The sequence below is a fragment of the Aquila chrysaetos genome, chromosome 2, assembly GCF_900496995.4.
Source record: "Aquila chrysaetos chrysaetos chromosome 2, bAquChr1.4, whole genome shotgun sequence".
In the NCBI taxonomy this organism is placed as follows: domain Eukaryota; kingdom Metazoa; phylum Chordata; class Aves; order Accipitriformes; family Accipitridae; genus Aquila; species Aquila chrysaetos.
The window spans coordinates 68,275,155-68,563,512 of NC_044005.1; the positions used below are offsets into that span (position 1 = coordinate 68,275,155).

General features: G+C 37.9%; 1 protein-coding gene across 7 annotated transcripts; it reads left to right on the forward strand.

Annotated features, from left to right (window-relative positions):
- Nucleotides 1–54,456: 54,456 nt before the first annotated feature.
- Nucleotides 54,457–217,515, forward strand: EPHA7 (EPH receptor A7). Of its 7 annotated transcripts, none has more exons than XM_029998101.2 (17): nucleotides 54,457–54,813; nucleotides 59,100–59,164; nucleotides 63,606–64,275; nucleotides 108,998–109,153; nucleotides 110,032–110,367; nucleotides 174,869–174,993; nucleotides 178,476–178,644; nucleotides 184,466–184,574; nucleotides 185,269–185,324; nucleotides 189,265–189,390; nucleotides 193,639–193,824; nucleotides 194,388–194,449; nucleotides 195,528–195,737; nucleotides 196,796–196,945; nucleotides 201,357–201,550; nucleotides 202,665–202,820; nucleotides 216,651–217,515. In XM_029998101.2, the coding sequence occupies exons 1-17, from the start codon at nucleotides 54,717–54,719 to the stop codon at nucleotides 216,844–216,846; spliced, it is 3,063 nt and encodes a 1,020-aa protein (XP_029853961.1). In that variant the 5' UTR covers nucleotides 54,457–54,716; the 3' UTR covers nucleotides 216,847–217,515. The 7 variants fall into 7 exon arrangements, with proteins under 7 accessions (XP_029853961.1, XP_029853970.1, XP_029853978.1 ...); XM_029998110.1 differs by having other exon boundaries at nucleotides 189,277–189,390; XM_029998118.2 differs by lacking the exon at nucleotides 216,651–217,515 and adding an exon at nucleotides 204,010–205,192.
- Nucleotides 217,516–288,358: the final 70,843 nt, after the last annotated feature.

Here is a 288,358-nt window from a genome sequence, read left to right on the forward strand (position 1 = left end):
AGCTGCAGAGTGATAGTGTTGACGTCAATAAGAACAGGAAACGGCTAAACCAGAAGAACACAGATTTAGAAATTAAATCCATACGATTCAATCCATGCAGTCTTGAACAATGGGTGAGACACAAGAAGCCTTAAATATGAACTGAAAATCTTTGGGATGAAAATGGGAGGTCTTTTCTTAACATTATCACTACCTGAGATCACCCTGCCCCCCCCCCCCCCCCCCCCCCCCCCAAAAAAAGGCGATAAGGAAACAAGCTGGCAATGAGTAGGATGTTTGGAGAATGTAATGCATAATGAAGAAAGTAGTCCACAGAAACAAATAATAAAGAAATGCTTAGAGACAGTCAGCCAAAAGACAAATGAGTTAAAAATATCAAAAGAACATCCAGTTTAAGGAAAGATTGAACAAGAATTTTGAAATCGAGCAGGGAGGACAAGAAGAAAGAAAAAGTATGGGTTGCAAGATGCTGTTAGAGGCATTTCAGACAGCAGCTTCAGTGCATGAAAATGACAGGAACTGCTTTGGAAGTAGTCCAGATCAACTTGGCAAAATGATATTTGAAACAACAGCTATAATCAGCATGTTAAGGAAGCTTAGAACTGAAAGGCAGGGCATTCCTAAGGTGCAGGGGTAAACCTAAAAGGGAAGAGCTTAGGGGAAAACTATTTGAATGTTAAAGGCCAAGAAACAGCAAGAAGGTCCAAATGAGCAGGAAGTGCTGTAAGACTGAACTCTGCAAGAGCAGAACTGAAGAGGTCTCAGGAAAAATTAAATATACCTTTCCGAATTAGTGTAAGCACAGAAGATTATGAACTGACTTTCATGAATTATTACTCTGTTATGTGAATGATTCATGAAGTAAAAAAGTCCTTTTTTAGCATACAGGCAGAAAAGAAGATCTGGCATAATGAAGCAACATGAGAGGAACTAAGCTGTTTTCAGGACAAAGCAGAGACTAACATAGCTGTCGTGTGACTGTAAAACAACCTTTTCTGAGACTGAACTAACTGCTAATTTAAAGCACCCAACAGGCGGTTGCTTATTATTGAATGTATGTTCTTTTCTGTGCATCTAGGTAAATCTATTCTTTTTCTAATTGAATATCACCATTTTTTTCTATAAAAATACAGCAAGTCTACTAATAAAAAAAGCATACTCTCTTTAAGGGAGGAGAACCACTTTTACTGTGATTCGCCTACATTTATTTGCATTTCTGTATGTTATTTCAATAGCTTTAATGGAATTAGTCAAAAGCTCTTTCTGCTGCATCGCTTGGAGGGAAATGTAGGAACACAGAGGGAAGTACTGAGGCCTTGAGAACAGCAGGAGTAGGAACAGAGCTTACATAGCAGGTTACAAGGCCCCAGGAGTACCTCCCCATGAACGCAGCATGGCTGGTATTAAGCAGGTTGAGAGGCTGTCAGCTTGAAGAAGGAGTGAGCCTAGGGACAGTCACTTAAGTTAAATGCCGGAGAAGCCATTAGCAGCAAAGCTCTTGAGTTTGTGCTGCCAGGAGTAAAGGAAGGATGGGAACTAATCCTTGCACAGATACCCTACAATCAGAACTTGATTTCCCATAGATCTTCTATGCTTAGCAGGCACTGCTCCCTTGGCTTATCCATAAATATCCTCTCCCTCTTTATTTCCCCCTGCTTACTGGCATTCTTCTCTTGACCTTCACCCCATTACAAAACGTCTCTTTCAGAGCCATGTAAGATCACACTGCCTGAGGAGTATTTAGAGAAAAAATACATTTGCTGCAATAGACTGTATTTCCCCCCAGAACACTAAAATATGTGTGCCACTTCATGTTCCACAAATATCCTTGTGAATGGCATTAAGAGAGTATCTAAAGGAAGAAGGGGTTAACAGATACCGAGCTGAGATCATTGTTCTGAAATACATTTTCCAATCAGTTAACCAGTGCAAAAAGATAAAACTGTTCATCTGCATGCACCGTTACAGAAAAAAAATAGAACCCTTTTACTGTACTACACAGTGTTATGGGTCAGCTTCCAACTTTAAACACACACCTCCACGTTTCTTGAAAATTTCCAACACAACCGCAAAGCCATATGTTTAGAGATTCACAGAAATACTCAGCTGGAATTAGAATGTGATCCTTAATACCTCAAGTACGTCAAACAAACTATGTTCATTGTGGCTAAATGCCATATGAAAATAAATCTGAACTGAGGTAAGACTGTATGAGTAGAGTATTTCCATATATTGTCATATAACAAATCTCACGCTGAGGGTATGCTTATAGCATAAGTTTACCCTGTGTCCCTGTCTTCTGATTACAAAATAATGAGTTTTCACAAGCAGTTCTTTGATGCAGTGAGAGTGAAAACTCAGTGATCATTCACGCAAGTAATGGCTCACTTGCATGAGGGTGAGGTTTACGAACTGGCTTCTCTTCTCTCAGTTAATTTCTGATCTGTTAGCAAGAGCTATATGTGCAAAGTATTACCAGCTAAAAATACTTTTAGTATCAGCTTAAATACATTTGCAATAAGTATAATTTCCTTCAAAAATAGTCTGAAGGCTGCATTGCATTCTAGGTATGTGCAAAATGTCATATTCTTAGAAGAAAATAAATAGGAATGCAATAATTGCTAAGCTGATCAGATGAAAAGGGTATATAACTCAAAAAGCTGTTTCAAGTAATGTCCGGTAATCCGTGTTCTGGGAAAGAGCATCAGAATTAGCCAGCCTGAGAGTGGCCATTTCCTGGTATAGCATTTTAGCTTCCATCTAGACACAATTACAGTCTTTTTTGTTTGTTCAATTACAAAACTAGAAGTCTTAATTAAAAACAATAAGAAGAAAAAACTTCCCTTGAGTTTTTTAATGGAGCATGTTTTCAGAACATAGAATTAACTAATTAGAGAAGTTTTACATCTGCTCTTCTGCAACAAAGGTGGAAATATTAATCTTTTAAAATTCTGTTTCATTTTCAAATAATTCTGACTCAAGCAGACATATTGACAATGAAATGGAAGAGTGTTATTCACTGTGCTCCTCTTCCTGTCATTCAACTGGGAAAATGTATGCAGCCCAGCTAGGGTCTTCAACTTGGAGAAAATCTCAAATTGGGATACAGCAGGGAAACAGGGAGAAGTGATATTTCTAACATAAATATAAAGTCTTACCAAGCAGATGAAAACATGAGAAGATTGCCAATAATTTTTATTTTGTTTCTGTTAATTTAAATATTTAACTACTGTAAATTTGGCAGTGAAAAAAAAGAGCATGTATTTTAAATGTTCCAATTCTATTTCCAGCATATTATACAAAAGATGTCAATCACTGCCATAAAAACAAATATTGTTCCAAAGGGCCTGGTCTTGTCAAATATGCTCTGATAGGATATCTTCACCACTCTTTTTAGTCTTTGGGCCCAGTGAAGCACAGGCAATGATAAGTACACATCTACAGGAATGAAGCATTCAGTCTGCTCAAAGAAACAGATGTCACAGAAATTTCAGATCAAATGGGGAGGCACCATGAGTTTAGACACTTAATTGAATGGGTTAGAAAAGGATTCCTTGGCCCAGGAAAGGAGATGACCTCCAGGAACCTCCAGATGTCCCTTCCAACCTCAACCATTCCTTGATTCTGAGGAAGGGACTGTGGGTAACAGTTACGGACTTTGGGCTTTTTTAGAAGTTTATGTTGTTTTCAATGAGTCAAGTAACTCATAGAGTCAAATTCTCTTTCAGACATCTGGCTACATATCCTTTGCTTTCCTAGCTTGGAGGTCTTTTCCATGTTCTGCCGCACTCTTGAATATGCTATGATGTCACAAAAAAGCGAAATAGACCTAACAACCAATACAGATGTTCTAAAGATGTATGTGGAAGCACCAGAGTCTTTAGATAATGACAGTGCTTTAAATGAACTCCAGCACTCACGTGTCAAATCAGAAGATAAGAAAAGGCATGCTGGATCAGAAAAAAAGTGATACAGTCCAGTAAAAGAAAAAGTCCACACTTAACTACCCTTCTGCTGGATTTAACCTGCCATATTCCCACCTAGTGGGAATAATTTTCAGATATCAGGGAAAGAATTGTCAAGTTTAAATGTAAAGCTATGTCAATATTTTCAGCATCTACTAACTGATCTTTATTCAATTATAGCTCATCTTTTAGTGAAGGCACTACATTTCTACTTAATTATTTCAGGTTTTGGCAGACTTACAAGCAGAGGGTACTTGTTCCAAGAAAACTGTACCAGCTCTTTCAGCACTCAATATTCTCAGAGGGTTCAGGTTTTGCATGATTTTTCAGTCAATTGTTAATTATCAAAATACAGTAAAGGACAACAAGCACTAGCTAAATTTAATGGTTTTTCATTTTAGAAAGGTCATCTAAGCAAAACATAATCCTGATTTCATATAGTGTAGACTTCACCTTTGTATCCCATTATGTTTGAGATTGAAGAATGAATAAGCAGAAAATATCTATTTTGAATAAAAGGCTAATTTGCCAAAAGCAAAAAGGCAGGATATTCACACTGTCATTAATGCAGAAATAACATTCACAATGAATATTGATAACATATTTTGTTTACGAAACAGTTAAATACTAGAGTACAGAGAATTACCGTTTACATAACTTCAGACTGACATTTTAGAAGTGGATACAAAATTACTAATTAAATAACAGGATATGTTTGGAAAGCGAGAAATATAATTTGCAAAGTAAGGGCATAAGCATATAAATAGGATAGTACGGAGAAATCCCAGCTAATTCAAGAAACAGTTCCGGCTACATAATGAAGTCTACTGAGCTGAGGTAAATCTGTCTTAAACCAAGAAACTTTACTTCATTTCCAGTCCAAGGGAATTTAGTCTTGAGGCAAGGTAATCTCTTCCCAGAGTAGTCCTTCATTTGCACGCTGTTGCCCTGAGGCAGTTATCTCCAGTCTTTTGTCTTGAGATTCCCTCTTTGGGGTTACTTCATTGGTGTATTCCTACCCTCAGTCTCAATTTACAGAAATAACAATATAAGAAATATTACTTAAAGGCACTTGATAGCAGTTGATAGAGTGTAAGATTGGATGCCAACAAGCTGTAAAATGTAATCTCAATTATTCCACAGATTTGACATTACATAAGTCTTAGGAGAAGTCCAGTACTTCAAATTTCCCTTTTTACATGGAGCTAATGTCTCAGATAATTCCATGAAGAATAACTGGAGTGTTTGGTAGTAAGTGACTGCCAGACATCTGATTTCCTTACTGTATTACCCTGAATTCATTAAACACTACAGTTCCAATCATTCCAAAGGTTTAAAGGAGAGGACAGAAAACTCACCAAGCTCCTCATGATTTTTCCTTTTGAAGTACCTTATTTTCATATTTGTTTGCAGTGTACCAGATAGCTGGAAAACTGACTGAGCCCCAGCTTTGTGCTGCTGTACACACAGCTGAAAGCCATTTTTGAATTGTGAGATGGAGTGATGAAAGACAATTAAATAATTATGGCTTTTATGTCACTACACTTATCACCTCACAACATGACACTTGGCTGTAGAAATGGACATTGTGTGTTCTGTCATGACAAAAAACATACTGGTTTCAGTGCACTAGCTCTCTATGAGAACGACGCTATTTTTCAGTGACAGTGAATGATGTGCAAATGTCTAAAATTATAAAGCAATTTTTACATTTTCAATTACATACAGCATTTGACAATTAACATTTTGTTAATCATCAAGTTCCCAGTTTTAGCTGACTTCTAAAGCAAATAGGTTACTCATTACCTAAGTAAAATGATTTGTCAGCTGAATCCTTAGTCATTCTCCAATTTTCATATCTGGCTTACTAGTGTGGACTCCTGGCAGTTAATTCACTCACCTCAGCCAAATTACCTGACTTTTTCCTACATTGCTTGGCTTATTTGCAGACAAGGCCCCCAAGTGGTTCTGATTTCAAACATCCTTCTAATATATTTCTTTTTTTTTTTTTTCTTTCCCATCTCAGAATTTATCTGACCTAATTTGGGCGGTTACATTGACTCTGTCCTCTTTGAATTACTTTTTTCCACTGTTACGTGCCCAGGTCCATTAGAAAGCATTATATCCCAGTGAAAATCATGAGTTGAGTCAGCTCCTGAAATAGTAGGTATCAGGAGAAGAATTTTACAAACAAACTCCCATATCTTGTTTGACATTCACAGATCTTGGCAGAATGTTTATGCGCTTCAAGCCAGATGTAGGCATCATTTTTCACAGCCATGTGGTCCACTGTAATACGAAGTCTACAGTCTCTGTTCCCTACCCAACATCTCTTGCTTCTGGAAAAGCCTAGAAATTACATTAACAGTAGCACAATCAGAAGCCTTCAGTGTTGGTAATATCCAAAAAAGCACCTTGTGGACAGTCTCCATCTTCCAGCACACCAGACCGTCTCACTCTGCTGTTCTTTAGACTTATCGGCACTATCCACCCACCTTCCCAACAGCTATCTGCTCTACCCACAGCTAACTGGCTGTCTTGTACTTAGCCCCAACCTAGAACGGGATGAATGTATGTGTAGGTGAGGAAACTGGTGACTTTCACCTGTGAGAATGATTCATCCAGGAGCTAGTTTTATAGCCCAGACCTCATGGTTTTGTATTACAACCAGAAGACTAATCTGCCAATTTTCACCTTCACAAAAAATGTTTATGCATTTCATAGCTGTCTGTGACAGATGCTGTGATTTCCCTGACTCCATCTGTTTCTGCTGCTGAGTTAGACGCCCACTAGTGATAAGAGGTGTCAGGTTTCTCATCAGAGAAGTTGTCCTTACCACAGTAGTATGCAGAAGTCAAATGGGATGAAATCATCTGAAAACTTTTTTACTCTGATGCACAGAGCAATTGTTCCAGACATGTAACCACCGTTCCTGAAGGCAAACTTCACAATTCGTTCCCTTCCTGCAGAACTGGCAGGTGGGTAGTTATGCATTTTTTCTCTCTGTAGCCTTACTATAGCAACTGGAACTGCATGTAATACTATGTCATGTCAAGGTAACCAAGTTATTCATTGCAGATCAGGTTATCTGATGAATTTCACCATTTTTTGCAAAATAAATTATTCAAGGATGCATTAGTTGAACAGATCTAATTTCAGGTACAATTGTTCTATAAATTTTATTCTTTTCACCCTTTTGAGAAGCTCACAGTCCAATAACTCCATACTTGAAAGAGAAGAGTAAATCTACAACTCACCTTAAACATCACAATTTAAAGCACATAGGTATATACCCAAGTGAGGCAAAGGACTCCTATAAAAAGAGCAGGAGATAAAACACTTAAACTAGTATAAATATTTGACTGCTTAAGCATTCTGCAGGCCTTCTGTATGCAAGACAGTATATTATTTTATTAATCATTAACATTAATATGGGATTAGATACAGCAAAGGACTGAGGCACCAAATGTTGCCTAATTGCCCCCTCTTCCTCAGATGAAGTAAATTGAGTTCAAATAGGCAAGGTGCTACAACTAGTTGTGACCAGGACATAGACCACCATTCAGACTAATCATTGTAAAAAGGCAAACGTACAGAAATGAATGGAAGTTTTTCTGAAGGAGGTAGAAGTATGAGGCAAAGATAACGAGTGTGGAAATGATTTGCATTCTGAATTAACAGCACATGTTAACAGTATGTTTGAAGTTTCTTTGAGGAGGTTTAATCAGAAAAGCAAACTGTCAGCAACCTAACAAGGAATTTATTGCCATGTTTCCTCTACGATTCAAACCTTTGTGTTTATGAAACAGGTTTTTAAAAAGAAAAAGGGGGAAATCTAATTTTTAATGAAAAGAGGGATATCTGAAGTGTTGCATGTTGAGGAACAACTAATTAAAAATATGTAAAAAGGACCTCTGAATTGTTTTGAATTTACAAGGAAGATAACACAATCAAGTGGTCTTGGCCTAAAATTTCAGTTACGTTAATTTGTCTCTTAGCTTGGGAACATCTTATGAATTCAAATATTTAATATTTCTCTTTCAGATTGGTTCAAATCAGATACTCTTTGGCAAGACAAATGCTTAAATTGAATACTTTTTTATTCTACTGCCCCCATAGAAAAAACACATCACAAACATTTCAGTATTTAAAAAAATTAAGGTAATCAATATATTCTAAAATTCATAAATTTTAAAGACTGTTAATTCATTACAAACAAGTTTCAATATTTATGTCATTTTTAATCAGATAAAAAATATTGTACATTTTAAGTTTTACACACTTTGCTTCATTTTTAAGGAAGAATGAGAATGTAAACAGGAATAAGCATTTGTGCATATGCTCACCTTTTACTTCAGTCTAAAAAGCAGCTCTTCTTATTGGACTTTTCGGTTGAACATTGTTTAAGAAGAAGGAAATAAAAACTTTATTATCAAGGGGAAAATAATGCACATTTCAAGAGTCTTCGTAGCTTAATATCTTATTTGACAATAAGATAAGGGTTATTTCATCATGTACAAAAGAATACCCTCCTTTATTAGACTTTAAATTTGAGGTATTGTAAAGTTTTCATACACACAAATCACAGGAATATTAAAATATAAATTTGCTAGTCAGTGAAAACTATTAAGCATTGGGCTCTCAGTGACCTTAAATGGAAAGATGGGACTAAAATATCACATAATACTTTTCAATTTACTTTGTGGAATAGGATTTCTGATAAATATTATGAAGTCATAAAGTTCTGTCGGTCTTCTGTCCTTGGTTGCTTTCCTGCAATGTCCTGGAAGTTAGAAATTTTGCATGTCCTTCAAACAAGTTTTAATTTATGGAGCAAAATATAAACTTAAAAATCTGGTGAAAGGACTTTAACATCTAGGGGAAGGTCAAAGTGCACAAACTGAAATACAGGAAATTCCACTTAAAAGAAAAAAAAAACAAAACCAAAACATTTTTATTGTAAAGGTGGTCAAACACTGGAACTGGCTGCCCAGAGATGAGGTTGTGGACTCTCCATCCTTGGAGATATATAAGCCAAATTCCCCTTGCTACTCAAATCAGTTCTATACATTTTAATCCCTGTGGGCACAGACAACAGGCTATTTCCCTAAGTAATTTTATTACATATTTGTCTGTTGTCATTCCTCCTCTCATATCAAGACTTAATGGTTCCCTCATTTCAGATTTTTTTCCTGTATCTTATCTTTTCTAAACTTCTGATCATTTTCACAATCCTATGGACTGTGCCTAATTAAGACCGTTTGTGGGCAGTGGAAGGTTTATTTTATTTCTTACATATAACTTTCGTATATATGTATCACAGAAGAATGTTGTTTTTCACAACTGCATGACATTGATGACTGATGATCAGTTCAAGAATTAAAGTATCTCCTGGATTACATTCTGCAGAACTATCTAGACACTCAGTCCATGTGTTGCAGGTGCAGATTATTCTTACTAAATGTAGTACCTCGCTCTCTTTCTTACTATTTTTTTTTCCTATTTTTCAAGCATTTATGCAGCTTATCATGGTCATTTTGAATTATATTCCTGCCCTCCAAAGTACTTGTAACTTTTCCAGTTTGTTACCATTAAATAAATGTACTCCCAATATTGTTAAAAAAAGAAATGGTATCAGACCCAGAACAGACATCTGCACAACCCAGCTTCATAAAGTCTTTGATAGAGAACAGCACACAACCATAGTTTCTTTTCTGGTGCTCTGTCCACCCACTTGGCAATAGTTTCATCTATACCATATTTAACCTACTTTGATTATCATGGCACCTATAACTGTATTAAAAACCTTAGAACAACCAAGAAAAAATACATATTTCACTTTTCTTTCTTCCACAAGGAATACTTGGAAATTGTATTGATTTAACATGATTGTTCTTAACAAATCTATGTTGGCTGTTACTTACTGCCTTCTTATCTTCTAAATCTTTACAAATAGATTGTTTGATTTTATTCCAAAGCCTGAAATTCAGTATACACATTTCATCTTACCACCTGAGGTTAGGCACCACATCTTTTTCCAGTTCTCTGATGTTTCAGTTGTCCTTCTTCACTTCCCGAAGATGACCGTTAACTAGTCTGAAATTATTTCAGCCAATTCCCTAAAGGCAAAGTTGATTCAAACTCTAGTTTATCTAAGAAGACTTTAACATAAATTTTTTCCAAGTATAACTTGAATTTTCACCCTTATATTATTGGTGCCAATTGTTAGTCATATACCACAGTTAAACTTTGTAAGAGAGAAAAATGTACAAAAGACAATGGCACTTCTGGTGTTCTCAGTTTTCTTTCTTACTAGCTTTCAAACCTGCCAACTAATTGACTGATTCCTCTTACTGCTAATGTACTGACTCCAAGCATTTTTATCTCCCTTTAAAATTCTGGTAAGCTGTAACTTGCAATTTCCAAGTGCATTTCCATTTTTTTATTTGAGCTTTTCCTCCTCTTGGATAAAAACTTTGGATTCCACAGTTCTGTGTTGCTCCATTAAATCAGTGAAAAGATGCAGATTTAGTCCATAACGTTATATTCATCTCACCTAACATTAGCTATTGAGAAGTCAGGCTACACTAGGATAGTTCCATATGTTCTTCCTATAATAAATGACTAGAAGTAGATTGAGGTGAGGAGATAATCTTGTGATACATCCTGTCCTAAATTTGGTCCCCGAGATACGGAGGATAAATTGTCCTTTGGAAATGCTCATCGCTGTTGCTAGTCACAAACTGTGCTCATCACACCCACGACATGGTTCTGAACTTCAGCAAATGTGAGGGATCCAGATCCAGTGTTTTATTTCTGTGCTAGCTGTGTAACATTCGAAATTATCTTAAACTGCCTTACAAATATTAGTTAACTTAGGTCACAATATCTCTGTGAGACAAAGAAATAAAGACTGAAGAGAAGAACCCATCTGTCCTCCATCATAAAACAATGCTACTCAGCACTTCAGGACAAGAAATATTTTGCATCTAACTCAATATGTAAACAGAATACAGAATCAGGAGAGATAGTCAGAAAATGACCTGAAATAAAACAAGAAAGGCCCAAAGTAAAATAGAATTATGATTTAAACCTTAAATACTTTGTTCTGAAGAAGGTAATCTGTGATTTCTAATGCAAAACTACTTTGCGGATTTTGTTTTCTTGCTGCTTCTTCAACTAGGCAGTTCTAGCACTGTATGAGCACTTGGTATCATTTTTAAAAAGCATTTTTGTTTTAATGCCTCTATTTTCATAGTTACTCACTCCATGTCACTAATAAAGTAGTTAGAAATTAACTGCTTTGGTGAACCTGTCTTATTGGTTCATGCAGATATAGGAAGATGTGCATACTATACCACCAGTATAAATTTTTATCATGCCTGGATAATCTTTATGGAACCTTCATGCTTCAGACATCACATTTTGCTTTTCAGAAACAAAGAAACAGAAAAGCAAAAGACTATATGTCTGTTCCCACCATTTCTGAATGCTCACTAGTAAAGAAACGTGACACATAGTTCCCTAAACAGGTAATTACAAAGTGTGCCAGAGTACAAAATCAGTGGTTCCCAAGTGTAGGACAGTGTATTTGCTGCTGAGCATTGTGATGAAACTCCTGATATGAGGACCTAGTTGTTGTTGACATAGCTGTCTTCTCTAAGCTAAGGTTTTATTAAAATATGCTACTTTTGTCTGTTCTGCTGATTAATAATGCTTTTGAAGGGTTCATTCTTAGGAACTGGCTATTTACAATGGAAAGACATGTACATATATATTCTATAACCTACACAAAATTCTATAACCTATTTAAAACATTTCACAGAAGAGGCCTCTGGCTATGTACTCAAGACATGTTCAAATTTCTTCTCCTCCAGCTACCTGAGTCCAAGGACAGCTGGTGGCAAGGTAGGGTAAGCATCTGATATTGTTGAGAGTACAACTCTGGCTGTAGGATGTCTTAGAAAAAGAGAGGCTTGAGGCATTATGAATGGTGACTCAGCTCAGTCCAAATCATCAAATCCACTGAAATTCGTATTGTCTTCAGGAAGATGGTGACATTAAGGAAGAGGAAAACGGTCTTCATATAATCTCCTGGACTTCATCCTCAGTTAGGAGAAAGGGATAGAATTCTTCATACTGTCAGTTTGGGGCATGATTTAGTGGGGTGGGTATCTTTCATGATGTACAGAACAGTCCTAGTCTTTCAATTATCCACACAAGGGAACCTATTGGAGCTTACTCTGGCTTCCCCCGCCCCTTGTCCATGTATACCATGGTTTCTGTTGCTGCCATTTCACCCAGGCACCAGGCAGAAACAGACATAACCAATGGCCACTGGCATTCACTGTGTGTATTCACTTGTGTATTAGCACAAATCACTGGTGAGTATCCTGAACTGCTGCAACTAAATGCACTAGAACTCATGACTCAAAACTTTCCATTTCCACCTCTGTAAAATGAGATGATAAAACTTTAATGTTTCTGATATGTTCTACAAGGCTCAATTGGTGTTTGCAAAGTGCTTTGAGATACTATGATTTAAACAAAGATTCATATGCATTTCACTGCATGTTATTATCTCAGTGAATTTTCTTGAATTTTATGTATGGGAATATTTTCTTACAGTCCTGGCACAAAATACATAGAAAAACCCAGAGTAAATATCATAAACTTTTAAAAATATAAACTCCATTGGCTCTTCAGAACATCAAATGATGGCAGAATTTAGACTCTTCAGCTTGAAGCTGATAAACATATGTACAGATTTTTAGAAGGAGGCTTCATATTTCAGAAAGAAATGCTTAGATATCAAACCCAAACAAATGGAAAACACAGTTAACTGATCCACATGCTGCAATGGTGGATCTGAAATGGTATGTGTCTGTCCACCCACTATTGTACAGGCACTCAAGATACTAGTCATGAAACTATTTTTACTGTCATGAGCTTGGTCTTTTAACCACCCACATTTGTCTTTTAGGTTCTCACCTGTCAACGATGTAATTCACACCTTCACTTATAGCCCTGACCTAAAGCCAAGAATAATATGAAAGTAACAACATTTTTTTATTTCATTATTTCTCCTTAAGATTTATTTGCCTCTGTATTTTTTTGAGAACGTTTATGTGAAATTATTCCTGCAACAGCATTCTTAAGAAAACCAAGATTTCCGAGAAAAAAGAAAAAGTAATTTTGTTTAAAATATTCCTTAGGAAGTAAACTGAGTAAACTTTCTTTTGAGTTGCAGACTGAAAGAAAGCAGATATTTTTTATTCCTTTTTACAGATTGGTTCCTACTTTGCACTGATTCTGCATGGGGACTCCAAGAATGAAAATAGCTGCTTCACCCTAAAGAGTGTCCATCTACTTTTCAGTACACGATAACTGTCAGGATCCTTTGTTCACTTGTCCAAATTAATTTGCTTTCCAAATGATCCATTTCCCAAGTCTCTAGAGAACCTTTTATATTCTGTATGTTCAGACATCCTTTTCATAGCTGTTCATCTATCTTTCAAGTGGATCGAATCCATTAGCTCAGGGGTAGGAAATTTTGTTAACATTTACACAAAGGGATCATTAATTAGGACAGCATTTTCTTGGAAAGAAGGCTACTTGACAACTGCCCCCTAATTATGCTCTTGAACTTTATCCTAGCCTTTCTGTCCTCAATACAGATATTCACAGATTATGATATCATAAAGAACCATTGAGATTATCCAGTCTGGCCTTAAGGTAGGAGTCTTCCATGAATTAATTTTTTAACTAGGACAGCAGGTAGTAACTGTAGTCTGAAAAGTGCTAATGGTCAGCAAAGCTAAATCAGGCCATTTAAAGATGATTCTCAGACCATATAAAGTATTTACAGAAAAATAAATTTCTACGTAGTAACATATTACAATAGACAAGAAACCTGTTACTTGGCTATAAAAGCTCAGTAACTTTTGAACCACAGTTTTAAAAAAAAGCCTTGCTTTTATAATTCAGTCATGCAGCATCTACCATAAAACTGAGAAAGTTAGTGTACTAGTCAGTTACTCCATTGATTATTCTGCCGCTGTCACTGTTAAAAAACTGTCTTGTTTCTAGTGTAAATGCACATAGTTTAAAGTTCTAACCATAAGCAAAAAGCCCTAGTGACTTCTAATTATGTTAAACGTAGCAATCAGCTATGAGCATGTTCTTACATCTCAAAGGAGTTAATTCAGGTGTTCCAACTGAGTATGTGCCATCTTCATTTTTGCTGAGTACATGGGTAGCTTGTGTAGAACTCTTACATTTATCTCATTAATTTCTCTTACTATAAAACATTTTTAAGAGACTCCAGATTCTTTCCAGCTACTATGAAGATACAGAATTGTGATTGCTACAAATTGCTTCAGAAAAGCATATTACAGAAGTTGCTGTCTGGATTAATAGTGTGCGCTGTGGGTTCACAGCCTTCACAGTAGGTTGGAGGCTCCATTGCTCAGTTAAATACATGCATAGCAGCCTTTGCATATCTTTGCCCTCCTATCTAATGTGTGCTAGTTCTAAAGTGAATCCAAGCCATTATGACCACTTTCCACATTGTACAAGAGGTCCTGTTACCACCCCTAGCCTGGGGTTGAGTGACATCTATGAGAAACAACTCTTAACTATATTACTTAGGGCAGAAACAACTCGGTTGCTATCCTGCAACTGCCAGGCACATCATAGCTTTAAGAGTGGACAGCAATATGTCATAATATTAATGTATTTCTGATAATGCCTGTGCAGCCATTGAGGAGCTACATTTACTAATAGCAGCACAAGCACTTTGTCAATCACTGCACACAGAGTCATCCACAAATCTTGATGGTTCCATGTCAACAACGCTCCTTCAGAAAGAACACGTAAAGATTTGCTGTCACCATAAAAACACTTTTGCATGAATTACAAGCTATATGCTTACTTACGAGTCATTCACTGTTGTCAGGTGATTTGAGAAGTCTGTCCTTTAAGTCTGACATGTGAAATATGAATACAGAAGGGAATAGCCCTAGAGAGAGTGTACAAACAGCAGGAATCTTACATGCTGCAAGTCCTCTGCACAAAGGCTTGTGGTATGGATCCATGCATGCTTATGCATGAGAGATAACGTAGTGCAGATGAAATGCACTATGTTGGATTCAGTGCCTCAGTGGTCTGATATTTGGGACTTTTAAAAGTAAGAAGAAAATTCAATATCCCATTGTAAAAATAAACTTTTCCACCTTTTACAACCACACAACAATCCACTTCGAACACTGCAAAATGACAAGACACTGAAATGATGTGTTACTTTTTCAAAAGCCATACGTCACGTAGCACATAATCTTATTCATGTCTAAGGATAGTGCAAGTGAGCTGCAGTTAAAACCTCACGAAAACATGTCCAAATAGTATTTTAAATATGCCCACTTATGCTATAAATGGGAGCCCTAATAATATACAATTATCTAGACATACATACTTACTTATTTTGATTTCCTCCAAGCCTATTAATTACCTCTCAGGTTTCAAATGCCTCACAGCTTCCCACGAAACCTTGCAGTCTCTCTATAGCACATTGCAGCATGGATGCCTCCTTTGGCACTTTCTTCATCTTCATTCTGCAGCTCCTAGCCTGCCACTGCTGAGATTTCTGCTGGAAAACACTCTTCCTTCATGGTCTGCCTCCATCAGGGACTCAGCCTAAGATTTAGTTCACTGAACTTTGACTAAAGTAACATCTACTCTAACTTAATCAGTAAGGATCCTTCTAAAGTCAATGGGTCGTCTAATCTTTCTAATTAAGACAGTGATATTAAGTCGGCTTGAACCACCTACTGGCAATACCTCTTTCTCTCTATTGAGATGAGAGAGACTCGATGAGGAGGCTAAGACTACATGTACATCAGTAAAAAAGAAAGGACATGAACTGTTTTCTGGCCTGAGCCCAACAGGTATGGCACAGTTTTGAGTCCTCCATTCAATTACACAAAACCTCTTGCCTCCCAAAACAGGAGGGCTGCACCCCAAATGCTACTGGAATAGTACCTGGCCTGGGCTGTCCCCCAGCAGTGCCTGGATATTGTCTGGGACAGAAACAGTTGGCATGGGAAAAAGCTGTGCCAGGATCTGTGCTTACAGCTGGACGCTATGGATGATTGCATGCCAGTGGTAAGGCCCACATCCTAGTCTTCTGTGGTTTACCAGTACAGGTGTAACCTAAGTACACGTAAATATCTAACTTCTACACAGCTAAATATGAGTCAAATGAATATACATTTTGGTCTTGAATACATTCTGTATTAAAAGGGTGAATTATGGTAAAGGAAACAATTTTTTTTTGACATGTAAGAAAAAGAATTATTGAAACCTCACTAACCAATTCACCCACTGTGCTAAAGACATCACTTACAGAGCATTTAGCCAAAAGCTATATATCTGCGTACTCTCTACACCAGAAGAGGCTCTGCCACTGTAATCACGCCAGTTACAAAGGCTGGCTCTGTAATGATGCCAGATACCGAGATTGGCACTGGTGCCACAGTAACTCCTTAATGTAGACCTGGCTTTACTGACAGGAAAGCACTAAAAATAAATTTCTATATCCCGGAAAAAATTAAGGAAGTTCCTCTTATAGATGCTTAAACAGAAGTAGACTGTTTGAAACTGCATAGGGATTCTTATTTGAAAAATAAAAATAAATTCTAATATAGATTTGCATGTGAAGGGCAATTGAAATGCACCAGAAAATAAATGTTTTTATTATAAGATTGTAATTTTTCTCATACACACTTACTGTTTGAATCTTTTTTCTTTTCCTCTTGACACAGCTATAGATCCCTTTTCTGAATAACTATTATGAAAATGATAATGTCTGATTAACAGCTGTGTAGCTTCCCAATAACCTAAGAGCTCGTTCTGTAATCACAGAAATAGTCTTTCTGAGTGCAATGGGGCTATTTGCATGAATAAAGACTTGCAGCCTCAGTCCCTAAATTTGTATTTATAGTATCTTTAAGTATAATAAAATTAAATTACAAATGAGTCACTGATTAAGTGTCCTTTCAAGTGCTATAAAACCCTGCATTGAGCTAGAGCTCCCTACTGTTCCTGTGATAAATAAGTATTCAGAAAGATAACACTGGAGGGTTTAGTAGGCATGCAGATCGTGGGATCTGCTTTATCCCAGTTTTTGATAGAAAATGGCTCTTCAGGTTTCCTCATCATCTGAAAAGATATCCAGGGGCACCAAACCTTATTCTAGTTCCTCTTCAGACACTGCAACTACAGCTTTGGAAACGAGGTCTGGAAGGATTTGAGGAGATCAGTTCTCCTCTGGCACAAAATAGGGGACAGCTGGCCAAGCCACAAGTCCCACAGAAACAACAGGCTCTTGTCAGGACACCTTAGTTACAACTAGTTACAAAGAAATCTGGTGAGAAAAGAAAACTCCCAGGAGATTTGGACGCTGTCGTGAAAACATCCCAACGGAAAAATGAGGTAGGCAGTGCGGACCAGGATGCTATGCTGGAAGGGCTGCTGTCAGTAGCAGACTTGGTTAAAGCACAGGTGCTCCTTAGTTTCCTCTTTCTCTCCTCTCAACTTTCTCCCTTCGAATATCTCTGTATTTCCAGCTCTGAAAATAGTCACCCATCCATCCCATGTCTGAGACACTGTGTGTCTCTCATTTCTTTTGTCCCACTCTAAAATATCTTTCTTTTTCCCTCTCACCTAGTGGAAGGCATGGAGAGATGGTTATCCTAGCTACACCCTCCACTACCACCCACCTTTTTTGCCTGGCCCCCAGCCGAAGCAGGCTTTGGGGAGGAAGCATGCTTGAAGAGAAGAAGGAATGAAGTGTGTTTCATTCTTCTTACCCCCTGCCTTCTGCTGGCTGAACGTCTGTCCCACACCCCCTAGACAGTTACCAGCTGAGAAAACACTGGTCAGTTGTTTAAGTGCTGCTTTTTTTCTGTATTTAACCAAAGCCTGTAGAGTTCCAATTTTTGTAACCTTAAACTATGGATCTGATTGGCTCTTGTGTTCAAAATGTATCATGTTCTATATGAGCAAATAGAAAACGACCAGTTGCTTAGGGTCTCAGTTTGTCCACAATAAGAGGAAAAAAAAATTACTTTTTTTCAGTGAATTATGAAAAAAAAAAATCAGAAGTGGTCCTATACTAACATTTCTCATATTAATTGAAAACAACCCCAACCTGTTTCAAAGGCTGAATGTTGAGAAAAATGTCTGTACAATATAGAAAGTATACACAATGTATCTATAGGAAACATGCATAAATCAAGCTAGAATCTTCTTCCCCTTCTGCTTGGAATCTTACAGCTTTAAAAAACATACTACTAGCCTGAAATCTATAACTGGGATTTCTGGTTGGAGGGGGGCACTAGGCACAAAAATACTTATGAAGCTCTTTAGTAAGAATCTGATTCAAGGCCTGTCATTATCATTTCGGAGCCTGTCAGCAATTTTAGTGGTATTTCGATCAAGCTACAAGAGCAGAAATTCTCTATTTACTTAGTTCACTTCAGGATGTTGTAGACAATCAATGCTTGGATTGTACTAACGCTGCTAGACAAATATATATATATAAACATCTTATCTCACAAAGGATTGTGCAAATGAATAGTCATTAGCTGCTGAAGAAGTCCCACTGCCTCAAAAATTATTTCTGTAATAGCGGAGCCCTGAGAAGTGAAGGGGCTACTCCCTAAGGCTAGCAGGACTTAGCCCTTTGCCATTTTTTAACAGGAACAGGTAAGCAGGGCAGATGCAAAAAATGACTTTCCTGTGTCTGGTAAGTGCTTTGCACTCCCCAAACTCAAGCAAGGCAAAAGTTAGAGTGAAGGCTGCTCAACATCTCACGTTACATTTTACCTTGAATCTCACCTCACTCCATCTTGGGGTTGACATTTGAGCACAAGTAGATTAAAGTTGTCTGGCCGAAGCAGCTATTTCCTGCTATTATTCACCTTGCCTCTTGCAGAGGTGGCCACTCGCAGCTGGGAAGGCTGGTCCAACTCTAATGCTGTTTCTTGACCAGCTTACCGCTGGCATAGTAAGACAAAAGGCCAGTTGTAAAATGATGCCGTTCAGGAGGACCTTCACATGGAGCCAGCTGTCCTAGCCATAGGGACAGCACCCACGGGGAAAAGGGTAAGGCAGAGTGCTCCAAGACGCTCCAGTCACCTGAAGTTTAATCGTCCTGTGAGTCAACACCCTCGATCACCCTGAATATCCTTTGGACTTGTTGCTCTTATTACTTCATTTACACACTAAGCCATTTTCTACGTCCTGCTCTGAAACCCCTTGCACATGCAATTTCTCTGGTGTTTCCACTTTCAGGCTTAGCAGAGACCACAAAATTTACTCTCTGTTATTTAGCACCTCAAGCTAGACAGCAACTTGGCCATAGAAAGGAACAGTCAGTGTTTTATTCACCATTAAACACAGACACCTCTTAAACTGTTCACAGTGCATTTTTATTAAACAAAAGGCATATTATTGGCTTAGAGCCATTTCACATAAATATTTCTTGGTCAAGATCTAATAATGTAAAACATCCTGAAAAACATTAAAAGAATCGTATAACAAGATTTGTATGTCAGATCACATAAAACTGAGAAATTTAAGGTTGATTAGTTGGAAATTATTGTACTGTATGAACTGAATGTTGCTGAAATCTATAAAAAATATAACATGAATATATAAGCAGAAGTTCTGATATCTATTCCAGATGTATCATTTTAGTCTGGTTTCTTGCTGTAGTAAGGCTTATGCTACCAAGCTGTCTGTCCTACGAATAACTTCTGAAGTCACTCACCAATTTCAACCAATTTAATAAAGAATTTAACTTTTCAAAGTTCATATGGTAATTGGAATCTGGATAGAGGAAAGAGCCCCAAATTATTGTCTCCCCTGAGGGAAAAGCAAATATAACTCATCCCTTTACCTCCTTTGAGAGGAATCAGACATCTGGCCATTCAGCATCTTAATATTGGCAAGAAATCGTCACAAACACAACATCAAACCACCTATAGCAAATAATAAAAAAAAGCCCACCTAAATGAAGTTGAAGAGGAGGAAAATACTGTCTGTGGGAAGAAGAAAGGATAAAATTTACAGGAAATTCAAAGGAAAGAAGGCTTTGATACTTCTACTACCTGTTGAATAACCTTTTCCTTCAAATTTTTTTTTCTTTTTTTTTTTTTCTTTTGTTAAACCCCATCAGCATCTCTCACATTTTTTGTAAGGAGAAGGAGTTTGCATTTACAAGCTAGTAAACAGCAGCCTTCAAATAAGATATACAAGATTAGGGGCTTTTGTGTGTGTGTGTATGTCTTGCTGTGAGTTATGGGAAGAACTTAACATGCTAAATTGCACAGTATTAGGGATGCAAACTAGAATGAGGTTCAGGATGTCATTCATGGATATACTGAAACAGGATTTTAACTTGGTTGAATCTGTCATGGTTTGTTGGATCAAAATATCAGATTGACCAAGTTAAAATATGGCATATTTTTCTCATGAAGATTAAGAATGGACCAGCCTTTTCGGTGTTTCGAGGACAGACACCGAAGGTTGTTCCAGGTTTGGGATACTTCCATGAATCGCTCTTTGAAGTGACAACAGCAATCTCCATCTCCTCAGTGGCACAGATACCTAATTGCTTTCTAGATTCACCAGAAAATATTGGGTACTTACTGGGTTTCTTATAGTTCCAGCAATAGCTGATCTCCTGCATCTCCAGTCCTAGTAAAAGACCTCAACAGAAAAGGCAGCGACAGGGGCTGAAAAGCCGGAAATGAGTCATTGACCACCAAATGACCTGATTTTCCTCAAGAACTATGCTCCAAGGTAAAAATAATGCTGGAAGCTGTGCTAGAGAACAGAACCAAGTAGGTTCTACATGTACCTACACATAGACAGGGGAGTTAAGAGAAATAATTAACAGCATAGTAGGATGTGAATTTAAAACTCATCAGCAAACATTCAGTGTAGACCTTTATATCTATCATATTAAATTCAGTCATGTCTGGGAGTGGTTCCAGAAACTGGAATACAATTGTATATATGAGTAAATGCTTAAATGTTCCTTGGTGCTAATTTGGCTCATGCCAACTAGCATGGTCCAGACCATGCCCAGAGATAGTTCATGAGCTTGTACAGGCTAGCTCATTTCCAATAAACAGTTTCCATGCAACACCTGTTCTGGAGCTAAGAGAGTTTGCTACCAGAGATGTGAGCAGCATCATGCCAGTTGGCCTCAGCATCCAAAAGTGTTCTCATGCACATTTAATTCACTAGTATAGACACAGCATTAGTGAGAACTACGAATAATCTTGTGTGTAGTAGCTACACCATCTTGAATAGTGAGTAGCTGGTCCCAGGCAGAGAAATCATTGTGTACATCCAGAGCAGGAACTAATGAAGAGCAGATATTATTCCCATGCTTGATTCTTGCTCTGTGAGCCTTCTGTGTATACAGGTCCTAAACAGTGACGTCAGTGTACACAATTTAAAACATACATTGACATGCAATTTCTCGTATTTCAAGAGAAAAGTGGTAATCAAAGATTTCTACAGGAGCTTTTAAATGAAAACTGGAATATTCATTTAAAAATTATCTTCTCACTAGCAATCAGTAAACATGAAAAAAATAAGGCTTATCCAGTAAATTAGTCAGTACAAATTTTTCTTCCACTCTGGTATTAATGACTCAACATCAGCTTGGCAGAAGATATTAAGCTGGGTCTCTCAGGGATCTATTCTGGCTTCAATATCATTCAATATTTTCATTGATGACTTAGAGGCTAAAGTTGGGAATATGTTAATTGCATTTGTAGATAAATACAGTGGTGAAAGTAATCAAAACATCGTGGTGGTACAAGACAGATGTAAATGGTAGAGCCTCTGTCTACCTCATCAGTATAGAGTATGGCAGAAGCCTGATAACCATGATCAGGGATTCTGGATATGACTGTCCTACCAATAATAAAAAATAACTATAATGATAAATAGTATATAATTCCCGAAAAAGAATACAGAATCCAATGAGATTACATGAAGTATTCCTGATAAGAAGAAATAACCAGATGCACACATATAAAATATGAGAATCAGTAACTTCGCAGTTAAAAAGAAGGATCTAGGTACTTTAGCAGATGATGAATTAAATGAGTCAACAACATGACATATTTCAAATACCGTGAATGCTATCTGGGTTGTATTATTAGGAGTGTCATGTTAAACAAGCTAGGCAATTATGCTGCATTGCTTAGCAGTACATCAGTGCACTTTAGAGTACTATTTTCAGTTCCAGTTACTCCTCAAAAAAGTGCAGAAAAAAAAAAGAAGAAAAATTGGAGCAGTTTTCCTAAGCAACAATTTAATCAAATATGGAAGAATGTCTCAAATGGAGGAGTTTAAAAAACAGTAAAATATGCAGATTTAATAAATGTTAAGTTAAATAAATTGATTCTGTAACTACTACATGGCTCAACTATCTTTGCATTAACCAGAACTAAACATAATGTTGTAGGAATAAATTTAAGGATTAAGATAGAAATCTGAGCATAAATATTTTGTAAAGATTTGACTTCAAGTTGGCAATGACAACAACTGCCAGTTGAGTCAATGAAAACACCAATCAGTGTGAGAAAATGGGCGCATTATGTGGGGTTAATGGGAAAATCATTCCTTTGCTATAGACTTTGGGAATCCTGGGACCATAAGCCAGATACGTGTCTTTTGTGAAGAAGCCACAGCTGTTCCCGGCAGAAGGGCTAGAAGCAGTATTACCCATGAATCTCATTGCTACTGGAAGTGTCCCTGGAGGAAGTGCATTAACTGGTATAGTGAAAGAGATTTCCAGCCAAAATGCATAGAGAAAAGCTTTACATCACCAGCAAAGAAGGTGGAACAGGGGCAGAGCAATCCAGAAGGCTGCAAATTAAAAAAAAAAAGAATAGTTTCAGGAAATTTAATCCACAGTATAGAAGTAGATTAGTGCTTCATGTAGGATCAGAAGAAAGGGTAGATGATAAAGAGGGATAAGAGGCAGTTTGAGAGAGGTGGCTGAGTACACCAAGTCCTATGAGAAGTCCCACAGAGCTGAGTTTTGGGAGCAGGGGCTATGGGGAAGGGAAGCAACAGTGTAGCTGTGCAGGAGTGGAGATGATCCCTAGTACAGGAAAAAGAGATTTTTGAATAAGAAAGCTCAGTTTAATGTTGTCATTTGACAAAGATACTTCAAGTCAGGATGTGGGGAAGGATTCAAATAGTGTGCCTGTGCATTATCTTCCTACAGGGTTATGTGACCCATTGCAACTACAGATCTTTTTACCTTGCTGTATAGAACAAGTTGCTCAGAACAAATAATCATGTGGTCTATTGCAATGCAAAAGAATGGATGTAAGATCACTTCTTTTATCTTGCACCTATTTTGAACACTATTCCACTAAGACTGAAATTTATCTCATTTTTTTTAGCTGTCTACCAATTAGTTATCTATTGTTAGTCAATTGTTTGGATCCGTCTCTAGTCAGCAAAGGAAAATTACTCTCAAAGGACCTTCCCTTTCTCATTCTCTTTTTCTCTTTCTCTCTTTCCCTCCTCCCTTCTTTACTGCTTTTCTCTCTTTCTTCCTTTCTACCTTTCTGTCTTTCTCATTTGGGATAGTTTTCTGCAAACTTTGTGTGTTGAACTGGCTCCAGAGGGATCTGATGAACACCATAGCTGGGTGCAGTTGCTGAGTGAGAAGGGAAGAAAAATGGATATGAATCTGTCAGCGGTATGGAGCTGTCAAGAGTCCACTGATAGCTACCCAACAGAAACTAATGATACCACGAAGTAAAAGCTACTGTTTTTTTCTTTAAATACTTACTGAATACTTCCCCAAACCACAACATACTCCACTACGCTCTCTCCTCATTAACCAGAAAAGCCCATTCATTTTTTTTCTAATAGCTTCATTATGTTTTCTCTTTTTTTTTCCATGCTGTCCTCTGCATATAACATTCTCCCTAGACTGGAAACTTGCTATCATAGACAGTTCACTAGGTGGCACATGGGAAAGTCTTGCACACATAATTATATGTTTTAATTAGTACTAAAGGGAATTACATGTATAAATACTACATACTTTTAGAACTCTGTTTAAAGCAAAGCTGGAAGGTTACTGAACTTCTCCTCTATTAAAACAAATGAACTATTTCAAGAACAAAAGGAAGAGATATTTTCCTTTAATCTTAACAATTTCTACCTCTTGGTTACAGTCCTTAATCCAATAGTCTGTACTAAAGTAATGGTTCTATGAGGAAGAAAGGGACTCAATTTCTCTCAAGAACAAGTTATGGTTTTGCATTTCTTATCAAATGATGAATGATTTCATTATATCCATTTTAAAAAAGCCATGGAAAAGTCTGATTTACTAAGTGAATAAACACGTACTTGAAAAATCTTTATGGTCCCTTAGAATTTTTATGATTCTTATTTATTGCAATCAGAAACAATTTATTGCTTATAGTATTTAGAGGTCATGATATGGGAGAAGGAGACAAAAGCAAGTGGATAGAAACATCAATATATTCCAAATACAATGGCAGTTTTGTGTACCACAGACTAACAGAAAGGATTGATTAGTTATACCATACCATTTGAAATCTTGTTCGCTCTGCATAGCAAAGCAAAATAATAATAGAAAGAAAAATATAATTGTAAGCAACATATGTGATGAACGATAGGGAGCAATTTAGTTCTTCAGTGATATGTGATCACTCGTTTGGAAGGAAATGTTAAAATCCCCAAAGGAAAGAGAATTCTCCTATCATTTATGGTTGGTTTTTTAAAGTTAGAAATTGAATATTAATCAGAAACATAAGTATGTTTAATAACTGTAAAGTCAGATGCTTAACAAAACTTTCATGAGTGATCTGAATAGAGGAAAATACTTCTATGATTTAGAAATAAAACTTACAAACCTCCTCTTACAAGTTTCTGAAAGAAAACAAGTCCTTTCATGACTGATTATACCTTGAGATCTCTTAACGAACAGCTACTGAAAGCAATTGATTTTGCAATCTAACCTTTTTGTACACATCCCATAATCTACAAAAGAAAATTCTTGGATATATCACAAAAAGGTCCAATCTACCAAGCTGTAGATGCATTGTTAACTTTAATCACAGTACTCGCATGCACAAATGTTTGCAAGATCAGCACTCAATTAAGTATTTAAAACAACAAGGACTGAAGCCACATGATTTTCAAATACTAATTACTTTTCCATTTACAACTGTGGAATCCACAGGCAATATTTTCTCAATTAATGTGGATAGCTCATTACACTGGGAAAAAAAAAAAGAAATTTATTGGAAATGTCTTTCTCTTGTTAAAAGAAATATGAAGGAATTCAGCCCTGGAATTTCACTGAGCTTAATAGATAAGTGACATGGTTAAATCACACCTGTCATTTTACAGATGAAAGGATTTGCCAGGATGTGAATTGCAACTATAAATCTTCTATATATGAATAGGATAGTAGACAGTCTCAGGTGCAGCTTTCTAAGCCATGATTTGTTGACAGTAATGGCCCTGATAATTAGCAGCAAGTTTTTACAATATTTAAGCAGCAAACTTCGAGGGTCACTGCTCTTAAATCAAACCTCAGGGTTATTTGAGTTACCTTGTGTTGTGGAATCAGAAGGCCGGCACCTCATAAATCCCCTTGTATTCTTAACTGGTATTGACAGGACTCTGTTGCAGCATTACATGACTTGTGATTTATTTTGTATGGGAAATGCAGTACTCACTGTGGAAGTATTGCAGTACTGGAAATTCTCAGAGGGTGGCTTTATTGTATTAATAGAGCAATACAAATAGAGTTTAAATTGTCTATTGTTCCATAACCTGCAAAAGAGGAGCCTGAAACAGTATTAAATGTTTCTTTATACCAAATGTGGAAGAAAACTTATTTTTATGACTACAGTCTGACAGCTAGGTCCTGCATTATGAAAGCTACCCTTATAGCAGACCAGCACCAGGTCAGGCAATAAGAACTTTTTTCCTTCAATGTTCGATATGCCAGGAACTGCTTCCTCCTACACAGTCTTCTCACAGGCTCATCCACCTTTGCATCAGAGAGAAAGCAGCCATTTCCAGAATTAAATAAATCACTCTTTGAAGGTACCTCTCCCTACACTGGCTCTAAAGGGAGCCTGGACTTATTTTATAAAAGGGTAAAGTAGGGTGAGAGGACATCAAGCAAAAATATAAGGACTGCCAGGCTTAGACTGAAGCTTTATCTAACGACATCATTGTTCTCAACAGCATATGCCAATAGGACCTATAAGCTCTTTGGAGTAACTATGTTCCCTACTGCCACCAAAAAGGGGAATGCTGCTGAACTTCTGCTGCACTAACCTTAATTACGTGTGTAGGTGGTAGAGATCCTCTTGGCATATGGAAGAATGGTGTCAGCATGGTGGGACACCTCCTGGACTAGTCAGCGGGTACGCGTGGGCCCATACTGCCTGATGTGTGACACACAGCGTTTCCCACCCTCTGCTCCAGAAGATGAGGGCCGCCTTGAATCCCTTGACCCCCTCCTCCCTCAGGCAAGCCTTGTAGGAGGGTGGCCTCCAGGCACGTGTGACTCTTGCCTACACAGGTCTCCTTATCAGGTTTCTGCCCTTATACACCTCTCCGGACAGCGTGAGCACACCACAACCCCACACGAGCAGGCGTCAGGAGATGTAGTTGCTCAGTCTCTAAACTGCAATGTGAAAACACTTCCTCACGCATGTAATTCTTTCACTCTGTTTCCTCACTTTTGTGCCCCATCGAGGCACTAATTGATGGGGTCTTTAACTATCAGCTTGCTAAAATATGCCTGTGGGGCAGCATGCTCCACATTTCACTGTGAATGAATGGAAAATTGTCCACACGTGGACATGGAACAGTTCTTGGTGTACCCTGCGTTTCCTGCAGCGAGAGGGAGACCCTGGTGCAAATGTACACCATGTACACCAGCTGCAGCGTACAGCTCCTCAAGAGCCCCTTGTCGATACCATCTTTTTCTCCTTTTCCTTTTCTTTATATCTGCAAGGCCTGAGGCCCCGCCATGCCCTGGCATCTCCTCATCACCTTCCTGTTGGCGCTGGCCATTCCTGGCACCAGGAAAAGGAAGCCGCACAGGGAAAGGGGACGACTGCAGACTCTATTTCCGTTGCCTTGTCCTGTCACATCTCCGCGCACCACATCAGCGGGCAGTGCCCACCTGTCCTTGGATGATACTTTCAAAGGATGATGAGTGCTTTTGGGGGACTCTGCTTGGTGTCTCCTGCTGTTTCCCTGCCCTTATATTTGTGACCTTTTAATTGTTACCCTCTTCCCTTTTCTATTTATCATTTCCCCCACACTCATTTTGCTCACTCCAGATGGGTTTTTTCCTCTATCGGTCTTCCCTCTGGGAACAGGATGTGGGTTTTGGGGAAAGACCTTTTGGCCAGGCATGAATCTGTCCATAAGAAAAAGAATGAAGAGGAGCACCAGCTGTTAATTTATGATAAGGGAAGAACATAAGAATAAGATATACTTAGTCTTTCTTCTGGTGCTCTTGTTTTCCTCTTTTCTCCATAAGTTGCCTCTTCTACCTGATACCTGGATTCTGGAACTCATCAAAATTAGAGATTTTCAGATTTAACATCTATGCTAACAGGATTAAAACTATCCTTTTGACCAACCCTACACTTCAGCTCTACAACTGTATATAGCAAAAAATAATGCAGTGTAACAATATTTTGTGGGGAAAACAATTAGCCTTCCTTTTCTTTGCTTTGTACTTGCTATTTGATAATTTCATTGCATTGTCCCTAACTGCTGCATTGTGAGACTTGGTGAATAACAGCTCCTGATTTACTTTCGCTATATGGTGTATGATTTTATAGGCCTCCTTTACATACCTTTCTTTATATACCATCCTCAGTTCCCATAATTTGTCTTCCAAATGAGGAGTTAAGAAGTATTTAGTTTTTTGCATGTTGTACTGATAGCTCAGATTAAACTTTTTTTTTTTTCCAGTTTGGATAATGTTAGAAATTGATGTGGTATTCATTTTGGAGTTTCATTATTCATTTTTGCAATAAATGATATTTCCTGTTTATTTTCTTCCCTTCTCTGAATAATTACCCCCTTCTCATTCTAGGATTTTCCTGAATCATCTCAATCATTGTTAACTCCTTGATTAATGTGAAGAGAGATGACCTTTGCATATAATCGCTGTCCTATTGGTAGTGGTAGGCTAACTCTCCTGTGTAATTATGGTAAAATTATAAACAAAATAATTCTGTGCCAGTGTTATATACTTATTTGCCTCTCAATGCATTATCAGAAATCTTTTTTACCTTCTTGTTGGTATTTTCTCTTCTTCCATTCACTTCTTCTTGTTCTTGTTTCATATGTTATCTTATTTGTCTCTATTTGCTTATGGCCATATTTTACCACATTTGTTCATAGTGAGTACTTGTACCGAGTAAAATGTTACTTCTTAATCCTACTGATGTACCTCATTGGAGAACACACATGAGCATTCAAATAATTATATGATTTTGTCCCTACATTGTAAGTTCTTGAACTCAAAGACAATATCTTGCTCTATTTCTGTTAAGTATTATATCAGTTTTCAGAACTGTGAGAAATAATAAACAGTACGTTTTTTAAAAATGGCATCATTTTATAAATAGAAATAAAGACCACTAGAATCATTAGCCCTTATCCTGACAATCTAAAGAAAACAGCTTAAAACAAAACCATGATTTCTTTCTCTCACAAGCCTAAAATTCATGAAGCAGTATGCTGCACCTCCTGAAAGAGTTTAGGAAGGGTAGCTTTCCTCTGGGGCATTGCAACTTCATACCACTTTCTTCCTCTGAGCTGTGCCTAAGTGGGATAATTGAACCCATAATTTGCAGTTACACTAGTGGGAATACAATTATAAAGATTCTCACTCCTAAAACACGTCTTTTTTCATTTGATTTAGGCACTTAGGAGTCTAATTCCTATTGACTTTCAAATGTGATTTAGCCTCTTGTGCCAGATTTGTAAAGGTATTTAGGTTCCTAATTCCTGTAATCAATGGAAGATAGTAGCCTTTAAAAATCTGGCCCTGAGGTGCATAATTTCTATTGACTTTCCTAAGTGTCTAAGCCACTTTCAAACTTCTGAGTCACGCAGGTGTTTTTGAAAAGTCACTAAATAGTGTCTACCAGAACACCCTCTCCAGTCACTGGGTGAGTGGTAACTGCAGTTATAGTGTGAATGCTCTTAGCCTTTTATGGAGGGAGCTGACACTGCCTGCAGTTGGAGACATGGCACAGAAATAAGTGATTCATTGATTGGATGCAATTACTATATAAGGCACGACTCCCAGACTTATCTTGCTCACATACCATGATCACCATTATTGCTATTGCAGCTAATGGCATTCATATAAGCAGCAACTTTCACCCTTGTCTATACGGGAAACAGAACTGGACTTTTAAGGCATCAGTCCTATTTTGCTCTGGTAAATTTAGTTCTTTGTCAGCAGTTTATTCTATGCAAAATGTTAGTTATTAGTCTCTCTGAATGCTCAGTTAAAACACGACTAAATCTTTCTGGGTAGAGATCCAGATTAAAATAAAGAATATAAAAAAGATATTTGCTAATTACATTTATTACATCTTGCAGCTGGCGGGAGTACAAAGCATAAGCTTTTTGTGTGTGCGTCTTTTAAGAAAAGTGTGGGCAGAACACTTGTTTTCCACAAACTGTGGACCATATGCTAGTTTTAGTGCGTGTACTTCCACTGATGTCAAATAGGTTTTCTGATTCATATCTGAAGATGTCTGTGGCTCTTTATATGCAAATAAGAATAGACATTGTCCATTTTTTATATAAATTATGCCCAGATTGAGTCGGTATGCTTTGAAGCCATATGTGTCTTCAGGCATTGATGTACAGGCGCATATTCCATCGCAATATGTTGTTAAGGGTCTATACAGAGAGGTGGTGTGGATGGAAGGTTAGACTATAAGCCTTAATAGGCTTAAACTGATTCTGTGTTAAACATTTTAGAATAAATGTGGCTCTGAAAACTGAACAAAAATTTTGTTTCAGACACATATTTCTCTTTTCTCAAATGAATAAAAACCAACCAAATAAACAAAATCCCATGCACACATGCACCAGCAAACAGCTGTGATTTTTATAATGAAATTTTGCAGGCAATTAGCCTGGAATGTAGAATAATCAGTTTAAGTAATTTAAATTGGGCAAGATGTTGTGGTTTTAAAGCAACTACTGCGCATTCTCAGAAGCTACTTGCCATTGGGATATTTACTTTGTGTTGAGTACTGCAGGGTCATAATATGCAATCTGTACTATTATTACAACACAGTGTGTCCATGTTCAAAGGAGCCATTACCTTAATGCTGCAAAGTAACAAAAGTAGTGATTGCTTTTCGTATATATAAAACATAAAAGATACTGATTTTGGAAAAGTGTTCAGTGAGCTTGCTTTGAAACTGCAGTAGGAGATGCAGTTCCCTATATCTATTTTAAATTATTGTGCATACACATTCATACTACATGTGATAATGACCCTTGGGAAGAGCATGAAAAATATAATTCCATGTTATAGAAAATATCGACATTGAAGAAGCCTGCAAACCCAATGCATTGTAACAGAACACCCCTATGTCTTTTTTTAATGTCCATGATAAAAGAGATAAAATAAACAATAAAGAATTACCCTAAAATCACATTGACAGGTATGCTAAATTTCCAGCCCAAGACAGAGAATACAAAATACACAATTTATTTTAATGGGCTGCTTTCATAGCTAGCTATTCTGATTGTACTAGGGCTGCCATATGTCCAGGTTTTTCCCTACATGTCCTCTTTTTCCTCCTGGAAATGGTGTCCAGGTGGAATTCGAGTATTTTGGACATTTTTTTTGAGAATTCCAGATGCCTGGCAGCTCAGTTGGAGAAGCAGCACAGACATATCGGCTACATATGGGCAGGTCAATGCATCTGATTTTATGCGCACATGCAGGCCATCTGTATAGCTCAGGTGCAGCAAGCCCAGTGCTTTCTGGATGTATGTCTTCTGGGAAATCCTGCAGAAAAAGAAGGTAAACCTATAAATTACTCAGACTGAAAGCATACCTCCACTTATACTAAGTTAGAGAACTTCAGAATGAAGGACTCAGTCCCAAGCAATGCTCTGGATTACTGCCATACTATGGAGGTCTTCACCAAATAAAGTTGAAATTGTCATCTCCTGCAATGTTGTCTCTGCAGCCCTGTTGAGGTGCTTACAAAAAGATGAAGAGTGTAGTGCAGGGCCAAAAAGTTGACCTGTGTAAAGCAATGGATGGCCTTTTAAAGCCATCACATCACGAGGACACAGCTCAGATAGATAGCACCATACATCAGACACAGCTGAGAGCATACCCTTAACCTGTAATTCACTGTTTAGCTGCTTCACTGTACTAAGGTATTACAGCAAAGACCGATTACAATTTACTACTATTCAAGACCACTTCCGTACTCAGTCACAACAGCGTGAGACAATTCTTTATGAAATACAGCATCTTCTGCCCCAAAGAAATCTCAGTCAGGTTATACATAAAGTTAGTAATCTATTCACCACCAACAACCTGTCCCAAATCTAGTCTGAACTTTAACATTCCTGACTGTAGTGGGTTAAGTTAACACCAGCTTAACACAACTCTTTTAGCTTAGTGATTTAATAATGCATGGGGTCTTCAGCTCCAAAATTAGTAACAGATGGTGAGGCGGGATTCATTCCCAGTCCTGAGGAGCACTTTGCTATACTTTCTTTGCTCCAAAAGTGATTGAGAATGCAGCCCAGAAATATAGGTGTGCAGATTGCTTCTCGTGGGGAAAGCCTGGTTTGTGCAGAATCCCCTTAACCATTGCTGTGCCTTGCTGTTTTCTAATATGCAAATCTAAACTCGATAAAGTTATGGTTAAAAATTAGAGAGATGATTTCAAGAAATGTTATATAGTCCAATATTTCTAGCTATTTCTGTGTCAGTAACATACATTCTCAGTGCAGCCACAGCACTCAGATAAGTGTTTTAACGCATTGCTATGAATAAATCTTTTTCTTAAAAATTACCTGGCTATGTGTTATATATAAATGAGTGGAAAGTAAAAGTTAGTAATTTTTTTCTCTCTTTTTGTAGAATTTCTCCAAAATACTTCATGGTACCATACAAGAAAATTGTTACAACCCAAGAGAATATTTTAAGGTAATCTGTGTTTGCAGAAAAAAATAAACCTGTATAGATAATTTTGAACCAGTACCCATACAGCATATCATCTGATAAAATACAACATGACTTCCTACCTAGCCTTCTTTCCATTATCCTGTCTCAGAAGAAGCCCCTTTCTTCTGTTCACCTGAATCATAGGTACCCTCCAATCCCATAAACCTATTGTTCATTTTTATTCTTTCCTGTTATCCACAAGCTCTCAATTCCATTTTGTTTTTCTCCTAACGACACAAACATTAATCTTTCCACTAAAAAAAAAAAAATCTCACTTTCTTCTGCTTTTGAGTTAATTGATCACTGTTTATAAAATCTTTCTTAATTTTTTTCTCTAACCTAAACTCTCTATTTTCCAGCTTTCCCTCTTATGTACAGTGAAACAACTCTTACTACAGTTTCTAATTACTCTTTTTTGCCCGACTCTGTTCTCTCTTAATCCATCAGCTGTGTTTGATATTACTGACCTTTCCTTAAATCTTGTCTCACTTAGCTTCTGTGATGCTTTCCTGGATCCTCTCCTGCTTCTAAAAACTGTCCTTTCAGTATGTTTGTCAAAGGAGAAGCCTCATGTGGTGGATCTACATACCATGTTCTAGATTACCTTCTTCTCTTTCATTCTCTCTCTACAGGTAATTTTATCTTCAGATGCAAACTGATTTTATTCTTTCTCTGCTATGACAAATCACACTTCTACTTTGGCCAAACCTGTCTTCTCCTGTACAAATTAAAATACTTTTTCAACTGTTATACATTCTTGAAGATATCTGGTCATCAGCTCAGACTCCATATGGCTAAAATAGGATCTTGTTCTTCCTCTTAAAGACTTCCTCCGTTTTTTCCTTTCTGTCAAAAAAAAGCAACCAAAGACCTATCTGTCAATCAGATCTATCACCTAGCCATCACAGACACTGGTATGAACAATTAAAGCTGAGCAGTCATTTAGAATTCCTTAATAGTTAATGAAGATTAATAGATACTTCTAGGCCAATTTAGACTTTTCTCTAGATCTTTGTTTCCAGGCTGTGTCTAAATCTTTTGAAATATCTCTTCGTTGCAGCCTTTTCTATCCTTTTAATCTATTTCAGCTGGTTCCTGTCATCTGGCATTTCAGTTAGCATAACATCCTTCTCCCAGGCCCTAAGACAGGTAATCTTTCTCTTTCAGTACATTCGAAATGGTTCTGTAAGGATCTTTTTGATAGCTTGGCACTTTGACCAACTCAACCCATGCCTTTGTGTCTTTCTCTTGGCTTTCCCTTCTTTCTTGCACTGAACTCTGGCTACCTGCTTTCACATTCAACAAAGGGCCTTTCATGGCTTATCTTAGCCATTTTCATTCTGTTAAATAAAGTTGTTTAATTTTTCTGTCAGGTCCTTTACAGTTTTTTCTCCCCTTTTTTTTTACTCACATTTGGAAAGGTATCCTTGTGAACATCTGCAATCCTAATTCACTATCTTCCCTTAAATCTTAAAACTCTCCTTTTCCCTGATGCCTTCAAAACAATTCCCAACTCTCCAGCTGCTAGTGCTGAGCCAGCTGCCTGCAATGCTGACCAATATGCCTTATTGTTTCCTTATTTTCCTATTGTAAAAATCCAAGCGTGAACATTTTCCCTAATAGTGAGTTCAGTTGTTTAAAGTGGTCAAAATTTCATAAAACAATATACTCACTGTTTGAGGGAAGCAGTATGAAAGTGGGGAAAAAATAATTTATTCAAATGACAAGGTATTTTAATAAAGCTCAGCACCTATGTGAAGATTGGGCTTATAAATACAAAAAATTATAAGACTGAAAAATCAATGAACCAAAACTAATATTATGAAAAAAGGGTCTAAATATTGAATGAAATAGTCTGGGATAGTAAATTCCATCTGTAACCTCACTTCTGAAAGCTTTGAGAAGAAAATCTTTTCCTGTCGAGTGGACTCAGTAGTGACTCTAGAAAAAAAAAAGATACTATTACTGTTGTTGGTATTGGTATTGTTATCATTATTGTCATCAAGACTCCTCCATTAAGCACTCATGATCAGCAGGATGTCCACACTAAGGAAACCTGACCAGTGGTCCACACAGTTACAAACACAGAAAAAAAGAGATATTCATCCTCTTTCATTCTTTCAGCATATCTCTGTGTTTTCTTCTGATTCTTCTTGTTGCTGTCCTTCCTTCTCTCACTCTCTTCCTTTCTGCTTTTCAATACTGAGAGCAATCACAATAGCAGCAGAAGTGGAACAGCCCAGATGTTTCAGCCTAGCCTCAGCAAGAGCAATGGAGGAGATGGACGTGGCCAGATCAGTCACACAACATCCTGGAGCAGCTAATGAAAGTCTGGAGCAGAAACTGTGATATTAAAACTGACTGATCCTCTTGAAAACATGTTGTGAAGACAGACCTCTAAAAGTTCTATTACACCCAAATTTTACTGTCCCATCTCTATTTTCATTTGTGTCTTTTTAAAACAGGAAAATAGGAATTATCACACTGATTAATTCAAAATTCACCAGCAGAGGTAGTACTGTGTTTTCCACTATGAGAGAATGAGGCTACATCTAACTTGCTGAAGGTATTCACCCCAGAGAGCAATTTGTGATCTGGAGGTTGTAGCAATGTGGGTGTCGGTTTCTTCTCCTAAGTAGCAAGTGATAGGATGAGAGGAAATGGCCTCAAGTTGCACCAGGGGAGGTTTAGATTGGGTATTAGGAAAAATTTCTTAGCCAAAAGGGTTGTCAGGCATTGGAACAGGCTGCCCAGGGAAGTGGTGGAGTCACCATCCCTGGAGGTATTTAAAAGACGTGTAGATGTGGTGCCTGGGGACATGGTTTAGTGGTGGACTTGGCAGTGCTAGGTTAACAGTTGGACTCAATGATCTTAAAGGTCTTTTCCAACCTAAACCATTCCACGATTCTGTGATCTGCAAGCCAAGTCGTGCAGAGTGCCTCATGTCCACCCAGCTTAAAGCTAGCTTCCTCTGGAGTAGACTAGACTTGTTCACACAATGTAACACTTAGCCTGAATTTCCTGTGGGTCCTATTTGGTATACCTCAGAACAAACAGTGAAAAAGGCCATTATTTTCTTCTTTTTTTTTGGTGTGGGGCTGGATTATTTTTTGCGGTTTGGAGGTTATAGTTTTGTTTTTGTTCTTTTCTGGCTCAAAGACCTTTAAATAATGTAAAGGCCTTATTGCACTGGTGATTTTTATAATATAAATCAAGACTGTGTTAGGTCTTTCTTAAACATTAACTGCTTGTTAGTGACCGGATTATGTTAACATGCTTGATTTTTTGAGCCCATTCATTCCTTTAAAATTAAACCAGTGGGTATTATTTGCTGTTCCTTGGTTCTAGACTATAGACTATAGGTCTTTGAGGCACAGACTTTCACTTATGTTCATGCAGTGCCTTACCGTTGAGGTCCTGCTCTACAATCATAATAATTGTTACAAATGGCAGTTAAAGCTAGTATCTGGGCTTGTTTATTCTGCTACAGGATTAATGTTATTGGCATTGTGGGAACAACTTTCAATTACAATCAGAGCCTGTGTGTTTTGTTCTTTACAAACAGCCCCAAACCTCACCACAGAGAGCCAATGCCTTCTTCCCTGACGGAAAGGTCCCTCCATCTCTCCCCAACAGGCAGAGACATATATACAAAGCCAAGGCTACAAAGGAATGAGCTGAAATAACTCTCTTGAGCTAAGCAGCCCCAGGTTAAGGAACAGGTGTTTCCAGGAATTCGGAATTTGGGAATGGAGGAAGAGGTGAGCTCATTTCCATGAAGAGAGCTTGCCCCAGGCAGTCCTGTAACTCACTGTTGAAGGCTTTCTCAGGGACTAGCCATCTGTCTAAGGCTGACCTATACACTGAATAAGTCAGTCTGCCACAGAGCCGTGTCTGTAGCTGTTGAGGCCTTGCTTGTACAACCCAAAATATATTGCTGCATCTGACTCATCTGATTCCTTTTCCATACAAAAAGTGAAATTTGAGTTTCCAGATCACTGAGGCCCAATAGTAGAAAAGACCATCATTATTTTTTATGTTGCCAAAGGCAGATAAATCTATTAAGCAACTCTTGAACACATGATTATGTTGCTATGTTTATTATATAACCTTACTTTATAGCATTGGGGATAATGTTAGATAGTTTTTATAGTTAATTCAATGATAGTACAATCACATTTTGGAGACAAATAAACGCTTAGTTTGCTCTAGAAACACAAATATTTCCTTTAGGGCACTTAGTAGTCTTTTCCTCTTACTGTCTTCATTGTCCTAGAAAAATGTAAGTTCCTCAGTCACTTAGAGCTGTGTTTTTCTATGGCTTTTTTTTTTAATTGTTGCTCATTATATAAATAATTAGCTATTCACTAGGCCACAGAGAAAAATTAAAGTAAGTGTAGGACCTGCTAGAAGAGGAGACACCCCAGCAGCGTTCATATCACCTAAACCTTGGCCTACTTCCATAAAGACTAGTTTTAGGTAATAATCTAAACTTCCTTTACTATCAGCAGAGAAAGATTCACAGCTCACACTAATCCTTAGATAGGTCTTAAGACTGCTTTTCTGACCTGACATTGACTATAGAAGGATCCTAGATGATGGTTTAAACAAAATGACTACTGTTTAGCTGTCTAAAACTAAGCCACATAAAACTTGCTTTTAAATTTTAGCTTGTGCCTTGAGGATAATTTCAGTGCCATACACAAAACAGAAAAGCTGTAATGTGGGAGACTGTAGGAAGAGCAATGGATTGCCAATATCTACAGGATTTGTGTTTCTGCTTCAATTCAAAGAGATAGTACATCAAAACCTTGGCTTCCCAGGTCCCAGAGAGGGCTTCAGCAGTAGGGTTACCAGAAGCAAGTATCACCACCTCTGCCATAAGGGGACTTTCTTGATTCTCTGGATGGAGCTCACACCAAAAAAATTTGTGTCAGGAATGCTGAACTAGACTATTACAGTGTCTCTTTTTCTCCTTTTTTCTCTTTTTTTTTCATTTTTTTCCTTCAGCAAAAAAATATTTGTTAAATTTAATCCAAGTTCAAATATTTTCCAATGCTCTAAGGTTTTACTTTTTGTTAGAAAAATGATCCATTAAAATACTTTCACCTAGCTCTGAAAACAAGTTTGCCAAATATATCTGAAAGAGGACCAAAAATACGTTCTGCCTTGGAGACTTTCCACTGTCCAAGTGAAAAAGTGGAGATAATATCTAAGATTGTATCTCTCTTCCCCTCCCCTTAGCAAAAATTATTTCCCCTTAGTCTGATGCAAACTGGTAACATTTTGGTGGTTTGTATTCTTTCTTACCTTTTGAACCATGGGCACTTTTAAAACCTTTTGATTCCCTTGTTTCTTGTCTGTGAAAGAGCTTGAATTACTATTCCCTATGACTTCTTCCTTGGACAAAAGACTTACTGGTGGCATATCTGCTAGATGGACTAAGATGCTGGACAGTGCTAACAGAAAGCAGAATCTGAACGCAAGTCAGTTTAATCATCCTCAGGAGAAGCAGACCATGCTTTGAGCCCTGCTCAGTGACCATTAGCTCAGCAATCCCAAATCTGGAATACCTTCTAAACTGTAGGCCTCCGTCCTAATGTTCTCATGATCCCACCATAATCCATCACAGCTAATTATATTAACTTTCTCTATTTCATGCCATATGCTTCACTATTTCTGTAAGAGTCAAGATTTCCAAAGGACAGTCTATTATTTAAGGTTGAATGTACTCAAATAATTTTTTTATTTTTATTTTATCATGATATCCCACTTAGCTTATCCATTTAATGATATAGTCACATTACCATCAGCAGATAACAAGAAAACTATTTTTCTCTGGCTTTTCCTTTGTTCTCCTTTTGTAAAACTCAGTTAAGCAGTGTTTTCCCTTTCATAGCTGAGAACCCTTCCAATGACACAGCTGAAGTTAAAACTAGTTGAAAGGGAGTGCAAGCTTTTGTTGGGATCTGGCTGGAAATCATTGCTTAGTGGAAGGAAAAAGTGTTCCTACTTTTTCCACAAACACTTTACAAGGCAAGGAACTTTAAAGAGGAATGACAGCAAAAACTATTGGAAGATTAATGAGGATCCCTGCAGCCTGGTCTTTTATGGATCACCAGCTTTTCTTTCATCAGCTATATTTACTCAGCAAGTAAATCTACTGCTAAAAAATATGAAAAGCTCTTCCACAAGCCTGCTTAAAGGTAAGAGACCCTAAACAAAAGAGTTAACAGCATTCTACCAACAAAGAAAGCCCTGAGGGCGGGGAGGGGGAAAAAACCCTTAGGGAAACCTTCATTTTGCCTGTCAATTAGTCATTTTGCTATTCACTGCCATGCAGCTCCTGAACTATCTTTTCTCACAAACGAAAAGAAAGCAACACAGGGTGGTTAATCATATTACTGCATTGATCTTTTATTAAGCAATACGCTGAACCTCTTGGATTGTTATTAAAACTAAAATGCATTTATGGCATACAGCATGTATATCTAGCCTTTTGGATCAAAGTGTCTCCTGGCACTGTCCCTGTCAACATTCCCCTCCCACGAGGGGAGTTGAGCCTAGCAAACTTCACATTTATCAGGGGAAACAAAACTGTGTGTATTATACATTTTTAATGACTCGTCTCAGTCCTGATGTTAACTTGTAATAAATAACACTTGTAACTTATTACGGCAAATGCAATTTGTAATGATACAAAATAGTCCATGGAAATAGCATTCTATTGACAGAATTTTCTCATGCGTTTTTGCTATATTCTTGATGACATGGTGGTGATTCACACTCTATTAAAAATGATCATTCAAAACAGACCACTCCTATTTCAGGCCAAAAGCCCTTTCCTGTGCTCTGCTCATCAGCAGTGAGGCTCCCCAACACGAGAAAAGCTCTCTAATCACTGTGGATCAAGACCAGCAGGTAAACTAAGCTCCTAGTAAAATTTTAGCAGGAAGCTAGTCCATCTGCTACATCTTTACTCAGAAACTAAGCAGGGCCACGGCGTGGCTGTAAGGAGGAAGCTGTGACCATTTACACTCTCTCCCATCCACACTCCTAATCGCGGAGGGGCTCAGCGATGGGGCTGCCAGGGCAGCCAGCACTAGCTCAGGTGGGAGACCAGGCCGCCGGGACTGGTTGCAGGAGTCAGTAAGTCCACCCTCTTCTAGGAGGGAGGAGATGCAAACCAGGTTGTGCCACTTGATTTCAGGAGTAAAGAATAGGCCATGGCCCATTTTATTTATCAGCGTGGATGTAGCTTTTGTTTGTTTTCTGCCGTATCTAAAAGCTACATATGTGTTTGGCGATGTTGCCTCATGTTTTAAATGACCTTTATACCTTTTTAGCCATTCTTTTTGCAGTATTTTCCCCATAATAATGCTCAATATACAATTAGAGTTGGTTAGGGTTTGGGGTTTTTTTTTTTGAAACAAACCTTCTTTATTAAAATTAATCAATAAGCAGATAAAGAATTTCTACCTAAGGTATTTCTCTGAAAAAAAAAAATAATCTGATTTTATTTTTCTAATTTCTCTTTGAAAGAAAACAAAATCCCACTGCCATAAAAACACTCAAATATAAAAATATTTTCATTTTTTTCTTTTGAGTTTTCCTACAGAAAATATGAGAAAACCAGAAATGTGCTATTTTCAGCACAAGATAAAGCTTCAATTTAATGCAGAATCATCAGCCAGGTGCCTTAGAAGACAGAAAAACCTGCAGAGTACCAGGTTCCCTGCAAATATACCACCATAAGATACAAAAGCAATATTTGTGCTTAGGTCCCATGGTCTGTTACAGAGGACAGGCTATGATACTACCAGAAAATCAGACAATATGAGATAATGAAACCCGCAGAGTTTATATCGCAACATTTCCAGTTACATCGTGTGGCTGGTGAGACTCATGTAAAAGCTGTGGCAGTTTAAACATTTTTTGCTGTTCAAAACGTGCAACAGAAGGCACAATCAGGGAATCTTCTGTATTTTCTTCAAAGGCACATCAGAGCATCTCTCTTCTCTAAACTGCCTTCAGCCCGCACCGTTCAGCACTGTATCCACAGATAGGCACAAGTGTGCATATGGGAGAAGAGTGGCAAACCAAGCACAGCCTACTAGTTACGCATCAAAATCAGCTGAAACCAGACATTCTCACAAGTTGATATCATGCTTTCCTATTATCCCAAGCTACCCTATAGGGCTGGTTTCATTTTGGTTTTGCTCCTAACTTTAGTCCTATTCATAGGCAAGAAATCCTTTAACATATGTTCATTGATGCTTTCAGTTTGAGGAAGCGAGCCTAAGAAATAATACAGGTAAAGATTCAAACAAACACAACTCAGCAGCTACTCATACAACCAGGCTGGGGGCAACACAGTTGAATGTGATCAAGTCTACTGAATTTCCAGGGTCTTGTAATTTTCTCTGTGTGTCTATAAGAAAGAAGCAATTTCTCCATCAATATTTTGGATGCGCTAATGTTTCCATCCCCAAAGACTTACTATCACAGACACCAGGTACTGGGCCAGCCCTGACAACTCACATGCTACTACTATGTAATACACACCTTCAGTCAAGGGAGGCTAATCAAAAAAGAGTAATTCAAATGCATCATATTCAAATGAACTCTGCAGTGAAAGAATGAACTAAATGACCTTTTTGATAATGTCTGCGATGTGAGTCATTAAGAGGCTGCTTAGGAGGAACATTGCTCAGTAATTCCTCTTCATTTCCACTGATTAGACTATTGGTTAACAATAGTCTGCAAACATTTAGGTATGTTTTGACTAATGAATCCCTGACTGCTTTTGTTAAAGTTTGGATGGATCAATAGTTTTCAGGCCAGAAGTGATGTGTGTGAACCTCACCCATGTTCTGAAGTTACTTCTATTAGTCAATATTGTCAGCAAGTGGCTGGTCACCTAAGTCCCACAGTATTGATTCTAGTCCACGACAGACACAGCTGAAGTAACAGAATAAAGGGAAATAATCCTCTCTTTAGGAATACTTATATGTGTTAAAATAATATGTAACTTCTGAAATCAGTAAGGATCTGCACAAATAACCTTTACATTTTTCACATATCTTATCTTCCAGTCTTAGAAATCATCAGCAATCACAAGTTAGCACACATTTACCTGTGAATGTTTATGAAAATTTACTGTTTGACCACTCTGCTTCTGGTTACCCCCCAAAAATACTGCAGACAGGCCTGTATTCCAATTTTAACTTTTACAGATGTTCAGTAAGTTTATATTCTTATTAAAATACCACTGGTTTAATGCCTGGAAAAGAAGAGAATACTTGCTAAAGAAAATTCTATTGAATACTTACTGGACTGTTCACTCGTCCCACTTCCCCTTATTACCATTTTATTTGCTTTCACCCCTTTCCAATTTAGTTTTTATAGTCTCGAATGATAACATCATATTTTAGATCGTTTCTACTGTCTTCAGCATGGCCAATGTTGTATAAAGACAAACAGCAAATGAGAAAAAAATAACACAACATAATTACTCTCCACCTGCAGAGAAACTGAAATATTAAGTAACTTACTCCTGAATAAAATAGATTTTTTTTCTGTTTGTCCACAATACCTTAAGCATCAACTGTTTAAATGAATGAAGCTATCAGCCTAGACTTTAGCTTTCACAAATACTGTTTCCTAAATAAAGCAAAACACAAGATCATACATTTTGTTCTTCACATCTTCTGTCTTCTACAAAAACAACGGGTTTGTAATTTTCAGCATGACAATAATAATAATGCCATCAATAACAATGCCATTGTATTTTTAGTATCTTCTTTCTGTGAGCATTCTTTTCTTTTTTACTACCTATTCAAATCTAGTTTTTTGGTAATTCAGCTTGAATTTTGGCTCTAGGGTTCCTATTTCTCATCAGCCAGCCAAGCTTGCCATACAAGAGGAAATGAGGGGTGTGTTTAGTGGAAGCACGTGCCATATCATTGTACGCATAAATCACGCGGGCCAGCCTCTTAGTCACCGAAGGAAGTGTCAGGTTCACTTGCAGTAGTTGGTAGGTTCATTTGCAAGTTGATTTGCTAGGTAGCAGGCAGTGATCTTTAGCATGTGCCTATTCCAAGGCTACTATTACGAAAAGAACACAATTTTTCAGCAGTAGTCGATGAAAGAGTATCTTATTCTTTTCTTATGAAAGCACACCCAGGACAGCCAGACTGTATCTCTGCTGGAACACTGTCTTTGCCTGCTAATAGACCAGGAATTTGTTAGATACATGAAGTGCAGATACCAGCATATGTCTACCTACTGGTCTTTCAAGGCTACCAGCTCTAGAGGTAACATGACTTTTGTCAACTTGAAGGTCTGGCCCTCTGAAGCTGGATTCCCCCATTTGGTACTGGCAAACTTCACCTTGATGGCAGATTTCAGTTCAGTCCAAACAACCTCTAACTGTCTTGTCAGTTTGAATGGCCTCAAAGTCTGTGCCTGTACTAGTAAATAAAACAGCACTGGGGAATGTTGCCAAACACTGATTGTTTGCGCTGTTAGAGCAGAATCTGACCAGACCAGCTAGCACTTTCCTAAAGGATTCCTGGGCATGGGCAGGTGCAAATCCCCACGGGCAGCCTGGATGTGGCTGCCTGATTTGGTGGTTCAGCCAGCTGAGGAGGGGGATACAGAAACTCCTCTGCCAGACAGCCAGTGCCAGACAAGAATCACAGACATGGATTACCAAGACAGACTTGGCCAAAGTGGCTAAAAACCACTGCCAGATCCCAGAAAACTGGGATCTCCTTATTGTGTTCTCCATATCATAGAATCATAGAATAGTTTGGGTTGGAAGGGACCTTTAAAGGTCTTCTAGTCCATCCCCTCTGCAATGAGCAAGGACATCTTCAACTAGATCAGGTTGCTCAAAGCCCCATCCAACCTGGCCTTGAACACTGCCAGGGATGGGGCATCTACCACCTCTCTGGGCAACCTGTCCCAGTGTTTCACCACCCCCATCGTAAAAAATGTCTTCCTTCTATCTAGTCTGAATCTACCCTTTCTTAGTTTAAAACCATTACCCCTTGTCCTATCAAAGGACACGTGTTGTGGGTAGTCCTGCCTCACAGGTAGGGAACAGTAGCAAAGAGCTACTGCATCACCTCTAACATCCTTGAGTAGTGAGTATGTACTCATGGGTCTCAAACCATGGTTCTGATCCTCTTCAAAATGCCCTGAAGGACTTCTCACCATCTCTGTCAGAGACTTCAAAAGCCTAACAGGTCGTCTACCTTCCTAAGCCATAATACTGAAGAACCACAGCACTTCTGAGCTTTACACTGGTTGGACTTTCTAGCAATACTTATTTTGCACCCTACAGAACAGCTTCAACTTTCAAAGGGGACATAGACGAAAAAAGTTAATTTAATCAAACCATCAAGAACTGCTAACCTTAGTTCAGATCATCAGTTCTGCAGAAGTAGTAGACTCTGTTTCAAAGCCCTATGCAATCCCAGTGACAGAACATGTTCTGGGCTAGCACAAATTTGGGTGAGCTGGAAAACAGGTGCCAAATCCCTAATTAGTAATGGAATTGGAAGAAACAACCCAAAGGGGTAACCCTGTTACAAGCTGAACTTACACTAAAATGGGTGAACCTTTCAAGGACAGGAAAAAAAAAAAAAGCGAGTTAGATCCTTTATGCCATTGAACCATAGTTCTCCTGATCTATTAAATTGTGTCCTTTTTTAAAGTTATACAAACAAAGAAGTCATACCAAACTTCTCACTTGTCCCTTTGCAGCCATCCAACTCAAAAAGGTAAAACAGATTTTCTTAAAGTTTTGTGAGAAAAATATGATCCCATAGTGAACAGTGTGAACACCAAATTTCATCCCAGACTTAATTTTTATAGCCCATTTATAAATCTTCGAAATATAGGTTTGTTACGGAAATACTGACAGACCCTTAGCAATAGGGGTATTATAGCAATGCTATAATAAGATTTGTCACTTATGATTAATTGAGGACAGTCTTAAAACATCTTTTCTAAAAGCATCTTCTTTCCATCTGCTTTATTTCCCATAGAGCCACATCATAAAAATAAGTTCCCCAATTTTGTCAAGTGCCAGAGACATTCTGCTTATTTACCCTTAATGATAATCCAAGCTTCTGACATGTAATAATTTCCTGTGTATCACTTCAATCAAACTGATTTTATTGAAAACCTACAAAAGCATGGTCTAGGAATCTGCAGTGTTTTTAATAATGTATTTCAAATTGCTATATTGTTTTTAAATCTGTGAAATAGAAATGGATTTAAAATAGATGTGTGCCTAATTACACGACAGAACTAAGAATACAAAACAAAAAAGAATGGTTAGCTGAAGACTATTTAAAAAAATGTTTCATTCTAAATGTTTCACTTAGTGCATTAATACCACTTTGCGAATGCAGTTCGTTTACTCTAGTGTAATTGAATTTGCTTGTTAATCTGTTTCCAAAAGGTGTTTAGAGATACAGCTGTACAAGCAAATGGAATCTTACAAAAATGAATATTGATGAAGATCCAGATTTTCTTATTCCCAAAGGAATGTTAAAATTTTACTCTAAATCTTTAAAAAGATTTTTTATCTTGCTTCTTGCGTATATTAGTGATGTGGGCTGCTTATTAATCAATGTTTAACAATGTAATTACAGCTGGTTTTAGTCTTACCAGATAACGCAGATTAATAAATGACCTGCAACTAGTGAAGTGTGTAGAAAGGGTAATGAATTCCTTCCATCAGCACATTAATTTATTAGTAATAAACAAAGAGTATGATGAATTAGAAGAATTTGTGGAGTTTCTGAATATTGCAATGAAATTTCCAGATGAAAGCATTTAATCATGCAGTTTTCATTCATTTATTTCACTTTGCGTGCTATACTGTGCTGGGGTTTGCTTTTCTGCGTTGCATTAAGCAGTCCATTGAAAGCTAGGTTTCCTGAGTTTTATATCAGTTCACATTGATTCAGCTCATACTGCTACACACCAATTTTACCTGTCGCTGAAGGTGGTGTAACTTTGATGTGAACTAATTAAATTCTTTCCGTATAGCAAAACAACTTAATGCAGCTGAGCAAAGCAGTGCTGAATTAGCCCTGTCTCTACACTGGCCCTAACTGTGTGGAATTCCTTTGGAGAATGATACGCAGTTGCAGCTAGAAAGAAGCAGTTACAGAAATAGCCTGATTAATGTGACCTAACTGTCAGTTAAGGGGGGTTATCACACATATCTGCGTGCTAGAGAGACATAACAGTTAATACCATAAGCAAATGTCATTTAAAAATAATCTTGTTATTTTAGCCTCCTTATGAACTCTTCCGGCTTTCCAACATTTGGATACAGACAGACACCTTTTGAAATCAAAGTTCCACCTTTCTGAGAATTGGATAATTCCCTATGAATAGCAAAACTGAAGGTGAGAAAAGAAGATAAGGCAAGGATAATACACCATACCCGACAGCATCATCAGAAATTACATCAAACGGTAACAAAACTGTTTAGGTGACTATCACAGCATCCAGAGTGATAACCCAGCACATCCCTCTGCACAGCACAGCAGCCTCCCCTTTTTGTGGCTTTTACTCCTGCTACGCCACCTCCTTGAGCTGTGTCTCTCCTCAGTTCAGCAGGGAGGAGGTGGAGGCAAGCTGTACTCTTCCTCTTCCCTCACTCCTCTAGTTTTTCCAGCACAGTCGTGAAACAGAGCCAGACAGTGAGCAAGTGAAGTCACGTAGATCTGCCATGCCCTTAGGTGAGCGAGGGTGCTTCCCAGGGACAGGCAGTACTATATCTCAATGAGGATGTGCAGAAGAAGGCAGTTCTAACATCTCCAATCCCACTGCAGGTTACTGTCTCAACTGCAGGGCACATTTCCTCAGGAACAAGTCCCAGCCTCCTAGCAAAGTCAAACTGGTGGGAAGCTAATGGGAGAAGAGGCGGAGAGCGAGCTCTCCACTCCCACAAAAACCTGCAGAATTTTTGTTCCCCCCAAAATCTAATATTATCCAGATACTTGATATTGTAGATTTTTTTTTATATATCTATATAAAGACGGTTTGAAAGATTTGAATGGTGTAACTTATCATAAGGTAGAAATCTTAGCAGGTGCATAAAGACACTAACTCCAGGGGCTCCCATCAGGTAAGGCTCAGGCTCACAGTGCTTAGCAATCAGAAGTGTGAGCAGAGGAGTATTAGAAGAGCTCAGAACCTACCGTGCTTTGACCAACATCCAGCCCTATTACCTATGTGCATCTAAATCCCCCACTGACTTCTGTGAGAACTGCATAGATGGAAGAATTGCAGCAGTGACTCTCAAAGTGACACCGTGACAGAAGCATATCGAGGGGGAACCTGAGGGCACGTCTAAAGGGAATTTGCAAGCAGAAATCACTGGGCCTGTACAAGCTATGCCTAAAAATATGCATGGATTTCAGTAGGTTAGGATATGCTGTAATGAATTACGTAACTGGCATGAATTCTTGCCAAAAAGCCCCAACTAGCATAACGTTGTTGCAATTATGTCAATTCACGGGAGATAAGGGACCGGCCCTCTGTACACAGTATTGCCTGCATGAAACTATATTATCTCTACATTCCATTTATCTATGACTCGAATTTATGAGGAAATTATGTATGTAGACACATACATATGCATATTTGACAAATAAATGTACTGAAAAGTCTCAGTCTGAACAGATACACTACAGTACTTGTTTTGAAAGAAAAGTAACTTAAATTAATCTCTTAGTGAATCTGAATTCAGATTAAGCTCTTGCCAGCTGACAGCAGTTACTCACAGGTACAGTAGAGGCAGTGCAGACTTAAAGCTATGTACTGATTTCAGCTGGAAGGAATGTGACGAACTATGTTATTTTGCTGAGCCTGATTAAGCACCTAAAATCTAGCTTAATTATGCTACAGCTGGTTATATGCAAGGCACATTATATGGCAGGACAAAGAGGCTGGAATAGCATTAAAGCCCTACAATCACTGTTTCTGTCTGAGAGAGGAAAGCCTTTGCATAGGCATGCCAGAAAACAGCCTCCAAAGCACTGTCTTGTAAATCATAGCAAGGGGCAAAGCTAGGGGCAAGCTGGGGGAAGGAAGAGTGGGTTGAGACAGAGCTGCAGAAATCAGACTGAAACTGGCCCTGCAGTGCACCAGGCAGCCTTAGGAGTGTGCCATAATTTTACAGGCCCCCAGAGCACTTTTGGATACACTGAGGAGATTTTCAGCTTACCAAATCAGAAGGACACGAAGGTGACTTAATGCTCGCTCAGCCTGCCATGCCCTTTGACTGTAAATTGTAAGAGGCACGCTATGGTTTGGTTGGGGGGGGGGGGGGGGGGGGGTTGTTGGTTTTGTGGTGTTTTTTGGTTTGTTTTTTTTTTTTTTTTTTTTTTTTTTTTTTTGTGTAGCAACATTCATTGAGAACTCTGTGCCCATTTTGGGGAAAAACAAACTCCCACTACCCATATGGGATGATTAGGAAGATGCATGTTAACACTGAAGGAGGAAAAAGTAGTGTGGAGTTTTTCTCCTAGAATTCAGGAAGCTGATTTCTGCTGAAATGTCCTTGGCAGATGCCCTGGTCTGGAAGACTAGCTTTTCTGTTTTTTTTTCTTAACAGTGGAAGTTCAATTAGGTAAGTTGATTTCTTACTGTGGGGCTTCCTACTGTAATAAAGCAGTTATAGAAATTTGCCTGGTAGTTTGTGTACTAATAAAATATGTGAAGAAAACACAAGCTCATGCTACCTCACAGACAGCATAAATCTGAATTCTTTGTTTTTAAGGTTCAGTCTGCCAGCTATACTAATTCTTTTCCTTTTATGTAATGTTATTTGATTATTTGGTTATATTTGAAAATGGGATAAAGAACAAAAATAAAAAGCAAAGAGAAATAGAAGATGTTGTTAATTCATTTATAACAGTTGCCTTTTATTTTAATGTTTTGGATCGCACTATTAAAAAGGGAAAAAATAATATTTCAAATAAAATGATACAAGATAGTCTGTTGAGTCTCCCCAAAGATGACTGTTAAGACCTAAATAATTACAGAGTGTGAGGTAGACATCTGTCAAGAATTACAGTCTGGCTATGAGAAGGAAAACAAAGTGCATTAACAAATAAATGGTTGATTTCATCATAAACCCAAGCAAATGATAGGATGCTCCAATATATGTACTATGAGTAGCACAGTTTAATATATTTATTATCTATTGTAGAAGTCATAAACAGGGATGTGGCAAAAGATTTTTCAGGTTAGCCGGGATTAAGAAAGGTTATGCAGTGGATTAGAAACCCTACCTCTAAGCAACTGGGCAACGCAGTGACAGATGAATTACTGTAGACAGCTGCCATGTTATTCACTAGAATGAAGAAGAGAAGAAAAAAAAAGAACTATTCAATCACATTGATGGGCTTTAAATTTATTGCAACCACTTAAGAAAAAAACCTAGACAGCACTGGCAACACTACAGCTGAGTGACAACTGCTTATTGTGCCACCATTAGGGAAAAAAAAAAACCCATAAACCATAACAAACAAAACAACCCCAAACAGACCCCCCCCCCCCAAACCTACACCAACAAAAAATTGGAAAAAAATCAAAGTTATGGTCTTAAAAAAAAATTTGATGTACAAAAAAGCACCCCCCACTGCATCAGTTAACTCTGCTTACTGCTTACAGTTCAAATCACCTCCTCAAGAAAAACATGTACAAAAGGACAAATAAAAGATTTCTTGAAATGAAGTGTTTTCCATCTGAAGGAGCTTTAAAGATACTTAGTGTTTACCTAAGAGTGTCACTCTCATTCAGCTGGAGTAGCACCTAACTCTCACCGAAATCAATGGAACCGCTTACAAGAGGAAAACATTGTCTGAACAGAGGCTTTAGGCAGGAGGCAACTAAGAAATTACTTGGTAAATGTACATGAAATAATAATAATACTTAAAAGAAAAGAACCTACTCAGTGGTGACTGGGGTGAAATTATCCATTTTGTGGTGCACATTATCATGGGGACAGAGATAGCTAATCTGGTTGCATGAAGGACAGAAAGGGTTTGGAGGCAGTGTTGCAATATTGTGGTTTATTTCTCAGTCTCCATTTACCGATCCAGGCAGGTGTTAGCTTGCCCTTTAGGGTCGAATGTAGCAAAACCTTTTTTCTTCATTATACAGTCATGTAGCTTAATTTTACAGAGGATTTGCATCATCCCTGCATTTGTATTACAAGTTTATTACTCTAGATAAACCAGAGTTGACTGTATAAAGACAGTTTGTTAGGTACTTCTATTAACCTTTGTCACACTACAGTAAATACTAAAGAAATCACATCCTGAAACTACAGTTGGCAAATTCAAGCCAAAAGTAAATGTGTTCTGAATAAAGCATTACTTACCTGTGAAACTCACTATCACATGAACTTCCGCATTTGAAGGAGATAAAATAAAGTATGTAAGGTCTGGTGATTTAGCATATCTGCTAAGCATCAACTATCTTAGGATAAAACAAACTTCCACAAATTAGTATGTGTATTATTTGTCAGAAATCTGGTTTACTTGCAGTGGATAACAAGAGATCAGTTTTGGGGGGAGGTAAATCTACAGACCAGGATTGAAGTGGCAGTATGTGTGCACGGAAACTTGACAGAGTATGAGAATATGTGAAAGATGGCAAAGAGGGAAATCTGCAGAGGGTTATACTCCTGAGGGATGCAATTCTTAAATTATTCTACTTCAAGGAACACCTTCTCCCCTACACTTTGGCAGCTTTCCTGTCAGCAGTGATGCTCCACATCACTGCGCTTCCTGGATCTAGAGGTGAAAGCACTGGAACTCCTGCCATTGCAATCTGTGGTTTATCTTTCAGAACTAAATAAGGGTTATTGCATCTGTTCTTTTACCCTTCCCCCTCCTACCTCCTACCACAGAAAGGAGACTGAGAGGAGAGATGCTTCCATGGTCTTTCACAGAACCATAAGGAAATTGAGAGATTGAGACTGACTGTAAGAGGAGGTAATATATGGAAACAGGAAATCTACTGGGTCTGATTTTTCACCTCAGCTGGGCTGAAAGAAGAATCCAGGACTGTCACAGATGGAAGTGATCAGATGTCACTTGTGCTGAGGAAGAACAGGAAGATACTAACCTCACTGGAGCATATTGCTAGAGTTTATCTACTACTTGCAGCTAATTAACTAAAATAAGAATTAGCTACCCTTATGATCAGGCTCTTCTGTGCACAATTTTTAGTATGACAAACATCCTAGGAAAATAGAAACTTTGAATCTTATGGAGTATTGAAGTCAACAATGTGCTTATGTGTGCGGTTACTTCTTCTTGCACCTGGGCACAAAGGCATTCCTTTAATTCATAGGTAAGCAATGGAAACTATCTCCTTTCAGAATATATCCAGATGCTATTGCAGGATGATGGCACTGGCTTGCCCTGCTCGGGCTTCCCTGGGGAAGGTCCACAGCACAATGAGATATACTAACAGACTCCGAGGAGTGATCAACACAGAGGCAGTATATTCTCCAAAGGCTCTTGTTCCTCAGTGAAACAGTTTTCAAATTCAGATTTGTCAGGGGAAGCAGTCTTACAGGACCCAGATGCAGCATATTTTTGGACCCTGTACAACTCTCTGCCACCGTTCCTTGGGAAAGGCAGAGGCATTTCATGTTCACCTATATCTTTAACGTGAATTTAATTTGTATTGTTCTCTAGAACGTATTTAATTTCTATTAAATGGCAAGATGACACACCACCTTACCTCTATTTGTGGACAGTGTTTTTCAAGTGTATTGAAAATGCATAGATCTGGAAAACAGAATCTAAGTATCTATTTAGCACAGCGTATAACTTTAAATCCCCCAAGAGAAAATTTGTCAGTGAATTGTTATTACCATTCTGATGTACGTGAAGACTTTAAAATGTGAAGCTTTATAGCACTATTTTTGATTTGTGCTAACTAAAATAGTTTAGAAAAAAAACACCAAACAAAAACAAACTGAAATTTCAACTATAGGAAGGACTTTTTATATGAGCATGCTTTTCAAACAAGCCAGTCCCAATTCTCTGTGATTTCTTTATGAACCAGTAATATTTATTTAATGCATTACCTTCTTTACTATAATAGAGCTACTCTGACTTACAAATCCACCAGAAGAGCTGAAATTGACACTGTATGGAAAATTTATCTCTGGTCCAGATTAGGAATGTAGGTGCCATTACATCTAGAAGACTAAATGCAAAGTCTCATATAATGATTTCTTATACATCTATTACTTAAATGTCATGAACTCACTGCATTTTTATATTAAAGATTCTACAAAAAGGCGACAAAAATTGTACAAAAATGTGTACTGCATATTTCATAGAAAATCTTGTGTACAGGTAAAGGATTGCTTAGATTATGACCACAAATGATCAAATTCAGGGTTTAAAATATCTTCTGCTATTACTTAAGCCTAATTTCTACTTTTACTACTGTAAAACACAGTTCAAATGTTTTTCGTCAAAACCAGTTTTAAGGATCATTCTTGTATGGACAGAACCAAGACTCAGTATCATTTTCATTGACTATGTCTGAGGCTAACCTTCAACATCTTTTTGTAGCTATTGGAATTTTGCTTCAGCCCTGCACAGAGTAGCCAAGAAAGAATATTTGAATCCTGCAAAAAGGGAATATGTAATACAGTTACATAATTTTAAGTATCCTTGGATGTGTACAGACCCTATACACATATTATACACATACAGTATTAGATAGTAAAATATAGCACAATGCAGCCTGTATAAATGCAGGTGATGATGAAAACAAGTGTCTGGCCTAATACTATATGCAGGACATGGATATATCTTATTACCATTTAAGCTTTTCTGTCAATTTGTTCATTTAGTAAGTTTCTGCGTTTTTATGAACATAGTAATTCAAAGTCTTGATACAAATCACTTTTTTCTTAAAATGCATTCTGTAGGTTAAAAATTGTTCTTTTGGGTTAATGATGTTGTAGTGAAATACCTGCACTTCGTGCTAGGAAATCGTAGAGGACTAACTATGTTAAGGACTTCCTACATCTGCTTTAATCACTGTTAGAACGTATGCCACATGAAACCTCGCTTTATGAAAATTTGCAAGGAAGTTACAAAATACCTTCATGTAAGTATTTAAAACAAATTAGTCTTTTTAAAAAAAGATAAGCAAACTCACTGTTCTGTACAGCTCCCCTTTCTGCGTACGCACGTACGAGGATGGGAATGACAGATGAGAGAGGACGAGAGAATCAAGAGCGCGTACTTTGCCTACACTCATCATGGTATCCAGAGTATCAGAAGAGCATTCTGAATAAAACGCAAATACTGTCATATTCTATGATGTGAGCATTAATTATTCAGCAAGTGAAAGGAATACAGTGCATTTTTGAGGCTACCTCCACACTGTTCTCAGAAGTAAGGAGGAGACCAGAGGGAAAGTGCTCTCAAAGCCCGGAGTATGGTGGCTGTTTACCCGACAGTGCTGAGCATATTCTTATCATTAATTCTAATTTTGCCTTATGTACCGAAAGGTCCCACAAACACCACCCCCCACCCCCCCCGTTTAAATTTCCGTTTATGGCATAACATTTTCTGTATCGGCGTCCCCATTTGCGCGAGGATTGTTTCAGATCCTCGCAGAATCTTGCCACCGAACTGCAATTACACCCCCTGCGCTTCGCCGTCTTCGCCTGCTTCCAAGACAATCATCACTTATTCCGCTTACATCGCATTTCTAGCCTCCGAAAGGACGCGGCGATGCACTTTTAACGGAGCGGGACGAAGCAGCAGCCCCGGGAAGGTGCGCGGGGCAGAGTTAGAGGCAGGGGCCGGGCGGGGGCTCCGCGGGGCAGGGCGGAGAGAGCGCGGAGCGCGGAGCGGGACCACCGCCTCCCGCCGCGGGGGCTGCGCGGCCCCGGCCCCGGCCCGGGAGCGGAGGGCAGCGGAGGGCAGCGCTCCCACCGAGGCCGCCGGAGGCACCGCGCCCGTCGCAGAAGCCCCCGCTCCGCAGCCTGGCGGAGGGAACGGTAAGTTTTTGCGCCGCTCTGGTGTTTCACTCGTTGAAGGATGCAAGGGTGGGTTTGGGGAAGGGAAAACGGAGGGCTGGGGGCATAGCGGGTCCCCGGGAAAAGCCCTCCCGGCCCGCAGGGTGAGCGCTGACAAAAGAGATTTGGCAAGTTCCTCTCTCCCTCGGGTTTTGCTTTTTTTTTTTTTTTTTCCTTCCCTTCTTCCTCCCCTTCCTATTTAAATTGCCTCATTGTTAGCGGATTACCCTCGCTTCAGGTTACACCCGACGGGGAGGGGGGGAAGCAACCGCCTCTTCCCCCCCCCCCCCCCCCATTAAGATCTGTATTGTCATTAACCTGTTCTTCGCGTTGGGGGGAAACGGGAGGCGCGGGACGGAAGACCCCGGTAACACAAAGGGAAGGGAGCCCGGGCGATGTCAGCCCCGAGGAACTTGACTTTTGGCTGAGGGCACTCTCGGGCCACCGTCCCGCAGCTCCTGCCGAAGTTTCCCCTTCGGTGGGCGGCAGCCCAGGTGCGCTGGAGGAAGGCCAGGTAAGGAAGAGGGAGGGCAAAGAGAAGGGAGAGACGGAGGAGGAGGATCGGAACAGGAGGGAGCAACATCAGCTAAAGAACAAAGGCAGATGCGGCAGGGGAGAGAGCCGGAGAAGCCGGGGGACCGACCGCCGCTCGCTCGGAGGAGAAGCCGTCCGGCCGCCTACCGGGCGTGCGGGGCAGCCCCCCGGGCGCCGTCCCGGGCCCGCCGCCCCCGCGCCCCGCTCGGCCCCTCCGTCCCGCCGCCGTCGCCCCGCGCGCAGCCCGCGGCTCCCCGGCACGGCCGGCAACCCGACACCGCCGCACGCTCATTGGGCGGCACCGCCGACCCCGCCCCCCCGGCCGCGACGACTCAGGGGCCGGCTCGGCCCGCCGGGCGCCGAGAGTCGCTGCTGTTTGGCCGACGGCGGCCGTCAGTCAGGTTGAGGGACGGGCCGCCCTGCCGCTGCGGGCCCGCCCCCTCGCCCTAATTGATATTATCGGAGCGCGGCGCGGGCGGCCGGGCTGCAGTCGGGGCTGGCGGGCGGCCGGCCCGGTGCGGGAGCCGGGCAGCGGCGCGGAGGAGGAGGAGGCGGAGGAGGAGGAGAAGGAGGAGGAGGAGGAGGAGGAGGAGAAGAAGAGGAAGAAGAAGAAGAAGAAGAAGAAAGGCAGCCGGGAGGGAGGGAGCGCCGAGCCAGAGACTAGCAGAGCAAATTCTCCACCGTCCTCTAGCACCCACCAAGCGGCGGCAGCGGCAGTGTCTAGAAATATATAGCTAGAAATATAAAATCACCCCGCTCCTGCACCATGGTTTTCCAAAGTAGGCTCCCTTCTTGGATTATTTTGTGCTCCGTCTGGCTGTTCCGCTTTGCACACACGGGGGAAGCACAGGCTGCGAAAGAAGGTAAGGTGATGCGGAAAACAAAACTTTGGGCTTATTTATTGCTTTTGCACACGAAGTCTGTGGGGTGGCTTAGCGGAGGACCTGCCTGCCACTGCGAGCTGCTTGTCAGCCCACCCTTAAGAAAAAAAAAAAAAAAGACATTTTTTTTTAGTTGAGGTGGGAGGGAGGAAAGAGCAAGGCGTTCACCGGGGGTGTGCGTGTGTACGTGTGAGAGACCGGGACAACTGCCTTTGCTCGCAGGAATGAGGTTTGCGAGGCATTTGCACGTGATGGAAAGGCATGGGCTGGGGAGGCAGCCCCCGGCCCGGGGATCCGTGCGGGAGAGCCTCGCTCTCCGCTGGCAGCCTTCATCCTCCCGGCGAGGTGCAGGGAGGGCGGCTTACCTCGCCGCTCCGCGGGCGGGGGCTGCAGGGGCTGAGGGCCGAGTTTCGGGGCTCGGGACGTTCCGTGGAAGGCGCGGCGGGGCAGGGCACGGCCCGGCGGGGCCGGGGCCGCGGGGCAGCTCCCCGCCACTACCCACCGGGGGCCTGCAGCGCTCCGGCCCCGCGGGGCCGTGCACAGCCCGCGGGAAGGAGCCTCGGGGTGCAGTTTTGCAGCTCCCGGCCACGCAGGCTGGGCACGCATATAGAGGGTACGTACAGCCTGGCGTCGTGTGCCTGCAACAACGAATGCGCTCTCCCCCGGCGTCGCTGGAGAGAGAGGTTTAGGGATGGATGTTTTGCACCATCTGCGTATCACAACGGGGCATCCCGATTCCCATCGATCCGACACTGGTATCTGTGTAAAGCGAACCCCGGACATTTGTTTCCCCCGCGCGAGGAGAGAAAACGGGCAGTTTTCTATCAGAGGCTGATGGAGGTGTATAAAATCAATTCACAAAGTCCGTCTGGGAATCTCTTTTCTCACGCTGAGAAAATCCGAAATGATTTAAAAGAGCGCCCATCTCGCGTTTGACAGCCAAAGGCGAAGGTCCGTCTCCATCTTCGGGCGGGGGGTGGGGGGGACGGGACAGGGAAGGGGGAGTGAGGGGCTTTTTCGGTGTCTCCGCATATGTATGCGTTTGGGGGTTTCCCCCCTCAGCTGGACACGTCAATATTTTTCATCAAACCGTTGGCATGCGGTGAAATACCATTTCGAGCTTGTAACTGGAGCTTAAAAAAATCCCTCAATTAAAATGTCCTCTGCCCTTAAGAGAAGGCGGCGATGGCGAGGTTAGAGAGGGAAAGAGGAGAGAGCCTTCCCTTAGCCGCTGCTTTCGAAAGTTTATTTGGAGGGGCTGTAAAGCACGGAGACCCCCGCGCGGGGAGTACTAACGCGTGGCCGTGGGGAGAAGGGCCGGGCGGGCAGGCAGGGGGGCAGGCAGGGAGGGAGGGTGCGGGCTGCCTGCCCCGCTCTGCCCTGCAGATTGCGCCGCGATCGGGGCTGCGCCGGTGCCTCCCGGCGGTAGTCTGCCCCGAGTTTCTGTGTGTAATACGTGTATGGATGTGTATATATATATATATGCATCTGTACATATAAGCGTGTGTGGATAATGTGTGTATGTTTGGGGAAAATCAGCCTAGCCAAAGGAGGGTCAGGAGGGGGCGAGCGGCAGACAGGGATTCATAGCGGCTACCTGCTGCAAGCGCAGAAAACTCCCGCGGAAGAAAGAGCCAGGGGAAAAAAAAAAAAAAAAAAAAGTAACTTTGCAGCTTCACCCCCGGCCTCGCCGAAGGGCCGGTGGCGGCAGCAGCCCCGCGTGGTTTCCCCCCGCTCCCCGCTGGGTACGGAAGAGGGATGGGGGGGTGAGAGGCTGAAAAGTTTTCAGTTTCCTTTCGGTAGCTAAATAAAAGCCGCCGTGAGATGCTGGAGAGGAGCGGGGCAGGGTCCGCCTGGCTCTCCAAGCGAGGCGGGGGGAACCGCGTTACCTGCGGAGCCCTCTGCCAGCGCCGCGGCCGGGACCCCCGGGGGGGGGGCAGGTCCTGTCCCTCCGCCCCGTGGCTGCGAGACCTCGGGGCTCCGTCCCGGGCGCTCCCCCCGCCAAACGGGCGGCTGCCGGGCCGGGATGGGGGGGGCTGTGTGTGGGGACGCGGCGGGGGGCGACCGCGGTACCGGTACTCCGCCGCTGCTCGGCCGCCGAGCCCCGCTGCCCAGCGCGGAAGCGCGGCCGCCTGCGCGCAGCCCCGCGCAGCGCCCGGGCTGGACGCGGGGCTGCGGCTCCCCCCGCTGCGCGGAGCCCCTTCCTTCCCCGCGGAGCCCCTCGCCGGTTTTACGCCTCCTTTTCGCTCGCTGCGCCCCCGCGGAGGCCCCGCGGCCGGGTGTGCTCGGGGCGCGGGAGGCTGCGCGGCCCCGCGCGGCTGCCGGCGGGGTGCGCGGAGCTCGGCGCCGTCCTCCCGCCTCGGGTCCCGGCGCTGCGCAGCCCGGGGTGGGCGCGGCGCGGCAGCCGCGGAGCCGGCGGAGAGCTCTTCCCCGGCAAGTTTCGGTGCCGCAGGGAAACGGCGCGTTGTGTTTGCAGGGGGTGTTGGCAGCGCAGGGTCTGAGGTTGGTTTGTTCGCTTGCTGTCTTTTTCTTCCTGGGATGTTGCTCCGGGATGGAGAACTGCTGCCAAGTAAAGAGTGTAATGAATTGCAGCCGTGGGACCTTGTGCTGGTGCTGAAATGGTTAAGTTTCTCGTGGTACCTCTTTTTCCAGGACCATTATAAATGTTCTTGTTTAACAAACCGCCCCATACACCACCTGCTTTTCTATAGAAAGTGTTACAAAGTAAAGCCCCTTGAATCCACGCTTAACGAAATAAGCACATAATCTTTCTGGAGAGAGACTATCAAACTTCCTCAATGAGTAGTTCCACTTTATTACTGAAATACAGGCCTGGAATCTACCGTTTTGTGTTCAGCTAACGTTCCAGATATTACTGTATGAACCCTCGAATAACTTTTTTAGTCACTTCATCTTTCTAGTAATTCACTGAAATTTTGTGTTATATTCTACTAGGAGAAAGGGCCGAAGCCAGAATTATAACCGTTTCCAAAAGACCTGACAAAAAAAGTCGCTTCAGGTTACAGCCTTAAATCATGCATTGCAATATCAGTACTTGAATGCTGCGCAGAAAGTTATAAATAGCGTTATAGCTAAAAATATACTGAATAGATTTAAATTAGAAATGTTACTTTTTATTTAATCAAATACAAGTATGAAGTTAAATGTGCAGCTGCTTTGAAGAAGGAATCTTCAAAGTGTACCAAACCTAGATATATGGTTGATCACTCTACAGCTTTGGCAGTTTGAAAGAAGGTATTACGGTAAATTACTTCACTTTGGGGGTTTTTTTGGACATCTCAGGTTAACGTATGTACCGTTTGAAAGTCTTACAGAAACTTACAATAATATGCTAAGAAAGAAGCTTATAGCTATAATTGAAATATAAGACACATATAGAAATGTATGTTTGGAGGTACCAGAACATCAGTAATATAACCTCCAGTATGTACTGTAAAACATGTAAGAGTTGTTTTATTAGGTGGTGATTAACCACTTTTGGAGACGGGGTTACATTTAGCTGAAAATAATTGCAGTGCTACTAGAACTGATGTCTTTTTGCATAGAAGTGTCACTGGGGTATAATGACATGAAGATTTTAGTAAGCCATTACCATAAAGCGAATTAGTCTGATTTTGTGTATGTAGTGTTTTGTGTATGCAAAGTGTGAGGTAATTGCAGAGTCTTTATTTTCTGTATTCCTGGTTGTCATTTGTTTATCGAATTACTGCTTTGTCACTGAAGGGACGTTATTTTTTTTTTTCAAACTCAGAAAGACCATTGCTTTTGCAGTGCAACTCCCGGTAGGGTATAGACTAGTCCTGTCTAAATCAGTTTGGAAAACTGTTGAAATGTTGGTGTGTATTTGTTTGTTTTAAAGTCATTGTAATAACCAGCATATGGGAAATGTCCTTCTTATGACAAAGGAGATGAAGGGAGCATGCATCTTAATGACTGATTAGTAACACTGTAGAACACTAAGAAAAACAATACACTTTGATTTAAGCAGTGAAATTGTTGAGATTAATGTATATCTGCTTATATGCGGATGGTACATAATCATTTAATCATCTGTTTATGAGTAAATGCATAATTGTGGTTGCAGATAATTTTTTTAATAATATGAAGAGAAATATTAATTTGTACAAAAATTGTATTATTTTTATAACTTCTTTTTATTCAGACTTTGTTCTTTAGTTTTATGTTTCCACTTACCATATTTAACAAACAGTGGAAATTCTTTTTTTTTTTTTTTTTTTCTTTTTTAGTAATATTGCTGGACTCTAAAGCACAACAGACAGAGTTGGAATGGATTTCCTCTCCTCCCAATGGGGTAAGTACTCCAGGCAAAAATTAAGTTCCTAAAGATGAGTAGTTACTGTACCAAAGCAATTGAAAGACTTGCTTTAAACTAGCTGCCCCTCATATTCCTCTCAGTAATCGTACCAAGTGTTTACAGCTTTTTCATTTTTCGAATGGAAAGAAGAGTACTTCAGGTTACAGTGTACAAATGTACAAGCTAATTAAAAGGAAGAGTCTGTTTAGAAACTCACCTAAATGTTCTTGGTAGGTTTATGTTTTGTGGTGTAATCCTTTGTGCTGTACCAGAAAGCTCTGTATATTTATAACATGGCATTTTAAATCACTTTTTCCTTCTTCCTTTAGCAACAGCAGATTTACTTCTGTGTGGAAACTTTCTAAAAATATGTTTTTCATTTTCTGTATAATGGGTGATCATAAATTTGTTTACGATGTTTTCTTTGTAATTGAATGGAACAGATTGAAGTGCTCTAAAATAAAAACATTTATACTGCAGATGTGTTTGAAATGACATTCCAAACTTGAAACATCCCCAAGTCTTGAGGAGCTTGATATCTGGAACTAGGCATGAATTATGTGGTTAAGGCCACCTCTAGCTTGCTTACAAATTAATCCCATGGTACTCCATGAAATGTACCACTGTAAAGCACATCATTATAAAAATTGAGAAGTTTCGAAACATTGGTGTTGTTGTCTTATTTATTATATACGTAACATTGAGAAATGCTGCTTTCAGTCTGAATTAAAAGTGGTGTAAAACCCCTTCTTCCTCAAGCCTTGAGGAAGAACATTTTCAGAAAGATATAATGGGTATATTGTCCTACCTTAGCTCGGTCCTGCCTTAACTTAGTCTGAAAAATCATAAATTAAATGGACAGTTCTTACTCATGGAAGCAGTCTTGCTGAATCCATTGCGACTTCTTGCATGAGCAAGGACTTGGGGGATCAGGCCCTTAATCTTTAGCGCATTAAGAAATCTGGAGCCAGAAGACCGTGAAATGTGAGTGGGGATATAAAAGTGTAACAAATCCTTTAAATAAGAAGAATGAAAATCTGAAAGTGTCTTTCTTTAAAAGCAAGATCGTAAAATCAATACAAGCATAAACTGGAAACGAATCTGAGGACTTCAGAAAGAATGTAATGCGAGCTCAACGCATATGATGGCTAATAACCTCGGCATTAGCGTTTTGCACTGATTGAAGCCTTTACCAGAGGTGTTTGAAAGATTAGCTTGGTGGCAATTATATTAGGCTAACCTGTAGATAATGAAGGACGTGTCAACACGTTACACATGTCAGCATACTGAAAGACGAAAGTAGAGTCAAATTCAACAAATAGTAAAAGGCAACTTTCAGAGGTAGAAGCCAACTTCAATGAGGATTTAAAAGTGAATCAAAACTAATGGCTAGATTCATGTGTGTGAAAATGCTCAGAAATAGTTGCCTGTAAAATAACATAAAAGTACAATTTTAATAATGTAAGTTTGAAAAAAAATGTTTTTCTAGTTTTCATTACTGAATTTTCTGCTATGCAATAAAGACTTCATGGGAGTAAACACAGAAAGTCTTCTTCTTGAGAGAAATTACAGCATCATCACACTACGGAATATATCAGCCAGACACTCGTTAAATGCCTCATTCAGCCGCAAATGTTACATCTAACAATGATCTCAAACAATGTTAAGATAACTAAGAAGTTAAACCACCATATATTGAAACCAATAGAACAGGGCGCATTGAAGTGGAATTGTTATGTATATCACCATATGTTGCAGCAGGACAAAGAAAAGTTGAATTTTCTTGCTGTAAAAGCTATCACGGAATTGATCACTTTAAAGAGACTTTAATGAAACGTGACCTCAGATGGCATAGGTGAAAACATCCTGAAATACCGATGTATTTTTTTCCCCACAGAGAAGCAGGTACACCTCCAGTGGACTACTTGAAATAATAGCTCTGTGATTACACAATTGAATCATGTCGTATTTCCTTAATTTTTTAGGAAAACCATACTCCATGGCTTTGGGAAAATATGGAAAGATAGACTTCAGTGTTTAATGCTAGGGATAACGTGAAGTAGGACTTCTTATCTGAATTTAGTGTTTTGTATTTCCTGGACTATAGCATATGAATCTCTCTGATACTAGCTAGTCTCAGGTAGTGGGCTTTTGACTCCAAGAAGGCTCATTTGTGTTGTATTACGAAAAACGGTTTGATTTTGTTAAATGTATTTTGTTTGGTTTTGTTTTGCTTTCTGTTTGTTTGTTTGTTTTTTTTTTTTTTTTTTTTTTTTTTTTGGGGGGGGGGGGGGATGGTGGGGAATTGTTTTGACAGAGCAGTCCACATCAAAACCGGAGGAGTCAGATTCTGTTGTGTGGTGCATTAGAGTTACTTTCACTTCAAAGATACGATACGTTGTCTAACTGGAATATCTCATTGCAGAATCTGGCTTGGTGTTTTGAGGGAGGACAGCTTACGCAAGATAAAAAATAAAACAAACAAAACCACCAAACCAACTCAAAAAACCCCAAGCCAACGCTACCTGATGTGAAATGGAGAATATAAATATCAGTAAAATTTTAGGCTTCATGCCTTTTTCATCATCTTTGTGGGGTTTTTTAATTGTGTTTTCTCTTTTTTTTTTTTTCTTTTTCAATGTGGCAAAGCCAAAAGTCTCAGTCCAGGGCCCCGTTTTTTTCTTTTCCTTGTTTGTACTAGTTCTTATAGAGGGGGAAAAGATCTTATTCAAATCTAATAAATCTATTATGAAGATAGACTTCCTTCTGTTCTGACATTAATACAGTTCCATATGCAATCAGTTCAGTTAACTCCATGAGCATTTAATAATATATTTCAATCATTTAATGCCATATGCATATATAATACCATACGTACCACATCTATATTAACTGTAGGTCTTTGAAATGCACTTTGATATTTGCAACTTCTGTGCATTTCAGCATCTGCAGCCTTGATATATTTTGTGGTGATAACTTCCAGCATCAGTTCAGCCACATCTGCTTTTTCTTGGAGCAGTATACCAACATTAAAATGATCTCATTTGCTGTCAAATAGGCTTGCAAAGTACTGTATACTGCATGGCTGCTGGTCTGGGAAACCAATGCCTTCCACGCTTGGTTACCGGTGTCAGGAATGTCTGTGGGAGCTCCATCCTGCAGAGGTGCCGGGTATGCTAGTCCCACAAAGCACTTAAGCACATGCTTACCATTAAGCTCATAAGTACTGTCATTGATCTTAAGCGTGATCTTAAGTGCATTATTGACACCGGGCCAGAGGGCTAAGTGCCATACGGAGAAGTTGTGGTTCCCTATGTCATTGGGTGAGGATAGCTCAACTCCCTCCCCCACCTAATTTATTACAGCTGTGGTTTCTGCAGTGAATTAAATGTTACAAGAAATGTGAAAAAAGGTGAGAGGCAGATATTGTTTTGGTTACACCTGGGCGGATCTGCCTGGCTGATTTCAGTGGAAGGTTTGCCATTGCCGGAGGTGCAATTTCCCACGCCACCAAAGGCAGTTAAAGACTACGGGGCTGTTGGAGCCTTACCAGTTTGTTACATAGTTGGTATCCTGAAGAGGGAACAACAACAAAAACCAGGCTTTGAACCAGTGAACTTTCAGTCATGTGGGTTGTTCTTAATTACGTATGTAATCTCATGGTTCATTTGAACTCCCAACTAAATGAAGTTTGCTCCTTTTAACATGGATGCAGCCACTGAACCAAATGTGAGGTGAGGAGCTCCTGCTTACCTTCTTTGGTTTGTAAGTAGAACAGGAGGTGGACTGAACAAAAAGGGGACAACCAAAATGTTTTCTTGCTTTCAGATTTTTAATTCTGTCCCTTTTCTCTTGCCCTCTCTCTCTATGCCACTTCCATCATGTAGCAGTGTAAATCGTCTGACTCACAAGTCTCAGGACCCGGTCCCATGCTTTCTGTACAACTGAAAGTTCCACTGGAAGTTTTATGTACACAAGTTTTATGTACTGTAACATTAGGCAATTTCAGTTTCTAAGACTTCACTGATTTTAGGTTTCTCTGGAAGCAGAGCTGCCTCCCTCCTTCTGGTCTCTGCTTATCCAAAACTGTCATGACCTTAATGAAAAGTGGGAGAGCCTAGTGCGTAATCAGAATTTGGTATGCTGAACAGCCTTCTCTGGAGCTTCCTCTTTACAACTGTGCCCATGATGAGACAATGATTTTTCAAAGTTATTTATATGTGGGAAAGACATGGAGGAAGAGAGAGCCTGCAGCTGCGTTAATGTGTATTTTCTTCATTTGGGTTCTTAACAGTATTTTAACAATAACCTACTTTTTATGAAACCATACTGTTAAAAAGGAGGGGGACTTGAGTTGTGTGAAGCCTTTTAAAATACACAGTAGTTACATCTGGTGGCATACTTGTTTTGTATTACTAACTGTTTGTTATTGTTTTAGTGGGAAGAAATTAGTGGACTGGATGAAAACTACACTCCTATACGAACATACCAGGTATGCCAGGTGATGGAATCAAACCAAAACAACTGGCTTCGGACTAACTGGATTGCAAAAAGCAATGCACAAAGGATTTTTGTAGAACTGAAATTCACTCTGAGGGATTGTAACAGTCTTCCTGGAGTTCTGGGGACTTGTAAAGAAACTTTTAACTTGTATTATTATGAAACAGACTACGACACTGGCAGGAATATCCGAGAAAACCAATATGTAAAAATAGACACTATTGCAGCAGATGAAAGTTTTACCCAGGGTGATCTTGGGGAGAGAAAAATGAAACTTAACACAGAGGTGAGAGAAATTGGACCTTTGTCCAAAAAAGGATTCTATCTTGCATTTCAGGATGTAGGGGCCTGCATTGCTTTGGTCTCTGTCAAAGTCTACTACAAGAAGTGCTGGTCCATCATTGAGAACTTAGCTATTTTTCCTGACACAGTGACTGGCTCAGAGTTTTCCTCTTTAGTTGAAGTACGAGGAACTTGCGTCAGCAGTGCGGAGGAGGAGGCGGAGAACTCGCCGAAAATGCACTGTAGCGCGGAGGGAGAATGGTTAGTGCCTATTGGAAAATGTATCTGCAAAGCAGGATACCAGCAAAAAGGAGACACGTGTGAACGTAAGTAAACATACAACTTGCTGTAATATGTATACTATAGGTCAGGTTCTACCAGCTTTTTTTTTTTTTTTTTTTTTTTTTTTTTTTTTTTTGCAAGAGAAATACGTCATCAGTCTGCTTTCAAAGTTTTTGGATCTTCAAGCTGTAAACTTCAAGCTGACTAACCTAAAGCAGTCAGCCCTTCTGGATATGGAAATCAGCGGTTGCATACTGTGTTTTTAAATTTAAACAAGAAAAGTTAAAAGTTGTATAAAGTATAAATCTAGAGTCAGGACTAACATTTTAAACCAGTTAAGGTGATGTTCCTTGTACCTCTTGGTAACGCAGAGCAAATCATACCTATCACAGAACATTGTATCAATAGTCTTGGACATAAGTAGTTAAACAGTTTGTTCTTTCGTATGATCTGTGACAGAATTATAAGGAAACTAAAACAGGGGGTGAACTTGGAATGAGGTGTGGTTAGTAATGGGAAGAATACACACACAAAAACTGAGTTAGAGTTTTGTGTCAAATGTATAAAATTTCAAACACAAGATACATCTTTCAGACAGAGTATCAAGTTTTCAGAAGAAAGTATGTTTTCCTTTCTACAGTATCTTTTTGCATAAAGCTAACTCTAAACTTTTGGCTTACAGTGGGATCATGGTGATTAGTTTAAAATACTAGCACATCAGAGACTACTAAATTGTACTTTCTAATTCAGAGTCATTCAGTTATCCATATTCTTAGAATGATACCTACCCTTAGCATTGCTTTCACTGGGGCTACATGTGTAAGATATTTCTGCTTAGCGTGAGAAAGGATATTTCATTGTCTTTCCTTACAGTAAAATCAAGAGAATAGGCAGTTTGTTTGAAGACGGGTATTTTCATGTACATTTAACACAAGGTCTGTCATCTTTATCGTAAGATAACACAAGGAGTTACATATCACCATATTTTTGTTGTAAGATAGGCAGACATTTGTTGGTGAGAAATGTTGTAAGTCAAAAACTGGAAAAAAACCCCACAAATCTGTGAAGAGGAGAAACCTACAGAATCTCAAAACCAAAGCTGGCATCAGTCACTGAGTCTGAGATGTCTGTGTGAGGACTTCAAAATCTGTAGAGGATTAGGGACACCCTAAAACAAAGTAAATGAGTCTCCTTATTAGTCATTTGTCCTCAGAAAAAACCACACTTGTGTTCTTGGCAAGTTTTTACGAGGAAATTCGGTACAAGGTGAAGTGAGTGGAGTTGATCTGAGGCCTTTGTAGCCTTGCACAAATCTTTCATTGTTCTGTTGGGAAGGGATGAGGGCTTGTACACTGTGGAGGGTGATCTCATTAGGAGTAATTGTAATGTGAAAAACTGCCCCCATGAAACCATTCAGTAGACTGTATCAAAGCTCTGTTAAAAATATTAAGCGCTGTGTCCTGTAGAAGCCTGTTTTGAGGTTTTCGAATGCTTTTTTGGAGCGACTGACTTTTTTTTCCTTTTCTTAGCTAACTTGCTCTTGATTACAGACCTAGTCATGTATTGGTGTAATTAATATACTAATTTTATTTGACTTTCAATAAAGGAGAGAAAGTATCCAAAAAAGAAAGCAGTGTATGTTGGGAAGTGTGTGGTGGGCAGGAGCTGAGTGAGCACGGGGGGGATGGATAGAGAAGAAATTGGTGTTTGGTAACTGGAATTCAAGTAACCTGTTTATTAAACAGGCTTCTTAATTTCTAACCGCACTGATGTTGACAAAAGAATTAAATGATAACTTGTACTTGAGTATAGTAGCGTGCTCATTTGCAAGAACACTTCCCATTTTTGGCTTGCTTTCAAAGCAATCGCTAAGAGAATACGCTACTCTGGAAACAGTCCAGAGGATCATTTATGGTATTTTTCCTCTTTTCTTTCAGTGATCCTGTTAAGAGTTTCAAAACAAACTCTGGCTCCATATTGAGGCAAGTTAATGTATTTGAGAGGGAAAAGGTGGGAGGCAGGCGCTCGCCGAATGCGCGCCGTTGGCAGCTCCGAGCCAGAGCAATCTGGGTGACTGTGGCGCACAATAGTAATTGCCGTCTGTGATACTTGTTAGCCGTGTCTGTGCTTGAGGCTGTTATTAAGTATGATCAACTATGTAGTGACCGATAATACAGCTGGCACGCTGATACCGTGTCTGTTTTTTGTGACAGATATTGAGAGAAACTTATCTGAACATTGACACTAATGCAACTGGCTATCTGTTACTGTCAAGCTGTGTAACAGATCAAGCAGAAGCAAGTTGGCGTGTGCTTCCTTAACCCAGAGCTTTTATAGCCCTGTCTGAGGGCTCACTTCTGCAAATACTTTGTACCTGGCATGCTGCGTGACTTCTTTGGGACTGCTCGTGGCAGAAAGCATTGTGCTCTGTCAGGATGGGCAGAAGTCTGTGATTCCTCTCTCGCACTTGCTAAAGCTCAGCTGAATTAACTTAACACAATAGGAGGGTCTTTTAAAGATACAGAATAATACCTTATCTGGCTGCGTTGTAGCAAAGGTAGGAGTAGATGGCCACATTGTAGTTCCAAATAGATCTTCAGCCTGTAACTCAGTGGGGATTTTCATTTGTGTGACGCTAGCTTGATTGGCTGACTGTGACTGAAGAATGTTCCTTTTGCATACAGCTTCTCTCCTGTGTGTGAAATTTATTGAATTCAGATACTAAAACAATTGAATTTTGATTTATACAGAACTCTGCACTGGATGTGTTGCCAGAAGATTTTTTTGTTGCATGAATGTAAGTAACCAGTAGTGCTGGAAGAAAACAATTGTGAGCGATGAAACACATAACCTGGAAAATGAGCTCCCATGTGTTCCTTCTTCAGTGCTCAATCTTTCAAACTGAATTAATCTTTTTTTTTTTTTTTTTTTTTGGATGTACACTGATTGCTTCTCACTACAGGGGTGTCAAGGAGTCCATGCCACCTCAGTGATCTGTCGTGATAACACACATACATGAGAGCGCCAAATTCCAGAGATCTCACAATTGTCACGTAAAACAAAATCTTAAAGCTGGGTGAAACAAACATGAGAAAACTAGATGAGCCTCTGAACTTTGAATTGCAGATTCTGTTGCTTATGTGCAAGGACGCTATCTCCTCAGTGTTGATCTTATGTCTGCTGGTGTGTGGCACTAGACTTAGGTGTGGAAGCTGTACATTTTAAAGGCTTGTCTTGAAAAGTACCTAGCAAAGGTACCGGAAAGGTACTTAGAAATATTCAGTTCTTCCAACATCGTGTATTGCGTCTGTTCTGGAAAAAAAACCCAAAACCCACCAACCACAAAAACCCAATAAAGTTCTCAGTAGCTGTAGTGGACTCCCAATAGGTCTAACTTCGATTTTTTTCTCACAATGGAGTTCAGTCGATATGTTGTGCATGTAAGGAGCACACTGCAATCAGTGATTGGTATTTGAAGGAGAAAGCAATTCTTTGAGAACTTCTAGTGTAATGTATTTTCCATCTGTTTCATGTTAGTTGGGGGTGGGGAGGGAGGGAATTAAATTTATTCAATCAGAACAGTAGAGTGATATTTCAGAAGGTGGGAAGATTCTCTTAATATGACTGTACTGAGAAATTACATAGATGATTGGGCACCAAGTCCAAAAATTCAGATTTCTAGGGAAAGCCAAATGGGTCCATTTTACTGTTAAACATTTTATAATTCCGTACGCATTAACAGTTGTTTTATGGGCCCCCAAATGGGGAGGGGGTTATAGCTATTTGTACATTTTGTCTTGGTGAGGTAAAAAGGGAGCTACAGGCTTTTCTTTCCAAACTTTGTCATGTGCTGTACACTCTGCCAGACTGCAAGCTGCATCTGTTCCTTCTGTTTTTTCTTCTTGGGACAAACTTTTATCTCTTTACTTTGTGAAATATTACTTGATAACAGATCCAGAAACCGAATTTGCTTTATGCTTGGCATATTTGTGGTAAAGTATGTGTGGCTGTGGTTTTTTGTTTGGTTGTTTTTTTTGTTTTTGTTTTTTAATATTACTCCACTTAGGAGCAGATGTGCCACAAGTTTATTAGTAGAAGGCAATGAATTAAGGGGGCAATGTCAATAAGTTGTCATAAAAAAATGTTACCCTGTTTCTAAAAAGCCCAAGTTGCGCATATTGTGAATTAGGTGTAGAGTTTAGCTCCGGTAGTGTGTCCCAAAAGCTGTAGGTGACCTGCAGCTTGAGTAACCTATGTTGACATTCCTACATTTTCACCTTGAAAATGTTTTGCTTTGTGCAGAAGGGGAAAAATTGTAGGAAACTTTTTCAATGGCATTTATATCATCATGACTCTAAATGTTTCCTTTTTTGAAGAAGAGTTACCTTTCTTCCATTTGCCTCCAAAATTACTCTAGGGAAGAGAATGTAATTATTCTCAGCAAATTGAACGAGAGCAGAGAATGAGGATATCTCCGAGTCTTGTCATTTTCTCTGAAGCCAATGGAAGTTCAACAGGAGAGTGTCTACCTCCTTCCCTTTTTATCCCCTAATACATTACATAATTTTTCTGTCCTTTTTAAAGAAAGGTCAGTGTGATCTGATATGAGATCACAGATATAACTGCATAGGAAGTATTGGATTTTAAATAAATAAAAAAAAAAAGGTAAATATCTTTCCAAAGTATCCTAGCAGGGTTCAGAAAAATATACGAGGTACTTTTAAGGTAAAAGTAAGACCTTCTAGCTAGATGGTCAAGAATACTGAAGGTGTTTCTACTATGAAATGCAGAGCTGTGATTTCTGCTTCCAGCCCCCTTTGGAGTTTCTAGAAAGTCGAATGTCCTGGCTTTCTTTCACCCTGGAGTCTTCTTGTCAGAGAGATGTGGTAGAAAAATATTTTTTTTTTGCTATATATTTCTTTCAGAACAGTCTAGTGTTCATAAGGAGGATGATTTTCACAAATTTGTCAGTCTCCCTAAGTCATTTGGGTTTCTTTGACCTACTTTGTTCATGTTCTTCAGCCCTTTGGATGTGTCAACACAGAGAAGAGAGGGGGAGAGGAGCTATGTCTACTGTTAAACACGTCCTCTTCGAAAAGTGGTTTCTAAATTAAATCATAGAAAATGGCTTGTGTTCTCACAGCATTTGTTCCAGGTCTCTTCTGGGTTGCCTTTTGGCCCTAAGATCCAATTATTTTTTTATACTGTTCCTTTGCCTGAAATGTCTGAATTAGTTTCAGTATGATTATAGGCCATCATCGTTTTGGTGATACAGCATCCTCTCTCGAGTGTGACACGAAGATACGTGAGAAGTAAGGTGATGTTAACTTGAAGTGATCAAGTGGTGGAGGCGGTTGAAACCAGCTAGTTATCATCCATAATGCCATAGAGTGATCCCTAAAATGAATTAACTGCAGAGCTACTGACGGGTCTAGTTTCCAATGAAATAGTTGTTTTGCTCCAGAAGAGCTGACAGGAGTGAAATAGCACATGCAGGTGGGCAATCAGGAGCCGAGATTCTACAAGTGAAATTGTTGGATAATGTAGTTGAAAGTAGAGCTCTTTCCCTTCTCCAGCCCCTCTTCTGCCCTAGCCCACCCCACCTGCTGACCCTCTGTTCCTCTTCCCAGTTTCTGTTGTCTCCAGAAACTCTGGGAATTAATTTGATTTTTGCATTTTACTAGCTGTTTGCTGAATATAAATTTCTTAAACTAAATTTGTTGTAGTTTTTTTTTTTTTTTTTTTTTGGTCACATTCACTGCTGTGCACAGATTTTGAAATCAAAACAAAGCCAGCAGTGAAATCTAACAGAATCTTAGTAATTTCTCCTTTAGTTACAGAGGAAGCACTACAACTGTCTTTTTACGGGTCTGGGATGCCACTGCTGAATTAGCTACGGTTGCTCAACAGCTGGGCCATTAACTCCTTAGCCATAAAGTCTGTCTTCTGTTTGTTCTAAATGAAGCTTTAGTTGGTATTTAGAAATGGAATCTCATCGTGTCAAGCCTGTTGCCCAAAACCATACATCTTGCTTCTCAGACAAACTTTTCTGCCCAGAAATGTTTTGTGAAAGGTGCAGTAGGCATGTAATAGCTTTGTTATTATTTTCTATGTGTAAAAGATTTTCCTAGATGAAAAAGCAACTGGCTTGCTTGGAAATTCTGTAGGTTTTTTCGTTTGGTTTGGTTTGGGTTTTTTGTCCAGGTTTTCTGTTAACCTCTGCGAATCAAGCCACTAAAAATAAATTTAAGTATTCTTTCATTTCTGAGCACAAATGGGAGAAGCGACACATACAGTCCTTGTTAGGGGACTCTCAAGTGTACATGCATTCCATTAAATATGACTGTTAGCTTCTTAAGAAAACAAAACAAGACAAAAACCACCCCCCCAGCCAGAAAACAATGTTCCAGGAACTGAGAAAAGGAGAGTTAGTAGGTTACAAAGAAACTGAAAGTAGAGATCATTTAATGGAAGAACTGATCACAGGAAAGAGGGGAACATGTTAATAAGTGTTTAACTAATCTACTTTATATCTGTAGGACATCTATTATATGGAAGGTGAAATGCTGTTCAAAGTTGTTCAAGTAAACTGCAGTTCAAAGTGTAAGTTGTTCTCTGAAAACAAGGAGCCTTAAGCAAAGGAGTGAAGTGGAGGTTCTTATTCGAGAATTGGGACAGCCATACAGAGAGATCCATGTTTGGTACTGAAGTTGAAAGAAAATAAAAATTATGTGAGCAAAATGTTTGCTTAACTGGATTAGCTTTTGAATTTTGCTGCATCCCAAACTTCCTCTGCTATCATGAAAATATTTGCCCCCTGTCCCCTCAATAGTTGATATATATTAAGCAGTATTAAATCTTTAAGAATATCTTTCTGTTTTTGCTTGGGAAACTGTGGAGATAATTTTCTCTTTATGTGGGTTTTCACTTAGTATCGTGCTTATTACCACTTGAACTACAGTGTAAAAATTAATTGTTGCTTCTTGACTTCTTGGCATTAAATATCAGTGTTTTTCCTGTACTGTGCAAGCTCTGTCTGCAATGCTAATTTAGTTATTAAAAACAATAAGCTGTACACAGCTTGTGGATTAACACTTTTTAAATTGAAAACAAGTAAAACATTTCCAAATTAATAGCTGCAAAGACAAAATGGATCTTACAAAGTGTACTCAGTACATATACTTTGTTTATGTCACGATTGGTTCCCCCCCCCCCGAAATACTAGAAATAGTACTTTGTTAATAAAAACTTAAGGCTGGAACCAAGTTAAGAATAAAACAATTTGTAAGGGGTTTCCTTAAAAGAATTAGAAAAGTATGTTCAGGGAGCTTATTAAAAACCAAACACAGTTCACATGATGGGAAAAATATGTAGATGTTTTCTACTGTAAGCCTTCACGGAATGTTGTGGCATCAAGCAGAAAGAAAAAAAAAAAGGGGGGGGGGGGAAGGCAGGTTCACTGTTTCATTCAGCATTACCATCTTTAATTTCATAAAAAGTAACCTCTCTTTAGAGGATGATGTATCTAATTTCTTCTAGAACTTTGCATTATTGAGAAAACAGCAGCAAAAGCAAATATCTTTAAGACATTTTTATGAACAGTCTTCTCCTTACTTAGAGAAGCTTTTATCCCTGCGCACTTCCAAATCTTTCTGTTGCCTGTATCTGTCACAGTGAGTTCTCTTGTCCCTGATACTAATGAAAAATATGTTATATGTGCAAGTGAATAGTATCCTAGTTAATAGTTCAGAGCAGAAACTTTCTTTTCTGTGGGAATCTCATATTTCATTTCTTGTTCTCAGACATATCAGCAGTATGGCCGGTGTCTCTGGTGAAGGAGTATTCTTGTGTACTTTTCCATTAATGACTGTTTCTGACTCCGTCATGTCTCCCTAATAAACACAACATGCCAACATACTGGAGAGTGACGGTTCAGTATTTAATGCTTTTTTCCTTACTTCTATTTTTCTTCATTAAGAACAGATTTTCCTTTTAGGAAAAATTATCTTTTAGAAGCTATATGCATTTCAGGAAATTTTGCTCAATAGTAAGCTAATTTATAAGTATAATTCAGAGTAGCAAAGGCAACCAACTATAAAACTTGTGTGAGATCGGAATTGGGCTCAGTTATTGTCCTTCTACAGTCCTGATCCTGTCAATGCATGTACCTGTATAGCTTTATTTAGCTGGGTGGCCCCACTGCCTATCCTAAGGAGGATAAAGTTGCTCACATCTGTAAGAAACATCAGGGTTTTTTACCCAAGGTAAACTGATATTTTAACTTCTTAATTTTTATGGTTTGGATTAGTTACATGTGTCTCTTGGCAAGACATGGCTCTCCTGCAATAATAATATCAAGCATTTTTCTAATAAAAGTCTAATTAACTGTAATTATTAGTATTTTCTGACACCTGGCATACCTCAAATGTGTGTGATTGATGGATAAAAGGGAAGTACATGATTAAGAAACTAATTGGTATTATTTTGCAATGTATTTAATATACATAAATGAAAAGATTATTTCTTGCTGTAACTCTGAAATAAGTTAAGCGCTCAATTTTGAGAAGCTTGGTGCAAGTGTAGAGCCCTGGCTTGCTGGTTGGATACTGATTTTTTCTTTTTGAACAAAAAAATTTCTGATAGTATGTATTACCATAAACAAACATGCTGTAGAAAGTGTAAAAATGGGGCTCCTACTTTTCAGTAAAGTTATGACTATTTTAAGGAAGTAAAGCCTAACGCAGAAAACTATCTGTAGGACTGCGGGCTGAGGCATCATCCCTTGAACTTAATGGCAAGAATCCCATTAACTCGATGGGAGTAACATCATGTGTTAATATATTCCTACTGAGGAAAGTACTAAAGTTTTAAGTAACTAAGAATATACAAAACCCTAAAACCTTTATGCTGATGAAACATATTTAAATGCATGTTTGATTAGATGTGCTTTTCTGAATTGTAGGTGTTGTGCTGGTATAAATGTGTACAGAGAAGTAAATATAAATGGGACTCAGAAATTCCACTGACGGTACATGACATGTATAATCTCTAGGATAATTAGTGGCTATAACTTGTTATTATTCTTTCCTTACATTTAGTCAATGTGAAATATCACCCAGCCTAGATGACTGGTGTTCATTTTTCCAGTAAATTGAACACAGTGGATTGAACTAGGGTGGTCCTTGAAAGTGATACTTGGAGGTCTTCTGGCAGGTGACTAATATGGTGGTCTCATGTAGCCGTATGCATGTGACCTGCTGTATGTTCCCTTCACCTTACTGGGTATGTGATATGTCCTCATGATGTGACTAAATTACAGGTGTCCCCTGACCCTTGATGGAGCTTATTTTTCTCAAATGACCATGTTCTCGTCTTATGACATAGTGTACATGTGCATATTTCTCTATAGAAGTCTGACCCCCTGTGTAGGAGAGGGGCAGGATGTCAGTGTTCTCCATCCACTTCTGATGGACCGTCAAGGGAAAACTCGGGGGTTGTCTGGACCTTGGATTAATGACCTGATCCACCCCACCTGAAAAGTTAGTACTGCCTGTGGCCTCCAACCCTCCAAATCCCTCAGTTTCTTAGCTTACTAGCTAGTCCTCATTTATGAGTAGTAAACATAGTATTCTTTGAACTTCCTGAATGTACCATCTTTTTTTACACTTAACTATTGTATGGGTAGAGTATAAGAACAAATGATACATTTCATGAATGTCTGTGTCGTGTCTATTTGAGTCGATCCATTTGTGACCATGGAGGGACGTAGTTGGTGTTGAGAATCTCATTAAATCTCTAATTTAAAATCTTGGAGCCCTTGCTTAGCTACCATGAAAATGCTTGAAGAATGTTGCCAATTGAGATTCTATAAGTAAAGTTTATTGTATTCCTAAAAGCTTGGCAGTTTGTGTGCCAAACAGCTCAGCTCTGTTATTGCTGGAACAAATTACATGTTCAAAAATTTGTCTGTGGAACATGGTCTGAGTGGGCAACATGTGGCTGTGATCACTGATCATATTTACATGATCTCATTCAACTCAAGTTTTCCAGACTTAGGTCAATTATTTTTCTTGCTGAGGAGAATTTGAACTCGGATCTCTTGCTTCAAATAGGGCACGCCTATTAACCAACATGCAGTCACTGTTAGAAGGTTTTATTAGCCCCTGCTGACACTTGCTCTTCCCATAGTCTAGCAGTTGAACCATCTTTCATATGGAGCGATGGGTTCCAAGTCTTTTAGGTTCTGAGCTTTCTTTTTTATGTATATATATATTTAATATATAAAACACACACACGTGTATATATATAAAAGGTAAAACATTTCATGTTGGATGTTTAAGCTCTCGTGTTTCAAAATGTTAACATTTTTGTCTTGATCAATTTATTTGCACTATATATATATGTATATATTTCTGAGGTGAATGACAGAACTGGAGAAAACGTTCTACTGATTTTTCATTTGTTTATAAGGGTGATGTGTTTGTATGTCAAAGCAAATGGAGACATATTGATCTTTTTTCTTGTTTCTGTTAGACCGTATACAAGTCTTAGAAGTCTTAAAATATCAAATAAGATAATGTAACTAGAAAGAAAAAGATTGCATGAAACAGATTTTTTTTTTTTTATTTTTTTTTTAAGATCATCTTTGGTATTTCTTTTTTAATTGCTGCATAAAGATACTTTTGGAATGTGATTGGAATCCTGTTGAAGACAGGGTATTCTTACTTGATTTTGTTGTATCAGGCCCATGATACAGTCCCTTAGCTGAAATCAAATATTGAATCTTAGATGTTTGATTTCTCATGTTTCAAAATGTCAACATATTTTTTCTTAATCAATTTATTTGCACAGTAAATAAATTAGATAGATAACTCTCCATTTTCATTTTTGTCCAGCTTATTGAAAAATTTTGTTCTGTACCAGTAGCTCTTCGGTAAAAATTAACATTGTTTTCTTTCTGGAGTATATTATAATTGTGACATTGTTTTGTGTTGATTGTGTAAGGACAATATGTTTATACAGACAAATGGACAACTTTCAAAATGTGGGCAGTTTTATTGACTTTAACTAAAAGAAGAAAAAAAAGAAAAAGTAATGATAAAGTCCTCCCAAATGATGCCTAAAGGAAATGGACATTGTTTTAACTGTTAGCAAATCCCAAGGCTCCACATTGTCACCTAATTATCTCACCTATGGAAGTCCCAGCCAGATTTAATCTGCAGTCTGCTGCTGGGTAGTGTGAAAGTATCATGTGCTTAAAATCATAAGCAGGGTTGAAAATCATGTCCCCCAGTGCAGATTGAACAGAATATTCAATCTGTGATCTGTGACTGTCTCTTTTGTTCACTTTCACTTATCATTAGTTATATATCACTTAATTTTCTGATTAAAAGGGGCAATTCTTTGGCTTTACAATGTGTATGCTTGTCTGTCTGCTTCAGTTTGTCAGTTGAAATAAGTCTCCATTTGGCTTATTATTAAAAAAGTCTTGTCAGTGGAATTGCTAGTGAATAATGCCAGTAAACAAGGGAGAGAAATAAGATCTTTTTAAAACACACTTTTTCTTTTTCCTGGGTGAGTGCAACAGGGGAGGAGACAATGACATGCCTACTTTTGATCTTTTATCTTAAAGATTTTCTGTCATATGTAGAGCTACACAGTCACCGTATTCTGTATTACTGTTGTAAAAATCATGTATCCAGGAACATAAGATTCAAAATTGCATGACACAAGTAGACATGAGTGTTTTTTAGAAAATAAGGCACATGTTGATAGAACAAACGACATGCAATCTTTAAATGAGGAATTTTATTTCTCTCCTTAACACAAGGACTAAATGAAAATACAATCCCTGTTCTCACAGAACAAACCCCATTTTTAAAATTCCACCATTTAAAGACATTTTGTGTATTTAAGCAGTGACAAGGGTATTCATTATTAATTAACATTCAGGAGATAACTGACTGTCAGTTGCCAGTCAAAGTGGAGCTTGGAAGAATGTTGACATTGATTGACGGACGTGTTCTGGGACTATGCACAAACAGGCTGCTCAGGTCATCTGAACACATAAAAACATTACAGATCAGCTCCACATACCTAAAAAGATGTTCTGCTTGGGCTGCCCTTCTTTCTAAAGGGAGGATATCATTCCACGTATCCTAGATTCACTTGATTTGCAAGTCAAACCTTAGCTTTCTAGCACCGTGGTCGCCAGTTAAGAGGAGTTTAGTTTGGTCTGCTAAATATGGGTAACGTGTCATCGTGCTCTTTCTAGCTGTGAGTGGCTGAGGTGCTTAAGCATTCAGGTTGAAACGATATTTTTGGTGTTGCTCTATAAAGTGCTATACGTACTTACCTAATGGGTATACACTAATGTAATTTCTTCTTGAGGTAGAAGAAAATCCCCAAACCCTAATTTATATTACACAGAAATGCAGAGATGGAAGAGGGTTTTCAATCTTGCAATCGCTACAATCTCTTCAGAAGTATTAAATCTCTGTGGTCATACCAGTTGTCTCCATTTCCCTGGGTCAGTAGTGTATTTATAGTCAGTGAAATGAAGATCCAGCTTGTGGCACCCTCACAACTCCTTTTAGAGGAGGGTAAAACAAGCCCTTTGCCACATACAAATTACACTTGCCCTAGTCTGGGTATCTGATGCCCGGTGGGAACAGTGGCTCAGCCTCTCCTGCTTCTTGTGGTGGGCACCTGATCGTACAACAGGTAGTAGTTAAAGGAACACAGTATGGTGGTTTATGGACAGTATAGCCCGTATAGAGAGATGATACTTTCCTGTATAGGTGAACAGCCTGGTCACCTTCAGTGTATGGTAAGCACCTGTTTCACAGGTACTTACTGCTCATTATTTTTTCTTCATTTTAATTTTCAGAATATGCTTACAAATATATCATGGTTGACTTGCATTTGTTAACGAAAAGAGATGGAGGGCTGTTCATTAAGGTGATGGGAAAGGAGAATATCTTCTGACTGGAGCCCTTTTCCTGTGATTATCCATGGGGGAAAAACTCCTGTGCTGTATGACATGTCTCTGTGGGTGAAAAAATGGATCTGTCTTGTCCTCTTTAAAATCCCCATAGCTGTCTGCTATAGTTGGAACTATAGGTGGAACACTATAGTTCCACCCAGTCCAGATGGAATTAGCGTGCTGCTGGGGATCCCTTGCCAATCTCCATCCCTGATAGCGGTTTCTGAAGCATATTGGGGAAATCTGTTGAGAGATGTCATCATTTCATACTTACGTGCCAGTTCTTTCTCTCCCTGTTCCTTCCAAGTACCTGTGACTGGGGTTCCTTAACGCTTCCTTTGGGGCTGGCAGGGTGCGCCGAAGAGGCAGAGCTCCTTAGTTTTACCCAGTGGAAAAGGGGACCACAAACGTTTTTGTTGCAAACCTGCAGATTTTCCCTTGGGTAAAATCTTGCTTGCTTTATTCATAAAAAAAAAAAAAAAATAATTAGCCCCTTGGGACTACTTGTGAACGTAAGAAAAACAGGAATTGGCCCCATGTCATAACCATCTGTTATTAACACAAAGAGCAAGGGCCCAGTCTTGCAGTCCTTGCTAAAAGCAGTTTGTTTAATAGGAGTTACTACAAATATGAAAAATGTGTGTTTTCCTCATTACTGTGGCAGTATTCCCCACCAGTAGTGTAAAAAAAGGAAAAAAAAAAAAAAAAGTAATCATGAGTCTTGGTGTACAATCACACAATTGCGTTATTTTATATTGCGGTAGGCTGTATGCAATAAACATCTCATTCCAAGAAATATATGTATTGCTGTATTTTCAAAAATCACTTCAGCTACTTTCACACATATTTTTTTCATAGTACATCTTTTCATTTTATGGCTGAATTATGACTGGGTTTTCTTTTCTACTGTTTTTATGACTGAGGTAAACTTCCTTTTTGATTGCGGCTAGTTTGAAAATGGTGCCATTTTTCCTTCTCCCCCAGCAGAAAATGTTTGCCTTTTTACTTGATGACCGCCCACTCCCTCCAACCCCCTCCCTCAATTATAACCACAAGCATTATTGGAAAACTGAAATAATTTGATCCATCATGCCACACTACGTCATGGCACAGAGGTAGTTTTGGTGGCTGATACTTCATTCACCTTTATAGGCTGGGCTGTCAGGTTGGATTACGTTCCCCCCCCCCCCCCTTGTGACCTCACCTGTATTTGGCATTTCTACCTTAATTTTTGAGGCAATTACTCCATTATATTTACTACAAAATCCATAGCTCTGTAAAAAAATCAGTTTTGGTGCCCCCCCGCCCCATTTTTTTTTTCATCGGTTTTTATATGCGTGGTTTTTAGATCATCCTTAGCTCTGAGACTTGTGCCAGTCCCTGCTAGATAACTTGTGCCATGGATTTTAATAGGGGCGTTTAATCCGTGCTCCTGTGCTTCTGGCTATAAACCTATGTTAGGCAGAGCAAGGGTTGTTATAATCCTGTTGATTGCAACTCAGTGGGAGACGAGTCCTCTGGCTAGCTATAATGCCTTTAAGGGTGGCTTTGCAGAGTCAGTCTGGCACAGAGCACATGCAGCGCAGCCCACAATCTGGGAAAATATATAAATTATGATAGCAGGCTGGGTGTTTCCATGGTGTATGCAGAAAGACGGGAATTGCTGTATTGGATCAAACAAGTGGCTTGTCAAATCCATTACTCTTTTGCCAGCAATGTCCAGTAGCAGATGTTTAAAAAAAAAAGATAAAAGAGCATCAGCTTTGTTTTTCTTCAAGCCCAAAGCATTCTGTACAGCTCTGTTACGTTTCCTTTATATCTTTTCTCCAGTCATTCTGTCATTCAAATGTTAAAAGATGTCTGTTTTCATTCTGTGTAATAGATATGTTCTAATCCATTTAAGCTCCTAATGTATTTTTGTGATTTTTATTAAGTTTGTGGCCTCGGATTTAAATAGACTGGAAATTCTACAGATGTTTACATTATTAACTATTCAAGTCTTATTATTTATAAAATGTATGCTTTGAACTTGACTGAAAAGGCCCTTGAGGATCTGACATAGAAGCATGCACAGTAACAACACTAAACTGATTTCTGTGCATTTAAAGATGTGTATTTAAAATAGTTAGATTGGAAAAAACTAATTCAGCTTTTGTGAACTATGTGTGGGACAAATGCACTAGAATTTTTTTACAGCAACTTCTTTTTCTGCATTTATAGACCTTTTGAGCCATTGAAGGGTTAAGCCCCCCGCAAGGCAAACAGCGTATCACTTTCCTTAAAATGCCATTGGGAAACCGAGATAAATGGTGAAGCATTTTCTGTGTTGACATGATGTTCGCCTGTCCGATTGCATCCTTCCCAACAGACAGCAGAGAAGCAATTACGAAAAAAGACATCTGTGCCAAGGTTTGGCTAGCCAGGGAGGGCAAGCTCTTGTGTTTAAGAGGTAGAGAATCCAATCGATGAAAATGTCTGGGCCTGTTAGCACCAATAAAGCTGAAGGCCACTGGAAGGCTCAGAGAGGGTCTTTTGTTGCAGAGATAGAAAAGAGGCCGAAGCTGTGACACTTGGGGAGGAATAGGGTCAGCTAGTACGATCATCCATCTTCCTCAATGGCAGCTTTCTGTCAGTTTTTAACCCTGCTCAGCAGAGGATCTAAACCTCTATTGTTGGCACCAGCCAATTCTCAGCCAAGTGTAAATGAAGTTAATATTCACTGACCTTATGCATAGCCAATGAAGGCCCTTGATGTCATCCTGGAAATAATGTTATCTGACACTTCAAAAAGCAGATGTTGGCAGGTTGGTTGTGGGTTTTTGCTGAGGCAGTACGCAAAGACGCATTGTTTAGCCACCTCGCATTTAAACTGATTTCCATAATAACCACAAATAGGCCTTTTTGACCTTAAATTGACATCGTTATGGTTTTAGTTTGCATATCATTATACGCTGCTCACAAAGCCTGGCTAACCTGCACTAAATGATCTGGGAGAAGTAGCTCGGTTCACTTAGATAAGAAATATATGGGTCACTGAGCAAATTTTATTTATGCTGATAAAACAGTGAGTAATTAAAATAGTTTAAATAGTTCAAAGCAGACATTTTTAGAACACAGTGAAGAATAGTGTTTATTTTGCAACATACCTTCATGAAAGGAAATATATCGCAGAAGTAAAAAAAATTATTGCTTTCATGGGTATGGTTTGTGTTTTGAAAGGCCTATTACAAGCAATGGTTAAGGTCTTCCTTTGTCTCCAGTAATATTTTGTCACGGTGAAACATGATTATTGTAATATTGTTTTAATTACAGAAAGTTGAACGGTTTTCATAGGTTCCACTTTGCCAAAAATTTATCTAAGACAGAAGCGTACTGATGATAACTGCATATTTATATCATGCATTTCATCCACTTAGATCTCTAAACCTTCCACAGACTTTTATGAACAGAATGCATCCGCATTCCTCTCGTGTAAAAGCCAGTGTCAAACATCTGTTGTAACTCTGGGGTGACACACCATGACTCTTTTTAAGGCACAGTGGTGCTTCTCAGGAGCCTGTGGTTCTGATCTGAGGAACCATATAAGCATGTACCACACATGGGATGTGAAAAGTAGTTTGATTTGGGTTATTTTCTTGTAAATTGGCTGTAATTCTAGCTCACGTGTGCTTACCTTATGAGAGATGAGCATAATGGCTTATGGTAATAAAGTGCAGATGCAGGATGAGTAGTCATTATTAATCAAAATTTTCAGCTGTATCCAGCAATGAACTTCGCACAACCATGCTTTTCCCTGCTGTGTACAGAACACAGCAGCAGGTAACAGAAAAGAACTAGAAAACTCTCTATTATGCCGCAGCATTGGTTTTAAAAACACATTTGAATGATGAGTGTAGTATATTTTGCACCTTTCAGGCTGCAATCCATACCTGTCCTTTTGAAAAAGAACTCAAAGTGCCATGGCTTTTTTTTTTTTTTTTTTTTTTTGGGCAAAGAATGAGTTAATGGTTGAACTGAGAAAGCCTGATCACCAGAGTTGCTTGGGAGGCAATTATCTGACAAGCTGGCAAAGCTGAGAAAACCAGAACAGATCTGCATCTAATTGAAGTCACTCAGATCTGATGTTAAGATAAACAGTCCTAGGATTTTTGGAAACTATTTTATTGATTGTGTTCTTCCCATCAGTTGTGTTTGTTTGTACCTGTTAAAGACGTGAACATGTTTCCTGGAGTAACAGATTTACTTAGCAACTCATCAGCTAGGGATTTCTCTGTATGCCCTTGCTTGCTACTAACTCCCATCAGATGGGATTTTAAAAAAAAAAGAGAGAGAGAGAGAAATAAATTCACGAGGTTTCTGGATGAAATTTTAAGAAATCAGTGATTGATTTTGTTTGAAGTACAGCACCGTATTTCATTAGCTTCTGGATATTTGTGTGCTGGCTGTGACATGTGATGGCTGAGTCCTATAGCTCAGATGATTAAAAGGCTACTTTTCGTTTGGACCGATTTTAATGGGGTATCTGATAGGACTAATTTGTCCCGATAGATTAACTCAGATTTCACCCCTCCACCCCCCTACCCCCCCAAATCCTATATTCAATCCATTTTATAATCATTCTGAAAGTACCTGAAGTTAGAAGAAAATTTCTGAAATACGGAATTACAGCCAGCTACTGAACAGTGTGGAAAGAGCAATGAGCCAGAGAGCATTGAAAGCAATGAGGCACCTTAGTGGGCCTTTAACAAGCCCTAAGTCTGCTAAGCAAGCAAATTAATTTGTTTAAGACTTTACAAAGACCCATTTCTTCTCTAAGTTATATTGCGTAATAACCAGATTGAGTCACATTTTAATTTTACTACACTGCTGTAAATCGATTCCTTTCTGGCTCAGTTTTGATAGTCTGTCCCTTTGTCAGGCTTTATCCTATGAAAAGCATAGAATGCCAAAACCCCCCACCAAACTGACCCAATTATGCCCTCTCCTCCAGCAGAAATGGATACTGAAGTACAGAAGTTTATTTCCCATTTCTGGGACGAGACTGTGAAAGAGAAATTTGCCTTTGTGAATTAAGCCATGGGCAGACTGATGCATTTCATCCTGTCAGTATTGAATATTGTTCCTGTTTTAGTTGAAAGTTTGCAAACTGCTAGCTTTCCATGGGCAGGCCGCTGAGGAAGTGATCCAAAAATAATGTAAATTGAAAGTGCTTGGTTTAATGTACTTTCCTGTTTGTTTGTGGGTTGGTTTTTTTTTTTTTTTTTTCCTCTTTTTTTTTCCCCTTTAAACAAAACAGAAGAAGGCAAAAGATGCTTTGGAGTAAACGTCAGCAGAAGGTTCATTAGGAGGGCAGTAGCACAGGTAGGTGTGAGCGGCGGGGGGTGGGGAGGTGGCTGGTGGCGTCTCTCTTGCTGTCTGAAGGCAGGAGTAAGCCTGGCAGCACCAGCCCCGGGTTTGCTGCGTCTGGCTGCTCTCGTGGAGCACACCTGGCAGGGACTGGGAGTCCGATGTTCTTGCTTGGAGCTAGGTTGATCTGGTTCCCGATTAATCTCATCCGGAAGGGGTGAGGTCTTCGACAGCAGAATTTTTTGGCCGGTTCTGTTGTTTAGAATAATAGATAATTTTCACCTCTGGACTCTGGGCCTCTGCAGAAATAGTCTGTATGGATCCGAGTTCATTCTGTATTGCGTTGTCAGCGTAGCTGTGATTTTCTTTGACAGTTACATCGGTGGGAAAGAGAAGAATGGAATTAGGTATGAAAAATTGCTTTGTTCTCCAGAGTTTCTAGAAGAGGTCTTTGAAGCTGTAGTGTGAAATCTCTAGCACATCTGCAGATGATTTATACTAATAAAGACTAGCCAGCAAAACTGTGTTGGAGAAAATAATATTTGAAGAAAAAAGCTCAAAAAATCAATTGTATGAGGAGAAAGAATATTTAGTACTGAGTCATCTTCCCTAATCAGTAGAAAATGGATTATATGACTAATAAAGAATCACCTCAAAGAGAACAGTTAAACCATGTACCATTTTGTTGGACAGATCAGAAATACTGTAAATAACTTAGCAGTAATGAAATATGTGATTTTACAACAAACAAAATTTGCCATATGGGGAAAAAAGTCTTAATTAAATGTACCACTTTATTCTTTTGTGTACTAACAAGGCTATCCATTTGTGGGGGTTTTTTTAAAATTTTTTTTAAAGTCAGTAATATAATTTACTCCACCCACACAAAGCATTGTACTGCTTAAAGTACCTGCTGTCAAACTGAAGCCTGGGGATATATCCTGGAGGAGAGGGAAGGGGAGGGTATGTTGATGAGGAGGGACTGTGGACAGGTGAGGAGATGCAACGTGAGGGCACGATTTTGGGCATGGGCTGAGCTCGAGGATGGAGACGTTTCTCAGCCTCTACCCCATACTTTGGAGTGCCGGTGGATGTGTCGGTAGGTGAATACAAGTGTAAAGCGGGCGTTTTCATCACTGCGGTAGGCATATCATTTAATGGTTCGCATACCAGAGCCGAGTGGCATCTGAATGCTGTGCAAATAGCCAGTGTCTCAGCCAGTGCGTGGTGTGTGGCTGAGAGCTGCCATCGCTAATGACACAGGATCACGCAGGCATCCTTGGTTTGCACGACGAGTTCTTTACTTAGGGCTTTGCCTTTGTTTCATAAAGTCAATAATGCAAATGCATGAGAATAAAGGTGAGGCCTGACCTTGTCCCCTTGAAGTGACTGGGAGATTGTCTTTGTCTTTCATAAGACCTAAGGTCTACTTCCTGCTTCTGTTTTGTTTTTTTCGTAACAGTTTTCAAAGTGCCTTTCACACACACACAAATAACCGTTTCAATAGATTAAATATCAATGGTAAACGTTGTGGAAATACCTTTCATAAATAATAAAAAAAGAAGGGCTCGTTTGGAAGTGCGGGCATATTCTTACTTAGTGGAGGAGAATAAGGGGCGTTCTTCCTCTTCCCTGCTGCACGCTGCTCCTCTTTCTCCTCAAATGGCAGAGGGTGTGACAAAGGTTAGATTTTTGTATTACCCATACAAAAGGCTTCACTGTGTTTTATCCACACGGCAAGAGAGGCAGGAACTGTGTAATATCACTTTAGGAAAAAAAAAAAAAAAAGATACACTTTAAATTTATGATCTGGACCTAAGGCGATTGAGCTCTGTGCTTCTCATTAAGCAGGTTGGAATGTCTCTCTTCTCTCTCCACCGTCCCTAAGCGCCTGCAAAACTGGAAATTAAAAGATGAGTTCAGTAGAAGAAGAAGGGTTCTGAATCTGAGAATTTACTGGGGTTTTGTGGGTTTTTTTCTTTTAATTTCTTAATCTTTAAACAGACTTGCATAGCTCATGTCGCTGAAATTAATTGGGTCCCCACAAAATCAGGAATGTCTGAGATCACCATTATTCTTTAATCTCTGTGTATGCATCTGTTCAGTCTCTGAAATGTAGTTGGGTCATCTTTTCAAACGGTTTTCCACAACTGCAAGGACTAGAAGCCATTTTTTCCTCAAGCTAGAGTTTAGATGGTTGTTCGGAAACAACGATAACAACAAACCCATGTGATTCTTAGAACTGGAATTTAAAATAGATTATCAATTGCTTTAGGATTGAGAATTAAGAAGAACAAAAAAAAAAGGAATTGGCAACTTTATGTGCTCAAGAATACTTTGATTCTGAAGCACATGTTAAAACCCGCAGTTAAAACAACTGCAAAGTTCTTTTTTCATATCCAGTCAGATCAGTTCGTGATTCTTTTGCTGTTTTTTTTAAAACATGCTTTTAGTTCTGGTGAATCAGTGTATCTCGAAAGTGTAAGCCAAGGATCCTAGTTCATCTCACACACCAGTGACAGGACTGCTTAGGAAGTTGTGATAGCATAATCATAATGGCTTCAAGTAGCTTTTGCCTATATAAAACCATCATAGGCAAAGTGTCTCAAAGTGTGGGAGAATTCATGTTTGTTGCATAGGTGTGAGAGAGGACATAATTTAACTTGTGGAAAAACTGTTGCCACTGATGAGGAATGGGAAGGAGAGAAGCCCCTTGGGGCTTTGAAAGTCCCTAAGTAAAGACCGAGTTTGTATGGCTGGTGAATAGCAAAACCATCCTTTTTCTTGCAAACTAGGGATACTTGCGGCAGAATTCACCGAGCAGACCATAAGCATGGACAGTTGTCTCTCTCCCATACGACTGTAGAGGCCCTTTTGGAGTGAAATCTTGCTACAGCCTGCGTGTGTAAAACACCCTCAATGGCCAGACTGGAGAGGAGGGTGAGCGCACGAGGTCTGGCTCTTCCACAGCTCCTTGCATGCAGCACATCAGGCAGCACAGGACTTGCATTCCAATGTCTGTGTAATTGGAGTCTCCCTATGGGCAAAGTTTAAGTTAAGAGCGAGGAAATATCCTACGCTGAGCAGGAGCAGGTTTCTTGTCAGGGCACACCTGTTCCTCCTGCACATCCTTTTTTAGTGCAGGATAAAACAGGAATTGGTGGAGAACGAGCATGTCAAGGGGAATCTAGGTTTAAAAGCGATTTAAACTAAACAGGAACAAGTCTTATTCTGTTTGCATGGATTTAATCAGGAACAACTGCGTGTGAAGTCTGCAGCGATCCTCAGCTTGCCAATCAGGTGTTTAGCTATGAGTTGCAATGTCTGGTCTCTTTACCACTGACTGCTAAATGGGAATAAATTCTTGTATATGCAATACCAATCTCATTATTTCGGAACTGTATTCCTCTGCATTTTCTACTTTGCATGTAATTTTTTCTTCCACTTAAGTAATGCACAGTGCTCTCGGTATACAGCCCTAGAAGTTTACAGCCTTGCTGCTGCTGCTCATTCATGTTATGACATCTAACATTCCTGGAATGATCAGCTCCTGCTCTGCTATATTAACTAAAATGCTCTATCCTGGTGATACCCCGTCATTCACTGAATTTCTTTGCACCACTGGGGAGAAATAGAGAGGGTAACTTTTAATTCTGTGCTAAGAATGAAGTGCAGGAATTCAGTAAAGTTGCTGGACAATTAAATAAGTCTGAATTTGCCTAATTGTGTGAAGTGCCTCTTGCCAGCTCTTGTAGTGATATCATGAGCTTTATGCCTACTTGCTTCTGTACAGTATCAGCTCCTGCAGAAATATATTTCAGTTTTCTTTTCTTGAATTTTTTAAAGGGTAACTGTCAAACAGTTCTGATGTTTGACAAATGCTGTGTAGTTAAGGATACTGAAAGAAGGTAATAAGTGATAAGGGATAATCAAAAAAGGAAAATGGAAATGGTCATATTTTAAAGTCGCCAGTGCAAGTAAGTAGAGATTGACCTCCTGTTGTTAACCTTTCTGTATGCCCATCGTTCATTAAGCAGGGAGTTTAAAGTTTTTTGTTGAGATGTGTTTTTCAGACGTGGGCTATTTGTTTTGGGCTATATGAGTCCAAAGTAATCTGCTTGCTCCCGAGGAAGAAAGTAGTGTCTTCTAAGGAGTATTCTTTTAGGAGTAAAAGAACGTCTTTCCATTTTTGTCGCAAAGCTATCACCTACGGTGCACTTCAGGCCTGAAGGGAATCATCTCGATGGAGGAAAAAATGTTGTTCTTTTATTAATAAAACACAGTGTATTATGTTTGTGCCTGTCCTTGCTGCTGCACAGAGGCATCCCATTTAGAGTCATTAAAAACTCATTGATACATTTATTCTCACCACAATGCATTAATAGCATTCAAAGCCATTAGTAGCTGGCTATTGTGCATTTGCAAAAAGTTTTAGTGCTAGATCAGCACACATGCTACTTTTTCTGTGATAAATGAGCAATATTAACATATCAGGCCAGAAACAGATTAAAAATATTTATAGCGTCAGCTTTCTGTCTTACATTTCACTTATTTTTTTTTCGCTTGCTACACTTTTGAGGTAGGTGCTAATTAGTGTGTCATATGGGAATAGTCATTTTACATTATTATTTTCAATTTGAAATAATGATTAATGTCATGTGACAAACTTACAAAATGAAACAATGTAGTAAGAGATAGCCCTCTAACATGATCAAAAGTCTCAGACTCCTGCTTGCTGCCTCAGTAAGCACAAAGAGTTAATATAATCTCACAGCACATTGTTAGGAATTCAGAACAAAACAAAATGATGTGTAGTTCAGGGACAAATGAAATAATTTTCTGCCTATTTGTAGAATAACCCCTTTTAATTTGGCCACTGGGACAACTAATAAGTTCTTAAAATCATAAGCTTTGTGTAGAAAACATCACTTTTTACAAAATATTCCAATGTATGCATGTTTTTCTGCCCCCACAGCTTATTTGTGTGAGATAGGTTAGTCCATGTTTCCATGAAAACGAATGCCAAACCTCCTGCTGAATTTATTTATCAAACGTTGCATAAAAACTGGATGCCACGTTCTGCTCCGCTATTCCCACTGGGTTTTCATTGGCGGAAGTTAAAAGGTGAAATTTTGGCCTTACTGAAGTGAATGGCATGAATCTTAGTTTAATTGGACCAGGAGTTGACCCAAAGTATTCTGCTTATTATCACATATTCGTTTCCATGACAGCTAATTGTGATGTCACAGAGCAGAAGCATCGTGGGTAAGACAGACATCAAGAGGAGGTACATTTCTAAGCAACGTAGATAATGATTTGTTTTAAATGTGTCCTGTAATAAAAGAAAATAAGTGGTGGAAAATCAGTGATGTTTAAAGGTATTTCACAACTTGCTATTAGAAAGAGTTGGTATCTTTATTAGGTAGTGGTGAAAATGAAAAGGAGAATTATAAATTTCTTCATGATTTTTAGCATAATTGCAATGAATATCTACATGGGCCACTTTGCTATGCTAAATTTTGATCTGAACAATGTGCAGGGGACTGACCAATACAGGACCAAGGTTTCTCTTTCTATTTTGATTCCAAAAGTGTTGTCCACTGTCACAGGAGAAGTGAACTTAATCAGACGTGACTTGACTTTACATCTGTGCAGGAGGTTATCTCTTGTAAAAGGGTAGAGTTGTGAATGAAACCTTTGTCTTCAGCTTCCTTGTCATCCTGCAGTACAGTTGAGCATGTTAGCTCAGTTGGAATAATGTGCTGATTTTCTAAAGATGAAAAAGATTTTTAACCCTTTCCTCTTTTTAAGTTCTCCATTCTGTACTTCCTTGGATTTCACACTACCTGCCTTGGTTTTAGCAACTCTGATTTCAGTCTGTCACCTTCCCTGGCTAAATATAAAAAATGATACGCTCGTCTCCTTGAAGGAGAATATTCAAGAAATGCAATCCCGGTGAGAGTGCAGTTTTGTAGCAGCAGGGATTCTTTTTTCCTGTCATTTTCTTAATTCGGTCTCTGTTTCAAATCTTTATCAGCACCTGTCCTTTTAAGGAAACAGATTAAAATGTCTGAGGGTAAATGGAGGATTGATTTGGTGTGAACGTACAGCTTCTGTGCTTTTACAATACAGGCAGTTATGAACAGGGATACCACATGCTTTAACATTCTTACTGACTAACTGCTTTGCTTCCTTGCCTTTGTGCATGCTGATTTGCAAGTTCTCCTTGCACAGTATTAGGCATAAATTAAATGTATATTTGAAAAGAAATTTGTTTGTTTGTTTGTTTTTAGGAACAGGAAAGGGAAAGGGAAAGGGAGCATGTGAGGCTCTTGTATGAAATATTGGATCATCCAGGCAGTGCTGGAGAGGGGTTATCTGTTAGGAAACTATGGAGGTATACAAGGAGTAAATACTAAAGATATTTGGTTTAATAAAATGATAACAATATTCTGAAATATTACAGAATATATTGCTGTAGCTCAAATATATTGATGACTGTCTGACTAGGTTAGAGATAAAAGCAGTAGACATGCATTTGCTCTGTTTGCTCTCATTTAATTTCATCATAGTGAGTCACATAGGCATCAAGATTTATATGTGTCTGATAAGTAGTTGGGATAGAGAGTGCTAATGATGGTTGTAATGCTTTCTAGAATTCTATTTCTTCTGACTTTGGTTGACATTGTGACTCTAAATACTGCAGACTCTGTAAATTAGAAAGTGGAAGACAGAGGAGGGGAGAACCTGCCTCAGAATTCACACCATATTCATCAATATTTAGTCATCCATAGGTTGATCCCCCCCCCGCCATGTGTCTGGACAGGCAGAATGCATGATTCTCCTCTGGGAATATTTATCAGATTGGAGTGTGCATTTATCAGGAGAAATTCAGGGAAAGTAAGTCATAAAACATGCTGAGGTTTTTTGTACGTACAAGGAACTTATAACATTTATCCTTCAATTCAAAGAAAATCCTTTTCATCAGTGATCAGCGCAGAATGGTGAGAATTGGCTGAGTCTTACTGATTCACATGGGACAACTGTCTCTAGCACAATCTGTTTATGCTGATGGCCCTAGCACTGACACGACAGATGCTTGGAAAGCTGCTGTCTCTACTGCTGCTGTTGTTGACACCATTGCAAATTCTTAAAGGAGAGTTGCAATGAGTCTTACTCTGGTTGAAAAAAAGACCCACAGTTAAAAACAAGGCAGTCTTTTACAGCCTGATCCTGTGGGATCTCTCTTGCCTTCATGTGCTTTTGGATGGTCTTAAGCAGAGGCATTGTGGGTTGGAGGTCTTCACCTCTTTAAGTGGCTGTGGTGTTGATTAATAGGAGAATTCAGAATATTGCAAAGTGTTTACACATCTCTTACCATCTTCATTTATATGACTTGGGCGTCTGCTGCTGTTGTAGCACTAGTCCTTGGAGGACCTGCTTTTCCAGGACATGAACAAAGACAGGAGCGACAGTATTGCAGCCAGAAAAAACATGGAAAAAGATAGCTATGGGCAATTTCCACAGCTCTTAATAAGTAGCAAGAGCAAGTATAGCACACAAAATCAATAAAAGCCCCTTGTCTATCTACCCTCTTACCTCCACAACCCTCTCCTGAAATCCACAAGAAAAAAGATGCAGGAATAAAACGTTTATCTTCGATGTGCCTGTCTGTTAGGTATATCCTATGGCTGACAATTTCCCCTTTATCATTTCATGCTTGTTTTGGTGGAGGCGTAGAGAACAGAGTCAGTTCATCCATTTAATTCTATCAGCTGTTAGAAAGTATTCTCTCTCGTAGTGATATTTTCCTTTGAGCGGGTTAAATTCTTCTGAAATTGCAGATTTTACTGAAGGCTGTTGTTGCTGTTTAGTGCATTAATGCCTACATGTTTCAACCAGACGCAGGAAGAGGAATCAGTTGATTCTGAGGTGCTACTGTCTGTACACTGAATGGGAATGTATCCCCCTTAGTTCCTATTGTTCATTATTTAATCAGAGAAGATAGAGGAAACAAGAGAAGTTAAGCGAGTTGGCTATGGTCACAAAACTGTTAAGTGCCAAAGTGAGGAATAGATCCCAAATACAAATTTTGACTTAGTACCTTTGTTACTGAGCAATGCTACTTCTAAATAATTTTCTTTTATGAAGACTAATTAGCCTGCAAAACTGGCCACATACCTATTGTAGTTAACAGAGTAGTGGAATGAAATCCCAAAATGAAATAAAATCAGGTATGGATTTGGTCCACTTCCACTTCTACTTTATACCTCTGCTTAGAACAGAACAGAGGCCATAAAAACTAAATTTTCAGGCTGTACCATACATCATGACTAATGAAAGTTGAAACAGAGTAGGGTATCCACCTTTCTGCAGCTCTTCCTGTGAAATCTACTTTTAATTTGATGGTTATTGTCGCAAAGAGAAGGGTACAAAAAATAGACATTAGGCTTACAGACCTTTGAATAAATTAATTTTGAGGAAAAGCCAGTATTTTGAGTTTTGCTTATATTTAAACATATGCAACCAGGTGGAACAATATATGAAAAGAACGACTAAACTTCTCTTTTAAACACTTTGCATCACGTGACATAAGGACATTGTACGTATATTGTTGTCAACTCAGTCACTTCAGAGTAAGGGCCTATGAAGACAGACCCAGTGAAAAAGTATGTTATGTTCCCTAGTGAGGGAATAGTCATTTAAAATTGGCAGGCGGGGGTGGTGTACTCAGTGCCAGAAAGTCAGGCTGAAGAAGATGAGGCAATAAGATGCTGGAAAGCCTGGAAGAACAGTTTACAGATTCTCTGATATAAAAATGAGAAGCTAGAAGGGGTAAGATGAAATACCATGACGATGAGTTACTGTGGTCATCTTCTTTCAAGGAATAGGTACTTCAATGGAAAATTTACCCAAGTTTATTGAAAATGTAAAATAATGTTATTTAAAGAAATGGAGAATAAAGAAAATGACTGCAGTTTCAATCTGTGTTCGATGCAAAGAGAAAATTGAAGAGATAATGCAGATGTTTGGGTTGCCAAATGTTACGTTATTCTTTTATGCAGAAAAATTGCCTTTTCCCATCCCACTGAGGTACTTAAGCATGGCAACAGCCGTAATACAGTAAACCCAAACGCCACAGAATTAAGGTAACTCTCAGAAATTTAGGAACTAAAAGCAGCAGAAGTTTGCATCACCTGTTTGACCTTCGTGAGAACAGCAGTGCAATCAATCTTCTAAGTTTAGCAGAACTGGTATAAAATTTGAGCAAGAGACGTAAATTTTGCTGCATATGCAAAGAGCTGCATGTAAATGGACTATATACCTGTTGAATCTTTAGCTGAACAACATAGACTGAGATAATACCAAAAGTCAATCCCTTCCTCAAGTTTTGTGTTATTGGATTTGATTTACTAGTAAAACCACATAAACCCTACCTAATCTTCTTTCATTCTGAGTCTGTCTGAGGTTTTTCTTTGTCCCCTGTTCTCTTCTGATTTTCTCATCTGAAAGAGGTGCTTCACTATTTTATATTGGTGGGAGCTGCTCATCTAACAGCATGACCTGGCATTTGTTGTCTTCATTCTTAAGGTTGTGAGATTTGGGTTTTTTGGGGGGGTTGTTTTGGTTTTAAGCAGGGCAGAACATATGAACTCTTTTATTTCTGCACAAAATCTTAAGTCTGCCAACCTGTTACAGAGTGTTACAAAGAGAAAAGGAGTATTTTATTTTCATATGTCAGTGGACGTAAATAAAAATGCGATGTGCTTAAGCACTGTCAGGAACAATTTATATTAAGTTTTAGGACAATTACTATACGATCGATTAGACTACGGGCTTTGCTGCCAAAGGATGTTGTAGAAACATCATCATGGAAAAGGTCAAGAATCTGTATTTCTAAATTCTACAGCAGTAGCCCTTAATTCTGCAAACCAGCTATGGCTGACGGAAAATTTTATAGCAGCTTCACCGCAAATAAAAAGCAGAGGCTGTAAGTGAATTCAGTATTAAAAAAAAAGAAGAAAAAATAAAAAAGCAATCAGTAGAGCAACCCTAGCATTACCTATTTTCACATTAAATTCCATTTCTTTTTCCACTAGCTCCCATTTTCAGACTTTGATGAAACAGTTTTTTTGATTGCTAATCCACAGTACGTGCTATGTTCAGGATTGAAGAAGGATGAGTGAAAATCCAGGACTAAGTATGAGCTGTTTGAAACCTCTGGTACTACTGGAAAAGCATAAGTGCAGAGGACAGATGGGAGGATATATTGGTTTAAGTCCATCCAGAGGTACTTGCTGGGAACCTTACTGGTTGAAAACCAGTATGCCTGCAGTGATGAAACACATTTGGGCTCATTCTTGCAAATACGTACAATAAAGTCACCCTGTGTAACACTGACGTCAAATGTGTGGGTACACATTGTCAAAACCTCTCCCTGCATTTGAGGAAGATTCCAGTGAGCTTTGCGTTCCTTTTACATCTTAGAGCTCCTTGCTCTGAACAGCGTTTTGTTTCATTTTGACAAAGTTATCAGTAGTTATCAAATATCTTAAAAGCTGCAAGTTAAATGCACGATAGAGTTTTGACTGCTTATGGGCCTTATAGGACAAGGAAACCAAAAGGGCACAAAAATGCACAAAAATGCCTTATTAATTCAACATGAGAATTGGCGGCTGGGCAAAGGGGTTGGCATCCTTTGTAGTGTGGGAAGTAAAATGTTAATTAAGGATTCCCAGATCCCCCAGAAGTGTCCATAATTAATGCTTGTTGTAGCTTCATGCATATAGTGGCAAAAAGCCCAATATATGGCTTTTGCATCTGCTATTTCAATGATGTCATACGTTAGTTTGTTCCAAAGTTTGAGGAAAGATGAGACACGGAAAGACAAATAGAGGGTTTTTTTCCTTCTTTTAAGAATCATTGTGTACTTGATAAAGTCTTTAACAACTCAGCTTTCTGTAGTCACTATTAACTGAGAATGTTCACTTGTTCTTGGCTTCACCCAAACTGTTTGCTACTCCTACCATTCATTTTTGGACACATAATAGGCCAGCAGAGAGGGTTATATCATTGAAATATGAATGCTCGTGAAGCATGCACATATGTACACACATGCCCACAAACATAGACATGCTCACGTTGTTCGTGTAGAATTAAGATTCTTCAAATGTGTGTTCTTTCTATACTGCTGCTGTAATGCCGTAAATTGCCAGCTAACATTTGCATTCATATCAAATTAATTTTCATCATCTTCCACATAAATGTCATAATAGCCTAACATAATCATAAACAACTTAACTTCACCAGTATTTTATTTTGAATTTAGAGGACTAGTTACAGTACACCAGTTCTCTACTCAAAGGCTCAGATATGCCAACCTCAGCTTGATATCTCAGTCCCTGTAGGCATACATTACTCATTTCAGTTCAGTCACTGAGACTTTGTGTGACAAGCTATAAAAAGCTCTACAATGCTATGTGTACGGATCTATTTGGTGCTTGATAGAGGCAGACCTGATAAAGATTGTGGATAATCTACTGTTCTCATTTCTCATCACTACCCACCTATCATAGGATGCTAGATAAACTGCTTGCATATGAAAACAGGAGATATTTTATGAGGCTATGCAGTTGGGTTCCATTTGAGGATTACTGGTAATTCTTATGACTGGATGCTTTATATGTTGGCATGCCAGGACAAGTAACTGAGAGCAGGATTTATTTTGAAGCTGTCGCCTGGAGAGCCATTCCACTGACCATTTGCAAGAGGCTGGGGTTGGGTTCATAAACATTGTTTGTCTGGTCTTGTTTGAGGTGGTGTATAGTATACAAGACATCTGTGTGGGCTGGCAGACGTGATACAGGAGTCACAGAAGACCTATACCCTCTTGGACCATTAGGTGGGGACGTGGCAGGATAGCCTTTCTCAGACTGGCCTAAGCAATTGTGGTTAGGCAGCTCAGAATTCAGCCCTGGGTCTCCACAGGCTCCGGTGAGAACTTAGCTACTCATTACACGTGTAAGCACTAATATATTGACACTGAAATTTAGGTGTTGTAATCTTGGGAGCAATCACATTCTGAATATTTAATCTGTGGCCTGTTGTCAGCTAGGCAGTGGAGATCAAGGGATAAATTTAGAGTCATAGAATCATAGAATTTGAATGACTTCTCTAAAAATATTCCTGCTCTGTATCACATTGCTGCAGTTTCTGTTGATGTTTCCCTCCCAACAGCCCCTTTTTTCCTGCTGAAGTCCTCAAGGCAGACTCAGGATGCCCAGGTCCCAGTCTGACTTTGTATTTAAATCCAGCGTCAGGGTTGGCCAACCTTTTTTCTTTGTGTAGCTTTCCTGTCACTGTCTCAGAGGAGACCCATTTGAGATCAGTAGGTCTGCTGGACTAGTGTGCTTGCTGGTGATAAGGAGCTGGGCTGTGTAATGGAAATTCATCTGGCTGAGCAATTAGAAAAAGTTGGGAAGAGAAGGGGAGGAACTGAGCCCCGAGTGAGGACTGTATGCCTGTTTTGTGTCCTGTTGCTCAGCCCCATTCCTTGACTCCTAGTGGACCTCCACAGCCACTCTACTCTCTGAATTTGTTCCATCTTTGTTTTTCTTATAAAATTAACTTTAATTAAAGTTTAATTATATTTGTGTTTTTATCATTCAGAAAAAACGTTAATATTTAATGCAGAAAATTGCAAGAATGGGGAAGAAGGACAGTGGTACTAGAGGACCAGTATGTTTTTGGGTAATGTAGCAGAACTGCAGACGGAAATGTATTAGAGGCCGGGGAGATATCATGGAATGCTTTCTATCAGTGTCAATATCTGCTGTCCCCTGGGCCATTGCCATGACTTTCACGCCTTCTTAGAGATATGTTTTATTTCTTCCTTGGCAGTCCATCCTTTTGAGAATGAATGAGTGATTTTTGAATACAGCTGCCTAATTGAAAGCCTTAAATTCCATCCCAAGTGGAAAACTGAATTCTGCCATGGGCTGTGAGGACAATTCCCTAACACGGACAGTGTTTCTTCTGGGAGCTGCATACATGTTATGTGAGGACAAACTCGGCCCTATTGCCTGTTATTGAACTTTATAATAAATTTGCTTTTTCTCCATTGACTTCTGTAAACCAGCTTTTATTTTCTTTGTTTTTCCTTTTATTTCTGTTTTCTTCTTTTTGTTTGTGACTATAACTACTTGCTTCCTTCATTGTTTCTCTTTCAGTATCTTGCTCTTTTTCAAAGAATTGTGCAGTTTCCTGAGCACTGAGGAACCAACATCTATAAATTTGTCTTTCTAACAAGCTATGCAGAGCTGTTTGAAGAATATCTTGCACATAAAAAAAAAATCATTTGAGTTACAAATTGTTCACAATTAGGACGCTGAGTCAGTTCTACGTCTGTTAGATAATTTATGTACTGATTTGTCAATCAAAGCCAACAATTAAAGCTTCTCCAAATAAAGAATTCATGTTTTCCCCTCATGGTGGTGTCACTAGCAAAGAGCATGGAACAATAAAAGTTAATCTGTAAAGCAAGACAGTTACTGCTGAGGACTCGATGTCCACACTAAATAAATTTCAGGGGGTGTTTATTTGGGCTAGGTCTAGTCTGATCCAATTGTGGTTGGAGTGCATTAGTTTCACTCTTGGAGCACATCTTCTGGTTATTTTCCTCTGAAAGCAAACCAGTTCATGTGCTCTGAGATTACTCTGATGTGAACCAAAACATGGTCATCAGGGATGACCGGGAAATCACTTCAAAAGCGCACTCTGGATCCAAACAAAAGTGCTAATGTGGATGCATTCACATTATATTAGCATTCTTTCTATTCCCTTTCAGTTTTTAAAAGTTGAAACCAAGACACAAATAAATAATGATAATAAAAATCACAAACAGGAATCCTAAGTTTCCAAATCCTTAAAAGTGTTGTAAATGCCTTGGAATATCGGTATTCTTGGAAATGTACCTGACAGCTGGTGAGATGCAGTGGAGATTGTTCGTGTGTCTGTACTGCAGTCTCTGCTGTGACATACCTGAGCTGGCTCTGTAGTCAGGGACACCTGCGCACAGCCCCTCTAACAGTCGGTGTTTGGAACGTGCTATTTACTCAGCTTCTTGGGCTTTTGAAAGCCACACAGAGTTGGCTGCTGCTGTTGTGTTACTGTCAGGATTACTCAGATTCAGTGTTGGTGTGGCTGTATCTGTACAAGCTTCAGCTATGTAAGGAATTGCATGGAAACATGCACTATGTATGCTTTCTTATAAGAAATAAAACATGGTTTAACGTTCAGGTAAATAGTCACTTGGATGAACTCTCATAGTTTATGAAAATAATTTGATCAATTCATGAAAGAAAAGTTTGTCAGGGGATATTAGCCAAAGAGATGGCTGATAGCTCACGATTTCTAGCGCCTGGTTGTTGGATGCGGGTCCCCTCTGCCCTGCTCTTTCTTTCCTTTTGTAAACATCGGGCATAGGTCATGGCCAGAAACAAGCCAGTGGTCTAGGTGGACCTTTGATCTTCCTCATTTGCCTTGTCTTTATTGCATGATTCAGGTCATCCATTGTCCAAGACACCTACTACTTCATTGGATTTGAATCAAGCCCTCAGGACTGTAATTGCTCAGCTGGCTAATGCCACTACGTTTTTGGAAATTTGCAGAGAACTATGATTGCACACAGTTCCAGTGAACCTGGGCATTGTACATGCAGAGAGCTGTTCTCTTAGGGGTTTTAAAGGATTAAATGTAATAGTAGTGTACACTGAAACAGAAAGTGTGATAATCTTAGTTAAAGAGCTTGATTAGGTGGCAGAAGCAGTGTGGAAGTTCCCAGTGCTTTCAGTGAAAAAAATCTTTTGTATGGTTAGATGAATATCCTCTTGTCTTCTCTAACAAAAAGGAAGCTCATGTTTTAAGATTACTCCATGCTGGCTCCATAAAGCTTCCTTGGGTATCTAGGTTCTTTGTTTTGCAGTGGCGTTTAATCACTTGCAGTATCATACACTCTTCAACCATGCACATTATCCCTTAATTATATACGACTAAGCCCCTCTTGACTATAAGACATGTTGTTTGTTCAAACGCACTTACAAATCCATTTTCTTATCAGTTCTTTGCTGAACATTTACACAACGGGGTACTGTTTAAATATGAAAATAAACCTTTTTGAAAAAAATTGTTTGACCCACCCACCTGGCCTCCATCTGTGATTGTTCTGTCTCTGCAATCTGTTGTCTGCTTTTCCTCAGCGTGTTCTTTATCTTTTTGGATGGCTGCTATCTTTGAGCGGCTTTATTGCCCCTCCCTATTTTCTGTGTGCTTAGTAGAAAGTGACATTTCTAAATCATAAGGATCAGCCAGGCAGATTTGATACGCTCTCTGCTATAAGACACACTTCTGCTCAGAGTATGCAATTAGTAAAGACAACTTCATTTCACAGTATCACAACTCATGCTGTACTATTTGGAATTAAAGCATTGTGTGAATCTGGGAAGATTTCTCATAAAAACTTGTAGCAGATAAATCTGTCAGTTAGCAATGTTCTTTCTTAGCACAGACTTAGTGAAGCAAACCCAGAATAAGTTTCTTCATGTTTTATTCCAGTTCAGTTTTGTATCAGTGAATTAGTATGGTAATGCTTTTCCTTTTTTTTTTTTTTTTTTCATTAAAGAGGAGTTGTGTGTTTGTAATCTCTTAATAAACTGATATACTAATCTTTAGATAAAGAGGTTAAATCCTTTTTTATTTTGAAAGTTTATAGTTAAGTACTTACACAGACAGTTTAAATTTCCAATCTGTGCACTCATAAAAATTTTGTTGGCTTCAGTGAACCTGGAAGGGAATCCTCTCTTAAAGAAATTGGAGTGTATTTTTTGTTTCTTTTCCGGAAGTGTTTCTGTTTCTTCCTATTCCAAGCTAAATGTAACTGTGGAGAACAGTTGCTTTTTTGCATTAAAGTTCCTCCAAAAGCACCACAATGGATTGATAGACATGAACATATTTTTTCTGAGTAATTAGGACAATCAACTTTAAATGTAGGAATATCTGAGACCAGGAATTGCAGCTAAAGTTATTTTTAGATTCTGTAGCACCATTGTGCAGAAGTGGAGTCATTTCTCTCTTGTGGTTTCTTAGAAGCTGGTCTTTTGTTTGGATGGATTTGCCTGCTGTATAATGATGGCCTTGAGGAATGTGTTACAGAAACCTGTGAAAAATTTCCTCTGGATTGAAGCCTGGAATGGTAATGGTAGGTCATTGTCCAAAGGAAACAAAAATGTGTTATTAAGTTATTTTAATTTCATTTCAATTGGAAAGCTTATAGAGATGCCTGCTTCTGTTCTATTTTATGAGTAAGCCCTCCAGATTTATTTCTTGCCAGCCAATTATTAAGCACCATTACAGTTAAATTAAATTAAACATCCACATCAAGTTGATTGTCTCAAAGCTTCAGGAAGTCTACAGCAACAGATCTATTTGCACCACTTCCTTTACAGAGAACTTTATCCCTGAAACATATGATCTAAGACTCCCCCAGAAGACCTCTGTCATTTCACAGGAGACAAAATGATTTTTTGAAAGGATTTCAGGTTATCTGAGGCCTTCATAGAAAAATCTTGTGTTATATTTGTATCTGGACAGTTGTTGTAAGGCAGGATTTTGGGGCATCAGGAGGGAGTCATCTGCGTGAAGAGGGAATCTATGGCATAAAGATAGACAGAATGAGTAAACCCAGTACTGTTCTCTCCACAGAAGTACAAGAAGTTACTCAGGTTATATTTTTACTAACTTTACATTTTATTAATGCATCGATTAAGCATTGCTGCTGAAAGAAGTGTTTCCACCATTTCTCAGCCCCCTGCTCCTGTGCTGTGCCTTCACAGACATTTAGTGCCTGTAGAGTGAACTGGATTGAGGAACCAATAAAACAAACAGCACAAAGTTAGTTTTACAGTAGTATGTCAGAAAATTTTCTAAATAAGGCTTTAGTGACATGTGAATGATCGTGCCTGTATAATAAAGTAAATTTTATGTCTTCCAGAAGTAGATTTCTGTTGGGGAACCCCTTTTTCAGCATAGGTGCATGTACATTGTATTTTGGACATCAGTGTTGAGCCTTTCAGCAAAACCAGACTGGCTGAGTGTCCAGGCTTTTAGAGACAAGTGTTAGGTGAATGTCATGGCATCCTGGGAAGGAAAACTTGGTCTGGTATCCTGGAGCTGGCCTGAGCTAACACTGTCCCACCCATGCCTGCCCATGGTTGGGGTCAGGCAGGCAGGTCAATGTACGGAATCTCCTGGAAAGTTGTACAGGGGCATCCAGTCTGTAGGCAGCCTGAGAAGTGCCTAGCTGCAGGCATCTGATCTTCCTGGGGCAGCATAAGCTGTCTGTCCCCCACAGCCATGGGACTTGTCTGTGGAGGAACGGCTCTGGAGGATGAGACGCAAGTTGGAAACTTTGATCTCTGCATACGCAGATGTCTTTGGCTGGCAGATCTGGCTGACGTGTCTGTGATAGACCAAAACTTATCCCTATTTCCACTATCCCTCTGATGGTAATTTGGAAGCAACTTCAGCAGACAAGCTATCATCACAAGTCTTCCCTTCACCAGTTCGTGCTGCTTCTCCTGGAAGTCTCTCAGTGTTGCTCCCAGGAAGGCAGAACAGGGGTAGCCAGGGAGTGAGAGGGTTTTTGCAGATATTTGGAAACTGCTTTTGTGGGATTTGGTGAAAAACACAGTGACTACCTGATTAGAGGACTCTGACAGCCAGACTGTCAAGACTGTGACTGTTCATTTGGCAAGGGAGATGAGAGCCTTTGGGGGGCTTAATAGGCATTAGAGATGCTCATGTCAGGGGACATGTCCACTGCTCTGTATAAAAGGTCATCATATCGTAGTTGTGTTGCAGCGGTGCTGCATAGTGATGTTGCTATTTAGAGTGAGACGGTCTTTTTTTGATGGTTTGATTTGAGGTAATGAGGCTAAAAGATTCTAAAATAATGGAGTTGCTTAAAAGAATCAGTAAAAGAGGAAAAAATAACAGATCCTACCTAGTAACCAGTACTTTCAGATTCCACTGTACATTTCTACCTTTAATTTCATAGAATCATTTAGGTTGGAAAAGATCTTTAAGGTCATCGAGTCCAACCATAAACCTAACACTGCCAAGTCTACCACTAAACCATGTCCCTAATCACCACATCTTTTGAACACCTCCAGGGATGGTGACTCCACCACTTCCCTGGGCAGCCTGTTCCAATGCTTCACAACCCTTTCAGTGAAGAAATTTTTCCTAATATCCAATCTAAACCTCCCCTGGTGCAACTTGAGGCCATTTCCTCTCATCCTATCACTAGTTACTTGGGAGAAGAGACCAGCACCCACCTCGCTACAACCCCCTTTCAGGCAGTTGTAGGGAGCGATGAGGTCTCCCCTCAGCCTCCTTTTCTCCAGGCCAAACCGCCCCAGTTCCTCAGCCGCTCCTCACAGGAGCTGTGCTCCAGGCCCCTCACCAGCTCGGGTGCCCTTCTCTGGACACGCTCCAGCACCTCAGTGTCTTTCCTGCAGTGAGGGGCCCAAAACCGAACACGGGACTCGAGGTTAAAGATATTTTCATTAGATCCAAAGGTCTTTGCTACATTTGAAGGTCAGGTAAGAAGATCATGGGAATCTCTCTGGCTTTAAATTAAAAGATTTTTTTTTTAGATTATTTTTATATTTTCCAAATGATTTATCAATGGTCAGATTCTACTGCATTTTTATTAGAAAACAAGCAAACCCAAAATACATGCCCCCCTCAAATTACATTGTTTTCATTACTCCTTGGAGCTTTTTTGATGTATTTTGTTCTCTTTAGAAAACAACAGGAAACCTTCCCTAAGACATGTTGGCAATCACAAAGCCCGAATGTGCATTAAAACACCTCACAGGGTTCATTTGTGTATGGACAGACAAGGTATGACTGTACAGAACCTGTATGACATCAGAGGAGTTGAGTCATAGCATTGCCACTGTCAGAGTCACTACTGAATTCCGTAAGCTCAGTTTATTATTTAAGTGGCAACCCTGTATAAGGCAAGCTAGCTACACTGCAGACTATAAGGAATTTTTTGGTGCTTCATGTTTGAGCTACATCCCAACAATTAATTTCATTACCAGTATTTTTTTTCTTACAGCTGTTAGAGTTGAATTTTGTACAAGTTAAAAAAAAAAAAAAAAGACAAAAACATTAATACAGGAACGTGACAAATTTAGCATAAATTTTTCATACATCTGTTTAGAAAAAAAAGCACCACTTACACTGTAGTTTACATAGCCAGTTTCTTTTTGTTGCAGCGACGTCTGTTGTCTGCTGATGCATCTAAGGGAAGTGTTATTCCACTCAGTTAGATAATCATACAACTTTCCTATCAGACCATCATAACTTCCATAATGTAAGTTAGTTGGTGGTCTTAGATCTGCTAAATTCTTAGCCACTGTATTTTTAACAGATTTTTTTAGTAAAAATTAAGAAAAAGTTCATAATTAAATATTACCAAGTCAGTAAAAGAGGAAAAAACAAAAAACAAAATCCAAAGATACAGAAGCTATGAGCAAATCAAGTGCATTTTTCCATTAATTCTCCAACTGGTTGAGAGCCATCTGAGGAAGACAGATAAAATTTCTACTGCTGACAAAACTTCAGGCATGGATTAATTTTTTTGTGATGAAGCTACACCATGTCCTGCAAAGTGTGGAGTGTTTGCTCCCAATCTGGCTCATCAGTTGAGCTGTCACTCAAGTCCGTGCAGAAGCTACTTGAGCACCTTGCAAACCTAATCTTGACGGAAGGGCATAGTGGAAGAAAAGGGGAAAAAAAAAAAAAAAAAAAGGAAAAGAATGAACAGGAAAGCCAGAATATCTTTCCTCCTTTCATTTCACTTTTGAACTCTGTTCAATAATAGAGTTGCATCTGTCTGCTTTTTTGTGTCTTTGTGTCTCTCACATGTTAATTTTCCCCCAAATTTTCACGGTGGCTTTATATTTGTGGTTCCCAAGAAGGTTAATGAGAGGCACATGCCCAAGTCCTTGCAAACTCTGAAAATTTAGAGAAACATTATGTCATAGCCTCAGTGCACAGCTTTTAACTTACCCAGTTAATTAATTCTGCTCAGACGATGCTAGAGTTTCTTTAATTGCCATTTAAATGTAATCTTTTATGTACTTATTCAGAATCATTAGATTCAAAGTAATTTTGCTGTTACAGTATAGTGACACTGGGTATTCTTTGATTTGTGGGGTATGTTCTTCAACCTGATTACCTTGTCCTTGTGTATAAATTAGCCAGGAAAACACCAGAGTATTTCTTTGTGTCTATGTTTCATTGTAGCTAGGTAAGTTAAAAAGGCACACACAATGACATACTAATTTATTTTTTTTAAGGAGATTTGTACATAGGTAAAGGTTTCACTTAATTTGGTAGAAAAATTGGAGTAAGTTACTATTACTTAGCAAGCATTCTATTTCTGAATCTATTTGTGTGAACAGCAGTATGTGAACATCTCTCAAAAGACATTAGCAGGACTTTGGACAGCAAGGACATATTAGGCTTGGGAAATGAATGTGAGGTCTGAGAGATTCCTGACAGGCAACAGCAAACATTTGGTGGATGATGGTATGCAGCCACGGGACAGCCCTGTTTAGAGATATCATTCACACTGTAGCTAAGGCACAATTAAGAGTCTTGAGTTTACTCTGGCTAAGCCATACAACATAATTCCTGGGTTGAAACATGAATATTCTTTAGATGCTATTGCAGTTTAAAAATCAAGCGAAAATAAACATCTTTTTCAGCTAGACATTTATCATTGCATAGTAGTTAGACAAAAAAAATACTACAGTCTAAGCTCCTTATAAAACAATATATATTAGGTGCCAGAGAAGGCATAACACATGCCATCTCTCACTATAAAAGTAATTTACAGTTTCAAACATAGTCATGACTTGAAAGTACACAAATTATTGGAAAAGGGGATCAGAGGTTATAAAGTCTCCTTTTGTTAGTGGATTTCTTATGTCTAATATTTCACATTGAAATCCACATTTGGGAATTATTTTATAATGGTCTGCTTTCAGTTTATCTAAACTTTTCAGATACATTGCCTAAAAAGTGCCTGTGGCTGATGTTGTGAACTACCAGCCATGTATCTCGTAGGAGAGCAACGCCCCCCAAGTTATTTTCAAAATTTTTTTTTTGATGCTGTGGAAGATTAAACATTTTGTATTTCTGGTGTCTCCCATGCCAAATTGTCATATGTTTGTAGCAGGTTAATACAGAAGGGGGTTGACAAATCTTGCTATAATCACTACCCCATGTTGTTTTCATCCTCCTTGTCTGCTGCTCATTTTTGTTGTGAAAAACCCTAATATATCAGTGACAGGAGGTCTGGATTTGTGGCCGAATGTTATAATTACTCCCACTGAGGCACTGTCAATAGGATTAAAATAAAGATTCTGGACCTGTCCATCGCAGATGAGGTCAGCAACACTAGCAGTGGGAGTACTGTTTCTGCAAGCTGTGCTTTCAGTCCTGAGTTATGGAACCATAGACATTAATATGAAGCAAATATTTGAAAGCTCCAGTGGAGAAAGACCAGCCTTCTTTCTGCATTAGCTAAAATATCCATCTGTAATAAATAATCTAACAGCATCCATCTATGTCCTGACCATACATATGTGTGTGTTAATTTTCAAATGTATCAGAGCCCCAGAGAGTTTCAATTACAGAACAATCCATTTTGCATTTTATAATTAATAAAGTCTTTGCAGCTGCATAACTTCATCCAGGAAACATCTGCACAAACTCCTTGTGTATACATAATTTCTGTGAAAAGGGGCTTAGCTGAATTGTCTTTAATGTTCACAGGCTTGGGAAGGGTAGAAAGGTAGGGAGTTGATTAAGATAACACAAAACAAATCACAAGAATAGAGGCTTATGTCCACACAGCTATAAAACAAATTCTAGCCACGGCCTGTAGGACAAAACACAATGTATGGGATCACTTTAACATATAGTCAACTTACTTTATTCAACTGAAGAGGCGGGAGGAACCCAGGGGAAAACCTGAGCTCTCAGGAGGTGGGCAGTCATTTTGCCGTGGTTCTCAGTGGGACCAGGCTGTCACCCCAAGTTCGTAAGTAATACTGCTGTTGTTGAAACTCTGTGATTACTCCTTTGCCATCCTTTGATGCTGACTTTGAAAAAGTATTGGGTTTTAAACATTAGTTTCATCTTCTTCAGTGTGCGTGAAACTATGGCATGTACACCACTAAAACTTAATCGTGATGGCAAACTTAGGGAATGGTGAGCAAACGAGTAAACAGGCAAACTCTCTTGCTCTGCTAGCACAGTATGTCATCTTTATTTTTCTCCCCTCACACCAGTCTACTTATTATAATGGGATCAAACAGTAATTAGTGCAGTCACCTCCTTGCAGCTCATTACGTTTCATTATTTTCATATAAACTTAAAAATTATTATCAAAAGCCATGTTCAATCAAGTGTCTAACATGCTGAAACAATTGCGTGCCCTTTAAGTCTTAAGTTGATATGCCACCTGGAAGCCTTGCACTTCTACAAATGGAGATTTCTTCTTTTAACTTGTTTGTATTATTGTAGTAGCAAATACTTTTCTTGATTAATGTGTCACTGCCCTACAACTGTTTACTCTTTCTCCTTTGGTTATATAAACATCAGTTGTTACATGTCACTCATAGTCCTCACCATATTTCCATCATCCCTCCCAATTTAAGTTCCGTAGCTCTCCTAGAAGCAAAATGAATCTCCTTACTGTTTATAGTGAAAAGGTTACATAAAAATGAACAGTACTTAACACGTCCCTTTTTTCCTTTTTCCTGTCCCACAAGTGGGACTCCAGACTGCTGTTTTCTGCTCTCTACATCTGCCTTCATTCCCCCTTCCAGACTTTCTGGGAAATTTTTTTTTATAAATATGAAACGAAAAATATACATTATTTGATCTCTACCAAGCCGCTAAGGCATGTGATGAGCTCACAGCAGAGAAGCTACTATTTTTCTACATAAGCTGCAGTCAGCATCTCTAGTTACAACAGCTAGTGCCTTGTTGTGCCACAGATGTGGCATCGTAGTTTTTAGTAGTGTGTGTTAATTCCTCAGTATTTACTTGTGGCTTTGCAATATTCCATTATTTACAGTATTTGCATAGGCCCTTACGTGATACCAAAAACATTGGCTCAAAATGTTTGTGATTGCACTGACTGCAGTGGCATATGCTAAACGTGTATTCGAGTGAGTACCGTGCACAAAACAATGTGTTTAAATTACTTGTAATACAAAAAATTCACCATGGTAATTCGGCAAGATAGGACAAAAGGGAGGAAAAAAAGGAGTCAAAAAAAGTGTTTTTGAATGAATCTTTCCTATCTGTGATCTGTAATGGCTCACTGGCAAGTTATCACACCTTCGTAACTGGTCTGTGCAACACTGTCTTGGTAGAGTTTTCAGTTGTAAGTTTCTTGGCAAGGACAGTGATATACGTTAAAAACAGATAAAGATTTATAGCACCTCAGTTTTTAAGCAATAGAAGTATTCCACCGCTAGGCTGAAAAAAAAAATTTTTGTGACAAATTTAAATTTATGAAGAAAAAAGGGAAAATAATTTAGTTGTCTTCCTCCAATGAGTACTTCTAATTATGATGTGTACCCCTGCGTATCTTCATTTCTAAAGAACTAGAAAGTTTTTAAAAATCCTTTTTGAAAGCACTACTTTCATACCGTTAAAAATTTCAATGCTGGAATATTCTGCCCCTTACATTTATGGGGTGTATATGTTGAAGGGGTGGTTATTAAATGTTGTCACAAGCCTCTTACTGGAAAAAAAGCTAATGGAATGGTAGCATGGTACGAGTGCCTGAACCTGCTGCCTGTGGTATGCTGTGTGGGAGAATAAATGGCTTTCAGTCATGTAAACTAGTCACAGACATTCAGATCCTTTGAACTCTAATAAGAAACGCACACTTACTTTAAATAGTAAGTGACTAAGCATATAAATGTCTTGATCAAGTCATTGGAAAAAAAAATGAAAAGGGGTTTTCTGTTTACGTTTTGTTATTTCTGTCTGAAATCTCTATTTTACCCTCTGCGTCTTTGCTTTGTAATGTTCCCTGCTGAGAAGGACAGACTGGAAACACAGTAGGGATCTTTGCCTTTTAAGTTGCTCTTTGCTTTGCAGAGGGCTACGTGCTGGAAGACCTGGTGTATTTGTCCAGTGTTTTTCTCGGTATGAGAGGAACATGACTATTTAAGAAAGGCAGGAAACTATTATTTGGTAATTTTAGCTACATTTCAATTGCAAGCACTGAAAGAGCAGACAGAAGTTTAAATATATGTCTTAAGGTACATGCATACAAATCAGTTCAGCTTTTGTGCTCTTTATCTTTGGTGAGGAAGTTCTGAAACAACCTTGAATGAAGGTGTAAAAGGACGGTTCTGAGTTAAATTTGCCACAACTACGAATTCACAGGTCATGTTTATCCAAAGTGTTTCTCCAAAATTCTTTCTGTCGTCTTTTCTAAATAGCATATATAACAGCTACTGTGGTAGAATCAAACTATAGCATGTTTTACAAGCAGGGCTAGATTTTCTTCTAATGCAAACTCGTGCCCCTTTGTCAAAGTCAAAGGATACATGCTTTGCATGCTAATTTTCTCTGCCAGGTAATTGAGCATCCATCCACTGTTTTTTTCAGCATAACAAACACTAGATGTTACGGCGATTTCTGTCCTTTAGGCATATTTTTCTTTACAAAGTTAGTATATTGATAGAGAGTAATAGAGGGCCAGAATTTCCTATCATTTTATACTGGTATGATCCACTGTTGATTTACTTAATTCATCAACTTTAATCTACTGTGATCTTTCACCATCATTATTTTTCTCTCAGTTGCCTAAAATTCATCAGATTAATAAGAGTCATCTGTGGGCTCAGTCCAAAGGCTATTAAAGTCAAAGACACTCCTCATTGACTTCAGTGAGATTTGGGTAAAGCTCGTTGTTTTCATGCTCTTTCCATCACTGCAGTACCAGACAACTGAAATAACTGTTCCAAATATCAGTGTCTTTGGATACTTTGCACTTCTGTTCTGAGAAAATATTCAAGCAAATATGAATATAACCAAAGTAAATTTTCTCTCTCCGAATTCAGAATGACTATTTAACTAGCTTTAATATTTTGATACCCAATACTAAGTTTCAACTGCTGTCCCTGTTCTTTGCATACAGGTGATGGCTTAAGAAGGTTAGACTGTCTGTTAGGGCTGGAAAAAAGAATAAAATAGTGTGGTTGAAAAAGCCTCTGCTTTATTAGGAAGATCTGGATGGCTTTTGTGTTCTGTTTTTCATGTTGACAGTGTTTGTAAGTTTGCCCATAACCTCAGTGCTGAAATGGAGCCTTAATCTGTTTCCAGTTTTAGGTTGTCTGATCCCCACTTCCTTCTTCCTCATCCCCTACAGCTCTCATAGTTTATCCATTCTTAAGCTGGCTGTCTAGGTTGCAGTTCTCTGCTTGTGAGTGTCATTATAGGTGTGTTTTATGGGTGTTTCTGCTTTGGGAACTGTGGCAGTAGCTGAAAGAAGTATTTCTAAACATCAGTTTTGGAACACAACACATTTTTTACTTCCATGGGTTCACAGCGGGCAAACCACAGTGTGAAATTTTCTTCTATGAGTATTTCCAATTATCTACCTTTTGACTTTCCCTTGAAAGTTTTAGTAAATTCATTTCAGCCTGGTTGTCTCTCTCTGTGAAACTGGAAAAACCAATTGTGCAGCTTACGTTGTCAGCCCTCCTCCTCTTTCTGCTTGTTCCTAGCAGCATTGTCTGTCCAACAAGTGTTCACGCCTCATTTTTCCCTCGGGATCAGGCTTCACTGGTGGGTTTCAGCTTCTTCGGGTTTCTCAGATCAGTGGAGTAACTTTTGCTCCATTAATTCCAAATCAACTAGTTCAGATTCCAGAAACACTTCAGTGGCATTAGAGCAGAGCTTCTCCAGACTGTTTTTCCCTTGTTTAGGCCTATTGCAGGCATCCAGCTGTTTCACACCATTATTGTACTCCCCTTTGGTGAAAAACAGATGCTTGTTATATTTCTGTGGCCCTCTGTGTTAAAATATTGTGCTGCCAACTGCTGAGGTATTTGTAGTGTATGCTTGAACTCATAAAAATGCCACAAAATCATTAACAGCATCAACTGAAGAAAAAGACGTTGTGAGCATAGTATCTTGCTTGCGCCAGCGTAACAGAATGGGTAGTTCAGACATTTACAGGAACGTGTACCTCGTGACAGAGGCAAAAAAGATCAGAATACTAGTCCGTGCAAATCTAAACCTTAATTTGTTCTGTTCTGTCTTAGCTTGTGGCCGTGGGTTCTACAAATCCTCCTCACAAGATCTGCAGTGCTCTCGCTGCCCTACTCACAGCTTCTCTGACAAGGACGGATCTTCAAGATGCGATTGTGAAGATAGCTATTATAGAGCACCTTCTGATCCACCATATGTCGCATGCACAAGTGAGTCAGTCATGAATTTAATGGTAAAGGACATTGCTTAACCAACCAGGTGCAGCCACTTGTAGCTAGTAGTTTCGGTTGGCTTTTCCTATATTTTAAAAGTACATTTACAACAGTAAATGAAATTGAAAGGCAGAGGGGAAAAAAGGTCGACAGTGAATGTAGAATCAGCATAAATAATTTGCATGTTTGCTTGATATAACATTGGAAAACATTGCATGTTGGGTAAGTGTGTAACTCATTGTAATAGATAGAATACAGGCATAGTTTTCCCATGGCTGTAAAATTGTTGTAGACAATGTGCTTTATGTGATATAATACCAAAATGAGTAACATGAAAAATGAAAAGTAACCCGTGCGGATCTGAGCTTTGATTGAACTGTAATTGGATCTGGCTTAACCTCCTAACTGCAAATAGACTAGCCTGCACAGATTGGTGGTTCAAATAGTGGAAGTCTCCTAAATCCAAAGCAGCACCAAATATCTCTGTAAATCATATCAGAGCTGATAACAAAGGACTAGAAGCAGTTCATGCGGTATGTTTAAAAGAGACGAACAAATCCCATACTTGGGAAAACTATGAAAGAAAACCTTTAAAGTACATTAACCAATCCTTTTAATTGCACAGACGAGAAACGGCAAAAGTCAGTTGCAGTAAGTACACAGACAATTGTTATTCTGATGCCTTAATGGAAAATAAATAAAGATCTTGCCAAGTGAGTTCAAGGAAGCTTTTATGCAGCTTGTACTAAAAATAATGAAATGTTTATGTGAAGAAAAATGCTTCAACTATCTTCTGTCTCAGTAATTAAAATGGTAGCTACATGTCCCACCGTGGTTCTGTGCAGTTACCCTGGACTTTTTTGTGTGTTACATAGGACCTCCATCAGCACCACAGAACCTCATTTTCAATATCAACCAGACTACCGTGAGTTTGGAGTGGAGTCCTCCTGCTGACAACGGGGGAAGAAATGATGTGACCTACCGCATTTTGTGCAAGAGGTGCAGCTGGGAGCAGGGCGAATGTGTTCCCTGTGGGAGTAACATTGGATATATGCCCCAGCAAACTGGATTAGTAGATAACTATGTCACTGTCATGGACCTGCTAGCTCATGCTAACTACACGTTTGAAGTTGAAGCCGTGAATGGGGTTTCTGACTTGAGTCGTTCCCAGAGGCTTTTTGCAGCTGTCAGTATTACCACTGGTCAAGCAGGTAAGTTTTCATCACTTATGAATCTCAACACTGCGAGACTGAGAGAAATTGGGAACATGCAAACTACAGATGCAGTAAATCAGGAGCATGTTTGGTGTGTTCTGGCTCATTAATCTTTTCACCTTGCCAACTAGTTAATTTGAGCTTATACTATTTCATGATAACCTGCCCTGTTTATTGGCCTCAGGATTGCTTTCAGGAAGCATTCATGAAAGACTTAAAGCAGACATACAGCTTTATTATTAAATAGATTTTCTTAACTCTGCAACTTTTTTTTTTCTTCTTACATCATTGTAGGTCATTCCCTGGTATTTGAAGATTAAAAAAAAGTAGATGTGACAGTCCTATGCAGGCTTCCTTGCTGAATTTTTTAAACCTGTGTGGGAGTCCTAGGTCACTGGAAGATGATTTGGATATCTGATGGTGTTTTCAGTGTTAAATGTTTTCCCTCAGGATAATGTTTCTAATTTATCTTATATTTCCAGGTATTTGATTATGAGATTCAGTGAGAATGTGATGATTATTCTTTGTTTCTTCTACTTATCATAATCTGACAGGTGAAATGTCAGGGAAAATAAAATCAAACTAGCATATCACCCCAGGGGAAAAAAGGGCTTTAGTTGTCTGCATGCTGAGTGAAAAAAAAGAATTCTCTGATTTAGGTTTCTGAAATGACGAGTTGCTTGTTGGTAAAAATTACAGGCCTCTGAATCTACAATAGTGCACTGTGGGCTTTAAGAGAGGATAGTAAACCTAACCTTTTATACATTGAACAAAAGATCTTAAACCGAGCATTAATTGCACGATCTGGCTTCCGAAGAAATGCTTTAAAAGAAAATATGAAGTGAAAGACTGATGCTTGCTGTAAGAACAGCTACCCAATGTTTTAAAGGATACTTCATACATCTTGGAGGAAATTTTAATGACTGTGATCAAGCTATTCTTTTTTAGTGCAGTAGAAATGATCCCCTACGGTAACGCTTTGAACTGAGGACAAACTCACCGTACAGGGGCAGTGAACAAATAGGAGAAACTGTTTTGCACTATAAAGATGGTCATCTGAAAAAAAAAAAAGACAAGAAATTTACTTCAAAACCTTCCCTACCTCCCCCCAAACCTAGGACAGTTTGTATAGTTGTTGAAGTTAGGCTGGAATATTTATGGGATATTTAATTTCCCCATAGTGCTTTCCTGGATGCCAAATACACATTTTATATTATTTTGGAACCGTCCTTGTGACTGAAAGGATTGGTCTCTGTGCTCGTTCAGTTCTTGGAGTTTATGATGAGATTTTGAGCACATAGAACTTACCCTGAAACTATTTTTGCACCACAGATTGTATTATTTTGACACCTTGATTTTTCATCTTTAAAATAATTCTCTGTAATTCTTCAAATGTGCACAGGTGGACAGTGTTCTGCTCTCTGTAGATGTCTGTACAGAACTACCACATGAAGAAGAGGATTTGGACTTTTTCCTATTTAGCTAAATCAAATTGGCTTTACTTTATGTGGTTTGATGGTTCAGTGGCACACAGGGTAAAGGAAAAGACAGTGCAATTTGGTGGCTAGTATCACGTCTCAGGAAGATGAAAAAGCCTTAATGAGAAGTTTGTTGTGTTACCCCCGAGATAATTCATTATAGTTAATTCTCTTGTGTTCTCAGAGTCATAGATTTATAGGGGTTTTCAGGCCAGAAGACATAATATGGTTATCCTGTGTTATAAGTAATACAAGCTATATGATTTTATAAAATGATCCTCGCATCAAGCCCAGAGATATTAGTGAAACTATAACTTGCATATATATTGGAGATGACATCTAGACTTTACCTGGTGATTTCAAGTGATGGGAAAACCTACACCCTCCTAGAGAAGTTTTGTAAGAGCATGCAGCAGGAAGCAGGAGACCTGACTCTGTTCCTTCCCTGCTCTCCAGTTTGCTGTGGGATTGTGTACAGGAGAGCCTTTCCCAGTGCTACAGAATCTGACACTGTCACTGCTGAGAGAAAGGGTGTTCATACAACTGAAGCTTTGTCTGTTTAGCATTTCTGAATATCAGGATTTAAAGGCTTCCAGTTGGACATCTAAAAGGAATATACATAGGAATTTTGGGGCGGTAGGAAAAAAGGCTTTAAGCTCTCTTTGTTGCAGTTTTCCCTGTCTGTAAAATGAAGGTAACCCTTACCTTTCTTCACCAAGCTCTTCGAGATTTTCTGATTAAAAGCGCCCTAAAAATGCTGCATTTTTTTTTCACCCAAATTACAAAATTCATGTTAAAGAAAATACAGTCTTTCAGAACAAATACATTCACCAGAAGGAAAGACCTCTTTTACATTATTTTTGCAACAGCATGTTTTGGATCCTAATACTGATTTCTTTGGTTTCTCAAGGAGGAAAATATTTTAGGTGGAACAGATTGACGACTATAATTGAACAGAAAGAGACTGGTTGCTCAAAGGAGACTGTTATGCTTCTGTGCTCCTATTTTATTTTACCATGGAGAGAAAGAAAATGTTGGATTTATTTATAGCCAAGTAAACTAGAATTCATGCAGCTCTCATTTGTTACTGTGTGACTGTTCTATCCTTTTGGCAAAAATGACTTTTTCTATGCCCATATTGCTTTTTATGTGTGTAAATGTGTCTAACTAAACCTTCTTCACATGTTATTATGCTAGCACAATAGGTGGCTATATATAATTACTGGGTTCACCAGTTGCACAGAGGCTTGCAGTGAGATTTTCCCTTTGTAGTTCTGGTTTAATTGAATTGATCCTTTGTGACCATATTCACAAAATTCAAATCATTGTGTAATGATAACAGGAAATTATTGATAAAAGAATGGGGTTATGGAATATATTCAGTGTTTCTTCACCCACATAAAACAACCTTCTGATGAGGCAAAGAGAGCATGTCACAGAAAAGAACCAGGTGGTTGATAAAAAACTATTTATATTTGTGGAAATAACACAATAAAATGACTGCAAGTGGGTAGGTAGCATTTCACATTGCTCACGTATATACATATGACACATTGCTATTCATTCCTTGTGTTAAAAAGACTTTGTGACTAGGCTATCAGTTGTCATATGGCATATTTTTTATGCTGCAGCCAAGAACCGTGAGGCTTTTTGTTTTGCTTTGTTTTGTTTTTTGACAAAAGCATGAAAGAACTGAGCCGGAATCAGAGGTAAAAGATTAAGTGCACTAAGTCCCCCAGGAATAAACCATCTTGTTTCATATCTTGCCTATCCAGCATCATATAAGGAATACAGGATGTCATCCCAGTATTGCAAGCTGATCTATGTGAACCCCTGCATCCTTGTAGAATTCAGATTTAAATGTGACTAAGCCCCAGTTACAATAGGTGACTGTATTGAAGAGCTGCAGCTAGCAAAGAGCTGACAAACACTACCTTTGCAAGCTTATTGAATGGTTGTTTACCAAAGATAAATTTACCACTTCCCTAATAAGGTATTTACCTTTCAGTGGTACTGGTAGTTCCTTTTGATCCATCAAATTCCTTTCCAAATCTTACATTTTTTCCATACAACAGTCACAAGGTTGATGGAATTGGGTAGGTTTCACAGCAGAAGAATATTTGTCAGGTTTTGGCACTTATGCACTTTCAAACCTTTAAAAAAAAAAGAGTTTCAATAACAATTGTATAATTTTTCTGTTGACACTTTTGCAAAGACAGCATGTTTTTAAAATTGTCTTTCTACATCCTTTCCTCTGGAATTTATCTGAATGGACAATGGACTGGTCTCTGATAAAGGGTGATATTCACCCAACCTAGCCTGACTGAGAAAATTTAACATAGGTTGGATGAATCCCAACATATGTCAGGGTTTGAGAAAATGTAAGTATCTGTCCTGAGCCAGTTTGAGTTGTCTTTATAATCACTGGAAAGGAAAAATCATATCCAAGGGGACACTCATCATGTCTTATTACCGTAACCAAACATGACAAACAAAAGTTAAAATGTAATGCCAATACCTGTTCCTAAATGTACTCCCTGTTCTTATGCAGGGAGCACTTGCTAATGCTCACTGCTTCTTCACAGCACTCTTAGGTCATGCTACGTCTTCAGATGCACTTAATGCTGACAACTTGAAGTGGTTAAAAACCCCCAGTTCAGTTCCATAATCAAGGCTTACTCTTGAAAAAAGTTCTTTAGTAACAGTTTATTTTGTATATGTTGATTTGCTTTTCCTTTTTTTTACATCTCAGAGTTCAATTTTCAGACCTTTTCCTACAAAAAACAGGTCCCTAAATTCACAGCTTAAAAAAAAAGGGTGGGGGAACTGAATATTTGAAAGTTGCATTATCACAGCAACCTGAGCAGAAAACACATTACATGCTATAAAATCAAGACTATTAGCAGCAGTATGGTTGATTTACATGGCAAGAAGAAATGACTGAATGCATAAAGGAAACCAGCTATCCCTTACGTAAAGCTGTGTGATGGGTTCTGCCTTTCTTACACACTTCTGAGGTCTTTCTGAACAGGGGATTCACTTTGCATTCTCCCCTACTCTACATTCTCCTTTCGTTGTTGCTGCTCATAATTTTTCTCTTCTTTGCTTCTCTTCGCATTTTCCCCAGCTCTCAATTATCTCTACTCATTTTTTAAAGTCTCCTCTTTCATAGTCTCTGCACTATTGACCATCTATTTGTTTCCTGTTCCCTGTCAGTCTCACTTAAGCCCGACTTTTCTTCAGCAATGAGCTGTCCCCCAGCAGAGGCAGCAATCAAGAAGATTTATGCCTATGGCTTTCCCAGTTGCTTTGACCTCACCGTTCTAGTCCTATTCTCACTTTTCTCCTTTCCCCAGACCATTTTGGTGTCTTCCCATTCTGCCGCCAAGTTGCGTTAATCTACCTTCATCTACTCCTTCCATCCAATGTTCACTTTTTGGCAATACATGACAGCTTATTACAAATAGCTTCGGTGTTCAACTTAACATTGCTTCTATGTTTTCCCATTTCACTGGACTTCCGTTAGCTTCAGGTTTCATTCGGTATTTCCTACTAATGACTTTACTTTTTGAGCTATGCTTCATGTTCTAGCCTTCAGCTGTAGATAAGCTTTCCCACATTGATATGGCTGCATCATCTGCATATATATTTAAAAATGATGCTTCATATGAGAAGAATTCTGATTAGAAAAATGTCTTTCTTTTCTTTTTACCAAATGCATTCTACCTGTTGAGCTGGCAGAATTATTTTATAGAAAAAGTCACTTTTCAAAACTAATATTCCCTAACTGCTTTCATTAAGCTGTGGTTTTTAGAAGCATGTATGTTATGATGATTGTATTTTGGGTTACTGTTAATAATATTTAATTATATTATTAATATAAAAAATTATATAAAAATAATACTTAATAATATTTAAGGTATATTTTAATCTGTTTTAACTTTTTTCTAGAACAGTAGGCAGACAGCATAGTTTCATAAATGTTCTGCACTCCATGGCCACCAACTGAAAAGGGTAAAACTAGAGTAGAAATTAATTACATATGGTAGTTACTATTCATCCAGTTTTTTACATGTCTTTTCAGTACATTTAAAAAATGGATTGGGTTATTTCTGTGGAGCTAAGACTGCCTATTGATCTGCAGTCACATTAACCTGGACTAGTATCACAGATATTTTGATAGGAGGTGGTAACTGAATTTATGCCTGAATTAAACTGATGGATAAAAACTTGATTAGAATCCCCAGCTCTGTGTAGCAAATACCATCAGATCAGGGAAAGCAGTTTGTTCATTCACTGATTGTATCTGGTCATATTTAATGTAGTGAAATCCACAAGGTTATAGAGATACTGCAGAATTGCTAGGTTGGGGCATTGTTGTAAGCTTGCTAAATGTTAAATTTTTTTTAGGATTGTCACAAAGAAGGAATCATCTATATAGGATATAACATGGTATGGCATATATGATATTTGACAGTTCTGATAATATTTTATATACATATACAGAATATATACATACATTTGAAATGAAAAGCAATATGTTTTATAAGAAAACTTACCACAGATTAGCCAATTGATAGTAATTAATTTTTTCTAATATTTAGTTCTAATTTGTTCTAATATTTTTCACTGAAAGATAAAAGAGAAAGCAAGAAAGCAGATGTTAGCTGTGTTGCTTAGGGTCTGATCCTGCACCGCTGAAGTCAATGGAAGTTTTGTCATTGACTTCAATAGGAGCAGGATTTGAACCTTATGCTCTATCAGAACACACAGGAACCAAAGCAATGGGCACTCTGTCATCCTGAAAGGAAACTTTAACTTCTTATCACATTTTGAGTCTGACTGTAGCAGGTTTTTGTACATCAGTTTGTGGCTGAATGTAATTTGAAATTATTTTTTTTAGTAGACTAAAAAAAAAGATTTTTTTTTCCAAATGGGTATCAGAACTCTTGCCTGTCCAGCTTTACCATAAAAGCTTTTTAGAAATAGATGTATGTAATAATTTTTGCTAAGAAACTAAGTAGGTTTTTCTAGTAGAAACTATGTGAATTTTACATTATTTAGAAATAAAAATAGTGGGAAGCTACACTCTAGTGTAGCTACACAAAGACAAAGTAAAGCTTCAGCTTCACAGAACCAAAGCTCTGAATTAGAAATGGTCAGATTAAGCTTCTGTGTATGTTAAATGTTTGGTAGCAACCTGCTAGGAGAAGCATGACAGCCACAGGGCTGTTAACTTTCCTATGCACTGAGCTATTGAAGTAGCAGGGTATGTCACCACAGTCAAATGTACACTACTAAAGCATAATTTCACCAGCTACACAATAAATAACTATGTACTCGAGGGAGAAAATGAGGGATATGAAGTACAATTTAGCCAAAGAAAGGAGAGATTGGTTTGGTCATGTGACACAAAGGACTCGGAGCCACTTTTTCTTCTAATGTTACAAACACGAGCCAGACATCTCCTTGATGTTTATGAGTTAACACCAATTGTCATCTTAAAAGTAGTGACGAAAAATTAATCCTGACCTTGAAAAGAAAATATGTGTGTTAACATCACATTTTCTATGACCAATTGCAGAAGGGTTTGTAGAATAAAAGAGCTCTACTTGTGACACCTGCTGGGTGTGTTTTTAGCCCCTCATAAATATGCCTGGCTTCTTCTTTCACTTCATCCACAGTTAGATTATTTCTCATGGCCATAAGTCCTTTTGAACAGAGTAGAAACTGAATAGTAGTGCTCTTTGAGCTTTATTATACTCTTTGGGGACACCTACACATAATTCTGCGAAGACCTGGCCAACCTCAAAGACTTTCAAGATACCTGCAGTACAAAGACAATAAATCACTTGATACGTTTATACATGGTGATACACAGCCTAGTGTAGCTAATTAACTCATGTGCAAAGAAAAAAACAATTCCATAGACCTTTGATTTTGGCAGCAGAACTGTACCTCCAGATCTTCCTTTTTTGGCTTCCTGTGAACTGTAGTATGGTAACTGGATGCAGGATCTAGAACAGTGCTGAACTCCATCAGTAGGATCTCAGGAACTCAGTGTTGTTTCTTTGATATATTGGCCACATATATCATTCTCTTACCAAAATAATGTCATGATGATTATGAAACGTAGGCAAATATTTGTCTGGAAACTTCAGAATTTCCATAGGAAATCGTTTTATGTGAAACACTGTCATGGCTATATTGCGACCTAACAGTGAAAGAGAAACACAGCAGGGAAACTGGCAAAAAGAAAGGTCTGTTCTGATTCAGTCATAAAATTTCTCAATCATATATTACATTCGTTTGGTTAAGCTTCCTGTTTCTTATTTGTAGCTAATAACAACACATAGCTGACCTCATAAAAGCACAAGGAAGATTTGGGTTTCAGTATTTACAAAACAGTTTTGAACTCCTTCAATAAACAAAATTTTAAAATATTGGTATCAGTAGGACAGAATAATACATTGGGTTAGAATTAATCTAGCCAAAACCCACTGTGCTCATGAGTTCTGAGATCTTACTTCAGTACAGTTTAATTTAATATTAAGGTGTTTCATTTCTTTGTTATTTTGCCTAGAAAGAACAAAATTCAAAGAAAAAGAGTATGTTCATATTTGTAGCAAAATAAGACATTAGAAATTTTGTCCCTGAATTTCCTAATATGTGATGGTTTGTTTGAGACCTTTTGAAGAATTCATGTACTGTTGTTATTAGAACAAACAAAACCCTCTAAGTGCACAGATGCTTTTTTGATGAGAAACGAGCATCACTACTGAAAGGCACTATTGCAAGTGCGTAAGTACCACCAAATGTGAAATCCTTATTGAGGCTGTATGTAGTAAATGAAAAAATTCTTTAACTGTAACATCTTTATAGAGTGAAGCATTTGATGACAGCATGGCATGGAGCCAGCCTACTGTAATGACTCCTGTGGAAATCTTTAAAAGAGAGAAGAGAGCTTATACGAGAGAGCTGAAGAAGTTTCTCCATTAAGCTTAAACAATAGAATAGCTAAACGTGCAACTTCTAGATGGGAGACATCGCTCACACTAGTGCCTGTTTAATATCTGGAAGACCTTTGTGGTGAGTCTGTCCCAGCTAGTGTAGTTAGTATGCCAAAAATGCACTGCAGGAAGGAGCGAAGAATGTCTTGAATCAAGAACTTTCTTAAAGCAAGGTTTGAGTCCACCACTTAGGGATGAAGTTCAGTCTCATAATTAACTGTCTAGAAAGAGGTGCCATGTAGATTTGTCCAGCATTCTAAGATAGTGTGTTTCCAGTTTGCTTTATATAAATATTCTCATTAGAAATAGAGTCAGAGATTCTGCTGCTGCTCTTTTGGAACAGATCATATTTTATTCAGTTACTGATTTTTTGTTTGTTGCATGTGCCAGCAAGCCTGCTTTTTTTGAAGGAAAAATGGAGTTTTGGCTAAACGGGCCCTCAGGTGAAAAATACAAATCTTCCCCTTCTGCCCTGTGGCCTTCTGGCAGTGTTGATGGCCCAAGAATGAAGTTCACTTCTGGCAGGTAAGGGTGAGGATAGCCGAGATGGGTTGGAAAGTCAGGGCAAAATAAAGGTCTATGAAGAGCTGGGCTTGATCTTTCTGATGCTACTGGGGTAATAAGGGGAGACATCTTCCCTGATAGCAGTAGCCATTGCTAACTTACCCACTCTGACAGCTCCATGGGTGACAGCAGATTTTTCAGGTGCTGGAATAGTTTGAGTAATTAATAAGTCTGGCCAATGTTTGCCATCTCTGACGTTGCTGCCCTATGTAGTTTCCTCTGCTTTGCATGTGATAGAACCAGCCCTGACTCCATAGGGCATATTCCTAACTGAACAGTTATATCTACTACTCTTTAGTGTGTGAATTGTTTTGCACAGTTTTGTACAGCATTTCTGTAGTCTTTCTCTGTTATAGTCAAAATATATCATTGGATCTATTTCTAGAGGAAATTCTCAGGGCAATTTACTGAGGAAGCCATGGTTGAAGGCTGCAAATTGACAACAATAAAAGTGTTATCCTGAGTTCAATAGTTAATGTTAAGATAGGAGATGCTGATTATCTTTTTCTTTGCTTCGTTAGTGATGAATGGAAGCAAATTTGATGCAGACAGCAATCTGGTGGAATGATGCAGAGCTATCTATGAAAACATCTGTACTAATCCACCAATGCAGTAAATTATAGCTACAAGCAAAAGACATTGATCCAAGAGGATCATTAACAGCTTTAACCAACTGATCCAAGTAATAGGGTAAATGAGAGAACATTATCAAGATCTGATTTTTACAGCTGTCAACTACAATTGCTAAAACATGATTACCACTTTCTCTCAATTTCAACCATTTTATGACTTAAGTTTAGTATATTCTATTGTGGGCAGCCAACAAGGATCAATTAAGTGGTAAAATACGCAGGAAAAAATTGCCCAGCTATCATGCACTCCATTTACCAGGAGGTCAGTCACAAAGGGAGGGATAATTGCTGCAAGCCAGCAAAATTAATCGGGGATGCGCCAGAAAGGGTGATGTATGTTCTGTGACAAAGTACGTGACAGAGATGTACGCATAAACCTGTAGCTGCTTGCCTTGTTGAGGGCACAAGGACGAGAGAAGGAGACCTGTGGAAAACAATTAGCATGGCTTCAGAGTGAGCAATTCTTAATTATCCATAACATGTCGACATCAGATAATTAGTGTCCCAATTTTTAACAATATTTGATCATTAACTACAGTCGAATAGGGAAGATCAAGAACAGAGCCGTTTGTCTGAGCTAAGTGTTACGTAACGGTGTCTGCATGCGAACATAAGTCAACTAAATCATGCTCACAATAATGACACAGAAATCTTCTTATTGTGGGACCAATATAAATGTCTAAATTTGAGCTTATAACAAGCTGTGGTTTATGTTTCCATAAGGTAGGTTGTTTGTGAGAGCAACCCACAAAATAAAGCAGGCTTTAATGACAGCTGTAGTTTAAAGTCCCTAATGTGCTGCTTTTTCATCTGTACATTTAGATTTTCACAGCAAGCAGCGTAAGTCATATGACTGAGGCCATTTTAGTATTAATGCTAATTAAGGAAAGGTTATTTTTAGCTCAATTTTCTAAATGTACAAGGCTACGTGAGTCTGCTAAATGAGTATCTCTTCGGGCAATTTTCTTTCAGCTCCTTTGTCCTCTGTCAACATTTTTTGGCCAGTTTTAAATATGTTTGACAGAGAGGTGGAAATCTTAAACTGCTGCATGGCGTCAACAGGCCAATGAAGACCTGTCCTTACTGAATGAGCTAAATCATGTATCAGACATAAGAGAATCCACATACACAGAAAGACAGAAAACTTTTAAGAAAAATTATTCACAGAACTGCTGATATTTTTCTAATCTTAATGAAAGAAATCATAGAAGAGCAGAATGGGATGTTTCATATCTTATTCCATCTGGTTTCTGCCATATACAGGCACAGAGAAACGAAAAGAAAGGAAGAGATGTGCACACACATGCATACACACACATGCTTACCTGTAGCTTAATCTCTTTTTAATCTCTCTTTCTTCTAGCCTGTTAGTGTATTTTTCAGAATATTTAAGCTAAATCTCACTTCCTCTGAAGTGAGCTTGAAACTTGAGGGATGAGGTCCTGTCATTGTGATTCTTAGCTTTTCTTTTTAAGGATGACCCTCCTAAACTTTTACCTACATTTCAACAGCTTGTTGTACAGAATTATCCATTGAATCTGGGGTTACCTTTCACATGTATGTGTTTGCAGCAGCAAACCCTTCAGTTTCTGTATCTCCCATCTCATACCTGCTGGTGGATCTATTTACCATCTGTCCTTTTGACCTTTTCTGTCTGTCTGTCATCTAAGCATTTCTCTTTTTTGAGTTCCCCGTTTCCTAATGCATTATGGAGCGCTCTTTTTTTTTTTCCCAAGCTCCTTTCAGGCAGTAGTGGCTGAGTCAGCAGGCTGGATTCAGAGCTAGTAAACCCTGATGCTTATGTGGAGAAATGCCATTTACTTCACTAAAGAGTCTATTTAAGTTCATAGAGCCTCTAATCATGGCTGTGAAATGAGGAATTGGATGTTAATATTTCAGAGCCAATACTCTAATGATCTGTCTCTGTGGACCTCCTGTGGAATTATTCCAAATATTCCCTTGTGTAGCTGAGATCAAAATTTCATCCTTAGTTCTAATTTTTTGTATTGCAGCTTAACTGGTAATGAAGAGGGAAAAGTGTCATTGTTCTTTATACTGTGTAGAGTTAATCACATGAAACATTTTAGGGCTAAACGTTCTGCTCTTTGATGTTGGCATTAAACATTAGCATTAAATCTTTGGTGGATATTTACATTGTTGTAGTCAGTGGAGATTGATAGGTTTCTTTAGGGAGTGATTTGGAACAGGAGCCAAATTTAGGAATTGTGCATTGACTTGTGCTTAATTACAGAGGAAGCTTTAGATTACCTTCCTTATTTAGCCACCTAAATTAACTGCCAAAAGTTGATGACATGAATGCCCATCTTCCTCCCACCCCCACATATGCAAATGTTAATTTCTGCCACAATGTTAACATTAAATATTTACATGCTTCTATTTATTTTCAAGAAAATACTAAACAAGGAAGCAAATTGAAAAATAATTTCTTGTCTTCAGGATTTTAAAACTCCTTAAAAATAATTTACTAGTCCTATTAGTAATTCATGTTGTTAAGACTCTTTGAAGCTTTTTACCATTGACTGAATTAACTAAGGTGCTTAGTGAGGATATGCATATACAAGTGTCTTAAAAATAGGGGTATTTCACTTGATTGCAGTTTATAGCATTAATGTTAAAAATGTTTTAAAAATGTAAAATACTTATTCTATGCTTTCTTTTTATTTTAGTGCCAGTTAAGAGTCCCCATTAGGAGGGCCGCAGGTGCCTTACAGTTTATCTTGCCTACAATAATGCAGTGATGACCACTCATCAGTGTTATGTACTTTTGTGTAAGCAATACATTAACTCAGCCATGCAGTGGCACAGAACAATTACTAACAGATAACCTTTAATGAGCAATAAATAGAGCAAGTGAACTCCTTCACCTTCCTCCTGGGAGCCGTTTCTCAACCTTTGCCCTAGCAGGTACCCCAGGCTCTCAGAATATTATCACATTCATGATGCTTTGGAGAGTAATTTCTAGATGCCAGAGAGGAAACTGCCTTTCACACCTCTGCTGACTACAGCAGGGGTAAAGGATGGTGGTGATCTCTCAGGCAGGCAAGTCTCATCCCATTTAGCAATCTATAGACCTAAATCAATAGCTCAAACTCCACTAAGATACTAGCAGACAGGCAGTGGGAGTCTAAAGAAGCTAATGCGTGTTCCCTGTTTACCAAAGCTATGCCTACATGAAAGGGATAAGGGTCCATCCTCTGTTCCTGGTATGTCAGGGCTCACGCTTGTGAAGTTAAGCTTCTGTATCTCCCAAAACAGCATTCCCACATTGAGATTGCCACAGCTATGCCCAACTAGCTAACCAAGCTAACGAATTAATGCTATGGGCAGGCATGTATTCATACTCCATCCTCAACTCTACCACAGTTTACTTTACTAGATTAAGTTTACTAAGTTTACAGAGCTATATTTATAGATTAGGAGGTCTATAAAATTTGACTTCTTCGAAAATACTATAATAGGCTAATCTCAAAGTGATAAAACTATGCACAAAATCAGCATAGCTCCTTTTCTGGGGGAAATGCCCCAGCTGCCAACTGCAGTGAAGTTGGTAAACTAGTACCATGCCTCTTTTTGTCACATGATCATCTAAACTTCTGTGAATATAAAATACTCCCCCGGACTGGGAACAGTCATGGCTGGTGTCATAAATTCTGTTTTGAAAAAGGGTTATGCTTCCCATTGGGCACACAGAAAGGGCTTCAGTTTGTAGTTCACATTTTTGAAGTTTGCTTCACTTTTCAGTATTCACTTAAATCTGCATTTCCTGTACACGCTATGAAGCCTAGGGAAGGGAAAAACATTCAGAGGATGCAGAAAACATTTTTGAAGTTATTTATAAAACATGCAGAACTGTTTTTTCAAAATGTGGGAAAATCTTAAGTATATTTTTGGGAGAAGAAATTAAATGAAGGATTTAAAAAAAATTATCTCCTTGCCTATTTATGCTCTGATTCAAAGTCAGTGGTTAAGTTTTCCTTTAACCCTAGTAAGTATCTAAGCCCTTGAAAATGCCTATTTACTATTATTGAAGACAAAAAGGGGGGCACAAAGTTGCTTTCCATTTAACTTCCACTGAACAGTCAGAATTATCCTAACATCACAACCTAAAGAGTCAGCACACATAAAAAAAACCCCACAGAGACAAGGTGGTAATTATTCAACTATCCATTTTCATACATTTTAATAATCAGATGTTCCATCCAAAACAAGGTCATTTTGAAATTTTCTGTAAAAATCTGGGATCTGGGAAATGCTTACCCATGTAAATAGCTCCATTTTTTTCAAGTAGGTAATAAATATTTAGGAATTTGCATAAGCTAGCTGTAAAAAATGACTTGATCCTGGGGTTTTTTTCTGCATTCGGAAATGCATTTAGTCCAATGTTTTGAACTTAATCAGTACATCTCAAGGGGAGCTTTGGTGTAAAAGGAGTGCAGTTTGACCCCTGTAGCTGTAGAAAGTAAAAGTCAGTGATCTCCATTAGATTGTATATCCCGCTGGGTAGTATCAGTTGCCCTTTTGTTATTGTAAGCTCTTTCTCTTACTTTTACTGTTTAAATAAATATATTGAAGCTAAAGAGTTAATGACAAATTCAGGAAGTCTTGACTTAACGGTGATGAAGTGAGACGCATTTTGTGCCATTCACTGTACACAATTTATAACCCCGTTTGATTACCGCAGCATGTCCTCCGCCTATAAGGATTGCACCCGGGGGACTAGTCAACTTATTAATTCATCACTTGCCGCCTTTTACGGCTGCAATACCCCTTTCTGGCATACAAGCAGAGAGATGTAGTAATCCGAAGGCTGCCAGCCGACTGGTTCCACTCTAGCTGACCCTTTGTCTGCAGGCACAATGCTGATAACTTTTCTCCGGGTTCCACTTTCTCGGAGGCTGCGTTACCCTCCCGCCTTTCGTCTTGTGATAGGAACAAGCAGATGCGGTTACAGCAACTTCCAGGGAGGAACGGTCTTCCACAAGTTAACCTGTAGCTTTTTTAAGTGCCTTTTGATTTATCTGTCACCTGATCCATCAGCAATGAATAATTTTCATGGAAGGTGCACTTTAATTACCTTCCCATTTGACTAGCATTATCATGCCCTATCTTGGTAATTAATCTCACGAAGTATCCAATTTCAGTCTTTATTGCTGGCAGGCAGGCCTTCTGAATTATATGTGCTTGAATGGACATTGGGTCTGTTGTTAAACTAAATAGGCCATGAAACAAATTTTGGGTCCCTCTTTTTTTCTTTTTTTTTTTTTTTCCTTATTGTGTCTGTAAGGATGTTGTGGTCTAGTTGCTTTGGTTGACATAGTTGACTTTTGTACACTGTAAAGCAGGAAAAGGCAATGGTAGAAAATGGTGGCTGATACAAAAATAATTAAAATAGCATAGATCATAAAAGTCAAGCAGTCTCTGAAGAATAGTTACCAGGTTGTGAAACTAGGTACAGAAAATAATCATTTTTTGCTCTTGAATAACTTACAGCTTTTACAGCATGAACTCTGTATGCCAAAGAGTTACTCTGTAAAGCTGGTGTATGCAGAGGATAAATTAGAAGTCCTTCTCCTAATATCAGATTAGGGATTTGCAATTGTATTCAGTTTTGAGTTTCATTGCTCTGTGGGTGAAAGATAGACCTTTAAAAAATGTACTGTTCAACCAGCAGATTAAATAACATGGTAATAAATTTGTAGGAGAGGTTATTCTTTTTTCTTATGCCTGTCTCATTAAAAATGGTGAAGACTTAAGGTATTTGGAAAGTTGAACAAAAATGCTGTCTCAGTGGGTAAAAATAAATAATAGCATAGTGCGAATCTTTCATTCAGTTGCCTACACTTCAGGCACACTATGTCTATTTTGGAAATTCCTTTGTAACTTTTCTGAAGGTGCTTTTTCTTCTCTGTTTCCTCTCAATTCCCTTCCCATTCCCCAAAGAAAAATTTTAACAGGTTAAATTTTACAAAGGTTTTGACAGAAACATCTTACCTCAGATACAGCTGACAATTCCTTGAGAATTTTCACAAGTCCATTTCCTGGAAATAAATTTACTCACTTTGTCACTGAAGCTGACAAGAATACATGTGTTAGTTAAGTTTCATGTTTTGAGTACAGAACAGAATTGTTGGATTAGAAAAAAAATTTTTAAAGGAGTTATGAAGTCTTAAGATCATAGGATTTTTCTTTGTTGTCATAATTTTTAAGTTAGCCAAAGCTGACTGTTTGATACTCTTAACTAAATACCCTTGAAATAAGCAGACAGTTTTACAAAGGCACAACTGAACTTGTAACACTGTTTTTTCTTTACTGTTTGCCCGACTTCTTAATATCAAAATTTAATTATCTTCCAGAAGATTATTTTCTTATTTAATGAAGGTACTTTTTTTTAATCAGCTCTCCATACAAGAGAAAATTTGGTATAACTGTAGTTTATGCTTAGAATAATTTTAAGGGAAAAAAATCTGAAAATATTTAACTAGATGAAAAGTGGAGGCAACAGTGTTTCACCATGTAACTCTCACTTCTACCACTTCGAACTTCAGAAAATGGGAACAATGAACAGCATGGAGATTGATCCTGGAATGCAGAATCTTTCACCTTTAGGTCACCAATTCAAATTCAGTCAACCCAAGCAGTGACCAAAAATTGTTACCATATGAAAGTTGTTTGTGAACTGTGTGGAATTTAAATGATGATCTCAGTTCATTTTCTTTTTCATAAACATCATCATAAGCAGTGCTTTTGGCAGTCACCCAAAGGAGAAGGTAAGATTAAAGGAGCATGACCTAGTAAACTTTTCACTCCTGGTCATGCTCCCTTCAGGTGAGCATAGTGGCTGGAGAATTTTAGGTTACTGATGTGAATTGTACTTATTCTCTGGATAAAGACAGAACTTTAGTAGTTTTTTCTTTAAATATCATATTTTAATTAATTTGAATCTTTAGAGGCATATACTGACCCAGTGCGTTAGACTGCCAGTCTCATGGGTGCTCCTGCAGCTTGAATTCCATTCAAACTGAAACCATTAGTTGAATATAAAAATAAAATAATTGCCTTCCTTTTGTTTTTAAGCAGCTTTACCAAATGATAAACTGATCTCTTCAGTTTTATTTGTAGTTTGCCAGGAAAGAACATATTTTGGTGCTTACCAAATGGCTCCTGCCACATATTCAGACTTATATATTGCTAGTATAGTAGCTGTTTTCAGTCACAGGAATATAAAAAGCCTTGAAAAAAACCTGTAAAGGACTTCATTAAAGTATGGCCATTTGCAGAGCAGGAAGGGTCTTTGCCAACTGCCAAGCTGCTGAGCTTTAGCTTTGCTGCTGACTTTGAAGAGAAATGTAATATTTGGTCTGAAAAGTATTTGTGTCCCAGGTGTCACAGCTGATGTTAAGACAAGATACAGTGTGCTTAATTCTGTTGCTTTAACAACTTTCTTTAGAATGGTGATAGAGCAAAAAACATATTAAAAATGGCCATTTTGAAAGGTCATTTAAGGTCCTGTACAGCAGCTCTTGTGTGTTAAGAAGAGAATGGTCTACTGGTTCAGGCACTGGACTGGTGCTCTGGAGATCCATGATAAATTACATAGTCATTCCCATAGGCATCTTGTGTTACTTTGGATAAATGACTTAATCTCTCCATGATGCTGTTCTTCAATGAGAATAATAGGACTTCTTTGCATCAAAGGACCATTGTGAAGAAAAATCCATTAGTGACTGTGAGGCGTTTAGACACTATTTTGCTAGTGGCTATATAAATACTAAGATAGGTTAAAGTTATCTATTTTCCTGTGGTTTTTTTTTTTCTTTTCTTGTTAAAATGTGTGATAGAATTAAGCCCTTGTTTTCATGTTAATCTAGAGCTGTTGATCTTCTTTGTTCAGTAACAGCCAAATTCTTCTTGACTGGAATTCCTGTAAACCTCCCTTAACAGACTTTTTTATCCCTCTATGTTTTCCCTGAGAACTGTAATGCAAGAGAGATTGTAAACAGGACTAGTTCAGTATATCACCAGCTTTTTAAGAAAACTTGGGTCTCCTGCAGCTCTGCTGGATGCACTGGGTAGCTGCCAGTGTTGCATATGAAAGAGAAACAAATCTCACCAGGAATCTCCAAGTTCTCAGACAGTGAGCAGGTAGCAGGGTTAGCCCTTAAGGATGTTTTAATAATACATTTGCTTATTAAAAAACCCTGAGATTGTGACCTTTCTGAAATAGTTTGTTCTTCTGGAACTTTGCTTTTAATCACTAATCATTGTGACATTTTTTTGGCAACCTAACCCTTGTGAATCTTTCTGCAGTGTTCTAGGTAAGTCTCCTATGGGACAAAAGCAGGTCTTTAATACAGCAGTTTTTAAACTGTAACACTGATGCATTCCTCCATCCTCTAATTGCACCTGGGAGGATCTGGTTCTTGTTGCAGTTAATAAGCTGTTCACCCAGTACTCAAAAATAACAAGATTGGACACATTAAAGTGTTTTTTCATGGCTTGTGTTTTTTCTCACCCCACTACTCCAAATGAGAGGAATAATTTTACGGAGACTAGCACCATTACTCTATCTTTTGTGTGGAAAGATCTTAGCTGTGTTTTATATTGGAAGTGTTCTAAAACGTAGGTGTCACCTTTCTGTCACATTACAACATCATTAAAGCTCAAGAGGTTGTTCAGACATACGGGCATAAGATTTTTTTAGCTTCTGTTCTAATGGCTTCAGGGCAGGCAATTTTAAATCTGATGGTCTTCCAAGATCATAGAAAAGTAGGTGTAAAGAACAAGAGAGGATACTAAACTTTGGGGACAAATTTTGTTATTTTTATTTTGATTTAAAATATAGTTTAAGTCATTTATAGTCAGCAAACTCAAAACATTAATAAGGAGGTAATCACAGAGTAAGTTTTAGGTACAAACACTGAAGACAATTTGCCACAGCTCCAGCTGATGGTGAACAAAGGCAGAACCATCAAGCCTTGGCCTCCTGGTTCCTTTTCAGCACTTTCTCAAAGCCACTGTCCTGCCTCATACATTTGCAGTGGGATGCTGTGATTGCTTTGCCACCTTCTTGCTCCACATTACATTTTGGTTGACCCAACCATAAGGGAAGAGAGAAGCTCAAATGCTCAGCTGGAGCTTTGAGAGTGCAACCTTTTTGGGTCCTGTGATGAAAGGACTCCCAGTCAATGGTATATTCCCCTGTTCTGGCCAAGCACTACCATTTTGCTTTTCTTCATGATCGAGTAACTTAAATGATTCTCACTAGGGGAAACGGGGATCTTCAGAAAGCCATTTCTTTATTCATAGAATCATAGAATCATAAAATGGTTTGGGTTGGAAGGGACCTTAAAGATCACCTAGTTCCAACCCCCTGCCATGGGCAGGGACACCTTCCACTACACCAGGTTGCTCAAAGCCCCATCCAACCTGGCCTTGAACACTGCCAGGGAGGGGGCATCCACAACCTCTCTGGGCAACCTGTTCCAGTGCCTCACCACCCTCACAGGGAAGAACTTCTTCCTTACAGCTAGTCTAAATCGACCCTCTTTCAGTTTAAAGCCATTACCCCTTGTCCTATCACTACATACCCTGGTAAAAAGTCCCTCTCCAGCTTTCTTGTAGGCCCCCTGGTCTTGATTTTGAAAACTTTTGGTGAAAGACTGATGTAAAATGTGTACTACTGAAGAAAAAAGTCAACTGATAAACTATTTTAAAAGCATCCTCTAGGTTCTTGTTGAGGTGAAGGGAATTTCACGCATTTGGACAATGGGCTAATAACTTCTATGATATAGCTGGATTTGTAATGGTACAACCCCACAGGTGTATTAAGGATAGATAAACCTCTTAAATGAATGCCTTGTCTACATTCCAGAGGTTTACAGACAACTTTGCCTTGTCCTGTCACCATGGGAATAAGGAGTCCTTGCACATGTATGTCCTAACCTGAAGTTTCACTGGTGTTTTTCTAGTCCTCTTTCCCTTCCCTTCTCAAGCCCCTCTTCTTGCTCCTTCTCTTTGCCTTCTTTCTTGTCTCAGTGACAGCGCTGTTGTGTGACATAATGGTGCATCACCAGTGTTGCTGGCATTTTACAATTACTTAAGTCATTAATATCACTCAGAAGTTGAAACATCACAGTCCACTTACAGGTCAAATTCCAAAGGTTTTCAAAATTACTGTTATTGCAGTTGTAAATGAGGGTTTTAGCTGACACCTCTATCAATTAATATAGTTCATATTCCTGTAAAGCAGTTAGGATTTATATGAAATAGAGAGTTATATCTTCCTCATGGTCTTTGAAACACAGAGAATAGAACTTACCAGTCCAGTAAATACCACATTTTCTAAAATTTTTACTACTGTAATGAGAAAAGCTATTATTTTTTAAAAAGAAGAGAGGAATTGTGGCCTCTTTATCTTTTCCTGTGCAGTACAAAAACGTATTCAGTTTAATGGAATGCCATAATGCACTCCTAAACTGTCAGATTTCTAAATGTGAGCCATACATCATGACAGTGCAGAACAACGTATTTTGTACCAAAGCAGTTCTATTAGAGAAGGTGAAAATATGTTAATCCTACCTCGACCATCAGGGACCCATATGAATTTGCATTATTCTTTTAACCTTGAAGTGAGTAGGTGATATAATTTTTTAAGAAAAATATCTTCAACTACAAACAATATTTTTTGTTCGACAATATTATTAATGACTTCATAGACATCAGTAATTATTTGCACATATGCAAAATATTAAAAATCTCACAGAATCTTTTGTTACATCTGGGGGTTTTCATTCTTTTGCTTGTAATTTGTATCCATTTTGAGTTAGAATACTAATTGTTTTATTGTACTCTATAAAGTCTGGACAAAACTGCTCACAGTTTCTGTTGCCCACAGATTGCACTGAAATGCAGGCTAGTGTTGGAAAATCTGACCACAGATCTGTTATAGAGATTTATAGATTATTGCATTGAGTTGTCTCGAATGTAATTTCATAGTAGGAACACCTGAAATTACCATTCTAAGATACATTTTAACCTGTCAGGAAATGATCCTGTTAGGTGACCAGCGCTAATTGTATTATTAAATCTGTTTTGGGGGAGGTGTGTGAAGAAAAAAAAAACCAGCTAGTAAGGTAAGGTGATTACAAGAGTTACAGTGGATAAAATACTTTTTTTTTTTTGTTGGAGTTTATAAATTTGAAGTACTACCAGACAGATCTCGTACTGCAAAATATGAAAGTAGTTACATTTTGGAAACTGGTTGTAAATTAAATGAAATCCACTCTTATGTCCTCATCACATGAAATATCTTGGGGAGTTTTGATTTGGTTTTTTGTTTGTTTTTGTCATGAACGTACATGTAACAGAAAAGCTCAAGATAAATACGGCTGTGGTACAGATTTAATATAGTGTAATATCTGCAGAGATTAACTGTGATAAAAAATGAAACAGAAGAGGCTCAGACTCCTATAAAAGTTGAAAGCAAATTCTTCACTTTTGTGGCATTAGGTGCTGTATTGTTGTTATTGCTTTGTTGTCTTCAACCGATCTTAAAAAAAAAAAAAGCAGTTTGAAACTAGAAGCTTGGTTATGGCTGTATGATTAATGACAATGAACTGCAGATCAGTTTTTAAAAATAAGCATGAAACCATTTATACTTTAGATTTAGTTTCAAAAAATTAAATTTGGTTTCTTTTTAATAAGTATGAAGTCATCTATATTTTAGAGTTTAACAAAATTATTTGCTTCTGAGAAGTCCAAGAGTGGCCACTTGGAAAATAAAACTTAGTCTTCAGTATGAGTACAATGTGGACTCCATCAAAGGCAGCCCTCGTATTGCTTCAGCACCATGATCACATGTGAGCCTGGAGAAACCTCAAACAGGTAGTTTAATTCTACATTAAAAAGTGCTAATTAGCTCCATTTTACAGTTGAAAAGAAAAGATACAAAGTACTTGAAAGGATCTGGGTGCTGGGTGCTGGGTCCTGCATTCATAATCCAGACTTCAGTGTTAAGAAGGAAGAGAACAGTTTCCTCTTACTCTCAGCTGTGGTTCCACAGATCTCATGTAAAGAAAATGATGGAATAGCGTGGTTTGAAGCACAGAGGAGAATAGGAATGTTTTATCAGTAGCCCATTATTAGGGGGTATGAAGAATAGCAGGAAATTTCACCCTCTGCTTGTAGGAAGTCAGAAGGGTTCAGGAGAAACGTGCTGGAAGAAAAGCTGTTGGACCTGGTTAGCTGAAAACATAGCTCCTTCCCTTCTGCCTTTAATTTGGCACTGGAGTGTATGTGGGATTGAGAGCCAGAAAACCTGTCCAGAGGTCAGCGTGCCAGTATTCATGATTTTTTTGAGCAAAGAACAGGCTCAGCCTTCTGTTAAAATGGGGTGCTATGGCTCAGAAATGCTGCTCCGGCATTATGCTGTAGCCAGTGAAATGGGAGAGTAAGGTTTAGTTTCCTTCTTTAACTGGTGAGTTTAACTGTGCTTCTTCCATTTCTCTAAGAATATCCTAATTTTTAGGCGACAGAGCCATGTTTATGTGTAGTGCCTAATTTTCTTCCTCTCCTGTTGCCTTTCTTTCACATGACAGAGATTCAGCAGGAACGACGGAGAGAGACTCCTTACTGCTGCAGATTTCACTAGTATTCAGAAGTATACTGGGAGGGAATGTGGGGAAAAAATCACGAATGAAATGCCAACTTAATGGAATGACTAGTACTGATGTGAAAACAAATGGTTGATTTTGTAATATGAGATATTTAGGCTGGAAATTACAAGTTTTCTAGCCATCAGACCAGTGAGATTCCGGAGCAGCCTTTTGATGGGAGTAGTGGGACACATAATCTCATTTTAAGATGGAGCTTGGTCATTCTTTTGGAAGGAATGACATCACATGGTTGCCTGAGACGGCAGGTGACTTGACATAGTGATCCCAAAGTACCCTTCCACTCCTACCTTCTTAGCTAGGAAAATACTTTCTATTTTGTTATGTTCTCCAGTTTCTCAGAAATGTTTCACCTGTAATTTGATGGTGGTATTTTTTATTGCTTAAGAGAGGTTGGACATAGAAAAGAAAAATCTTTGTTGAGATTGTAGAAGTCTGGTAATTGATATGTGAACTGGAGATGATGAAATAGCTGCATGTAGGGTAAGAAACAAGGAGGACACTGTTCACATTGAAACGGCTGGAAGGGATGTATAAACAATTATGGCAGTTTGTATAGCTGTTTTAATATTGATGTCAAGACTGATAAAGCATAGAGTAAGTGTTTTTTCATTGGATAGCGTAAATTTAGAAGGCAAGCAAAGGCTTATCCCCAGTTTGTTTACTTTTAAATGAATGTTGCATTTGTTAACCTTTTAGGAACTGTAAATTCTGCATCATTGATACTAAAAATACATTCGACTGTACACTGACTTCACCATTTTTTAATCAAAACACTTATTTTGTAATTTGTGGGAGGACAAATCATGTTGTGGTCGGTAAAAGCAGTACTCCAAAATATTGCTTTACATTGGTACTACAGTTAAATGAGTTCAAATCAGATTTTTTTTTTTTTTTTTAATTTTTATATTATGCCATCAGTGGTTCAAACCCAGAAGACAATTTAATGATCCTTAATAGTAACTGATTCTTATGACGCATTTTAAACAAGCTTTGCCTTACTTTGTGTTGCACAAAAACTAGATGCTAAAAGGCTTTTCTGCTACAGATAATAATAGTATAGTCTTATGTAGTGTCTTAAGTTTAAGGGACTCTTTTGAAGATTGTATTTATCCCAGCTTTGTTAATGTTAAAGCTTCTGCTTTCATATGTTGTGCTGCTAATGACTCAGCACGTTACTGGCAGTGAAACAAGAAGCATGTCATTCATAATCAAGGTGCTAAAATGAAGTTTTGAATCCCATTATAAGGAGGTACTTTGCAACGGGTCATTAGCTTGCTCTATGGCATGAAACCCCTGGAGGACTGTCTTTAAGGTTACAGATTATAAGTAATGACATAATTGCCTGATGATGTAGAAATATGTCCAAGGTTTTAGAATGTGGTTTCTCTGAATGCTTCAGGTGCTGGATGCCCACTGACTAATGCCCATGGCCTGATTTTCAGCAGCGATTGCTGTGGGGAACTGTTCCTTTCAAAGGCTCAGGAAGGAAGCTGTGGCGATAGGACACAAGTTCACCTTGCACCAAGTTGCTCGGTCAGGCCTCAGGGACACAACAAAGCAGACACCTGCCAGACTCTTTGGCAGGACTATTTACTGCATAACTGAAGTGCCACTGGACTTGTAGGCAATTAGCATCTCTGAAAATCATGATATGAGTTACAAAAACAAAGGAATTGAAAAGTAAAGGCTACTTCTGAAAAATTTGGGCATTGGTATGAATTGCTTATGTACATCTTTTTTTTATTACATATCATTATTTGAAGCTTAGATAGAAAAGAAAATGGATTTCTCCATTGCTGATCATGGTTAATTTATCAAAAAAGTAGAGCTCTGAAAGGAATTGCTTTTTAAAACATTGTGGGTTTTCAATCCATTTTTCTTCCTTTAACAAATTGATCTGTCATTCTTGAAAGATCAGCAAAATCCCACAAAGACATAGTAGTTTTTGTATAGCTTTTGAACATCAAAAAATGGATTCTTTTATATGTGTGAGTGTGTACATTTATAGGGGCTTTAATAACCTGCATTCATCTACTTACCACTCTTGTTAAAACTTAAAGTAACAACCTAGAGATTTTCCAGGATATAGTCTCCATTGTTTAGTTCACTGTGTGTTGTTATTTAGTTTGTTGGCAAGGTTAAATTACATGAGTTTTGACTCATGGTCACTGTAGCTATACTCCCTTAAGCTGTTTCTTTTCACCTATCAGACTGAGTAGGTTTATAATGGGGAGGAGTATCACTTGAATGGGATACCTGCAGTGAGAATCCAGATGTTGAAAGAAGTGCTAAGGATGATTCAGAAGACAGTTCTTTCTCACTGTATTATGTTGAACCCATTGTCCCTTGTGAGAAAAAGAATTTTGCAATTGGATTTGTTGCTTTCCTAATGACATAAAAAACCTGAAGTTCCATCAGCTGTAGCCTTGGCACAATTTGCGAGAGGAAAGGTGTTAACCTTTGTGTCCTGAGCAAATTCCAGTTTAAATAATTACGTCTCACATCCCTGTCATTCCCTCTGTAGCTTCAGTTGGATTAGCTATTCATTTCCTGTCCCAAACCTTTGTGTAACATTTCCATGTGCTCTGTAACAGTTTCCACATTTCACCCTAGAGCTAACTGTAATCATCTTTCTTTGTCTGTCCCCACATACAGACATAGAATAATTGTGAAACTCTTTGCAGGCTCATAGAGAAGCTAGCCAAAGGCCAACTGCATTAACTAAATTAAGGTAAAATTCTAGATCCAGCACAATCTGAATTTAAAGCAGGACATGAAATGGCTTTAGTGGCATGTGTAATAGGTAATCTGCTCCTGTCAGTGGAGGGAGAACAGACATCTATTCTCATCACTTTAGACATATCTGAATCATTTAACACGGTTGATCATGAGATAGTACTTTCTTGCTTGAGAGAGGTAGCAGGATCCAAAGTAATACACTAAAATGGTTGGCATTCTTCCCAGACAAACACATCCAACAAGTAGTCAGGGCAGACCGCTTTTCTGTTCTTCATTCTGGTGTCCTTCAAGAATCAGTTTTATTGCTAGCTCTTTTTGGCATCTACACTCAGCTACTGTATGAACAGGTCAGATGGTATGCTCGAGAAATATGCAGATCATATTCATTTCCTTCTGTACTTTGAGACCTGTAACCATTCTGGTTTCACTGTAGTGGCAACTGATTGCAAGAAAACGGCACAGAAATGAAGAATAGTTGGTTGAAACTGAACCCAAATAAGGCAGAGATGGTGCTAGCAAGAAGAAAATGACAAGTCAGTGAGTTTCCAGGCCCAGTGTAGTAGCTTCTGGTGAAAGTTATACATCATTTTTTGATGAGTGCATTTCATAATTTAGGAGTACTTCTGTATTCTGTGTTGAAACTAAAGCCGCCACAGAGTGACATCTGGTAAATAAAACTGTCCATCTTTCCTCTTTGGGTAAGAGAGTCTCCCTCACCCTGCTGGATGTTGAACTGGCTGCAGTTTTCCATGCATTTAGTGCTTCTCCCTTGCATGATAGCAACACAGTATACCTGAGCATAAAGCTCTTACTGCGTAGGGGAAGTTATCTAATACAAAGGGTTGCAGCACCTCAGACTACCATGAGCACATCAGACAGCCTTACATTGGCTTTTCAGAGAATTAGGCTTAACTTCAGTCTCCACTCTTATCTTCAAGACTCTCTGGCCTGGGCCCGGATATCTAAAGGCTATCTGAAGCTCCAGTGCTTGATACCTTCCCTCTTGGAAGTTCTCCAGTAGATTTCTTCACAGTTAATATAAGGCTTATCTGTAGGAAAGAGCATACAGCAGTACAGTTTGCATCAAAGTCTCTGAGTTAATTCCCAAGGAATCTGGTGACTATCGAAATATTGCCTTATTTCTCTGTGTGATGCAAATTTCTTGGACTTCCTTCTATCTTGATAGTTACACAGAAACAGCCATAGCAGAACAAAAAGGCACTTTCCAGCTTAGATGTTCAGTTACTCCTTCCTCTACTCCTTGAGAAAGGGTGAGAAATATATATTATTTTTATATGCTTCTGTGTTTGTAAAGATCCCTAGCTTTATAAACTAGTACAGCTCAAAGGAGTACAGTGAAAATATGCCAAATTATAACAGATGAATATATAGATGGGGAATCACTATTACAAGAACTTGCTGTATTATATGCCCCATAAGCTTTTCTTCTAAAGAAGCTGCCAGACCACTTTTTGTTCTGTTGTAAATCACAGACGTAAATAACTGCAATATCTACACTGAAGCTAAATACTAAAATAATGAAATAAATGTTATGACATGATTTTTTTTTTTTTTATTATTATTATTCCTTACGGTTAGCCAGTAGCCAGAGGTGCTGGCTACTGAACAATAGAAAACCCAATTTATTTGTGTGCAAAGCTGGATATTGATCTTTTTTTTTAAATTCCTCATAATTTTGTTTATTTTACAAAAACATGCTCCACTTCATTATTCTCTGACTGATGCTAATAGTACTTCTTTTGGAGAACTTCAAAATACAGAAGGTAGTAAAGTGGGTTATGTACATGTGCCTCTGCACATAACTTCATAATATTTGGCTTATTTATGGAACTCATGTCTCTCACAATTTAGGTTTATTACTGAGATTCTTTGTAATGTTTCTTGAGTCAAAAATGTGAAGGGAAAGAAAGACAGATACTTATTTTTCATGGTTTAATTGTATTAACTAAGTATCATATTGTGATGTATTCATTAGTAAGAACTGTTAGGTGATAAATTTATTCAATATAATACATTTTTCTAGCCCAAACTCCTTTTCTACTGATACATTTGTATTCATGCAGATAGACAAGGCATTGCTAAGTGAACGAGAAGGGATAAAATGTACAAACCTAAATCTTTATGCAGAATTTGGATACCTTTCTCATGATTGTTTTAATTTGTGTTACTTAATTTCAGCAGTTAGAAAAACTTTCTGGGTTTCCTATGTACTAGATTTTGGTAGTAAGAATAAACTCACAATGAAATCATGAGAAAGCTGTATCAAAAAGGCTCAGAAGTCTCTGATGTGGAGTCTAAACTGTTAATTGCTTGCCACGTCTATTTAAAGTACATTCCTGGGTGACGTTTTTTTAATTAGAAGAAATTATTAGATGTAGCAAGATTTTTTTCTTTCATTTTTATAAGGAACATATGTAACAGAATAGAAGAAGGTGTAATATCCCAAATAAAATTTAACTTTCTAAACCAGAAATGTATTCAGTTGTCAAGGAGTATTTCAGAGCTAAATGGGTCTGATGTCTCTTTAGTATGAAAATTTTGGCATTACTCCATTCACTTCAATAAAATTACTCTTGGCTTTCAGTAGCAACAATTACAGAAGCATCACACCTTTTCATCCCTCTTCAGTTTCCACTAGGGTGTCTTTGAATTTTAAATCACAGTATAGTCTATTCATCCATTATTTTGGATGTTTTCTTACTTCTTATGTTACTGCAACCGTTTGAAAGCCCTAGCTGGGGTGGGGAATTGTTCTGGTTTTGCCTTTAGGATGACACTATACAAAACAGATGTCTGCCTGAATCAGCTGGTCTTTCGAGTTAACTAGACTTGTATCCATTATTTTCAAACTGTTGTTCAGGAAGGTGTAAGATTATCTCAGGACTCTGGCATGTGCAGTCAAGGACTCTCAGAAGGAGCAATTTACAGGCCCTAGCAGATACAGCAGGAAAAACATACCTGAGCTTCTTGTGGGTAGGATTAGTCTTCTCCTCCCGCTCAGCTGTGGTGCTATCCCTGTTTCACAGCAGCCGCTCAGGCTTTCACGGTGACAGAACTGGGGCTGTCCCACACCTTCTGTCGGGTTCCCAGCAGGCGAGTGGAAAGTGAAAAGCGCTCGGTTGGTGCTATGTAAACCTCGGTCCTTGTTCAGGCTTGGTATATTAGGGTTATCGCCCTAGCACAGTGGCAGGTACTGTTCCTAGTGCCCTTTCATTACCATGCTGAACTTTCTAACATGATTTTGAGAGTTCAAGCAAGAGTCACGTTCACAGTGTCGCTCTGCCTTTTCTTGAGGACTTTTGTTTCTTTGCTCAAGAAGACCTGAATGTTCAAATGCAAAAAGAGGAGATTAACGGTAGTGGGCTAGACCTCTATCTGATACAAAGGCGTGTACACAGCCGTCACTTCAGAGGGTGCTGTACGCGTGGAAGTCGGTTCAGGTTTGGTAGTACATCTCGGATTCCGGCAGGATGTCGGCTTCACTGCTCCTACAGGTATCCCGGCTCACAAAAAAGGGACCTCTTCTGTCTTCGTAAAAGGCTCTGAAGCACTGCGGCTCTCATGCCAGTTTGCTGAAGTACCAGTTGCAACTCTGGGTTTGCAGCCGGGGGGCTCTGGGAGCAGGCTGACAAACACACCGGCCTTGCCGGCCGCCGGGCTGGGGCAGGGGGACCGGGAGCTGCCGCTGCGCGTCCGTCAGGCCGGGCAGTCACGCAGGCGTTCGCAGGGGCTCCGCAAGAGACAAAGCGAAGGTTTATCAGCTCTGGAGTCCTGTTTTATTTAGCTGTTCTTTTTGCACCAAATTCCTTCCGCTGGATTTTGTGGGTTTGAGGCAGACTATAAATAGGTGGGTTTGTGTCTTCTAAATATATTCATCAGAGGAACAGAAAAGAGAAGGGCCACCTGGAGTTAAGATTTTAATATTTCAGTTGTTACAAACCAACTCCAAAAACAATATTTTTTTTTCCCCGGCAGATTTGGTGTGAAAATGTTTAGTTGAGCAGATGGAGCCACAGCTGGTAGTGTACGTGTTTATCGGGATAGTTGGCATTTAGCTGCATCCAAAACTGATGTCAGGCTCAAAGATGCTAAAAAGCAGGAATGACTGGAAGCGGAGATGGTACTTCATCAGATCAGCTAGGAGCAAATTTCTTTATTTTTTAGTGCTTTGGCCTTGTAAGAATAAATTTAATCCAGCAGAAAGTTAAACATTTAAAACTAAAATTAAAAAACATGTCAAAATAGGTAAACATTTGCTATTACTATGCTTTAATAACTAGCCTGAGGAGTGCAGAACATAACCCAGAACGTATTGATGTTTAAGGCCTAGTTAGCAAATAACACACATCTGCTGATGTTTAATTATCATGCATGTTTTGCTGGCAGATTTCAGGATCTGCATCGTTCTTATTTACCAACAGAGTCTCTTGTTTCACACATGAGAACATTCAGCTGGAAGTTTGAGAAAAGAGAGGGCACATGAATAGTAGTGAGGAACCAAAGAAACAGAACAGATATGTGTAGATGATAATGATTTTACAGTTGTTGTCTAATGAACACAATGAGGTTCGATGTCCCATTGTGCGAGGCACTGTACAAACAGTGGGGGAGAGTCCCTCTGCCAGGGAGTCTAAAGGAAGAAGATAGAGTCAGACACTGAAAACTTCATTTCAAACAAGGATTTCAGCTTAGAGCTCCTTAGGACAATTTTAAATGGAGCAAGTGACAGAAGTGTACTCTGTCTGTGGCCAAGGCCGTGCCGCAGTCTTATGACCATGTGGGATATTACTCTGTTTAGGTTAATAATATTGCATACATATATATCCAGGATGAATTTAGACCCCTGATTTCAATGGTATTTCTGGAATTAGTTTTTTAAAAGGATAAACAGTTTCATAATTGTTTTTTTCTTCCCTGTGTGATTATTTTTCCCAGTACAATTGTTCTTCCTGTGCAACATTTTCCCAAATATCATTGATGCATCTTAGACTCTGAAGAAAAATGGAGTGTGTTTCTCTCATCTCCATAGTACACAGCATTTGATAGCCCTGGCTCAGTAGAGATCTGTTCCAGTGGCATTCCCGTACAGATGGGGCAACCTACAGGAAGTGAGATTTATTCACGTATATTTCTATTCTGTAGGTGGCAAAGAATTTTGGCCTAATTTTTGGCATGTGATATTCTGAAGCAGACTCCTTCATTTGTTGTCATTGCACAGGTAGCAGAGAAAAGTATCTCTCCGAGCATATAAAATGGCTGCATTATAAATGACAATCTAAGGGGAACCAAACTGCTTTACTAGATGACCAGTGACGCCTGTCACCTCTTTGCCGGTGGGTTGTGAATGCACAATGTACTAAAATGTAACGGTGCCTTCACTAACAAAATAACAGCACGTGGCATTGTGCAAACTCTGAGCAATTCCAGTTCCTTTAGGGCATCCTTGGAGTCTGCTATAATACAGAAAGCCCCCCTCAGCTGTCATCTCCTGGGGCCTGTTCCAATTTCCATCATAGTCCAGCCTGGGAAACATGAAAAAGTGCCAGAAAGGCATCCTAATCCTACATTTCACTGAAGTGGCCTTCTTAAAAATATAAGCTTGTACAGAATTCAAGTGCCATGTTTCTTCCTTGTTGGAAAGTTGCGTAATAATAATGTAGCAGCGTTTAAAGATGTTTCACTCGTAGACTGTACCTGAAAAAAAATCAGTCAAACATTCAAATTGGTGATGTCCATTTTTAAAGGAGATGTGCACTCATGCATTCCAGTGCACTCACCCAACTCCAGGGCAGTAGCATAAAATGAAGTTATAATTATGCAAGCTTAATGATGGTGAAACAATAGTACTTTATGAGATAAACACCCATGGTGTTTTATAAGGCAATAGGTTTGTTACACTTATTTGACTTGCGCTAATTCCACAGGATGAAGAGTACAGTTTCTGTAATACAGTATGCAGAGACATGTGGAACCCCTTACAAACGGGATTATCTCCTAGCTATGTCCAGATTCTTTTGGGGACCTATGAGTCAGTAATCTTATTCTTATCTCACCTTTTAGCTTTTTAATGCTGTCTCAGGGCTTTACTAATTGTGTTGGACCATACTGTCTCCAGAGCACTAAGCATTACCACAAGTATGCAGGCTTTGGTCAAAAAATATTTTTAGACTGGCATTTATGGAGTTTAATATATTATAGATAAATCTGATAACCGGAAGGGATATGCCACTTTTTTATTTTTATTATTTTTTTAATTTGAGCTTTATGTTGATTTTTCAAGAACATATAGTCATCGTAGCACCTAATTGTGAAAATTAAATTATGTGACATCTAATTATAATGAAAATTTAGGGGATGTGTTCTTACCTTGTGTAATGAACTTGGATGAAAATGCTTGATACACTAATGTCTGCACTCCTTTTAAAAAAGCTAATATAACTGGTCTTCATCCCCAGGGTGTAGCATAGAAATATAAAGCTCATCTTTTGGAACTGCTTTTTTAATGGGAAAAATGATAACATACATACATTTTCACTAAAATTAATATATAATTTTACTAAAATTTCACTATATTGAAAATGCACTTGCTCTTAATTTCTAGTAAAACCCAGCATTTAATAAACCAATATTTTTTAAGGGCAGGTGTGAAAAAAAGGAATTTTCTAATCTCGACTGCACCGCTTTATTTTTGTGGCAGATCATGGCATACATCAAACTGAAATTTAGCAGATGGACTTCACGCTAAATCCAGATGCAGTTTTCACTAACAACTGCTGGTGAATATTAAAGTATAAATAGTTAAGAAAATACATATATGAAATTTAGGACCATATCTTTCTTCATGCAAGTTTTTGTATACAGTATGCCAGAAGGATTTAGCCTTTTCAGTAAGGTATCAAAATCAGAAGTGTATTTCAAAGTAGTGGATAACAGGACAATAAGAATTATCTAAATTAGGAAGATGGTCATATTTCATTTGTGTTCTAGAAATAGGTGGAAATATTGGTCTGCTAGTGAGAAAAACAGACTAGAGTGGTGGCAGGTTCAGCTGCTATAAACAGAGAAACAATAAAAGTCCTTGCATAATGTTTGTTATGATTAGGAGTGGAAAATTAAAATTTAATTTAGCAATGCATAAAGAAATTAATATGAATGTGTTCTGAGGAAGAAAATGCTTTACTTAAAAAATATTATTGCAAGGGATGTTGTAGTCCTAGCGAAGACATAGCAATTTATTTTACTTTTACAAACTTATACTGATACACTTGACTTACCATTCCTATGGGGACATTAATGATACAACAATGGGCTATACCTGGAAAAAAAACAGTGAAAGTTAGTGGATAAAGGAAACCAGTCTGCTAATTAAAAGTCTTAATGTCTATCTGAACATGTTGCCAGTAAAACAGAGAGTGCACATTTCCTTCCTGTTGCTTGAACCTTGAGACACTATTGTCTCCATATCCTTTGCTTCCTTCAAAGCAACCAGAGTTTGAGTGTACTTCTTTTGAGTGCAGGAGATACAGGGAAGTGCAGATCAGAGTTAGTGTCCTGCTGCCTTCACATTTTGACTCACTTATAAAGGCAAACCTGTGGCTAGTTTGCAGTGTGTTTGCTTGTGTTTTGGGAAGCCAAAGTCATAGATAGTTTTAGTAAAATTGATCTTTCATATTACCATTTTGTTTGTTTATTATAGTTTTTTCATTCTTCATCACTTCTCTCTGTTTACCAAATCAAAACAGCTTATTTATCTCCTTTTATATATTGTGAAGAAGAAATAGGCATCAATAACGTAAAAATGGAAAGTCTTTGCTGTGTTTATTTTTGTTGTACAAAAAAGAAAAAGTAATTTTAAAGATACTTTAAGCTGGTGTTCCTATGTCTTGTTTCTTCATTCCTGGTCCTGGTCATTCACTTCAGACTATTGAACGTTGATTTTCCCATATTGGACTGAATTTCAAACACAGTATCTCTTGCTGTTGTTGTACATGTTCAGCACACTCAATTGTAATGTCAAATATATCCATCTACATAAAATGAAAGGGTAATGGTTGTTTGAGGAAGTTGGGACAAAATTGAAGGAAGCTTGTTCTGCACCCTAGTTAGCATAGTTTTCTTTGTTTTGATAAACAAAGATTTTTATAATAGTAAACAGCCTTTTCACAACCTACCAATCATGGCATGATGGATTCATTCATTTGCAGATTCTGGAACCAGCTGCTCCTATCTACTGCTGCAGCAATTAGAAAATCAGTCTGTTAAAATATAATGAATTTAATAAATCTCATGCTTTCAGATTTATGTATTTAGTCTCTACTAGTCATGGTATAACCTATAGCTAATACAGTTTTTTCAAAAGCTAAATAATAATAATAAATAAATCAGAAGGATGCCTTGTATTACAAAGCGAGTCTTTTTCATGGTTGTCATCTCTGGGAGAAGAAAAATTGCTGGTGGGTGTAGAGAGGCAAGGGTAATCTCACTGCCTCACACACTGTTGCTAAATACAAATAGCAGTAATAGCCTTATCTTTGCAGAAATGTTCTTATTAAATAGACACAGTTGGGTCACTGAATGACCTTTTTGTTTAATGCAATAATTACATTATGTTTTCACAGAGATATGCCTTGTAGGGTTCATGTCCTAAGTATAGGAAAATCCCCAGGAAAATGCAATCTACTGACTATTTTCTAATCTTCATACGCATCATAAATAAGGGTAAGAATTATTATCCGACATTGCAGTAGAATTTTCTGATGGGGAGATATCAAGTATTACTGAAGATATGAAAGGAAATCATTGGCAGAGTGTAGAAAAGAATCCAAACATCTCAATTCCCAAGTTTTGTTCCTTAATCATTTAATCATACTGATTACTTAATGTGAGCTCTGTGGCTAGTTTATTATGTAATTACTTTTTCTTATGGCATTGTCTGGTTAAACTACACATCTAGACTGCATTCACGTGAACTGTTAGAAATGGGAAGGCAATCTGGCTGATACATGGTTCATATTTTGTGTAGACACCTGGAAATGCCGTACATTTTCTTTCAGCAAGAATCCCTTCATCTTTATTCCTATTTTCCTTTCTTAATTTTATTCTCTATCTTTTTTTTCTCACCTCTCCTGAATAGTCTATCTATTTTATCCTTCAAGTAGTGGATCAAGAACCACCTGGCAGCCAAGATCAGGAAGGAAAAAGTTACGTGCACAGCCAAACCAGCATTATCCTCTCTATTGCTGCACTAGTGTTGGCAGATGTTTGTTCTACTCATAGGGGAGATTCTCCAAGGGAAACTCTCAGAGCTTGAACAGACTTCAGGAGCATCCTGGCCACTTCTGCTCTGCAGCTGGCATGCTGTGCAGAAAAAGGGAATTGTAATTTGCCTGGATATATTCCACCTTTCTGCACCATTGGAAAAGTCTGTGTTGCAATAACCCAAGGCAGTAAGAAGAGAAAAGGAGTGAGACTGCATTCATTTTTGGGTTGTGTTACTTCAAACTTGCCTTCAGCAGAGCTATGTCTATAAGTGGGGTTGTCCAGAAAGCAGCTTTGTAAGAATACTTATGTTTGGGCTATATCACATACCACAGGGGTTTGGGTCTCATAAAGGAGACAGTGTTGAGATTTTGCATTACACTGCTTCCTTTGCTTCCTTCCCCTCCCATTGTCACTTCTACGTCCCACCCCTTCAAGACAGCACTTCTAGTGTTAGGCTTCCTAGGCAACAGCTCTCTCCCACTCAAATTTCTCTCCTACCTAAAAGATTGTTTAGTCACTCCTCCCTAAACATTTTAGAGGGTATTAGATATATGCATTTTGCTTCACCTAAGTGAGGAGAAATGAAAATACCTAGCTTGTTTAGCAAGAAAAAGGCAGATAGGAAATGCTCGTAAGTTAACAATGCGTGCATCTCATTCTGGAACAATCTTACAGTCAGAAAAGCAGCAACCCCCCTCATATTTTGCATCTTGATATCCTGACCACATAATGTTATCTACAATGTAGTTAGCAGAGCATTAAGTTTTGTGACCCACAGATCTCTTTCCACTCATAGAAGTCCAATGATTTGTCAGATAGGATTTGTTAGCTGTCTCCAAGAAATTCCAAAAATTGGGCAACATATTACCAAATAAAGGAAGGACAGAAAGGATCTAGGAAGTGTGTCAGGCAAACAGACGTATCTCCAGGTTATCTTAGCCTATTCCATTAGAGATGGAGAACTTCCCAAATCAGAATATGTAAATCAGGCTGTGACTCTCAGTGGAAGTGGCATTTCTTGAAATGTTTATCCATTGTGATCCAATGTGCAATGTCAATATTGCATGGATTTTAGAGGACATTAAAAAAAGGAGTAAAATAAATTTATTTTTAATTCAGATGTTCAGCATTTCAAAGGAAATAGTTTATGATGAAGAATTAAACAAAGATTGATAAGCATGTTATTGGTCAGGCTATGTGAACATGATAGCAAGAAAGGCAAATTCATACCTTCTGTCAAAAAGAATATAAAATGCTCACTCTGTAGAAACTATATGGTTGCAATAGAAGCTTCTGACACTTCTTTTTGAACCACTCCTCATCTAAGGGAAGGTTTCTCAAGAAGTAAAAGAAAGGGCGGAGAAACTCAAAGTCCTGGTGTGTTAAAGTCTTGTATCAGCAGCAGTCAGGAGACAATACAGTTTTGGTTGTTTTGAAGCAGTATCTTTTGAGCAGGCATTTTAGCTGCTCAGGAGTTCCAGCCTCTATAAGAAATTTAACTTGGATATCCAATTTTTCATTTGTTTTTTTTTTTGATGCACTGTTTCAGCCCTTGCACTTGAGCTTTGTCCCGTAAGTAACCATAATTGCTGTTGTCTTCTTCTGTCTGAGTTAATTTTAGCGGAGTATACAAGTGTTGCCACTGTTTTGGGGCTCTGAGGTATGATCTCAGCTACTCCTTAGTCTAAGGTCCCCAGATAAAATACTCGCACCTTCCAAAGTGGCAGACAAGTTCCATTCCAGAGATGCAAAAACATTTTTTGACATGAGCTTCCTCATTTTTATTTCCTTTATTCCTGTTTAGTTTTAGGACGGAGAGAGAATCTCTGTCAGTTTAAGAGAGAAGACTAAAGAAAGGAAAAATGAAATTAGCGATAATAATGAGAAATAAACAAAGCCCTGGAATTAATGTCAGATAAGTATTTTTACCAGATAGTTTGCAAGAGAATAAAGAAGGGAATCTGAGCAGAATGGATGGTCCTTAGCTCGCAGAGGAAACCAGGGCTTGCCTGGAAATAGATGCGCAGAGGGAAAATGGTACATAAACCTCAAGGGTTATTTTCACATAGAATTAAACTTCACATAACACCATCAATTTACATTTGGTATGACATAATAGAAAAGACAAGTTTAAGGAATACCTCTGTTAAAGAATTCTATTTCCTCTAACCCCAAATTAAAATAAACTCAATATATCTGTATTCTTATAAGGAGAATCTTAAATGTTCCTTGGGTACTTTTCCCCCTTCCCAGCATCAGAGTAATATATTTAATAGTCTTTTTCTGTGCTCTCTAATTCTTTTCTTCATTTAAAGTCTATTTACTCCATAGATAATTTTTATTGGCCATCACAGCAAAATAACTTTATTCCCAACAATAATCCTAAGAACATTATGCTCAAATATCAGAGGGCTGCAGTCATAATAAGGAAGTTTTTTCTGATATGCAACCATCCATCCTTCCTTTACAAATGTAGCAATTTAAGAGATGGAACAACATGATTGCTTCTTCAAATGTTTGCATTATGTGCAGCTTTTTGAACTAATAGTGCAGAAATTTTTAACAATTTTGGTTTTGGTATAGTATCTGAACCTGCATTATGAGAAGGGAGGCTGAGTGGTCTTCATTTGTAGGAAAACTTGGTGGAGTAAGACAAGGAACATGCACTTTCTGCTGTAAAGGAGTTATGCATTTCCTGGAGTGCCACAGAGAGCTGGCATACGGCTGTCACTTTATCTATTTGATAATCTGAACTTTTTAAATGCCTCTGTGGCTCTTCTTTGTCCCATTCACATATCTTGTTGCACCTATGACCAATCCCTGTTTCCTGAGGCTAAAGCGGGAATGATAGAGTCAAGAGAAATTTAGTGAATTTTTATTTCATTCCTCATAACATTCTGGGGACATTGAGGAGGAAGGGTGAGGAACAATTAATTAGAAGTGAATAACCAGATCTGTGTAAGTGTTTAGTTAGTTCAGCTTGTGACTCATGTCTGCTGTGTGCAAACAACTGAAGACTCATCTTGTGAGAGGCGACCTGGTATTTTAATAGTTGAGCTATTTCCTGTGAGAAGCACAGAACAAAGGATTTTGACAATTGAATTCCTTCTTGAATATCTTCTATTCCCCTCAAGAAGAAAGACGAGAGAATTTAAAGATTGGTCTGAATCTTTAAGTGAACTCAGTCAAGCAGTTCTCAGGGGTGGTAGCCCTGTTAACTCTAGACAGGGTCTTCTTACATGCCATGTATACTGAATTAATAAAATGATAGCCTGCTACTTCAGGAATGTTCCTGTATCTGTACTTATTCCCTTCTGAATCTGAATGTCAGTTACGACTTTTGGTTTCTTTAGGTTACTCAGAGTAAAAACCTGTAAGACGATGACTGTGGAAGGGTAATTTCACATTATAAAAATTCATAGTGTTGATTTAATAAAACTAGCTGGGTACAATATTTTAACTATGGAATTCAACTCGAAACATTACTGACAGTAACAATCATGGGGCCTTATTATGATCTCAGGACTTTGTTGCATATCTTGTTGGGGACAGACCATTTCATGGTCCTGGAATCTATTGGCTACACCACGGCACAGAGGTCAGCCCCTGCAGGTTTGATTAGAGATTAAAAAAAAGCTAAAAACCTCAAAATTACCAGTCATATCCTCTGGGAGTTTGTCATGAGAACTTAGACAACACATTCCACATTTTCTTAAAGGATATTTTCAAACCATATTTAAAGTATTGTGCTTGATGCAATTTCACATCTAAAAAATCTTCATAGTCAAGGAAAAGGAAATGAAGAAGAAAATTCATTTGATCACACATTTGTGGAGTGTACACCCAGGAATCCCAAAGGTATGCTTAAGATACAAGACTAACCCATAACATTTTCATGGCATGGATCTGTTCTTATAACTACTACTTATGTTGATGAGTGTTTATATATCTGTATACATTCCCTTTGTGGCTATTATAAAAGTGTAACTTAGTGTAACTTCAACTGAATAGAATCAAAATAGGTCTGATTTAAACCAAGACAACTCTTCGTAAGCCTCAGTGGTTTAAGACCAGTTTTGGTTTGTTTCTTTTTTTTTTTTAAGTAGTGGTGATTTTGTGTCTTTAAATTTACTGAGACACCCTGAGAACATGTAGAGATGAAGTTTTCAAAATAAATAAAAAGCTGACTGTGAGAGCAGGAACAGTCCACTAATCTGCCATGTATAATTTGAAGCATCTAACGTCATACAGACACATACTAAGACCTGAAATGGATAAAATGTGTCTTAACTATAAATCCTTGATAATATATAGGATTCTTCTAGAATTGACTGTCTTTGTCTACAGAATAGATCTTGCCAAAATAAGAGTAGTTATATAGGAAATTACACAGATTCTCTCATTTCTTAGGTAGGATTTATAAATGTGAAACTATTTAATGAAAAGTTAATAGTCATCTTTGTAGGATTTCTGGTTTGGCCTAATCCTTTCTTCCCAATAACTTGTATGTAAAAATGCCTCCAAGACTCCACTTTTCTTCCTTCCAAGGCCTGAGGCTTGAAAGGGAGAGCTAAGGAAGGACAAACCACATGAAAATTCACCTTGAAGCTAATGTGGCAACAGGTGTATTCATTTCTAGATGGATTCCCTCTATACTGTTCCCTCTGCAGCATGTATGAGACTGATGAGACGTGAAGCAAACTGCAAGAAATGGACTCTGAAAGGAAGAATGCAGCAGAGCCCAGAAATGCCAGGCAGAGATCTTTCCACCAAGTGCTCTGGCATCCATGCATAAACCCAGAGTAACTTAACTGAGAATTTGCCTGAGCACAGTTTGCCTCATGTTTATTACACATAGTTGAAATACAGTTTTTAATCCTTTGTCTGTGAAGGATTAAAATATAAAGGACAAATGGATCTGCTTTGTGTTCATTCATCTTAAATGTAGTGAGATTATAGCAATGCAGTGGAATAGATTTAAAGCAAGCAATTTGCTATGGGTGTGTTATTTAATTTCAACTTGATCCCACAAAATACCCATTTTTAACAAAAACATAAGCAAAAGCATATTCTTAAACTTCATTGACTTTAATTGGCTGAATGTTTAAGTACAGGCTTTCAGAATTTACAGAACTGAAGCTTGTCAAGGTATTCACTGACAGATGGGCTGGTTAAAAGTATGTTTACCTCTTCTACCTATTTCTTGCATCAGATTAAATAATTTGAGAATCAGAAAATGAAAGTACTTGTTTGGAATGGGATAACTTCTATATATATGATTTATTTTCTATCAGTGCTATCATTCAGGAAGAAAATAGCAACAAAGGAAAAAAAAAAATCAAAAGCAGAAACCCCTTTCTCCAGCTTTGTGACTCATTTCAGGTAAATGATTGATTCATGGTAGCTCAGAATCAAATCTAGTATAACCCAGAGTTGTATCAGGGTGAATTTGGCTATAAAGTATCACTCATTCCTGGAAGCATGAGCAGCAAAGCACTGATTCAACAAACAATCTCTGTGATAGTTTGTATTAGAATTAGCATTTCAGCAAAGTAACAAGGTTTATGTAGAAAAAGGGTGGTTTGGAGTTTATTTATTTATTTGTTCATTTATTTTTTGCCCATACTAATCTGGGAGAGGCGGTGAGTGTAAATCATCTTTCTCTTTGTGTATTCACTCTCAATTCGTTTGTTGAAATACAGAGCTAAAGCTGCTTTTTGGAGCAGCCCATACTTTAGCATATTGAAGACTTTCAGAAATTAAAGATTTTCAAAATGTAATCTCTTCCAGGAGGCAGGGAGGGAAAGAATCTTGCCAGGCGTTCATCTTGTTAAAGAATGACTGAATGATTTATAAAGTAGCATTCAAACTGATTTCATTGTTGAGGCTGGAGCAGATCACATCCTGAATTTATTGCAGATTGGGCTAGATTAATCTGCAGGCCAGCATTTCCCAGCTACAAGCTTTGCTGAATCTACCTCTCTCTTCTTTCATCTCTCTTCCCCCTCTTCCATCGCCCCCTTCCCCTTCCTCCTTCCCTTTCCCCCTATATTTTTTTTTTCTTTTCAGCTTCAAAACAAAGTGGATAAATTTTGGTTTAGTTCGAAGGGGTAATGGAAGTCACATTTTTCTTTCTAAAGCTTCCTGCTAATAAAAGGCAGTGCTTGGATAGGTCTTTCTTTGGGTTTATTCAAAGCTCTCACACTTGCTAGAGCAGGTGATGAAGAGTGTATGTGAGTTCAGTTCAGTGAGCCACTGAGAAATATGTTGTAGTTTTCAGGAGCAATAAAGGTTTGGTGTGGGTAGAACCTGAGATGGAGCTTTGAGTTATCATATGGCACATCACTCATTAGTGATTAAGCCTCAAAGGCTTCAGAACAGTGACCATTTCATGGAAGATAAAGAATATATTGTGTGCTTGCACCCCTTCAACTTTCTTTGTGCCTTCAATCCTGTTTTCTTGTCTCTCTTTTAAAACAGTATCTTTAGAAAGCTTCTCTCTCACTTTGTCTGTTTACGCTGTCTGAAATGAGATCCTACCCCCCCCCCCCAAATCCTCTTCAACTTTCATAAGAAAAAATGCTGAAATTTAAGAGCTACAAAAAGGGTTTCAACATTTTCATATGAATACAAAGAATCTTCACCCTCTTAAAAAAAACTGTTCTCCTTCCCATCTGTCAAAGTGCATAAACCTGCTTTCCAGAAAGCATCTCTCTGATGGTAGACACCAGAAAACTATGTGTATCTTTTTATAGCAGTAATTGTACAGTGTTTGCTAAAGTTGACTAGCGTGATGTTTCATTTGCACTTATGATCTGGACGTGCCTAGCAAAACCTTATAAAGTTTACAAATTTAATGCTACTGCAGATATTTTAATTTTGATACCTTGACATAAACAGATATCCTTCTCTTAGAGTCTTGCTTGGAATATTGGAAACTCAGAGAAATCCTGAAAATTTATCATATTTGAAGTGTCGAAGTAAAGTGAGGGTGCAGTAATGCATTTGTATTTCCATTTGTATTGTAAAAACCTCTTTGTTTCTCAATGTTACGCTGTACCCTAGAAGTCGTCTTGAGGTAAGGAGTACGGAGGGATCATTTAATCCCCTCTGTGTTCCCATGCAGACAGCTGTATGCTGGTCTAAGAGCACACATACACTCGGTAAGTGTATTACCAGAAGAAGCCAGGGAACAGGAGCGTGGCCCGCTTGCCAGCCCAGGATCTGGGGCTCCCGTTCCTGCCCCCCTGTTTGCACGTGGAGGCAGTCAGACCCCTGAACTGCAGCATGCTCAAAAGGCTGATTAAGCATTCCCCTTCTTCTTTGTGCTCCTCTCTTCCACCCGTCTTACGCTGCGGAATCAAAACAAAGCATTTGTGCAGAAGTTTTGGCAGATGTGAAAATCCAAATCTTTCACCCCGGCCTCAAAGCCTGGAAGGAGAGAGGGAGATGTTGATCCACAGAGAGATCTCGGAGCCACAGTGCTTCTCAGGAGGACTGCTGGGGCATTTCCAGATTTCTCTTTGTTTAAAACTATGTCAGCATTTGAAATCTAGCTAATGTGAAGAGAATTCATAAACCGATAGCATGCAGTGCTTCCCTTGTTAAGGGTTAATTATTATGCGTCTTTCCTTGCACCATATGGTGGACTTTTGTTTGCTCTAAAATACCTCTGCTTTCAGCAGCTCTGCAGATTAGAAAGTAAAGCTCATTAGCTAACAAACGCTATCATTTTTACTTGCAATTTACATTGCTTTATATAATTTTACATACACTTGACTCATTGTCAAGTATAACTAGATCCGGTTAATGAAAACTGGTGTTTATTTTTAATATTTCTTTTTTTAAAAAGTACTTTTAAAATTTCTATTTCTATACCGTCTGTACTCAGAAGAAAGGTTTTCTTTCTGTACCTAATCGCTGTGTTTACGATTAAGTATGACCATGGACGTATATACTCCTCAGATGAGAAAAGTTTAAATCACTTGTTGCTGCAGGATCAATGCCAAGCATCTGCAAGTAAAACTGTTTTTATGAAGCCAAAGCTGCCTTAAACATAATTAGTTTCACGATAATCCTAGCCTAGATGTGGGTACAGATAGAACCATGATAGAGCAAAGTCAATTAGGCTTATAGTTGCTTAAGCATTTCCATTCCAGCGCTTAATTTTTGGCTAAATTTTTTCAGACTGATGGGATTTCTGTTTTTTTTCCTGGAAGTAGTTTGTGGAAGAAGAAAACTGGCCTTTTGGAATAAAATATTAATCTTTTGTATTACGTGAAAAGTGAAAGGGTGGAATTTTTTTAATGACTGACTTATATATGCATATTTATTTGAACCACACTTGCAGCAAAATTACCAAGAATAGTGAGTTGAAATTTTGGCAAGAAAATGGTGATTATTGATTATTATTCTTTCTTTTTAATATTCTGATGAAATTCAGTTTTGATCTGGTATAGTCACAAGTCTTTGGACAGTACACATCTCGCATGCACCTTTTATGGAGGTGTGCCTTATTGAGCGTTACGTAGGTGTTCATGAACATTCATGTTGATGAATGCTGGCAAACACAGGATAATGGAAAATTTTAAATATTGCACATATGTTACCGTGCCCTTTTAGGAGCTACTGGAAACAATTATTACTGTAATATTAAAATATTTTTTCCATTGCTATTGCCATTACCATGCACTACTGGTAATATTGCTGTCTGGATATACCACTGACATTATTGATTATTAATGGTAGAATAAGAAGGGGAATTCTGCCAGTATATTATAAATTTTCAGAGAAGTGGAATGTGAATTCTCATAGCATACTTGTGTTACACAGCTTTGAAAAGCATGCCTTTATTGGAACTAGCTTTAAATGATTCTTTATCCCATTTGCTGCTCCATTGTCTTATTTTTCTAGATATTTTTACACTTTATCTGCTTGTGACCCATCTTTTCCTGGCTTATTGTTCAAAGAATCCTTACTCCAAAATCTGTGAAAAGACCTGTAACACTGAACATTATTTGTGATGTCACAAATCAACTTTCTGATTTTTCTGCAAGACTGAGTCCTGCTAACCAAGATGGAAATAGAAGTAGCCTATCTTGTTTCATACAGCTATTTCTGATAAAGGAAGAAAATGGCAAGGAATATTGTATAAAGCAAAGGAAAGTAGATATAATTCTGTTATTTTTCCGCTATGAATGTGCCTTATTAAATCCATGGAATCACTGGATTTTTCACCTTATTTTTGGAAGTATACTTAAAATTATCTAGCATCTGCAGGGCCATATAAAACTTTGCTACCAAACTAGCTGAAAGAGAGTGTCATTATCAGGGTTTTTTTGCATACTGTTTTTGCTTTTCTTTTAGAATAGCGTTGAAAGGCTCCCATCAGACTTCAGACTGACTACATTAGTCATTAGATACACATATAAAAATGCGTTCTCCAACCCAAAAAGCTTTTACTCTAAGTAACAATGGCATGCTTTGCCAAGGACAAGGTGAAATGCTAATGTCCTGTTTACTGCTCATTCCAACGTACTGCATGGTGAAGTAGGCAAATGTCCTTACTCTGAAGGACAGCTTTATGATTCTAATTTCTGCAACTTCCTGAGTAATTAGGACATGCTCATTTATTATGCCAATTTACAATGGTTCTGTCTGGAAAACAATACGGATTCTTCAAATTTCTTTCCACCGTTTTAGATGAAAATCTTTATCTTCTGGTTCAACACACATTTCCCATGTCTTCTTTCCTAAATCTCTGCCATAGACAATTTTTTTTTTTTTATTAGGCATGACAGAGAAAACATTACACAGCTTTTGAACTTAGGAAATGCAGTCAAAAATTCGTTGAGAGCCTGCAGGTTTGTTTGTGGTGGATTTGATGTATGTCTTATGTGAAATTTCTGGGACTTGGAAAAGTTTAATCCAGCACATTTTTGTGATCTAGAGTAGTTAAAATATCACTTCTCTGGAAGACTGATGAAATACACACTTAACCAGGCTTAAGGTTAAAAACCTTAAAGTGAAACCCAGAAAAATGTATTTGTGCTTTCTAAACAAGTCATTATACTAGTCATTTTTTATTGTTGTTGTTTTAGATAAGAAACAGTTCTAATATTAGGAATAGTTCTAATATTAAAATAGTAGAAATAATTACCGGGGAAATATTCTCATGACAATGAGAATTTTGCTGAAAACAGATACATTGCAAAGCATTGAATGGTATTCTTGCTTTGGGTTTTTTTTTGGGGGGGGGGGACCTAAACCCAAATTAATAAATAAATAAATAAATAAAATTATTAATAGAGATTTTTGTCAACGTAATTGTAACTAAGTTATTCATTCCTGTATTTTAAAGATATATTATTCCTTACATATTTTATATATGCATTATATATTCCAAATTATATTTTATAGAGACAATAATATAATATATATTAAAATAGTTATTCATTGCTATATGATTATCTTCTATTGTGCTAATTTTTTAATCTTAGTATTATAGAATCATAGAATCATTTAGGTTGGAAAAGACCTTCAAGATCATCGAGTCCAACCATCAACCATGCCCACTAAACCATGTTATGGAGTAAATTTATGAATCATTATTATGAATCATTTGACTTTTACATTAGTGCAGAATTTTCTTTTCAAAGAATACCCTAGTGTTTCAATGTATACATATGTAACAGATGTGTGCCTTATTAACCAAACACACTGAGTTACTTCTAAAGAGGTTTAAGTTATATTACTGTTTGGTTTTTTGTTGTTTTTTTTTTTTAATTTTTATTTATATTGTAATGAAGAATAACAAATCTTACATGTAACATCAGAACATGTGAACTTAAATTCTGGTCTGAATTAGTCATTCAAGGAAGTTGTATAACAGTGGGCTTAATTTTGTTCACTGTGCAGAAAATCAAAACAATTTACAGATGGAATACATAAATAGAAATTAAGATATAGCATTCCCTGGCACTCTCTACTGATTTGTGCCAGCTAAAAAACCTAACTTTATATCCCCATGGCAAAGGTCTCTATTAAAAAAAAGAGCAGAAAAAGAGTCCCTTAGGTCATCACTTTTAAAATAAAAATATGGCAGCTACTTTTTCTTCTGCCTCGGAAAGTCTCTTCTGTATCAAGCAGCTGGATCTCAAGAGCAAGATTCATTTTTCATGAATAAAGAGAGTTGCAATGACTGTAACCAAGGGAAGGTATTTCATACACAGCTGTGATATGGAAGTGTCAGGGCACCTCACCCACCCACTCGCTGATTCCTGAGCTACTCCAGCTCCTCACGCTCAGTGTCCACTCATCCTTTCCTTTACAGAGCAAATCCCACAAGCGGTACTAGTAGTTGCTAAAACATGTCATACGTTTTCTCTACAATGCAGGACTTGTAGTGATTTTACTATGAATTGGCTTTAACCTGTACTAGGAAGTAGCCGTAGTAAGTGGGTGTAATTAATAAGTAAAAGCCAAGCGTTTAATTTTAAGCATTGTGTAAGCTAAAATCATACAAGCAGTAAATGTTAGAATGAATTTCTGAGACAGCTTCCTTTGAGTGGCAGGAGCATTTTCTCCTTGAGCTGTGGCCAAGCCCTAGATAAACAGAGGAGAAACCTATTTGGAAGAGATATACAGCAAGCTCACGATCTTGTTTTCCTGCATTTTGTTAGCATATATCACTAGACTGATGTTTACACTTGAACAGACCCAGCTTTTAGCAGGAACAGCACTGTGAATTCAGTGCCCTGAATTCTCCTCTCACCTTGTTTTAGAAAGGGATGCCACCATTTCCACAGTTAAGAATGAAGGAGTAAGGGAATAAAAAAATCGAGGAAGTAAACACTGTTAATTCCAGTCTGAAATATCTTTTTATTAGGCTGTTGTTCAGTGTTTTGTTTTGCTTTGTTTTATCCCATATGCTAGCTTTGCTGACTGACCTTTGTGGCAAGCTTTGGCCAACCGAGATTGGAATTGCACAGTAGATCATATTTTGATCAAAAACCTGCTTTTCTGGACTCCCCTGGGACAATAGATCTGTGTAAGTTCAGTCACATACACTTTCTAGATAAGGACCCAGGCCTGGTTTTAATCCTTTTCAGTTTAGCACCTAACCAGAAGTCTGTATGCTAGTGATAAAGGGTTTTTTTAAACTCTCCTAAATCCAACAGCAACACATAAGGATGTTAGATCGGAATGTGTCTTTAAACTAAGGAGTCTTGGAGACTTTCTTTTTAACTACAGTGTGCCACTTAGTGCCTAAAGTTGCATGGCGATGAGCCTGGGTTTTCTGGTCCGAGGTCACCGTTCGAGAATGAGGCGCCCAGACACCTTCCAGTCGCTGGTGCAGATGCTGGTGCTTACGGTACCTTAGTTCCTCAGCTGCATTTTAGACGGAAATCTATAACATCTGAGAAGGCTGTATTTCTGTTAGTACTGAAGTTTCTTGCTTCCTGTACTTTTTTTAATCAACATGCTTCAAAAGTAATATTTCACAGAACATTTTAATAAATGTTAATAAACAATACATATTTTAAGGGGAATTATGACTAAGAAAATGTAGATCATTAAATGAGAGAACCTATTTAAAATATATTAATATTTTCTATGGTAGCACCTGGATACTATAAAATGTATATTGCAAAACTCAGGCTTGCCTTCACATGGGCATGTTACCATTTTTTTTCAGGGAGACATAATGTAATGATTTATTTCATTATTGGCATCACTTGGGTGGATTTTGTTTGTTTGTTTGTTTTGTGATATTTATTTTTGGTGGGTTTGGGGATGATAATTATTCCAGCAAATTCAGTTCACTATTTCTCACAAATAAAAGAACATTAAACTGAAAAATTACAGTGTTTTCCCAAGAACATCTCTGTGTAATCAGAGGTCTGTTATCTAGCTCAAGAAAGAATAGTATTCTCTCAAGATACAAAGATTCATTAATTGGCAAAAATCAATGTCCTGGCAATATAAAATTCCAACAGCATTTATAAATATGCTGCCATTGCCTCAATAAAGATGTGATAATTAGAGGGTCATCAGTTTAATACTTTTTTATTTCTTTTATGTCATTAATGCACAAGTCATTTGTAGAATCGATTGTTTCTGGTGAGCAGAATTATTTAACTGGTGAGCAGTTAAAACAAAGCAGGTGTATTAGCTTCTATTCACGGCTGATGTTCCGATGAATCAGATAGGCCAGAAAATAAATAAACCAACTAAACAAAAAAAGTGCCAGGTGATACGTCTTGAATGAAAGCCCATAGAACAGCCTTTATTGTGCAGAGAGTTTGAGTTAAAAAGCCCTTTCCTGATACACATAGGTGAGGTTGTTTTTTATCGCAGGGCTGTGAAAGAATGCAAATAGTGAAATAAACTTAGAAAGTTAAAAAGAAAGATGGAAACACCAAGTCAGTAAATAAAAGTATAAGTCTAAGAGAGAAATAGTTTCACAGAGTGCATTAAATAAACTATTGTTAAGGCTGGCAATTTCAAAAGAGCTACCTTGAAAAAAAAAATCTTTTGAGAATTTGAAAAAAAGTGAAAAAAGACACGTAAGTTTTATTTAGAAGAAAACTGTGTTTGAATACTATGTCAAAAGACTCAGGAAGAAAAAGAATGAGGACAAAAATGAATTTCATTAAGATCTCTTTTTTATTCTAGTCACTTTTTTTTTTTTTTGGATTTCTATCTGTGGTTTAACACAAGGCTAGATGATTTCAGTAATTAAAGGACATAATTTGTTTTTCCAGCCCTTGGCAGCATTCTACTCTTCGGGCTTCTCTCTCAAGTGGTACACACCATCTACCTTCCAGTCCCTTGGGGGATACAGGCTAGTAGTATAGATGCTATCTACTGGCTAGATATAGATCATTGTTCCAAAACTGAGTGGAATGGAGAGTGGCACCATGTCCTATTTACTATTTTAAAGTGAATTTACCATTTGCAATTAAAAGGATGAAAGATAATTGTAGGATGTAAAAAGGAACCCAGTTTGGACAATCTCTGTTCAAACATAGCTGTCTCTTAAACACAACACTCAACACCAGTATATCCCTGTTTTACTTACGTAACTTTTAATCATCTTCTTCATCTGCCATGGGCAAGCATCACAGAGAAAAGTCTTCTGTAGTAAGTAAAAGTTTAAGTTAGGTAAGTTTCAGTTAAGTTATAGTTAAGTAAAAGTTTTCTGTAGTAATATTAGAGGAGACCTAGAGGTATAATTTCCTGAGGTTGCTCTAAACTGTATGTAAATGTGGGTCGCCTCTCATACCCATCCTTTTAGTGGCTTATTATAGCCTTCCTTGAAATGCCTCTGTTTTGCTATATTTAAGAAGTTTGTCTTTTCCATGCTCTTTGGTTCTTCTACAGTAGAGACACTTAAAGTCTTTGTCCCTATTTCATATTGCAAATTCTGTGGAATTTAGGTTTCATTAAGCTCTACCATTTTGTTATTCAAACTCCACAACTTTATTTTAAAACTTTGAGTGCATTTAAGTGCATGAAACATAACATAAATGATAGTTGAGTCAACGCTAGAAACACTTTGTCGTTGTTTCTATTTTTCAATACAGACAAAACAAGAGAAGGTGGAATGAAGACAGGAAGTCTATAGAGAAGAAAATTCAGATCAGTCTCATCAGGCATTCATAGCAAAGATATAATACGATAACAGATATATGGAAGGAAGGCTGACCTTTCTTCTTCTCTTGTCTGCTTTATTCTGGAAAGAGAAAGAAAGGCTTGCCCATGTCAACTTCCATGACTGTGGCTCTATCCAGGAAAAGTTGGTGCAGGCCAGGGGAGATTTCTGAACCTCAAATTCATAATACCAAATGATTCTCTTCCAAAGTCCTGATTCCTGGCAAAAGGACTTTGCTGTGGAGACAAAGGAAAGAAGGGAGATTTACCCTCAGTCCCAGAATGACTGGGGCAAAGGGTGCTGTTTAAGCAAAAATAGCATTCCTGTAACACTGCCACTATCTGGCTAACCAGTGACAATCTAGAAATCTGTATCTGGAGCAAGTGGTGGTTGATCCACCTTTCACTCTGCTGATTAATAGCCTAATTAAGAGGGCAGTGGGTTCCATTTGTTATAACCTGAGTGTTGCAGTGCCATGTTAGTGATTAGACTATTCTTCATTTCAGCTTTAAAATAATACCACTGGATTTTTAAAAAACATTAAGTCCTCCTCTCTCCATTTTATTTTTATTTGATTTTCTGCCTGTGAGCTTTATTCTTTTAGATGTACCATTAAAAATTAGTCACCTGTTAATGTGCTGAAGGCTTTAGGTACCTAGATGATTCTTTGAAAAGGACTAAAGAACACCTGCAATGTCTTAAGGTAATAACCGTCAAACTGTCAGAGGCAAAAGTAACAAGCAAAAATATTTGCAACAAAGGAAAGTAGAAGACAGCCGTTGGAAAGAGAAGCAAAATATATTTATAAAGCAGGTTTTAAAAGCGGTTAATGCTAAACATGTGATGTTTATGCCAATAGAATGAGTCAGATATGCTTCAAGTGAAATATTGTATTTTGAGCTGCCTAATGTCATCAGCACCTGCAGGGACAGTTTGCTAACTCTCCATGAACACACAGCCAGCTCTTCAAAGTAATTTCCATTATGCAACAGTGGAGCTTTAAAGACATCCTCCCTTATTGATCTTGTTTTTACATGATTCAACTTGTTAAGAACAAGATAAAGTTCCTCTGATAAACATTGATATTCTATAGGTAAGGAGAATTTCTTTAGTCTAACATTTTTATTGTCATTGTTTGTGTCTATGCAGACAGCTTAACCTGCTCTGAGAGTCTGGTAAGTCATTAAAATGGCTTTTTTTTTAACAGTTAAGCTTCCTTTAAACTCTAGCCAACTGCTTGCATTCCTGACCTTCTGGAAGTACTGAGCCAGTACTCAACACCAGTCATGGCACTTCACTTGCTGTTGCACAGTCAGGAATTTTTCCAGGTTTTGCTTTCTTCATGTTAAAGTCAGTGAGGCAGATGCAGGCATCTGATTTCTCAAACAGAAGGCACTGAATGAAAAAACCCTCATCCCTTCCCTTCCCTTCCCTTCCCTTCCCTTCCCTTCCCTTCCCTTCCCTTCCCTTCCCTTCCCTTCCCTCTTCCTTATTTTGCCATATTCCCTGAGCTATGAACTGGTATGAAAACTAAAGGAAAGGAACAACTAGGATAGTTTCACACTAATTGAATCCATCTTGTGCAAAAATGCTGCAGATTTGGATTTTCTTTTTTGATTGGGTTTTTTTTTTTGGGGGGGTGGGGAGTTTTGAGACCTAACTTGTTATTAAATATATATATTAAATGTATATACATATAAAATATATTCTAATTATTTTAAAATACCATATTGATGATCTCTTATTTTTTAAAATCTGCCAGCAGCTTACCACAGAGTTGAAAAGGGGACAAGTACATACTTAACACTAGAGTATGTAATCTGGATAGATTTGCTGTACAGTAAAATGTAGGGCTTAAGGACAATTTGGGGTGATCCTGTAACTTCAGTCCAAGCTCAGTCACTTAAGACACTGTTAAGTCACTTATATGGCTGTTGTGCTGTAGGTCAGCTGGCTAGCTGTTCGCATGTTGCACCTCACAAACCTGCATTAGTCGCAATCCTAATTTATCATGTATATCTACGTATCTTTTATGTGTGTTTCATAGAATACAATCTTGTGGAAATTAATTGCAGAAACTCAAAAGTCTATCTGTATCTCAGGGGTGAGAGTGGTTTCTAGGGATCCTGGAGAAAAGTTAATGACTGCAGCAGAAAGGTGGGTAGGTGGTAGACTCCTTCTGCCAAACTTTGCTTTGTATCACATATCGACACAAATTTTAAGCTCTGAGTAAACCGTACTCCTTAAAGGGCTTGCCTCGTTTACCTCTTAAAGAGTGGCAGATGCTTCTGAGGTCCCTCAGAGGGAAGTCCTGCCTCCCTAGCTGGGTGCCTGAGCTGTACCAGGGTGTCTCTCCAGAGCCCTTTTAGGGCAGCCCCTTTCCTTGATTAGATTTCTTCTTGGGAGAGTTTTTCACTAGGCATCTACTGCATAGACTCAAGAGTTTAACTTAGGGAGGCTAGTTCCCACCTATGGGTAATAAATTGATACAAATACCAGAAATTAACATCTTTGTATTTTTAGCACAGAAAACAAGTATTAGACTAACCATTTAAAACTGAGTAATGATAATAAGATGATACAAAAAAACCCCAAACCCTGCGAAAGATGTAGCATGAACAAACAGTCCTACCAGTCAAGTGATGTAGGTTCTATCTCAGGACACACCTGGAGCAACAAAAATCTAACTTAAAGGCCCACCTAAGACTTGCTTACCCTAAGATCTAAATGACAAGCAGGATCTCTTTCTCCACTAACTGAAAGGACCTTAATGAGACTAGACTTGTATTTTAATATCTCAGGTGCAATATTAGACGGGATCAGTCCAGGCAGGTATTGCACACTTGGGAAAAGGGTGAAATTTATGCTCAGATAAGGAGAATTGTATTTATTGATAAATTGTACACTACCTTAAACATTGCAACGTATGCAGCCCAGTGTGTAGTAAATGCTCTTTTAATAAAGATAAGCCTGTTAGGTGCTCCACTCTAAAATCAGTTTGCAATCATTTCCATTTGAAGGTATCTATCCTATCTAATCTGCACACATACTGCATGTATGAAGTTCTGATTGGTTCCTGTGGGATACGGATGTTATTATAAAAGTGCCATGAGTCTTTATATTATTTGACTTTATATGCGTATATCCTTTAATTTAGTTTGGATTAGAGAAATTACAAGGTTAAAAAAAGAAAAAAACCTTCAAGGAGAGATTTAAAATAAGACATGCCCTTATCCAGCTTTATTTTATGACTAATTCAACCACTGTTAGCTAATCAGAACAAAGGGGAAAATTTTTTTGCTTTTTTTATTATCCTTGAGCATGTGCACAGTATAGCTTTGATTAGTTAGGTAACTTCTCTACTATTCCACCTTTTTCTGTGGGGCTCACATAAAGAGCTACAGAAACTCATATCTAGTTAATGAGTAGATTGAGTATTTTTATCATTGAATGATCATGAGAGGAGTTTCTAAGTGTTTTAGCATATTTATTTTCTAAGGCAGGGGTTTTATATGCACATTTAAGGGAGAGTAATGAACATTCAGTATATTTATTATCACGGGAAATTCCAGTACCAATAATTTATTTTTTTTCATTTCATAGAGTAAGCAGTGCTGAGATCATATTCATTAAGGAAAGAAGCTATAGATGTTCATGATTCTGATGTATATCCATCTTAATATGTGTATTATAATATATTCATGAGTATAAATAATTACACTGGAGCTTTTTCAAATGAATAAGGCAATAGACTGATATTCAGAGAATATAGTCCTATTTCTGTTTCTGTTTACGTACTATGCAACCTTGCACATTCTGGTATTTAATACACTGTTGGTCTAAATGATGTCATATTGTTTGGCTAATCTAAATACGAACCATATTGTACACTCTGCTCACTCATGTAAATTGAGTTCCTCTACTGGTGATGTGCCTTGGAATCACTAAATTTAAGTCTTTTGATGTTGGTGGTGAATACAACTTTTGTGCTATATATACATGTAGGTAGCAATAATTTCTACTGTAGACTTGCAGCCTCTCAAAGAAAAATAGTAATTGAAAAATGATCTATACAGTCAGTGTAGGAAAATAGTAATTTTCTTTAAAACACAGGGTAGTGCTGTGGTTCTGAGTCAAGTTTAATTTCTTTTGTGACATGCCAGTTTTACTGTCTTTTTGCTGTATCCTTTACAACCTGGAAGGACTGGTAAGATGTGTAGACACCATTTTTCCATACTTTTATTTAACAGGACAGCATATGTTGCATGCAGTCTGAAAGAGAGAGCAACCCTGCACTCTCCCAATACCTTCACTATGAGTGAGGGAATGGGGAATCAGATCTCAAGTTTATTATTTAGGATAAATAGAACCATAATAAACTATTCAAGGATGCTTATGCAATTTTGCTTATTTTTCCAATATATTGAGTAATTCTGCAATAAAACAGAACCTGCTTTGTATCTTTTTTTTAAGTTTAACCTTTCTGACTAAACGTTGCATGGTTTTCTGTTACTGCAAAGAGCTCCATTTTCATCTCCTTCATCCTGGATATTGATTAAAGTTCAACATCCAGGATGAAAGGAGTCAGCGTAGCCGCTAGTTATTCACATCATTAAAAATTGAAAAAGAATCAGACCCAGAAGCTGTTGTTCTGGTTTTGTTGTTCTGTGCTCTTTTTTTCTTATAAAACTTTTAGTTCACACTTCAATTCTACTTAGCAATATCTTCTGCATTAAATTGATTCCCTGCAATTGTGAAATTGAAGTTATGTAAGTAGTTACAATATTTAGCTAGCAGCTTGCTAAAATACCTCTAAGGTCATCAAGAATTAGACTTATGCTATTGTAAGTAGAAACCTGGATCCTACAAGATTTGCATGAGAGGTAAGTCAGAGCAGACTCCAGACTAATTACCTTAAGGTGCTTTAAGGATCAAGGAATACACCTCCTTAAATTCACAAGGAAAATTTAGGAGATAGGAAGAAATTCTAGATAGTGTGTGAGGAAGATGGGGTCTACGTCATCTAAAAAGTACGTAAATGTTATGTGTCGGGTTTATTTGGTGTACCAGGTCATCTGTTGCTCCTAAAATCAGTGCCTAAATTCATTCTGTATCCAGTGGAGAAAGTTTTTCAAAGGCCTTAAAATGAAGATGTTTTCAAATTTAGGGGTCTCAGTTTAAACAGTCAGGATCTCTTTCTGGATCTTGCAGTGCACTTACCTCTCTGTCACAAGGAGAAAAGCTATTTGGGGGAGCTTAAGCACGTAATTTAGGAGAGCTGTAGTTGCCTACAGGGTAGGTGCACCCAGGTGCCTAAGTTAGATTGTCTGGATCCCATCCAGAACTGTTTCTGAAATAAAAGAGTAAAAACCTATCTCTGTAAAATTGGCAAAGAAATTTAATATTTTTGTTAAAAAACGTTGTAATCAATTAATGATGTAGCTACATTGCATAATCAGTTGGGGTAATAACATCTTTAATTACTTTACCCTTAGGACCTGATACTGATCTTATTTCCATTGGTATAAAGCAAGGATAACTTAGATAAAATCAATGCAGCTAAACTAAAATATAATTGATGAGAGGTCAGAATTGAACCCTAAATGATATGCTAAAAGTGGAACTAATCAGAAAGCTAAATGGGTTTATAATTTGTGCAACTGACATTTTCGTAATCTAAATCTCCAAGAAGTTAACCTTTGAATATAGAACTTGGGTTTCCCTTAAAGCCTCATAGCATTCAGGGAAGTGAAGCCACTAGAAAGTCTGTAAGAAGATGATGATTCTGTACAGCCTTTAAAACCACGTAGTAAATTCTTGCATTAAATGATTGATGTCTTTCCAGTTTAATAAGTTTCTGCATCAGACAAGTCTTTGTGCAAAGTTTTCCAGTGAGCAGAAGCTGGAGAAGCGTTGAACCATAGCATGTTCTCAAATAACCAAAAAAAGTCCCCCCAAATCAAAGGTTATTTTAAGCAGTAAGGAGATTTAGAAACCAATGTCTACTCAAAGTCAAGAATATTTAAGGTCTTTTGGAAATTATGTTTAGAGTTTACTGTTTGTGTTATAGATGGTAGGGTTACATTTTTTAAAAATCATGCCAATTTATCATATATAGTTGCATAAGTCCTAGAAATGTGTTATTCCGGTTACAAGTTTTAATACTGTTAGTTACAAAAAAGAGAAAATATAAACAAACTGAAGATATTTTCATACAAATTTTGTCCATTTTATTGTTAAGTAAATATGTGCTTTATCTCTAAAGTAATTATTGCTGTTTAATAGGCAGACGTTAATTTATATTGTATATTCAAATCAATCAACTAGCTTCACTTTAAAAAATACGTTCCCCCTAAGATAAGAGGTTTTCCTCCTGCTTTTGCATGACAGTATTTTTTGAACGGTTCGTGCATACTTCCAAAATTATTTCATTTGGGACAATCAACATTGTATCAAATGGATTTTTTCTCGGTTGTTGGAATGTACATGAATTTTTATACTTCAAGGGAAATTTTGAATATTGTATTTATGTCCGTGGCAGTTCTCCACAGTGGTGACTTCACTCTGGTCAGTGAAACTGCTTCTTCCGCAGGCCCTGACCGAGGGAGTCGTAGGCTGACTGCTGTGCCTGACCTTCCTCTCATGGCCATGACTTTCACTCCTGTGCATAGTCACTAACTTCAGGCTTGTTACTTCTGTATTTATCACTGTAGCAGAGATTCCTAGACAGATATTTATCTATCTCCTTAAATTATAGAGATTTAATGCTCTGTGGGAGAAGAAGTACATGCTCATAACATGAGAAGAAAATGCAAGTCATTTTTGCAAGGAATTCTTCCTACGTTCCCTGTGAATACCACCCATGCTGCTTTCAGAAATATGCCCGTCGTTAGCAGCGCCATTATAATGCATTTCACAGGAATTTGGAAGGCTGGAACAGAAGTTGTACACATTTTAGGAATGTTAGTAGAGTAATATTTTTTTTCCCCACTGAACAATTATGTCTTTGAAAACGTCAGTTTGATCAAACCTCTGGCACAGTGATAATTATTGTTTTGTGCTGACATCTTTATAGAATATTTATATGCTTTTCTGTTAATATTTGATCAACTGTTTTTATTTTTTTGGCATGACACTTTGTTTCCAGATTTTGGTTGGCTATGTCTGAAACAAAATGCTTTGTTATGGGGCTGGAATTCATTCAGTTGTGTCTTGGACATCATACACTAAGTAAACATAATCGTACTAGTCCATAGGCCTCCAAAGCCACATTCTATTCACCTCAAACTCTCCAGCAAAAGCAACTTCAAAGAAGTCAAACTAGGGTGGCAATATTAGCTATACAGTAGCAATGAGAATGTATTAAGGGGTTTTGGTTTGGTTCCCCCCCCCCCCCCATGAGTAGCATCCTTGAAGCTGACATCTTTTTGTGACTGAATAGATGACAGCATGAAATTCAATTACAGCAAACAGTCTCAGTCATTACACCTGTCTGCTTCCAGAGGAAAGTGTTTGTAAATTGTGCTTTATCCTTCCGTTCCCTAAAACCTGTGTCTGTAATTGACACTTGCCAGCAGAGATGACTGGAGACAGAAGGAGAACATAATGTGTCTGAGTAGCCCACCAGGGAAAAGAGTATCCTCATCTTTGGGGAGTTTTGTGGTGTTTTGTTTTCTTTAATGAAGAATAATACCTGTGTGCCAAGGATTTACTGCAAGGCTGGTGGCAGATGTTTCTGCTAAAAAAAAAAAAAGAGTTTTGAAAGATGAATCGCAAAAGAAGGCAGGACAAAAGAAAAATCTAATTAACATAGAAATATTTCTTCTGCAAAGGAAAACAAATGCTTCAGGAGAACAAAAGCCCCTCTCTGTTATTTGTAAGGCTGGTTTGTTACTCTGACACATTTGTAATAATCAGGTTTGTGCCTGACATGTCAAAACTTATTCACAAAGCAAGAGTTGTGGATACCTTGGGAGTCGATGTTGTCACTTGTTACGCAACTCAGCATCCGTTCAGCACTGATTGATGCCCAAGTCACCAGTTTTGGAAGAAATGGGATACAGACATGACAATAATATTTGTACCAAATGTCAGGCAGGAGAAACAGGGGAGTTCATAGAATGGGTCTAGATGTAGACTCTGACCAAAAAAAAAAAAACCAAAACGTGATAGACAAACTGTCAGCCCTGATCTTTGTAAACTGTTTCATTTCTTTCTGGTAAGTTCTTTTTCTCTCTTTTTATTCATTTCCCTCCCCAGAATTTTGCGAGAGTAGACAACATATAAAACTGATCCAGCTGGTGAGTTTTGAGCTTGCTGAAGGAATTACCAAACCATTAACTATTTTAAATGCATCAGATAAGGAACAGATAGGGACAATTAGTAAATCACTACATATTTGGTAAGAACACGATTTGAGCGTAAGCTTTCTTTGAACTTTGCTAATAATATTGGGGGAGATCGGAATGTATTTATTGTTTTCCCTCGTTTTTTGACTTACATTTATTAATTGATTTGCAAAAGTATTCAGGTAACTACTGCTTCTGAACCTCTCTGTAAATCAGCAGGTAATTTGAGAGTTTCTCAACCACAAAAGCAATGGCAAAAAATGTAATGGAGTAATGCAGTCCAGTATTACTTAACTTCATTGCCTGTTACATGTACTCAGGACATCCCCAAGTGGCCCAGAGAGCTGTGTGTGCCTCTGCTCATGGCTTACAGAGCATTGTAAGCACACTGTGTTATATTTATGAGCCGGAAAGTAAAGTGTGTCAGAGAGGAAGTTAAAATGGCTTCTCTGTAGGATATTGTTAGTGTAAAATATCTGATTTATTTGGGTCTCTTTTTGAATGCTGCAGCTTGTAAACACAGTGGGGAATTTCTCTGTCATTGATCCAAAGCAATGGGTACTAATGGCATAATACAGTGGTACTCAATAACCTTTTATCATGGGCTGCTTTGTCATGTGGAGACTTAACTGAGGGGAGAGAAATACACTGTAACAAAAAAGAAAATCTTAGGAATTTCCATCTATCCATTTAATAATGTTCAGTTTAAGAGCTATCGTATTCTTTTCTGTTATCTTTTTTTCATGAACCGTCATATAAAATGCCATGAAAATTATTGTACATATTAGCGTAAACATGAAGAGAAATGTAGGCATTTTTTCCCAAGCATTCAAAGGACAAGCTGTGGCAGCTTTCTGTCATGGCTTGAGTAGCACGACCGTATTATGGTGCTCTGAAATTTGTAATAATTTTAATATTATAATAAATATAATAAACAATTGATAGAGATTTATTTACATATATATAACTTTATATCTAATTCTTTTTCACACAAAGCCTTTATATCCTTATAGGAAACAGAATAAACAAATAAGGGAAATATCTACACAGTAAAGTCTTAAAATTTGCCCCATACCTACAAACCCTTGTCAAGGTTTTGTTTCCAGCGTCATCTATGTACATCAGACAGCTCCTCAGAAGCGAGCGAGGGCAGGTATGCTGAGGCACGCTGCATCAGACCAGCATAAAACCCAGTGTGGTGCCACATGCTTACCCCAGGCCCCTCACAGCGGTAGCTGCAGTTCCTCAGGGTGTATAATCTGTTTGCCTACCACTCTTATTTAGTAATTTTGGTAATTCTGATGCCTAAGTTTCCCTTCAGAGCAAACCAGAGCATGGTGGGAGGCCAGGTTATGACTTCATTTACATGCTTTCTCTTGGGAGCAAATTAGTATGCAAGCCAGTGCAGAAGGGTGCCATTTGGGTAATCTTGGGGCAGGACTGTTAATAGAATATAGGGACTTTTGTATTCTCTTCCTGAACAACCGTTTAAGAGCTAACAACAGTATATTTTCTGCTACTATTTTCATATATACATGGGTTCATTTTGCATTTGTTGTTGGTAAGACGCCAGATTCCAGTCGCACTTAAAATAGATGTAGAGTCAAAGCAACTCTGTTATCTAAAGATTTCTGCCAAGAAAGGAGACAGCGAAGACATTTTAAAAAGAAATAATAGATAGGTTATAACCACTGGGATGCCAATATCTCTGTTTTTCCATGGTTTGCGTCTGTTAGCAATGTCCCCTTCAGGCTGAATACTCAAAACAGGCCCCAACTGCTGTAGAACACTGTTGTAGAAAAATGGTATTAATGCTTCATGTAATGTAAAACTTACATTGGGCCCTAAGATACAGTTTTACAGGGATGTAAAAATTGATGTCTTTGCTGCTGTATGAAAAGCCAGTGGTTTTGAGCAATTGCTGCATATCTTCATGGTATGAAAAGGAAAGAGGCCAAAAGCCAAGAGTTTTTGTCCTTTGGGAAAGGCTGTAAGGGTCCCGTGCTATGAAAATGAAAGTGTTACTGTTGATTTCAGCAAGTACAAGACGAAGCTCAGATATCCTTAAACACATTATTGCTATTATAAGATAAAGAAATACAAAAAAATGGTTAAGGAAGTCTGATAGCCCATTCATTCATTAGTCTTTGTATAACAAATCATGAAGCTGGAGTTGCAAACGTGGATTTGGTAGCATTTGTTAATACAGGGTTTGGTCCTGCACTGGGAGCATTTACTCATGTTCATTTGTGAAACTTTCTGCATGAAGTGGGACTACAGAATGGAAACCCTTACTTCTGAGGATTTTTAATAGTTTGTTTTATACACGTGAACTACTAAACACCCGGGCTGCTGCTTCTAGAGACATTTTTTTAAAAAGTATCAAATTAAAAGTCTCCATGACTGATGCTGTTGATGGAATTGAGACACATTCAAGATGCAGGACTTCAGGAAATCTCAAAGAAATGGCTAGGTATGTTTCTTTTGCCGAGTTATGTTTTTTCAGTAGAAAAAACATAGTAGCTGATTTTTTGCTAGCAATTCGTGCATTATGCCTAGTTCCTCTTATATGTGAAAGTCCAGCTTCACCTGTTTTCATTTTTCAGTTTTTATTGTTTTGGTTTAGTATTTTGTATGGGTTTTTTGGAGTTTTTTTTTTCTGATACAAAGTGCAAAAGATTTAATTTTGCATCTCACTTTGTCTTTTGGAAAGTGTACACTGTGAATCAAGGGAAATGTTAGGCATGAGAACCAGAGAGCAGCTAAGGATAGAGATTAAAGGCATGAGTAATACTATATTATAATATTTTCAGAGGAGTCTGGAACTAAATGCAATGCCTTCCAAAACAATCACCCCAGTTTTCTATACCTAAATATTTGCACATATTAATAATATACCATATGCTTGGCTTAGCAGTATGGATGTAACACATCAGTCTACCAGATGCAGTATTCTCTCTGGAACAGAATATTTCCTTGGAATATCCTGCTCTTTTTGACACCTCAGTTTTAACTTTTTCTCTAACTTGATCTGAAAATGATGACCAGCTTGAAATCTATATAACTTGAAGGCTTTATCAGTAAAGCCCAGCAGAGTTATATTTCTCTGTGGCTGTGATGTTGAAACCTGGTGAAAATCAATTTTTCCTTTTGCTGAATGGTATATTTGAAGCATTTAAAAAAGGTGAATGAGTGTGCTGAGGGCCTGTCATTCTCGAAGTACTTTCTTATGCAGCATGTGTAGGTACATCTGCCTGTTAGCCCTGAGAGGCTGTGTGTGTTTGATGCATTGGATGTTGTGTCAGCAGGAAGGAGAAAAAGAAGAGATGAGGTATATCAGAAAGAAAGTTGATAGCAAATGGTGTTTTGAACAGCCTGTATCCCCCAGTGTAATATATTATGGAAATAATGATTTTGGCAAGTGATGCTTCTTTGTAACCTGAAGTGATACAGCAGGGATTATGCATGCTCAAGTCATTCAGGACAACTAAGTATAGTTGTCTAGAAATGCTGTTAAGAAGTGTCTTTATCATGAACAACTTTGCTTGGATGCAGTGGCAAGAACTAGACTACTAAAAGAAAAAAATACCTGAAATAGTTGTGGGGTATTATTATTATTATTATTATTATTATTATTATTATTACTACTACTACTACTAAGCTAGCAATGGGAACAAAAATGGTATTTTTAATTCTGGCTTCTTTTTGTGTGTGTGTTTTAATACCATATTTTATCTTGTATTTAGGGATGAATTGTATGATTTAACACATTTTCAAGCTTCCTCAAACATAGTTGTTTCAAAACCATAAATAGGTTGTTAATTAATTAACATGGATAGGCAAAGAGAAGTGGGCTAAAGGTTTAAAAGGAAGTGTGAGGCAGCCAGAACAAATAAAACATGAATACAAAACAGTCTGTAAGAAAGGCACAGTGAGAATACGGAGGAAATTATTATACTAGAATAAAGAACAAAATGCTTCTGACCTGTATACCCTTATTAAGCACAGATCAAGAAATGCAACCCAAAAGGCAGGATAAAGATAGCATATACATCTAGCCTCTCACATCAATAGATTGGCTTACGTGATTGCTCTAGTTCACAGAGATTTTCTTGCAGTAACAACAGACTGGTGTACCTTGCCAGAGGAGGATACTCTGGCTTCCACCAATTTGATGATTCCCTTCTTCCCCCAACAAATGCGGGGACACAAAATAATCTTAGGTAACTTACTGCATTTTAGGAATATCAGGTGTTATGAGAATTATATACAACATCATTGTCTTCAGAGCTACCAACGTATACAGTCTGCAGGGTTGGACTTTCTCTTCTTCCTCATGTGGTTCTTCCACCAATGAAAAGTAGCATGTTTTTAGTTGGGGGAGGGGGGAAGCCAAAACACAATGAAAAAAAAAACCCAAACCAAAACCAGCTTTTAATCTGACCATTCTTGAATGAAAAGAATATTAATTGACAAGAAATATATTTTAGAGTGCATTTATTTAAGAGTTTTGAATGCTGTCTTGCAATGCTGATAAATCACTGAGATTTTGTTTTGAATGGAAATTCCTTAAGAATGGAATATGCCTGTTTGTGGTATACTTTGTACAGATGTTAAGTAGGAATCTTATATAGTGTATTTAATTTCCCGATTAAAATCTTCCCCCTTCTCTGTTCCTCCTTCTCTGCATTGCTATTGCTTCCCCACATATGCAGAGTTAACTAATACCAGAGGATGTGAGTTCATTTTGCTTCACTGCTTTAAAAAAATGAATGCTATGACCAACGGAATGCAAAAATTTGATAAGCTAAAACAAAAGGCAGCCAATGTTGAGAACAAACTCCAGTGACCTAGGTAATATAAAATTGTTTCATGATAAGTATGAACATTAACAATTTTGGACATCTAAAAATGTAAAATAAGCAATTTGAAAACATTTATCTGGATGAGATAGAACATTATACATGAAATATAATGACCTCGCTGAAATTCAGCCAGTATGCTGTGGTACTCATTTAGACAAAGAAGACAACTAGTTAATCACGGCAAAGAAAACTAGACAGAGTAAATTAGTTTGCTGCATTCCAGACTCTTAGCTACAAAAAAGAATATATCTCACTAATTAGAGAGTGAAAATGCTCTAAGCTTTTAGAAAGAGAATGCTAGAAGAGTGAAAGACAGTGATCCTGGCTTTGGAATGGTGTATCAATCCATGGTGTTTGCATGGTACGATTTTATGATTTTATCAGCTAGGCAGCCTACATTAAGAGGTCTTCAACTTTGATTATATTGGTTATATACAACATAATAGTTCATGATGAAAATTATTATGCATGGCTTCAATCCTTAATTTTCATGGATTCTTGGAGCCTCAAATGAAATGTAAATAAATTTAATTTAAAAACCTACACGAATATACATGTTACAATAAAAAAGGCTAGCAACTTCACAATTAAAATAAGAAGTTAACAATGAAATTTTAAGGTTTTTAGATGATTATTGTCTTGATTGTGCTGTAGATATTTTTACTTTATCATTAGATTTTTTTCCTTAATGCTACAGGAGAGCACATTCTAGATGTTTTATTTCTATGTTCTTTAAATTAAATAAAAAAAGTGAAGTTCACCTGCTTATTGCATGGGATAAGAATCTGGTTTTATCTGAAGACTGTACATCATTTTACATAGTGAAAGCTTCATATACAGTTCTGAAATAAGATTGTTCTCTTTTTTTGCCTAGAAAAAGATTTAAAATTTTCAGAATTTTTGTTCAAACAAACAAGCATAGAATCAGTACTAGATTCTGTACTTTAAAAAGATAGAAATAAATTTATCTCTAGTTTTAATTTCTTTTCCTGTGTCTGAATCTGCTCTCCAAATATGACCCAGTTCCTGTACACATAAATGCCATTTTGCTTTTAACTGCAGGGGGCTGAGGATCAGGTCCTTTCTTTATTTATCTTTTGCATGAGCAGTGTTACACCCTTCAATTATTTCCATTGAATTGAAAGAGAACAAGATCAAGTTCTGTATGGTTCCAATGCCATAGTTGTTTTTTAAAGAGCTATGGTTTTACAGGACTTCTGCGCTACATTCCTATAGGCAGTATGTATGTTTGAGGAAAAGTGTGATGTTTGGCCTCCTTTGGAACTGCACATCAGCAGAAAATCTACCGTCTTTCTCTTTTGTTAAACATGAGATAAGCTGATAAAGCAAGTTACTTTTCCAGTGTCTCATATTTTATTACATTCTCTCTTAAACATTTTAAAATAAGAGTCAATGGCCCTATAATGCTTGTACATTGTTGGGTTGGGTTTTTTTTAATTTCAAAAGGTGCTTGTTTGTGGGTGATGTTTATTAGGAAAATCTGTGTGTATGTGTGCATGCATGCAAGTGTGCATGTATGTATGTCTCTGTAGAGTGAGGTGGAGGAAGACAGTGTCCCCTTTATTTCATAAGATCTACTTCTTAAATTGTCTCACACTTTACAAAAAATGCCAAGACCAAATATGGAAAGTTCAGCTCTAAAGAACGGATATCCTGGAAAGGTTTCAACTAATGAGAAAGAGGGGGTTTAGTCTCTTAACAAAGCTGTTTTCATCACCCAGTCATGTCGTAATCAGATAGTGTGACAGATTATTTTTTAAGCAGAATTGGAATCGGTTATATGAAATCAGCCTAAAATGTGATTTTGTTTCTAAAACATTATTTTTCTTTTTATGCGCATTTCAGAAACATGTGCAATAAATATTTAGACTCTTAATTTACTACACATCAATCTAAAAATCTACTTTGCTATCTTAATCAGAATTAATTTACTTAATTATTATTCCTATCCCATCAATCTCAGTTTTGCACTAACTTGAACAATGCCACTTTTTGCTGTTTGCACTTTAATTCGATTTCCATTCTAAGTTTATGAACAGTAATAGGGTCCTGCTTGAATATTCATTAACTTTGAATTGTGAGCTATGAAAAGGTGCTTTCTTTTACCTTAATGAAAGTGGCTCAGCATGGGGTGGATCAGTAATGACATTTGATTTTAGGCATCCAACAAATTTGCTTTTTATTTATTGACACATCTTGTCCAAACAGCTCCCTCGCAAGTTAGTGGAGTAATGAAAGAGAGAGTGCTGCAGAGGAGCGTGGAGCTTTCCTGGCAGGAACCAGAACATCCCAACGGAGTCATTACTGAATATGAAATCAAGTATTATGAGAAAGTAAGTGCTAAGATTATCTGTAATGTTCAACAATGTTCTGTTTGCTTCATGTTCGCTTGCTGTGTTGCGGAACAATGTTAACGCCATCAGCTATCAACTATCCTGTCTCTTCCAAGTCACAGTGATTTTGCTCATTTTAATAACTAGCAAATTACTGCAATTATTATTGCTATCCTATGTCTCCTATATTGTATTTTGGTATTCTAAAAATGAAATATCCGCTTTAAATCTGCCTTTTTTTCCACTTTTTTTTTATTGTTAAGTTGGACTTGGATATTTTACCATGATAGTTGTCATTTTCCTGTCTCTTCTACATTGTGTTTAAAGCTTGTTTCATTTCCTTCAGTGTCACTGTAATTCCAGTCTTGAGATGATATATCAAATAATACAACTTTTGACTGCATTTGGTATTTCCGTATGAGCTGGCCAGCTTCAACTCGATGTCTGAAAACTTCCAAAGCACTTCCTACAGTTTCAGCTGATAAATATTCCTTATTTGTCCTTTTAAAAAGTCCCAGCATTGTGGAATTTATTTTTCACTTGTTCTCTCAACACAATAATGAATTGAGGGCTGCTTTTCAATAGTAGATGAAGTGATCTCTGTTTCTGGTAGAGCGAAATTGCAGTCTTATTGATGTCAGTCCGAGTTTTGCCATTCATTTCAGCATGTCTAGGCCTACATTCATGATAACTTTGAAGTACTCCAGAATAAAAAAATTCTGACAAGCATATAAGCAGGGCCACATGCAACCGTAAGCTGGATGAAAGCAGAGTGAAGGCACGTTGTGCAGCTATATATTTGTCATGGGACCCAGACCAAGTGTGACTCCTCCAGATTCCCTGGGAAATTTACTGCAACACGTCACGTATTCCTAATTTTTATAAAACATGCTGGGAGAAAAAAGAAAGAATTAAAATGCAAAGAAATGAACAAAGGAGCTCCTTTGTGATCATTTGTGAAGACATTTCATCTCTGCAAACAAGGTAATAGTACCTCTGTATCAAAAAGAGCAAGTCAGCTTACTGGGTAACATAGAATTAGGTAAATTCAGACCAGATTGGATATAATATCAAGTGTCACATCTGATTTTCAGTGCTGAATTACACAAATATACTTATCAAAAGATCTTTATATGATCTGGGAAGGGTATAACATGTTTATTTGTTGATGCTAACTCCCAGTTTAAGTTGTTCACTTTAATGACATAACAAAATTTATCAGATATGTACAGATAGCTAAACAATTTTTTAAAGATATTTTACTAATTTTAGCAGGTAATTTTTATTCCTCAAGCATATCTGTGTGCAAACACACACAAATAAACCCATACATTAAAAAAAAAAAAGTTTACATATTTACCAAAGGCAAAACTGTTCTCTGCACAAAAAAAACCCTTAAAAAAACAAACTACGAATTAAAACTTGGGTTTTAATCTGCGGAGTACTTTCTAACCTGTTAAAATAAACTAATTTATTTAATTAGGTGGTGGAAAATGACAGAAAAATGATCAAGATACTAGACTTTTCATATAATGATAGCTTTTAGAATGCGGCTTTTATTATTTTCCCTATATATTCATGTTACTTTAAATAAGCAGCAGAAATTAATTGCCAGTTTCCTATGTTTGCAAAGGCAAGAACTGATGTTAAAGGTCTTTTGTAAAGGAGGGAAACCTACCAGTATTATACTTATTAGTGTGAAATAAAAGAGAGTAAGAAGCTCATCCTACGAACAGTCACAGAGAAACTGGACTATATACCTTTAATTCAGTGAGACAATATTAACACAAATGCTTAAATGCTTGTCTTCCTTCCAAAATAATGCAGTTCAGCTTGAAAAGTACTTCATAAGCTTCTTGCTCAGAACGACAGAGGCAGTTTAAGTTTTGTTCCATTAGTTTAAAAGAAAAAAAACAAAAAAAAGATCTAAACTTTCAGCTCCTTTCAGAGCCAAATTAAATCAAACATTTTTGTGGTTCTGAAATATTCTGATAAGTGTTTTTTTTCACCTCTCACTTCTGGCTAGAGCTGGAATGGAAACTGCCTGAAATCTCCCAAGTAAGCCTGTCCTGTGAGATTTCTGGTGCAGGTTATTTTAATTTCTTTGTTACTTACTTATTTTGAATGCAAGAACTGTTGGCAATTCAAATAAGCCTCATTTATGCATCAAAACCCAAACTCTGAAATTCCACTGTGGCTTACAGTCCCGAACCTGACTGTTTATGTTTCTTTACACTTGTTTCTCATCTCCCAAGCATTCCTGTTCTTTCTCACATACCAACATACATTCCACCACGGTCCTCACTTACAGATGATTTAAACCCTCTTGGAGGAGATATGAAAAATTGTTGCTAGCCGAGCCGGCGGGCTTGCTCAAATGGCAGACTGGGCGAGACCCAGGAGAAGCGATTACTGAATCTCAGAAAAGAAATCATGTATGTTGTATTTAACCCTCTATCTCAGCAAAAGCCTTTGCTGCTTTACTGACTGCAAGGGGGAAGGTTCTCCATCATTTTTAGCTGGTGAAATACTATTGAAATGAGTTACAGATTTATTCCTTCCCTCTGTATCCGTCTCATTAGCACTGCCTCGTACGGCTCATGCTTCTCTGGTCATGTGGCGCGTTCAAATGGTTGGTTAATTCATCTCTTCTGCCCTTCAAATCAGGGTTGCATCTGCCACTGAAAATCAACAGGGCTGCACATATCTATGCTGAAAGATAATCTGGATCAGTAAATGTGATGAATAAGTAGAGCTTTTTGAATACTGTAATGATCTGTGATACAGCTTTTGTAGTGGTTGAAAGTGAGTTATTACTCATAGGGTTTGCAATCTTACAGCTTCAAATTTGAGAGGTGTCATACTGAGCTTCTTTCCCTGGGTTCTTCTTGATGTCATAGAGTCAAAACCTGAGAAAAGACTAAACGCTGGAGATAAAATGCTAAGTGAAAACTGAGTTAAGGACCTCAGAATTTGGTGCAAAATCCAGCCAGTTATACATTGGCAGTATTGGATTTTTTAAAGGTATTGGAAGGTAAAAAGGGAGGGTGTTCTTACCATGAAGGTTTTAAAGGTATTGGAAGGTAAAAAGGAATGGTGTTCTTACCATGAAAGAACAGATTTCCCTGTCCTTGAACTGTTTAGACCCCACAGATCCACCTGGAAAGCTGCGGTCAAGCTATTTTCTCATCAAAATTTCATAAAATGTAATCAAAGCCAAAGAAGCAATCATTTTATGTCTGGATGTTTTATGAGTAACAACATGAGCATCCCATTTGAATTTTATGTTACACTTAGAGCTCCTCATTGCATTGACAGTGTTTTGTAGTACTCCACAGAGTATGCTTTATTTTTTATGTTAGGGAAAAAAGCGTTCGACAAATTGAAATAAACTACCCAGGCTGGCAGTCAGTTGCTGATGTGCAACTATGATAAAATCTGACCTGTAAATGTCATTTAATCTTTTGTCTTATTGTTTCCAGGATCAAAGGGAGAGGACCTATTCAACAGTGAAAACCAAGTCCACTTCAGCTTCTATTAATAACCTAAAGCCGGGAACAGTGTATGTTTTCCAAATTCGTGCTTTTACTGCTGCTGGTTATGGAAATTACAGCCCCAGACTGGATGTTGCCACACTAGAAGAAGCCACAGGTAAACAATTAGATTTATACTAAATTAATACTCTCAATAGAAGTAGTAAGTAAAGCAAGAAAGGAAAGACTCATAGGTAATATTATTAAAACTAGAAAGAATGAAGTTCTACATGAAGGTGGATTTTTGTCACTGTATTTTGAAGGACGAGCTTCAATTAGTTGTTTTACCATAGAGCTACAAATTACACTTTTATAATTAGCTGGAGAAGATTTGTAACATATCAGGTTCTTCTCCTCTGATGTCCTTCTAACGCAAAGAAAAATAGTTTTTTTTCATTCAAATACAAACCTCTTTCCTCCTCCAAGAGAAGTGAGTAGTGATGAGCTGAGTAACTCTGCTAGATTCTTCTGTAACTGGGGAGAGGAGGGAAGAGGAGATTTCAGCCCACAGAGGGTTCTCCAGGTCATTTTTTTCCCTGTTCAATTTCCTGAGAAAACTCTTTATAATTTGGTTTATGTGTGTGTCTTGGTTAAGCTGTATATCCATCTTTAGTGCCTTTTGAGTTCTTTGGCTAGTTTCAACTTGATTTAGTAAAGAAACAGAGGTCTCAAAGACACTAGGTTTCTTCAAGGCTCATGTACTAAGTTGTAAGATGTGTAAAGAAGAAACAACCTCTCAAAAACACTCACAATGGAAAGTATGAAGCTGAAGTACAAGATCTCTCAGTAGAGTACACCAGAGAATCTGGCTGTGACATCTCAGCAGAGGGATAACATTTTGGGAGAGCTTGATCTTTCCTTGATGCTGAAACCAATCTTGTGCCTTTATTTGTCTAAAAATCACACTGATGCCTTTTTTCCTCAGCAATGTAGATATGTGCATGCATGCTTAGAGAAAATCTTTCACATTTTGGGTCTTCAGAAAGAAACTCTTCCATCACTGAGACCTGGCAGCTGTAAGCCCATTCACGGGAACTGCCTGTGTCCCTGGCAGCTTCACCACTCTATCGCAGACCCAAATTTGGTGACTCTATTTTGGGTCATTTGCTTCAGGTCGACCTGCCTCACAGCAGGTCAGCCAGATTTGGAGCTGAGAATACGTAGCCTACAGGTTCAAAGGGTATGGATGCCATCTCTGCTTACTGCACTCTATGCAGCCTATCACCTAAGGTGCAGACACACACTATTGCATCTTATTAACTGCAGCCAGGTGTCGCCTGAAGAATTCGTGGGTATTCTTAAAACACAGTAGTTAGGTCTTGATTCCACCTTGGTTCCACAAAGAATATGAAAACTATCAGTAATGAATAATACCACATATCTAATAGACATAATTGAAATAGTAATTATCATAATAACAGTAATAAACTGTCATTACTAATGTTATTAGCTCTGTGTCTGATAGCATACTTTCCATCCATAGAGTTCTGCTTTAGAAAGAGTCAGTAGCACAATGCCCATTTTGCAGAATGGGAGCCTGAGGTACAGCCAGAAGTAATTTCTTATTTTGAGTAGATTTCTGGAAAACAAATTAAAAGTCTGTCATAAGTTTCTGCTAATTAGCTAATTTATTGTCCATAGTGGTTTAAAATTAGTGGAACAAAATGTTTCCCCAGTATTTCCTTAATTACCTGAGTAATTTTTATCTACTGAGTGTAAGCATACTGGTAGCCACAAAGATTAGCAAAGGCAATTTCAGAGGTGAACAGTCTTGACTGGAGTTTGCTCAACATATGGAAGATTAGGAAATCCTAGAATAAATGCATCACTGACCATGCTCATGTACCCTCTGACTCAGGTGATGAAAAACAGCAAATAAACCAGCAACGTACTTGGCCAGTATGCACAGCAGATTTTTCTCTTGTCACAGGCCAGCTTTGTGTTTTGACATGCCGTGTAAAATGTCCTGTGCTTTCATTAAAGAAAATTTTAAAAGCGGTATCTTTTCCATTATCTTGAGAGGACGTTGTAGAATATAATTCCCATCAAGGATAAGCTTCCACAATTTTCCATATATGGTTTTCAGAAATAACTAAAATGTTGGTAAAAAGATAGTAAATTCCATTAAATTCTTCTAGAATGGTTTTACACAAAAATATTTGTTTCTCATATTTTATTTGTAGTTCTATCAGAACTTGCAGGCTAATCAAATTAGTCTTTTGTTAATGTTTTGAAGGAAGACCTTTACTGCATCATTTTTAGGAAATATACCTCAAGTGAAGTACTGTACAGGCAAGCAGTAAACCAGTGTTATGTTACAGTTTAGGGGCATTGGCTTCTCATTATTCCAGTGGATTTTTGAATGCAGCTTTTAAATGTGTCAAAGTATTTTAAGAATATATATATAGTAAGAATATATATACACACACATATATTTATGTATGTAACAATATAGATAGTGACCATCACAGTCAGCTAGTCATGTTGCCTACCTGAATTTCTCCTAGCACTTCAACTGGTTGGCACCTTTTGGTTGGTGCTGTTGATTAAGTAGAGTTTTGTATTATGCTCCAGTTTATGAATTGTGATAGAAACTGCATGGCCACTTTTCAATATTTGAGGAATTACGTCCATTAAATTAATATTATCTGATATGTAAAATATACATATTTTATACCTGTATTTGCACATATCATACATGTTGGGCATTGCATACATATTTATGTAAAAATTTCAAAATTATGAAGTAAAAATGCTTCATAATGGCAGGATATTTCTATTCTATACTGTGTTTGCCACAGATCAAAGTACTTTAATCATTGTATTTTTTTGTTGAAATCATTGGTGGTTATTAGAGACAGAAGTCCCTCAGGAAGAAAATACAAATACATAAAATATCACTTAAGTGGTAATTTTATCTTTTGATTCACTGAGGTATTTAAAAGTTATGTTACATGACTTTTAGCCAGTGATCTAAAGATGATCTTGTGCTTTTGTAACTGAAGGGATTTTGCCACTTGTTACAGCTCTCACTGTTAAAGTAAAAGGACTCAGCACAACCTGGCATCAAGAAGACTTTGCTTTTTCCTTTTGCCATGAATCAGTTTAAATCAAGTGAGGCTGAAGTAATAAGCAGATGTAAAATTTATTCCTAATATCTGAAATAACACTACTACAAATTTTTATAGAAGACATAAAGAAGAATACTTAAGAAAGTAATATTTGGCCTACATGAATCCAGTTTATCATTAAAGTTTTCATGGTGGACTTCATCAGGAATTCTTTTCTGGAGATCATACATTTCAGGTTGCTTGCATGAGAAAATGCTGCTGGAGGAGCAGCACAGCTTTTACAGCTGATCTGCCTTTTTAAATCCCCTGGAGTGTTCGGATATCCACCCCCATCCCTACAACTATGTATTTAAAAGGTGGTTTTAACTCTTCTAAATTAAGCATTGCCTCATTCGTTTGGATATGCAAATATCATAACGTCAGATTAGGTATCAGCTGTAGCTGACTGTCCCAGGACCAGGTCCCTGTCTCGCGCTCTGAGTGTGAGCACAGTTTAAGCAGAGGTCAGGGCAGACTTCCCTGTCCTGCTGGGGGTTCCCTCCCATCACCGTTGTGGCAGCACCAGTGACAGGTAACCATGCCATGCACCCCCTGAAAGGATTATCTGCACCCCAAAATCATTCCTCTAAGAACACTCTAGCATCTTTATTTCTGCCCAACCGCAGTGATCATTCCAGTAGCTGGGTTCTGATTCACCCTTACACTAACAGACTGAGTTCATCACACAGAAGAGAGAAGCAGCACAGAGTACCTGAAAAGAGGCAGATGTCTTAGACTGCTGTCACTGAATTCATACAAGACCATGCCCACAATCAGACCTTTTATTTTTCTTAAAGATGTAAAAATAAATCATACATTGCATCCCACCTATCTTACCAGTTGGCCAGTGTACCATGTCCCCACCATTTTCCAGAGCCCAAATAACACCCTCAGTTTGCTTCCAGAATGTGCCAGTACCCAAGATCTGTGAGGCAGTTATGCAGAGCAACCCACTCACATATGTCAACTTCTATGCACTCAACTTGGCTGCTAGATTAGGTGACAGGCTGCGCTGGGTGTTTTTCCAAACTGTTAGATGGATGCAGCTCCGCACCCTGGCCATTGTGACAGGATGCTGCCTCTTCTTGACTTCCAAGTGAGGTTTGCACTGAAGTTCAATGAGAGAAGGGAACAGTTTTAGGAAATGCTATATTTATTTTACATGAATTTGACATTGTTTGGGATTGTCTGCTTTGATGGCCTGGTGATGTTACAGGAACTGAGTTGTATTACTTATGCCCCTACACTCTTGCACGAGATAGTGACCACTGATTTCCTAAAAGTTCCACAAGTGGGATATATGCAGGTGTGCAGTAGTGTCCTACTGACCTGGGTATCTCAGAAAGTTATAGTTACTCAAAGATAAGCATTTGTTCTTTTCAGTTAAAGACTGATATGAATAATGAGATCTTCCTCATCTGGATTAGGTAGAACATAGAAAAATTACAAAGTTTCTTTAGGAAATAAAACTGAAGGGGGGAACGGGGGGACTTCCCCCCAGTGCAGATTATTCTATATCTGTGTAGTGTAACAAGGGGTTTATTATTTTGGGGGAGAAGCAGTTGGTACAGGTCAGTGTCAGAAACAAAATAAATCACGTTGATTGGCTCACTTCTCCCAGGACAGAGCAAAGAAAAGACTGGTTTATTTGTTTCTGTGGGAACCTCTGAAGTCTGCAACAGGAACCTGATTCTGTGGAATTCATAAAATCCTCGTGTAGACATTCCTGTTCAGTTACCACTACCAGCAGTTAACTATATTCACATACCATCTACAATTTAGTTAATCAGCTATCAGTTGGGTTTCCTTTTTTTTTTTTTTTCTCTTTTATCTCTCTGCTGCTTCCAGATGACTCACACTTTCACAGTCCCTTGCTCAGCATCACTGCCTGATGTCTCGTCCTTTGTTCTTAGTCCCTTGGGCTAGATCCTCACTGTTACAAACCAGCATAGCTCCACAGAGTTCAGTAGAGCTGTGCTCATTTAATGCAACTGAGTACATGGCCACCCTCATTAGATGTCAGGCAAGCAATGTATTTAACAAACCTTGAGGTTTCTCACACTAAGTATTGACATCCTCAGTTTACGTTAATGTGACATGCATACATTTGCATATATTAATAGCATTGACATATCTGAATAAAAAGAACTATAATGTGTGGATATTTTAGCATGTAAATCTCTGAAGCATGGAGAATTCCATTTTGTATATGTGGAAGCACCTTTTCATTGCTAACAGAAACAAATCATAAGTAATAATAGCAATTTACAATGATTAATAGCAGTAAAAGATGGAAATATGCTAACCAGGAAATCTGTCTTAATAGATAGTGTTTCATCTCAAACATTCTTCTTATAGTTAAGACACTATTTCCTGGGGTACCATCAAAGTCGTATCAACCAGTTTTAGAGGGGAGGCTAGAAGCAGAGCTCTTCAGGGATTATTCTCCTACTGTCCGCCCTTACAGGGATATCCAGCTCTTCCCTTTTAGGAAGGGGTCAACCACTGAGCAAAACCAGAAGGCAGCGCAGCAGTAGGATGGAGTGGAAGTGGCTGGTGCTGGTGCTGGCTTTTGGCTAATGGCTGCATCACTTTGGCCAAGTCAATTCCAGCATAGCTCCTTTTTATTCCCTGTGGATGATCGTTAACTCGTCCAGCATTTGGATGAATTTCCAATGGAGGCCCTTATTTAGACTAACTTTGTCAATGTAATGGTTTCAGGCAAAGGTAAACTAACAGTCTGCAATTCATGATGGTTGGCTTATTTTTTTGCAGTTCTTTTGTAGGGAATAATTTTAAACTAATCTCTTCTCTGTGCTCCGTCTGTAGCCACGGCTGTTTCCAGTGAACAGAATCCTGTTATTATCATAGCTGTGGTTGCTGTGGCAGGAACCATCATTTTGGTCTTCATGGTGTTTGGATTCATCATCGGGCGAAGGTATTGCACCTTGCATAGGCATAAGCACATCTGACCCTGCTCTTGTGAACTCTTGAGACATAGTCTAATCTGGGATAGTAATTTGCAAACCTGAAACAGAAGTCATTTTTAGTAAGGATAATTTTCATTTAAATCCTGTTATCAATTATACAGTTTATCCTCTTACTTTGGCAAGACACACTTAAATCAAGATGTTCCTTTCGTCCTATGTAAATGTGCTGTAAAAGGAACCCCTAGCAGGTTCTTTACCTGTACTCCTCAAAGTCCATCTTTCTGTTCAGTTTTCTCACATGGAGAAGTCTGACACTTTATCTGATCAGCCTTTAAATGACTTTACATTCAAGAAAAAGAGGCACAGCAGTAAGTTTAAGAATAACCTCATGTAAAACAGTGTTCTACTTTCAAGTTCTTTAATCCTCTGTTTTATCCATAGAAGCTTTTCACCAGAACTAGAATTTTCTCTTTAGGACCTGTCCCAACTGGTATTTGATACAAAAGCCTTTTGATTGCAACTGTTCATGATTTATTTAAAACTCTGCTGTCAAGAGAATTATAGCCGAAACTTTCAAAGGGCCTACAGGAGTTAGGTGCTCAGCGCCTGAAAATCCCAGCCTGCAGAACTGATGTTGTCAGGACTTTAGATGTGAGGAAGTAAATCATTATTTACGAGTAAAACTGGTGTCTTTCTTTTCAGGCATTGCGGCTATAGTAAAGCTGATCAAGAAGGGGATGAAGAACTTTACTTTCACTGTAAGTGTTTTGCTTTTTTTTCCCCTCTTCCAAAAATTCCCAACTGCAATAGCGTAGACAATACTAAAGCAACGCTCCATGAAAGACAAAGCCATAAGAAATTAAAAAATGCTGTGTAAATAGCAAGTAGGAAGTTAAACACTCTAAAAATGTGACCTATACAAAAGGAATGCAGATTAAAGTCAACATTGCTCACACAGACAGTTTTATTTCTATACATGTGTATGATATACTGTTGTTTTCATTCTGCTTTTTTTTTTTTTTCTTTTGGTTGCTTTGAATACATGTTTCACACCATCCTAATGATCCCTCTGAGGTGCAGTATTTGAGAGACTTTTGGCTAAGTGACTATATGATCTTTAACTCAGGCAAACTTCAGATTAAGAAAGTGTGGGTCACTGCATCACCCTAACAATGAAGCTGTTTTCTGCTACTGTGAATATGGTAGCATCAATATTTACAAAACATAATGTCCCTAAAAATAGTATATTTAATATGAAAAGAAAGGTCAGCTACTTCATTACTGTTCTGTGTTCTAGAATCACTTGCCTAGCGAAGAATAGCACCTAAAGCCTCACGTTAAAATCACAGCTACCATCTGAACTTATGCTAGAACCCGGGGAAAATTAAATAAAATACGTCTGTCTTGGGTTAATGACAACTGAAAATTTCAGAGGAGAGGAAGGCTTATGCAAGAATAGTTTCAGTTTTATCAAAATATTGTTTAAAAAGCTTTCTTATTTTAGCCCTTCCTCATTTCAGTTGTAATTTCATTTTGACATGAGAAAAAAAAATGTTTTCCTTTCTTTTAGAATCAGTCTTTAACTCAGGAAGTATGGTAAAACTAAGTTGCAAAATGATTTTGAGCATGCAAAATTGCAAAATCACATAATAGAATTAAACTGAATATAAGTTCTGACACAGAACAATGTCTGGGTTTCCAGTCTTCTCTCATACCTGATAACTCTCATATCAGTAGGACTTGCCATTTAGCCATGCTATGCTGTATGTAGCCTTTGCTGTCTACCAATAATTGCAGCTGTAGTTTAAATCCATCAGATTTTTTTTTTTATGAAAGCAATATGGTTTATCTTATTTTACATATGTTAAAATCATGAGCTATTATGAAAATGTAATGTCACTTGGAGAATGAAATAGCCACAAGTCACAACTTTGCAGCATCTTCTCAATGTACGCCTCTTTAAATGGGTAGTTCTAGCCAAAGCTCCACTCAAAATCAGATCAAGGTTTCTATTTCACCTTTCTGCCCTGAAAAAATCAGACCAGCTGGAATTTGTTCATACTTCCTGAGTTTGGGTGTGTTGCTACCTAAATAATTTCATTTAAATGCAGTCAGTATTAAACTAAGCTGTAACATCACTGCAGCTTTAGTCAATCAATTCATAATCTGCTCAAGAAAGGTAGAAAATAATAATAGGATAAGAATTATTTATCATGCACTTTGCAGTGCAGCTGATTTTAAAGAATTCATCAAAAATCTAATGTTACTTAAACGTTACTATTCTGGGAGTGATGGATTTGAAATTTGCCTCTCAGATGCATTATAAGCTTTTCACGTCTTCAGAAGAGCTACTGCTTTCACTTTTAAAATCCCCATTATGTCCTTGAAGGAAAAGATCAACTATGTATTCTTGTATGTCAGTATATAAACAAAAGGAATATGCTAGCTAAATAATTCCTTTCTTCATCTCCATTATTTGTGACATTTTTTGTTTCAGTCAAAGTGTAAACAAATTAATATGAAAGTTGCTGCTTAATGATTAATAGCTGATCCAGAAATGGTGAGACTTTATAGGTGTTCATTTCCCTCATTTTACTCTCAAGAAATCTGGTTATCCAGCAAATCAGTCAGAACAGTCAGTATACACAGTCTTTTAAAAATCATAGCGCTGAATAGAAGTCACTTTTTGCCAAGCTAGTTTTTCATCGTCTGTTGACTGAAGGTTTAGTGTTTAAATTTGTTTGGTAACAGAATGAGATGGAACCCAGTGCTGTGGTCACCAGCTTGGTCGCAGAGCTGTGAACACCAGTTTGGTGTCCTTTTTCTCCATAACATCTAGACAACCTTTTTCTGTGCTGAGGTACCAGACTGGATTTTCAAAGAAGTAATTTACAACAAACACTTAACATAAAAACTTACAAGTAACCGTTTTTTAAAAGCAGGTTTTAAAGCACTGTATTTAATAGAGTATCATATATTTTGTTTCAGTCCCCCTCAACTCTCTGTGACCTCAAGTGCTACACTTGAAGATACAAGTACAATGGAGGAGCTTAGTTAAGCAATTCAGATTTATATTTGGTTTCCTCCTACCATTTTCATCTAACAATGTCTTCAAAGCCAGGCCAGCATTATTTCACGTTGGTATGCCAGGATGGCCTTGGCCTGTCAAAATGTTTTATGACAGCTCGAATAAAGAACCATCAGAGGCCCACTTGAGATTCGCAAGGTTACCTCCACTCCAGGACCCTTATCACAAACACAAGAGGATGGCTCCTTCTCCATCTCCCTGCCTGAAAGCACTATTACAGGCGGTTAACCTATTGCTTTCTTCTCATTTTTTCTAGTCATTTTTTGTTTTAAGAAATAAATATTTATCATTTTAAAAATCTGTAGCATTATCGATACAATTGGAAGAACATCTATTTAAATACATAATATGGTAGATAATAACATCTGGGCAACATTTCAGGTATTTTCTCTGCATATAAATTCATTAGATTACTCAAACAATTTCTCTAGCTTTTTCCTTCTTATGAGGGTTTGGGGTTTTTTGGTTGGTAATAGCATCTAAAACATAAATACATGATTACTAGAGCTATTTTTCAATATATTTTCAAATTTAAAATATTTTATATTCAATTAAAAGATTACACAGCAACCATAAATTATTTATGTTTTGTATTGACTTTTGATCCTATTCTTGTATATCAGTGTATCAATTAGTAGAGGAACATTCTTACATTTTCATATTGAGTTCTAGTTCACTGATTTAATTAAAGCTCAGGACTGTAATCCTTGTGAGCCAAATTTATTTCATAAAAATAGCTTGGTTAATAGATTCCAAAGGGTGCTCTACTTTCACCAGAAGTTTCTACTTTCACGAGAGGGGTAAAAAATAATTTTCCTGAATCAGCAGCAAACCAAGGGAAAAAACTACATGCTGGCCAGAGCGCTACGCTGCCTGAGTTCTACTAAGTGCTATACTGGAGAAAAAGAGAGCAAAAACCAAGTTGCTGCATATTATTCACTTAGGTCCTTGAGAGAGGGAATAATTGTGCCACAGAGCCCGCTTTCCCTTCCTATGCCTTCACAAGTTGGCTACAAGTGTTTCTCATGTTCATATTCTACTGAAAGAAACGTACCTAAGGATATAAATTCTAAGTGCTGTGAATAGTTTAGCTTGGCTTTTGCCACAGTCTTTAAATAATATTATATTCAATAATTTAAGCAAATTGAAGTAGGTGGAGGAGCCTTTCAAATCCCACTAGAAGACAGAGATAACATAAAGAAACACTGTTTACACAACCTGGGAAAAGAGGATAAGCTGTCCTTACACAAAAAAGAAAGTTTAACCTCCTCTGCTGCTCTTATACCCCTTCCCCTGCTTTATTTTTGCTCCCACTCAACCCTTGCATTTTATTCCATTGAACGCTATTTAATATTTATTACTTCTTTCACTTCAAGGTGGAGATGCAGATGCTAATGTTAGTCATTTTTAGAGATGGGATTGTGTACTTGTGTCAACATGCTTGCAGATGATGCCTAAAACTAAGGTTGCCTCTCAGAGCGGCTCTGACTCAGGCAGTGTGGAAGCAGGTTCGCTCTTCCAAGGAGCACTCTGCATAATGAAATTCCTGGGCTGACTGCACAATAAGTGCCTTTGCTTCATCACAGTCATGCTTTCTTACATCATTACAGTTAAATTTCCAGGCACCAAAACCTACATTGACCCTGAAACCTACGAGGACCCAAATAGAGCTGTCCATCAATTCGCCAAGGAGCTAGATGCCTCTTGTATTAAAATTGAGCGTGTGATTGGTGCAGGTAAGGCTGCCGTGGCTTCCTGATTCAACTGTTCCATTTAGCTGGGATCGAAACTCATACATCATAATGACAGGCAAATAATTATACCTCAAGTATAGAAGAACTTTTTGCATTTGCTGGAGTGGTTAAGAGCAACGAAGCTGCACTCGCTTCTAAAATGTAAAAACAAACGTGGGGGGAAAAACAACAAAAACCAAATAAATAAGTAAATGAAGAGTCTTGCTTGACATTGAAAGCTTGTGGGTTTCTAATTCTGTATCTGCTGTTAAAAATGTAATTGGGGGAAGGGGGGCAGTTTTGCTGCCTATTATTTACTGTCAGAGTAAAGGTATTAGGCGTGAGTGCAAATTCTGCTCACTTTCCTTTTGCAAGAGGGCTTTTTGACCTCTGAATTTTTGTTCTTGTGAGTAAGGAAAAGTGGCTGCAGCACAAAATCTTAAATAGAGACTAGGAAGGTCTCATTTCTGTATAACAGAATCTTCCCCAAGGCTGTTTTTTGTTCTAGCATTTTTCTTTTTGATATTTTATGAATACAAAAAGTTATTGTTTAACTTCTCATGACTGATTGTAATTGCACCAGCATTACATTGCTTTTCTTCCTCTTGAACTGTCTACCACCTACTTAAGCCATGGTGTTCATGCTCTAAAAAGGCAGTTTCATTTGTTTGCATTAATAAGATACGTGACATTTTTATTGCACTACTCCATGTAGTGAAATTAAGTTTCCACGGGTAAGAAAAATATCAAATACTTTGGATTCCTGGAGGAAATGTTCTTTTGCTTTCCTGTTGTTTCATAAAAGTATTAGCAGAATACTTTTAAAATCACCCTGTAGTTTGGCATGCACTGTAAATTACATACTGTGGTATTATTTAAAAAGAGAAGAAGAAATATCTCTAAAATAAGCTGGTTTACCAGTAAAAAATTCTTTACACTTTGAATTCACAATGCCTCTTTAAAGTAACCTCACTCATGTTGAATCATGTCTTAATCAAGGAGTAGTACGTTGAAATTAACAACACTACTTGAGCAGATTATTCCTTCAGATGAGTAAGAGCATAAGAATCCAGCCCTTGCTAACTAGTAATTTTTGTGATGCTAGACTGGCAGCATGTCTTCTAATAAATACACAATATACAAGATTTAAATTCAAGATTAGCATAGAAAAAATTACTGGGCTTTATCTTTTGCTTTAAGTTAAAAAACAGCATAGCAACAGTTCAGAGCACAAAGATATATTCAGTCAGACTTTGACGATGCCTTCTGAGCAAAATGCTGAAAACGCTTCAGTTGCAAATACAGCTTAAAACATATTTTCACTGTTATGACAGAGTAATTCCAGAATGTTAATTTTGTTGACTGCAGATGAATTTATTCTTGATTTTAATGAGTATAACTGATAGCAAAAAACCTAACGTGTGTCAGTAGTCATTCAGAAGAAAGTTAATTAGAAGCGCTATGGTGAAAGCATATTGTGTATGGGGTTTAGCTATGGCTTTGACCTGTTGATGTAGATAGCAAATAGGAGTGAAATGAAATGCAGTCCAGGAACAACAGAATGTTAAAGACCCAAAGAAGCAGCTGAAACTCATACATCAAAGAAGAATATAGAACTTCTACTAGGGACAGCACCAGAAAAGCCACTTAGCAGTCTCAATATGCATCAGCAATGCTGGCCACATCAACTACTGAGCGGTGCCATGTCTCTCTCAGACAAACAGGGTGCAAGTATGCTTGTGCTCAATTTGCATGAGGGATATGTGCTTTCCTTGCCAACATTTTCATTACCATCCCGCTGCGGCCACCTGTCAGATACAGAAAATGGTGTCCACTATGTTGAGTCCTTGTTCGTACCACACATGCTTTGTTTTAGCTTCTTCCTTGTTGACATGCTGAGCTAGTGGCTGTGCGGCTGTGCAGTATTCCCACTCTTGTTGTCATATTTTCTGGATCATTTTGGGGCATCTTTTCAGCTGAATATACTATTTTCTGGGGAATAAAAGTAGTTTGTTGGCTAGCATCCTGACCTGAAATGCATAACATACAAGTTCAAGTTTCTGGTTTGCCTGAGAGTGAGTGATCTGCTTTTGGAAATCAATCAAAATCAGATTACAGAGAGCTGGAAAGGAGTTAAGCCTTAGTGTCTCCCATGCCAAGTATCCTAATTACCTGGCTCTGAAGTGTCACACACACACACACAAACACACACACACTTATACTCACGTCTTTTTTTCGGCATGGAACAAAAGCAATTTTGGAAGGTACTGCTAGAGAAAATTGTTATCCTTTAGGAAGTTCTTGTGGCTAGGAGCTGTGAGTGAGGTGAGTGGTGAATTCTATAATAGTTATCCATATTGCTAATGAATTGCAGGAGGGAGGTTAAGGCACCAAGCTAAGGGCGTGAGCAGCTAGCTGTTATGTATGTAGCAGCTATGCCTCACAGTATTCATAGCTATGACATGGATATTCAGACCATGACTCCAGTGCCCAAGGACGGCTGGGGCTAATGCCTCACCTGTGCAGGCAAGAACACTTGTACTCTGGCCGGTTAGCTCGCGTGCAGCATGGTGTTAACGGAGGTATATGGAGTTGATTGGAGCTAACCTTAATTCAGCTAGCGTAGAACGGGAGGGAGAGGAATTCGATTCTGTATGCAGCCATCTCCTGTAAGATTTGTAAAACGAGCCGTGCTGAGTGGAGATTTGCCCAAACAAGTTGGTTGGAAATATTAAGGTCTGGTCAAAGTTCTACCCTTCTAGCTGGAGAACTGTGAAGCTGAGGCCCAGGTACTGGTTTTCTCCTTCTGAAAGCTCTGCTGTTGGGAGTGACAGGAGAACAGTAGTGTTGGAACAGTGACGGTGTCCTAAACAAGATTTCTCAGAACTCATCCATTCGGACAATTTAACATCTACCTCTTCAGGCATTCAGCCCCATTTTCCAGCATACTTCTCTCCACTGCCAGCCAGACACCTTGCCAGTGTGTATGTGCACTTAAGTCCTGATCTCACCAGGTTTCTCAGGACCTCGGTCTATATCCCAAAGGGATTCTCTAATCAAACTCTCTGTCTTAGTCTTTCCTAATTCAGTAATTTTTTTCATCACTCACCCTAAAACATGTCTTGGATGTAGGTGTGTCTGCATACTTGTGCATACTCAATAGTTTAATGTTAAGGCACTCCGCAGGTATGCAGGAGATAAATTTCAGGCTTGATTTGATTTGGAGGAGGGGCTTGGATCTGTATCTCCCGTACTCCACATAAATTTGCAAAGTATCGGATTATTAAATATTTTTGCAATGAATCTTTCTCTTTTTAAAGAGATGTTCCCCTTTATGTTGCTACCCTTTTCTCCTGTATGTCCCAAGAGATTTTTCCTCCTGGCTATGGAATAAGGGGTCTCTCTTTCTCTCTCTGCTGACACAGCTGTGAGGAAAGGGACAATCCTTAAATCTTTCACAATCTCAGTAATAGTGAGGTAGATGTATTGCCATTCAGCTTCACATCTCGCATGCTTCCATCCTATTTCCTGTCCAATGGAGTCCAATTACGTCTCTCCCAAATTATGGTTGTTGAGGCTTTTTTTTTTGTATTCTCTCTGGCTGTTTGGCCATTTTTTTCACATGCTTCTTCAAGTTCCAATTGTCTGTTAGTTTAGAACCTTTTACAAACTTCCAGCATTTGCTTGTGTTTGTTTAATGTAACAAAATTGTTATAAGTCACACCTTTCATTTCATAATCTGCAAAGTAAATTATCCTGCTTGAAGGTATTAATGTAGTGCTTCATTTAACACCATAACGATGTTGAATTAAAAGCAGCTCCGAAAGAGCTGCCTTTTGAAAGAAAAAAAACCATTGGATCTAAACATAGCAAGGAAACCATGTAGAACAGAATGACATTTTCACTTAGAAATGGTATTACTATTTCTGTAATAGTATTTTCTTATGAAAGCCACTTCATTTTTATTTCCTGTTTTTGAAAAAGTGTAACAAATTACTAACAAGTCTCTTAAAAGACTCAAATAACAGTCCTGTAGATTGGTTTAACGTGAAGTGTTTACTCTGTAAGGTACTTAGTCAGCAATTCATTTAAAGCACATGCCTGTCTTTGTGTTCGTAAGTAATCCATTTCAAATATAAACATTCACATGTTAAATTTAAATGCACGCTTAGGCATCTAGTTGAATCAAGGCCTAAAAAGAATATTGATATTATAGTCGGAGTAATTCAGCATTGATCTACTTCATTTTAGGAGAGTTTGGTGAAGTGTGCAGTGGGCGTCTAAAGCTTCCTGGCAAGAGAGATGTTGCAGTAGCCATAAAAACCCTGAAAGTTGGCTACACTGAAAAGCAAAGGAGAGATTTCCTGTGTGAAGCAAGCATCATGGGACAGTTTGACCACCCCAACGTTGTTCACTTAGAAGGGGTCGTTACCAGAGGTAAGCAGTGGCTCGATCTGTCAGTCAAATAACAGCATAATGGCAGAAATTACTTTAGCTTTTTCATGGTCAAAGATTCAAATTATAAACAGGCTGCACACTCCTAATGGATTTTCTCCTGATGCGTAACTAACTAAAACAATACTTACTTTATGCTACAACCTGAGGAAAAAAATTAAGATGCACGCATGATTAAAAGATGAAGTACTTTGAAATATATTATTTTTCTAGTTTCATTTAGCCTCAAAGACCATGCAGAGAGATAAGGTTTCTTATGTCCTTTCATATTATCTGAAGTGTCATTATTCCGGAGTCCTGTTCACACAGTAGGAGCTAGGAGAACACACTGACATTTTGATTTGTATGGTTTAATTTTGTGAATCATGACCACGTTCCATGCAGACATTTAAGAACTTATTAGAACTCAGTAACAGTGCTGGAGGCCTCAGAAATGTTCGTTGTCTCAATGATTCAGTCCTTCAAAGGAATAACATGTGTTTTATCGAAAAAAGGCACTCCATTTGTGTAACAGTTTCTCAAACAAAACCTGTCTTTTCTTTCAGGGAAACCAGTCATGATTGTAATAGAATACATGGAGAATGGGGCCTTAGATGCATTTCTTAGGGTGAGTACCAAAATGAAAACATATATAAACATATTTTAAGTCACATATATAATATATTATATTATATATTGTCACTTTTAAATATATGGGTTTATATATGTGCATAAATATACATATACATGCATGATATTCATATAATTAAATTATTATTATTCCTATAATTATTCATATATAATGAATGTATAATTATTCATTCATTAATTGTAATTATTCATATAATCTGGTTTTCAGACTGAAGTGGAGCTTGACAAATACTAGCAGTTCTCTACATTATTTCAGCAAAACCAGATCAGAAATGAGAGGATCAGACAGGATCACATGGGAACATTCTAGGAATTTAGGTGATTTAATGTGGCATAGACATGGTGGATTTTATTATTGCCACCAGATGAAGTTAACACCACTGATACCTGAAGCCAATCTTCGGCCTTTTGGGAGCAGAATTTTATTGTGTCAGCATGGTGGAAATCAGCATACAAGAATCCCTAAATGCACTATGGTTGTGTTTAAGAGAAGAACAAAGGAAAAAGAAATGCAAGTCCACAACAATTTAGCATTTTTTGAGTGTGTGTTCTGAACTGGCCAGTTCTGATCCTTATCAGGTGTACAAGACAGCGTGAGATGATGTATAAGCACTCCATAGAGAACAGAAAGATTTTGTTTGATATACTCCAAGCTATGAATAAAATTATCAGTAGCTAGGCTTCCAAAAGGAGATAGTTTTCATTTTCTTGATACAAATAATTATGCTGAGAGATGAAGAGCATAAAGGCAAACTATAAAGCGCTGTGCATCAGGTAATCTCTCTTAGAAGAGACTTTCCCTGACTTAGCCAGAAATTTATAGTGATTAGCAAGTTTTGTTAACTTCTAGTACATTAACTACTCACACATTTCTTAACTGGATGTGCTGCTTTATCTCTGGAGAAAATAAAACTTGTGTTTGAAGGGAGTTTCTTTGCCCCAGGATGAATTGCCACAGAAGTAGTAAATAAGTAGAAAGCTAAAGTTGTAAACCTAATTCTTATTTCTCTTCTCAGCTATACTAACAAGAATTGCTGCTCCTTTCTTCCCTCCAGAAACATGATGGGCAATTTACAGTCATTCAGCTAGTGGGAATGTTGAGAGGAATTGCTGCTGGAATGAGATATTTGGCCGATATGGGATATGTACACAGGGATCTTGCAGCACGCAATATACTTGTCAACAGCAACCTTGTTTGTAAAGTGTCAGACTTTGGCCTTTCCAGAGTTATAGAAGATGATCCAGAGGCCGTCTACACTACTACCGTAAGAGAAATGGATGGGTTTTGGTAGTTTTGAGATATGGTTATTAAGAAGAAGCACATCTTCTAGAGAGTATAGATAAAAGAAATACGTTAATTGCTTGAGAAATGTTAACCAGTCAAAATGAAAAGAGTCTCTGCAGAAATCTGGCTCTAATTAGGGATTGATATTTTTGTAAGAACATATATTTTTATTTGGTAAAGTTCTAAAAATTTTGCACAGTATCGTCATTATTCCCTTCCTCGTGATTTTCTGTTTGAACAAATACGGAAGTTTTACCCATAAAAATTATAATCATTTCATTTACTATGAGTCAATTAAAATATTTGTAGGCTATTACTATTTTTCAGACTAGATTTTATCTCGCCAAAAAGTTGACTAGCTTGAGGCTAGACTGTGACAAAGCTCAACTCCTGTATTTTCCCTTGCTTTTGGGTGGGACGCTTTTCTTAAATAAGCATTCATCGGGCACACTATGCTCTTTATTCTTTTGTTGAGCCAGCTCCACTTTCCCACCCGTGGGGCCTCACTGTACCTATTTTCTCATGCTGAGGGAAGGAGGGGCCCCTGGAATCTGCTCCGACAGGCGCAGGGATCTGGGAAACTGCACCGGCGTTCACGGCCGTCACTCCCGCCGCTGGGCTCTAAGTGGGATCCTGGTTTAAAAATGTCAGACCGAGATTTCAGAGGAGCCGTATGACAAGTCAAGGGGATTTATATGCACAAGATGAGATTCCTCTCACCTAGCTTCAGCCAGCCAGGAGTCAAATGACTAGTGTAAATCAGACATCTAAGCAGCCCCTTAAAATGAATGGCGTGATAAGCACTTCCAGAGAAATGCATCCCCCTTAGCTTAGACAGGTATCTAAGTTTCTATGGTCCAGGTGTTTTAAGAGCCTAAACTTCCTTAGACTCCTTTGAAAATTCTGCAATCGGTCAACTATAGTAGACGATGTAAGTGCTGCTTTTGATGTTGATGGAAATAAATGCCCTCTATGGAAGATGATATGGAAATTCTGTGGAGGAAAAAGAAAACTTTCTTCTTTTCTTCTTTTCCATAGGGTGGAAAAATTCCAGTGAGATGGACAGCTCCAGAGGCCATCCAGTACCGCAAATTTACATCAGCCAGCGATGTGTGGAGTTATGGAATAGTTATGTGGGAAGTAATGTCTTATGGAGAACGGCCTTACTGGGACATGTCAAATCAAGATGTAGGTTATACTTTGTCTGTTTGTGAGCGTGTATATGCGTATGTGTTTGTTAGAAAAACAAAAATTACATATTGTAAACACATACATATGTGTTTCACTATACATGCATAAAGTGTTGGCTTAGAAATAAGGTTTATCAAAATACCGTAGGTTTCTCACAAAATGAAAAAGTTACAGAGCTTTCACTTTTTACCTAAATCTCTAAATTGTTCTTCTGCCATGTGGATGTTGTAGGTTTCTGTCCTGAGTATCAAGTAAAACTGGAACATCAAAAATAGTAATATGTGCTCTTTATTACACTTAAGCATAGAAGGAATTAATTTTTTTCCAATAAAAAATAATTCTGATGTTTCTGACCTCAGAGCAATGAGTAATCAGTTGAAAAAACTTGTTAGAAATCTGAGTGGCAGTTAATGACCTACTTTGGCTTTTTCAAGTTAATTATGCTGATTTAACAATACCCTTGTTTGCATAAAATATGACCCAGAGCAACAGGTCAGCAGTAATAGAACAGATGGGTGTTAATCTTGATTTCTGACAAGAGTATATATTAATATAGAAAGTACACAGGAAAAAGCCATACAGGTGAGAAAGATGTCAGAAAGAGTCTCATTTAAAGTTCTTCAGGTCAGGGGCTTGAGTGGGGTTTTTTTATTATTATTTTATTTTTTGATTGAATGATCGACATCAAAGTTGAAAAAAAAAGATAAAAGTGTAAATGATGAGTCAGTTTGGCACAGTGCAAAGTTGTTAATATTTGACAGGTCTCAGTGTCAAAGATTTCATGGACTGTCAAAATATGGGCAAACAAGTCCTTGGGGCAGAGAAAGAGAAATATTTACATTCCCTAGACACCCAGTAGAGTTTCATTTCTTTTGACACCTTCCTTCTGTACTAGATTCAAACATAAAAGAAGTCTGACAGGAATATAAGATGCCTCAAAGGCAAACCTTACCTATCCTTCAGGGAACAATAAGGAAAAACTTTTAAATAGGGGAGAAATTTTGGTATCTTCATGCTTCTTGTTGGATTTTGAAAAGTATTCCCTCTATTGAAAATTTCGGGTAAAGTGCATGAATGAACCTTTTTCATAAAACAGCTAATTACCACTTCTTGCAGTTTCAGCTCTTTTTAGCATCTTACATAATAATCTTCAATAGCACATAGTTAAAAGATGCATCAATTGCTTGGCAAAATAATTTCAAACGTTCTTGTATGCTGTCATCTTCAAGCATGTCCTCCCAAAACATATACACATCCTACCAATCCCATAGATAAATCTATGATGCAAAAATTTAGAATCATCTTATGATTAGTTATTTATTCTCCTTCACAGTTACCAATGGGATTATTTAACTGGAATAAAAAATGGTAAATGTGTCTCTTCTAATTTTGCATATACACTCAGGCAGTTTATATATCTTAAGTGTGTCATTTTGCCTAAAAGTGGATGTGGGTGTAGTCATAGAACAGATCAGATCTCCGAAAAATGTCTCCCTGACTTCGGATCTTTAGATGGCATTTCTTTAATTCTGGAGTCCCCCCAACATCTCTGAGCAGTGGGCTCCCCTCAGCTTAATCCTTGCTGGTAACAGTAGCCCTGAAACCACTGCACTTTACCCTATTCCCCTATTAGACTGCTGGTGTTTGCTAGTTCTTGCTCTCATTCCGTTACTGACCATAGCGCAGTTTCGTTCTTCAGAAAAGGGCAAGAGCTTAGGCTTACATATCTTTTCTTTGCTGTACTCCTGGATTTATTACCATTATTATGATTATTAATCTGTATTATTATTATATACCCAGAAGCAGAGTGATAACATCACGTTGTCCAGTTACCCTTATTTAATACTTCTTTGTTGGCAACCAGTATATACAGTGAACAGACCTGGCCCTCTTCTAGTCTAGTTTACATCTTCAGCCTGATTATGATAAAAGCATACTTGACTTTTAGCAGTATTCCCTTTTTCTCTTTTTGCAGCAAAAGCAGAATTTGAAAAACAAATTGTGGGAAGTGTAAATAATATAAATCAATTCTATTAGTAAAGACTCCAGCTGTGTTCTCTTTGTAGCTTTGCTTATTTAAAAAAAAAAAAAATCCTGCATCTATTTCATTATCTCTGAGTACTGATTTTTGGAACCCCACCTTTCTTAGCAGAGTAGATACTTGTAGTACCCTTCAAAGTGCCCAAGTTTTGTATAAGCTTTTTTTTTTCTTTTTATAAAAAGAAACTTTACTTATCAATAGTTTAGAATGTTATTTTCAGTGTTTTGGATATTCCCAGCAATTTCATCCATCTCTAGCTAACTTATTATTTTATATTTCCCAGTTTCATCCTTCTTGCTCAGAATACACATCAAAGAAGCTGATTCTGCAGTATCCTCAAAGCCTTTTAAAAATAATGTCATCATCTTGATTCCCACCTCTCTTCAGGTTTCTCTGCAGGTCATAGTGAACATGGAAGAGTCCTGTTCATGAACCTTTCATTCATGTTTTCACTATCCCTTACGCTCTTGGATATAGTCTTAGCTAGATGGTTTGCCAGTTCTAAGGGTCTTAGAAGTTTTGGTGGTTGTGTTGCTGTTGCTGTTACCTACTTTTTCATTCCTCATTAGTTGTCTCTGTGTTCTGACCTCTTAAGCAACTGCTTCGTTTGTAGTAAATCATATGTAGTATGCACAATGGGTTTAATACCTTTCACCTTTTAGAAGGTCAGAAATTTCTGCATTACTTTCCATAGCACACCAGTTGTTCTATACCCACTGTAGCTTATTTTTTTACTTTTATTCCAGCGCTACTTCTAAGCGTAAGGAGCTGTTCTTTTGTTTTTCCTCTTAATACTGCTCTGACAGATCTTACATTTTACTTTTAATGTTTTCTTTCCTATACAGTACTGTTCTTCCAGTTTCCCTGTTCTTCTGCAGAAATCCTCTCTCCCCACCCTGTCTGACAGATAACTTCACTGTCTCTGAAAGGTCACCGCACTCATTCTTCAAGGTGTGGATGTTACTGCAGGAACTGAATATTTCTCAGTCATTTTTGAGTTGTAGGACAGTACTGTCATTCTAAATGTTCAGATAGAAAACTGAGGCCCAGGGAGATGAGGCAACTTCCTGGAGGTCGGAAGGATGTTCTGTGACACAAACCTGCAGTAAGTGCCCTACCACTGGGCTATGCCTCCTCTTTTCACGAAACTTCTTTTCTGCAAAAGGTTTTGATACAATCATGGATTTCAGCCAGCTTTTTGAAGGTCATTTTGTATTCTTTGCAGTTCTGTCTACTTTGCAGTCCACTGCTTTTGCTTTTTCCAACACAACCGATAGAATATTTTCTATCTGAGGTTATTACTTTTCACTAAACCTTGGATATTCACCAACTTTATTTATCATACCAGATCTACTTCCTAGGGCTACATCCAGAACAGCTTCTGATCTTGCTTTCTGTACAAACCGAGGAAGAAGACAGTCCTGTGCACTACCCTTCAGGAACAAGCACCCTTCCTTAGCAATTCTAATACTGCTATGTCAGTCAATGTCAGTATACTTGAAATCCCCCATGAACGGTGTTTCAGCCCTTTTTCACAAGCCTTTCTTATCTGCCTTGTTTCCTGATGTGCTTTCTTATCCTGCCCTCAAGGTTTACAGCAGTTTCCTGTGATTTTACTTTACCCATTTTTATTTTTTACTTAAATCCAAATGGACTTGGCTAAGGGAGTCAACGGACGGGTGTAATTCTTGGTTCAGACATTTATTCTCTCCTTCAATCATATCATCATCTAGCAGCATCTCTTATTAAATCTAACTCCCTGTTTAGGTGATATATTAAAATACCATTCAGCCAGGTCTTCCTCTCTCACGTGGCACATTTCTGCTACTTTATCATTAATATAACATGGCTAGACATAGAATACAACTTTTTTCCCTAACAATTTCTGTCTGCTAAACATTTTTCTTGGATCCTTTTATAATATCTTCAGGCTTTTTGTATTTTATATGTGCATTCACAGATCCCTATCCATTTACAAGTCAGTTGCTTCTACCACACACTCTTTCATAAAAGCCTTGGGGCAAGTAATAATGCTTTCTGAAATAACTCCATTTATCAATCTATCTGTTGCTCCCCTGGTGAATTTAATTGTTGTTCCCCGCTGCTCACTTGACTAGGTAATATAGCTGTGTTCTGCACATATAGAACAATATGCTTAATAAGCCCAAAGATAAAGTCGTGGAAATTATTTGAAAACATGAAGGCTAGTGTCAAAACAACAGACTCATATTTTTGCAACACTGATGGCAAATTTTAGTTTATTGATTTTTTTTCTTTATTTATTTTTCTTTAATTCTTGATCTGGGTTGCAAGATATATTCCTTAAATATCTCTTGATGAAAAATTATTAACTATGTTGGTTACTAGGTTATAAAAGCAATCGAAGAAGGCTATCGTTTGCCAGCACCCATGGATTGCCCAGCAGGACTGCACCAGCTGATGCTAGATTGTTGGCAGAAGGAACGTGGTGAAAGGCCGAAGTTTGAGCAGATAGTTGGTATTCTGGACAAAATGATTAGAAACCCAAATAGCTTGAAAACCCCACTGGGAACCTGTAGCAGGTAAGAAAAGCTTTAGTGTGTGCTCTTACAATGGTGCACGTGGCTGGGTTATGGATGTTCTGCTTGGTGGCTGGTTCCAGTTCACACTTAGTCCATGTGTCTCTCAGTTCCTCCTGCCTTCTGTTCCCTGTTCTTCCCTTCCCTCATTTGCCCTTCTTTTTTACCATGCTGAACAAAGCCAAAAAGGACTTTCTTAAAAAAATATCCAAAATAAAGAAAGTAATTATCATGGAACTAACACATTTCTCGGTAAACTACTGCCCACTCGTCACTCTTTCCACACTCTCACCACTAGCAGTCTTTGTTTTCCTTGTTTCTTAAAATTGTGAAGTCTGGAGGGCAAGGATCATCATCTATTGTAGTTTTATATGATGCATCCCTTGCCCTAGCAACTGCTACCGTAGAAATAGTTATTAATAATACTCATGCTTGGCCAATGTACTTTGACATGCTACACTCTAGATTTTTACCTTTCAATTTCTGGCTTTAACTCCTTTCAGCAATTACATTGCATTGTATTTCATGGTGTAGCTTTTAATGGCTTCTTCATAAATTTCAGGTGAATTATTTAATCGTGGTAATCTTTTGATCTGCTAGCTAGATCACTGCACTAGGGAATCAACTGGCCTGTGTTCTGCTCCCAGTTCTTCTACTGACTGATTTGCTGTGTGACCTTAAGCAACTTACTTTGTGTCTCCACTCTTTCCTTGTCTTTGTTTTGTCCCATCCGATTGAAAAATGGGAATAGCTACTACTATATTTTCTAAGATGCTTAGAAGAATAGCATCTCTATTTTACTCAGCAACTTTAGTTGCAGCAGCTGTCATGCTAGGTAATAAGGTTGATTTTCTGTTGGTAACAATAGTCCGTTAGGCTGATTTTGCTCACTCTGACCTTTCATCTTTTACATGAATAAACTTAGGAAGTACATATTGTGAGTCACAGAGTAGTCAAGAGCTATTCACAGAATAATCTAAACTGTGTAAAAGGCCTATTACTTTCTACTCTTGACCTTTTTAATACCCCAAACTTATTTGACTCTCACCTTGCTAAATACTCCCTGATGTTTTACTCTCTTTGGAAACAACTTACTTTCCTTTTTCCTTCTCCGTAGACCAATTAGCCCTCTTCTGGACCAGAACACTCCCGATTTTACCACTTTCTGCTCCGTAGGCGAATGGTTACAAGCTATTAAGATGGAAAGATATAAGGATAATTTCACAGCAGCAGGCTACAACTCTCTTGAATCAGTTGCCAGGATGACTATTGAGTAAGTTAGTACTGGGCATGTTTGACTTGCATTTAGGGAATTTCTAGGTAAACTAATACACAATGTTCAACTCCAAAACTTTGCCCTGAGTACAAACATGGTACTTGGGGTTAAGCCAGCCGGTTTAGCAGCTGATGATGTTATATTAGAGCATCCTATGAAAGGGCAAATACCCTGCTACATATGAGTGGCATCACTTTTTTCCTTGCTTTTGAGACCAATTGAAATAACACCAAGGGGCTAGAATTAGAGGGAGAATGTGGCCCATTTCAAAGTATGTATGTATAGGAAAATAACCACTTTACCTCCACTACCTAATTGGTACCTTTTTCCAGATGTGTACTAGGAAGGTGTGGAATTTTCTTCTAATTGGCTGGGGGCTGTCTGTGTCCTGCAAGACATGGCTTTGCATCAGGATAAAAGTCTATAGAAGCAAAACAATTTTCTGAAGGCAAGCATGGCCTGTATTGGTACTGCCATCTTATAAACAGGTCTTCTTGGCACCCTGCAAACAACATTCTTGTCCTGGTGGTTGCCAAACAAATGCAATTCCTCTCACAGAGAGCAGTGGTTTTCTAAACAAGTTTTTTAACAATATTCTCAAGTTTGCAACCCTACTCTTATCTGCCTGGTGTCACTAGGGGTCTAAGCCTATAGCTTGGGAACTGTCATCAGAGCCCACAAGCTTCTACTAGGTCAGTACCACTAGTAGCGGTGGAATTGAAACAGCTGCTCCTCTTCCATTTGCATGATGGGTATGGGTCAATATGCAAAGGGTTTCTCTAGGCATCTCTTTAGGAAGCAGAATGTGATCCCCAAAATCTTGTATTTATACATAACTTTGTCCTGAAAGCCACCTGAAGTATTTTACAAGAGAGGTGTCTCTTTCTTTGGGTGTCCTTAAAAGCCACAATAAAAGATTATCGTAGTGCAAAACATACTGGCCTCATTCTCAGATGTGGAGACACAGGCAGTGTAATTACGTGACACCCGCCATGTAATTGCACTCCTCGTTGAGAAGTTGCACAGTGCCTATATGAACTTCACAGTACTGAGCTGAGGTTCCAGTGTAGCTTCAATGTCAGAAACCTGTAGCCCAGACCACTACGTAGCTTTGACTCACAGTTGAATACCATACAATAGCAGTCTAAGTTGAAAAATTAACAATGTACGCATTTATCTTCCCCAGGGATGTGATGAGTTTAGGGATCACGTTGGTTGGTCATCAAAAGAAAATCATGAGCAGCATTCAGACTATGAGAGCACAAATGCTACATTTACACGGCACTGGCATCCAAGTGTGATAGACATTTCTCCCTTATGAGGGAGGTGACAGACTGAGAGAACAGCACTGGCCTTCAGTATATATGAAGTGCTGCTAGAAGACACTTGATTTCCTGGGTCCTTCCTGCAGTGAATAGAAGAGCTACAAGAAGCACCTACAGACTTGAACTCCTAAGTGCCACCAGAATTTATGAAAAGGGAATTAGGATCCACCAGTGGTGGCAAGGAAAAAACAGCAGTGACAATAAACAAAGTACTACCTGAATAAACATACAAACACCTTGAGCTCTCTAACCTCCTTTTTATCTAATAGACTTTTTAAATGTACATAAAAATTTAAAAAAGAATATATTTGTCAGATAAAATCATGATATTATTGTTGAATTCAACAAAATATTTTCCTTAAATCTGTGATTTCTGAATCTTTTTTTAATCATTTGTGTTTATTCTTCATAAAGACTTTCTTTTAGTATGATGTTTATATCTTTGGACCTTTTTAGTGCTAATTCTATGACACATTACTACACTGGGTACCTCTGAAGGATTATTTGAGTTCCTAGAGATTTAAGAAGCATGACCAAGCAATGTATATCTGTCCGAACTTTGGTATCCTTTTGTGCCATTTGCTTTTGTTAAATCAGCACCGTATTGACATGGCTAGCTAATTGGCAGGGAGTCAGGAAAATGCAAGTTGCCAAGAGCTCTGATATTTTTTAAAGAATTTTTTAATGTTACACATATACTATCTTTTAAAAGAAAATAAAAGAGAAAAAAAAAAAAAAAAAAAGAAAAGAAAAAAGAAAAGCAATAATGACCCCTAAGTAGTTCTAGGCACTTTTAGCAAATTGTTTGCAACATGATTTTAATGGACTAGAGTTAAAGTGAGATATATTCTAAGATGTAGATTACAACTGTAAACCTGCTGAGACACTGCATTGAATGGACAAGTGATTGCAGGAGTGTCTCAGAACACGGGTGCAGTTCTCCAGTGTTACCTAAACCATTTAATCTGAGCACATCACATTTTTTTTCAATACTCTGCATTAGCAAATCTGAGAGAAATAGCTGGCGTATATTTTATATGAGTTCAAGCTGTATGCAGTCCAGCTGTCAGAATAAGGACATAGATTTTATATGAGAACTGTAGAGCATGAGGCAAGGGGCAGTTCAAAATTTTCAATTTTTTTACAAGCTTTTGCTGCTCTGAACAAATATGCGTGTGCGTGCTCACACAGACACAACAGTCATTCATCAGGAACACAAATGCAAGAGTAGTTGCTCAATGGAATATCTTTTTACACCATTTACTTCTATATGAATTTTGTTTGATTAAAAGATTTAACTACCATAAGCAATAATGAACGGTGTCTTTACAGATATTGCAGGAATGTATATGAACCAGAGAGAATTGCTTTAAAAAAAAATCTGAAAATTGTGAACTACCCCAGCAATGAAATGCTGTACTTCCAAAGAGAATTGGGCTGCTTCTATTGATTTTGATAGAGAAAGATCCCAGGGATCAGTCATAAATTGGTCTTGTTTGATAATGTGGGCATCCACACAAAAAAAATAAAAACAAAAGAAAAACCCTGTAAATGTTCCTTTGTAAAACTTGTAAATTTTATTTATACTGTCTTGTTTTGTACACACATTTATGTGTAGTGAGCTCTGAATACATTGAAAATGCACTATATTTTTCTATTTTAATTGCAGAGCATCACAAACAAACATGTATATTCAGTGCGACATAATGTGTTTTCCCACATTTAGGACCAAAGATAGTTATCAAAAACTTAAATGCATCATTTTCCCCCTCCTTTCCCTCCCCCCCCCCCCCCCCCCCCCCCCCCCCCCCCCTTTTTAGATCACTGTACAGTGTTATATTTGTCATTTTATTTATTTGTTTCATTAGAAAAATCAGTTTGGTTATACTAATTTTTTGTCCCCCCTGCCTTTGTTGAAGAAAATCTGTAAAAAGCTTTTAACTAGCATAATCCCGTTACATAGACACTTCCATTTGTAATCTTTGTAATAGACTGTAAATATATTTTTGGAACTATAATGCAATGTGCATAAGGGTTATTTTTCAGTGTCCATATATGATTGTTTATACAATTCACAGCACTTTACAGTCATGCTGAGAAGCCTAATTTATTGCCTGGATTTGGGCAGAGTAAGAAAAAAAGGTGAATATTCTTATTTCGTATTAGATTGTCATTCAGTAGAAATGAAGTTATTTTCATGTATGCAGCTCAAGATGGTTTTTTAACTATTAAAATTAATTTTCTAGAAATGCTGTAGAAGTAAGACGCAGAGTAGACTGCATGCCCAATATTGAAATTAGTGCACACAAGCACTCGGCCAAGGCACTTCGAGTAGCCATTGGAACACGCTTAATTAATAAACATCAGTTTTGTGTTATAACAAATGCTAAGTGCCTCACTACTGGGGTGAGCATCTGTGGGCAACTGCACAGGGTGCTTGTCAGTTTTGCTGCTGCTTTAGGCACCCAGCTATGAATTTAGGAGTCTTAAGTTCAGACACCTGCTTCCTTATAAATCTCGGCTATTGTTTCTAAGGGCTTGGTGATTAAAGGTGCGATGCAGCAATGCTGGTATTGCTGAGAACCCACAAACCCTAAATGCAAGAGAGTTGAGGCCAGGCTTCACCTTTAGGACTCATTCCATATTGTGAAGCACAGAGGCCTCGAGGCATGTGTGGTGACCTGGGCTCACACGTGGAGAAGTGAGGGCCCTAATGGTATTTCTTCCTGATTTTTCCTTGTTTGATTTAAGCCATCTTCTTTGAATAGTAAATATATTTTAGCATTCATCTATATACCTTGACTGCCTTAATGTTGCCACAGATTTTTACACATTTGAAAGTGGTAGAGTAGACCCAGAAAGCACAATCGCTATCAATACTCCTATTGTATCTATCTGTTCAGAACACTACTGCAATTTAGAGCACATGCATGTAAATGGATTTGTAACTGGTAGAGCAGCAACATATTGATGTTGGTTGCAGTTCCCCAGGTTCCAGGAAAACATAGTCCAGTGTAAAAAAAATAAAGTGCCAGAGAAAGTTGATGTTCATGGGAGGAACTGAAGAAAAATTTGGGTCAGAGGGAGAATTAAAGGCTAAACGATGAAATAAAGAAATTATCTTCGTTCTGGCTTAATTTCATTGAATTTGGAAATTGTGCATCGCTAAAGACAGATTATCAGGCTGTCAATGAGGCTGATCTTTCTTGACTTTATCCACCTACAAGCATCTAAAAGAGAGATGCCTAAGACAAGCAGGATGAATCTCCCTCTGGGAATGCTTATCTCCATTACCTGTAGAGGGAACCCAGATGATTAGCTTAAATTAGGCGTCTAATATCTAGATAGTTAAAGTTAGGTGAGGTGATTCCTGCCCTATATGTCCCTGGCTGCTACAGTTTCCCCTGCAAGCTGAGTGTTGTAGAAAGGCAGCTCCTCCACTACTAGTATGTCCCCAAATGTATTTAAATTGGGCTTTATCACAGAGAGAGGTGATTTTTTTTTTTTTAATTCAGAGATTTGTAACAGATCATCTAAATGCTTTTTGTGTATGGGTATTAATTCTTGAAAAAATTTGTGATTGTTCCGAGGAAGACCTGCCTAGTAAATTACAGTTATTTAATATTTTAAATAATCAGAAATATTTGCTGACATACTGCTTCAGTCCAGAGGTTATGTGATCAGATATGATAGTTGCTGTTTGCAAAACCATGTTTATCTAAAGCCTTGTCATGTAAAAATCTCCAGGAGGCAAAGATGCTTAAATGTATCTCAATTTGAATGTTGCCCTTAATATCTCAATAATTGAGCTCTGTCTGTATTATTCTCCATTTAAAATGAGTTTTTTATATTTGTTTAAGCTGGAGTTATCTGGCATCCACTGAGGGAGTTTGAAAAAATGATTTTAAATTAAATTTGCTTTTCTCCACTAATAGTAATATACGGTAAATAGTTTCCACTGTTCTGAATGTTACAAAAATTATTGCTTTAATGTGGGGGATGAATGGGTTTATTTTTGTTTCGTTGTTGGTATTTTTTTACATTTATTTGTTAGTAGTTGAAATAAAAAAAAATTAATAATTTGTCCTTAACTTTCTAAATAATTGATATATAGCAATTTTGAGAATTATTTAAATTCCGCGACTTTTGGGTTACTACTGAGATGGTGATCATGTCACTACAGCCATAATACCAAGCAGTGCCAAGACACCCTGCCACAAGGGTGGGTTCAGCTGGCATTCAGTTGCCCAGTAATGGCATGAAGCAGTCCACTGGCTGTGTGCGAGGAGTGAAGGCCAACTCAGCCAAAAAAGGGTCACTTCACCTTTTTAAAAATATTTATGTATGTGACATGTTAGAGCTAACACATCCTTAATGCATTACTTCCCTGCATGCAGTTAGAAACTGATATGCTCGTGATATGCCTTTGATTTTTGGTGGGGTTTGTTTGTTGGTTTGTTTGTTTGTTTGTTTTATTTTAAACAAGTGACATTTGGGGTGCTTGTGGAAGAGAGCAGTTCCCAGACAAGATGACAAGCCCGGTTTAAGAAAAGTACAGTACAAATTCTTGCCTAACTAATTCTGGCAGCAGGTGCTGCAGGGATATACAGGCAGTTGGTGTTATGATTTGCTGAGCAACTAGCACAGCAGAGTTTCTGCGTGTTCAGGACCTGTTAGGATTGTCCTTCTGATGAATTAACTGATGCGTAGGAACGGGAGAATTTTTTCCCCCACTAACTTGGAATGGACTTGCAGACGGTAGATCTGGGATTCGTAAGACTACTCAAAACTCTTAGCCTCAAACTAATTTCTAGTAAAACAAGAAATTCTGGGCAGCAGCCTATATTTTCTCTCCTATTCCCTTAAGGGCTGTCAAACGTAGCCAACAATTACTTTTAAACAGAGATCTTTATTGTTTGCATAGTGCAGCCTTCTATTAACTTGGGAATAGGCAGTTCTGTAATTAAATTTCCTGCAAAAAAGATCGGGGAGGGATGGGGGAGGAGGAAGGGAATACAAAGGTTTGGAAAAAAAAACCCACAAAAACAAAGAAAGAAAAACCCAATCCAACAAATAACCTGTGAAACCCAAAGTATGACTGGGCTCACCATTTTTGTAACACATTCCATATAAGAATTTGAAAAAATATAAGAGATTAAACCATAGGCATAAAATCTGCAATGTCCTGGCAAAGAGTAGTGGCAGAATGCAAGCTACATTTGTGGGAGTTTTTCCCCTCTGGATTTGGTTTTGTGAGATTTTTAAGTTAGCATAATTAACACATGCGTTTAGAGTAAAATCTATTGGGACAGGCTGAGGGACAAAATTAGTGTGTCTATAATATCCATGAAATTCTCAGTGCACTTTCAGGGTGGGCAAGGGTTAGGCAGTTTGAAAGTGAAAAGAGTCATGTGGAGTTTATATGCTGTACAGACCGTGTAGGTTACATCCAGCGAGATTATGAAAGGTTAAAAGTTAAAGAGGAAAACCCTCACTTTTGTACCTGGTGAAAAGTCAGAAGATGGGAGGGAATGAAAAGAGAGGGGTGTGAAGCCGTTCAGAATATGTCAGTCTAAGTCGTAGGGCTCCGCAAGACATTGCTGGCAGGGGAGTTAAGGAGTGTCAGGATTTTTTGTTTAAGTAAAGAGACACTGTTAATAAAATATACCTAATAATCTAATGTGGAGTGGTTTCAGTACTCTGATTTTTCCTCAGGCCAGATTGGAATTTGTCAAAGAGACTAAATTGAGACAGATGGGAAAGCAACTGGTAAAACACAGCTCATTCAAGCAGACTTGAAAGAGACATGAAAGGAGAATTTTACATTAAAAGCCTGAAAATAAAACATGAACTCTGATATTTACTCTCAGAAGGTTTTAGAGTAGTTTTCTTTAAGTCTAGGGTAATGATAGCACATTTTAGCACTGATACTATACAAATTGGGTGAAATTAATGTCTAATTAGAGTGACCAAAAAAAGAACCACAAGTCAAAAAATAGTTGATGTCTTGATAGCCTGTGAAAAAAAGATGTGATACAGCCATGCAAAACTTGTGTAGCCAGCCAAATGAATCTTGGACAAAACAAGACATAATGCCTAATGCCAGAAGAGCTAAATCAGGAACAGAAAATCTATTCATCCATGGACCAAGGCTTCTGTATTTAATTGAACCAAATAACCAATTGTACATCTGTGCTGCTAATAATAATAAATACTAATAATGAAAAACTACAACTTAGAGGTCATCTGATGAATCATAATATGGCTAACACTGAAAAACACACTCAGTGCTTAAGCCATAGCTATGCCCAAAGACTTATGTGTGCTACCAGTATTAGAGTTCCATGTCTCTGAGTATTTCAAGTTATTTATAAACTGGAGACATTATAGCCCGAAGTCCATAACTACAGCCTTCCTCTTTTGTGCCAAAAACAAACAAAAAAAAAGGAAGGAATGCTGAGGAGTCTGCAAGGTCTATCAGGTGCGATAGAAATTATCTTCTGGTTATTTCCTTAGAATTACCAAGAAAACCATGAGTTTATCTTTTAAATTAAGAAACAAACTTCCTGCTCCAAAGATGCCATCTGACTGAGAAGAAAAATCATCCAATAGTTTGGCTAGGATATCCAAATCTGGCTTGAAAGAGGCTAGACTGAAGAATGATAGAATGAATGTATCCATGTTGATCCTTCACATTTCATGTCTGTAGAAACATTACTCAGGCAATTTCTTGACTATCATTCAACCTGTCTTGCTATGCCAGCTTCCACTGGCTTCCTGAAGGGCTGCATGTCCATTTTTAAGATGTCTGCTGGAAAACATGTTTCAGTTTCCTTTCCTCAGGGATCAACCAGCCTATGCCAAGAATGCATGTGTAGCTTAAGAGTAAGAAGGTGCAGGAATCTCAGATTAGTTCTCTCCAGGGTGTTATTTTCAGTCATAGTCGTAAATTAAATGTGTTCTCCCACTGAGGTTACACATAGTAAATTCAATGAGAAATCTGATTTGCCTGGAATAAACTTAGTAAAACCATCCAGATACCTCCTGAAGGCCACTCAGGAATGGCAGGTTTTAAGTGGTGGTTAGGATTTTGTTCAGAAAGTAAAAGAAGTGGGTCGATGGGAAGTCTGTGTGTGCAGCTTTCACACTCTGTAAAACACTCCTCTTACCAAAGTATGGAGCTTTCTGGGCAGCAGATACCCTCTGTCACTGAAACTAGACCACAAATGCAAAATCTATGAGTCCCTAAGAATAAACAAATAAAAAATTAATTCTGTAACAGAATTAGACCAAGTCTTCACTATTTATTGTTTGGTCTTGGCAGCACTGGTACTTCCATGGGGGGGAAGTCAGTGGAAGAGTAAAATGGGTCCAGACAATAGAAGAGGAGAATGGGATTGGGTGGAGTGAGGGGACTCGCTGGGTGGGAGAAGAGAGGCTGAGAGGAGGTGCTGGACCTGTGGGTGACTTTAGGCAATCTTTGTATTTCCATTTCAGGATCTTTACGGTGCAGAGCCCTTGCCCTCAGGCCATTTCAGCCCAGGTGTCTCTCCTGGCTCTTTTACACAAGTAGCCCCTAAGTCCTCCCTTATATTACTTTATACAAAATAGCTGTCTTCTTCCCCAGTAGCCAGTGTTCACATCCTCATGGACTGCTGGAGAGGAAGACAGGGTTAGATTCAAATCCAGGCCAATATGCCTACAGGAAGAAATTGGGCCAACAAAGCACTGAGAGGGATTCCTAATGAGGATTTTCCTTTAATATTACTGGGCCTTGATACTATGGACAAATGATTGATTGATTGCTATTGTGGAGAGAAAGGCTGTGCCTTACTATATAGCTTCCCTACACAGTTCATCCACTGCCAAGAGCAGGAAGGCAGGTGGGGAAGAGAAAAAAAAAAAGCTTTCAGGCATTTCTTTGTAGTGCTCTTTTCAAGAGAAATAATTGTCTCAATGCCTACATTACCTAAACTTGTGCAAGAGTCAGATCCTTTTTGATGCTTCCTGCTTGCTGGCAAAAGCATCCCAGACAGACTGTGTGCTGTCTATTGCAAATCTCAGTCACAAGCTGCCTCCTATCTCATGAAACTACTCGCCTAACATCAAGCTGTCTCCCAGACAGTACCTTTCTTGCAGTAGTTACTTGAGTATCACACCACCAAAGTCCCTCTGCAGACGTGCGCGTTTGTTTCCTTATGTAGAGGTACCTCTGGCTTTTGAGGGGTATTTCCCCAGCCGTGAAGAGGGAAACTATTTTTTGCACTATGCTCTACTTCCATTTCACCAGAGCTGGCATTAGGCTTTAATACTTACCTAGCAGCCCCCACGCTTCACTGGGGGGTAAGTAGACGATAACAGTGAGGAAGTAACATTTAGTACCCCAGCAACAACAAATGCAACATCTATCTACGACCGGCAAACCATGGGTCAGGGCGATCACTCCAAGTGATCTGCCTTTAAGTGCAGGAGTCATTAGTGTTGGTCAAAACAAAACAAAACACAAAAAAAAAGTGTGTATGGGGGAGGGGGGCTGTTGAATACAGAAGAGCTGAATCAGCCAGGCTTACATGTGAACTGCCCGGTAACACTAATGATACAAGCTAATGGAGTATGTTTAAAATAGTATCAAAATCTTTCTATTGGCAGTACAATCTAAGAGGGACCTGAATGGCAGAAATCAAAACACCTGGTGAGGGGACTATCTCAGGGCAGTGAGAGGAAAGAGTTACCTTCTGTCATTTTGTACTCCCCATAATGAATGGAGGAAAAGTCTCTTCTCATGCTTTTATACTATTATAAACCTATTTCTTATGGATTTTGTGAAATGAATATAGCTGGATTAATGAAAATCATATGGAAACTAATGCTTTACCTGTGTTATCTGCTTCTGAATTATTTGCTGAAAAAGAATGAAGATATTCCCTAGAAATATTACCTGCTTTCAGTATAGCAAAGTATCTTAGTAATTATGGAAAAGGAAAAAAAAAAATCCTTATAAAGTAAGCCTTCAAAGCAGCTAATACCATTTTTACACATATATTTTGAAATAGGATTGTGTAAAGGTGAAGTTACCTTTTTTTTTTTTTCGATGGGATGCTGTCAAGTTATTTAAATTTAAAATCCTAGAGGAATGGATATTATATATTTCATAATGCCTTTACAAGTGGTTGCATGATATTTAAGGTTGAATTTTCAGGTCTAAATTAACAGTCCTTCACTGTAGATACCAGAGAAACAGAAAACACTTATCTTAGCTTACAGTTATGCATCTGCACGTCTGTCATTGAGCCATCACAGCATACTTTTGCAAAACAGAATATTGTATTTGGCAGTGCTTAGACCATAAGTTCTATTGTGTTGCTGCTATTATTTTTGTATTTAAGGCCTTTTGGTGATGGAAGCCCTTGTTATCTAAGGTCAGTAGTGTTAGTAAGCAGATGAATATGATGTAAATTGGTAGAAGCCATTTGCTGAAAGTATGGAGATATCTCACAGAAGTGTTGTCCAGCTGTTACTGAGCTCGCTTTCTCTCCTTGTCTACTTTAATGCCAGAACAAGCCAACAGACTGACTCCCCTCATGCTTATTGACAGCTGAATCATGGCTAGCCATGGTTCAGGATACATAGCTGGCAGCAATGTAACACCTGTCTGGGATCCTTTTACTCTGTTTCCAGGAAAGATCACCTTATTTTTTTGTGATTTGATGAATGGCCTACTTCTTTTCTGAGAACACTTGGAAATTTTACATATCTCTTGGGTGAGAAAGGCGTAGAAGGAGTAAGACTGACTCTACAGCTTTGGGCTGTGGGAAGGTATTACAAGAAGGCCAACATGATACTTTCAGCCTCCGTGTGGGAAGGGAGAGACTCTGTGTGTATTCATATATTGCCAAACACTTTGAGCTGCAGCTGCTTGCCTGGGAAAAGGTTGGTTAGGCTAAGCCTAATCCAAAATTACCTCTGAAATTCATTCCTGCACTGTACAATCTTTTCCATTTCTGAAGCACCTTTCCCTTCCAAAAATCCCTTCCCTCTTACTCTGAAATTGGTGTTTAGGCCACTTCTCTGGGAATGAGGAGACTGTTTTTCTGAGTGAAATGGATTTTTTTCACAGAAGAGGTTGAGTGGCCTGTCATGTCCCAGAAGAGCCAATATCTTGGTCTGCAGGCACCACACTTCCCCATATCATTCTGCCATTGCTCAACTATTAGACAAAATGCCTATGATCTCTTTGATCCTTCTTTCTTATGTGTTTCCTGTTGAAAGGATGAATTTAGGCGTGTGCTTTCAGAGAAGGTTTGGGGCTGTGAATCCCTGAAAATATTTTCGTCAGGACACATCCAGATTTACTGCTGGGATACACGATGGCATACCCAGGACCCTCTGAGAATTAGTTCTCACTGGGTTTCCTTTCTGGGGAAGTTACAGTGTGGGTGGTAACAGGTATGGCCTTGGCACGCATCAGAGACTGGGTAAATGAGTACTAAATCTGACCATACAGATATCCCAACCAAGAACTGAAGCCCTATCCTCACCTCATCAGGGCTTGTCAGGCCTGTCTTTGGCCTTCAGTTTCTCCAAACCATTTTAAGTTTCTGTCTCTTTCCAGGGAGATGGAGTGTCTAGTTCAGGCCTGGAATGACATTGGACAGCAGGGCAGCTAGAAATGAAGCATTATGATAATGAGTAGCTAAGTCATACAGATGCAAGGAAATTATCAAATTGATTTGCCATGTGTCACACAGGGATCCTCATCTCCCATTTGTTGATGTTTCATACCTGTTAGCTTGCACCTGGTCTCTGCTCTGGTGAAACCAGTACTTTGCAGTGAGAACCAAGTGCAGCCCAGAGTAAAGCCATGCCACAGTCCAGGGTCTACATACACTATCTCATGAATCTCTTGATCCAGAGACCTTCATCCTGGTGCTGACCAAGAAGTGTCAGTAGAGACAGAGCCAATATAAATGTAACCTGAGGTTTTAAATACCTATGCATCTAAGTGCTATCTGTGACTACCATTTGCCTTTAGCTTTGAATAAATTCACATGTCAATCATTTTAACTAATTCAAAGACTTACTTGCCTTCAAAATAGTAAAAAGAAACTATCAGAGTCAAAAAAGCCTTCCTTTTGGAAAGGATTTCTCCTCAGAGTTCCTTTTTGCTGTGTTCTTTTCTCACACATTCCTTGCATTACTAGGGTTTCAAAGGGCAGGTGCAAAAAAACCTAATAGAAGTGAGATTTAGCTTGGTTAATACCTTCCCTTCATGTAAAATTAGTCCCTAGGACACTACACTAGAGACAGAAAAAAACCACTCTGTCCCTCCATCAGATTGCTTTCTCTAGCTTTTCTTTTTTTTTTTTTTTTTTTTTTTTTCACTAAGCCTCAGACATTATGGCCATTAATATTGTCAGATCCTCTTCTCAGCTTATCATAAAACATCTGCTCCCATTTTGTCCAGTTTGGTGACAGAGATGTATGGCATGTTGCAATGTATTACTAATGCTCTTCTCTTGAATGAGTATCTTCACTTTGATTCACACTGTTAAATAATCTAATCCATGTGTTGGAATGACAGATACTACTTTGGAAACAACTGTAAGAATATTGGTTGGTATGGCAGGGGGACATTCCTCTGCTGGTTTATTTTTCTTTAGTATTAATGTTACATTGGCTTGTCTCAACGTCTGTAACAAATTGCTTTTCTCTCAGGAATTTTCAAATAATTTTGTTAAGAGATTGCTAACCATATGTAAAATAATTTCTATTCAGTCCTGGCCTACATCCATTAGTCCTAAAGCTATAATGTTTTAGAGATTTCATATGGCTAGCCTGTCACTAAATGTCCAGTAAAATCCACATCGTTTTCTTTCCTTTTCTTTTTTAAGCTCTGAGGGTTTTTTTTGGCAACACAAGTAACATAAACATTGTCTTGGGGTGCCTAATATGTAATGACTGAGACAAGTCAGTTAAAATGTTTTATAAGATTCTTCAGCAATACTGAGAGCTTCTGATAATATCAGGCTAAAGGAGAGTCTACTTTATTAGTTTACATGCTAGAAGCTACCATGTGTATGCTTTTTTAATTAAGCAGAGTTTAAATTGAACACACCCATTCCACCCTTTTCCTGCTTCTCTGTTTTGAAGAGTTATCTACATCTTCTCCCGGTTCTTAATTTTATACCCAAACACCCATCTGAAAAACTGCACCTCATTCATTTATTTCCTTTATTTCCAATACTGAAATTGTCAAGTATGAACCTTGTGGCTCATTGAGATCCAGCGTGAAACACAACAGCATTTCCTTCATGTTAGAGGTGTTTGCCTGGGCATCTTTGGGTTTATTGATGTTTACCTAGCTAGTCGATGAGAATTTTTGTCAAGTAGTGGTGTATACATGGCAATGACAATGATAGTGTAATTTGCCTCTATTACTTCCTGATATCAGGATTCTGCTGCACTGCCAATTTCATATCTGTTGTTATTATTTGTTTGACAGAATCAAAAACATGCCAGGTGCTTTGCAAAACAGAGAACAAGAAAAATCCCTTTCCAGAAGAGATGACAGCCTGAATAGAAATGACATAATGGCAGGAGACAAAGGAAGCAGAAAGGGGAAGCAAAACAAGAGTTATAACCATAAGATCATGAGATTGGTTTGGAGGCACAGTGAACGCTATGAGGCATTTTTTTAAAGCGCATAAGGACTGTAGTTGGGATTAGACAATGGAAATGTAGAAAAGAAGCATGGAAAGGAATGGAGAAGAAGGGAGGAACAGACTGGCAACAGGAGGAAGAGTAAACAGAGGTGTATGGGAGAGGCCAGAACACACACCTGACAAACTGAGGATTATGACTAATGCCAAGAATGAAAGACCACATCTGAAGAGCATGATGATTTCAGGAGGATGGCGAAGCAGGACATGGCGATGCTGCTAGGGAGAGAAGAGCCAGCAAAGCTGCCCTGGAAGCCTGCCCTGGAAGCTCCTCACACTAATATAACCCTGCTTCCCCATCTTCTTTCTAGCTCCCCTCTTATACACAAAATATGTATTTAGAAGAGCAAAGGAGAAGGAGAAGCAGCTAAATCAAACATTCCAAAGATCCTGCTGGGGAAGAAGTTTAAGCTGGGATGGTACAGATTTACTCCTACTGATGCTGCTGCTGGTAGCAAGCGGCAGAGAGCATCCTGTTAGTCTTTCTCATGCAGACAAATCAATGGGAGTCTTTACCACTACTTACAAATAGGCCTTGCTGAGAAATACTCAGAAAATTATAATACTCCAGCCAATCCAGGACATTTTAAAATGTCCTTTCATTCTAGATCAGAAAGAAGCAGAAATGATAACATTCACAGTGAATGAACAGGGAAGAAAAATATTTAAGCAGTTTCTTTTAAAGCTGAAAATAATCGTTTCAGTCTCAGAGAAAAATATAAGGGGGATTTTGCTGACTGAAAAAAAATACGGTTTATAACTTTTCATTAAAATGTCTGATAAAATTGGGAATTATTTTAATTATGTTGGATTGGCTTTTTTTTTCCCTAGAAAATTGGTGGTGTTTTTAGAAGGAAACTGGAAAATTGCCATTTTCCGTCTGTCAGGCATTTTAAACTACCCTGATTTCCAAGGTAAGAATTGTTCAGGAGTAAGAAAGCTGCAGAGTGGCCAGTCTAATCTCTTCCTCACTTCCTTCTCCTCTGCTTCGGTGATCAGACATGTCTAATGATTAGGCTGCAAAGAGCAAAACCAGTTTCTATGTCTCTCTGAGAAAAGGCATTTTGCAAACTTCTTTAAGAATTATTAACTAGATCTGCTTACAGGAAGCCACTTTTTTTGTTGCAGACTATGTCTCCATTTAAATCCTCTGCACAGCTCTTCCATTTTGCCTGGGAAAGTTTATCAGAAAGCACACTGGAAAGGCTCAGATCTTTCTGTTTCCAATGAAACTCTTTTTAGACATATTTATAGCTTGGCAGATGTACTGGTATGACAGTTGAGAGACTACTGTGGGTAATGGAGTATTCTATTATTTTGGCATATATAGGCACTTTTTGCTTGGTACTTCTGACCACAAAATATTGATGTTTAGGGTACTATAGGTACTTAACCATTGTATTTTTTCTTAAAAGTTTTAGAGGACAGCACTGGATAAATTTTTCTTCTCCTTCAGTGTAACACAGCTTTGCATGGGTCATTCATCTTGAATGTACACCAGAGTGATATCAAGTTGGTTCTTGTGACACCTTATCAATATGATTCCCATTTTTAGTCTCTTCTAGCAGTGGAATGATTTAAGTATTGTCTAGTGGAGGCAACAGCCTTGTTTAAGAATATCTTGGTGACTCTGGATAGGATTCAAATAATTCATCTAGGTGAGGAGGAGACAGTTGGAAGTCATAGCTGAAATACTACAAAAAAATCCTTAACTGGTTGGGTTTGTCCATCATTTGCTTGAAGATTTTTGGTAAATGGTGGCTTACTGGATTCTCAAATGGCCAAATACATTTTTTTAAATTGTCTTCAATTTGAACTTTGCTTAAGTTAATTAAACTTTTGTCACCTCGGGTACCATTTTAGCAATGAGGTTTACAGGACCTACTCTGTCAATGTAGAAACTTCAGCTACTAAAGAACATATCAGGTATAGAGAGTTAACACAATGCTCAGCAGTGCTTGAAGAATCAGGCCCACCTCAGTAATTTATCTCCACCTTTATTGAAAACATACTGGGTTTATATCGTATAGCCATGGTGTCAACTTACAAAATACACCCTGCTTAAATTCCTCTTACAGTCAAATGTAGCTCAAAGTTTTATAACAGTCCATGTATCATTAAAAAAAGATTGCAAAGCAGTGTCATAGTATCTCCCCATAATACAGAATTTTTACATATCATTTTTACATATCTGAAAGAACCCCATTAACTCATTGCATACAACTTTTTGCAATAATAGACTCAACATAAAGCAATATCAAAATATAGTTGATATTTCTACTAATTACATTTAGCCAAGCTCCAGATTTTGCATAGTTTTGCCCCTGCTTCTGGCATGGTAGCAGATACAGAAGATATGTGTACCTATCTTTTGGCCCTGAGAGAGGATTCCACTGTGTGACACCTTCCCACCCTCTGCTACCAAAAAAAAAAAGATTATTTCAATCAGGAAAGGTGGGATAACCTCTGAAAACTGCAGTTTGACCTACCTTCAGAGTTCAGACACAGAACTGGATGCATGATTTGGGAAGGGATTTAATACCAGCTACCTCAGTAGCCACGTGGTGTTAACGGAAAAAGGCTGGAAAAAAAGGAGGATTATAAAGTATCCTGAGAGTAAAGGACAGCATGGTTATTTTGCCTATATTTTTATTAATTATTTTTTAACCTTGCCAATACTTCTCCTGCCAATCCTTTCCTATTGTCTTCTATCAGCTTTTCCAAGAAGAGACTTGGTTGTGCATAAAGTAAGAGTAGCTGCACTGACTCAAACCACAAGTCCATGTAGCCCTGTGTACCTGGCAGGTGTCCTGCCTTGGTAGGGGTACAGTCCTGTTGTTATAAGGCCTCCACTGTCCCCTACAGATTAGGGACACCTTCAGCTGTTGACTCCAGACATCTTCAGGGCTCTGTATCCAATATGTACAGTTCAAATGCTTCCTAAATCAGGGGGTGTGCTATGTTTAATAGTCTGAATTTGTCCTAGATCCTGTGAATTTACTTCCTCCTTCTGTCTCTCTTTCTCTCTCTGTCTTGCCCTTCTTTCTTCTGAAATAGAATGACCAGGGCTGCATGAATTATTCAACATAAGAGTTGTATGATGTATTTATACAGTGATATAGCGATACAGTGTATTTATACAGTGATATATATATATATATGTTTTCTATTTTGTTTACAGTTTCATTCGTAATCATCCAGATATCCTGTTTCACATTTTTACTTGATACTGAGTGCTTGACTTGATGTTTTCAGAGAGCTGTCTAATATTAATTCATTATTTTTTTCTTCTCAAGCAATAGTTAATTTGTAGTCCCTGCCTGTGTATGTATAGTTAGACTTTTTTTTCCCTTGTGCATTTCTTTCTGCTTTATCCAATTTCATCACCACTTTATTGCCAATGGCATTCAAAATTGTGAAATTATTTTGCAGTTCCTTACAGGCAGCTTCTGATTTAACTTTTAAAAATCATTTTGTATCAAACTTTCTCATCTGACAGTTCTTAGATATCACATTTCCCTTTACTACTAATAAAAGTACTTTTGCTTAAACACTTTGTTTTAATTCATGCCTTAGTCCAGGAACCTTTGCACACACTTAAGTAAGTGCCCCGTTGCTATAATTCACTTCTACATTTTTCAGGATGGGGGAGGGAGGCCTTCAAGCTATTGTCATTTATGTTTTATTAATTGGGAACCTTAAAAGTAGAATTTAGACCTTCTTATTTCCTACTGGTTCTGACCGAGTGGTTATACAACCTTCAGAGTGAAAAATTGCTAAGGGCTAGATCCATGAAGTGCATTTAGGAATAGCCTCTAGCCTCTTAGCTGTCCTGCCTTCTCGCAGAAGCTATAAACCCAGATTAGGCACATCCCTCTACATTGAAAGAGGACAGCTGGGTGTTTAGCAACAGCTTCCACCAACGCTGGCATACTGAACAGGGAACAGTCTCAGTGAACTGGAGAAACAGCCAGATGGGGGAAATAAAACAAGTGAATGGTGTATTGATACTGGTATATTTTTCAACACTGCCTTACTCATGGGACTATGGGGTGTTGCGAGGTGAGACTTTCTGCCTCTCTCCCCCGGTAGCTCTTCCTCTTGTTTATCCCACTATTCCCTGCAGTGAGCTCTAGCATCAAACTGTGATGCTGAGGTGCCAATCCCTCTCTTTCTCTCTATCCCAGTAAATATTGAACTTTCTGGGTTAGACAACAACTGAGTGGACTTTGAGGAACTACCCTGTCAGTGTGAGCACCCAAAGCTGCATTTAGCCACTTCCGTTTCATCGCAGATCTAAGCTGGGGTCTGTGTTACAATACCAGTGAAAGTAGTGAGAATAATTTGAACCCTAATTTAGCAAAACTGTTAAGCTTGTTTGTGTAAAAAGGAATCACTTCTGTTTGTCCCATATCTTAACTTCACTGAAACGGCATTTTAGTAATTCTCCAAAACCTATTCTCTGTCTACACAAGAATTATGCCATGACCCATGTTAACCTTATGTGAATACTGAGAGTATGTAGTTGTAGGCAGATGAGTAGACCCTATGAGTTATTAGTATTCATAACATACCAGAAATCTTACATAATGGGGGAAATAAGTGGGCAGTATAAGTGGGCAATGACTGACATTTAGTGTTTCTCAAGCTGAGCTGCATCTTGGATATTTGAGAGGAGGAATGAAGAGCTTATTTATTTATTTGTTTTTTAGAAACATCTCCACTTGCATATATTAAAAAAAATACAGAAATATGTAGTACTGTGTTTCTTTTTCTGTAGTTATAAAGTAATTCTTTCAAAAGCTATAGCTATACTCAGCTGGCCAGTGACAAAAGAGAACTAGCTGTCAGAGGAGATTTGTGATGTTCCTAGAGAAAGTGTTATGAATTTCCATCTGTTCCATTACAGTGTAGATGCCTGTAAATCTGTCTCTGAATCAGTAGAATTTTGGGAACTAATAAGACCCAAATTAAGAGACTCCACAAACTTATCAAATGAAACTGCCATACAATATTTTAAAAATTAATAAGCCCTGAATGACTGCTATCTCTATCATCTACATCTAAGTATCTATATTAATATAGGTTAGTTCCCACATTTATAATTAATTTCTTACTTTCTCAGTTTATTAGACATATATGTTGGCCCAGTCCCTCCACTGCTTCAGCAGTTTTTTGTATTGCTGACGTTAAATTTAATGGGTTCTGCTTTTTAATTGACAGATATTGAGTAACAATGGCAGGCAGCAATAAAATAAAAGCAAGTGAACAGAAATCTGGGATTAGAGGAAACTTCATAACAAATCCCAGGTCAGCCAGTCTTTCCTGGTATGTACTGGGCAGGTACAGCTCTTTTTATATACAGTGCCAAAATGGCAAAGAAAGTGGATTTTTATGTACGGATGCCAAATAACAGTAAAGCTATTTCTAGGAGATCTAATGTACTCAGTGACACAAAGGAAGGAACTGGTAGAAAGTCCATGGCTTTAAACTTGGTCAAAAAATTCTATAATAACTTTAAGTTGATGAAGCTCTTTGCCAGTTCTACCATTGTGTGTTCGCACCAGGTCCTTTAGGAATGCTCACTCCTTGTTCACAGCCCATCTCACCAGCCCTTTGTAGCTCTTTTCTTTCTATGTAGACTGGGATCAAAGACTAGATGTCCACACCCTTTTTCAGTACAGTCTCTAGCCCTTCTTTTACCTTCACTTGGACTTGTTCTTGCATCACTTAGTTGTTTGTTGGCCTCATGTTTATTTAAGATTTTTCTGTCTTTTTAGTTGTGTTTTGACTGTAAATTATACTTACATTATTGAAAGATGGATTTGGTTCAATCTTTTGTTCTAATCCAAACCCACAGAATTTAGAAAGTGAGAAATGATTGATTCTTTAGAGGGGGAAAAAAAAAAAAAAAAGAATCATCTTCTCTAGTTCTGTAAAAGCAAAACTTTTCCTGTAACATAACTTTGCACTAAGGTTTCCAAAAGTTTGGGAACTTAACTTGAAACCATTTATGGGAATCTAACTTTTTTTTTTTAAGTACTGATTTCCAAACCTCTGAAATACAGGAATCCTCAGTTTATTACAAACTGCAGAAATATAAAAAGGACATCTTTAAAATAAAAGGAACAGCCTAAGTTAGTGACTGTTCTTTGACATTTAGGGCCTTGATTTATTTTATGCTCAAGCTCTCTCTTTCTTATAAATGAATACACATATGTCTGCACTTTCATAGAATAGAATCATAGAATCATTTAGTTTGGAAAAGACCTTTAAAATCATCAAGGCCAACCATGAACCTAACACTGCCAAGTCCACCACTAAAGCACATCCCTAAGCGCCACATCTACATGTCTTTTAAATACCTCCAGGGATGGTGACTGCACCACTTCCCTGGGACATTTCCTTTTGTCCTATTGCTTGTTGCTTGGGAGAAGAGACCAACCCCCACCTCGCTACAACCCCCTTTCAGGCAGTTGTAGGGAGCGATGAGGTCTCCCCTCAGCCTCCTTTTCTCCAGGCCAAACCGCCCCAGTTCCTCAGCCGCTCCTCACAGGAGCTGTGCTCCAGGCCCCTCACCAGCTCGGGTGCCCTTCTCTGGACACGCTCCAGCACCTCAGTGTCTTTCCTGCAGTGAGGGGCCCAAAACCGAACACGGGACTCGAGGTGCGGCCTCACCAGTGCCCAGTACAGGGGGATGATCACTTCCCTGCTCCTGCTGGCCATGCTATTTCTGATACAGGCCAAGATGCCGTTGGCCCCCTTGGCCGCCTGGGCACACCGCTGGCTCACATTCAGCCGGCTGTTAACCAACACCCCTAGGCCCTTTTCCATTGGGCAGCTTTCCAGCCACTCTTCCCCAAGCCTGTAGTGTTGCATGGTTTTGTTGTGACCCAAGTGCAGGACCTGGCACTTGGCCTTGTTGAATCTCGTACAGTTGGCCTCAGCCCATCGATCCAGCCTGTCCAGATCCTTCTGTAGACCCTTCCTACCCTCAAGCAGTTCAACACTCCTGCCCAGCTTGGTGTCACCTGCAAACTTACTGAGGGTGCACTCAATCCCCTCGTCCAGATCATTGATAAAGGTATTAAACAGAATTGGCCCCAATATTGAGCTTTGGGGAACACCACTTGTGACCAGCCACAAGCTGGATTTAACTCCATTCACCATCACTCTTTGGGCCCAGCCATCCAGCCAGTTTTTTTACCCCGTGAATACATCCATCCAAGCCATAAGCAGCCAGTTTCTCCAGGAGAATGTTGTGGGAAATGGTGTCAAAGGCCTTACTAAAGTCTAGGTAGACAACTTCCACAGCCTTTCCCTCATCCACTAAGTAGGTCACCTTGTCATAGAAGGAGATCAGGTTGGTCAAGCAGGACCTGCCTTTCATAAACCCATGCTGAATGGGCCTGATCACCTGGTTGTCCTGTACGTGCCGTGTGATGGTGCTCAGGATGATCTGCTCCATAGCCTTCCCCAGCACTGAGGTCAGACTGACAGGCCTGTAGTTCCCCGGATCCTCCTTCTGGCCCTTCTTGCAGATGGGCATCACACTTGCCAACTTCCAGTCAACTGGGACCTCCCTGGTTAGCCAGGACTGCTGATAAATGATGGAAAGTGTCTTGGTGAGCAGTTCCGCCAGCTCCCTCCGCACCCTTGGGTGGATCCCATCCAGCCCCATAGACCTGTGTGTGTCTAAGTGGTGTAGCAGGTCATTAACCATTTCCCCTTGGATTACGGGGGCTTCATTCTGCTCCCCATCCATGTCTTCCAGCTCAGGGGCCTGGGTACTTGGAGAACAACTATTAAAGACTGAGGCAAAGAAGACATTAAGTACCTCAGCCTTTTCGTCTGTCACTGTGTTTCCCCCCACATCCAATAAAGGATGGAGACTCTCCTTAGCCCTCCTTTTGTTGCTAATGTATTTGTAGAAACATTTTTAATTGTCTTTTACGGGAGTAGCCAGATTAAGTTCTAGTTGAGCTTTGGCCCTTCTAGTTTTCTCCTTGCATAACCTCACGACATCCTTGCAGTCCTCCTGAGTTGACTGCCCCTAATTCCAAAGGTCATAAACTCTCCTTTTTGTCCCTGAGTTCCAGACAAAGCTCTCTGTTCAGCCAGGCTGGTCTTCTTCCCCAGTGGCTCGTCTTTCAGCACATGGGAACGGCCTGCTCCTGCACCTTTAAGATTTCCTTCTTGAAGAATGTCCAGCCTTCCTGGACTCCTTTGCCCTTCAGGACTGACTCCCAAGGGATGGACTCTGTCAACCAGTCTCCTAAACAGGCCAAAGTCTGCCCTCCAGAAGTCCAAGGTGGCAGTTCTGCTGACCTCCCTCCTTACTTGTCCAAGAATCAAAAGATCTATCATTTCATGATCGCTGTGCCCAAGACGGCCTCCAACCATCACATCACCCACAAGTCCTTCTCTGTTCACAAACAACAGATCCAGCAGGGTGCCTTCCCTAGTTGGCTCGCCACCAGCTGTGTCAGGAAGTTATCGTCCACACACTCGAGAAAAATCCTAGACTGTTTCCTCTCTGCTATATTGTATTTCCAGCAGACATCTGGTAAGTTGAAGTTGCCCATGAGAACAAGGACTAGTGATTGTGAGACTTCTCCCAGCTGTTTGTAGAATATTTCATCTGCATCTTCACCCTGGTTGGGAGGTCTATAACAGACTCCCACTATGATATCTGCCCTGTTGGCCTTCCCATGATTCTTACCCATAAACACTCAACCCTATCATCCCCATCATTGAGTTCTAGACAGTCAAAATACACAGGGCTACCCCACCGCCTCTCTTTCCTTGCCTATGCCTTCTGAAGAGTTTATAGCTATCCATTGCAGCACTCCAGTTGCGCGAGTCTTCCCACTGTGTTTCCGTGATGGCAACGATATCATAGTTTTCCAGCTGCATAATGGCTTCCAGCTCCTACTGTTCGTTGCCCATGCTGCGTGCATTGGTGCAGATGAGTAGCCAGGGAAGTCTCTCCACTTTAATATTACAAATGAACTTTTAACCAGTGGACAGAAATTCTTATCAAAGCTGAAATATCAAGGAAAACAAATTGAGATGGTCAGTTTGTAGGCAGGGTTTCTAATAAGTACAAGGAGTTGGTTATATGCTTCATTAAATATTTCAGCTAAGTGAAACTTAAAAGAAGATGCACTGTTGTCAGCCATAATTAATACTAATTTGGACAAGAATATTTCAAACCCTGCTGTAGTCCGCTTTTGAAATAACTATCTCCAGAACAATAACACCATTTCAAAATTGTATTTCAGTAACTAGAGGCAGCAGAAGTTTCTTTAGGCGATTTAAGATCTACAATTCTCTTACTGTAAAGTATTTATATTGTCAAGAATTTGCCAATTAATCTGTAAAAATATATGGAGCACATTCATTCTGAAAACTTTGTGCTGTAGTGTTTTTTAATGTCTGTTGAAAACACAGTTTAAGCATAACTTATAGAAACAATAGTCAAGGCTTACAGCAAAAGAAAAGAGCAGACTTCTGTAGATGAATCAAATTAAGTCTAAAGCTAGTACAACATATTAATATTATCCCTCTCTGCCAAATAAAAATGTAAGAATTGTCACACTAATCCATTGAATGTAATATTTTATCTGTACAGTGATCAACAACTGTACATCCATTTTGATGGCTGAATAGAAAAAAGAAAATGAAAGATTTAGATAGTTGTGTCATCATATCCTAATTATCACCAAAGCTGTGCATAAATCTTTAGGTAGATCTAGACCAAATTCTTGGGCAAAAGCTAAAAAGTCTTGCTCTAATTTTACCAGAAATTTTCTCTACCTACCCATGGGTGCACACAGATTTTCAAGCACACATGCACAAATAGACGTACAGAGGCCAGTCAAAAGGTCTTATCTTTGTTTCTATACTCAGGAACTATAGGCATGTTCAGAATTAAACAACTTTTTAAGGAAAGCTTTGCCTTTGCATGATATCTAAATTGAAATTGCACAGAAACCTTCATGTGTATAAAGATGTAATTTTCTGAAATCCAACCAAAAAAACCACTCAGAGATGCAATCTGCATTCTTGCTTGCCTATCTGTGTGTCCATCTTTTGCTTTTACTTTGAGAACATCTTTATTTTCCACCCCCTCACTCTTGTGCTTTTGGAGAAGATTAACAGAATTGCTGACTAACTGCATTGCCGCAAGGGATGCAGGAAAAAAAACCTCAAAATTATATAATGTGTACTTTAAAGTAATGAAATAGTCCCTCTGTCACCCTTGAAAATAGGGGGCACTACTTTCCCCACTTCCTTCCCTCCAGGCTGCCCTCATATGCATTTTTATACTGAAGTATTCCCAAGGGAGAAAACAGTGCAGAAGTTCTGAAACTCATACTTATCTTTTTTTTATTTTTAATCATGATTGCCAGTGGGAATGGATTTGGTAAGGAGAATGTAACCAGGATTAAAAATATCAGGTGCTATTAGGTGACATTAAATGTAATGAAATCTCAAGGTCAACTTAATTTCTTGCCTCTCCTTATCTCTCTGACACATAGTACTGTATCTCAGTAGCTGCCACCAACAGCTACCATCAGAACGCTTGGCTAATTAGTAATCAGTCATGTCACTTGGTGTGATCTCTTCCAGTCTGACTATTGAACCCGAGCACAACGAAAAAGGAAATTGGAAACTCTTAGCAACTATGTGTTTAGTCCACTTATTTTCAGCAGCATTATGTGCCTGCAGTTCAAGCTTTCATTTTGCTACACTAATAGGCATGTTTGAATTTGATGGGTTTGGTGGTTATTCATTTAGGAATATTCTGTAGCACTAAGAAGCACGACATTTAACTATCAGCCAAATAACCCCATCAAATGCTAAAAGATAATATTTCTTAGCAGTTCAACAGCATTAAGATAGGGAAAAAGCTTTATAATAAAATTCCTAATCTTATATCCTTTCTCATCAGTAACCATTTCAACATGGAAAGTACCCATCATAGCTAACTGAAACCAGAGAGCATCTCATTACTGGGGCCTGATCCAGCAAAGCGCTTAAGCACACCTGGAATATAAGTACAAGAATATCCCATCAAAGTTACTATGATCAGCCACATGATTAAAATTACACAGAAATGTAGTTGCTTTTCTGGATTAGGGTCTAAGGAATGAGGCATTTAAGACCAGCCTTTCACGTAGTAAAAATATTTACAAATCTTTTTAAGAGATGACATATAAATAAAAATTACTATCTTGCCTTTTGACTGCTAGACTCAGGACAGCTTCATATGTGAAAATCCTGCACATTAAATGATCACTTTATTCTCAAACTAAGCAGCTGTCTGAAATGGCAATCATAAAGCACTAATCTCTGCTACCAATAAACAAAAGTAAATCACGGCAGAAAACTCGTTTATGTGCAGTAATCTCCAGAGGATTAGCATTTCAAGTGATCAGATTCCCTAAAACTCCTCTTTCGTGATAACAGCCTCTGCTGTGAGGTGACACACCAATAGGCATAAATTATCTAGAGCTGCAGATAAGCAGAGGCCATTTGGGGGTTCGGAGTGCAATATAAATAGATGCAAAACAGTAGGGGAACTGGTGCTCATCACAAACCTCAAAAGGATTAGCAGTTCAAGCTCTGATTTCCTTGCTGTTGTTAGCTGCGATTTATCATCAGACAGTGACTGAGAGTCTGTCTTATCTGTGATAATTTAATGGCTTAATGGCAGTCCCTTTATCTGGGGGTCATAATTAAGCTTGTTTGATCAGTTTCCTAACAAGCACCTCGCCTGTATTTTTAGCTATGCCTATTTTTTCTCTGGGTGTAGGCGCATTTTTGCTAATTAGTATTAACAATATTATTGTTAACAATTACTGGTAATGATAACAATCTCGTAAAAGGTTAGCATTTATCTGGAGGAAAAATGCAAGCCAAAAAAAGATGCAAGACTGACTCTGACTCTGAATTTAAATACATTTATGGGAGATTTTAACTGTGATGTCTCAGCAACCTTGTCAGCTTCAAATCTAACTCAAATATGTAACTGAAAATGAAAAAACACTGCATAAATAATTTTCAATTGAATAATTTTCTCTGGTACAAAATTAATATCAATTTGAAAGTAAAGATGACTGCTGTCTTACAGTGCATTTACTGTCCCTCTCTATCCCTAATGAGCTGTTTCTTCCACTGTCATGAGAATTTTCTCATCAAAAGATGAACTTTAAGACCTTATTATGGCTGTTTAAGAACACAGGTGTGATCAAAATGAATCTAGTGAAACTTCATCTGTTAACATCACTACAAAAAGAGGCAAATAATTTTTTTTAATATGCTGAATATTAGATATTTGAAAGGAAAACTTTCCAAGATTTTAAATCTTTTTTTTTTTTTTGATACAATACAGTGACAAGCAAACAGACAACTAGATAAAATGTGAGGATTTGGGTTTTTTTTAATGCCACTTAAAACATTACTTTCTTAATCATTGATGTAATTTTCTTAATGAAATACCTAGGAGTCCACAAGAAGAGGTGAATAGGTTACTTACTGATATTTAGGGAAACAGAATGACTGGCTATAGAAAGACATGTAACAAACCTGATAACACATATATAGACACAGGAGGTATGGGTGTAATATGTGTGTGTATATGTATATAAATCTATGTATATGTGCATTTATATGTATTTGCACATCTATGTACATGTTTATGTATTATGTATGTTATGTTTATGTATACTTTTAGTCATATACATAAATTTATGCATTCACAGATTTACTGAAGTTTGTCTTTAGAATAGGTCTTATTCCTCTTTTGAAGAAAAAAATAATAGTGGGACAGGGAATCTATGTGTCTAGCCTAAATTAATTATTTAGGTACCATAATTAATGCAGAAAGACAAGGTTCATTAGAGGGTGAGTCATTCCACTTACCTGACTTGCTTGTTTTAGAATTGGATGTGTTGGTTTTCTTTCTCGTGGCTATAGATAAACCCCAGGTGACATGGCTAAGGTTGTAGATGGCTGAAGGATAGATGAGATGAATTCCACCCACATGAATGAAAGAGACAGTAAATTTCAGGATGAAATTGCCAATACTTTCTTATAAAGTAAGTTACCTCCCTGTTCTTTGCAAATGGAAGGACTGTCACAGAAGGAGTATTATATATGTGTGTGTATGTAAATATATTTCCTGCCTCATGTAGAGCAAGGCTCACCTGAAACGCTGGAACATACCAACCTTTCCCTCTGGATATTATCAAATAACCTACAGTAATAAGTAGTTGATCAAATAGACAAAGACTTGCAGGTAGCAGCAAAGAAAACCAAAACCAAGACCAACACATCTCTTCATTCTCCTATCCTAGTAATTTAATGTTACTGACTTTTGCTGAGTTTTGCAGGTGGATCAGAAATGGCTTGTGTTCAGCTGTTTGGATCCGGCAAGCAGGAATTTGATTTTAAGCTTGCTATCTGACCAAGAGTGTGGCAGAGGAATTTACTGGGAGTATTACAGAAGACAGTCTCGAATGAGCTTTGTTCCACACAAAAACCTTGATCCAGATCTTGATGAAATCAATGAGAGTCTTTTCATCGACTGTGGTGGGATCAGGGTTCAGGTGCCAGCCATATTGCAGGAGCAGCTGGCAGTTGCCTGGGAAGCTGAAATTTTACTGAGACATGAAACAAGCAAAATGTGTGAAAGATAGAAATGACAAGGTGTAAGGGAGATTGCAATATAACACACCGAAATCCTTACCCAGTATCTGCAACTAAGGCCATTGACACTTGGGTGCTCAGCTGACTCTGGGAGGCCTCGATGAGATAAGCCCACACAATCACCAAGATGTCTGCTTTACACATCTGACTTCTCAGATAACTTTCCAAAACTAACAAGACGGAAACATTTCTTGATGAATATTATTTTTGTTGTTGTCAGTGTGTGACAAGTTTAGTAGACTTTTTCCACCACTAAAAAGAAATTGTTAAGGATACATAAAACAGGAATCTTTGCCCAGCTCACAGTGAGAACAGAGACAGCATCGTGCAGTCACCACTGTGCTATGTTGTTAGTTGTTTACCAGCTAGTGCCAGATATAATATAGCCAAGAAAATCTCCGAGAACAAAAACATCACGAACCTTGTGAAATGCTGAAACCTTAGTTTTAAGTTCACCAAAGGTTTCAGTGGATCTTGCTGTTGTCAGTATAGAAAACAATAAATATCCTAAATAGATCTCATTGTTTTAATTTTGGCCATTACTTGCAGTTACTTGCAGAACTAATGCTCTTTCTAAAAAGAAATCATAGCTATTACAAAACAAGTGGTCACATATCTGAAAACTAAAATAAGTTTTCAGTGGAAATAATGCAGCTTATTGGTTTCTGTCTCTGGGTTCATGGTCAGGATTACAGCTGGATTAAATTTGCTGTTTTGATTTTGTATAGTTTTGCATGAAAATTGTCATTGTCTGGTAACATTTTCAGTCCCATTGTTCTTCCTGTATTTGTAGCTTTAATAACATGATTTTATTGGTCAGATGTATATATAAATATAAATATATTGGTATACACATACATAGATACAGATATATAAACCCATAAATTCTCACTTGTTCTTTGATGTATGAACAATTTTCAAGAATCTATTTTCACCCACAAACAGGCATGTTATTACTGGAAAACAGTCCCAAATGTGATTTGAATACTCCCATCACAAAGATAAATTTTGTTCCCACTAGCATGTAAATGTTGTTTTCACTAGATTGGATCCACTTATATATCTATAACAAACAATCTCCCTGATATTTAAGACATTTTTTATTTCGTTATGAAAATCTTGCATAATATGGTCTTCTCATCCAATCTCTTGAATTCTATTTTCAGCTCTTCCACTGATTTTATTATAGAGAAACCCTTTAATCTCTCCGAGCTTCAGTTTACTCATTTGAAGTAGATGAGGAGACAAACGTGATTTAATTGATGTTTATTAAGCACTTTGAGACCTTGTAATGAAAAATAAGACAGAAGTGATAAATATTCTTAAAGGTACACTCTTTTTCTTTGCTCCAGTTTTTGCCAAAAATCTATGTATTATTGCTAACTTTAGGATTATCTATTCAACTCATACTCTTTGGACAGTCAGAATTGCTCAAAATGTTACAGCATGATGTATTTTCATACTCAAATCACCATTTTCACAGAAATGTAAAATATTGTGGGCATGGTATGGTTCTTAAAAAGTGAGTCTTTTTAATGAAATATTTCCTGTAATTTCATGATGCTCTTATTAAATTCCCAAATTTGCAATTCACTGTGCATTGGCAGACTGCTGTATACATATGCAATCCCAGTAGTATATGGCTCAAAATGTTCAGCAGAGAAATCTACTGAAAATTCAGTTGTGGGGCAGGCAAAGCAATAAGGATGAGCCTGATGATAACATAAACCAGCATCCTATGATCTATATACACATGAATAAATATTTATATATAAGACCCAATACATATAACAATCTTTCTCTCTTTATATATGTATAACAAAGGCTTTTTTTCTTTAAAAAAGTAATAATCATGTTGCAATGTTCAAATGTGCTTACATCTATTTATGAAGAATAATCATTCAATGTCACAAGGTATTTAGTAGTGAACTAGCAAGACAAACTCAAACTTTCCTTTGGATTTGGTGGTCTCCAGAAAAGCAGGGAAGGCAGTGACATACGTGCAGTTTTGATCTTACCGTTCCAGAGGGATGGGATGTGTTTGGTCTATTCTGGGCCTATTTTATATTCTGGAATAGATTTTCTCCCACAATGACCTAGTTGCATAGTTGCAGGATACCACAGACGTTGGTGCTGAGACCAATATCTAATACAGCAACTTAAGAATGGACAGATCAATGAGGCAGATCAAAACCTGGTCTCTCATTCTTATAAATGGCCCACAAAACCTGTTTCCCTTGGGAAAAATATGTTGAGTTTTCTTCTATAATAGCTTTTCAGACCCAATGGGGGTTCTAACAAGAAGGAGGGGAGGACACTTTAACTCATTTTACGGACAGAGGTTTTTCTTAAACTTCAAGCAATAACTTGCTGTTAGGGAACACCACAGAAAGGATAATACCATCCACAACTGTATGGTTATTTCCTTACAATTTCTATTGTGCTGATGGGGGAAGCAATATCTCTCTCAGGGACTGAGGGAGATGACAAGTTGGAGAGGGTTATTAATTACTAGTTACTATTCATGGGTTTTCTGTTTAAATGGGCAGGAATATGAGATTGGGATGTGAAATCAAGCTCATATCTCCCAGGCAGCTGTGCAGAGCAGTATCACTGGAAATACATAATTTAGAGCACTTCTAACTTCAAGCTCTTACATGTCATTTTAATGGCTCATTTGACAAAATGATGCAGGGGGGAAGAACAAAAATATTAACTCCTCCCAGATGAGAATCAGAAAGAGAGATCATTCTTCTTTTCATAAAGTTGTGCAGGGATACTGTTCTGAAAAAAATGAAGAAAGAGAGTACAAGTTGTAGGTAGTAAGTAAAAAACAAGACACTATAGTTACCTTGGTAAGTGTCAGCTACTCTGTGTAGCAGATAAACCCATGCTGACCTTTAAGTTCTGGAGCAGATTAGGGAAAGCCAGCAGCATTTACTCACACACTTACAAATCTCAACCTACCACTGTCAAAGAGAATCTCTCTATATGATTTTTGTGACAAGTGAAATATTTTTCATGTCTTCACCATGCAATTTCAATAGGTGGGAAACTGTTTTCATATTGCAAATCTTGACATTTTGCTTAGAAAATGTCCTGCCAGGGACAACGTGTGAAGCATTATAACTTATATTTTGAAAAAAGCCAGATCCTCAGGGAGAAGTGATGAAACTTTGCTCTCATCAAGATTCTCCCCCAAACACAAGAAAACTGATACACTGCTCTGAAGAACCATGGTTATAAGTTAAAAGCAGGCCACCACAAAGGGTCAAAAAAACAATGCACAGAGGCCAAATGCTTGCTGTTCTTGAAAGTAGTTAAGGCTTTATCAAACCTTTGTACAAGTATCAGTAGAGCTGGCATAAAAATAAAAGATACCTCGTTTTGTGAAATGATGATAAAGATTAGCCTTTACTGAGAAGCCTCCCCCTGTAGTACCGGAAAAAAGCCAAACAACTCCCTTATAATTCAGCTTATCTCATTAACCCTTTTCTTATTGCTGTTATGTCAGTAAGTTTTCCTTTTTCAAATTTGACAAGAATCTCTAGCTTAACACTATTATTTAATTAGGGATAACAGCTTCAGAATGCTCAGCTAGACCTCTTATCCACCTCCTTTGATTTATTATTGGTTCTTGCAAGTAGGTAAGTCAGTGTTAGTGGCATAGCATGCTCATCTGGGTCTAAATTTACCCTTTTCCATGGCCAAAATAGCTCACAAGGAATATCAGAATTCATATACACATGCAGTTTCTCTTGCATTCAATGACTGAAAAGCGTAATTACCTCTTCCTTCTGTGCAAAGTGAGTTGATGATAATTTTTTTCACAAAACCTATTATGTCTCCTGAAAGAAACAAAATAACTTATTGCTTGGCCATATTGGTTCATTGCCTTTACTACATGCATGTAAGGTTGGAGATGTGTTTTCAGAGGCTTTTTCGCACATTCCTAACAGAGTGGAGAAAGATCTAAAGTTATGGAAAGCTGGTGACAACAACTGGTGATAGTTTGTGTTTTGGTGTAAAGGGGAAATACTGAGATCTACAAGCTCCTTTCATTCTCTTTGAGCTTAGATTTTTAATCCAATGTAGGCAAGTAGTTCATTCCTACAGAATTAGAACAAAACCTTATCTTATTGACAGCACTTTCCTCTCCTGTGCGAGAAAGGAATGGTAGTATAGGTGTGAGCTGGCTGTGAAGTTCTCTGCAGTTGTTTCTCAGGCAGTGTACTTCAGTGGTGATTCTCTCATAGAGAGAGAATTCTCTGCATACAGACCATAGTATCAGTATTCCTAAAGTTAATATTGCATTGGAAGGGAAAAGGGAAAAGGGAAGAGGGAAGAGGGAAGAGGGAGGGGAAGGGAAGGGAAGGGAAGGGAAGGGAAGGGAAGGAAATAGTGATACTCTGAGCATTTAAAATATCATAGCAGAATCAAATACCATCAAAATAAAGAGACACAGATGACTTGTAGAATGGCCCATTTTTTTTGTAATTACATGATTAGATTCATTCAGTGCCACTGATCTCTTCAGATACATGTGTAGGTCTATTGATCACAAATCTGCCTCACTGTTATGCTAACAGATGCACAGTTATTAATCTTGGAAAGAATCCACATCCCCTTTTCAGAAAGATCAGAGATGCCAATTAAGGATGACATGGCATCTTGTGTGGAGGAACTGCTCTGCCCTTCCTATAAATGGGCAAAAATGATGCCAGAACCTGTGAAAAAAATGCCAAGAAAAAATAATTGTGCCATACATCATAATCTTTTCATTCTTCTTTGCCATTTTAAGCCAATATCTTTCTCAGATTACATGTTCAGTGTAGCAAGCGCAGCTCTGCAAATGGATGACACCTGCTAACTGTTCTTCTTCCCTTCTCAAACTTCTCATTTACCAACCTTTGTTAAGTGCCCCAGTGGGTTGACACAGCAAAATAAATGCCAAAAAAACGCTCTATACAAAAGCACTAATAGCTCAACAGTATGAGCCAGGGTTATTAAACCACATCCTAAGCAGTGTCTGGGCTATTTGGAAATATAAATAAATAATGAGGAAAATACAGGAAAACTGTGCTCAGAAGAGATTAGTATTCAGATTGTTGGGATTGCATTGGTGCCAGGACCTGCATGATGTACAAAACATATTATTTGTATATTCATTTTGCAAGGTAAAATTTTAGATCTATAGGAGATTTGCCTTGGTGAAGAATACTGAAATGACATACTTTATAAGTAAACCAAAAAAAAGATCATACCGCTTTTCTTGTCTGCTTTTGAGATTTTGGCCTATCTTATTCAAACAGGTTATTTTTTTTACCATATTTATACCTGTCAAAACTGTTTTCATATGTGGTTCATGTACTTCCTTGGAGATGACTCCTTCAGACACTTAAATAGCGAAACAAGTCATTGGCAACAAAATAACTAGATCTGCACTGAGTGAACAAAAAAATCCCCTATAAAAGGAACATAGGGGCAGTATTTACCATGATTTTGGTCATTTAAATGTTGATAATATTCACATTTTTTTTTCTTTCCCTTTTTTTCTCTGATAACTAGGACAAACCTTAAGAATATGGAGGTAAGTGATTTCTTGGACTTCCAAACATCCAAGGATGCTCTTTCCATAAACGTCCTTTTTATCTGTAGGATATCTGAAGGAGCTTACTCCTCCTTCCTGAACGGGTAAGGATTTCAAATCATCTAGCATGTGCCACAAGGTCAAAGAGATATTACACAAATTATTCTCATGACACAACTGCTGTAGTAACGTTTTTAGAATGACAGCAGTGCCCTACATTGGTTTTTCAATGACTAAGCTTATGAAATTCCTGGGGGACATCAATTATATTTGTATGGTAGAGTCTTTAAGACATCTGGATATGTGGTTAAGGAGGTAAGTAGCTGAAGTGTAGCACCTACAAGGTTCGAGTCCTGAACTGGGGAGGTAAAAAGTACAGTAGGATGGCAAAGATATAATCACAATATCGGAGATCAGGATTGTAAAATGGGTTCTCAGAAAGAAGAACAGAGGAATTGCAAACATTACAGGGTAAATTAGGGCTTGGCTTCTCAGTTTTACTTGAAGTCTTCATTTGACTAAGGCTGATAATGTTAAACTTAAGTCACAATAACCTAAAAAAAATAGAGAGGAATGAGGGACTATGGCTACAGTGGAATACCAGCTTGGGTGCAGGTGCCAGCTCTGAAGTGTTTGTTTCAACACTCAGCCCTGAAGAGGATGGTAAGTGATTTTGCCCAAGAATCCACGTTCCCAATTCATCTGTTTTTACTTAGCTCAAAAGATTATAAATTCTCACAGCAGTTTGTTTTGTTTTGCTGGGAAGTAGAAGGAAAAGAGGAAGATGTAAAGTGGGGGGGAACATGTAAGGCAAGATTGATTTTGGAGTCTGTAATGGCAGGTTTATTGATTCTGACTCATGAAGTATGAAGTTATAGATTTCTGTGATGTTACAAAGCTAGCTAAAACAGCTACATAATGTCACACACTACCCAAGTATTAGTCAATTAGATTCTTGCTTTATATCTTTTGCCTGTTTATGATTCAATGTAGACATGATTTAACAGCTGGATCAACCATCCAGCTTTTCTTTTTTAGTACCAAACAATATTGTGTACTCTACAAAAATAGGGGCAAAAGAGCTATATGATTCTCCTAAAGATAAGATTTTAACATCAAAATTAAGAAGAGAGATAGCAGTGGCATTTACACATTTTTAAGCATTTTTAGTTAAATGCAAATAATTCTGTACTGAATAAAATCTTTACTTCACTATAAATAAAAAATAAAGGTACTGTTATTTGTTGTGCATACCACTGATTTGCCTGGGAAGATTAAACCTCAGGAAATGGGCATCTGTCAGTGTGCCAGCTAATATGAGTCACCCCATAGAAATAAGTTGAAAAAAGAACACCACAAAAAGCCCTTATGCAGGAAGAAAAGGTGTCATAGGCGGTATTTAGTCTTCCACAGGTGCTTCAGTTAAGCATCATGATGACAGATTTCCATGAAAAAAGTCTTTCAGCTTGGCTTATCTACTGACTCTAGAGTCAATGGAGAGAACAAGAGTGATAGTTAAGTTAGAGTCCCAAAGTAAGCTGTTTGCTGTTTGCTTAATTTAGGTTTTGAATGTTTTTCTTTCCACTGATAGTAGAGCTGGCCAGGTATGCCAATATTAGCCAAGGTGATCCAAAATTCTCATTCTTAATTTGACTTGGAGTGCAAAACTATCTAAAATGCTTATATTTGACACCTCTAGAAGGTGGCATGAATACAGTCATTTACTATTTTTGTAACTGTGATGGCTGTAGGCAAATTGTTTTCAAAGACAAGATAATAAACAGTTTCCAAAAGATCTAATATTTTTTCCTACTATTTTTGTCTAAAGCAAAGACGGTGCCATTAGAAGAGTATATGGTTGCACAAACATGTAGGGATGAATCTTTACAAGGCCTTTAAGAAATCTATATGCATGATTGAGCATCAGTGCACAAGTCTGTGCCATGTTCACCTTGCAGACATGGACCTAGCTAATGTGACCAGAGTAGCAACAGTCAGTACATAAGCACTTTTTACAATTGGACAAAAATTATTTATTTCTCATACTGATAAATATTTCTATTTCTATTTCTAAAAATGTGTGCTGCAGCACTATTGTCGTAGCTCTATGCATGCACATATGCATGCACGCATGCACGCGCCCACACATACACTCTTCTAGATACAAAAACCTTAAGGTCACAGTTTAAATACAGAGAAAACACAAAACTGAAAGCTACTACTGCTATTCCTATTTCTGGATTGAACTTGGATATCTGAAGGGCTTACAATTACTCAACTGGTGTTTCACAGAAAATCTGAACAATTAGAACTAAGTATTCTATGTCCCTGTCTGGTGGATTTGAGATTTTCATTCATCTCCAAATTACAGGAACAATCACGGAAACTTTCCTGATGGATCAGGCTGGCTGTCTCCATGAGGACCCGCTTAGAACATACCAAGGCCTGTGTGTGTGACATAGCCAGAACATGCACCATGAGCTCAGGTGCACTTGTGGATCCCCCAGTTCAGTCATGGTCTAAAAATCATCCTTTCTGGGTGCTGCATCTGTTCTGTTCATGGTCTAGCAGAATAAAAATTATATTTCAGGGAAATGAAACTCCAGAGGTAGCAATCAGGATAATTACATTCAAACTACTACTTGACATACAGGTCATAAGAAAATTGTTTTTGTTTACAAATACATTCCAGAAGTATTTCATTTAGCTGTGTGAACTCCACAGCTCTCAATGTGAAAATATACATGCAAATTGTTCTCTATTCCAACAGATTTATGTGAAGATTCATACCCATATATATTGATTTCCTTGTCCAGTGCAATCCCCTTTTTTAGAGTAAAACTAATAAGAAGTCCTTCTCAGCAGAGTTTTCCCACAATAATAAAATGAAGAAATGCTAAGATTTTGTAGAGTGATCATGTGGACATGTTGACTAATTTGGAACAACAGATTTTTCTAGTTGTCTTAATTCAAATATGGCAGAGTAAGTAGAACACACAAGAAGCCCCAGAAACTTCAAAAATGTATTTTCTACATGAGGTCTGCCCAGATACTTGTCTAATTTTCTTCAATTTGTCTCAAGAAAACATGGATTAGAATTTATAGACTCCTATCTCTGCATCTTGTATTTGTTTCATTAGGCTTCGCTGCTCCTGAGCTATAAGTATCTGCTTCTGTAAGTGTTCCTTTTAAATGGATCCAAAGAACAGTGAGTAGTTTCTGAGTAAATTTTATACATTCAGTCCTTCAGTTAATAGATTTGGTCCCCTCCTGCTTTTCACTGCCATCTGATGAACAAAGTGCATGCTCCTCACTGCAATTTAATAAAGGAGTTATTGCCACGTGACTTTTATGCAGAAGCAAAACAAGAACAATACATGATGTTCCACAAAATAAAATTTGCTCACACCAGCTGCTGAACTTGTCTTCAGCTGTTAGCTACAACAACATAGACTAATGTAGAGAAAGAGATGCCTCACAGAAAAGAAAAAAGAGAGAAAAGAGAAGAGAAGAGAAAACAAAAGAGAAAAGAAGAAAAGAAAAAGTAAAACCAGGAAATGTTTGGATGACAAACATTTTATTAAAAGTGATTTTTGATAATTAAGATGTCCCACTGGAGGCGGTTTGCATAAGGTAAAAATACATACTTCTAATGAAAAATTTATTCACTTTCCAGAAACCAAAATGTGATTTTCCACTATGTCAGTAACCCACCTAACTAATATGGATCTCCCTGTTCCATTAAATTGTGATAATCAAAGTCACAGTAATTATGAAAGCATTTGGAAATGGAATTAAAATTCTAGGAACATGTAGGGAACTTTACCCTGCTTTGCTATTTCCCTCCAAAATCTCTATGACAATGATCCTTCAATTTCAGTAGAATCAGAAGACAACAAGAAAACCCAGAGGAGCTGAAGAACAGTCAGGATCAAATTCTCTTTTCCCAACTGATTTTTATACACTATGCCTGGGCCTGGTTTTCATCTAGTGATATATGATGAGAGCATGGCAAAGTTGAGGAAATTACCATGCCTTACTTATTCATTTACTGCTGCTGCGGTTCCAAAGCATATAGATTGCATTATTGTCTATATTGCTCTTTCCTGCTGGACCTGATAGGCCTTCTATGGGGCCAGGTTGCTTCATGTGAAATGGAAGAACAATGACAGCAGTGGTTCACTTCCCCTTTTCCCTAGCCTAAATAACTGAGCCAACTCATCGTGTGAGCATAGGTACTCGGTGTTCAGCCTCATCAGTAATAAGTTAACTCCTAGGATGTAAAAGGAAACAGGGGAGGAATTGGATCTGTGAGGTACAATGCCTCCTGTGGTTGCGGTGGGAGTGGGCAGACTCTGAGTGAAGAGGTGTGCCTAAAGTTCAACTCCAGCCCTTTGTAGTTTTGCATTGATCTCATCAGTTTAATGTTGCTTACCATGAATGACAGCTATAATCTTACTTTGAAGGGGAAAAAGAAAAAGGTTACATTGAAAGAAAGTTCTCTCTCTCTTTTTTTTTTTTGGACATCTGAATAAGTTAAATAAATGTCATGGATCAGACCCACAGCTTGTGTAAATCAGCTCCACTCCATTGATTTCAGTTCAGCTGAGAATCTGGCCCAGTAATTTTTAAGTCAAACAACATAATCTGATTTGCATGAAATGTTACATGCAAGAATGAACTGGGAAACATGATGTGGGATCCTTATATTCAGCTTTTTAATTACTTTTCCATAATTCTACAAGGCAGAGATTATTACATTCAGAGGACAATGTTTGATCCCCTTTGGTTAATTTAAATCTCATTTAAAAGTTCCTGTGGGAGGCTTTTGGATCAGAATGTCTGACACCACAACTGTGTTTACACCAACTGCAGTAAAAACATTCAAGACATATAAGACAAAATAAACAAATCCTGTTTAAAAATCAAAATACTTTTCAACATCAAGCTACACACATATATTTACTAATTTTTCTCATACAACTCTTATGAGGTGAATAAATACTTATCTCCAAATTGCATATGGGAAACTCAGAGAGGTAAAGTGAATTGCCCACTGCTACAGAAAAGTCATTTTCAGATGCAGGTTTGGAACTTGGGAGTTTTGGGCTATTAGATGTTGTGCCCCTCTTCTAATTAACTAAAGGTTGGGGTTTTTTTCAGCTAGCAAAAGAGAAGAAAAAAATTTCCTCTGTTCTTTCACTTTCTCAGCATTTCTACATTACTCTCTCCACACATCATTCTCTAGCTGTATCTCTGTTTCTGGTAGATTTCTCTTCCTCACTTGTACATCTTCTCCCTCTTCTACTGCACACAAAAGGTGATTGCTTATGATCTATTTTCAAAAAATAAATGAGATTATTTCCCTCCTATTTGCACATACACAACAACAAAGATAAGAAGACTTTATGTCTGCGTGAAGACTAATAAGATGATTAGGGATATATTTAAAAATGTTTAAGTCTTCTTTAGGTAGTCAGTGTCTTGCTATCACACATAACTTTTTTTAAATTACTTTTTTAAAAAGAGTTTATATACTGGAGTAGGAGCGTGGGCACCTCAGAATGAATTTGTTTGTTCTAAAGTATGTGCAGTCATATTCCTAACTACTCAACTTTTGTCAGAAATCCAGACTCTCCCTTCTCTTGCACTTCACATCCACTTTAGACTATTTATCTTTTATTGTAGTTCCTTTTCTTACAAATTTTTATGGCCAGGTTATGTTTTTTTTAATGTTGGAGGATGGCCAGGAGAGTCCTTTATAACATGAGTGAACAATACAGGACTTACCAATTCTGGCAGCTGCATCCTCACAAATAGTTTTAGACATATAGTCTTATAATTAGCCAAAGATTGCCATCATGCTCAGGCATGTCTTGAGAAGAATCATTAGAAGCCAGACTTCTATAAAATATTGTCTGAATAGTGGAAGCGTATAGGTACTTTGAAAGCAGCCCCAACAGGAAAGTCAAAGCTCAGAAGAGCTGACAAAATAACAGTGGACAAAAAGAGGAAAATGGAACCTCTGGAAATATTCTTAATACCTGTAAGAATACTATAAGAATATGGCAGCATTTCTGTGAGCAACTTGACCCTTACTAAAGGTTGCTACAGCTGATAATTTTCTACAAAGAATAAAAAAAAAATACATTGAACAGATAAGCTAGCATGGCTGGTGCCCAGGAACCCATTGTGAGATCCTTTGACTTCATGCATGTCCTGGTGTTCAGCCAAGAAAAGATTCACACAGGGCAGCCAAGAACTATATTACCCAGCAGATTTGGAGATTACACAGAAACCTTAGGTGGTCAGCTAAACAGAATATGCTGTGACAGACAGCTCTGCCAGCAGCCAGCAGGAAAAAGCTGCATGGGGGAGCTCTATTAATAACACTTATTGTTTTATCACGATTCAACAACAAAGACGAGACAAACAATCTCTATTTGTGTATCTGCGTGCTGGATATCCAATGCCATCATTTAGTCATGGAAGAAACTCATTGGGCGTGATTCAGTTTGAGACGAAGACATCTAAATCTAGGTGTCTATCTGAAGGTCTCTGTGTCACCTGTAGACCACAAGACTCTATTACACTCAATGGAAATCCTGTCAGCACACTTAATGGAGCTGAACGATTCTGCTAAGTTTAGATTTGATTCCTAGGTATTGCTAAAACACAGGTGTCTGAAGGCACTTTAGGAACACTGGAATACCTAGTATCCATCCAGGGAGATGATAATCCCTAGGTCTCATGTCCTATCTGCCAGCCCATGCAAATGCATTGATCACATAGTACACTGTTACTTTCCTATAGCTGAGACATTTACATGTGCTGGCAGATCTAACACAGGATCCATGGGAGATACGTGCTTTCCTGCAGCAGTGGATGGAAGCCAGGTAGGAGGAAAAATATGACTTCTCAAATGGTTCTGGATGCTTATCTGCAAGAAAGTACCCTGGACTCTTTCAGTTGGCTATCGTCACATTTGCCCATTTTGCAGCTGTCACCATGCACAGCAGCATTCCCACCAATGATGGCAGGAGTGCAGGGAGGGGGGGCATGGCAACATGTGTCGTTATTCTGAGGAACAGCTCCATGATTTTGTCCTTCTTTGTCTCCATCACAACACCTTCCCTGGCTATGCATTCCTTTTTGGGGGTATGTCATCCTTCCCAGTCCATTAAAAATGTGTCAGAAAACCATTCTTCTATAGGTCTACCTTCCAGTCTCTCTGCTAGGATAGATAGCTGATTCATTAATAAATCTTTCACTTTTTTTTTTTTTTTTAACCAGAAATTCATCAGGCTCTCTATGACTAGGAATAATTAGATAACACTCAACAATTGTATAGAGCTTTACAACCATCAGCTAACTAATCTTCCTGACACCCCTGTGCAGACAATTTAAAAGTCTACAACCTACGTACAAGAGTATTTCTTATTCTAAATATAAACAACACCTTCTAGTTACTGCAAGTAAATTTTTTTTTTTTAGATATTTTTATGTTTTATTTCATTATTCCTGTTTTTAAAAGTGAAGATAGGCAAGGAGACAACAAAGGATATAAAACTGGTTTCTATGTTAGTGGGAAAACATCATTCAAGTCAAAGTTTTTCTTTTTTCTTTTTCTTTTCCTTTTTTTTTGGTGTTCACAGGTTACCCTGTCACTGATTTACTGGAAGCTCAGCATATCTGAAAAATAATTTAGATTTCACAAGAGGCATTGAAAAATTGAAGAATCTAAATTTGAAGACTGTTGTTATTGTGTTTCTTTTAGTATTTTTCCCAGGAGTACAAATCTAGCTAACTGAAAATATATTAAAAAAAAAAAACAAAACCAAAAAACCTAGCTCCAGTCAAAAAGCATACGGTTACATGGTAAAAAAATGTGAGCTCTAAATAAAGCTTTTTCCTTTAGGATCACATAAGATAACTCTAGTCTTAATATTGGAATTATTTTACTTCTTCTCTTATTCAAATATGAAAAAAGATAATTAAAGTGAAAATTAGGCAATAAATACTGAACAAAGGATGAAAATACAGTAAAATTACCTATTTAGACTTAAATGGAGCACAATTTTACCTCTTCACTCAGCAAAGGATATCAAAAGCACATAAGTGAAAACAAAGCATATTAAGAATGAAGACAATTTTTCTACCTAAAATCAGCAGCTAGAGAGTTAGAACTTGGCTTAATATTAGCAAATTGTTTATTGGTCTTAACACTAGTGATAGTCCCAGAGCATCAACTGTAATCAGAGATCTTTTTGCAAAGATAAGTCGTTCAATTTATTCTTTTCTTCCCCTTCTCATAAAAAATAAAATCTTTCTCTATCACCACTTGTATACTTACTTTTATAAAAATGTGACTGGGGAGAAAAAAAAAAATAAAAAGAGAAGAACAACATAACTTTTAGACTCGTTAAATTTCAATAAAAAAACCTCACAGCTGACAATTACTTCCAAGTCTGAAGGGACTTAAGAAAATTATTCCATTATAAGTTCACCACAGAATTATTTGGAAAAAACATGTAAAAAGCAATTTCATAACACCAAAATGAGCAGGTAGCATTGTGGGAGTGTATATTCCCATGTTCTGTCCCGATTCTCTGCCCTTATCACACTTTTAACTGCTTGTATGGTCAGGGATTCCTAAGCTCAGCATTAAAATGAACTGCAAGAGCTAGTATGCCATCAGAAGACATTATCTGAAAATATCTGTCCAACAGTCAGGAAGGGAAAAGAAGGTTAAAAGCCAGGAACTGGATTAAGGCCAATGGTGCAACTAATGAAAAAAGAGTATCCCATATACAGGCATCAGGCAGTTTTTAACTTCTCAAGTGAGCTGTGAAGGCATGTTTACAAATGTGTGACATGCTTATCACATAAGGTCCAAAGTGCATAGCTGTATCATGGCTTGCAGTGAAATAAGAAACCATAGTGCTTTTCCCCACAGACTTCCCAAATTTGACTGCTTCTAGGCTGGAAAGCAGAAGCTGTACATCTAGAACTTCCCTCCCCCCCCAGCCTGTAGTACAAAAGCTAGCAAAGCCAAGGGCAGAGTGATGCCCCATGGATTGATGAGGGAGGCATGACTGGGAAGCTGTGGACCCGTGCGTATACACTGTCTGGTGACTGATTTGCTTGAAACATTGGCTTCAACATCACCTCACTTGGTTGACAGCAAAGACCAAGTTTTGTCTGAGATGAGCGTACCAGGCCAGTGGCTTAGTGTGCTTTCCGTTCATGTATTTGATAAATCTGTTCCCTTTGTCCCTTTGTATTTGCAGAAAGAAGATGTTCAAGAAAGCACTTAGCAGCGTTGGAGTTCACCAAAATCTAGCTCAGTACCTAAGGTGAGGCAGGCAGAGGGGCAGTTCAGTGTGATACCTGACTCAACTTCCATATATATAGATATACACACACACACACACACAGAGACACACATAGTATGTATGTATATATGTAACTTTCAAAGGTAAGGGTGTAGCTTTCTGTTATTTTTCAGATCCATTTCTGCATTCTATGTCCAAGACAAGTCTGTCAGATGAAAAGAAGAATAATTCTCAGCCTTTTAGCTGGTCTTACAGGGGATTTCTTTCTTCCATTTGAATGTCTAGTGATTGGTGAACAAGCCTCTGCAGCTCAGCAGAGAATCCTCGAGTGGCTTCTGGTGTTATTTTGATGGCATTAAGACAATGGTGCATTATAGCATGATATGTCGGGCTTTTTCTCTGAGCTCTTCCTTTTCTTCTGAAGGAATGCTCATGTTTTCTAAATTGGAATAAGTCTTTTAACTTAGAATAGAACCTGTCGAAAGGAATCTCTTTCATTTTTTCAGCTTTGAAACTAAGTGCCTTAAATGTAATTGTAATTTTCAGTGATTGCAGATTTGGGATTATGCATTTTTCTTTCAGAGAAAGCAAAACACTTTTCATCAAAGACATTTGCACAGTAGTATATTAAACACTAAATTGGACTATTTGTTTCAAGTAATTCAACTATATTCAGATTTGACTTCATAATAATGTTCAGTAACAAAACTGGAGATGGTCAGAAGTATCTTCTCGTAAATAAATATATGACAACATGTTATTTATCTAAGAAACATTATATGACTTGAAACAAAAAGGGTAAATGTGTTTAATTAATTAAAAGAAAGGGTTTAAAATTCAAGCTAGACAATCACTTTAATCGACATTCCTAATAATACAGTGATATAAATGTCAGGGAAAGATATATATTTTTTCCTTACAGCTGTGAGCAACATTTTCACAAGGCATTTTACATTAAGATGTGAAAAAGGCTATAAAATGGGAATGGTGTATTTAGGTCCAAATTTATGATCCTGAAAACCCACATTCAACTGATAACTGACTGTCGGAGTGCCAAAGCATATAGACACGTTAGCGCTTGAAATGAACATTCCTCAGGTGGCTCTGCATTCCCAGCATAGGTTCTATTTTTATGTGCCAGGGCAGCTTTATGTCTTAAACCCAATCAAAATCTAGAAAGCAAATTTTTTTCTCCACTTGAGTCCACTGTACACCTGTTTTAGGAAACCTGCACTACAGAGAATGCAGAAGTGGCTGCCATTTTCTTTTAAATCCCAGATGGAGAGGAGAAAACCAAGGAGGTAATCCTTTTACAATAACTTTCTTCTGTACAGTAGCCAAGACATAAATCTGAACATGACTGTGAAAACATTAGAAAGACCACTTTAGTGGGGTAAGGATGGAAAGTAGTGACTTAAATTTTAACATCTATTTAAGGAGTCATTATTTTCTTACATTACAGACTCATTCTTTAAAATATGTAAGTGTTCTTTGGAAATGGATTGGAGTCCAGGTGTCTCTAACCTGGAGCAAGTGCCTTAAGGATTAGAGTACCAGCCACACTCTTTGTCTTGGTCTCTGAGTCACTAATTCTTGCATTCTTTTCCCCAGAGTAGCTCAGGTTCCACAGGGAGTTGTAGATGAAGTTGGTCCTGCCTAGCCTGTTATTTGGTGCCTAAGTAAGTCCCTCTCCTGGTTGCAGGAGCTGTAGCTCTGACAGCCCCCCACAGTGCTGAAGCTCTAGTATCCACATCCATATCTTTCTGGGTAAGCATTTGAATTATCAGAATTAATTGCAGTCAGGTTCTTCATCTGGCTGTAGCTTTTAATTAAAACTCTAGACTGTCTGAGTGTATTGTCTTGCTAAGATCATATCTTACATATTGGGAATTCCAAATGAGTAGCTGCTTCCCAGCCCATCTGTGAATCATAAAGGGGGTGAGGTGGGAACCAGGTGCTACTTTCAAACATATGTTAGAGCTTAGATTTAAGCACATTATGAACTTCATCTTCCAAACCAATGGTGTCCAGATTTTCATGCCACCAGCTCAGGTGGAATGGATCAGTCTTAGACATAAATGCTTTAAATTCTATCTGAATATCAGGTTAGAGGGAATTAGGCAGTCTGAGTGTTAACCTGCATGATAAAAGACATTTTTTTAAGCTTTAAATTTCACCACACAAGAGAAATATTTTTCCTTTTGGATCACCTTCAGACTTTTTTTTTAATTTTGTATCAGCCAGCAATTAAAATAAATAAATAAGTACTTATTACTGATCCATTCCTAAATCAATTAAATATTTCTCTAATCAGCTGCACTTTTAATGAAAGAGGTGAGAATTGTACTGAGAGGTTAGACGGTAGTAAAAATTCTGCAGTCCCCTTCACCTGTAAACTTGCAAACTTCTACAAATCTGTAAAACCCTTTCCCCTATGTGAGAGAAAAAGAAAAGATAGTGAAGAAGAATCTATGTTAATTTGTGAATGACCACACATATTCCACTCATGAGTGGGTGTTGGTTAAGTCTAGAAAGAGCATCAACTTAGCCCTGATCCAGCCCCATGCTTAGGAGGCTACTTTCAGGTGTATTACTTTGCTTTTTGTGTTTAACACTGGCTTTATGGAGGGCTTAATACATTCCTTCTTCTAAAAAAGATTAACTTTCTTTGTTAGAGGTGACACAATTCATACTTACTGGCAATACTTTAACTGTAGAATTATGATATTTATATGACCAGGTTGCATACAAAGGAGGCATAATACAATCTAAATAAATGACCAGAGAATGTTTCTTTTGTATAGTAAGCTGCAGCTCACTCTCATGGCAGAGCAAATGAATATACAAATGAAGGTTTTGCCTCTGTTTCACAGTGACTATACAATAAATACTTCCCTGGAAATGTTAAGTGTCAACAGATGTATATTTTCTATCAAATTATTGTTTCATTTTTATGGAAGACAGAGCCTCCTCTAAGTTTTTATAAAAATTGTCACAATGTGTCTGCTTGCTTTCTTTCTTATTGCTTTCCCCTTTTTTCAAATTTTTTTAATTTTTTTTTATTTTTGTATACAACTGCATTTGGGAAAGATGCAAGTGATGAGATATTAATAAAACATTATGAGACTTCACTGTAACTGTGTAACCTTAAAGCATGTTCTTTCTCTCTTCCTCTCTGTATACATACCACACACATACATATATATACAAAGATAAAGGCATTATAAATAGCAGATAAAAGCTAGATAAAAGCACATATGAACAGTGTTCTGGTGACCATTCCTAGAAGCACTGGTTATATCAATATAGATATGCCATAAAGCTGTGAGCCTGCTTTCAGTTTTCAAGTGCACTAAATTTATGTCCACACCATATATCTTACTGTCAAAAGGCTAGATGTTTTTCTATTGATCACAACAATTTTGTGTCTAGTTAAAATGCACAGTGGTACACCTAACCTATTAAGTCAACTCTGTCTCCACTGTGAAGAGGCAAGAGAAATTCCCAAGCCTATTAAATTGCATTCCCTTTTGTAACCCCTTCAAGAAGAAGACAGAACAAGTTTTTGACAAAGGTCACATAAGGTACAACTTTTCCTCCTCTTTGTTGTTACACTCATTATTTTTGTATTATATTCTTGGATATGATTGGTAATATCTAGATATGGCAAAGTAAGCTGTCTTTCTAGCAGACACTTGGAAAGTTTATGAGGACAGGAAGCTCCAGTTCTCCCTGGCCACTGTCAGCAGATGTACTTGCCAATGAAACGAGAATGAATAATGAGTTGCTATTGCATGTCAGAGGTTTGGAGATGTGTCCAAAGAGAGAAGTTTTAGGAAAGGGATAGTTTTTGCATTGTTAGGACTGAGCAAAGTTGATGGGGACAAATGGCAAAACAATTTGTTTATTAAAATTTGGCTTCTAAAAATGAGTGCTGTGCAAGCACATAATTGACTGGGAGATACTTCTGGTCTGGTCTGACTCTTGGCAACTTTTTACCTGCATATGGTATGATTAGCAAATAAGGACTGTCTGCCAGTATTCCTGGAGAGTTTGAAGTGAGCCTGAGGCTTTTGTGTTTGGACACAGATCATATATAGGTCTTTAGGATGGGTTAAGTTGTCTCCAGGCAACCTGCTGAAATTGATAGAGACAATCGAGAACTCATTACATGGGTGCACTACTACTACTACTACAAATAATAATAATAATAGGAAATACCTTGCAAACCAGATTCCCTTCCTCTCTTCCTCCAGCCAGTCTTCATTCATTCAGTTTGTAATCTTGAAATCTACCAACAAGATGTTATTCAACCTGCTCTCACTTTTTTATTCAGACTTTATTATGTTGGGCCTCACCTTGTTCTTAAAAGACCAATAACGTTAACCAAAACCCAAGCAATAAAAATGCATTCACTCTTCAATGTAAATGTTATTCTGCTAACTTCATACATATATCCATATTTTTGGATGTTTCCTTAGGAAATGCACAGTGGTCCTTGTTCAACAAAGTAGGGAAGTCATAACATTCTCCAATAAGCCTGAAAGCATTGATGTCATATTTCAAAGTGCTTTGCAGAAATTGAACATACATGATTATTTAATCATGACTGAAAAGTAGGTACGTATGCAGTAGAAGTAACTCTTTGTTGTAGGTTGGTAATGGTGGAGAATAAAGTATAATGTATGCCTCAGCTAAATTTTCAGATGAGTGGATTTACATTTACCTCTAATCTTTTTTTCTTTTTCTTTTTCTTTTTTTTTAAGATATTTTTTAATATACAATACTGTTTCTGTAATGAGATTCAAAAATAGAAAAGATGTTCATGACCTTGGAACATTAGGAACCAGTTCAAAACCTACTGACTTCAGTAAGATTTGGACCAGAGCTGCCAATGAAACAATGGGAAAAGACTGATGAATAAAGGTCTGAGTGGGGTGAGGAAATTCTGTTTTGACAATGAAAGATATTTTTCATGCCAAGATCTCTCACTTTTTTCCACATATATATTTGCAACCAGAAGCAGAATAAAAGACATTGATACGCAATGCCAAGTATTGTCTATCTATCAAACAGCATTGAAATGCAGGAATTCTAACAATGCTTTTACAGATGAAAGCCTAGGAACGGTATACTACAACACAGAAATGTTGATCTGAAGCTGTTTTCAAGATAACAACCTATGGGTCTGTTACAGAATCAGGCCCACAGGGGAAATAAAGAAGACTTGAAAAATAGATTACTAGTATTACTACTATTCTACAAAAAAAAGATAAACAAAGTAATATTTTATAACTGTCTTCATGCCCTATCTTTGAACAACCACAATACACATATACCCAGCATACGGCTATGTTGTTACATTATTGTGTGATGCTTTACTTCTAGGAATAGCAAGCTGGAATGTCAGAAACTAGAATTTTCAATGCAGTCACATTAACAGCAGAGTTACTCTTTCTCATTAACAATATGTGTTCAGAGGAGTAGATAATTTAACAAATCAAAGACCTGTGCAGGAAATGTTAGCACATTTAGCAATATTTGAACCACAAAAAGATGAATTGTGTGACACACTATTTTCTGAGATCAAGACCTAGTAAGTCCTAATTTGATGAGCAGTTTGAAGGAAAAAGAATTTTTAAAAGCCTACCTAGTAGCTAATTAAAATCTCTTTTACAAAAGCAGTACATTGAACTGACACCATACTTTGATTTTTTTCTGTAAGTGAGAGCAGTTCTTGTGTGAATTTTTTGTATTTTTCATTATCTAAATAAAGACATATAAACAAAACTTTTGGAAAAAAAAGTTGTGAATTTTTAATATATGTGTATATTTGGGTTGTTATCAGCAAATTGTATTTCTTCCTAATTTGATATGTCTGTGGCTTATGTGGTTATAAAGCCAAACAGGTTATCACAAATATCTATCATCACAGAAAGCATAACGCTTTCAAGAAGTCTTCATTGCCTTCCCAGATTTAAATAGATCTTAAAAGAATGAATCAGTCTTCTCATCGGTAAATTATTGTATTTGTAAACACAATGACCATGAAACCAAGGCATTACAAGTTATGAACATGAAAATTAAATGCTCCTGCCCAAGAAGTTGAATGATTAATATTAAAGTATTTCTATGTTCTATAATGCAATACCATTTCCAGTAGGGCATAGTTCCACACAAAACAAAAAAACAACAAAAAAAAGAAAAAAATAAGGAAATCTTATTTCCATAAGTGTAATATAAAAAAAGCAGAACTAGTTTCTGCTGTCTTCACATTCGTTTGGTAAAACCTGAATTTGTCAGAGATACCACTAATTTTAATGGAATCTCTGATGGAGAAGAAGTCTTCTCCATGAGAATCAAAATCATTAAAAGTTTTTAGATATTCTGCTTTTTTTTCCTTTAAATAAACAGATAATGGTGAATGCTATTTAGCTAATCAGATTTCTTTATCATTTGTTTGGTGTTTTATTGTTCCACAGACTTTATGTATGAGGTATATTTGTTATGAATACCAGAGGGCCTTGTGCAGATTCAAGTGGGGTTGGCCGTATGCACGGAAGCCCAAGTGTTTGCATAAGGGCTGGACCAGCTTACATTCCACTAACATTTTGAATCACGATATGTGAGAACATTGCATTTTTCATTTTCTACTAAGATATTAAGACAATGTTTCCTTATTCAGCAACACTGAAGTTGAATGTCATGTTATACTCATGATATTATTGGACATCAAGTGTTCTGGTAAACAGCTGGCATAATCCTGGATTGCACATCTGGTAGGTGTGGATGGAATTCATTAGAATAAGTCTTCCATAAATAATGTGCCAAAGCTTTGATATAACAAGTGCTTATGCCTGATGGCAGCCATTTACTGTTTGCCAGTTCAAATGTGCTTCCAGTGTTGGAATGCATCCACACTGGCACTTGAAATATTGAGAATGAGCTCACTACATTTTGGAGGTGAAAGTTGAAGTAAGGGAGCCATATACTCAGCTGCTATGAACTGCAGCAGCTCCAGGGAAGTGAGCAGAAGCACCTCACTTTGTAGCTGAATTTTTGGCCTGTATACTTCCAGTTTTAGCCAGCTTAGTACTATTTTAGGGCAATTAATCATGGGGCATATCATTCTAGAGAAGTGACCTTGAATAGAGACGTCCCCTTCGAGAAAAGCCTAAAACAACAAGAGAGGAAGGACTTATGTGTTATCATAGAACAATAGAAGATAGATCTGGAAAGAACCTTGAGGAGTCACCTACGCTATCTTTCTGCTCCAAATGTATTTACCCCATTCCCGATGGATGCTTGACTAATCTGTTCATTAATCATTTATCATTAATCCCGGCCCAACATCATCAGCAGAAAGTAGTATACATAGCTCCCCCCTGTCCCTTACCCCAGATGCAGGGAAACGTCTGACATTTTTTCTCTTGATAGGACATGTAAGCAAATGATTATCATCCTTGCTGTTTGCAGATACAACAGAAGTGTTCAGCTGAAGTGCTGACAAGAGGTTGGAATATTTAAATCTGACCATGAGGCTAGAGAAAGAGGGCCACAGAATAAAAATTCAGGTATTTTTATTTGTGATACAGAAGACAGCCTCATCTAAAAACTGATCAAAAGGAAGCATCATTCCTTCCAGACATTTCATTATAATGTATTCTTATTTGTATTTTATTTTAAACATGCTGCCTTCTCTGTAAAAAATCTGTTCTTTTATGCTGCCACATATATAAAAATTGGTTTCCAAGTACTATTAAATCTCTCTTATATGTGCCCTGGCAATAACAAAAGGCTTATAGAATTCAGTACTTGGCTCTCAGTATGGGTATATTGAAGAAAAAGAAGCTGAACAGAAATGCATAACAAATACAGAAAAGGCACTTACTTAATATCCCTGGTTAATATTTTCAGAGGCACATAGGTTGTTTAGTAACATAAACCAAGAATTTTAGGCTCATAGGTGATTTGGGCACTTTCAAAAAATTAATTTCACAGAAAAATCTTGAGAGAATAATTTTGCCCCTTAAATGAAATATGCTTAAATTAGATTTTAGATGAATTATAATCAATAATCAAGGCCTTACCCAACTGATTGCTCTTCCTAAATAGATTGCACATTATCTATTCCTCTGTAGAGTAATTTCTTTTTATGCCTTTATACCCTATTGAGCCACAGCTGATCAGAACATCTTTACCTGTGTAAGTGAACTGTAAAGCATTAAAATGTCACCCTTCATTACGCCTTAAAAATAGACACAAGTAGCTCAATTTTTTTCTTGTTGTTGTCGTATTTTTATTGTTGTTAATAAGGCTTGTGTATACATTTTACTCTTAAATTTCTCACTTTCATATCACAATCTTTATCAGAATGACCTGGGACCAGAACTGATGTAAAAGGCACACATTCATTTAGCAAGATGAGAGCAGCAAAAAGCATGTTCACGAACATAGAATGATTTTTATTCACTGACAATAATTGCTTCTTATAAAAATTGGGAAGAATGATGAATCCAATGCTCCAAGAATTTTATTGTGACATCAGAAAATTAATAGAGGAACACAGGAAAAATACCTGGCCTAGAAAAATCGGTGAAAGCCAGAGCCATGTGAGATAGTAGGCGTCTAATAAGAGTTATCTATAACCCAAAGTTGAGAGGAAACGGGCAATGTTTATCTCTTGACTTGTATCATCAGTTATTAACTGTCTTTAAGAGCATTTGGATTTCTTGTCATGGTGACAAGCTCCATGTTATTATCTCTTCTGCTGACTGTATAGGAGAACAATAGAGAGGAGAGAAAAAGGTAAGGTGTTTTTGAATTAGCAGTGCTAACTTCTCAGACTCCCTCCACTTAAAACTCAGGGGAAAAGGAGCCACTGTTCTGGTGTTGACAGTAATAGTGGTTTCAGTCTCAGAGAGGCAGTGTGGAATTACAGGGTTACATTTGTGCTTGCCATCATACCACTACTCTCTAGTTCCTTTTAATTCAACAAATGTTCTCATTTACAGTTAGTCATAGTTTCCCTCTAATAGATTATTGTCATTTAATACCACACGGTTCAGAAATAAGAAAGATGTTGCAGAACTGCTGCTTAAGATTATTAAAAGCATTTGACATCAGTCTGAAGATACTGTCTATGATAACAATAGCACAGCTTCAACAGTTTTCAAATGACCCACGGTTAAGTCAATGCCACAATGTACTTTAGAAAATCCCAGTCATCATGCTTTGTCTTCAGCTTTTTGAATCCTCTGCACAGTGGCTATGCTTATAAACACAGCAGAGGTTTAGCAAACCCAATGATGTGGCAAGTCAGCTGTAGCTCAAACTGTGATCTGATGTTGAATATACATCTACACTGGAAGACTAATGCAATAATGAGGAGAGCAAACATGTAGCATTTCACAAAATAAAAAAAAAACAACATGGCTTGTATTATGACTGTCTTTATTGATACAGACAATAATTGTCTGTAGGTTGCAGATAGAAAGACATTATATGTCAGCAGAGTTGCAGGATTTTCTGAATGTGTTTTTGGTGTGGGGAAATCAAAACTCAGTTTTGTTCTATTACATCTACAGAAATAAAGTGTACATATATTTAAAAAAAAAAAAAAGTTCCTCTAGTTCAAAAGATGCTTGTAATAAAATAAAAAAATAGAACAGCTTCTAGGTGCATATCGTGATTTTTTTTTCTTGAACATGTATGTAAGAGAATAAGAGATTAATAAAAATTAGGCCAGAGGGAACGTTGAATCATCTAGCCTTACTCGTTTATTATAGGACATTAAATTTCATCCTTTCCCCCTGTATTGAAGCCAACAGTCCTTGTTTGACTAAAACATGCCTTGTATTTAGTAAAAGCATCACTTCCAAAAAGGCATCCTCTCTTGATTTGAAGATGTTGAGAGAAAGAGAATTAATTTCTCTGCTGTGTTGTTCCGTTCATTAATCACGGCCACTTGTTTTTAAAAAATGCTTTATTCCTAATTTGAATTTTTCTGGCTTCTTCTTGCAGCCATAAATCTCATTATGGCTTTCTTTAGTAGATTTTAAAATCCTCAGTACCCTATATTTTCCATTTTTGATAATATCTGTAAGTCAAAAAAACCATTTTAAAAAAAAAAAGTCAACATATGAAACCCTTTACGTCTCTCACTGTAAGACATTTTCCCTAGAATGCAAATAATTTCTATGGATTTAGCTGCCTCATCTCCAACTCTTAACCTCCTTTCAAAGTTGTGAATACTGGAATTGCACACAGTTTTCTAATATCAGCCTTACCAATGCTGTATGTGGCTATAAACCCTTAGAGAGTTGCATTTTCTATTTCCTTTCTTTTTTTATATCAGTAAAAAAACCCCAAACCCAAAAACCTAAAAAATATTAGTCCATTCACCGGTTTAGTGTTTAGGCATAAAGCAACATAAAAATCAAACCCCTAAGAAACAATCCTAAGCGGATAGGTGGAAAACACCAAAATAGTCACAAAAGTCTGCCTTATTAGTTGCCAGAAATCTGTTTAGAAGCATAAGTTAATTCCTGCAGATTTTGTGAGGCAGAGCAAGTCCTTTAAGGAGAAGGACTCATGACTACATGGCTGCCACAGCTGCGTTGTTCAGATACGCCTGCCCTGAGTTTGCATTAGCTACCAGAAGAACGCACAGAGAGAAATCATTCGGGTTAAGTTTTCTACTTTTCTCTAGTATGTAGCTTCCTTGTCAGTCAGGTGGGGCTAAATGCTGAAAGCTGCCTGAAAGGACAACTTTAGGGAATTAGCAGTAGGCTCTGTTTTTAAAAATTATTCGTTTCTTCTTGGCCCTGGTATTGCTGCAAATAAGGTAGATAGCAGCACCTCTATAGCACTAGTTTGGGCTTCTACCAGCCTTGACCAGATTTTATCAGGTGAAAAAGACAGAAGCTCTTTGTCTTGTTTTAAAATTCTATGACTGAGTCCATTTAATTAAATGGAGGAAAAAAAGCAACCGCTCAACCTCCTCTCTCCCTCTCAAGTCCTGTTACAAGTCACATTTCCATAGTGAGGCACTAATGACATCATTCACAGCCATGAGCCTGCTGCAATAAAACAGACACATAATTTCGGCATGGCAAGGTGTAGCATCTCTCTTCTTATTAACATCAGCTCTGTTTCTTGTTTCATCACAGGAAAAAATCTCCCTTGTCAAAGAACTGCTGTAAGACTTGCAAATAAATGACTTTAAACTGAGAGAAGCTTAGCACAGCTATTAGTGGAAGGCTCACTTTTGCCTCACTTGGTAAACCTGCTTTCTATACACCCCCAGGGTTCTGGTTCAAGGACTGGCCGAGTGCACACACAGCAAGTTCAGTTACCAGATTTAATCTGTCAGATGCAAACAGCTGCCATATCCATCTGTGGGACATGCTGAAAGGGTGAAGAGATCAAAACCTGAGATTGCCTGTGATTTTCCAGGATTAACAGTCCCTGAAGTACCAGAAATCTAAATGAACAAATCCAAGTAAGCACAGGGTGAATCCAGGTAATTTGGCAGGTCTGAGACTGGTGTATGGCAGGAAATATTGCAGGGCAAGAATAACATTTATGCTTTTCTTTCAAAAGTGATTGTGAACAATGTTCATTTTCCCATTGTGCTTTCTGTTCACCTTAAGCAACTGGCGGGCAGTTGTCTCGGTGTTGCTGCTGTTGTGCTGCGCTGTCCACAGGAATGCTCCTTGGCAGCATTCCTTTGACCATCTCTGACATTTTTGTCATAAAGAATACCCAGTCCCTCCCTTTTGTTGCTAAGCTAATTCATGCAGCACGGTTAAGACTGAGATTTATCCTCTGCCTCATTTCCCTCATATCTGACTGCTGAGCTTCCAGCCTATCTTGTCAATATCTCAACTTGACTGCATGACTGAGTTGCTACCTTACAATTTTTTCTGTGGGGAAGAAAGTGTACATTGACATTCATTCTGAATTTGCATTCAGATTCACAAATGTTTGTTTAATTTTCATGACTTCAGATATGGCTGATTTAGTGCAGAGTGTTTTAAAAGGTGAGTCATAGAGGATTTTTTTTAATTTAGTTTTAGTTATTGAAGACCTCAAGTCTGTGATGAAGTAATAATATGCATACAGAGAGAGTTCCCAATAACTAAAGAGACAATCCTAGTTAAATTTATGTTTGGAGAGAAGGATCAACATAGAGTGTTTGTATAGCTGAGTTGCAGCTTCTCTGCAACTACTGAAGACATTTCAAACACTGTCGGTGCAAAAAGGGGAAAAAAACCCAAACATGTAGCCTGTCTTGTTTGAGATAATTGCTGTACACGCTCATGCAAAGGAAAAATAAATGGGAAGAATTTACTTCATATTTGAAAACAAGTTATTTTAAAGAGGTAACAGAGATCACATTTTGAAAAGGAACCCTTCTTTAATAGGCACATCCAAGACACTAGACATCACACTATGAATACAACCCTAATCATATCGGTCTTTGCAAACGCTTGAAACATGCTTGAATTTAACTGCAGGCCAACAAGTAAAGAAAAAAAGAAAAAAGCCTCTAAGCAAGGTCAAATGCTTCAACTGAGAAACTTCTGATAAATCAAAGCCATAATGTTTAAATCTTCAAGTATGCTCTGTTAGTTATTTGCAATCTTAATCAGTCTTTCTTTTAAAATACTTTCGAAAGTTTTGAACAATGACACAAAATTAGGCCTGTGATGAGCAGTTCCCCAGAGTTTTGAGTTTTGTTCAGAAAGTCCTTCAAAACTTGCAGTCTAATTAGAGCTCCTAAGGAAGCAGCATTCTTCTGTGGATAGTAATTGGAATATCAGTCACAAAAGCAAGGGTAATATGTTATAAGCATAATCAAGTTAGCTTTAAACAGGGTAGTGCAGGCACCTCTAATAGTTTAACCACAGCAATAAAGAAGCTATTGTGAGCTTACAGCTATGATTTATTGGCAGTTTTGAAGCCCACACTCATCTTGTGTTGATGTGGTTTCTAATGCTTTAACCAGTTTTAAACTAGTCAGTGATTATGGACTTGATCCTACTGTGGCTAACACTTCAGACTTAGTCTTGAATTGCTCTCTTAGGTCTACCGTTTGGACTTGAGAAATAATTGCTTTTCTCCATGCCTCAGTTTTGCCATTTGTAGACTAGGAATAACAATATCCCTTTTAAAATTGCTTTAAATGCTATGGATATAAACTATGATAGAATATTCTCAGAACGACTGAGAGGAAAGTAAGATTTTGTAGCATGAGGAGCAAACACAATTGGGTCTGGCCTATGTTCTGTGCATAAATTTCAACCAGTCACTGGTTAGTATCCTATCTACTCTGCCTTCTTGCTTTAATTAGGCCTTGTTGAGAATAACGTAAAGTGCTCTGTAAGCATTCAAGGCATTTGAGCCAGTTTAATTTCTCCAGTGTATAGCAAGCTCCTGATGCATAAAGCAATCCCATCTAAGCCAAAAGATATTAACTGTGATTATGAAAAACTTGTATGACTAAAATTAGTTCTGAATCAGTCCTGTAAAAACACGTGTTAACAAAACATTAGGTCATACCTACCCTGTGCCTTGTGTACATATATATATGTTACAGATTTGAAAAGGAGTCACAAAATACAAATACAGCACCTGTCAAGCAAGAATCTTAACCATTTTCATTGGCTTGATGTCCAAGATTTCCTTCTCTTCTCTCATCTACCCTCAACCTACACAAACAAAAGGACAGACTAATATTTATGTTCCTCACCCGCTCAAACAGACCAAACAAAACCCCCCAACCACCCCTGTGCAGACATTTTATAGAGCACAGCAGATGTCCAGAACAGCTGACAAGACAGGAAAATGTTAACACTAACACCGTAACAAGTTGAGTAGAATTTTGCTGGTCACAGGCTGCTCAGCAAGCAAGTTCAAGGAGTTAACAGCAAAACTGCTGCATATATTTAAACTTTGTGCTGTGGGTCATGTAAACATTCCTTTCATGGAAACTGTGCTGGGAATGTAGAAACTCTCTGACCCTGCTGTGTCTTCCCTATAAGGTTTATCATAATGCTGTGACATAGCTACATACTGTATCTGTCAAAAAGATGGCATCTTGCTGTTTAAGAAAACCAAGCTCGTGTTTATCAGTGGAATCTGGAGAAAAGCAATAATGCAGTCCTGTGCCATTGGAAACATTTCTGTTGATCTTGACATTTTTTAAAGCAAATTGGCATTTGAACGTGAATGTAAACTATAGGACTGTAACGGTTCTTTTCTAATAGTAATAAAAGCAGGTATGGAATTGAAGAGGCATACATGGTCTTGAGGAGTTTAAATCGCAATTAAACTTCTCAGATGGAGTACTAGCGCTTCTGCAGAGAATCAGGAAAAGAAATGGTAACGTTTAATTGTATGTATCATTTCTTTGCCTTTTTCTTGTTTTTCAGAGGCAGGCAGGGAAGTTGGCGATTATGCTACAGCATTCTAGTCATTTCACTGCAGTCCTAAAGCAATATGTCATTGTCAGACACTTTATCTGTCAATTGCACTCTTGCCCGCAGACAGCAGTAGCCTTCTGGGAGATTTCATGGTGACTTTTTTTTTTTTTCCAGGCTCCAGCAGGTGTGAAGTCACCACAACTCTATTAGCTCCACTGTGGCAATGAAAGCACATTATTATAATAGAATTGGATGTCTACTCATTACTAGGGAAGCGACTTGCTCCAGGACTTGCCCTTTTTCTATGTAAGGCCACACTTTCCTGCCAGCTCTTTTTCAGAAGAGGCCTCAAAAATGAAGACATCAAACACTCAGCTGGAATCCAACTGCATTCCACCCTGGCATCCTCACAGGCTGGACCTGAAAAGCCCCGTCTTCTCTTATTTCAGTCTTGACAAAAGCAGGACAATGGGTGGCTATTGGTAAAGTCTTTTTTTTGCAGTTAAGAGCCATAAGCATTATCCCAGGAATCTCCATTCACATGAAGATAATGCACAGTCACTCTCTCCTTGTTTAGACTACAGCTCAGCCTATCTCAGACCACGTCTTATTTTCTTTCTTGCTTTTTAATCCTTGGCTTTACCTACTGAGCTACCCAACAACTGAACAAACTAAATAGGAAAATAATTGTGGTAAGTGCATGGAAGCCTTAGACAAAGATGCCTTGCCTTTTCCCCCTCAGCTCCTAAGCTATATTGGTGGGAAGGAACTTCCAAACAGACATGTTTAAGACCACTGAATGAGCTTCTGGAGCCTGGAAGGGGTCAATGTATTCTGTGGAGAATCATCTATCCTTCAGAGGTAAATGGAGTCGATCACAAATCTTCTTAGCACTCAGCTTCTTAATGGGCTTTTTGCACACTAGTCTGCATTTACACATGAGGTTATTACTATAAAAACAATCCTTGCGTGTTAAGAATTTCAGCTCCTGGTGTTCGGGGTTTTTTTTGTTGTTGTTTGTTTTTAATAAGGGTGAAGAATATGTTAGGAGGTTCAGAAACAAACTTTTCTGTTCCTAAGGGTCTCTCTAAAAGGGTGACAGAGAAGGCATGGTTACATCTAAGGAAAGATTGCCTGAAGAAAAGCTTTCTTCTTTAGCAAAGATATAAACTACCTGGAGTGTACATGAAAGAGTATTCTTTTTTAGATATATCTCCACATCTTTAAATTAAACAAATATCTCAGCTAGTAATATTTTCCTTTACTGATTCTTCTGCTCCTTCCAGCCTCTATCCTGTCACCAATAAGAGCAATAAATAAGTACTGAAGGGCTTGAAGTTTCATTTCCTATAACAGTTTGGATCATATTGCAAGGAATAAACCCTACAGAGGTTTATTTCCTCCCTCTACTCCACTGTCTATGTTTCTATGCCTTATACCACTGCTTTGATAGGCCTCTGTTTGCCTGGCACCCAGATTTGACTAGACCCTAACTCCTCCAATTTGCCAGTTTCTTCCAGGGAGTTACTCTTATACATCCTTACACCTGGCTATATACAAATACATTTACCAGATACGCTTGGTTCAGATCACTGTTCAGTACAGATAAATCATTAGAGCTGTTGTATCCTACTTAGGCAGTTACACAGACTGAGTATAATATCTGAGAAACTTCTGTAAGTGCACTAAGTTCGAAATCACCTTTGTTTCACCATCTGCCTTTCAAAAACAAAACTATGTGGGATCATTTTTCCCACTTATTAAGTTTATTATCACTATGCGCATTTATGTTAAGATAGAGAAGGTTGAAGAAGTGGGTTTTCTTTCCCATGGGAGGTTGTTCTAGTAAACTTCTTTTGAAGAATAATTACAGTAATTAACATGATCAGCTCTGTTAAAGTTATGTCTCTCTAGGAGAGGAGAGTTTTCTCTTTGGAGATTTTTGTCTGGACATGAGGATTAGAGTTGTCAGCAGTGATGTGCCTCTTGAAGAACAGCTATCCTGGATACAGACCATTTAACGTTTTAAAGGTATGAATTGAGGACAAGTTCCAAAACAGGATTTAGATCTCTAAGTCTGTAAAACCAACACTTATCCTGTTCAGGGAGCATATTTTCGCCTCACAAATAGCTTAGGCCCTTAAGAATCTGCTACAAATCTGGCCCCGAAGCATTTGCCTCTTATCTGATGTGAGCATCTAGGTGCTCACCAGCTGCTTAAGCTGCCTGAGATATACAAGCTCTTCAGCCTTGTGCCCAGCACGGTCCCTGGGCTACCTGGACTAATGCACTCCAGCAATACAAAATGCAGCAGCCGTAGTCAAATTCGCCAAAAGGAGAAGTCCAGAGGAGGAAGCCTGATGTCAGTGTAGGAGCTCTGTGTATCTGCCTAGCAGCTGGCACGCTCCTCCGGGAAGGAGGAATAGGTCAGTTCCCTTCTTGGCACATAGGGTTACAAATTCTCAACTTTCACTTTCAAAACAGTACAAAAATGACATTAAAAATAGTTACCAATATCCAATTTTATAGACATTCCAAGCCCAGCTGGTGTTCGACAGCTGTTTCACTTGAAGTATAACCTAGTCCAGATGTGCTCCCCGTCAGGGCCCCGGGGGGCTGGGGTGTCCCCAGGGGATACCAGCCAGGACCCGTCCAACACCCCAGCCAGGAGCAGGGAAGCTGGGGGCACCGGAGCAGCCACAGCCATGGTCACCGGGCCCTTCCTTGGATGGCCAAGGGATGGGCCAAGGCCAGGCTGGGATGTGGGCCTGAACATGGGCCTGGCTCGGCAGGGCCCATGGCCGGGCAGGGCTGTGGGGAGCCGGAGATGGGCCCTGCTGTGGCATCGCTGGGGTAGGGGCTGACGGCCCTGGGGGGCGAAATGGTGTCCTGGGCCATGGGCAGGGTGGGGGGAGCCCTTGGGGCTGGGCAGGGACAGGCAGTCCCGTTAGTGCCCTTGCCTTGTGGTAGCTGCAGCACAATGCATGCACAGGCATGGCTCGGCTTTTTAGGGTCAGGTTTCTTTGGTGAAGGAGCATTTCTGACAAATTTGAGAGGTCTCCTGTCTCTGATGTGAAAGTCTTGATTATGGGGATGTAAGGTTATGTCCTTCTCGCTGTCTCCCGTGCGCGGGGTATGGTGAGGTAGGTAGCGTATGCTAGCTCATCCTTCTGCAGCTGGTCACACAACCTCAGGCCAATACTTCAGCTCCCTGCTCTCACAGCAGGTTTTCTCTATACTCACCTATCAGGCAGTAGTTCTCACTCAACCACTCCCTTTTTTTCGTATACTGTTTTTTCATAAAAAGTAAGTGTTGGTCAACTCTGCTCAGTGGCGTGATTTAAGTGCCTAAGCTGAGAAGAGATCTGCATTTTCAGAAGGGATTTTCAGATTCCTGTGGGTGTCTTGCTGAAGGCTACAGCTGCAGAAGAGTCCAGCAAAGACAGGATTAGAGATGTGGCCTTATTGTCTCACCTGGTCATTTCTCTGCTTGACGTATCATAAGCTATACATATTATTCTTAGGTCCCCAGCAACAATCCTACAATATACAGGCAGCTTGAGAGCCTAACTCAGTGCTAAGAATTTGAGACATTTAACTGTTAGGTGTCATGACTCTCAGCACTGTCCAAGTATCTTTTTAAGCTATAAATATTCAGATCTGACAACAGATGGAATATGTTTTGCAGTTTGTGTACCTGTTCTTCAATTTTTTATTATAATCATTTGCTTACTGTTGACAGACAATAACAAAAGAAGACACATGATGCTACTTGCTTAGAATAGACAAATTAGTGTGGAATAAGTAAAATCCTCTCAAATTTAAAGACTAGAGAGAAAGGAAAACAATTTCTCTGATATCACTGTGGAATACCAATAGACTGTGAGTATGTCATTAGGAACAATAAAAAAAATAGAGAGGGAAAACATAATTGAATATACAGCACTCAAAAATGTTGTTCTAGCTTCCATTCTAAGTGTCCATGAAATGGTTTATCATCTTTATGTCCTAACTCTACAATAGCTGTGGTTTATGCCACTAAACCAAATGTTCATCAGATGAACATTTTACAGCAGCTTTAGTGCTGTCTTTAGAAAGCAAAACCAAAACAAACTCCTGTAGCCCTGGCTGAATATTGCAAGACATTTTTCATTGATGTTTGAATATCTGCAATTGCTCCCTTTCATTTGGTACTTTTTCTTCTTTGCAGTATGTTAGCCATGGTAATTAATAGACTCTCTGGGTGATTTGATTTTATCAGATTTATATCAAACAGTCAGAAACATGACACATAAGCAATGTAATCAGTAAAACTGTAAGCTACCAAATATTTCCAATTGAGTTAATTTGTGCTGGTTAAAGCTGATGAATTTTTAAAATGTCAGTAATCTGTAAAATAAGTTTTAAAATGTGAAAGAGAAAACACATGAGAAAATCTTGATGACTTTCTTATGACCTGCTATCTCTTTTCTTTCTTCAGGTATACAAAAGATAAGAATTTGAGAGATTTGAAACAGAAAGTCAAGTTTGGATTAACTGCAACTGATAATAGACTTTTGTGAATAATGGAAATAATCAATAAAATATTTTGTTTAATTTATGAAATTTAGCATAAAAAATATCTGACAAGCAAAGTTATGAAGGATCTATGACTGAATAACTTCAGAAATGATGTGGGTTGCTTACTGAAGGGCATTCATGATTCTACACTGTCTCTCAGCAGAGTCACAAAGAAATGAATCTAAGATCTTCATCTGTAAAGATATGCCACAGACATTGTGAGAAAAGACACTGTTCCTTCCCACTTCAGTTTCTTGATCTGGAATGACTTGGGATTTATTTCTTCTGGTGGCATGAACTAGATAGGTAGAGAAGGGTAAAAAACCCACTAGTACTTACAATATCCCTGAACAGTGGAAAGGTATATTCCTTCACTAAAAATACTCTTCCTCCTTCAACATAATCTGGAAATGGTGGAATGATTTATAGCATTGTATCCCCTTCACAGAGTAGGCAATTAACTGTTTCAGCAATGCATATTCAAACCCTAGCAGCAGCTGGAATTAAAGAGCTGCATATTACAATAGTCTTTTGTACAATATTTCTGTAAAACTGAATATTCAAGAATGTTCCTGTCCCTGTCTTTCTAGTGTATTTTTTCATCCTTACTGTTACTCATTTATCTACTTTCTTTTCCTGTTTATAGTTCTTCCTTCCTTTTTTTTTTTTTTTTTTAGTTCTTAGATTATTTTCTCTGGGTTTAGGGTAGAAGAGGCATTTGCAAAAGTCATATTAATATTCACTGTTATAAAAGGACATAAATATTGAAAACATGGAAAGGAAACTTTCAAAGCAATGAAGTAGTAGAAGTGTTTTAATTTTTCAAATAAAAGACAAACTGCTGTTTTCTAATGTAGCTTATTACTTTGGATACCAGTACATCAACAAATAAGGTAATTTTCATTTTAGTGAAATTGCATGAACATGACAACATTTTGATGTTAACATCTTCTTAACTTTTAATACTTTTAATGATCTTTTCACTTCACCTGAATAATGACTGACATCTGGATCTCAAAGCCATCAAGCATAATAATCTAGCAAATGTATCAGGCAAGGAAGTGAAAGCTTCATTAAAGAACCTGCTTAATTAACCTACATGTCTGCAGAAGTGCTGCGGACATTTTCAGAAGACTCCAACGGATACAATTCTGTCATAGGCAAAGAACCATTCACAGCATTCAGGTAGGTCTGGGCCACCTTTTGCAATTTCCAAATTTTCAGATCAGTGGCTGCTAGGGTATGCAAAATTATCTATTTAAATCAGTGAAGTCAAGTAACAGTGGCAGGATGACTGAGTTACTTTCATTTGCATGTGTAAAGGAAGCAACAATGTACTTTTTTTTACAGAAAGCTTTCTTAATACCTTTGTGCTTTTAGTAGGTGTTCACTTGTCCCCATCATGTTAATCCGTGAAGAATTTATTAAAGTGACACATCTGTAAAGAATCCCTTTGTTTGAAAGTAATTATTTCTTTGTAGTTAAGGCTACTAAAATCACAGTTATACCTACATCTACAGGTAAAATGAAATACACTGTAGAAAAAATGATAACTTTTTAATAAAGAATCTTAGGAAAAACTACACTATTGCCAGCAACAAATTACATTAATAACAGTATATTAATAACAATCCATTCGAAAAGTTTACTTTTAATTTGTTTGCAATGAATTAGAAATCCATTTCCTCATAGTCTTTTTTTTTAATGAAAAACACGGTTTAATTTAAGAAAAGGAATGATTTTTAACATCATTAACACTCAGAGTCCTAAAGTACCCATGAGAAATATATACTTGTTTAAGCAGTCAGAATTAAAATTGTGTGAAAAATTAAAAGTAGCCCTTCTATTCATTGCCATCCCTCTTGGAAATGCAAATGCAATATTTTCATCACCAAAAGATCTGTTTCAAATCCACATTACTGCATATTGTTAATGTTTGTATAGGAATTTAAAAAAAAAGGTAAAAATAACAACCTTCAAGTCATTCCTTGAATGCCACACTGTGAGGAATATAGTTTACTTCAGCATGGGACATCTTTTGCAAACAATTTCTGTAGTGCACTTTAGATGTAGTTTTTCACTGTTTAATTAATTACAAAAATATGTGCTATAGTTTGCAGAACTTTGCTATTTTCATAACATTTCTTGAAGCTCAGCCATCCTGTGATAGTAAAGCTGTCATGAGGCCAGAGGTGGCGGCAGCTCACTGTTCCTGACAATATTTGTGTAACACTAGGAAATCAAATGAGTATGCAGAATTATCTGCTTCACCTTTAGACGTCTCCCTTTGCAACAACAAAGAGAATGACATACAACCATATTTCTCCACTAGTATTTGCCATCTGAATATTTGTGGAATCTCAGGTCTTAAGTGTTAGAAGACATTTTTAAATTTTTTTTTTTGAGAGAGAGATAGAACATGGATCAAATACTTCCCAAGGCTATTCCAGTGTCTTCCAAAATAATTCTGCCTTTATGAGTAGAAGAATCTGTTAGAAATTCTGTTTTAACAGCAAACAAAATGTCCTCAGATGTTTAGCAATAAAGCCTTTCAGGCTCTGCATCCTCATGTAGCGTATCTCCTATCGAAGATTTTCTTTACTTTGATTTAGAAAGAAAACAAACACAAAACCTAGAAGGATAAGTCTTCCTGACCTGAACTCCATTCCTCACCTTATAATTCTCAGTAACATGGAAATAAATGATCACTTTGCAAAAATTCAGCAAACCAGTTACTCACTGAAAGTCCTTTCCACCCTTTCATCAGCTACTATCATCAGGCATCTCTTAATACTTTTTCCCAGTGTTACCTAAGGGTCATCAAGGTCTCACTGCCTGAGTCTGCGTTCCTTCTTGTTCCAAACTGACAAAATCAGATGTTCTGAATTAGTTAATATCACGCAAATGGTATTTATGTTAATTTTACATGCATGCACACACACATAGATAATAGCTAGGCAGCCGGTTTGCTGGTATGCATCACTGCTTATCATGCTGATTATAATCATCTCATTGCTACCTTATTCTTCCTCCATCTGTTTGTTGCATCCATCTGTTGTCTATCGTCTTATAATGAGACTGCAAGTTCTTTGCGGCTGGGAGAATTTCCTTGTTATTTGTTTGCATGCAGTTAGGAAGAATGGTTTGATGCTATCCAAGGTGTTATTGTAGTTTAGACGATGGTAATAAGAATGTTCTAAATAACTTTTTTTTCCTCTCAGAACAGTTTGTAGGAAAGATTCATAGACGGTCATTTTAACATATTGGTGTGGTAGCATGACTAATGGTGAATTGTTTTTAGGAAATATTTTTTTGAAACATAGATCTTTTAAAATATTTTTCCCATCTTTTCAAGTTCATGGACTTTCTAGGAAAAAGGAAAATTTAGTATGCAAATAAAACCTTTGAAATTCTGACTTCAGAGTCTGTGCAACAGATGTCTACTCCAATGATGCAGAGATTTCAATTTTTTTTCTATTGTGATAGCTGTGTTAAAGGAAAAGAAAAAAAACATTTATTATGTTGGTTAAACCAAATTTGCCCAGTTAGGATGATCTTTTTATTATTTTATCCCTTTAAGCTGGTCTGTAATGAAAAAGTGGGTTCTGACTTAAGGACATCTTGGAATTAAAAAAAATCTGATTTCCCCTGAAGATTTTTATTTCTTCATTTATTTGCTTCCAACTCTTATGTTTTTAACTGGAAATGTGGAAGCTGCTGCAAGGAAGTGAAACTCAGATGAACTGGACTATTACTCTCTGCCGCTTCCCAAATTCTCTGCCTTTACCTTGCCTGAAGTGCAAAATGTAGAGTATGAGAACACCTCTGAAGCATGGAGACGACAGGTAACTTACAAGTTCTATGTAACTGCTTGCATTGGCCCAGACATAATTCCCACCTGCTCTGCTGTCAGTCTTAAACTAAGATGTAGGTTTAAAATTTATTTTCCCACTCCAAGTACTATATGAGGATTAAAAAAACAACAATATGTAAATGCCAGCAAGACTGCATCTTAAGAACATATGAAATCACACAGAAAATTTCAACGTTGTAGGTTATCAAGTGACAAGGACTTTTAAACTTTTAAACAGCATTATGAATAAGCTGTTACAGTCTTCACAAACTTTTCATTTTATTTTAGGATTAATTGTTCACTGGGAAAAGGCCATTTTTCTCATGTTAACGTAGCTGCCTACCGCTGCTACTTATGAATTTTATAAGGAATTTCAAAATTCTGTATAATTAGTTGATAAGAGCCTATTAACTGCCATTCACATCATATTCATTAGCCCATGAAATAAAACCTGACTTTTTACTTCTTATCTACTATGATTTATTTAAAAGATCATGAGTTCAGCTTAAAAAATATTAAATGAAAAAAAGTGAAAACCATCCATTTAAGTCAAAATTACAGACATTATACGTGATCTTTTGTTCTTTAGAAACAGAAATTTGTCTTGCAGAGGTGGATAGATAGATAGATAGATAAGTAGATAGATAGATAGATGGGTAGATAGGGATTTTCCAGACTTCTTTGCTGTTACATAGATTTGAACCTGTCTGTAATATATGGATCTCTGAAAAAAAACACTATATGTTATTAACTTACTACAGAAACCAGGAGTAATTGGAAAATGTGTTCAATATGACAAATTCTCCATGGATATAGTGTCTATACTGAGGACCATATTCTCACAAGAGAAGGGGCTTTGACATCATCGCCTTTTCATATAGCTGTTACATTGACCCAGCCTGTACTGCTAAACCAACAACAAGAAATATAGCCTGTGGCTGCAGAACCTCTGGAGTTCACATGGGGAGAGAGAGAGAGGGAGAGAGAGACCGTGTGTGTACGTGTGTGTTGCGTGCGCACAAGTTGTACATGGGTGGTACAGCTCCTGAGAGGAAGGAAGACAAGAGGTGATGGTGGGCAAGAGAGCCATTCTTAGCTGCCTTATCAGGAATAATTCATTATTTTACTGACCAAAAAACTCTGTTCCAGCATAGTCTCAATGTTGACAATAAGCCTGCGATCTGCAGACCACAAGTGAGGGAGATCCCTGCCCCACAGCGCTGGGCAAGTGTAGAAAGAGGTCAGCCGAGCTGTCCTCATCTGCATGAGTGACACTTGTTATGTGAAATATTGGCCTGTTCTAAGTTAAAGGGAGATTATCACACATGGAAGAGTGATCAAACTGCCCTTCATCTTTAATGAAAGTTCATTTTGGCTAAATTCAAGATTTTTCCTTCTGTATTGGTGCTTGTAACACAAAATAACAATACAGCAGTGTAGAGGACTGAGGGTGGTCAGTGGTGGTGGAGGAGCTTGCGGGTAGGTGGGAGAAACAGGCAGCCATCAGTAAACTGTGTGAAGTTGGTCACCTTTTAGGCAGGTTTGCAAGGAGAATTGAAGAGAGCCTGGTGGTTTGGACAGAGGGGGAATGAATTTTCAGGGGGCTGCAGTAACCTCGGGTGGATACTATGGGTCTGCTTTTCCCTCTTCTCAGCTCTCTAACCTAATTAATTTCTTGTCTTATTTTTTTAAAAATTAATGATAATTCTTCAGAAAGTTGTTCTTATGCTAAAAAAGACTGAAAATTTACTTGAATAAGCCTGATTTTTGTTTGTTTTTTCTAAGTGAAGTTTGAGTGCATGGTGCATTTTAACAATTATACTTACAGCTTGCCTTTGATCCACAAGAAAGGCTACAAAAGTAATTAAATATGAGTCAACTGGGTTAAAATATGCACACCTATGTGTGAATGGGTACGCTGTTCTGCACCAATGTTTTTATGTCTATAGTTTCTGTCTCTTTCATGTAGGAATAACAGAGCAAGTTAAAAAAGCAAAATTTAAAAGATATATAAATGCATTTTGTACATAGGCAAATACAAAGGTATAATCAACATTTTCTTCTGCTAGTAATGTTGATTACTCCTGGAAGAAAATCACACTGCATTTCTGAGAGGAAATGAACCATAGTTTCTGCCTTTGTGTGTATGTTCAAATACACATTCACCTCACACTGATGTTTGCTGCTAACCCTAAAATGGTACATGTCCTATGTCTCATAAGTACATTATTATATTTCATAAAAGTGGAGTTAATAGTGGCCATGAAAGTTGACCATCTGTTCATTCATTCAGCCATGGTCATATTAAATAAAAGTCTATACAAGTTTGCATCTCAAATTTGAGAATCATAGAACCTACTCTTTAACCTGTGTGTTGACTAATAATACTAAGTTGACCGCGTTTTAGGCACTAAAAAATGAGTGCATACAGTGTGAGATTTAACAGGGTATTCAGGCAGGAGAACTGAAACTTGAAACAAAATTGTTGTCAGACACTTAGATGCAGGCAAATCCTTGCAGAAACATGTTAGAACTCTACCAATAACGTCCCTTGACTGTATATATAATTTCCTTTTTATTTTTATTGGTGTTGTTAAGGGGTGATTGGGAATGAAAAGAGAAAACTGTTCTGCAATTTATCACTACAATCAAGATAAACAAGAACTTAATTTACACTGAAAGGGAACATCTTTAATCTGCAGAATCATAATAATTATTTTTTTGATACTTATGAATATTGTGTTTAATCATACATTTTGTTCAATGATGTATATTATTCATGGGAAGTTGAGAATTGTATGAAACAAAAAGTTGTATAAATTACTAGAGTTGTAAAATCTCAAACACTTTTTTTTGGTGTCTTTTCAATCACTAGCTGGAAAAAAAAGTACGACTAATAACATAAGAAGCCTTGACTTTCACTCGCATTTTGATGTGCATTTTCACATGACCTCTTTAGGGTACAGCTACAATCTAAGGAGTTTTACAAACAAGGCAAACTAAAGAGAGATGTTCAGGAGTAAAGCAGAAGTATAAACAACGGTGCAAATGAGAGGAAGAGATTTGAATCTGAATGGCCAGTTAATGATTCAATTAGTTTTTCACTTTGTTAAACTATGGTAATCCTTCTCTACTAGTTCTCCATATTGAAGCCTGTTGAAAGAAAGAATGCAAAGTATCTTAAGAAAATTCTAAGAAAAAAAGTAAAGCCTTTTGTAAACCATTGCTGCTTCCCAACAAAATGCTGCTTATGAACAATAATGTGGATGCAAGGCAGATATTTTACTGAGTCTAAGATTCTGAACAGGCTTGCTCGCTCTGAATAAAAGCTATCAGTCTGAAGTGATTCCTTCAGTTATGCAGGCTGATTGAAGTGCAAGTCTGGCTTCAGGATTGGTAAGAACCTAGTAAGTCATATGTACTGTGACATCTCTTTATCCTTTCCTATTCTCATCACTTTACATTTATCTTTCCACCGTACACTTTAACTTCTTTTTCCCTTTTCTACTCTTTCTCCCCTCCCCAGCTTGGAAACTGCCTTAATGCAGGTTAGATACCTTCTCCATTTCTCCATAGTGCAGAGATATGGAAACTGAGTTTTCAAAAATGTATGTACATAAACACATATCTGTATGTATGGACACATGTGTATATGGCTGTATTAACATATGGAGGCTCTGCAAAGATGGCATTCTGATATGTGGTTTCTAAAAGGCAGCTGTGCAGATAGGTGACCGAGACTGTTTATTATGACCCGTGGTAGCATGTAAAAGGTACTGATTAAAATATACAATGACTGACATTTTGCACCGAGGCAACACAGCACTCCCTGCCCTTTTAACTGTTGTGCTGAAATTAAGCAATGGTTACATGGAGTCAGATAACTGTTAAGTAATGGCTTACATTAATGGATTACTTAAAAAAACCTGAGAAGTTATCCGATTACTTTACAAGCCAACAAATAATGCTATTTACTTAACTACTTTTCTTGGCAATCCTGTCATTCCCAACCACTGCGTGAATGATTATTAATGATATCATGGTAGTCATGGTATTCAGTTTGGCCTCAGTCTCACTACATAATTTGAATGCCTCATGTGAACGGAGTTAGACACTTGTGATCTGTTGCTTCTGTGAGAAAGTAATCATGAGCAGACAATTGTTTACCATTTTTGGATCCTGTAATTCATCTTAACCACTTCCAGTAAGAAACAAGGTGATGTCTACAAGTAACCTTTTTCAGCAAGGGTAGATGTTTGTGCTGGTAGAATGTAAGACTTCTGCAGGTTCCATGGGTTCCTCAAACTTAACCCAAGTAAGAATTAATTCTGCTAAGAATTAGACTAAAATGAAAAGATCTGCCTCAGCATTTGTATCACCCTAAGTAAATGTATTTTAAACTCATTTATGTTAAGTACCTGCAATGCTATTGTGTAAACCAGAGATGGAAAAGGAGGGAGTAAATTTCCTCCTGTAGGGCGTGGGCTGAACAGGCAGAGGTATGGGAGCTTCACTCCTTCTCACCTCCTCTGGCCTTCCTCCTGTTCAACCTTGCCCAGGCACACAGGCACAGGCTTCCATATCACCGTGTTTCACCTGACATAGCCATGTTGGTTGCCTCATGGACCTATCATCCTTCACTCCTTTCAGTTTTGCCTCGGGCTGTAGCAACAAAATCTGACTCTCTGCTTTAGACGGGATAGTCACATAAGCCACATAAAATGCTTAATGTTACCAGACCATAATGAAAATATATTTCACCTATTAAATGAATTTGCCACTTTATATAGGGACGGAAAGGAAACTAGAACACGAACTTCGTAAATAAATCAGGATGAAACTAACATTAGAACAAAGCGCTACACAACCCCCTTTTTAACACTTAAAATATGTATTAAAAGATGTGTGGGGGTGTTCTGCATCATTTTGGATTTCACATTTTAAAAATTCCAAATGTCGGTTAAAGCTATAATTTTGTTTCAACATACTTTTTTTTTTTTTACATGATGCTTTGTGGTTTTAATACAAAGTATCAAATTTTCTCAATTAAATAACAAATGTGTTATGTAATTGGTATTATTATGAAAGCTGATGGGTACATTCTACTAGTCTTTCTAGGAAGAAACATTTTTCTTTAAAACAATAAGCATAACTTGTAATTTCCTTCAACTTCAGAAGTAAATGGGATGCTTTTTTTTCTTAAGAGGCCAAACTTCCATTTTAACCACTGAAAGGGACGTTTTTATTTAATTCAGCAATACAATAAATGCAACTCATAGCATTATTGCAACATTACTAGCATTTAAAAATAAGATTCATTGTGCTTTTTATTTAGTTTTGTTATCTGGCTCATTTTTTTTTTTTTAATTTTGAGTTTAGTAACTTTTCTTGATTTCTTCAAACTACAGGCAACATTTTTGGCTTGGGATGACTGCAAGGCCTTAAGTCAATTCTGAGGAGATGAATACATTCTTTAAATTTACCAGTGAGGAGCAATACCTCAGTTCCTCTCCTTGTTTTGATTTGTGTATTTATGAAAGCAAGTATTAGTACAGAGTAAAGATGTCTGCACACTTATATATGCATGTATACATTTGAAAGCTTTGTCTCCATATACCTGCTTAAAAGAAAAAATATCTAATCATACACTGAAGAAGAAGTTATGTAGAAATAAATACATGTGTGTGAAAGAGTTAAAAAAAAGAAGAAAAAGAAAAGGCAAGGCAATGCTACATAGGAAGGAGACAGAAAGTACAGCTATAGCCATTCTTGCCTAGTTCCAGGGCCTCTGACTTTTGAAAGACACTAGAAATCTGCCACACAATAGCCTATTTCACACCATAATTTCTCAATGAAGTTTCTTAATAATTATCTAGTGCCTTGGCTGTTCAAATATTAATGTATGGTAGCATTTTTCATGTGCGTAGAGCCACTATCTTCAAAAGTAAAAAAAAAAAATATAAAAAATCATCTCATTAGTGACAACATTTTAGAGTTAAAAACCTCTGTTCTCTGTTGATAATAAATTCAGTCAATTGCCTACACACTTGTGAGCTATTACGCAATAAAACAACAACTACAACAGCAAATAAAAGGAGTGTGGGAAAATAGCAACTAACCATTTCAGAAGGCCATCTGTGGCAATGTTTCAGACTAATTTAAAAATAGCCACTTGAGATCACAAGAAACCAAGTATTCTTTTCCATCGTGTTCTTTCTTAATTCTTCATTTGTCTGATATTATTCGTAGCAATGGTTTACATGCAAATTGCAGATTTAAAATGTTAGAGAATAAAACTAAAGCTTTTTTTTTTCTTAATGCCTTTTGGTGCAGTACAGCATAGATAATTTAGATTCAAGCTGCTCTAAGTGCATACAATTAGATTTGATTTAGGTCAGTCACCCTACTAAGGGCCAACTAATATTTTCATTTTAAATCAAAGTGCGAATTTTGTGGTGCTAATGCTTTCAGAATGTGTAGAATATAACCCTTATGGTTATGGTTCATAGAGATCTTGGAGGTACAAATTCCTCTAGAACTTGTCAGAATTCAATATTTACTGCAGAAATGCTTCTATGATTAAGTTTTTTTCTTTCTTTCTTTCTTTCCCTTCTCCATAATCCTTCAGTTAAATCCTCAGGATCCCTGTCACTACTAAACTGGATTAAGGTCCTGTTTCCAGATGAGATTAAAAACTAAGAAGCTTGTGAATGTAAAGGTAACGAAGAAGGTATTTTCTTTTCAGAGGGAGAAATGATGAAGCTTAAGCATGCAGAAAAGTGGGACAAATAGAATTTGATAACAGTTGCAGACCTGCATTATTGTATGAAAGTATTAAGGAGTCCTGGAGTCCCAATAAAGGAAATAAGTCTTTAAACTAATGTCTTGGGCCATTTATGTAGAACTGCTGTATTTTTATCTTTTCCTCTTCCACGGGGGAGAATTCATGAGATTCCATGGAACTGGTAATTCAATTTATTCATTGTCATTAGTAGAGGCTAGAGAATGACTAGACTAAGAAGTCCTGACTTAATAGGAAAATAGTTTTTGGTTTAACCCAGAGAACAGCTGAAAATTACGGTCCAAGGACAGTACGAGTAAGAGTAAAGCTAAGAGAGCTGACTGGTTTTAGGCCCCAAAAGAGGCTGCTTGGTCTGCTAAGGTTTTCAGAAGGTGAGATGTTTTCCCCTTCCCTCTCTTTCAGCTGTACTCCAAAATACTCAACAACTAAGTACATATGGACACCATATTGACTATACCAGATGCAGTGTTCACAGTTATTTCATTGAAAATGATTAAGCGTGAGCTCACATTGACCACTCATTTTAACACCTCATGGTTAAACTGCTATTTCCTTTCAGCCAAGATGAGGTAAACCTGAGAACAATATCTTAAATACTGTCCTATTACACTACAAACTCATAATCAGTGGAGGGGAAAGTCCAAAAAAAAAAAAAAATTTCTAGGAAAAGTAACAGAAGCAGCAATCTGTTTTTTTCTCCCAGGAACATCTAACTGTTAATCTGGGGCAAACATTTATAGCACATTGTAAGTAAAAATAAATAAATAAATAAATGAAATAAACCCATCTGAAATACTAAATACTTAATGTCTGAGTTTCCACCATGTCTGAATATTTCAAATCTATTAGCATGTAGACTCTTGAAACTCCCAATGATAGAAGAACTATTTACTTAAATGGAGACACATTGTCAAATACTGGAGGATCTTAAAGGTCTTTTCCAACCTAAACGATTCTATGACTCTATAAAAAATTTCTTCACTGAAAGGGTTGTCAGGCATTGGAACAGGCTGCCCAGGGAAGTGGTGGAGTCACCATCCCTGGAGGTGTTCAAAAAACGCATAGACGTGGCGCTTCAGGACATGGTTTAGTGGGCATGGTGGTGTTGGGTTGACAGTTGGACTTGATGATCTTAAAGGTCTTTTCTAACCTAAACAATTCAATGATTCTATGATTCTATGATTCTAATTTCACACTGCCATTCAACCACTGGATTACTTTAATTCCTTAACTTAATTCTTACTATATTTTCCTGAAATGATATACTTTAAACAAAATATTTGCAGCGCCTTTTAATTGCCATGGTCAGAGGGATAGCTGAGTGATGGATACATACCATTGGACAATGTCCAAAGCACAGTGTAATATTAAGAAAGCTAGACACAGACGTTAGGAAGGTAAACATTACAAGAGAGGCAAAAATAACAAAACACCTCCCAATTTCCTGAAATTGTTGCTCCATGCAAGAAAAATGGTAATGCATGGGGAAATAGAAGGAAGAACCACCAAAGCTGTTTTCACAGAAAGTGATAAATCTTCAAATTAGAACTACATTAAAAAAGGAGAAATCTTTAATAAAATATTTAATAGATTTAATTTCATAATAAATGTGGGGGTTCATGTAATAAAGCCACAGCAGTGATAGTTTTATTAGTAAACAAAATAGTGCCCAAATCTGTTTTTGTAGCCCAGAAATCCAGTGGCACAGCCTGACCATGTTCACACTATTAAGCTTGACAGAGAGTTTCCATGTGCAAAGTGCCTGTGGGCGGTTTTCCCCACTCCATGCTAACTTCTGAAAGGTAGCTGGAAATAGTTTGAGAGATCTGGCTGTCCCTGGACAAAAGCACACTAGGGATCACTTCAGAAAAGTAATGGGGCAAGTGACCAGATATTAGTATAATTCCAAAGGCAGGGAATGATTCCTGGTACAATTTAATTTACTAACAAGATTTAGCCAGGATGAAAAGAGTGAGGGAGTGGTAAACTCATGATCAGGGCTTATGAAGTCTCCCTCAGGTTTCTACTATGTTCTTCTGGTATCCTCTTTTCCTCCTCTACTATATATGATATCCATTCAGCATCTCTGTCAGTGTAATCAGTGTAAATCCTTTACTGAATGGGAGATTACATCGGATTAATGCACTGCCTATTCAGCAGGCTGTAGCCTCAGTTTCTTTATGCTCTTGTTTTTCCTCAGTGTGCTAATGAAAATAATAATAGTGATAAAAATATGTCCTCTGGTTCATATAAGATGTCTAATACAGATTTTATCATGGATAATTTTGGTGCTTTATAAAAAGAGGAATCTTCCCTCTATGTTTTAAGAGACAATTACTGAAAGGAGAAAGTTTCGGCTATTTCTGGAAAATATCTTTCTCAGTGGGACAACAGAGATATCTGGGTCTTTAAAGGTGACTGTGAGCATCCCATTTTTCAGCTTTTTTTTTCTCAAAACATTGGGACTGTTGAGAAAATAATTTAATCATTTTGGCCTTAGCTTTTGGTCCATAAAGCGGAAATAATGAAGATTTTGCTCATTTCACTTGTGGCTGTCTTTGATTTTTCAAGCCACTAAAGGCCCACCCTGCAATGCCTTTAGTGTTTGTAAATGCCTTGCTCATTTTAGTGTATGAGGGCTGCAATTTAGAGCACCTGGAGACTATTATAAAAATAGTGATATAACTGAGAAGGAAAAGAAAAATTTATAATAATAAGTAAGCAAAGTGTAGAAGGTTTTATGACTTACTAAAATTATTAAAGTTAATATTTACTGTTTAATGTATTTCCTGGCCCATATAGATAATACTTTAAAATGGAACTGAATTTTATTATTTTTTTTTTACTGGTGGGGAAAATGGGATAGAACAATGAAGTTATAAAGAAGTAAATAGAGAAGACTAGCACCGCTGGATTTTTGGAGTGCCCATAAGTACTAAAGATATGGTATTGCAGTAATTTTGACAATCGAAATACATAAGATTAGATAATTTATACACTTTAATAACTTTTAGCTTTTTGGTATCACCAGGGAAACCTGAATTGATACAAGGTTAATTCTTCAGGCTTCCATAATGCAAAGTAGCACGGATTTAGTGTTATTAAACCAATAGATCCATAACATGCAAAAGAAGAGAAAAGTCACATCATCTTAGGAAAAAAGCTATTACGACAACTAAGACTGGCCTGTGGGTATCTTCTGTGTTAAAATAATTTAAATGCTTAATTGATAATAAAACTTTATTTTGTGCACACCACAAAACCTCTTATAAATTATAGTCTTGTATAGGTGGAATAGGACTGAAAAGCATGAAACATCAAAACTTCTTTCAGGGTTACAAACCAAAAAGTTAAAGTTGTATTTTGTTTCAAGTTAAATTAGTGTTTTTCACTCTGATGGATAAAAATGTGGCTTTATCGCTAGAAGATACTGTGTAAATGTAAATTTATGAATAAATTGAGACCTCCTGCAAAATTAAATGAAGGGAGAGTCCTACTGAACCACAGCCTGCACCTGTAATGTAAATTTTCTGGCTGAGAAAATAGCATAAAATACAAACTCCTGGTTAAACCTGTGTTCAGTAAAACTTAAAGCCATGGCTCAGATTCAACACATCATTTGTATCATTTTTTGCATTTACTAACTGAAGTCAAAGGAACTTTATCATGTTATGGACCAAACATGTTCATTAGTACTCTGTTTCAGATACTAGAAGTGATGGTCAGAACACTACTTTTAGGAACTGTTTCAAAAGTTGAGGGCAAAACCAAAGCTTGACAAAAAGAAAGAAGCAGCATGAAACGATCTCCTCTTTATTTAACCTCAAATGCTTAATTTTGTATTGTCCTGATTTACTAATGTTTCATAAAAGTCCTTATTTAAGCTCAATTCTCCTGGCACATATTAGAGAAACACCGGTACTATTTAAGCTACTGGGAATACTTTTATTTTCCAGTTTTGAAGTTTGTTCGTGGTACAGGCTGCTCCTGTGCTATTGGTTGTAAATGCTATTAAATGTAAACTTAATATTTTTCTTTTTGAAATCTTAAAACATTGTCATCCTATATTTAGGAAACCCTACTACACCTCTTAGTAGAAAAGGAAAGAAAAATAAATGCCAATCAAGTGATATTTTGTGCACATAGAATTCATCTGAATATTCTTTTTGTTACCAAAATGTTTCATTTATTGAGGGGAATAGTATTTTTTTCTTCAGGCTTACTTGCTAAGCAACACATCTCCACCCCTTCTCCCACAGGAATTGACTAACAATTGTTTTGTAGCAAGAATTGCCTTGCTGACTTTCCTTGTCTAAATCAGTTATTACCATGCATGTGGCAAAAATCCTACTTCTTAACACAAGAGGGAAGTGGATTTCTATCATCATGCTATTTGTTTTCCCTAAGTAGTATAATCCAAATTAATAGAGTAGCAGAAAGTCAACTGAAATAACTCCATGTATATATTTCAGTGGGTAGTGTCACAGTCTAAAGTTCTTCATGTGTACCACTACTGGCAGAACCAATACCATAATAAACTACTGTGGGTAAGAAAATGATTTTCTAATGATAAATAATTTCCACCATCAACATTAGACTTTGTGCAAAAATTTTCATCAGTGGTCTAAAAATTCATATGGCCTGTCTTGGTTTTAACACACTGATACATTCTGACGGTAAACACTGATTTTAAATAAATATATTTCCATGTATTTCCAATATAAACGTGCTTAATAATTGAAGCTGTTAAAAAGTAAATAACATTCCAAGACAGATATGTCAAATACAAATTAAATTTCAACCTACTATATAATAAGTTTATGGTGGTTAGTGCCTTTGAAACAGGCCATTTCTTTTTATTTAGATGCCTAATATTTGGTTTTCCAGTGTGAAAATTCAGTCTCCCATTTAAAGAATGTGTATATATTTACAAAGGAATAAATGTTTCAGTGCCTTTAAAAAGCACAATGGAAGAGTTTTCCTTAAATAATGCATATAAAATTCAAAACAATAGCAGAGAAATTCCAGGATATATGGCAAGGTAATGACCCGTCAACCCCCCAGATTTCCAATTCTAAAGTTGATTTGCAAGGAAAGATTTCTAGATTAATGTGTGCGTTTCTTCTCCTAAATTCTTCTTGAGTTGTCTGAGTATATATATCCCTTCATCTTCACCTCACAATGCAGAAAAAAAGAAAGGAGCAAAAAGCAGAGAAGGAACGTGTGCCCTACCTTTTCTTTGTTTTAAAACTTTACACGTTAGAGCACCAAATCCCTTGGATACAAATTTCATCAGCTGTACACAAAAGCTATTTATAACTGCTGAAAATTTTCCCCCAAGAGGCATGTCTACCTCACACAGTGGAGTGTTGTGCAAGGACCTCTGTGCTGTCTTTGAGCAAGCTGCTGCATCCGCCCAGCAGCGAGCAGCCTGGAGCTTGCCAGTGGGAGCAGTGTCATCAGTACCTGACCTAGTGCAGACATGCCCTGTGTTTGCTGTGTTATTCTCCTTTGGTTCATGCCTCTCTGTGCAAACACCTCCACCCACCTCCACTGATTTTCAGAACAAAAGATATCAAGCCGACAGTAAACCTGAATCAAAACCTGAAGTTCACCTACCCTTACAGTTTGGAAAGTCTCAGTTCAGAGCCAGTGTTTGTGTCCGACTCAGCTTGCTCTCTCTGTGACCAAAGTAAAACCTTGGACTGGACACATGCAGATGCCATAAACAATTGGATCTGAATCTAGATGTCAATAATTTTTACGACTGGTGACACCGTTCATTGAGTTCACAGGCCTCGTATAATTTTAAGTCTTGGAGGAGTCTTGAACTGGCTAAATCAGATTAAGTGACTGAGTCAGATATTAAACACTTTGCGCACTGAGGTAAAGCTGATCCTCAGTCATCAGCTTTTTCATGAGAGAGAGACTCAGGGGAGCAGCTGAGTTGGAGGTTGTCCAGTGACACATATAGGCATCCAGTGCCATTTGGGATGCCTGCAGCTACTCTTCTAGAAGGTCTCTAGTCTCTCACAGGTTTTGTGTCATATCTGTCCCTTCTGTGCAGATGTCTCAGATGCCCTGAGAAATCTCAGATGGCACCAGATTCCTGTGTGTGGTCATCACAAACAACTGAATCATGGCCTATGTATCTACAATAAGCATCTGTCACACCTGTAGACATCTGCAAGGATAAAATTTAGTTCAAGATCAAGCCACCTAAATTTAGGTGTCCACATGCAGGTACCACAAATTACAGTAAGCATCTCTGTGTAGACAACTCAGCCAAGCCTTCGTTGCTTTTGTGTCTGTTATTTCCATGGGAAGGCCACTCTAGACTCTCAGTGTCCTGAATGTCACAATTGGTTCTCACATTTTTTAGCCTAAACTTGCAACAAATACAAGGATAATAATTTCTTTAAAATGTTAATCAGGTTTTTCTTCCTCTTGTGAAATAATACTCTCAGTCCCACTCATTCCTTTGTTGAGATGAAATACCACTTGAGTATTCAGGCAGGATTTCCTCTTTCAGAAGGAGTGTGTGAATATGTGTGTAGGTGTTTTGGAAGGAGGGGGCAGTCAGACAGAGCTGAAACACACCTTCATTAAGACAAAATGTCAATGAAACATGTCATTCCACGCCATACCAATCTTAAAAACGAAGATTAAAAAAGAATCCCGTGCTAACATAAATAGGCCAGAAGCCTTTACCTAGCCCTGTGCAAGTAACTAAAATGCATAACTGATGGTTCAGATTCTGCAAAGTTTCTCAGGAACTAACATTAGTTGGGTTTCTTTGTTTTGTTTTGTTTTGTTTCTTTTCACACTTGTTACCACTGAGAATCGGATTTTTGTTAGCTAAACACACATATAAACCCACTAAATACAGTTACCATGCAATTAAAGGCAAGTACAAGACAAATGTGCTATGTATTTTGATAGTGTATATTTGTGATGTCAATAAATAAAAGGAAATAAAGAAACACCTCCATTTTTAAAAAAGCTTAAACTATGTCCTTTTTAAAATTAAGTAATGGAGATATACAAAAGAGGCATTGCTCAGTTGTGGGCTATATGTATTCTTTAACTAGGTGGCTTTGCTGCCTTTCTTCTTTTTTGGCTTTTCCTCTGTAGAAACTACTCCTTGCTGAAGGTAAGGAGAGAGGCCAAAGAACTCAGATGAGGTTCTTACAGAGCAGATGATGGATTTCGCACGATGACAAGGTTGTGCCCCCAGTAACGAGGGAAGTCAGCCTGGGACTGCGTCTGCAAGGGGTTACTGCACTGATCTCCTGCTGCAGGTTTTGGTTTCCTTTGTGCTCTCCAGTGCAAATGTGGATCAGCCCAAGGTAAGTGCACTCTTTAAGTTTGCACTGAGGTCAGAATATATCCCCATGTTCTAAACATTTCTGTCTTCAAACTGCTTTGAGCTGTTCATTTTCATGGTTATTCTCTGTACTCTTCCCTACACATCTCTTCTAACATTTTCATTTACATCAAATCCTGTTGCTTGTAAAACTAAAGAGAACATATGCAATCCACCTTATGCAGTATTTAAAACTTAGTTACCCAGATGATTTACCTTTCCAGCTTAAAGACCAGAATGTAAGGGTCAGAAGCACAGCTTTTTTCAAGCCTTAGTCTGGTTCACTTCTCAGTGGAGTTCAAGGTAATGACCTCCTGTAGCTCTATTAATTGAAAGTGAGTTACTTGGATTCGATTCGCCTTGTGTCAAGAGCTGTGGCTCTCTGGGATCAGTGGAGGAAGCTGACAGTACAATATTCCTAGTGAAAAAGCTCCAGATGCTAAATATCATGCCCTTCCTCACCGATCCTTCCAATCCTTGGTTTGTTACCCTTTGTGATTCACAAGAGAGATCATTTTTTTTTTTTTTTTTTTTTTTACTCTGTACTTTATTTTTAGGCAGGTGGCTGAATTTGGAAAGGGGGGTGGTACTGTGGAGTTACATGTATAAGATTATAATGAAGTAGGGTGGTACAAAGAAGAACAGGAGTGAGAAGTACTCCTCACCATAAATTCTGAGTTGGGCTACAGGCAACCCAGAACTCTGAATGGGTACTGCTTAAAATAAATTGTATCTAGGAATTATTAGATAACATATGTTGCACTGGTGGCCTGTGCATTGAAAAGGTCTCTGCCAAATCTCTCTGTTGTGTTGAATAATTTAATACAAGCAGACACTGGAAGTGAGATTCTTAAGCAGTGTGTTAATTGGTGTAACTCTGCCTTGGCTGAGGACCTGGCCTGAAAGTTGTTACCATCTCCAGTTGGTTCGTTCTTTGTGTGTTTCCAGAAGCTGCTGCTTATCAGATGCTTGTCCCTAGTGAAAGTAAGCAGAGATTACCCAGAGGAGAGACACAGGGAATCTCAGCAACCCCTACACTGAGGGGAAAAAAAGACTCTGTGTGTGTATGTTGTGTGGAGGGGGACAACAGTGTGATAGGGATGCTGTTCAGTTCTAAGCTTTGTTTTTAACCTTAAAACACCCTCCTACTTATTAAAGGTTTCCCCATTTTGAAGGAATGATGCTAATCATATTGGTAATACTTGGGTTACTGTTAACTACCATGTAGGAAACATTGAGACAGAATGATATTGTGAACAGTTTGAACTGACCATCATCTACCTCTGCTCTGGACCCAGATTGCTAATGAAAGAGTGTTTACTGTCAGAAACTGCTTTTGATCACAGGTGAGCCATGGAAAAACACAAGGGAATTTCTTTTCATTTTTACTCTCTCTATTCTTTGGAAGTCAAAGAGTAAATGTTACTGGTTTCAACTCTACACAAGGAACTTTTTCACACAGCTCTCAAACTTCTCTTGTGGACAAGGGTGGTGTTCAATGAATGCCATGTGAAACACTTGGTCCTGAAGTGCTCTAAGTGCTCCCGCAAGGAAGAGACTGTGGCTGGGACTGTTGGTACTCAGTACTTGGCTGGATAGCTCTCAGAGAGGTTCTCACTTCGATAATAGATTGAGTTTACTGAGTTCAGTAGGGACTTTGACAGTGGTTTCAGGTGGGCTGTGGATTTTATCTAGTGAGTCTCTGGAGTCCCAGCTATGTCAGTACTGAACTCATAAGGCAGTTTACTCATATGGGCAACTACACAAGCCATCTGGTACAAGTTTATGTTTTATACTTCAGAGTATTTAAGGCTGCAGGAACCCAATAAATCTTCTATATTAATCTATGGCATGTCACAAGTTGTTAACTTTCACCCATATACTCCTCTTTGGGGCCATGTGACTTGAGCTAAACCAAGCATTTCGGTGCTTGGGTGCCTGAAGTGGTAAATGTCACAGACTGGCACTAGCCAGGCATCAACCAACGAAGTGGTTGATGAAAAATGATTGAGGAATGTACAAGATGATTTTTGTACTATGCTTCAATAAAAAAAAGAAAAGAGCACAACATTCCTGTCATCCGGATGTGGACAAAAATTTATCCTTATTCCCAGATTTTCTGATCCTTGAAAGCAAATAACTCTTGAAGAACACTGAATGACAATAATTGTTTTTATGCAGAATTATATTGCTGGTATATTGAAGGCACTGAAGAACACACTTTTATCTTCATAGGTCGTGAACCTGGGATTTACATATATCACATAGGTTCTAAAACCTGAGAAGACTACTGTGGTGGCCAAACTGATACCAGGATTACAGCAGGTTGGGTTTTTTTTTTTTTCAAAGACACATGTTATTGGCCCTAAGTCATGGCTCATCCATTGTTTGTTCATCCATTGAAGGTTTTTCCTGTGTTTAATGTCTTAGTTAAATTTCTTAATTTCACTTTTAAGTTTTGTCTAATTTCTATTTTAAGCAATCCAATGTTTCTATGTCTTTATCAGCTCTCTTGATGGGTCTATAACCAGCAGGCATGATTATTCTCTTACTAAAACTTAGTGGCTCCTGCTGATACCCTGTCACTAACAATACTCTTTAGACACCAATCAGCTAGTTAACATATGAGCTACTAATTCTCTGTAATTTATATTATTTAAATAATTAACATTTTAAAAACAAACTATCAAAAAAATATGGAGAAATTAGATATCCATAAACAATGTTGATTTCATCAGTCTGGCATATACTCTTTGTATTTTGTCTGAATTAAACCTTAATATTCTCATATTATGTCTTCTTTTCCATAAAGCTCTACGCCCAATTTAGAAGACTCAGAATGAGATGGGATTCCTGAAAAATGTCATGTATCTCTGTCCATAAATGGTATTTTATTTTAAATAAAAAATTTTGAGAGTTTATAGGAGAGAAGGAAATGGAACTGATTAAAAAGTTAGCACTCCCATTTCTGAGTTACACATTAGCACTTTTTTTTTTTTTTTTTTTTTTTTTGAGGAATGATATATAATGGGACATCAGAATCCAACAAGTATGAATTGTAGGCATTAATTTACTTTGGACATGCAATTCACTGGAATCATTAGTGCTGAGTTGGAAAGCTTATTCAGGTAGTGCTTCGTGACATGAAGCCCTATGTATGCTTCTAGGAGGTGGTGCTGTAATTTGCATTTTGAAGATGATAAATAAATCAAAATAATTCAGAATTTTCCATTTCTTATCAGTTCTCCAAATCCTGTCTGCTCAGGTTCCCCAACAGCAGTCTGAATGGCAGATTCAGATGCTTCACTTCAGGCATGCCAGCTTCTCACTGTATCAAAAAAACCTTCTTTCTCCCACGGCCTTTACAATTTGCTTCTTTGTTTGTATGAAGCTGGAGAAAATTAGTCATACTTTTGTCATAAACTCTGGGTTATATATGAATAGGACAATTAGGAGATAAACATACAACTTTGTGTTTAGAAAGGAATCTAAATCTCAGAGATGACATGCATCTGAATACAACTATTATGATGCTGAACATATGTACAGTGTTGACATGCATGGTGCACACTTAAGTCTCTTATGGTAAATTTCATATATCATGTACCTTTGATCGCCTCATGTGTTTTAGCGCCCTACCCTGTCTTTGTTTTATTATTTTTGTGATGGATGACTGCAGCTGCTCAGTGGAGTGGAATGTTAGAAGTCTCAACAAAGAAATGTGGAGTTGCCTGAAATCTAGGACTTGAACACTGGGGTTTAGGTAAAAGGTACAATAGGTTGTGACTGGCTAAAATAAGAGAAGTTTGATTACAATTTGAAAGCTTCTTCTACAGTAGAATAAGGTATTTCTTACTGTACGTGTATTCTAAAAAGTTTCTGCCTTTGATGCTCAACATTCTCATTAAAAGGAAGGAATATTTTTATATTGTTAAGAATTTTCCATCTCCTTTCACACGCTGGAAAATGGTACTCATTAAACTGAAGTAGACAGCTTTTTCAGCTGTGGGAAATAATAAAAAAAAATCAACACACAAAAAAATTGCCTTTGCAAATGTCAGGAAGGTTTTATTGATAACCACTTGAGATAAGCTGTGTTTTAAATATGTTCCTGACAAGTTGGAAAGAGCTCACCAGAATCACATACAAGTACAATTCAAAATGTGAAAAAAACACATTACAGTGAGACAAGCTACCTACTTATCACAGATAAGTCCATGAGGTAATTCAGCATGTTCAACATGTGTCTATGGGGACAGCAGGCTCCCTTTCACACTTATTCTTTATGATTACCAGTTTTATTGTAAAGGAAAATAAAATCCTATGGTGGGAAACTGATGAAAGTGTTTGGCTTTGGTTTTGGTTGGGTTTTTGTTTTCTTTTGTTCCTTTGTTTGTTTTTTTTTTTTTTTAAATGAATAAGATGTAGATTTTCTTATAATGAAATTAAATAACATGATCCAGGGATGTATGGAATTCTCTATTCCCACCTTAAATAGTTGATAACTCTTGTTTGACACATGTGAAATCTATGGTCTGAGTTAACAGGAAGGTCATGCTAAGTGACCATAAATCCTTCCTGTTCTGAAAATGCTTATATTTATGAATCCATGAGTGATGCAGATACATCAGTAATTTGGTTATCCCAAATGTATGATAATATATTTTTACTACATCATCTTATTACACACAAGAATTTTACTCTGTGTACATATAAATATATATATACTGTTGCATATAAATATATATATACACACAGTATACATGACACCTTATGCAAATGTAAAAATATGATACATTGTTATTACGTTAAAGCTCAGTCCTGAAAAATCTCTCTCGTGGATCTTAATATGACTGTCCAAATAAGATCTGTATGATGTCCAAATGGTCATCAAGAACATAGTCTAAACCCCCCTGAAATCAATTGGAAGCTTTTCCATTAACTTCAACAGGTATTACATATAACCTTAATTTAACTTTAAATTTGACATATACTTATCCAAGTCATCTGGTAGAATGTGAAAATGTTCTCCTGTCCTAAGTGATTAATAATAAAAGTGAATGTTCCAAATTTATTTGAATCTTTTGCAGTCTATCTTTAAATATATAGAAATATATTTTTTTCTTACAATAGAATCTGAGATTCTAGAAATTCACATAAAGTATAAATTATCAGGGGTTTTTTTTGTTGTTTCTCAAATGAAAAATAGTGTCAGAAAATATTATCCTGGTTTATGCTGTACAATTAACACAGCAACATTCCACATGAAGAACTCTAAACTCTGTACGGCGATCTTTGTCCAAGCCACTTTTGGTGATTACTCAATCTCTGATTAAGAAGGGGAGCAGGCACCTTGGTGGTCCACTTAACATTAAGCAAGGTCATTTTTGCTATGGCATTAGCCTAAACCAAGAGCACTTGTGCTGAAAGTTACTAAATCTATCCATAATTAAAGCAATTGTATGGAAAGATCTTGGTTTTGTTTTTAAATCCTGATTTGTAGCATCAGATAATTTTCTTTTTATTGCTAGATACAAAGCATTATGAAGACAGTTTTAATATATATGAAATTGTTTTCAGAGATTTGCATCTGAATTTAATTATGGACCATACACAAAAGCTTTCATTTGGGAAAAACAAATAGAATCACCATAATTTAAGTATTTAAGAAATAATGACTTATTTTTCATCTTTTTCTATAATGTTGCAGGAGTAAATAAACTGCAATATTTTTTTTAACTCAGTGTGTGTTCATGCGTAATACAGGGCAAGAAAAATAGAAAAAATAAACAAGCCAGGGAATTGTAGGGCATACTTTAGTACGGTGGTGCTGTAGGCAC

What these genes read in the sequence shown, in the direction of transcription:
- EPHA7 (XM_029998101.2), top strand. Translation starts at nt 54,717, where the DNA reads ATGGTTTTCCAAAGTAGGCTCCCTTCTTGGATTATTTTGTGCTCCGTC. An exon ending in AGCACAGGCTGCGAAAGAAG is followed by an intron (nt 54,814 to 59,099) that starts GTAAGGTGATGC and finishes TTTCTTTTTTAG; the next exon opens with TAATATTGCTGGACTCTAAA. An exon ending in CACACTAGAAGAAGCCACAG is followed by an intron (nt 178,645 to 184,465) that starts GTAAACAATTAG and finishes CTCCGTCTGTAG; the next exon opens with CCACGGCTGTTTCCAGTGAA.